Source organism: Delphinapterus leucas, chromosome 14, assembly GCF_059928025.1.
Source record: "Delphinapterus leucas isolate spDelLeu-1000000601 "Yukka" chromosome 14, BTC_Dleu_Yukka2, whole genome shotgun sequence".
Lineage (NCBI taxonomy): Eukaryota > Metazoa > Chordata > Mammalia > Artiodactyla > Monodontidae > Delphinapterus > Delphinapterus leucas.
Window position 1 is genome coordinate 22,699,535 of NC_143142.1, and position 288,358 is coordinate 22,987,892.

A 288,358-nucleotide genomic window follows, 5' to 3' on the forward strand; every position below is an offset into this window, starting at 1 on the left:
ATTGTCAAGTGTCCCCTCGGGGGCAAAGTTGCTCCCACTTGAGAGCCACTGGGTTAGTGCTTTCACTTCTTTGAGTCTTTTTCTTTCTTCTTCTTCTCCTATCTATTCAGTGGGGATCTAGGTAGTAATTACCAAGGTGAAATATGATGGTCAAACAAGATCACAGATGTGAGGTCTCCACCTGTTCAGAGTGTCCCGATCCTGGGACATTTCTGTTACAGGAACTGACGGTTCTCTTTTATTACTGAGTCCAGGTCTCAGTTAGGATTGTGTTCAGCTGCAGGTAACAGAACAACCACCTTAACCTGACTTGAACAGTGAAGGGGAGTGATTGGTTCATATAACTGGAGTCCCAGAAGTAAGTTGATCTTCAGGTTTGGTTGATCCCACAATTCACCCATGTCCTCATCCTCAGGGACCAGTTCTTTCTGTCTTTTTGCTCTGCCATATACAGTGAGGGTTTCTACTGAGATTGGTTCACCTTCGGGCCCTAGGAAGATCTTCAACAGCCGTCAGCACCATGGGCCTTCTTATTCACTTCAGGGTCTGAAAGAACACATCTGTTCCTGCATTCCAAGCCAGAGTCCTGAGAGCCAACCTGACTGGGCCACTTAAGTCACAAGCCCACTTTGAAATTAGCATCTACATTCAGTAGAATGGGTGTGCTGTGTGGTTTATGCCCATCAAGTCCCACCCCTGGAACTTGGGATGGAATCACCTTTCCCAGGGTATGGCTGTGTAGATACTCAAATGAAGAAATGAAGATCTTAGCACCAACAGGATCCAGTGAGTGTTCTAGAACCAATCATTCTGGTGGAGGGGAGGAATAGACTAGTTGATTGGCTGGACCTGGGTCTTGGCCAACCCTTGGAGATGAGGGCATGGGGAGGTGGGGAAGTCAGCCTCACCCAAGTGGAGGGACTGAAAGGGGGGGAAGCTTGGTTTCCTAATCCCCAAATAGGGATGCAGCTACCAGGAAAGGGCATAAATGGATGTTGGGCAGGCAAGAATAAAAGGTGTCCATTGAATGAGGTCAAGAGAGGGCTGTGGAGGTGGGGGCATGTTAGGATATCTATAGAGGGGATCAGACATCTCTGTGTACCACTTCAGCGGCACGGAGCTCACCATTTATTCCAACTAATGATAGGTGCTCTCAGGTGCGACTTGACAACGCCCCTCCTCTCTCTATGCCACCTGTCAGGCTCAGTACTCACCCTGTGTAACCTAGAAATGTGGGATGTTAATGCTCACACGGCAACCCTTGACCAAAGGGATTCGGAGCTGATGGCTAAATGCTTTCCCTTTTATTCCTCAGAGTGGACACATCCCAGATATGTTTCCTAAGGCATCTCAGACAATCCCAAGGTATTGAGCCACCAGTCACCCACATCAGATCCACCCATGGCCCGCCTTGTCCTGGCTCTTGCTCCTTGTCTGTCCTTCACTCCTGCTCCCTGGGGCCACTTCCTAAATAAACTATTCACACAGAAGCCTTTATCTCAGATTCTAATTTTGGGGGGGGCTTCCCTGGTGGAGCAGTGATTAAGAATCCGCCTGCCAATGCAGGGGACACAAGTTTGAGCCCTGGTCCAGGAAGAGCCCACATGCCGCAGAGCAACTAAGCCCGTGCGCCACAACTACTGAGCCCGCGTGCTGCAACTACTGAAGCCAGCACACCTAGAGCCCGTGCTCCGCAACAAGAGAAGCCCACAATGAGAAGAGAAGAGAGCCACAATGAGAAGCCCACACACCGCAATGAAGAGTAGCCCCGGCTCGTGGCAACTAGAGAAAGCCCACGCGCAGCAATGAAGACCCAACACAGCCAAAAATAAATAAAATAAAAATAAATAAATAAGTAAAGTAATTTTGGGGCAACCCAGGATAAGTCAAAGATCTTAGCTAGTCTGAGATTTAGATGTAGGTCTTTATACTTTTTAGACAGCATGTGAAAATAAAAGAAAGTTTTGTGCCTTTAAATTGGCCTCCTGCCTGTTGATTGGGGGCCATGTTCAGTGGAAACTGCTCTCAGCGCTGAAAGTCAAGCCTCTTGAGACCATGTGAGTTCCAGACCTTTCTTGGCAGGAGGCAGTGGTCTGCCAGCTGCTGTGCCCAGGGTGTGCCAGACGGGCGGCAGGAGTGTCCCAAGATGAACCCCTGCCCAGAGAAGCTGTCAGGGGCTGACTGCAGCCTTGAGAACTTTATCAAGATGTCACCAGCCAAACTGGGAAGGCTGCCCTGCCTCCAGCTGCACCCTGTGATTCTGACTGACATGCCCTCAACTCCACTTGGGCATCAATAGCTCACTTGGGGTGGCCCGCCGGTGACAAGGCACAAAGCAGTCTTTGCAGAGATAGTGAGAGGGGCCTGGAGAAAGGGCTGTCTCCTTTTCTGTAGCCGCCTGCCTCTCCTCCACTGGCTATAGACACATGTCACAGTAAGTCTCTGCTTCCTGCTCCCTAGGCTCGGTTTCCTCCACCGATGCCCACTGACAATCCCTGACACTGTTGGGATGAATGCCTCATTTTCTCAACCTTCTGGCCACAGCCCATACACCTACTGTGCGCCCCTCCTTGCAGGGCCCTTGGCCACCTCTCCTGAGCTCAAACCTTGCTCCTTGCTGCCAAAAAGGCCCTCAGGCCCAGTATGCCTTGCCTTTTGACAATCCTCTAGCTCTCCAACAGAAACCCAGAGCAGGGCTGGCAGGGCATGGAGGCAGCCCAGTTTATGTATATTTGGCAATATCTCAGTTTATGATCAGGTATACCAGGGAAATTTGGGACAGGACTGAATAGTAACAGATTAGCCCCAATCTGTGTCATTCCTCAGCAATTTTTTTTTTTGGGGGGGGCCACATCGCATGGCTTGTGGGATCCTGGCTCTATTATGTAGAAAATAAGCTACAAGGATATATCGTACAACATGGGGAATATATTTTATAATAACTATAAATGGAGTATAACCTTTAAAAATTGTGAATCACTCTACTGTACACCTGTAACTTACATAATATACTTCAATATAAAAAAAAAAAGCAGGGACTTCCCTGGTGGTCCAGTGGTTAAGGCATTGCACCTCCACTGCATGGGGCACGGGTTCAGTCTCTGGTCGGGGAACTAAGATCCCACATGCTGCACGGTGTGGCCAAAAAAATTTTAAAAAAATTTAAATTTTATAAAAGCAAAGCTTAAATAAATAAATAAATCAGGTTAAACATTACTCTTCCAATTGCACTCCTCTTATTTTTTTAAAAATTATTTTTGGCTGCGTTGGGTCTTTGTTGCTATGCACAGGCTTTCTCTAGTTGCAGCGAGCGGGGGCTACTCTTCATTGCGGCGTGCCGATTTCTCAGTGTGGTGGCTTCACATTATGGTGGCTTCTCTTGTTGTGGAGCACGGGCTCTAGGCATGCAGGTTCAGTAGTTGTGGCTCGCGGGCTCTAGAGCACAGGCCATTGTGGCACATGGGCTTAGTTGCTCCGTGGCATGTAGGATCTTCCTGGACCAGGGATCGAACCCTTGTCCCCTGCATTGGCAGGAGGGTTCTTAACCACTGTGCCACCAGGGAAGTCCCACACTCCTCTTTACCTTCATGTTTTATGGATTTTATGAATCAAATAAATGTATTTTCTAAGTAGTTTTAAGCTCTTCCTTCCTCCACTCCTCCCTTCTTTCTTTCCTTCCTTCCTTCTTCCCTTCCTTCCTTCAAGTTCCTTCCTTCCTTTTCTTAAGTATCGTTGAATCTGGCCTATTCTTTTCTCCCCCCTCGGAATCACCGCACCTCTGTGACTGCTGGTTACTGAGAGGGCATCTCCACAGGCTCTTACTACCCACACCTTGGTGAATCCAAGAGCTGGGAGGCCTAGAATTCTTGATTTTGCTCTCCTCTCCGTTTCCATCCTTGGTGACCCACGGGCAGGCCTCTAATTTGTAAGTCTGGGCTTACCTGTTTGGAAAATGGGTTAAATTATTGATGCCTCCCTCAACAGGGTGTTGAAATTTAATTACTGTTTGCAGCATTGCTTAAGATGTTGAGATGAAAGGCAGTTTTAAAAGTCCGTGTTATTAGCATTAGTAATAAAGCTGAGGAATTTGTGAGTTTGCAAGGTTGTCATAACTGGGAAAAGGGGGAAAAAAAAAAAGGTTGATTTTATGTGGAAAAACCTTGCCCAAAAAACAGCCACAGATCCTGGTTGGTATAAATAGCAAGAACATCCTGTACCTCAAAGGACTTTGCAAATTTCACATTCTTCCCTGTCCCTAAAAAGATAGAACCCACACTTCCAAAACTGAAAACAAGGAGTTACCTGGGGTTTTAAGGAAAGAAATTCAGGGGCCAATTTTTGGCTGAAACAGTTCTCAGTTCTCTTCACAATTTATAAGAAAAGCGTAGTTAAAGAACAAGTTCTTCATTTTTACCCTCAATACTTTACTTTTTCTTTTTGCATTCTGATCACATTTCTACCAACATAGCAGTTGACAAGGACTTTTAGAAACCTACTATTTTTGTGAACACTTTATAAGGGGAGGTTAGGATAAAATAAAAGGTTAAAACTCAGCCCATGCCCTCAGAACATTTACTGTCAGGCCAGAAGATAAATAGGAGCAAGTGGCCTATATTTAGAATTTATTTCACGGTGCCCTGTTATTAATAATAACTGCCCCCTTTGGAGTGTCCCAAGTCCTTTGAAATGTATTACTTCATTTGATCCACTGGCAGTGCTGGAATTACAAGCTCTGATTTGAGGTGAGGAAGCTCAGACACAAGTGACTTTTCTAAGGCCATACAGCCTGCAAGCGATGGTTTTGGGACTTAAACTTAGTCCTGGGAATTGGAATGGTCTAGGGGAATCTAGTGGAAAGATCTAGTGTTCCTTCCACTGTAGTACTGCCACACTTGGAAGCTAATCAAAGGAAAGGCCTAGCCTTTTGCCCCAGGTTCAAGGCCAGCTTAAGCCAAAGACCAATGCCATGTGGCATATAATCAAAGAGGAGCAGTGTAGAGGTTAAGGGTGTGGGTCTTGGACTCAGAGGCTCTGGTTTTGTTCCTGACTCTTACTGACTATGTGGATTGGGGCAAATGACTTGACTTTGCTGAGCCTGTTTCCTCATCTGTTAGATGGAGATATAATAATAGTGTTTCTGTCTTCCTTAAGTTCTCTTAAAAGAGATCATCTGTGGAGAGTGCTTAGCCCAGGGCTTGACATATCCAGTCTTTGCTAAAAGTTATCAGGTGAGACCATGTTAGGCAAATGAATGCTAAATGCACCTTTACCCCTGAAAGGAACCATCTTGGGCCAAGAACTCAAAGGAATTAAAAAAAAAACAACACCACTTCAGGACTTCCCTAGTGGTCCAGTAGTTAAGACTCCACACGTCTCACTGCAGGGGGCACATGTTCGAGCCTTGGTTGGGGAATTGGATCCTGCGTGGCACGGCCAGAAAAAAAGACCACTTTTATTTTGAGATAATTGTAGATTTACATGCAATTGTAAGAAATCGCCCCTATGCCCTTTACCAATTTTCCCTTTTATTACTATAGTACCATATCACAACCAGGAAATTGACATTGATATAATCCACCCACTTATTTGGATTTCACCAGTTTTACGTGTGTGTGTGTGTGTGTGTGTGTGTGTGTGTGTGTAGTTCTATGCAATGTTATCACATGTGTAGGTTTGTTTGACTACCACCACAGTCAAGTTACAGAAGAGTTTCATTTCAAGCATCCCTCAGGCAACCATTTTATAGTCATAGCCTTCTCCCTTCCTCTTTGCTTCCCTAACCCCTGGCAACCACTAATGTATTCTCCATCTCTACCATTTTGTCACTGCAAGAATGTTATATACATAGAATCATCCTGTATGTAGCCTTTTAAAGTTGGCTTTTTTTGTTCAGCATAATTCCCTTGAGATCCCATGAAGTTGTTGCGGGTGTCAATTGTTACTTCCTTTTTATTACTGAATAGTAGTATTCCATAGTATGGAAGTGCCAAAATTTGTTTTACATTCAGCCATTGAAGGACATATGGTTTGATTCCAATTTGGGGCTATTATGAATAAAGCAGCTATGGACAATCATGTACAGGTTTTTGTGTGAACATAAGTTTTCATTTCTCTGGAATAAATGCCCAAGAACACAACTGCTGGGTATTTGTAAGTGTATATTTAGTTTTGTAAGAAATTGCCATACTGGACTTCCCTGGTGGCACAGTGGATAAGAATCTGCCTGCCAATGCAGGGGACGCGGGTTTGAGCCCTGGTCCAGGAAGATCCCACATGCTGCAGAGCAACTAAGCCCACGTGCCATAACTACTGAGCCTGTGCTTTATAGCTCGCAAGCCACAACTACTGAGCCCGCGTGCCACAACTACTGAAGCCTGCGTGCCTAGAGCCTGTGCTCTGTAACAAGAGAAGCCACCACAATGACAGGCTGCGCACTGCATCAAAGAGTAGCCCCCGCTCACTGCAACTAGAGAAAGCCCATGCACAGCAGTGAAGACCCAATGCAGCCAAAATGAAAGAAAGAAAGAAAGAAGGAAAAGAAATTGCTGTACTTTTTTCCAGAGTGACTCTACCATTTTACACTCCCACCTGCAATGTATAAGTGATCCAGTTTCTCTGCTTCCTCATCAGCCCTTGGTGTTATTATTATTTTTTATTTTAGCCATTCTGGTAGGTTAATTGTTATACCTTACTATGGTTTCAATTTGCATTTCCCTAATGACTAATGATGTTGAACATCTTTTCATGTGCTTATTTGCCATCTGTCTACTCTCTTCAGTGAAGCGTCTGTTCCTGTCTTTAGCCCATTTTCTAATCGAATTATTTGATTTTTACTGCTGAGTTTTGAGAGTTCTTTGTCATATATGTAGTTTATAAATATTTTCTCCCAGTCTGTAGCTTGTCTTTTCGTATTCTTCGTAGGGCCTTTTGCAGAGCCTAAGGTTTTAGTTTTGATGTGGTCCAACTTATTGACTTCCTTTCATGAGTTATGCTTTTGATGTCAAGTCTAAAAAATGTTTTGCCTAACCCTAGATCTCCTTTCTAAAAATTTTGTGGTCTTATATCTTACATTTAAATCCTTGATCCATGTTGAGTTAATTTTTGTACATGGTGTGTCATTTAGGTCAATGTTCATTTTTTTTGCCGAAGGATGTCCAATTGCTCCAGCAACGTATGTTTAAAAGGCTATTTTTCTTCTACTGAATTGCTTTTATACCTTTGTCAAAAATCAGTTGGGCGTATTTGTTTGGCTCTATTTCTAAGCCAAGAACCCAGAGCAATTTTGACTCAAATACTTACCACGCGGTATCAGTCCATACAAAGATTGAATGAAGACCAACATGTGAAGTATTTATCAAGCAATCTAATCATCTACGTAATTAAGTGTGAAACTGTAAGAAATTGACTGTGAGTATCCTGATCATTCCAACATAGGCCCAGGGATGTGGTCCAAAGCAGCAGGTTGTATTGAAACAGGCCCTGGGACTTCCCTGGTGGTCCAGTGGTTAAGACTCTGAGCTTCCAATGCTGAGGGTGCAGGTTCAATCCTTGGTTGGGGAACTAAAATTTCCATACGCTGTGTGGTGTGGGCCAAAAAGTTTTTCTAAAAAATAAAAGAATCAGGCCCTGACTCTGGAACTATGATTCCATGGTTTATCACCTGAAAGACATGGGGCAGGTAAGTGAGTTAACTAGCCTCCTGGAGCCTCACCTTCTCCATGGTTCAACGGTGATAATATTACCTGCCTCACAGGATTAGTTTGTGGTGGGGAACTGAAAATGGCCAACAACGAACTTGGTCCACAGTAGCTGCAGCAAGGACAGATCTGAGGGATAGTTTGGGAGTTTTACCCCATTTTCTCTCTCAGCCCCCTCCCAAGCAACCAAAGTAAACATCCACTGTAAGTAAAAAGTGTGTGTGATTTGTAAATGTGTTTTACAAAGGCAGCTTTGATGTCTCAAAGCTAGGGACTTCCTAGTCCCTCCCTTTAAGCAAGCTACTGCTCTTAAACCCTTCTCTTACAGAAATTGCAGAGATGCTACAGGTCCACAGTATAGGTTGGGCATCTGTTCTCATGAGCATCAGAACTTAGGACTGGCATTCAAGGGTCTCCATTTCAACCTCATCTGGTCACTAACACTGCAAATGAGGTTCATCATTTTCATTCTCTGGACATCAGCTTTTCCCTAGAAAGGGGATGAAACTTGGTCTTCATCTCCTAAGGTGGCTTAGGAGGACCAACAAATAACAAAATACAGAATGCCTGGTGGATGTCCTCATGCTTAACATGTGTTAAGCTTTGTTGAGCAGGGGTTCTATACTATGGCTCAGGCCCAAATCCTGCCCTTCTTCCACACCCCCCAGCCTCTTTTTGTATGGCCTGAGATTTAAGAATTGTTTCTACATTTCAAAGTGTTGGTAATAGAAAGAAAAAAGAAAGAAAGGGCAGAATATGCCACAGAAATGTATGTGGCTTGCAAAGCCTAAAATATTTACTGTCTACCCCTTTACAGATAAAGTTTGCTGGCCCCTGTAGTAGAGGATAAAACTGGGGCTCAAAGAAGGGGAGGATGTCATATACCTGAGGTCACACAACAAGGAAATGGTCAAGCTATCCATCCATTCATCCATCCAAAATATATAGATTGGACTCCCTTTATATGTAAGGATAAAAGGCTGCAAAAGCATGGGATAGTTAGTGCAGTATTTACCAAAGTGGGTTCTGAGGAGCCCAGATCCTGGGAGTTGCCCAGAAACATGTCCTCGGCTCAAACGAGTTCTGGAAACTGAAAAGTCCATAACCTCTTCTTGAAAGGTTACTATGTATAACAGCATATCAAGGTTCTGAGAAGTCCTACAGCAAAGAAAATAATCTGGTTACCTTTGTTGAACTCAGCATGTCCCAAATTTATTCAGTTAGGAAAATTTTGTTTTGTTCTGTTTATTTTGATGATAGCTACGTAATATCATTCCTCAGAAACATTTTGGAAATTCGGAAGTTATAGGCCAATCACTTGCGTTTGACAGCTGGCCTGGCCACTTTGCTGTAAGACCCTGAGCAAGTCACTCAGCCTCTTCCAGCCTCATTGGTGGAAAGCAAAGACTTATTTCCAGCTACATGTCTGATCCTCTGTTTCCTGCCTTTAGAGCCGCATTTCCCACAGAGGTGTTTGTTGGCAATCTTTCACGCTGTTGGGCTAGGGGTACAGGATTATTTTTTCTCTCTGGTTGGATATAATTCTGTAATTTCCCTGAATGACCAAGGCCCCCAGATCACATCAGCTGCCCTTTTATGCCATGTATGCCCTGATGAAGAAGGGTGGAGTGGGTTAGGTTCTAGGAGACTCAAACTTAAAAAGTCAAGAATGTAGGACTCGGGGAGACAGATGGCATACATCCGATAAAAGGATTTGTCAACATCCAGAGACTTGTTGGAACAGGGTTGATTATTTCCTAGAGGTGCTGATGAAGGAATTTGTAATATTAGAAGAATGTAACCATTATGGAATCTAGCCTGCCATCTATGATTTACACAGCATTAAATCATAGAATTTCGGCACAATTTTATTCTTAAAATGGTAAGCCTGCAGCACAGAAAGATGCCCAAATAAACCTATACTTGCTCCAGTTGCTTGGTTTGGTGAATAGTTTCTCTTTTGCCTCTGGGTCTTTGCACGTGCTGTTCCCTCTCAAGAGTCATCTTTCTCTTGACTTTTGCCCAATTAACTCCAGCTTTCTTTCCAGTCTCTGTATCAAGGTTACCTGGACCACTATAAGTGTGGGTGGGTTCTCTACATAACTGCTGCTGTAAATCCTGTATCTTCTCCATCAGAGCACTTATCTGCCTTCTGTTGACTTTGCCTTGTCAACTAGACCATAAGTCCCAGGAGGGCAGGGACCGATTGTGTCTTGCACACTGTTGAGTCTGCAGAACTTGGCATTGTGCTGGACAAAGTGGGTACTCCACAAACATTGGTAACAAACCAAAAGACTGAGTGTGTATGCTCTTTGGACTCCTTGGTTCTCAGACACATTGGAGCAACTGAGGCAGCTTGGTTCTCAGACACATTGGAGAAACTGTCGAGGTGTGGCAGGTCTGGGAATGGAGCCGAGATCCTCTGACACCGGGTATAAGATTCTTTTTCATACTCCTAGACCGCTTCTTAAATAACTTAATTCCTTTCCAGCAGAGCTTTTGCAGCCTTATTCTAGTCTTTCTTGTCATCACCTTAGAGGTTAAGACTGTTTCGGATAATTATTTTAAAACAAATGGGATCTTAGGGTAGAAGAAAATTTATCTAACTCTCAGGGGTAAGGAAAAACGTGTGTCTTTTGGACCTTGAATTTAAATGAGCCAGAAAATCCCTGCTAATTCTCTTCCCTTGCTGGGTCCTATCTGCTTCATACTTAGCAAAGGAGAAACCCAGCCTGTGTCATGCATGATTATGCCCTGCTGTTTGCTCTCTTCCCCTAGAACATTAAACACCCTGAGCAGAGGGGGAAGAAGAGGCAATCTCAGGATGCCTGGCTGCCAGATGGGTGTTTGGGGCAGGCTCTCTGCTCTGGTGGGAAATGGGAGGAAGTTGAAATGTTAAGAAAAAAAAAAAAAGAAAAAAGAAAAGACTGATGGGGCTTTTACATAAAAGGAACAAGGGAGTCTCTGTTTGCTTCAACCTTTGCAAAAACCATTGGCTTTTGAGCTGAAAGACCTGGGTGCTTGATTTACTTGTTTACAGAGTGCCTTTGGGCAAGACTTTCCTCTCTCTGGGTCTCAGTTTCCCCAGCTGGCAAGGGAGGGTCTGGATGGCTTGAGCTCCCCACAGCCTCAGAGATCTGGAGGGTGCTGATTCGGCCGTGTTACATGGAGAGAGGAGTGTAGGCAGCACAGTGGTTAACCATGTGGACCCCACCTCCCGCTCCCACTGGCTAGGGCTCTGGGCAAGTTCCTCACCTCTCAGAGCCTCATCTGCATTATGGGGTGGATCGTCTGGCCCTTCCTCATTGGGTTGCTGGGAACTAAAGCTCCTAGCAGTATTGTCACGGAACCAGCACTTAATAAGAGTCAACTATTATTGGGACTGCTGTCCCTGAGATGGTCCCTAACCCTGGTCTTGGTGTCCCTTGACCAGAGTTCCCTGCTTGGGACCTGGTTAGTGGGGGCAGGGCATCCCTGGCAGCACTTGGAAACTCTGGGCAGAAGGGAGGAGGAGCTATTTTCAGTGGATTCTGGTTCTATTTGTGGCTGCGAGTTGGCCCAGGCTGCAGGGAAGCTTTGGGTAGAGCAAGCTGGGCACTGAGAGGGGTGTGTCGTCTTACATCAGAGATGGTAGAGAGAGGGGGAAGGGGGACGGAAAGGAGAAAGAGGGAAGGTACCGCTCCTCTCCTATGGTTCTCGCTCCCCTCCATCCCTTTCTATCCTCTCCTTGCCAATTTCATCTCCTCTGCTTTCTCTGGGGGAATTTAGAGGGGGCAACTGGCCTTTCAAGGTGGATTTAGTTAGCAACATGAAGCGATCCATCAATCTGGTTGACACAGTGTTCCCAAAAAACAGCACTGATTTTCTTAGGCTGAAGTGGGATTCGTATCCCCAGCAGAACTGTGCAGTATTTACTAAAGCGTGAGTGGTGTCTAAACCATCAAACATCTAAATCATTTATCAGAGTGTAGAGGAAGCACTCTCATTTCCCCACTGGACCCTGGGGTGGTACTTGTTGAACCCCTCGTCCCCAGCTTCTTAACCTCTCTGGGCCTCAGTTCCCTCATTTATGAAATCATTGTGGGGGGTGGGTGGGGAGTGGGGAGGTCTTGGCAGAGAGACATATTTGGAGCTCTTGAGTCCTTTCCAGCTGCAATTCTGTGATTCTCTGATGCAATCAAACAAGGTGAAGCTGAATCCATTAATCAGAGCATGGTTGGTAGGACTGGCAGGCTGCAGAGAGAGGATGACATCCTACTCTGTGATTTTCTGGATGAGAAAACTGAGGCCTGGAAGGTGGGGTCAGTTTAGGCAGTGGGTCAGTGGTTCAGCTGGGTCACGAATCCAGGCCTCCTACCTCCTATTGCAGCAGGTCTTCCCTGACACTGGACTGCTGGGTGCCTCTCCCTGGGAGGAGGACAGGAAGCACATCTGTACACAGGCTAACTTACTTAATCACCACAATAATTCATTTTCCATATGAAGTCACCCACATAGTAAGGTTTGGTGGCAGGTCTGCCCGATTAAAAAACTCCATCACTATTTCAGTGTTTCCCAAAGACCAGTCATTTGAGTACTATCCTCATGAATTTTTGACATAATCAGCTTTGTACTAATATTTATATCACATTTTTCTTTAAATCAATTCCTCACTTTACATAAATAAATGTAGTCTCATCCTAAGCAAAGCTATCTGTGATACTGAGTTTGATCTGTTATATTTTTCCAAATATATATTAAACATAACTATTTAAATTAAAAAATCTATGTGCTGACTGAAAATGTCTTTGCAGTTGAGTAACTCCAATGAATATGGCAGTGGTTCTCAAACTTGTTGGTTTCTTTAAAATTATTGATAAATAATAATAAAGAAAGGGACTTCCCTGGTGGTCCAGTGGTTAAGACTCCAAGCTTCCACTGTAGGGGGTGCGGGTTCAATCCCTGGTCAGGGAACTAGGATCCCTACAAGCCGTGCTGCACGGCCAATAAAATAAAATAAAATAAATAAAATTATTGAGGACCCTGAAGAACTTTTGTTATGTAGGGTATGTCAATTGATATTTACCTTGTTACGAATTAAAACTGACAAGATATTAAATTACTTATATTCATTAAAAGATAACATGGTTTAAAAATAATATTGTAAACCCATGACATGGTAATATAAATAACGTATTTTTGTGAAAAACGACTCTATTTTCCAGAACAAAAAATTTAATGAGAAAAATGGCATTGGGGACTTCCCTGGTGGTGCAGTGGTTAAGAATCCGCCTGCCAGGACAGGAATAAAGACGCAGACATAGAGAATGGACTTGAGGACACGGGGAGGGGGAAGGTAAGCTGAGACGAAGTGAGAGAGTGGCATGGACATATATACACTACTAAATGTAAAATAGATAGCTAGTGGGAAGCAGCCACATAGCACAGGGAGATCAGCTGGGTGCTTTGTGACCACCTAGAGGGGTGGGATGGGGAGGGTGGGAGGGAGACGCAAGAGCATGGGGATATGGAGATATATGTATACATAGAGTTGATTCACTTTGTTATACAGCAGCAACTAACACAACAATGTAAAGCAACTGTACTCCAATAAAGATGTTAAAAAAAAAAAAAGAATCCACCTGCCAATGCAGGAGACATGGGTTTGAGCCCTGGTCTGGGAAGATCCCACATGCCATGGAGCAACTAAGCCCCTGCGCCACAACTACTGAAGACTGAGCGCCTAGAGCCTGTGCTCCACAACGAGATGCCACCACAATGAGAAGCCCATGCACCGCAACAGAGTAGCCCCCACTCACGGCAACTAGAGAAAGCCCGCGCGCAGCAGCAAAGACCCAGCGCAGCCAAAAATAAATAAGTAAATATATTAAAAAGAGAAAAAAAACGAATGGCATTGTTTTACACATTTGCAGGTCTTATTAAAGTTTGACTTAATACAGGAATTCTGCATTCTCCTTTCTGCTTCTGCTTTCAATCTGTCAGTTTTTTTCATTGAAATACATGAAGACAATCCAGCCTCATACAATTCAGATGGTTGTGGATATTCTTTTTTTGATACTACACTAAAACTTGAGAAGAGGTAGTTTCTTAAAGTTTAGTTGCATAAATTCATTTGAATGAATCTTTTGTACTCAGTTACACTAAACTCCATTGGTTTATCTTGCACTTTGAATAGATCTTTTATTCATGCATGATTTGGTAACATCATGAATTGGTCATTTAGAAAATATTGGTTCATTGGGTTATGTGGCTCTTCCAAATGTAGCCATGGTTTATTATACAGTATCAATGTTTCACTTTTGTTAATATTACCACCCATCTAAGCAAACGAGGACACGCAAATAGTGATCTTATGTGCACACAGAAATTCCTCCTACATCCTATATGCTAGTTGAGGATTCCTTAGCCCAAGTTCAAAGGCAAATACGGTGATACTCTGTCTAAAAAGAGGTCAAAGTGATATGCCAAAAGTCTGCCTTCTCCCGTCGTATTCCTGGGGAGTTGTGGGATTGGGTGAGTGGATGTTAACAGCATATTGGCTGAATATCTTCCTCGAGCCAACTCATTGGGAGCTAGCCAGCCTATGGCTGGGCTGTCCTGGAGTCAGGTACTAGCTTCCACCCAATCAGAGACCACCAACTATGGAACCCTACCCTTCACCCATTGCCTGAGCAGAGGCCTAGGTAGCAAAACGTGTGCCTCGAGGGGACTGAACTTGATGGGAACCTTATTTTACTGGGCAATAGGAGAAACAGGTGGGAAAACCTGTTCATCTGTTCTTTTGTACTTACTATTTCCTCTCTCATACTTTAAAGGCTATAATCATATAACAGTAAAAGGAAAGCTGGATAGCAAATTATAAATAAAGGTGCAGAGTTGAGGTGGGAGGGAAAGTCACCGTTAATATGTGGATCTGAAGGGCCAACAGCAGGCCACCACTGAGCTTCAGATTTAGCCCTGGGCTTTCTGGAAGCCAAGGTGAGAAGATACACAATCAGCTGCCTCACACTAATTATCAGAAAGGAAGTGCACCTGTATCTGTGAGCAACGTAGTCAGAGAATATTGCCTGCTATATCAGTAAACAAAGGATGTTGTGGCCATCAAGCCATCAGCCACTGCAGCCACCTTCTTTACGGTGCTGCAGGGGATTCAGGGTGGAGAAAACAGGATACTGGCCCCAGTTCGTTAAGGTGCATATCAAAGAAATGATTTCAATGAGCCCAGACTCCTGCATCTTCCCATGCATAGTAAAGTGCTAAATTCATTAACTTGAGATGTCTGTTTTTTCTTTAATTAACGGTAATCTTTTGATGTTCTGACTACCTGTTTTTTTGGTGCAAAAATTCCTATATATTCTGCCTCCTCCCTTACCTCTTTGGAACAGTCCCCAGAGGTATCAGAGAGGCTGAGAATAAAACATATTCTCAACTTTTAGGTTGTGCAATTTTTTTTCAGCTGACAGAGTAGAGCAAAGCCTTTCCTAACTTTGAACTCTAATGTAGTTTCTTGGGATTTTATTTCAGGCAACGATGCCATAGAGTTGGCAGTACAGCCTGGTGGGTGGGAGCATAGCTTTTGTTGTCAGTTGGGTTTGGGTTTGACATATATATATTTTTAAATAAATTTATTTATTTAATTTTTTGGTTGCGTTGGGTCATTGTTGCTGCATGCGGGATTTTCTCTGGTTGCAGCGAGTGGGGGTGGGGGGCTACTCTTCGTTGCAGTGTACGGGCTTCTCATTGCGGTGGCTTCTCTTGCTGCGGAGCACAGGCTCTAGGGCGTGGGCTCCAGTAGTTGTGCACGGGCTTAGTTGCTCTGCGGCATGTGGGATCTTCCTGGACCAGGGATCCAACCCATGTCCCCTGCATTGGCAGGTGGATTCTTAACCACTGTGCCACCAGGGAAGCCCCTGGGTTTGATTTTTAAAAAACTTTTAGTGCATCTTATCCTGGGCTGCAGTTTCTTCATCTGTAAAATGGTGATAATAACAGTATCTACTTATTCGAGCTGTGAAGATTCAATTAGATGAGTTGTATAAATATTAGCTATTAGTTAATCAAGAAATTTCCCACTGCTTGTCATGAGCAGTTCTAGGTGCTGGGGGTAAAGTGATGAACCAAACAAAGAAGATCTTTATCTTTAAGTAGCTTTTACTTCAGAATGGGATAAAAAGACAACAAACACGAAAAACAGGTAAATAATTGCACAGAGTACTGTGGAAAAAGCGGTACAACAAATGCAAGGATAGATTTCATTTGACTGGTTCTCGCAGCCATTTTCCAGAAAAGTCAAAGGTATAACGTTAAAACGTAACTCTGATGAGGTGAATCTGTTAGGGCCTGAGGTTAATTCAGTTCTGGTGTGTAGAATTCTTCTACAGGCTATTGAGTGTGGGTTACAAGTTTGTTTTTTGCTTGTTTGAAAACTCACTTCTTCCAGCTGTGCTTTGGTGCAAGCAGTCTGAAATTGTATTGAGTAGAACCTTGAGCACACTGTACTTAACTTGCATTACATTAAATTAGTTTTATCCTCAGCACAATTACAGGTGAAAGACACTACTATTGTTCTAGCGTTGTCTTGCCCAGGGCTATAGAGCTAGGAAAAGATGCCTCCCAAAAATCTGTGGGACCACCTTTGGTTTTCTTCTTCGCCCATTACCCAGCCGTTTCTCTCCTTTGCCAGCTGCGCTTCCCAGCCAGGCCCTCGCTCGCCCCGGGCGCTCGGCTGATCAGCAACCCGGCTCACCCGCAACCCGGCTCACCCCGGGGGCGTGGTAATCGGCCCAGACCGCGCCCCCTCCCCCGCGACGGCCCGCCCTCTTTTCCCCTGACCGCCGGCTGAGAGGCCGAGCGTGCGCGCGCGCCCCCGCTCGCGGCCCGGCTCTGTCTCGGGAGCGTGCTCTGTGTGGCCGCCGCCGCCATGTTGTTGTGGTTGTGAGAAGGCGGCGGCAGCGGCAGTGGCAGAGGAGCAGCCGGTCGAGACGCTCCAGCGGCCCAGGCCCTGCCCCCCGCCGGCCCTGGCTGGGAGCCTTGTGGGGTGGCGGAGGAGGCCGTGCTGTGACGGGCCTCACCATGTCCTGCCGCCCGGTAAGGAAGGCCCCCCCCCCCTCCCGCCCCGTCTTCTCCGGGGGTGAGGAGGAGCTGGAGGAGGGGCGGGCCTCGGCCCAGGCGCGGCGGCTGTCACCCTCTGAGGAGGCGGCGGCGGCCGGCGGGGGGCTGGGGACGGCGTGCGTGGCCCGGGGAGGGTGGCCCGGGCGGCGGCCGCGGCCGCCAGAGGGAGGCGCGGGGAGCGGGAGCTCAGCGGCCCGGCGCGGCCCGGGCCCTCGGCGCGGAGGAGGCGGGGTCCAACCCGGGCAGCCTTTCTGAACTTGGTGGGGAAGGGCCCACGGGGCTAGGGGTGTGAGGCGCTACCTCGCAGCGTCCGGGGAAATGTCCGCGGACCCCCGGGAGGTGAGTGTGCGCCCCTCGCCCCGACCGGGTCTGTGGGAGTCCTCCATGGCGAGAGGCCGGAGGTCGGGGGCCGCGGAGCCCCCGGGGCGAGCGGAGCGGGCCCGGGACTTGTGGGAAGGAGGAGTGGCCGCCTTACTGTGCAGCAGGGCATCACCCTGACCTGGTAGTGCTTGGGTGGGAAGGATGGTTCGGAGGCGGTTGAGAGAGCTCAGCAACACTGGTCAAACAGCTCCACGAAAGATTGCAGAGTAATTTCTCAGATGAAAATCGGGCCACTAAATGTATTGAATCCTGCTGCTTAGGACCCCTAAGATAATATTGTTGGTTGTACTTTGGGCTGGAAAACTTCCTTCAAAATAGTGGGGTAAATTTTATGGCCGTTTTAATAAACTCATCGGGGGTCTGATAGTCTCACCTGTGAGTTTTGCACATTAGCTATTGTTGGGTAATGATGGTCAGGTGTCGTCTCCAGACTGAGGCCTAAATTCTTAACCGTTTTAGTATCTTGGCATACACTTTGTTATCTGACAGTATCTATTTTTTCACAACGAGGGAAAAAAAGTTGGCATGCCCTTCCAGTTGAGCTTCACCATCGTTTCTCATAATGTTGACAACAGTGCCATCGAGGCCTGGGTTGAATTAGGTGAGATGATTTTTTTTAATGTAAAGTAGTCGTGACTTGTACATGAAGAGGTGTTGGGGACCTTCCCCTTTCAGATCCAAGGCTGTTTCAGTAGGGCAAGAGACAAGACGCGTGTTGCTTTTTGCTCAGAGACCAACTAAGGTAAGGTGTGTTGGTGGCAAGCAGAAAGTCTTCTTTTCCAAGGCCTGTGACTTGGGTGGGTAGAAGAGCTTAGAGAATGACACTGTTTTGAGTAAACCCAGTACAGTATGTGTCATTTAACTAAGTTTGGAGAGTTCTAGAATTTTAGATTTGCTCCCTATAAAGGCTTCTTTCAGCTCTAATTACTTTCCTCATTTTCAGGTAGCCCTGAGCTGTTCGAGTGACCAGCACACTGGTGCAGCCCCACTTGTAGTTAGTTAATGGCAAGCCATAGGAGAACCGAGGTTTTCCCTGCTTGTAGGCCAGGTTTTTTTAGTTCAGTCCTTACCTAATTAAATACCAGTTGTCGGAAATAATATGGACTGCCTGAAATGCTGATTCCTGGGCCTCACACAGGACCTGGTGAATTAAAATCTCTGAGGGTGGGGCCTAGGAATCCATCCTTACAAAACTCCCTGAATGATTCTGGTCAGCCAGGTTTGTGAACTTGTGCTTTAGATCACTTTTGGTATTCCAAAAGATTTCCACTAATTACGACTCCTGAGAGTGTTTTTAATTGTTTATACAATTTCAGAGGTATGGAGGAGGGGGAAGCCTGAGAGATAAAACTGAAAATTGAGCATCTCTTAAAATATAATGGATTTATGTAGGGGAAACAGATTTGTTGCCAAAAATTATTTGTGCAGGTTCTGAGGAACACACTTGATAAAATTAGAGGCTGCTTGACTGGAGGTATATCCAGAGATACAATGAGGAATCCAGAGGAAGGAAGCAGAGAGGGAGAGGCAGTAAGTCTGCTTCTGGCCCACAAAGAGCTCCACTGAAGGTGCTTCCCAGCATCATGATTGCTCCTACACCATCTGATTCAGTTTCTAGTAAAGTGTGGGTAGGGCAGGTGAATTAGCAGTCATTTGAGACAAGGGTTGTGAACCAGGCAGGTTTACTGTGGACTGTGAAAAGTTGTTGAAATATGCCTGAGGCCCTGAGGACTGGTAAAGTCAGTTTTAAAATCTGTTGCAGTTTTGGTTAACACCTTCTATGGTAAAGTGGAGTGCTGAGTTACCAAAGGAAGTAGTCATATTGCAGAGGGGGTGTGGTGAGGTTTGTTATAAGTTTGGAAGAGTTGGAAGAAAATGTTACAGTTGTATAGAGCAGTGAAGGAGTTTGCTAAATATCCTGTTAAATCATAGTGTAGTATTGTTAGAGAAGTACACCTAGTTGTCCACTACAAGAGCCAGAGGCCATGTTTGTTTTGTTCTTTGGTGTCTCCAGTAGCTAGCATAGTTCCCAGCATATACTGTGCTCTCAGATATTTGTCGAGTAAATGAATAGTATTGAGATGGGAAAAAGAACAGTTTTGGTGGTTGATAACAATGTTTGTTATTAAAAGTTACTTGATCATTTGCATTGGATTAAAGAGTGAGTTTTTTAGTCCTTGTGGTTTGGAACTTTGAGATCCCATCAAGAGATACTGTTTTCTAAAGACTGCTATTGCACACTATCCTGTTCTCTAGTTTTTGGGTCGTAAATATGCCTTAATATTTTTTTTGTGTGTGTATGTGTTTCTTAATTATTTTAGGTATTGGTTTTTTTAAGCACATTTTGTTAGATGCAGAGGTATTTAGAATAATGGGAAGCTGTAGATTGGCAGAGATTGTGTCATTAATTTGACTCTGTGACTGCTGTTAGGAATGTCGCTTCTCTGGACCTCAGTTTTCTTATCAATCTACGATTAAAGGCCTGTACTTGTTGACCTCAAGTAGTTTCTCCAGCCTGAATTTGGAAATCTTTAGTAATTTGTAATTGTTACTTAGTATTAATCTCATATAGGTAGATGAACCTTTTAATTAAAAAAAAAACTGAAAAAAGAACATTCTGTTTTGAATTCTGCTTTTGACTTATGGATTTTAGACATTGTTCAAAAGTGCTCTGGAAATTGAGCTCATGTTGCAAGTATTATGCAGAAACAACATGCTTATGCTGTTGTAATTAACTTAGTGTTGAAATCAAAATGGATTTCACATAGGGAACTTCAAAATTTAGTGTGAAGCCACAAGATTAAGAATGGTTCGGGGGAAGTTTGTGTAATTTATGTGGTCAGCTGTTTCTTACAGACCACCCAATTTTGTAATTTTCTGTGGTGAATTTATATGTAATTTTATAATCAGTGAAACTTAAGACAAAGCACGAGATTAAATACATATCCAATTGAATTAGGATTCCCAATAATTTTAGAGGCTAGAAAATTGTTAATATTCATTGTTATTTTTAATTTTAATTTCATGCTTGTATCTTCACTTTTGCACCTAGAACCTTAACATACCTTTTAAATTCACATTTGTATCAGATGTTCAAAGTGAAAACTATTGTAGCATGGCATTGGATGACCAGTAAGTCCTGGGTTCAAGCCTGGGTTGTGCTTCTCATTAGCTGTATTGTTTCTGGCAAACCACATAACCCTTCTGAGCTTCAGTTCCTTCATTAGTAAAAGGAAGAAGAGCAAATTCTCTGTTTATATCAACCTATCAGTGAGGATCAAATGGAGTGGTGTATATGAAAAGCAATCTAAAAATGTAAGGGGATGATAATGGAGTCATATTGTATTAGAATCCTATTTTCCTGGAAGAGTTGGCTTGTGGAGCAGTGGTAAAATCTGGTATCTGCTGTCAAGTGCAGAATTTACTAATATCTCTGGTAAAGCAACAACAAAATGTCTGTACTCTGCCTGGAGAAACCTTTTAGCAAGCACTTGTACCAGTCTGCCAATAGAAATGGTCACAGTGTTTCAAGAAACTTCAGAGGGATCTGGGAGTCTTACATTTGTGCCCAGGTTTGCACTTGGAGTAGACTTGCTAGATTTCACACATTTTGTTATGTTAGAACGGTGGTAGAAAGTGGAAGGGTCAAGGAGTTTAGTACATTCTGTGTAAAGTTTTAGGGCTCTGTTTTCTAAATGGCAGGTGGCAACGTCATAGGGTAGTGAAATCAATGTGGTGATTTCTAAAAACTAGAAAATATCAGCACATCAGAAATGGTAAAAATAATTATTGATTTGGGAAACTTTTGTTGTTTTATACATTTATGTGTATTGAGTTGCAACATAAAATGTATTTTTTCTTTTCTTTTTTTTTGTTTTTCTGCACCGCATGTCTTGCGGGATTTTGCTTCCCCAACCAGGGATCAAACATGTGCTCCCTGCAGTGGAAGCATGGGGCCCTAACCACTGTACTGCCAGGGAATTCCCTTGTCTGGACTTTTAAAATACATGTGCTATTGTTTCCTTAGGCTAAATTCCTAAAAGTGGGCTTACCTGGCAAAGGGTTTTTTTTTTTTTTTTTTTTTTAAATTTTTGGCTGCGTTAGGTCTTCGTTGCTGCACCCAGGCTTCCTCTAGTTGTGGCGAGCGGGGGCTACTCTTCATTGCGGTGCGCGGGCTTCTCACTGCAGTGGCTTTTCTTGTTGTGGAGCACAGGCTCTAGGCGCACGGGCTTCAGTAGTTGTGACACACGGGCTCAGTAGTTGTGGCCTGCAGGCTCTAGAGCGCAGGCTCAGTAGTTGTGGCGCACGGGCTTAGTAGCTCTGCGGCATGTGGGATCTTCCCGGACCAGGACTTGAACCCGTGTGTCCTGCATTGACAGGCAGATTCTTAACCACTGAGCCACCAGGGAAGCCCCGGGTTTTGTTTTTTAAATTTGAATATACTCAGGGCACCCTCTAGATAGGATGCTATTTTAAAGTCTCAGCAAGAGAATATCAGTGTCCAATTCCATGTATTCTTTTTTTTTTTAATTGGGGTAAAATTGCTTTACAATATTGTGTTAGTTTCTGCTGTACAATGAAGTGAATCAGCTATATGTATGCATATATCCCCTTCCTCTTGGACCTCCCTTCCACCCACCCATTTAGGTTGACACAGAGCACCGAGCTGAGCTCCCTGTGCAATTCCATATATTCTTGCTAGTGATTTACTACCTTTTAGCTTGTTGGAGTTTAAAATAGTTTGGGAATAGTTTTCCTTTGTTCTTTTTTCAGCATCAGATCTTAGCCTCTACAGCTTAACTGTGGAAGGGGCAGGTAAAAATGAAAAGTGCAGTGATAGGGACTACTTTAGACCAATGGTCTGTAAACTTTTTGATTGCTCATGCCAACAGTAAAAAAAAAATTTGAGTATTAATGTTCAATCCTTAAGTATTTAATTTACAAATAATATGTATAGTAACTGGTTATTTTGTACCTTATAAAATATAAACAAAAAAATTAACAAGGATGAGAATTAAAAATAAAGTTCAAATATCTTTCTTGTTTACCCCAGTGGAGCATCTTGGGTACTCCTTGAAGTGTACTATACTCTACTTTGGACGTAACTGCTTTCGACGCTTAAGATTTAACGTTGGGCTTTTATGGTTGACTGTTTTTGGGCCTTTCCACTAATTGTGCAGATGGTCCAGCCTAGTTGGATTATGATAGTCTTTAAAGTGTCCCATGCTGTTCAGAGTCACATCCTCAGTAAGTGCAAACATAAACCTTGCTCATAAAGCATCAGTTTGATACCTTTTGTCATTGTTGACGTGGCTGAATTGAAAAGGGCAAATCATAGGATAGGAAACAGTCTAAATAATTAGTCTACTTCTTTTAGATATGAAGAACTGATATTGTGTAGAGTATATTTTTAAAAGTCTATGCTTTATGGAAAGCAGTTTGGTTATAACATTTTTGTTTTCTAAGAGCTTAGGTCTGGGCTTCCCTGGTGGCGCAGTGGTTGAGAGTCCGTCTGCCGATGCAGGGGACATGGGTTCGTGCCCCGGTCCGGGAAGATCCCGCATGCCGCGGAGCGGCTAGGCCCGTAAGCCATGGCCGCTGATCCTGCGCATCTGTTGCCTGTGCTCCGCAACGGGAGAGGCCCGCGTACCGCAAAAAAAAAAAGTCTTGGAGACTGAAAAAATTGCTCCGTACTTGCTTTTCTTTGCTTGCAAAATACCACAATTAACCTTTCACTCTAACTCCATTTGGAAGAGCCTGAGTCAGTAACTTTTAAAAAATGCTTTCTTGGGTTGAAACTTTCCCTGATGAATCTTAGATTAAAAGGTAACTTTTTTCCTTAAGTTTGAATAAGTTACTTTTGATTTGCCCCTTTCCTCCCCGCTGTAAGTTATGAAATCAGAAAATGGTGTTTTTTGCACTACAAAAATGAGTCTCCCTCTCACTTCCCATCATGGAGAATTTAATTTCAGTTATTTTATATGGGTCGATATCAGAGAAAGATAATATTGAAATCTTAGATATTGTGAAAAGAGCAACCTTAGCGATTATTTTTTGCTAAAGAAATTTTTTTTGCCAGTTAAAAGATAATTTATACTGAAGGGGATTGCTATATACAGTATTTTGGGAAAAGGGCCAGGTATCCCTTTTTACCTTAGGTAGCATGATTTATAAGGTGCTGTCACATACATCTTCTTAGATCCTCATAAGGATTTGAAAGCATCATTTAATCAGGGGTGTTGTGACTCCTTTGAGGCCACATGCCTAGTGTTTGACATCATATTTAAAGAGGTAGACTGTAATCCCTGCAGAAGTAGGTACTGATGGCTATTCTCCTTCACTCCTCAGCACTTTATATACTGCCTGGTACAAAGTAAGCTATCAATATTTATGGACTAACTGTTTGAACTCGTACATATATATTTACATGTGTAAATAAGTTATAGCATTGTAAAACCAATACATCATTTTCTGTAGTTAGATTTTTCGTTCATCTGATGTGCACAGAAAATGTTTTTGTGGGAGAGGTCATTAACTTTACCATCAGCCTTTCAGATATCCTCTTTCTTTCTCTTAAGGATAGACTCATGGTGACAAAAAAATGTCTTGATGTAATTCTCTTCACTGTGTGTGTCCCTCCTACTGGCAAGACTGTGTGTGTGTATATATGTATGTGTATATTTATTTATATAGTAGTTTCCTATTTAGAAAGGAAACATACTCATTAGTTAGTCGTTGGGTGTATAGTGGTTCTTGAAACGTGGACTTCATGGTTTGCCATAGGGTGAATGAAAAGGAGCAAGTATGATTTCTCTCACTTGTCTTACTCTCTCCAGTTGCCTGTACACGTGGTTTTGGTTTACTCTGAAAACACTGAAAAAAAAAGTTAGTCTTCTGAAGAAGCTAGTATTTTATTCCCCTTTGGTCTGCTGAACTTAAAATCATGTTTAGTAAGTGAACTAATATACTTCTATATATAAGAGAGACCCTGTAAAGACAAGAATGGAAATATTAATAGTGATTAATTTTTGGCTGGGATAGTGACCATTTTCTGCTTCATATTCTTTGTAGTTTCCCAATTTTCTGTAATGAACATGTATTACTCTTATAATTAGGAAAAGGCTGCTATTTTAAAGTACATTTTAATATCCTTAGTTTTCTTTTTTTTTTTGGCTGTGTTGGGTGTTCGTTGCTGCGTGCAGGCTTTCTCTAGTTGCGGCGAGAGGGGGCTACTCTTCATTGCAGTGCGTGGGCTTCTCGTTGCGCTGGCTTCTCTTGTTGTGGAGCACAGTCTGTAGAGTGCACGGGCTTCAGTAGTTGTGGCTTGTGGGCTCTAGAGCTCAGGCTCAGTAGTTGTGGTGCACAGGCATAGTTGCTCTGTGGCATGTGGGATCTTCCCGGACCAGGGATCGAACCTGCGTCCCCTGTATTGGCAGGTGGATTCTTAACCACTGCACTACCAGGGAAGTCCCTGTCCTTAGTTTTCATTGGCTGGCTTATGAAGGTTTAAGTCATAGTCACCATTGAGGAAGTGGGTTGTGGTCTTCCTTGGTGGTCCAGTGGTTAAGATTCCGCACTTGCACTGCAGGGGGTGCGGGTTCACTCCCTGGTTGGGGAAGTTCTGCATGCTGTGGGGTGTGGCCAAAGAAAAAAAAAAAATAGAGGAAGGAAGTGGTTCCTTAACTGACTCCAGTTCCTAAGCAGAGTGGCAGCTGTAGGAAGTGGTATGGGAAAATGGGGCAAGCAAGCTGATTTGAACTTTCTTATTGTAATTTCCACTATGACTGAGACAGTCTGGGCTTTGGTCACAGTTAAACACAAGACCTCCATCTAATTTTTCTCTTCCTAATGAGCTGTTTGAGAATTATGAAACCTTAAAAAGAAAAATCAGATTCTATGTACTGTAAACACAGGACTTGGCCTGAATTCCCAGTTTGCTTGCTGATATGCCATGTGGACTTGCCATGTGGAGCAAGAACTGTAGCTGTGTGTGTGTGTGTGTGTGTGTGTGTGTGTGTGTGTGTGTGTTTAAAAATATCAAGTAGGTGGAGAACAGTATGGAGGTTCCTTAAAAAACTAAAAATAGAAGTACCATACAACCCAGCAATCCCACTACTGGGCATATATCCTGAGAAAACCATAATTCAAAAACAGTCATGTACCACAATGTTCATTGCAGCTCTATTTACAATACCCAGGACATGGAAGCAACCTAAATGTCCAACGGTATATGAATGGGTAAAGAAGATGTGGCACATATATACAATGGAATATTACTCAGCCATAAAAAGAAATGAAATTGAGTTATTTGTAGTGAGGTGGGTGGACCTAGAGTCTGTCATACAGAGTGAAGTAAGTCAGAAAGAGAAAAACAAATACTACATGCTAACACATATATATGGAATCTAAAAAAAAAGGTGATGAAGAACCTAGGGGCAGGAGAGGAGTAAAGACGCAGATGTAGAGAATGGACTTGAGGACACGGGGAGGGGGGAGGGTAAGCTGGGACGAAGTGAGAGAGTGGCATGGACTTATATATACTACCAAATGTAAAATAGATAGCCAGTGGGCAGCAGCCGCATAGCACAGGGAGATCAGCTCGGTGCTTTGTGACCACCTAGAGGGTGGGATAGGGAGGGTGGGAGGGAGGGTAACGCAAGAGGGAAGAGATAGGGGGATATATGTGTATATATAGCTGATTCACTTTGTTATAAAGCAGAAACTAACCATTGTAAAGCAATTATACTCCAACAAAGATGTTAAAAAAAAAAAATCAAGTGGGACTATAGCAACTCAGATGTGATACTGATTTTGTACATGTAATTTGAACTGGAATATACTTAGATAAATGACTTATTTTGGCAGTAGAGTCTCATTGGGGTTTTGGTGTTAATGTACAGCTGGGAGTTGAGCCACTGTAAGTTTATTTACTCATTTATCTGTTGATATTTTAGGAACGTCTATGTAATACATCCTTTAGAGTTTAAGTGATAGAGTTTAGGTAGAGCCTGGGCTTTTGCTGTTTATTGCATGTTATAGTGACTTAAATGCTGTGTAAATATTCAGAATGTTATATTTCTGGGGTAGAACTCTTTTTAACTATCTGCCCTTACTTTATTATTTTATTTTAGTTTTCATTTTTGTTTGTTTTTTACGGTACGCGGGCCTCTCACTGTTGTGGCTTCTCCCGTTGCGGAGCACAGGCTCTGGACGCGCAGGTTCAGCGGCCATGGCTCACGGGCCCAGCCGCTCCGCGGCACGTGGGATCTTCCCGGACCGGGGCACGAACCCGTGTCCCCTGCACCGGCAGGCGGACTCTCAACCACTGTGCCACCAGGGAAGCCCTACTTTATTATTTTAAAGAATAAGATTAAAGTTGAAGAACAATCAAGGTAATAAAGGTAGGTGCTAATATAAATTTATAGAGGTTTTTAGTTAAAAATATTATAATAAAGATATATGGGCTTGTCAAAAAAAAAAATACCCTGTAGAAGTCGATAAAGGCCATATTCCTCTGTTCCAAAATTCCACAATCTTGGCTTTCTTTTTTTTAAAAGTAAAATTTAAATATTTCAAAATTTAGAAAAATATGGAGAATAATTTAATAATCACCATGTACCTAATTTAAAAGATGTTGATTTAGATTTAATAGATGTTGACATCTTGTAAGATTTGCCTGAAAGGTGTATTTATATTTGTTTTTAAAAATCAAAATATATAGTTTGGAGTCCCTTTTGCATTCATCTTAGATCCTGTTTCCATTATCCAGAGGTGGTTTTACTCTCTTAGCCCATGCTCTTTTATTTTTCCAACAAATGTCTCTGTGTATTTAACATTTAGTATTATGGTGTTTCAAATGTGTGTGGTACCTTAGTGTATATATTCTGTTTGAAAAGCTTGAAATTTATCTGTGTTGATACATGTATATTTACTTCACTTAAAAGCTGTTAGCTTAATAGCTATTCAGTTGTATGAATAGAATGCAATTTTAGTCCCCTATTAATAGTTGTTTTCAGTTAATATATAGATGTTAAAGTTTCCCTTTAGTAGGATCAAACTGTACGTGATTATCTACAATTTGTTTTTTTCTCAGTAATGTACTACAGACATCTTACTGTATCACAAAATATAGATTTACTTCATTTTTAAGGACTGTAGTTTTTTAAAACTTTTTATAGGCATGCTACAATTATTTATCCAGTCCTTTACTGATGGACATCTAGGGATTTTTTTTTTTTGGCATTTTTTCCCCTTATTACAAAAAGTGCTGTCTCTCATGGATATTCTAGCACTTTATACTTTTGAACAACGGTAGGATAATTTCCACAGAAATAATTTTGCAGAGTAAATTTTGGGGGAATAGAATTGCATGCAATAAATATTGATGCTTTTATATTAAAATCTAAACCAATACGTGTATTTGTAACTTTCTTATTCCTGGTCTGTTCACTTAGGTATGTTCAAAATGGGTGCTATGTAAGAGGCGCTGAGATGGATAGCTTTGTAATATAAAGCAGCTAACATGTTAAAATTGCATAGTAAAAACTAGGAGGAGTCCCAGCTTTATATAGGTGAGGCACATAGAGCTGTGTTCGGGGAATAGTTTTAGTTTTGCTAGCACAGAATAGAGGATTCAAAAATAAGTTTGTAAAGTGCTATAAATTAATCAAATCCTTAAATTACTTGATATTTCTTTTTTTTTTTTTGGCGGTACGCGGGCCTCTCACTGCTGTGGCCTGTCCCGTAGTGGAGCACAGGCTCCAGACGTGCAGGCCCAGCGGCCATGGCTCACGGGCCCAGCTGCTCCGCGGCACATGGGATCCTCCCGGACCGGGGCACGAACCCGCGTCCCCTGCACTGGCAGGCGGACTCCCAACCACTGCACCACCAGGGAAGCCCCTTGAAATTTCTTTTACTTGCTGTACTGAGCCCTTTTAGGCTGAGATCAAAGGCAGTTTTGGTGAAGATGTGTTTGGTGGTAGTGTGCATGATCGGGAGCAGGCAAAGATTAGAAAGCAGTGAAGAATCTGTACTGTACTCAGGTAATAAGGACCTGAATTAAGGTGGTGGCAAGGTGGTAATTTAGATAGCTAGATTAAAGTAGAGGGTTGTTGGTTGATACCCTAAAGGAAATACACAAATTTGAATGGGAGGTTAGTGGCAAGGATTCAGAGTTGGTGGGTTTTGGGTCTCAGAGAATAGTGATAGTATAGAAATATGGAATTGGGAGGGGGAGCTGGTTTTGGAAAAGGACAAAAATGAAACCCTTCACACGTTTACCATTGAGGCCAGGGTATAGTAGTAAAAATGTCCTGCAGGAGCTTGGAGATAGAGAACTTGAGGCAGGAAGAAAGGTAGGCCTTATCTGGATGAGATCTTGAACCTAGAAGAGCCAGAGATTGAGGCTCACATTTAGGGGAGTGGGAGAAGATTGAATTTTAAGAAAACCTGTTAAAATTAGGTTAATGAGGCATAGTGGAGGCCAAGGAGATTTCCAAACGAGTGATAATTAAATTTGAGTGAAATGGGAAACAGTGGGATTTGGTGATCCATACTAGTCATCCATCATTTTCTTAGGTTAATTTTAGCATAATAAGGGGTGAGGAGTGGGGGATGAGACAGCATGTATGGAACCTGTGTTGTTCAATAGAACTTTCTCTGATTCCTTCTGACATTCGATAACTGCTGTTCAGTACATACTGAGCACTTGAAATTTCGCTAGTTTGACCAAGGAACTGTTGGGTTGGCCAAAGTTTTTGGTTTTTAAGTAAAAATAAAAGACATTTTTCATTTTCACTGAGAACTTTATTGAACAAGATATTCACCCTTTTGGTCCACTACCTTCTGCCATTTTTCAGACAACTTCATAATTCCATCTTCCCAAAACTTTTAATCTTTTTGAGCAAAGAACTGTTCCAGGTGCCTTTTACAGTCTTCTAGGGAATTGAAATTTTTTCCATTAAGAGAATTTTATAAAGACAGAAATAAATGGAAATCCAAACGTGCAATGTCTGGTGAATACAGCGGATGAATCAGAATTTCCCAGCCAAGCTGTAACAGTTTTTGCCTGGTCACCAAAGAAACATGCAGTCTTGCGTTATCCTGATGGAAGATTGTGTGTTTTCTGTTGACTAATTCTGGATGCTTTTCGTCGAGTGCTGCTTTCAGCTGGTCTAATTGGGAGCAGTACTTGTTGGAATTAATCATTTGGTTTTCCAGAGGAGCTCGTAATAGAGGACTCCCTTCCAGTCCCACCATATACACAGGCATCACCTTCTTTGGATGAAGACCGGCCTTTGGTGTGGCTGGTGGTGGTTCATTTCACTTGCCCACGATCTCTTCCTTTCCACATTATTGTACAGTATCCACTTTGCATTGTCCGACACAGTTTGTTTTGAAAACGGAACGTTTTCATCACATTTAAGTAGAGAATCAAATGCGGAAATACGGTCAAGAAGGTTTTTTTTTGCTTAACTTGTGTGGAATCCAAACGTCAAAGTGATTAACATAACCAGGCTGGTGCAAATGATTTTCATCGCTTGATTTGGATATTTTGAATATGTCAGCTATCTCCCATGTGGTATAACGTTGATTGTTCTCAATGTCTCGATTTGATCACTATCAACTTCAACTGGTCTACCCGACCATGGAGCATTGCCCAGCGAGAAATCTCCACCATGAAACTTCTCAAACCACTTCTGACACATTTGATCTGTCACAGCACCTTCTCCATACACTGCACAAATCTTTTTTTGCGTTTCAGTTGCGTTTTTACCTTTCTTGAAATAATAAAGCATAATATGGCAAAAATATTGCTTTTTTCTTCCATCTTGAATATTAAAACAGCTACACAAAAATTCACCAATTTTGATAAGTTTTTTTTTTTTTTTTAATTTTCAGCTGTGTTGGGTCTTCGTTGCTGTGCGCGGGCTTTCTCTAGTTGTGGTGAGCTGGGGCTACACTTCGTTGCAGTGTGCAGGCTTCTCATTGCGGTGGGTTCTCTTGCTGCAGAGCACGGGCTCTAGGGCGCGTGGGCTTCAGTAATAGTGGCGCGCGGGCTTAGTTGCTCTGTGGCATATGGGATCTTCCCGGACCAGGGATCGAACCCGAGTCCCCTGCGTTGGCAGGTGGATTCTTAACCATTGCGCCACCAGGGAAGTCCCAAGTGTTTTTTTTTTTTTTTTTTTTTTACTGTACCCTGATACGACAGGTGTCACAATACAGTAACAACATTGTTTTGAATGAAGTTAAAGACAACTAAGTGCTACTAGAGCCATCCCAATAAATTAAAAATTTTTAATTTTAATTAATTTAAATTTAAATAGCCACATGTGGCTAATGGCTACATGTTGGACGGCACAGATTATGGACTGTTAAAATGAAACAGTGATGTAGATTAGCAGGAGGAGGAGATCTCAGGATAAAGTAGAAGCATTTCGTTATTTAAAAATTTTGTTGCAGTGCTATCAAATTGTGTTGGAATTACATATTTTAGTGCAAACCAGATTTTTGCATTTTTATGTTCAGTGCTGGCTATAATTAATTGACAGCTCTTTTCTATATGGAAGATCAAAATTAATTTTAAGAGAATTATGGTCTGAAATTTTTTCATGATGTCCCTTCCCTTTTTTTCTTCTGTCTTGCTTTTTAAAGGTAATAATTCAAATTTTATAATTTATAATTCAAATTTTACTCAATATCTTTTGAGACATTTGGATCTCTATTTTCTCCAATTAAAAGTAACTGAAAATTTCTGTTTTAGAAATCTCATTGGGGAGAGAGGGAATACCAGCTATACTTTAAACAAATCAATATCTTAGATATTTTATGGCTTGAGAAATGGTTTGCTTTGAGAATGATTTATGGTTTAAATTTGAATATTTGATAATACATGAGAGAACCTTTCTTACTAGGCTTACCTAAATGCACTTTGCAAGAAGAAAAATTAAGCGTAAATGGAAGAACCCATTCATAAACAGTGCTAATTATGTGATTCCATTTCTATAAAGTTAAAAAAATAAGACAAAACTGATAGATGGCAACAGAAGTCAGAATAATGGTTATTTTTGGTAGTGAGCATAAGGGAGACTATAGGGTTGTTAATGTTCTGTATCTTGATCTGGGTGGTAATTTCATGGTTTTCTTTATGAGAATCACTGAGTTGTATACTTATATAAACTTTTTTGTATGTATGTAACACTTCAGTTTTAAAACTTTTACCGCCTCACAAAATTTTAATGAACATAATTAGCTGAGTTTGTCTTTCTTTAGCTTTTTAATTTTTCTGCTATGTCTGTCCATATGTGAATACACTTAATGATGAAACCTATTTTGTCTTTTAAAATTACGATCTAAAACATGCAGAAGGGTGCATAAAAATGTATAGCTTAATTAATTTTTAAAATGAGTATATTGGAGAGACGTCTCTTGTGGTCCAGTGGTTAAGACTCTGCTTCCACTGCAGGGGGCATGGGTTCGATCCCTGGCCTGGAAACCAAGATCCCGCATGCCTTGTGGCGTGGCCAAAAAAAACTACATTGGAGGGTTTTTTTGTTGTTGTTCATTTGTTTTTGAGTATGTCGTACCTATGTCTGTAAGAAGGGAAGGAGTTGATAGAGGGCGAGAATTTTTGAAGAGAACAAAGTTTTGAGGATTCTCAGAATACCATATCTTTGCCTTGGCTCTTCCTTTACTATCCCCTTGGGCAAATCATTTAACTTAATTTGGGTCTCAGATTTTTCTATACATTGGGGATCATACCTAACCTTCTTTGCAAGGTGACTGGTGCAATTCAAAATTATAGGAACATAGAATAATATTACTAGATAGCCCTTTAGGCTTGAATTCAGGTCTCTGACCTTACAGAACAGAATTGTGATGTGAAAAGATAAAATGATTTGTACAAGGACACACAGCTGGTGATTATTAAGATTATTCATTTACATTGGCTTAAAAATTTCTGAGGCTTTTAAGTATGCTAGGCACTATTCTAAGCAATTTACATGTATTAAGTTGTTTAATTGTCTAGGATTATTCCCAGAGGTAGGTATAATTATTCCAATTTTACTGATGAGGAAATTGAGGCAAAATGGGGTTAAGTAACTTGCCCAGGTAGTTGCGTTCTTTGCTATACTGCCTAGCTAAGTGAAAGCACTTAAGGATTTTAGGCAAATATTAAGATTTTTTAATAATGTTTTACAGATTTTGTGAAGTAAAATTTTGGTTTTTGAACCAAAATTAGAAAAAGGAACCTCATTTGTTGTGACTATCATGATTATGGAAAAGATTGATGTTAATACTTACTGTTTGGGTTTTATTCTGTCCTTGACAAAGCTCATTTTCTTCTTAAAATGACTAGGATGTAAACACTAGGTAGTTTTCTTTTAAAAATAGATTTGTTTTTTTAATCCTAAGTCAGTTTATTTCTACTTTACAAATACTGTTTAGATTTCTAGGCAAAACGTTAATGGAAGGGAGTTTTCAGACTTGGAGGCAGATCTAATAAGGTTTAGTGTTCCTGTATCGGTTGTTTCAGCAGCATCTGGTCCTTGTTTTCAGGACAATAATACAGATTCTGTAAAAATTTATTTTAGACTAAGGTATAACTTACATACAGTAAAACTCACCCTTTTTGAGTACAGTTCTGCAAGTTTTGGAAACACATGATCAACACTAATCAAGATATAGAAGAGTTCCATCACCTCAAATTGTCTTTGGCAACTACTGATCTGTTTTGTCGCTATAGTTGTCTTTTCCAGAATTTCATATAAATGGAATCATGCAGTATGTAACCTTTTGAGACTGGCTGCTTTTATTTAACATAATGCACTTTGAGACATCCATAGTTTGTGTATCAGCGATTACTTTTTATTGCCGAGTAGCATTCCATTGTATGGATGTACCACAGTTTGTATATTCACGTTCCAAGTTCATTTGGGTTGTCCAGTTTGTTTATTTTTGGCTGCGTTGGGTCTTCGTTGCTGTGTGTGGGCTTTCTCTAGTTGCAGGGAGCGGGGGCTACTCTTTGTTGCAGCGCGCAGGCTTCTCATTGCGGTGGCTTCTTTTTTTGCAGAGCACGGGCTGTAGGGCTTGCAGGCTTCAGTAGTTGTGGCTCACAGGCTCTAGCAGTTGTGGTGCACGGGCTTTGTTGCTCCGCGGCATGTGCGATCTTCACGGACCAGGTCTCGAACCCGTGTCCCCTGCATCGGCAGGGGGATTCTTAACCACTGTGCCACCAGGGAAGTCCTGGTTGTCCAGGTTTTGATAACTACAAATAAAGCTGCTATCAAAGTATTCACACACGTGTGTGTATGCCCATGTATGTGTTTTCTTATGGTTTAAAAAAATATATGGTGCCTAGAGCTTTTTTAACTTTATTATGGAACCTGAAAAAGCTTGTACTTTTCACAGAATTTTGTTAATTGCTTAGTAAACTTCACCCCCCAGAAATTTCACTCTGGAATGAGAATAATTTGTTATACAAATATCTTACAGTGTAAACTGTAAATAATGAGAATTTTTTAAAATTAAGGAAGTAGGCACATGTACTTAGTGGATATATTTACTTATCAAACTCCTTAGTGCATAATGTCATATTTTGTTTTTAGTAGCTCTTGAATTGTGAATCTTTGACTTTCTTTTGTTCCTCTAGCTAGTAGAATGGTTATATAATTGGTTATAAAAAGTCTATAAGTAAAACAGGTTTAGCACTACAGAGTTCCCGCAAGATAGCTGGAAGTATTAATATTGGTTGCCAGTTTCATGTAAACAAGTCATAAAACTTACAGTTTATGGTTGATTAGCTACTTGAATTAAATTATCCTCTTTTTTTTTTCTGTGTAGTGAACTTTCTTTTTCTAGCAATATGAGGGCAAGAAAAAGAGGTGTAGGAGCTTTTATCTTGGGAAAGAAATTGCAGGCAATTTTTGCAAGTTAATGTTTCAGGGTTCTGATTCTGACCCTGCAGAGGACTTCAGAGACTGTAGGTGGTATATGACATCTTCGAGAATAGTATGTGTGTGTTTCTTTTGATTAGTCTTAGAATTAGATTAGTTTAAGCCTTTTGGATACTGTGATGAGGTACTTGGTACACAGAGCTACAGAGCTTCTTTCAGCAATGTACATTTCTTCTGAGTTAAGATATTTAGAAAACTGAATGTTGTGTTTAGAACCAAGAGACATTACACTTCAAATATGAACATTTGGTTAAGGGGATATCTCACTTGTAGGCCATCATGTTTCTAGCTATTTCCCATGGAAATATCCATCCGGAGATGCCCACTCTTGACAGTAATGGGGATTGCAAATTAACAGTTTGTTTTCTGTATGTGGTTGTTTGCTAGTGGCAAGACTTAGGTTCTTTACTTTTCCTAAGACTACAATATTGGTGATTCAAGTTGAGAATTCCAGGATAGAGTTGCCAAAATTAGAAATATTGGAGTATGGAGGTAGCAACCATGGGATCAGTATTACGAATAAAATTTTAATTAGCTGTATTAGTTGCACACTAAATTTTCACTGCTACCTAGTGAAGTAGGCAGGGCAGGCTGTACTATTACTCTCACTTTACAGGTGAATAAATTGTGTTTCAAAGCTGTCAGAACTTGTCTGAGGTTGCACTGCTAGTGAATAGCTGAATTAGAACTTCAGTACAGGTCTTCTAATAACAAGTTGGATGTTCTTTCCACTATTGCAGTTTAGTATGGTGAAGAGCTCAGGCTTGGGTTTTAATCTTGGTTTTACCACTAGTACCCTGTGATCCTAGGCAAATTCCTTAACTTCCCCTTGCCTCAGATTTCTCAATTTTAAAATGGGGATAACAGTGCACTTGGGGCCTTAATTAGGATTCGGCAAATGCTTACAACAGTAGCTAGCCAATAGTAAGCACTCCATATATGCCGGTTGTGGTCGTTGCTACTGTTACTACAGTGATAACACTGCTTCTTTCCCTGAAGGCATTATAACTGTCCATTACTTTTTTTTTTTTTTTTTTGCGGTACGCGGGCCTCTCACTGTTGTGGCTTCTCCCGTTGCGGAGCACAGGCTCCGGACGCGCAGGCTCAGCGGCCATGGCTCACGGGCCTAGCTGCTCCGCGACATGTGGGATCTTCCCGGACCGGGGCACGAACCTGTGTCCCCTGCATCGGCAGGCGGACTCTCAACCACTGCGCCACCAGGGAAACCCCATTACTTTATTTAGAGCTAGGAGCTTTTGCATTCCTGCTCCATGGAACTACTTAAGTTGCATTACACACACCCTTCCCCCATTCCCAGTGTTTTACCTTCTCAAAATGAAGAAATACAAAAATTTATTAGTGGGTTCATCTAAAAAGATACAAAAATAGATTTTTCCCTTTAGAGATATTTGATGAGCCTTCAGAGAATTCCTGGGTATCTCAAACTTTTGTTAACTTGAGAATTCTTCAGCTAGTTTACCTGATACAGAAAAAGATAACTTTTCCTTTGTCAAGAGCATGAAAAACTTTTAAATGTACCCATTTGCATAACATCTACTTAAAGTTATCAGGAGATTTTACAGGGCATTTTTGGACACTTGCACAGAAGAGAATCTTTTAACATGATACTATGTAAACCTGCTTGGGTTATTCATTCCTTCTTTTACTGAAACATGTGAGTGGCTTGCTTGGATATGTATCTGTGTCCTTTCTTTGATAAACACCTGAGGGAGTCTTTGGAAATGCAGTGTTTTGGCCACTATTTCAACTCTGCAGAAATATGGTTTCATGATAAACACAACAAAAAGCACATTGGCAGCAGTCCAGAAGCTGACTCACCAAGGAGTAATGATAGACACTTTGAAGGCAATGGCCTATCCCAGGGTCCTATTTCAAAGCTTCATGCTATGATAACATCAGTGAAAGGCAGCCAAGAAATCAAGATGTGATCTTACTTGTATCTCCTGGGAATAATGGTAGGAAAGACTTCTGTAGTAGGATGCAAGTAAGATTTTTTTCGTAATGATCTTGTAAAACTTGGGGATGGGCAAAAAGGTGCAGATTCAGAATGGTGGTGACCTTTGTGAGGCTGTAGTACCATTTCCTTCTCTTGGACTGGATGAGAATAATCTTGTAATAACTAAGGGTTAACTCAAGAAGCTCAATGCCATATCAGTTTTCTAGAGCTCAGGGAATATACTTAGCTCAGTAGTAAGCACACGTATCATGTTCATGTCAGACACTGTAGCTACTGTTTCCTACTTGAACAGACTAGAAGAAACCAAAGCAAGACCAGAATCAGTTCAGTTTTGAGGAACAGACCCTTTGCCTACTAGTGTTGCATATTTTAGGAGTAAAAATATTAAGAAGGTGGACTTGCTTCCGAGTCATGAAATAAGTACTAACTGTGGTTGTTTTTGTGGATTAGAATGATTGCAGCTCCATTTCTAAATCCAATTTTATAGGCTTAAGTTTTTCTACATGGCAAATTAAACTATAATCACTACCGAAGATCATTGCTGACTCTGTGTGGAAATAGCAGTATGCCCTTTCATGTTGTTGAAAGTTGTTTCAGAGATAAGAAAACACCTCAATAATCTGAAAGTATTTTTCAGAGATAAAGCTAAGTGAATATGCCACAGTGATAGACTGACCCTTTTTTGATTATTGTGGTACTTTCTATCTACCAATAAAAATTGTTAACATCATAGTCCTTTCCTATAGAATATTAAGGAAGATTGCTTTTAGCTATTTACTGTATTTTTTTCAAGCATAAAGTTTAGGAAATAAAAACTTAGTTTTCTGAGTGCTGTAATTTAATATGTGCTTTATCCAGAATGTGCCTCTTTAAGTGCTTTTCTTGAAGAAATGTTACTTTGTGATATTTTTGTATAATTTGAGAATATAGATATCTCTTCCCCACCGCCCCCCCCCCCCCAACCCAGTAATCTGGGCCTGGTTTCAGTGCACTGAGAGGAAAAAAATCCTAGTTTTTCTTCTTTTTTGCCTTTTTGAAATGGAGTAGTATGACATTCCCCCCTTGCCTTTTTTTCTTTTTTTTTAAACTCTGGAGAAGGAAGGATTTATTATTGCTTGCAGCACTGGGGAGAACACTGAGGAATCTTTCCCAAAGCAGTGTCTGGCCCTTTTGTTTTTGAATTGGTCTTATATATGCTTGTCCTACTTAAGTTCTTATATGATTTAAACTTGGATCTGTAAATTATTAGCTAGCTCTATGACTTGGGCAGGTTAACTTATCTTTTTGTGCCTTAGTTACCCCCTTTGTAAAATGGGATAATACCTCATAGGGTTGTTTTAAGATTAAATGACTAATAAATGGTGAAGCACGTGGAAGAGTTCTTTATGTGTTGGCTATTATAATTGTTACGAGCAAGGAACTTCTCCCCTACACTATTTGCAGCTCTACGTTTTTGTAATGTTTTCATAAGTAGTATGACTAACAGAACTCTGTATTAAGGAATTTAATTATCATAAATAACTATAAATTTGCTACTTATTGAAAATAGAATATCATTTTATTCCCTCAGATTGAGCCTGAAAGATAAGAATTAGTAGAGAGTGAGCCTTTTTTTATGTCTTACAGGTACTCAGATACTACTAAATGTAGGTCATCGTTTGAATTGAATTCTGAGTATACATGCAGTTATGTAGAACAGAAACAGCTTGCATGGGACTGGAAGTGCCAGAAAGATAAAATCCGTAGAGGGTAGCGAACTGAACTGCGTCATTTAAACTGAGTGGTGGATCAGTGAAGAATTTTGGGTTGTGAGTTTTCTTTATAACACTCAATTGTTTTGAAATGATTAGCCTTGAAACAAAGTAATTTAAAACTTAGATATGCTAGGAAGTTTCAGATTCCTTTCCACTTAAATGCCTTTCAAGGAAGGAAGCGGGAATTCCCTGGCAGTTCAGTGGTTAAAACTCTGCTTCCACTGCAGGGGGCCCGGGTTCCATCCCTGGTCAGGGGACTAGGATCGTGCAAACCGTGTGGCGTGCCAGAAGGGGGGGAAAAAAAGGAAGCATTTCTCCAGAAATATTTAGCTCCCTGAGTGTTGTATGATTCTTAGCCATTGCTGTGTTGATTATATGATCACTAACAAATATGAGTCTCATGTTATGCTTTAATTTCAGATTTGTGCCATCACTGAGTGAATTTTTAAAATGAGATTGCTCTGTTTCTTGCTAAACTATCATATATATGCTCATTAAATTGACCTTTTCCCCCTGTGTTTGGACTTTTCTGTAATTTTAGGTCACTGGTTTTAGAGCCAGGGGTTAGATTTCTTTATTTTTTACATTTTGGATTATATCCGGAGGATTATTGCTAATTCCTAGATTGTGCCCTTAAGGCAGATTTTTTGAACATTAGGGGCTTCCCCAACCCTTAATTATACTAGTAAAAGGAATAGGGTTTTCATTGGATTTTTGTTTGTTTTTGAGGTCCTTACATTTAATTCACGGAACCAAGATAACTTATAGATAGTGGCAAGTCATTGCTTTTAGTTTATTCAGCAAGATTTCTCGTTACTCATTTTCTGGTGCCTTAAGGGTAGAACATGTGTATTAGGCCTGGCCAGTTTTGTCTCTCTCACTTGTACTGATTGGCATCCTACACAAAGGGCCAGTAGGTATTCTTCACTGGTATTGATACACAGATGACAGGAGAAAGCTGTCAGTTTTCTTCTGGGCTTGTGAAGCTGAGACTGCCTCTAGCGGGAGGCAGGAGGTTTGTCTGTAGTGGGAGAGAATGAGGCCAAATGAGTAAAGAGGAGCATGAAATAAAGAGATGGATCTGGTGGCATTGAGACTTTGAGGCCCTACTGCCTGAAGTTCATTCTTTTTGTATCTGTGCACCACCTTAGTATTCTTCTGTGAGCCAGGCAGTTCTGATTTTAAGTTAGCTTGGGTTTCTTTCGCTTAAAATTGAGAGTTCTAATATATCTAATATTAGTCTAGTAACGTTTAAAGATAGTTTGGACTTTAATCTCAGGGTAAATAATTAATATGCATAGGTAAATTCAGTTCATACATAATATTCAGAATCAGTGAAAATAATGAAGTATTTTCAATTTTCAGTGGTCTTTGCTTATAGGGAAAAGTGTCAGGATGGGTATAGAATGGATCAGTATTCTTTTCTAACCGTTTATACCTATACGATGTAGGAGTTTCCTTTAAAGAGATTATCACCATAAGTAGAAGAGCAAAGATAGAAAGTTAGATTATAATCATAATTCACTCATCAGGCATGAATATCCTCTATTGTTTTCTCAAAAAGAGGCTGTGGTAACCGTATAAAAGTGGCAGAAAGAGGGAGGAGAAAAACTGGAAAGTAGAACAGACAAGAGGAATTGAAGAGATGAGCTACGTATGCTAAGAATTAGTGAACAACTAGTATTTGCTGTAGGTTCCATGGATTGCCTACTTCTGGATTAGATGCTAGACTCTTGTGAAATGAATTGGTAATAGAGATGAAGAAAAGTTTTAATTTGTTTTCTTTAGGCTGAGGTTAAGATTGATGTGGTTAATAAGTATTAAGGGCAGCTTTCTTGTCTTGCTTTTAAAATAAGCTGTTGAGGGCTTCCCTGGTGGCGCAGTGGTTGAGAGTCCGCCTGCCGATGCAGGGGACACGGGTTTGTGCCCCTGTCCGGGAAGGTCCCACATGCCGCGGAGCGGCTAGGCCCGTGAGCCATGGCCGCTGAGCCTGCACGTCCAGAGCCTGTGCTCTGCAGTGGGAGAGGCCACAACAGTGAGAGGCCCGCATACTGCAAAAAAAATAAAATAAAATAAGCTGTTGATACTATGTTGTCTTGCAAAATCTGGTTCTTTCATTACTTGACCGTAATTGCTTGATTGTAACACATAATGGGAGAATGAAAGGTAAAGTACTCAAAACTTTCAGCATTTTTGTTTTGGAAGCCTTTGAATACTGGGATTAATGCATAGGCACTTCAGTTAACATGAAGTACTTTAAAATAATCCATTCCCAAAATAAACATGACCACTGGCAAGTATTTGAGGTATCTGTGCTACACCATCCAACTTTTAGCCTAATCTGTTTTAGCTGGCTTGCCCTGAGTAAGTTGAAACTTCCTTTACGGCTTCACTGTGGGTTAAATGCAGTTCGTGGAGCTCCATCAAAAGGGTATTAGTTATACAGATTCTCATGGTCATTCCTAAAGCATACATTCTGTGTTTAGATTTACAATAAAATGATCTGTATCCCTAAACATGGTTCCACCAGTTACTAATGATTTTGGGGCAAGTCATTAACTTCTTAGAGCCTTACTCTAACTAAGATTTTGGAAAAATACTTGCCTTACCTGGAGCATATGTGTATACCTCTGACTTTTTTTGCTGCTAAGTGCGGGGGAAAAAAGCTTCATTGAGGTATAATTTGCACAAAATTTCACTTTTTTTTTTCCCTGTGCCAAGCAGTGTATGGGATCTTAGTCCCCCAACCAGGGATCGAACCCACGCCCCCCTGCAGTGAAGCCTGGAGTCTTAACCACTGAACCGCCAGGGAATTCCCCAAATTCACTCATTTTTAACTATGTAGTTTGAGTTTTTAAAATTGTATAAAGTCATATAAATACTCCTATTTCTATCACCCCAAAAAGTTTGGATCACTTTTCTTCCCCAATCCCTGCCTGTGGCAGTTACTGATAACTTTCTATAACCATAGTTTTGCCTTTATTCTAAAATGTCATATAAATGGAATCATACAATACATACTATTTTGTGTCTGCCCTCTTTTTTTTTTTAATCAATTTATTTTTGGCTGGGTTGGGTCTTCGTTGCTGCCCGAAGGCTTTCTCTAGTTGCGACGGGTGGGGGCTGCTCTTCATTGAGGTGCATGGGCTTCTCATTGCGGTGGCTTCCCTTGTTGCGGAGCATGGGCTCTAGGTGCGGGGGCTTCAGTAGTTGTGGCTTGCAGGCTCTAGAGCACAGGTTCGGTAGTTGTGGTGCACGGGCTTAGTTGCTCCGCGGCACGTGGGATCTTCCTGGGCCAGGGCTTGAACCCGTGTGCCCTGCATTGGCAGGCGGATTCTTAACCACTGCGCCACCAGGGAAGCCCTTGTCTGCCCTCTTTGACTTAACATAATGCTTTGAGATTCATTCCTGTTGTTAAAAGTAGTAGTAGGTTGTATTTAATTGTAGTATTCCATTATATGGATATTCCATAGTTTCTTTATTCATTAGTTGATGGATATTTGGGTTTCTAGTTTGTAGCTGTAATGAATAAAGTTCCTTATAAATATATGTATACAGGTCTTTGGGCATTTGTTTTAATTTCTCTCAGTTAAATACCTAGAAGTGGAAATTGGAGTTATGTAGTAAATGTATGTTTATAACTTTATAAGAAACTGCCCAACTGTTTTCCAAAGTGACTATACTGTTTTGTATTCCTACCAGCAATGTATGAGAATTCCAGGTGTTCCACATCCTTGTTAACCCTTGGTATAGCCAGTCTTTATTTAGCCATTCTTCTGGGTCCGTAGTGATATATTACTGTAGTTTTACTTTGTAATTTCCAGATGATTAACATTGATCATCTTTTCGTGTGCTTATTTGCTATTCATTTATCTTCTTTGAAGTGTTCTTTAAAATCTTTTGCCCAGTTGAAAAATCAGGTTGTTTTTTAAATTGCAAGAGTTCTTTATGTTTTCTGGATATGAGTCCTTTATTACAGTTTTTGCAAATCATGTTTTGCAAATATGTTCTCATAGTTTGTGGGTTTTGCCTTTTCATTTTCTTAATGGTATCTTTCAAAGATTGAAAAATTTAATTTTTATTAAGTCCAAGTTACTGATCTGTTATTTCTCTTATAGTTAATGTTCTTTATATCCTATCTAAGGAATCTTCTGTAAGCCTAAGGTCACTAATATTTTCTTAAATTTTTCTTTTGCAAGTTTGTGGTTTTACATTTAGTTCTGTGAAACACTTCAAGTTAGAGTCTGTTTAATGAATGAGATAAGGGTTGAGGTTCATCATTTTGTATATAGATATCTAAAATTTCCTCTAAGCAATGCTGTAGCTGCATCCCACAAATTGACATACTATGTACTACCATTCAGTTTGAAATATTTTCTAATTTCTCTTGTAATGTCTTTTTTGCTATGGATTATTTGGAAGTATGTTGTTCAGTTAACAGATATTCGGGGTTATAGTTATCTTATTGTTACTGAATTCTAATTTAATACCATTGTGATCACAGAACATACTGTATAGGATTTCAGTCTTTTGAATTTGAGGTTTGTTTTGTGGTGAGGCACATGATGGTAAATATTGTATGTGTCCTTGAGAAGAATGTGTACCCTGCAGGTAGACATCAGTTATTGGTTGTTAGCGTTATTAGTCTTGTATACACTTATATATTGTTTTGTTCTACTTGTTCTATCAGTTACTGAAAGAGGAGTGCTAAACTCTCAAACTACAATTATGGATTCAGTTCTGTCAGTTTTTGCCTCATGTTTTTTGAAGTTCTGTTTTTAGGTGCATATATATTTTAGGATTGTTATGTGTTCTCAGTAAACTCACGCTTTTATCATAGTGACTTGTCCTACTTTATCTTGGTAATATTTGCTCTTCCCAAGGAAACTTTGACATGAACATGGATAGCTCTTGTAGCTTTCTTAGGACTAGACTGGTATTTGAATGGTGTATCTTTTTCCAACCTTTACTTTCAACCTGTCTTTGTCTTTATATTTACAGTGTGTTTCTTGTAGTTAGCACATAGTTAGATCTTGATTTTTTAAATTTAGTCTGACAGTCTCTGCCTTTTAAATGGTATCTTTTAAAAAGTCTGTTAACATTTAAGTATTGATATGGTTAGGTTTAAGTCTACCAGCTTGCTCCTTGTTTTCTGTTGTGGAGATCTACTCGGACCTCTAGAATTGATATATGATTATTTTATTTTTTTATTTTTTATTTTTTTGCGGTACGCGGGCCTCTCACTGTTGCGGCCTCTCCCGTTGCGGAGCACAGGCTCCGGATGCGCAGGCTCAGCGGCCATGGCTCACGGGCCCAGCCGCTCCGCGGCATGTGGGATCTTCCCGGACCGGGGCACGAATCCGTGTCCCCTGCATCGGCAGGTGGACTCTCAACCACTGCGCCACCAGGGAAGCCCGATATATGATTATTTTAAACTAAAGGCATTTGATATGCAACAATTCAGAAAGAAGCCTTCCTGGAGCTTCCCTTTTCTCAAAGCAGAAACTTCTGGAGTGAGGCTCCCATAAATCCCCTCTCCAGAGAAATTTATGGCCATGAAGAAAAAATGGATAAGACCACTTACACCTGCATAAACATTATGACAAACTTTCTTCTGTTTATTCCTCTAGAAATCCATTTGTTGTTCCCCATAGAAGCCTTTTCATCTCCTACCTTTTCTATTAAATCAGGTATATAAGCCTCCATCTTTAGCTGTTTAAAGAGCCACTTCTTTTGTGCATTTTTCATATGCATATGAATAAACCTAGTTTTTCCCCCTTGTTAATCTGTGAGTTTTGAGTTTAATTTGCAGGCCTCCAGTATGAAACTTAAGAGTAGAGGAAGTTTTTCCTCCTTGACACTATTCACCCCATCTATTCTTTATTTTTATTGCCATTTTTTGGGTTAAGTATTTTGTAGTATTTAACTTATCTCTTATTTTAGTGTATTAACTGTGCTTATTTTTCTTCCTAGCTAGGGTTTACAATAAGCCCCTTTAACTTACCACAGTCTACCTTTAAATAATGTTATACCATTTGATGTATGAGAGTCCTCTGGTAGTGTACCTCCATTTTCCCTTCCTTCTGTCCTTTGTGTTATTGTTATACATTTAACTTCTAGATACGTTATAAAACCCATAATTCACTGTTATATTTGCTTTAAAGAGTCAACTGTTTTTTTAAAGAAGAAAAGATAATTTATACTTATCCGAATTCCTCAAAATTTGTTTTTATTTAAAGCTTTGTTAGGGTGGGCCAAGAGAAGTCTTTGCCCTAGGGCTAGTTTAGCTCTGCCTGTAAGGTTTCAACTGAATGCTGGAGTATTTAGTAAGATCTCTTCACTCTGGTTGAGGTTGGTTAGAACCCCACATCTGTGTAAAATAAACTCCAGTACTTGTTCCCACGTAGTTGTTTATTACCCAGTGATTCTTCTTTGCCCAACCTCGTGGAATCTCATTCTATGCATGTACAGCTTAGTTCAGTAAAGACAGAAGCTCAGTGAATATAGCCAGTATCTTTTTGTTTGTTTGTTTGTTTGTTTGTGGTACGCAGCCCTCTTACTGTTGTGGCCTCTCCCGTTGCAGAGCAACAGGCTCCGGAAGCGCAGGCTCAGCGGCCATGGCTCACGGGCCTAGCTGCTCTGCGGCACGTGGGATCTTCCCGGACCGGGGCACGAACCCGTGTCCCCTGCATCGGCAGGCAGACTCTCAACCACTGCGCCACCAGGGAAGCCCGCCAGTATTTTATAATAATTTTATATGGAGTATAATGTATGAAAATTTTGAATCACTATGTTGTACACCTGAAATTAATATAATGTATAGTCAACTATATTAAAAAAGAAAAAAGGATACCTCAAATTAGAGCTGTCTCAAACTTTTGAAACTCATAATTGAGTTTCTGATTGGGTTTCTACTGTGCTTGGATTTCCGCTTTTTGGCCAGGGTGTGCAAAGTACTTTGAGGCAAAAAGCTTGGGCAGTCAGAGGTCTGAGGTAGTTTATTTCCCTTCTCTCAGGGATTGAAGTTCTGTGCTGTCTGTTGTCGATCGTCCAAGAATTTTGGTTTATATATTTTGTCCACTCTTCTAGTTGGTTATGGTGGGAGGGCTAGTCCGAGACCATTTACTCCATCATGACGAGACTAATATTTTAGAAATGCAAGATTCTGCATAATAAAAGTTCTTATAGCCTTTAAATAATATATTGCACTTTGCAGGCAATCTTTTGCAGCAGCTTTCCTGGCTTAGCCAGTATCCGTGTTGTAATTACGCATTAAAGAATTTTATGTAAATTAAGAAATGTTTGGCCTTTATAATAAGATTGTAAATAGTACCCTGGATCTACCAATTGCCTCCTAATGCCTACAGTTGATAGCTGGAACTGTCTCATTGGCCACTGCAACCACAGTAGTTTGAGCTTTGAGGTATAATGTCACTAATGAACGACAGTTTATTCTGTTCTTGTTTTATAATATCCCAACACCTTTAGAAAGGATTTTGTATTGGCTTCCACCAGCTGGTATTCATTAGAATATGGAAATAACTCAAACAAGAGGACTGACCTCTTAAAAATCCACTTTAATGTTAGAGGAGGAAAGGTGATTCTAAGTGACTGTTTTTTCACATGAAGGCAGCATTACATTTTCATATTTATTGCTTAAGGAAAAAATTATGTGGCCAAAGGTTATCTCTTATAGTTTGGTCATTATCTAGGACTGCGGACTTCAGTTTTGTTTTCTTAGTAATATTATTCTCTACTCCCTCCTCATCTAAGAGAAGACCCTTCATATAAGATTTAAAAAATCATACCGGGATTTGCATTAAAAGTTGCATTGTATACCTAGTAGACTTTATAGTCATAATGTGTAATTTTCACCTACTAAATAGGGCCATCTTTGTTCACCAGAACCTTTATTTCACTGGAACAAGTCTTTGTGCCAGTTTTGGCACCACTCAAGGAATAGTGGCAGCCTTTAAATATTGACAAAAGATGTCAAATAATTTCCTGTCACTTTATTGTCGTTATTACTACTGGGTAAAAGATAGAAAGTTATAAAAATATTGTGCATTTATTTAATACATGTTTTTGCTTTCCTTTTACAGTTTTTAAAGTCTTGGTAAAAAGTCATTTTTTGGGTAAATTGACATACTGTGTCTATGATATATATGGATAGTAAGATCCTCGTGTAGCTTGAAGACAGCTCATGGAGTAAATAATATTTGCTAACAATTAAATGGGATTTGAATAACTGGCAAGGGATCATTTGATACAGGGAGGTTGCTTATTTATCTTGAAATTGTATAATACTTTTTCTCATCTGAAATCATCAAATGTCTTATGTGGCTAATGCAGACAGTTTAAGTGTTTAATTTAGCAAAGATTAGTAACTGCTGGTGTTATCTGGCTTGAGATGACCTTGAAGGAAGTGTTGGGAGCATGATCTGTACTGGGCTGTTGAGAACTTTCTTTAGAGATACATACATAGTTCTTTCTTACACTGATCTCCCAGTGTATGCCAGAATAAGGTCTTACTTCTTGATGTATTGAAAAATAAGTCTGTGATGTTAAGCAAGCATCTTTAAATTGGTCATGTAATTTAAAATGACTTCCATGTAGTCTAGTTAATTTTGAACTTTAAGTTTTGCATTTTGGTAGCAGATAGGAGCTCTGAAGCATTTTCTCTGCCTTGAAACATCTTTCTGTTTATTGTCTTTGCCTATTTCCTTTACAGGATTTGGCTTAGGTTTATTAATATAATAAATATTTACCAAGTGCCACCTATTTACTAGACACTGTTATGCGCTAGGCCTGTGGATGCAGTGGGGAACAAGATTACTTGGTGTCTGACCTCATTCAGTTTGTAGCCTGTAAAGGAAAAGGAATAGGAGTTGGGGAATTACTTATGTATGTGTCTTTTTTTTTTTAAATAAAATGGGCAAACTATGCTGAATGGGTAAGGTAGTCTTCTGCTTTGTTTTGGTACACTGGGAGTTTCACCAGAATCTGTCTCAATCAACTGTTAATTTAAAGGGACTATATCATGTCATATGTTATGAGTAAAGCGAACTTTACCTAAAATGATGCTATTGGTTGTGGATTCTAAAAGGTAGAGGTACACAATATTACTTGCTTTTAAGAATACAAAGAAAGGATTGTCGGTTTGTACAATTTTCTTATTTCTTTCCTTCCCACAGGAGACATTTTAGTATCAGCCTAAAATCTAAAATTATAGCTCTTAAAGTTTTGGGGAAATGTATCGTACGACTACATAGTTTTGCTAGTAGTCACTGGGTGATTAAGTTTTCCTCATTTTATGCTTCCTGTCCTTTTTCTTTTCTAGGGGGGAAAACAGTTTTCTCTAGGTCCCACCTCTTCCCAATTCTTGTAGCATGGCACATTTTTATTCTTTATACCAAAAGTGTACATATTTAAGAGTGAATGATACTCTGTCATGCCATGGATTTCTCACTGACACGTTTGATGAAGGGGTTTAAACTGCCCAATTTCATGTATGTTGACAGCAAAAGCTAGCCAAGAAAGGAGGAAGGGAAGTTTTTATCAAGAGGTTAATAAAATTATTGTTGTAAAACAGTGATATATGCCCAGTAAGAAATTTGGCTCTTGGAATATAATAAGTGTTTCTGGATTACTAATTTATATTGATGTTTGGACATGTTTCCAATTCTGGTTTTAATCTGTAGGAAATATTTTTCTAGATTAAACTCAACCCACTATAATTATGTTTATAATTTATTTTAGATATTTAACTTTATTAGGCTACTGATTGATAACATTATGTGTGCATTTTATTTCACCTGTGCTTTTCTTATTCTTAAGATTTAGGTAATTTGCTTTAAAAAAAATTAGATAACTCGGGAGAGAGGGATGGACTGGGAGTTTGGGGTTAGTAGATGCAAACTATTATATTTAGAATGGATAAACAACAAGGTCCTACTGTATAGCGCAGGAACTATTTCCAATCTCCTGGGATAAACTGTAATGGAAAAGAATATAAAAAAAGAATGTATATACGTGTATAACTGAGTCACTTTGCTGTACAGCAGAAATTAGCACAACATTGTAAATCAACTATGCTCAATAAAAACACTCAAAAAAATCAAATGCATGAGAACTCTAAAAAAAATTAGACAACTCAGGAATTCACTAGTTATTCCTTATTTAAAATATTATTAGATCACATATTATGCAAATTGACTCATTTCTGCTAATTAAATCATCTGTAATAGGCTAGAGAAAAGAACATTTTGTTGGAGTCTTACTATGTAAAACTAAGCCATCAGTAAATTCATGGCTAAGATTAAGACTTTAGAAATACAAGGTTCTTAAGTTGAAGCCTGAATATGGGCATTTAGTAAACAGTATTCTTGCTAAATTTGTCTCTTCAGTTTTGGTTCCTGCTAGTATTTAGAATATTTGAATGTTGTGTTATATTCATTTGGATATTTATTTTTGCATCTACATAACAAAAAGGAAGTGGTTGGTATTTAAACTTTTTGAATGGTAGGAAAAGAATCTTAGAGGCAAAGGAAATCATTTCAAGACCAGTGTTGTACACCTATTATGAACAAAGATTTTTTTTAACCTTATGTATAAATAATTCTGTAGCATAGAGATTGTTCAAGCTTTGATATAAGGCACAGATAGTAATTGCATTTGGCCTAAAGATTGATGCTGACCAAAAGTTAAACCTTGTGAGTTTTGCTGCTTCTAATTTTTTTTTGCCTTTTGATATTCTTTGAAAATATATGAATGACTACTTAATTTCTTCAGCTTTTACTAAATTTTGTTTAAAGACTTAAAAAAGCTTACAAGTTTAACATGTCAGAGTTAAAACAAAAACTCCACAAGGTTTTGTGTGTGGATTTTTTTGCTGGGGTGGGGGTGGGTGGGTTGTCCTCTTGTAATGCTACAATAAGTTAATGAACATCCTGTTAATATTTGGGGGAATTTCTTTTATGGGAGCTTAGGATTTTTTTTAACATATTTTAATTCATAGTTCATTTATTTTCTGAAATTCTTATTTCACTTTACTACTTTTACTATATATGTGCATATATATAATTTTATTGTGGTAAAATATACATAACATGAAATTTACCATTATAGATGTACCGTTCTGTGACATTTAGTACAATCACATTGTTGTGCAACTATCACCTGTATCCATTTCCAGAACCTTTTCATCTTCCTCAGCTGAAACTCTACCCATTAAATACAAACTTCTCATTCATCTCTCTCTTCAGTCCCTAGCAACCACCATTCTGCTTTTTATCTTCCTGAATTTGACTACCTTAAGTACCCCATAAGTGGAATCATACAATATTTGTTCTTTTGTGACTGGCTTATTTCACTTAGCATAAAATCATTGGTTTATCCATGTGGTAGCATATGTGAGAATTTCCTTCCTTTTAAAGGCTGAATAGTACTTCACTGTACATATATACTACATTTTGTTTATCCATTCATCCATCTGTGGATACGTAGGTTGCTTCCACCTTTTGGCTATTGTGAATAATTCTGCTATGGACATGGGTATACAAATACCTGTTCAAGTCCCTGCTTTTACTTCTTTTGCGTATGTACCCAGAGGTAGAATTGCTGGATCATATGATAATTTTATGTTTAGTTTTTTGAGGAATTGCCATACTGTTTTCCACAGTGGCTGCACCATTTTACATGCCCACCAGCAATGCACAATTTCTACACATCCTAATACTTTATTAATTTCTTTTTTTGTTTTAAACAATAGCTATTTTAATGGGTGTGAAGTAGTATCTCATTGTGGATTTGATTTGCATTTCCCTAATGACTAGTGATGTTGAGCATCTTTTCGTGTGCTTACTGGCCCTTTGTATGTCTTCTTTGGTTTGGAACAAAGTCTGTCTTTAGTAGCCACAAAATACCTTAGAATGGGTGCCTTAAACAACAAAAAATTATGTTCCCACAGTTCTGGAAGCTGCTAAGTCCTAGATCACAGTTATAGCAGGGTTCAGTTTTTGGTGAGGGCTCTCTTCCTTGTTTTCAGAAGAGCACTTTGTCTTCATATGGCCTTTCCTCTGAGACATATGAAGGATGGAGGGAGCTCTCTGGTGTCTTTCTTATAAGGATATTAACCCTATTGGATCAGAGCCCTACCCACCCCTTATGACTTCATTTAATCTTATTTGCTTTTGTAAAGGTTCTTTCCCCAAATACAGTCACTTTGGGGATTAGGCTTCCACATTTTAATTTTGAGGGGACACAGACATTCAGTCCATAACAAAGTATTTTGCCCATTAGAAATTATTTTTGGTTGTTGTTGAATGTAGGAGTTAAAAAATACATATGTATATGTACACGCAGACTAGATAGGAATCCCTTATCACAAATGTTATTTGCAAATATTTTGTCTCATTCTGTGGGCTGCCTTTGTACTCTTTGCATCAAAGGACATTATCAACAAACGATTTTCATTTTGATCAAGTGCACTTTGTTAATTTTTTTACTTGTTGCCTGTGCCTTTGATGTTACATCCAGGAAATCATTGCCAAATGCAATGTCATAAAAATTTCTTCCTGTGTTTTCTTCTAAGAGTTTTATGGTTTTAGCTCTGATCCATTTTGAGTTAAATTTTGTATATGGTATAAGAAAAGGGTCCAACTTTATTCCTTTGTATGTGAATATCCAGTTTTCCCAGGACCATTTGTTGAAAAGACTGGGTTTCCTGTTGAATGGTCTTGGTACCTTATGTGCCCCATATATGCAAGGTTTTATTTATGAGTTCTCTGTTCTAGTCCATTGGTCTTTATGCTAGCACCACACTGTTTTGATTACCATAACTTGGTAGTAAATTTTGAAATCAGGAAGTGTGAGTTTTCCAGTGTTGTTCATTTTTTTTCCAAGATTTTTTTGTCTGTTCATGGTACTTTGAAATTCCACATGAGTTTTAAGATGAATTTTCCTATTTCTGCAAAAAACATCATTGGGATTTTGATAGAGATTGAATTGAATCTGTAGATCACTTTAGGTAGTATTGACATCTTCACAGTGTTCAGCATTCCAATCCATGAACACATGGTATCTTTCATTTATTTGTGTTGTCTTTAATTTCTTTTAGCCCTGTTTTTGTAGTTTTTAGTGTACACGTGTTTTGCTTCCTTGGTTACATTTATTCCTAAGTATTCTTTTTGATGCTATTGTATGTAGAATTGTTTTCTTAATTTCATCTTTGGGTTGTTCATTGTTAAGTATTGTATATTTTTATAAATTTATTTATTTATTTTTGGCTGCGTTGGGTGTTCGTTGCTGCATGCAGGCTTTCTCTAGTTGCAGCGAGCGGGAGCTACTCTTCCCTGCAGTGCGCGGGCTTCTCATTGCAGTGGCTTCTCGTTGGGTAACTTGAGCTCTAGGCGCACGGGCTTCAGTCGTTGTGGCACGCGGGGTCTAGAGTGCAGGCTCAGTAGTTGTGGCGCACGGGCTTAGTTGCTCTGTGGCATGTGGGGTCTTCCTGGACCAGGGATCAAACCCATATCCCCTGCATTGGCAGGCGGATTCTCAACCACTGCACCACCAGGGAAGTCCCTGTATTTTATTTTTGTGTCTTGCACCAAGAATATAAATTTCTAGCTTTCCTAGCTGGTAACTAACTTGGTTATCCATACTGATGTTCATAATTGATTTGGTAGTCTTAACAGTTTTTAAAAATGTTTGGATGAGGGGTTCCCTGGTGGTGCAGTGGTTGAGAATCTGCCTGCCAATGCAGGGGACATGGGTTCGATTCCTGGTCCAGGGAGATCCCACATGTCATGGAACAACTAAGCCCATGCGCCACAACTACTGAGCCTGAGTTCTAGAGCCCGTGGGCCACAACTACTGAGCCCGCGTGCCACAACTACTGAAGCCCGCGCACCTAGAGACGGTGCTTCGCAACAAGAGAAGCCACCGCAATGCGAAGCCCGCCCACTGCAATGAAGAGTAGCCCCTGGCTCATCGCAACTAGAGAAAGCCCGCACGCAACAACGAAGACACAGCACAGCCAAAAGTAAATAAACAGAGTAAATTAAGAAAAAATGTTTGGATGAAATAATTTGGAAAGCATGTTTTTCCTTAATTTCTTTTGATGCCAGTAGTAATTTGTGTGCCCTTTGTTCTGAATATTAGGGTAGTAGCTTGCGAGTGGCCTGAGCCTTGGAGATAAAGTGATTAAAATTAAGAGTAATTGTAGTGAATAATTCCAGACACATCTTAAAGGGTAAATCTTGTGATGGTTAGTTTTGTATGTTAACTTGACTGGGCCCAGGGGTGCCCAGATTAAACATTTTTTCTGGGTGTATCTGTGAGGGTGTTTCTGTATACGGTTAGTGTTTGAATAGGTGGACTTAGTAGACTGCCCTACCCCCCACCCCCAGTGTGGGTGGGCATCATCTAGTCCTTTGAGGGCCTAACTAGAACAAAAAGGTGGAGGAAGAAGGAATTTGCCTGTTTTTGCTTCCTGCCTGTCTGCATGAGTTGGGACATTGGTCTTCTGCCCTTGGACTGGGATTTACACCACCAGCTCCCCTGGTTCTCTGGCCTTTGGACTTGTATTGAAATTATACTGCTGGCTTTCTTGGGTCTCCAACTTGCAGATGGCAGATCATGGGACTTCTCATCTGCTTTAATCCTGTGAGCTAATACCTCGTAATAAGTCTCTTCATATATGTAATTTATTGGTTCTGTTTCTCTGGAGAACTCCAGCTAGTACAAATCCCATTTTTTAAAAAAGTAACCAGGGAGTAAGAGTAGAAACATAATATGTTCCTTTTTGATTTCCTTTTTTTTTTAAATGACAGCTTTGTTTAGATATAATTCACATACCATAAAATTCACCCTTTTAAAGTGTACAGTTCAGTAAATTTTAGTGTGTTCATGGAGTTCTGTGGTTATCACCACTAATTTAAAAACGTTTTCAGCACCTCCAAAAGATACCTCGTACCCTTTAGCAGTTCCTCTCCTTTCCCACCTCTTTTCAGTTGCTGGCAACTACTAGTTGACTTTGTTTCTGTGAATTTGCTTATTCTGGATATTGTATATAAATGGATTCATATGTGGCCTTTGTGTTCTGCTACTTTCACTCAGAGTAATGTTTTTAAGGTTCATCCATGTTGTAGCATGTATTAGTACTGTATTCCTTTTCATGCCTGAATAATATTCTATTGTGTGGATAATACATTTTGTTTATCCATTCATCCATCAATGGACGTTGGGTTGTTTGTACTTTTTCACTATTATGAATACTGCTATTATGAACATTTATGTGTAGGTTTTTGTGTGGACACATATTTTCAGTTCTTTAGGGTATGCTCCTAGGAGTGAAATTGCTGAGTCATGTAGTAACTATAGGTTTAGCTTTTTAAAGAACTGCCAGACTGTTTTGAACAGTGACTGTACCATTTCACATTTGTACCATCAGTATTTTAGGGTTCCAGTATCACCACATCCTTAACAATACTTCCTGTTACCTGTCTAGCCATCCTTAGGGGGTTGGAAATGGTATATATTGTGGTTTTGATTTGCATTTTTCTAATGACTAGTGATGCTGAGCATCTTTTCATGTGCTTATTGGCCATTTGTGTATCTTCTTTGGAGAAATGTTTATTCAGATCATTTGCCCATTTTAAAGTTTATTATTTTTAAAATTGTTGAGCAGCATTCTTTATATATTCTGGATACAAGTTCCTAATCAGATATATAATTTGCAAAAATTTTCTCCCATTCTGTCGATTGTCTTTTTCTTGATGGTGTTCTTTGAAGTACAAATATGCTTAATTTTTTTTTTTTTTTTTTTTTTTGCGGTACGCGGGCCTCTCACCGCTGCGGCCTCTCCCGCTGTGGAGCAACAGGCTCCGGATGCGCAGGCCCAGAGGCCACGGCTCACGGGCACAGCCGCTCCGCGGCACGTGGGATCCTCCCGGATCGGGACACGAACCCGCGTCCCCCGCATCGGCAGGCGGACTCCCAACCACTGCGCCACCAGGGAAGCCCCCAAATATGCTTAATTTTGATAAAATCCCATTTACCTTTTTTTTTTTCTTTTGGTTATGTATGGCATTGGTTTTTTATCGAAGAAGCCGTTGCATAATGCAAAATCATGAGGGTTTTACTCCTTAGTTGTAGAAGTTTGATAGCTTTATTTCTGACAGTCTGTGATCAGTTTTGAGTTAATTTTTGCGTATGGTTGTGAGGTAGTGTTCCAGCTCGATTCTTTTGTACGTGGATATTCAGTTGTCCTACCACCATTTGTTGGAAACAGTCTTCTTTCCCGATTGATATGTTAAGGCATCTTTGTCAAAAAATCAGTTGACTGTATGTGTCTGGTTTCTTTGTGGACCTGTATTTCTATGACATTGATTTACATGTTTATCCTTAAGTTAGTGCCACATTGTCTTGATTACTTTTGCTTTGTAGTAAGTCTTGAAATTGAGAAGTGTGAGTCCTTCAACTTTTATTCCTTTTTTCAAGATTATTTTAGTTATTCTGGGTCCCTGGCATTTCCTTATAAGTGTTAGGATCAGCTTGTTACTGTATGCAAAAAAACCAACTGAGGGGCTTCCCAGGTGGCGCAGTGGTTGAGGGTCTGCCTGCCAATGCAGGGGACACGGGTTCGTGCCCCGGTCCGGGAAGATCCCACATGCTGCGGAGCGGCTGGGCCTGTGAGCCATGGCCGCTGAGCCTGTGCGTCCGGAGCCTGTGCTCCGCAACGGGAGAGGCCACAACAGTGAGAGGCCCACATACCGCAAAAAAAAAAAAAGAAAAAAGAAAAAAGCCAACTGATATTTTTAGAGGGATTTCATTGAATCTGTAGATCATTGTGTGAGTAGTAGTGCCATCTTAACAAATTAAATCTTTAGATCCATGAACATGGTGGGATGTCTTTTTATTTGCTTAGGTCATCTTTAATGCCTTTCAGCGGTGTTTTGTAGTTTTGAAGTTATTTGTCCTAAATTCTTTTTTTCATTTTCTGTTCTAGATTTTGAAGTGTATTAAAGGGTAAAGTTCATCCTTAGTGGTGGTAGTTTATTAGAAAGAAAATTTGAGTATCGCTGTATTTTCCAAAGCAGCATGCGATATGATGCGTGCGGTAGGCAACAGCAACACGTGTGAAATGATAGTGATATTTCTCAGATGAGATCATTTAAGGGGTGAAACGTATTATAATTTCTTGTTTGCACCAGTGCCTTCCAAAATAAGATTTCAGTACTCAATATTAAAACATTAACAATAAGGCTAAAATTACCTTAACCATGTTTTTCAATACTGTTTTTTTCTCATTGTCTCTACACATAAACCACTGTAATTAGTTTTGGTTTTTTCTTCCAGGCTTTTTCCTTCATGCCTTTGTGTATATATGTACCCCTAAATAATATATATACCATTCTTTTTTTTCAATTTTATCTTAAATTTTGTAATTTTTATGGTAGACAATAATCATTTGCCCATTTGAGGCCAATAGTCTTGATTAAAAAATCACAAAGTTGTATAAATGTTCTCTTCCTTCTCAAAAACCATGTTCATTTTCTCTCCATGAAACAGGGCTGCCTGGAAAGCCTTGAACCACAGTGTAACCCACAGAGCTTAACTTTGGCTCATCAAAGCAGTGTCACAGCTGTTCCAAGAGGGGGCATTTCTTCTCTGGAAGTATGAAGCCAGCGATTAGTATACACAAATCAGCTTTTGCCACCACTGTCATTGGCTGAGGACAGCAGTAGGTTCATATGAAATCATTATTTTTGTTAGAAAGTGATGGAGTGAGCATAATTCCTAGTAAATTTCATGCTTTTTCTGCCGGAATACTGAGGTGAATGACCTTGAAGTCCAGTTTCTTCATAAGCGTCTTTATCCAGTGATGATAATAATTTCCCTGGGAATTGGGGTTCTCCTCTGCTCTCAGCAGATCCTGGGCAAACCAAGTAACCTCACTGATGCCTCAGCTTCCATATCTTGCTCTTGAAAGATTCACAGGCACAAGAAGGAACCAAGCGGTGGGCAGAGGGGGTAGGGAGGAGGCACAAGTCCAGACTCAATTTCTTCCCTCATTTCATAATATATTGTACATTTCTCTCTATATCTTACATTTTCCTCAGTAATATGTCTTAGAGACATTTGCTTAAATATTATATAACATTACCTAATATGAACATTGCTTTGTTTTTATTACCTGTTGCAGTGAAGATTTTTCTTACATTTCTCTCCGTGCACATGTGACTACTTCTCTGAAGTATACCAAGAGAAATAGAGTTGCTACAGGTATGATATGCATACCTGTAGTTTTAACACACTGCCAAAATGCTCTTCAAAGTAGCTATAATAATTTTACTTCTACCAAAAGTGTATGCAAGTAGTCATTTTCTATGCACATACCAGTATTTGAAATTAAACAGTATCTTTTTGCCAATCTTATAGATGGAAAATAGTTATTGTCGTTGTTTTCATTTGTATTTTTCTGATTATTTGAGGTTGACCATACTTTCATATGTATGTTGAACGTTTGCATTTCTTCTGTGATTTCCCATTATCGTTTGTCTGATTTTTTCAGTTGGGATTTTTTTCCTCTCTCATGGCTTATAGGAGGTTTTTAAAAGAATATGCTCAATTCCTTTCAGATTATTGCAATCTGATCTTCCTTTTACCATAGATTAGTTTTACAGAATTTAATATAAATGGTCATTCCCAGACTTTTTTTTTTTTTTTTTTTTGCGGTACGCGGGCCTCTCACTGTTGTGGCCTCTCCTGCTGCGGAGCACAGGCTCCGGACGCGCAGGCTCAGCGGCCACGGCTCACGGGCCCAGCCGCTCCGCGGCATGTGGGATCTTCCTGGACCGAGGCACGAACCCGCGTCCCCTGCATCGGCAGGCGGACTCCCAACCACTGCGCCACCAGGGAACCCCTCCCAGACCTTTTATGTGGACTTCTGAGCTTATGATTATATTCAGTTTGTTATTAAGAAAAGGAACTTAAAAAATTGAGTTGTTGGCTAAAAAATTTTGAATTAGAGTTGAGTGGTTTCCAAATAGTGACTTGGGAACTTTCCTTCACTGTTTAATTAGAAAAAAATTTTGTTTTAAATTCTGTAGTGGAAACACTGACACAACAAGGTTAACAGTACTCGAATCTCTGAAATGAGATATAGCCCAGTGGAAGGAAGATAGCAGTAGCTGATCTACCCCTATCTGTTTCCATACTTGCCTCTTAAATGTTAGTTTCATGGTACTCTTTACCATTACATACATTGATTTTGGTTTATATTGTCTTGTACATGCAGACCTTGTTTTGATAAAGGACAACATCCAGAGTGATAGTGTTTTAGTTTTTGCCAAAGCTATATTAAAAAAAAATAATTTTTATTCCCATAGTCCACCCCAAAAGGGGAAAAAAACCTCCAAGTTTATTTTTTTAAGCAGACTAAGTTAGTAGAGGGGAGGATGTCTAACCTGATTTCTAGCCTTTTTGTAACACAGTTAATGTTACAGATTCATCAAGATTTCATGTTATTTGGTGGGAACTCCTGACAGCCAGCTCTTCTTTCTTCCTTGCTTGTGCCTTGATCTCATTGCACACCTTCTGCTTAAAGTTCTGCAGTGGTTATTCTTTTAAAAAATACCCATCTCAGAGCTTCACTCATGTTAACCAAGATTACAGGGACTGGTTAATAAATCTGAATGCCCATTCAGTATATGTCAGTCTGTTGCATTGTAGGTTTGTATTTAAACTGAGAACTTCTCTGTTCTCTGAAAGCACTTCTTGTTTTAATTAAAAAAAATTGAGATATGATATACATATAATAAAGTGTTGTAACCTTAAAGTTTGACAACTTTTTAACCTATGTAACTATACCTAGATTAAGATGAACATTTACAGCTCTCCTCCATTAAGACTCCCTCCCACCCTTTCCCAGTCAATACGTACCCTAAAGAGATAATCACAATTTTGACTTCTGTTACTATAGTGCCTTTGCTTTTGTGTTTAGTTCCATGGTAACAGTTCTTTTTAAAATGTTCCTTTTTTTGGTTGTGAATTTACTAGAACACTGGAGTGGCATACCTAGCCTATTAGTAAAGTTATAATCAGAGATTGCTTGGAAGGCATGGAAGTAAGCAAGGTGAATTGTATGATTCAGATGATTAATAGTATCATTCTAAGGTAGTCTTATGCAGCCTTCCTCATGGACAATATATTTTACAACCTCCTTTTTCATTTTGATTTTTTTATAATAAGGAAAATAAAGAATGATGAATGTTCATGTACTTACAGACTAATTTAACAATATTAATCTGTCATATTTATGTCAGACTTAACAAATTTTTTGCTTTGATATTATTTCAAATTTAATAAAATCTACAGAAGTAATATGAGGAATTTACCAGTGCCCTTCACCAATTGTTTATATTTTGTTTCATATGCTTTATAATTCTCCTTTTTTTTTTTAACCATTTGAGGGTAAGCTGGAGGCACTGTGCCCCTTTGTGTCTTTAGAGTTTATTTCTTAAGAATAGGGTAAGGAACATTCTCTTGTATAACCACAGAGCAATCCTTTATGGGTTCTTATAGTTTAATTTTGAGGATAATTTTATATCTGAGTTCTTGGATACACCTCTTAGTTGGCAAAATATTCACGTTTCCTCAGGTTCCTATATCATCAGAATTTTTAGTATATATAAATATATATATATATATATATATTTTTTTTTTGCGATACGCGGGCACAGGCTGTGGACGCGCAGGCTCAGCGGCCATGGCTCACGGGCCCAGCCGCTCTGCGGCATGTGGGATCTTCCCGGACCGGGGCACGAACCCGTGTCCCCTGCATCGGCAGGCGGACGCTCAACCACTGCACCACCAGGGAAGCCCAGTATAATTTTAAGTGTCTTATAACGAAATGCAGTTGTTGTTTGTTTTGCTGTTGGTCAAGACATTTTGACATTTGAGAATTAAAATACATCTTGCTGACTTCCGCTTGTATTTCATTGTGTTGTTGTCACCAGGTATACTGTATTCCAGTATCTTCACATAATTTTTGAACCGAGAGGTGCTAATCAGACTTTAGTCTGTCAATGTCCATTGCACATTCATACCATAAAGTATCAAAGATGATACTATAAACCCAACAGAGCATTTTTTGTTTTTCCTTATCACCACCTCCCACAGAGGTGATGTACTTATGCTTGTCTGAGCCACATTTATTCTCCTCCTTGTTCTCTTTATATAATAGTACACACTTTTAGGGCAGTTGACTTGTGGATAAAGACATTTCTGTTGTGTATAAGATTTATGGAAGTGAGTAAATTTGCTTGGATACACCAGAAAATTAAGCTCTGGACACTATAGGTCTTGGCATACATCTAACCAACTGAGCAACTGTCCGTGTTGGAGTACTTGAAGAAGGTGGTGGTTTCCCTCATGCCCTGTTTGGATAGTCTGGATAATTTTTCTTTTATACATGTAACGTCTGGAATTTTCTCTTGTTTTATTTGCATGTTAAAATTTATAATATAATTTTTTCCTTAGTACCTAAGTTTCAGTATTTTATTATACATTGTTATATTGGTAGAATTTGAAAAATCCTATCATTGTTTTAGGGGAAAACTCAGTTCGGGTGATCATTCACATCATGGTGAGGTGTCTACTCTGGTATTTTAGAATCTAGAAATGTACTAGCTCTTTGACCTTGGGCAAATTACTTAATCTTTGGGAGACTTGGAGTACTCTCTCTGAAATAGGTATGAGCAACCTATGAAGATTAAATGGGATAATGTATGAAAAGTACATTGACACATAGTTCAGTAAATACTAGCTCTTAAATATGAAGATAATGGTGTTTATTCAGAGTTTGGTTTTGTTTAACAAAATAATAAAATAGCCCTTTAGACTAGTTTTACTAAGCCTATATTATCCTATTATAGTGTTAAAACAGAGCTCTGGGGACTTACCTGGTGGTCCAGTGGCTAAGCCTCCGCGCTCCCCATGCAGGGGGCCGGGATTCGATCCCTGGCCAGGGAACTAGATCCCACAAGTAAAAGATCCCGCACGTGGCAATGAAGATCCCTCGTGCTGCAACTAAGACCTGGAGCAGCCAAATAAATAAATAATAAAATAAATAAATATTTTTTTAAAAAAGAGCTCTGTATGCAGTATTTTAACTGTGGTTCTCTTGTGAACTGTGTAATGGATACTTCTGTATTGAAGACCTTTCAAGAGTTTTTTATGTATGTTAATTTATTCTCCAGTAATTCATGAGTTTGGTCAGGGGAGGTAATTAAATTTTTTTGAGAGCTCAGGAACGATAACCAGAGTGTGTGGTGTAACTAGTTATTGATGCATATCAGGGCATTAGTGATAAAGCTACCATGTATGTGATTACTAAGTGCCAGGTACACTTCTAATTGCTTCTGTATATTAGATCATTTAATCCTTAATACTCTGATACATTGTTGCCATCAGGAGCTTCGTTAATGAAGAGTGCTGTTGAAGATTACAGAACTAGTAACTGCCTGAATTAGGTTTTGAGGCAAGGTCAGGCTGACTCTAAAGCTGTGCAAGAATGCCTAAAAACTAACACTGTAATGCTAGTGTATGTTTTAAATTCTATTTATTTGTTTATTTATTTATGGTTGTGTTGGGTCTTCGTTGCTGTGTGCAGGCTTTCTCTAGTTGTGGCGAGCGGCACTACTCTTCGGTGCGGTGTGCGGGCTTCTCGTTGCGGTGGCTTCAGTAGTTGTGGCTCGTGGGCTCTAGAGCACAGGCTCAGTAGTTGTGGTGCATGGGCTTAGTTGCTCGCGGCGTGTGGGATCTTCGCGGACCAGGGCTCAAACCTGTGTCGCCTGCAATGGCAGGTGGATTCTTCACCACTGCGCCACCAGGGAAGTCCCTGTTTTTAATTCGTAAACATTAACATTCCCCCTGGAGGCTTTGTTTAAAACAGGAGACACTGAAGAGATATTATACAGTAAAAGGGGAAATCATATTCCTTCACTCTGCCACAGGCTGTTGTAGGGAGTAGAACAAAGGAAGGAAAGCAGGAGATTTAGTATTAAATATGGACTTTTACGAAAGAATTTGCCTTTCCGATTAGGTTTACTGTCTGGTTGATAATCCTTTCTCCCCTGTACCCTTTCCAGGGAGAAGTTTAGAAGCAGTAGACAAAACCACCTGTCCACTCTGAAACTCCTTTGATTGGTTTGCATCTCTTCCTATTCTATAGTCTACAATTACAATTTGGAACAAAATTAGATTTAAGAATAAAAGATTCTTCTGTGGTTTTTTTTTTTTTTTTTTTTTTTGCGGTACGCGGACCTCTCACTGCTGTGGCCTCTCCCGCCGCGGAGCACAGGCTCCAGACGGGACGCGCAGGCTCAGCGGCCATGGCCCACGGGCCCAGCCGCTCCGCGGCATGTGGGATCCTCCCGGACCGGGGCATGAGCCCACGTCCGCTGTATCGGCAGGCAGACTCCCAACCACTGCGCCACCAGGGAAGCCCTCTTCTATGGTTTTGTTATAGTACTGACCTTAACACGCTAATAAATTTTCTTTGAAAATCAGATAATTTGGGTATGCTTCGGAACTTTTAGGTAGTTGTAGTCTCATTAATACACTGATCACATGGACCAAATTCTCTAATCCGGTCAGCTTTTTGCTTCCTTGCTCTTGCATTTGCTCTATTGTGCTGGTGCCCATAACAACACAAGCTTACAGCCCAGTGATGCAGGGCAAGTAGACTTCCTTCCTACCCTGAAGTTTTTTCCTGTACTGGATGCCAGCCCTGAGGATGGTGAGCCTGGGAGTTTAATGGAAAAACCTGATTTCCTGACTTTCTCCCATTGGATTAGATTGTCTCAGTGCTGAAGTAAAAAGTGGGTAGAAAGCAGTGCCTGGCTTGAGGATATTTAATAAATGTTCAGCTTTAAAGTGAATGGATTTGTTGCTTTAACATCTCAGAAAATGTCAGTGGCTTGAATGTTATTGGGTTGGCTAAAAAATTGGTTTGGGTTTTTCCATAAGATGTTATGGAAAAACCTGAATGAACTTTTTGGCCAACCCAATACTATTGAATAATTGTAGTGGAACATTATTTAGTGACACCAAGTTTTCAATTTAATAGTCATTTATTTGCCTTGGTAAATTCTCTGTATTTTCCCATATTCTCCAAAACTTGCTTCTCTTCAGTTTTTTGAGTTAATTTCTTTAAATAGAATATAAAATTGTAACATATAAAAAATAACCCCCTTCATCCTTTCCATTTGAGTTTTTAAATGCTTATTTTTTGATATAACTGACTTGGCTAAAAGACATCCTGGATGATTTGATTTTTTGGATTTTAAAGGCTTATGTTTTGCCCCTTTTCCAGAACGTTTTGTCAAGCATCTGCTTCTACAGCTGAAAAAAACTTAAGATACTTCTTGATAAGTATCTTAAGTAAGGATTAAGCCTCCTTATTATATAACTTCTTATTCTCTATGTTACCCTTCTAGTCATTTCTGCTAATTTTTCAGCTTCAATGTATTTTCTAACTCATTTGGACTTGGGACTTTTAATACCCTTATCAGCAGGGCTGAATCTTTTTATTTCTGAGGAGAATGCTGACACTTTAAATGGTTATAAAAATTAGATGTTTGAGTGCCTACTGAATGCCAGGATATCCTTTTCTGGAGACTTCTTTCTTACCACACACTGTTTACCTTTGATCACAGCAGTCTTTAGGCTCAGGAGCTGCTTGCTCTCTTCTTTTTGTGCTTGTTTACCTTTTCTTTCTTAAAACTTTGAAGAAAAAAAAAAACTTTGAAGACCTTTTTTTTTAAATACTAGTTTTTAGAATATAAAGTTTGGTGAATAATAGCACTACATATAATTTTGGGGTCCCAATGAAGTACACATCAAAATGCATTTCATAATATAAAAGGATCTAAAATCATTGAATGATGGGATAAACTTCCCAAAGCCTGTTTTTTTTAGTTATGATGCTTCAGTAGGTACAGACGTTTTGAAATCTGAGTGTCTGATTTGGAACCATATATACACTTCTGGTCATAATGAGAAAAAAAGATTTTTATTGATTTGTGAGCTCAGAAGTAAATTTTTCTTGGTCACTAGAGTACTGGTCTTTGTAAATTCTTTTCTGCTTTTCCCATAGAATCCTAGCACAGGACTGGGTATGTAGTTGGCAGGGTCTCTTTTTCAAAAATTAAGAATTTCAGAATGGCTACAACAGAGCATTAAACCAAGTGTGGAGTCCCATGTGACCGCACAGGTTGCACATCCATGAAGCTGCCCCTGGCTAACGTGTTCAGTTCTTCAACAGATGACTTAGAAAAACTGTACATTTCCTAATTTTGAGGCATAATTGTATGTTTTACTATCTTCATTCGAAGAAAACATGTCTGTACTATCAGTAGAATCTAGAATATCTTGAACTGGTTTACATTAGTTTTATTTTCTAATGTAAGATCTGGTTCAGGAGTGTTACAACTCAAATTTTTATTACAGGTTTAAATAAAATAAAAAACACAAAAGACTATGCATCTGAAAGATGGGAAAGGGACTTTATTGGAGCTGAGAGTTTATTCAGACATTGAGATCGTATAGAGAGAGACTTGAAATAGATGGTTCTGAGTTGTGACTTGAAGTCATGTGCTTATCTTACTCTTGAGATAACCTTATAAACCATTTCAGGCATGCTAATTGAGGTTAACTAAAACTACTTTTAGCAAAAGCCATATGGTGCTTTTCCTAATGAGCTAAATCGAGCCTTAAAATCCAAAGATACAGTTTTTTAATGAAATTACTTGAAGGTTTCAAGTTAGACATTATTCTGGGATGATTATGTGTGCGGTGGTATTACTTGGCTATTTTATACAGAAGAATAACAATTGATGTGGACTTTCAGATGATGCTGTACTATTGATAATAATATTGTATTTTAATAGGTGAAAAATTTGATGGGAGTTGAAACTAGAACCCCCGTTTTCTTCCAAGTAGGAAATTGGAACATTCTCAAAGATCCAACATTTCTTTTTTTTTCTTTTATTGTTCCTTGTTGCCAGTAGGCTAGTGAGTGGTTAAGCAATTTCTTTGACAAAAGGTGCAAGGTAACTGACTGAAGCCATCATATACCACATGCCTTTGATCATGTCATGAACTTTTTTTTTTGAATTTTATTTATTTTTTTATACAGCAGGTTCCTATTAGTTATCCATTTTATATATATTAGTGTATATATATCAATCCCAATCTCCCAATTCATCACACCAGCCCCCCTCCCCCCGCCACTTCCCCCCTTGGTGTCCATACGTTCGTTCTCTCTTCGTCTCTATTTCTGCCTTGCAAACAGGTTCATCTGTACCATTTTTCTAGATTCCACATATATGTGTTAATATAGGATATTTGTTTTTCTCTTTCTGATTTACTTCACTATGTATGACAGTCTCTAGGTCCATCCAGGTCTCTACAAATGACCCAATTTCGTTCGATTTTATGGCTGAGTAATATTCCATTGTATATATGTGCCACATCTTCTTTATCCATTCATCTGTCGATGGACACTTAGGTGGCTTCCATGTCCTGGCTATTGTAAATAGAGCTGCAATGAACATTGTGGTACATGACTGTTTTTGAATTATGGTTTTCTCAGGGTATATGCCCAGTAGTGGGATTGCTAGGTCATATGGTAGTTCTATTTTTAGTTTTTTAAGGAACCTCCATACTGTCCTGCATAATGGCTGTATCAATTTACATTCCCACCAACAGTGCAAGAGGGTTCCCTTTTCTCCACACCCTCTCCAGCATTTGTTGTTTGTAGATTTTCTGATGATGCCCATTCTAACTGGTGTGAGGTGATACCTCACTGTAGTTTTGATTTGCATTTCTCTAATAATTAGTGATGTTGAGCAGCTTTTCATGTGCTTCTTGGCCATCTGTATGTCTTCTTTGGAGAAATGTCTCTTTAGGTCTTCTGCCCATTGTTTGATTGGGTTGTTTGTTTTTTTAATATTGAGCTGCATGAGCTGTTTATATATTTTGGAGATTAATCCTTTGTTGATTCGTTTGCAAATATTTTCTCCCACTCTGAGGGTTGTCCTTTCGTCTTGTTTGTAGTTTCCTTTGCTGTGCAAAAGCTTTTAAGTTTCATTAGGTCCCATTTGTTTATTTTTGTTTTTCTTTCCATTACTCTAAGAGGTGGACCAAAAAAGATCTTGCTGTGATTTATGTCAAAGAGTGTTCTTCCTATGTTTTGCTCTAAGAGTTTTATAGTGTCCACTCTTACATTTAGGTCTCTAATCCATTTTGAGCTTATTTTTGTTTATGGTGTTAGGGAGTGTTCTAATTTCATTTTTTTACATGATTTCCCATCACCATTTATTGAAGAGACTGTCTTTTCTCCATTGTATATCCTTGCCTCCTTTGTCGTAGATTAGTTGATCAGAGGTGCGTGGGTTTACCTCTGGGCTTTCTGTCCTGTTCCATTGATCTATATTTCTGTTTTTGTGCTAGTACCATGTTGTCTTGATTACTGTAGCTTTGTAGTATAGCCTGAAGTTAGGGAGTCTGATTCCTTCAGCTTGGTTTTTTCCCTCAAGACTGCTTTGGTTATTTGGGGTCTTTTGTGTCTCCATACAGATTTTAAGATTTTTTTGTTGTAGTTTTGTAAAAAATGCCATTGGTAATTTGATAGGGATTGCATTGAATCTGTAGTTTCCTTTGGGCAGTATAGTCATTTTCACAATATTGATTCTTCCAATCCAAGAACATGGTATATCTCTTCATCTGTATCATCTTCAATTTCTTTTCTCAGTGTCTTATAGTTTTCTGCATACAGGTCTTTTGTCTCCCTAGGTAGGTTTATTCCTAGGGTTTTTTTTTTTTTTTTTTGCGGTATGCGGGCCTCTCACTGTTGTGGCCTCTCCCGTTGCGGAGCACAGGCTCCGGACATGCAGGCTCAGCGGCCATGGCCCACGGGCCCAGCCGCTCCGCGGCACGTGGGATCTTCCCGGACTGGGGCACGAACCCGTGTCCCCTGCATCGGCAGGCGGACTCTCAACCACTGTGCCACCAGGGAAGCCCTATTCCTAGGATTTTATTCTTTTTGTTGCAGTGGTAAATGGGAGTGTTTCCCTAATTTTTCTTTCAGCTTTTTCATCATTAGTGTATAGGAATGCAAGAGATTTCTGTGCATTAATTTTGTATCCTGCAGCTTTACCAAATTCATTGATTAGCTGCAGTAGTTTTGTGGTGGCATATTTAGGATTCTCTATGGGTAGTATCATGTCATCTGCAAACAGTGACAGTTTTATTTCTTTTTTTCCAATTTGTATTCCTTTTATTTTTCTTCTCTGATTGCCGTGGCTAAAACTTCCAAAACTATGTTGAATAATAATGGCGAGAGTGGACTTCCTTGTCTTGTTCCTGATCTTAGAGGAAATGTTTTCAGTTTTTCACCATTGAGAATGATGTTTGCTGTGGGTTTGTCATATATAGCCTTTATTATGTTGAGGTAGGTTCCCTCTCTGCCCATTTTCTGGAGAGTTTTTATCATAAATGGGTGTTGAATTTTGTCAAAAGCATTTTCTGCATCTATTGAGATGATCATATGGTTTTTATTCAGTTTGTTAATATGGTGTATCACATTGATGGATTTGCATATATTGAAGAATCCTTGCATCCCTGGGATAAATCCCACTTCATCATGGTGTATGATCCTTTTAATGTGTTGTTGGATTCTGTTTGCTAGTGTTTGTTGAGGATTTTTGCATCTATATTCATCAGTAATATTGGTCTGTAATTTTTCTTTGGAGTATGTTTTTCTGGTTTTGGTATCAGGGTGATGCTGGCCTCATAGAATGAGTTTGGGAGTGTTCCTTCCTGTGCAATTTTTTGGAAGAGTTTGAGAAGGATGGGTGTTAGCTCTTCTCTAAATGTTTGATAGAATTCACCTGTGAAGCCATCTGGTCCTGGACTGTTGTTTGTTGGAAGATTTTAAATCACAGTTTCAGTTTCATTACTTGTGATACGTCTGTTCATATTTTCTGTTTCTTCCTGGTTCAGTCCTGGAAGCTTATACCTTTCTAAGAATTTGTCCATTTCTTCCAGGTTGTCCATTTTATTGGCATAGAGTTGCTTGTAGTAGTCTCTTAGGATGCTTTTTATTTCTGCTGTGTCTGTTGTAACTTCTCCTTTTTCATTTCTAATTTTACTGATTTGAGTCCTCCCTCTTTTTCTTGATGAGTCTGGCTAATGGTTTATCAATTTTGTTTATCTTCTCAAAGAACCAGCTTTTAGTTTTATTGATGTTTGCTATTGTTTTCTTTGTTTCTATTTCATTTATTTCTGCTCTGATCTTTATGATTTCTTTCCATCTACTAACTTTGGGTATTGTTTGTTTTTCTTTCTCTAGTTCTGTAGGTGTAAGATTAGATTGTTGATATTTTTCTTATTTCTTGAGGTAGGCTTGTATTGCTATAAGCTTCCCTCTTAAAACTGCTTTTGCTGCATCCCATAGGTTTTTTGTTTTGTTTTGTTTTTTTGCCGTACACAGGCCTCTCACTGTTGTGGCCTCTCTGGTTGCGGAGCACGGGCTCCGGACATGCAGGCTCAGTGGCCATGGCCCATGGGCCCAGCCGCTCCGCGGCACGTGGGATCTTCCCGGACCGGGGCACGAACCTGCGTCCCGTGCATCGGCAGGTGGACTCTCAACCACTGCGCCACCAGGAAAGCCCTGGTTTTGTTTTAAATTAATTTATTTTTGGCTGTTTTGGGTCTTCATTTCTTTGCGAGGGCTTTCTCCAGTTGCAGTGAGCGGGGGCCACTCTTCATCGCGGTGCGCGGGCCTCTCACTGTCGCGGACTCTCCCGTTGCGTAGCACAGGGTCCAGATGCGTAGGCTCAGTAGTTGTGGCTCATGGGCTTAGTTGCTCCGCGGCATGTGGGATCTTCCCAGACCAGGGCTGAAACCCGTGTCCCTTGCATTGGCAGGCCGATTCTTAACCACTGCGCCACTAGGGAAGCCCCATCCCATAGGTTTTGATCATTGTGTTTTCATTGTAATTTGTCTCTAGGTAATTTTTGATTTCCTCTTTGATTTCTTCAGTGATCTCTTGGTTATTTAGAAACGTATTGTTTATCTTCAATGTGTTTGTGTTTTTTACGTATTTTTCCCTGTAATTGGTTTCTAATCTCATAGCATTGTGGTCAGAAAAGATGGTTGATATAATTTCAGTTTTCTTAAATTTACCAAAGCTTGATTTGTGACCCAAGATGTGATCTATCCTGGAGAATGTTCCAAGCGCACTTGAGAAGAAAGTGTAATCTGCTGTTTTTGGATGGAATGTCCTATAAATATCAATTAAATCTGTCTGGTCTGTTGTGTCATTTAAAGCTTTTATTTCCTTATTTCTTTTGTGTCTGGATGATCTGTCCATTGGTGTAAGTGAGGTGTTAAAGTCCCCCACTATTATTGTGTTACTGTCGATTTTCTCTTTTATAGCTGTTAGTAGTTGCCTTATGTATTGAGGTGCTCCTATGTTGGGTGCATATATATTTGTAGTTGTTATATCTTCTTCTTGGATTGATCCCTTGTTCATTATGTAGTGCCCTTCCTTGTCTCTTATAACATTATTTTAAAGTCTGTTTTATCTGATATGAGTATTGTTACTCCAGCTTTCTGTTCATTTCCATTTGCATGGAATATCTTTTTCCATCCCCTCACTTACAGTCTGTATGTGTCCCTAGGTCTGAAGTGGGTCTCTTGTAGACAGCATATATATGGGTCTTGTTTTTGTATCTATTCAGCGAGCCTGTGTCTTTTGGTTGGAGCATTTAATCCATTCATGTTTAAGGTAATTATTGATATGTATGTTCCTGTTACCATTTTCTTAATTGTTATGGGTTTGTTTTTGTAGGTCCTTTTCTTCTCTTGTGTTTCCCACTTAGAGAAGTTCCTTTAGCATTTGTTGTAGAGCTGGTTTGGTGGTGCTGAATTCTCTTAGCTTTTGCTTGTCTGTAAAGCTTTTGATTTCTCCATTGAATCTGAATGAGATCCTTGCCGGGTAGAGTAATCTTGGTTGTAGGTTCTTCCCTTTTCATCACTTTAAATATATCATGCCATTCCCTTCTAGTTCTGCTGAGAAATCTGCTGTTAACCTTATGGGAGTTCCCTTGTATGTTACTTGTTGTTTTTCCCTTGTTGCTTTCAATAATTTTTTTTGTCTTTAATTTTTGTCCATTTGATTATTGTCTGTCTCTGCGTGTTTCACCTTGGGTTTATCTTGCTTGGGACTCTATGTGCTTCCTGAACTTGGGTGGCTATTTCCTTTCCCATGTTAGGGAAGTTTTCGACTATAATCTCTTCAAGTATTTTCCTGCGTCCTCTCTCTCTCTTCTCCTTCTGGGACCCCTATAATGCGAATGTTGTTGCATTTAATGTTGTCCCAGAGGTCTCTTAGGATGTCTTCATTTCTTTTCATTCTTTTATCTTTATTCTTTTCCACAGCAGTGAGTTCTACCATTCTGTCTTCCAGGTCACTTATCCGTTTTTCTGCCTCAGTTATCTGCTATTGATTCCTTGTAGTGTATTTTTCATTTCATTTACTGTATTGTTCATCTCTGTTTGTTTGTTCTTTAATTTTTCTAGGTGTTCTTTAATTCTTCTATGTCTTTGTTAAATATTTCTTGCATCTTCTCAGTCTTTGCCTCCTTTCATTTTCCAGGGTCCTGGATCATCTTCACTATCATTATTCTGAATTCTTTTTCTGGAAGGTTGCCTATCTCTACTTCATTTAGTTGTTTTTCTGGGGTTTTATCTTGTTCTTTCGTCTGGTACATAGCCCTCTGCCGTTTCATCTTGTCTATCTTTTTGTGAATGTGTTTTTTGTTCCACAGGCTGCAAGGTTGTAGTTCTTCGATCATGTCAAGAACTTGATCTCCTTGGAGACTAGTTTACTTCATGCAAATTTTAGTACCTTAGAAGAACCTTGGACTTTACCCAAAACACTAGTCACCTGTAAATATATGCTTTTTGGTTATAGGGGAGATCAGGAGTTCATATGCATACCCTCAGAAAGAGAGAGTCTGGTGATATTGGGAGGGTGATGCATATGATCTCATTGTACAACCTTTTCTAAAGACAGTATACTACTTTTGGATGGGGTTTAGAGACTCTGCTTTAGGATACTGTTTTAGGATTTTTTTAAGTTAAACTAGAATTTATTTAGTGAAATACAGAGATGGAAATGTGCGGTTTGTTTCAGTATGTATTTATAGCTGTGAAGCCACTGCCTTAATCCTGATATAGAACTTATACATCGCATTAGAAAGTTTTCTCTTGCCCCTTTCTGGTTATTTCCCTGTCTCCTTCTGCCCAAACTACTGTTCTTGTTTCTGTCACTACAGATTAGTTTTATCTGTATTTGAATTTCATTTAAATGGAATCGTGTAGTATTCTTTTTTAACTTGCTGCTTTGAGTCAACATAATACTTTTGAGATTCCTCCATGTTGCTGTGAATATCAGTAGTTCATTTATTGCTGAGTAGTATTCCATTGTAGAAATACACTACAGTTTATCTGATGACCTGTTACTGAACATTATGAGTTCTTTCCAGTTTGGGGCTATTATGAGTACAGTTGCTGTGAATATCTGTGTCCAAGTCTTTTTGTGATCATGTGTTTTCCCTTCTCTTGGGTTAATACCAAGGAGTGAAATTTTTGGGCCATAGGATAGATGTACGTTTAACTTAATAAGCAATTGTCAAACTGTCCTCCAAAGTGGTAATGCCAGTTTACATTTCCGTGAGCCATGTATGAGTTCCAGTTACTCAACATCTTAGCCAGCATTTGTTCTTGTCAGTCTCTTTAGTTACTTACTGGGTGTGAAAGGTTATCTTATTGTGGTGTTTTCACTTGCTTTTTGCTGATGACTGACAATGCACATTTTTTAATGTGTTTATTGGCCATTTATATATCTTTTGTGGGATTTCTATTAAAATCTTTAGCCCATTGAAATTTTTTTTATTGATTTTTTTGAACACTTCTTGTATTGAAGTATGACAAAGTGCATGAGATGTAATTGTACAGTGTAATGAGTGATTATAAAGTGAACACTCATGTCACTACTATCCAAGTTAAGAAATAGAATACCAGCACCCCAAAAGGCTGTCCACGTCTCTGTTCCTTCCAATGCTTATCCTTTCCTTCCTTCTTAGAAATAAGTAACCACTCTCCTGGCCTTTATGGTAATCACTGTATGGCTTTTATTTGTATTGTTACCCACGTGTACATTCGTAAACAATAGTTTTGCCTGTCTTTGAATGGAATCATACTGTATTTTCTATCTTGCTTCTCTTGCACATTCCTATGTGTTGTGTGTTGATCTAGTTCATTTTTATTGCTGGTATATTGTACGGATATGCTACAGACTATCCATTTTATTGTTGCTGGACAAGTGGGTTGTTTCTAGGTTTGGACTACTATGAACAATGCTGCTGTGAATATTCTTAAACATTTCTTTTGGTGCAGTATCTGCATTCTAGGGTTTATTCCTAGGAGCACAGTTTCCAGGCCACAGGGTATGCATATCTTCGACTTGAATGCCATGTTGTTTTCTAAGTGGTTTATCAATTCATATTTCCATTAGTAATGAATGAGAGTTCTTGTTCCATATCCTCATCAACACTTGATATTGTCAGTGTTTTCAGTTTTCAAAACCTGGGAGGTGGTTAGTAGTATCTTGTTCTAATTTTAATTTCCCTGATGATTGTTTTTGAGCATCTTTGCCTATGTTTATTGGCAATTTGGATTTCCTCTGCAGTTGCTTATTCAAGTCTTTCATCCATTTTTCTAGTGGATTATTTGTCTTATTTTAAAAAAATACTAATTTGTAGTTCTTTGTATATTCTGGCTACCTTGTTGGTTAAGTTTGGGCAAATACTTTTGTCCATTTATTTGCCTTTGTTTTCACTGTCTTTATGATCTAATAGAAATTCTTAACTTTAGTGTAGTCAAATTTACTTTTTTTACTTTATGATTACTTTTTTTTTTTTTTGCGGTACGTGGGCCTCTCACTGTTGTGGCCTCTCCCATTGCGGAGCACAGGCTCCGAACACGCAGGCTCAGTGGCCATGGCTCACAGGCCTAGCCGCTCCACGGCATGTGGGATCTTCCCAGACCGGGGCACGAACCCGTGTCCCCTGCATTGGCAGGCGGACTCTCAACCACTGCGCCACCAGGGAAACCCTATGATTACTTTTTGTCTTATTTTAAAAGTCTTTCCATACCTAGAGATCATGAAAATATTTTCTTAAACATTTTTTGAAAGCTTTATACTTTTGCCTTTCACAGTTATGTCAGTAACTCACTTGATGTTGCTTATAGTGTATGAAATAGGGGCCAATTTCATTTTTTTCCATGTGGATGTCAGTTGTCCCAGCATACTTTATTGAAAGGCCAGTCCTTCCCCTACTGTTCTATATTATCTCTTTTCATAAATCAGGTGTCCATTATATGTAGATATGTTTCTTGGCTGCCTGTTCTGTTCCATTGGTCTCTCCCTGCGACAGTGCCACACCATCTTTAGCTAGTATGGTCTAATCTTCATATCTGTCTTACTGAATATTCACATCTTGATTCCTCTCCCCCTTTGAAGGGCATTTTAGCTATTCTTGAACTTTCATGATTTCAGAATCATTTTATCATCTCCTTCATAAGAAAAGAAAAAAACACCTGCTAATATTTTGATTGGGATTGTATTGTATTATCAGTTCAAATTGAGAGAACTGATAATTTACAGACTTTGTAATTTATTGTGGTGGTCTTTACTGTCTTTCAGTACCTCCTCATAATCTATCTTCATTGAATTTAGTCCTGGGTGCTTGATAGTTTTTGATGCTGTTATACATACATTGTCTCTTTTCTCTAAATTTTTTTCTAACTTAGTCTTGCTAAATCTTTGTAATCCTTTGTTTTTATATATTTCTACGTCATGTTATTAGGTTTATATAATACAGCAGCATTGTTTTCCTAATTTGAACATTTTATCATTATGAAAGGTTCTATTTCTAGTAATGCTTCTTGCCTTAAAGTCCTTTTTTTGTATAAGTATAGCCAAACCAGTTTTTCCTTTGTTAATACTTGCTTGACATGTTTCTTCATAATCTGTTTTCCAATTTTTTTGTTTCCTTAAATTTTCAGTTGTGTGTTTCTAACAGTATTTAGTTGGATTTTTTTTTTGGCTGAGCCGAGTGGCTTGAGGGATCTTAGTTCCCCAACCAGGGATTGATCCCAGGCCACCACAGCGAAAGTGCTGAGTCCTAACCACTGGACCACCAGGGAATTCCCTTGTAGTTGGATTTTTAAATTTGGGGGCTGCTGGGACAGTACAGCTCAGTCTATCTTCAGTTTTAGCAAGTTATTCTGGGGAAACAAGATGGTAGATTGTTTTCTTTAGGTGGTGGTAGTAAAGTGACGTTAATTGAGGAGCAAGTTCATTGTTAGGATTTTTAGCTAGTGTGACAAAGGCAGAATACTCCATTAGTAGAACTGTTGAATGTTAGTCAGCTGATTAGTTATTTTTCTTTCTGATAAAACTTTATTTGCAGTAGGTCTATATAAGTGCTTTATCACAGAACATAAAAATTAGCTGTAATTGCCGTTTGGTTTTTTTTTGTAATTGCCATTTTTAATTGGTATAGTTCTGATTTAAGCTTTTCTCACTTTTGAAATATTTACTTTTATCTCAGTTACAATGAATGAAGTGTAAATTGTCCTCATTGCTGAAATCACTGCTGTCTTTGATTTATATTAAAAGCAGATCTCACCATAAAGTAAATATAAGCTCTACATTAATTTATTTCTGGAAATGAATTAATTATTATTTAAGAAAATATTTGACTTTTAATATTCATAAACTGAATGTTTTACTTATTCTTTAAAGCTGTAATTTGAGTATAATAGTTTGATTACTTAGAAATTTTAAAATTTCTAATGTTAGTGTGAAAGAAAAAACATGGTATGGTTTATATTATCATGTGGAAAATTAATTCAAATGAGTATTTTTGTCAAGAAATCTATAAAACTTTAAAACTAAATTTTAGCATGCAGTGTCTAATAGTAAGTATCCTTTGTTCAGTTGATACAAGAAACAGTAAACAGAATGATTTATATTTGAGTTAAAGTAATGCCCTAACTATGTAAAAAAAAAAACTCTGATATACATTATTCAATTATGATTTTACTAAGGAAATAAGGCTGAATGTTTGAATCACATGATTTTGTTATCAGGACTCTGGGTTGCTGGTGATAGAAACTGAATTAGAGCTTAAATAAACAACAAGAGAAGGGGTGGCTTTATTGGCGGAACACTGGAGCGGCTCACATAATTGAAGAACTGTGGCAGGCAGCTTGGGGACTTTGAGGACTGGAAGTGGGGGTAGAGTGTCTCAAGTATTCTAGCTTTGCATCTCTCTGGGCATTGGTGTGGGATCCTCTCAGGTTTCTCCTGGTTCATAGCTGCACAGTCCAGAGTCTCTTCTAAGTGTCTCAGTAATATTTTCCATGGTGCCCAGAGGCCAAAAAAATAACAGTTCCATTTATAAAGTGGTTAGGGCCAAACATCCTAAGTATTTATTTCCTAACAATTTAATTATTTGAAAAGTTGATACATGCAATTTGAAAGAGAACATTTTAATTTCCATATATATGCATGTTAGATACTGCACAGATTCTCAAGCCTTAGAATCAGATCAGACATTACACCTCTGTTTCCTGTTCCACACTGATTGTTACATGGTGCTTGCTTTTTATCATAGCAGCTGCTAAAACTCCTGCTGCTTAAAGAAATGTCACTGAAAGGAATGTTTTGTGAGTTAATGTTGAAATTATGAATGACCTCAGATAGTCGTTTGTGTGGTCCACTAGATGTCAGTTATTGCCATTTCCCTTAAAAACTAAAAACAGTCCTGTAGGGACCCTGTGAACTTGCTGTGGTAGGCCCAGGGTGACTTGGTACACAGTGAGGGGACTGACTCTAGTAGAAGAGAAGGATTCTCATTGGTTCCCCCTTGGTTCATGTGGTTCAGGGAATAGGCTATGACTTGGTTAACCTGGGTTACTCACCCAACTCCTATGCTTAGAAGGGCATAATATTCCATTGTATGGGTATATCAGTTTACCTATTTCCAGTTGTTTAAAAATTGTAAACAGGGTGTAAATTCACATCTTGTATATCTGTGACTATTTCTATAGCGTATAGATTCTATTAAGTCTCACCTAATACTTAAACTTGAAAAAAGTTTTATGGATTTGAAAACATGATTATTTGTGCTTTAAAATTATCTGGGTAATTGAGGATCAGAGACCTAAGAGCTAAAACTATAACACTCTTAGAAGAAAATGTAGGGGAAAAATTTCATGACATTGCATTTGGCACTGATTTCTTGGATATGACATCAAAAACACAGGCAATAGAAGAAAGAAATAGAATACACCATCAAGAGAGTGAAAGGCAACCCAAAGAATGACAGAAAATATTTGCAAGTCATGTCTGATAAAGGATTAATATCTAGAATATATAAAGAACCACAATGCAACACCAAAAAAACAACCCAACTAAAAATGGGCAAAGGACTTGAATAGACATTTCTTCAAATAAGTTATACAGATGGCCAGTAAGCACGTGAAAAGAGGATTAGTATCACTGATCATTAGGGAACTGCGAGTCAAAACCACGGGATACCACTTCACACCCATTAGGATGGCTATTGTCAAAAAGTGGAACAGTGTTGATGAGGATATGGAGAAATTAGAATCCTGGTGTACTGCTGATAGGAATGTAAAATGGTACAACTGCTGTGGAAAACAATGTGGTGGTTCCTTAAAAAATTAAACATAGAATTACCATGTGATCCAACAATTCCATTCCTTGGGTATCTAGCCCAAAGAAGTGAAATCAGGGACTCTTAACAGATTTGTACATCAGTGTTCATAGCACTATTCACAGTAGCCAAAAGGTAGCAACAACCTAAATGTACATCAGTGGATGAATGTATAAACAAAATGTGGTACATACAGTCATCCCTCGGTATCCATGGGGGATTGGTTCCAGGACCCTGTGGTGAATACAAAAATCCAAGGATGCTGAAATCCCTTGTATAAAATGGCATAGTATTTGGCATAGTATTTGCATATAACATACACACATCCTCTGGTATGGTTTAAATTGCTTCTCGATTACTTGTAACACCTAATATATTTAATGTAAATACTATGTAAATACAATGTAAATGCTGTATAGTTTCTGGCAGGCGCAAATTTTTTTGCTTTATGGAACTTCCTGGATTTTTTTCCACCTAAATTTTATTTATTTATTTTGTTATTTTTTAATTTTTGCGGTACGCGGGCCTCTCACTATTGCGGCCTCTCCCGTTGCGGAGCACAGGCTCCGGACGCGCAGGCTCAGCGGCCACGGCTCACGGGCCCAGCCGCTCCGCGGCATGTGGGATCTTCCCGGACCGGGGCACGAACCCGCGTCCCCTGCATCGGCAGGCGGACTTTCAACCACTGCGCCACCAGGGAAGCCCCACCTGAATATTTTTGATCTGCAGTTTGTTGAATATGCTGAGGGGAACTTGAGAATATGTAGGATCTACTGTACATACAATGAAGTATATTTGGCCTTAAAAAGGAAGTTTGGGATGATGAAAAAGTTCTGGAAATGGGTAGTGGTGGTGATTGCACAACAGTATGATATACTTAAGGCCATTGGATTGTACACTTAAAATGGTTAAAATTGTAAATATTATATATTTTGTACCACAGTAAAAATAACCCTGAAAAAACTACCTTAAATTTGTACTTTGTTATATTTCAACTGTACCTTAATAAAGCTAAACAAAATCTTGGAATAATCTAGAAAATTTGTGAAGACTTTAAAGGTGATGAAACAATAAACTGCATAGTTTTGAAAGACAATTTGTTCTACAAAGTAATATTCTTATGGAGGCAGGTCTGTGGAACAGAGGCAAGCAACTGATATTTTTAACTTTTTAAAAAAAATTTATTAATTTATTTTTGGCTGCGTTGGGTCTTCGTTGCTCCGCGTGTGGGCTTTCTCTAGTTGCAGCGATTGGGGCTACTCTTTGTTGAGGTGCATGGGCTTCTCATTGTGGTGGCTTTTCTTTGTTGTGGAGCACGGGCTCTAGGCGTGCGGGCTTCAGTACCTGTGGCTCACAGGCTCAGTAGTTGTGGTGCACAGGCTTAGTTGCTCCGTGGCATGTGGGATCTTCCCGGACCAGGGCTCAAACCCGTGTCCCCTGCATTGGCAGGGGAATTCTTAACCACTGCACCACCAGGGAAGTGCCGGTATATTTTAACTTTAGGAAAACTTTTAATTATCCCTGGTGGCACCTTCATCCATATGGGATGAAAATATGTCTTATTGCTAAATGGTGCAAAACAGATTTGGAGGGTCATATTTATTGTTACTGGTGGTTTGCTGTCAGAAGAGAGAACAAATTTTTTTTTTTATAACGGGGTTCGGATTGGGCTGTTTACTTACCATATAGGGTTCTTACTAGTGATAGAGATCAAATGGAGAGTATGCTTATTAAGTTCACAGATGACTTGTAAGCTCCTTGGAGGATAGAATTAGAGTTCAGAATTATCTTGACAAGTGAGAAGATGTTGTAAAGATTTTAAGGAACATGTGTCAAATAGTGTACTTTAGACAGTGGATAATAAAACACTGATGAAAATCTCTAGATTTGTGGGAGAATGAAATTGAATAAAACCTATACTGTTCTCTGAAAAATATAGTTGAACATGTAGTAAGTATGTAAGAAATAAACATGCTCAATATTACAGGGGTTCCTTACTTGGATACTCTTTATGAGCAGTAAAGTTAGCATCAAGTTTTACTGTATTAGCGAACTTATTTAATGGAGAGGCAGTGTGGTATAGATGCTTATAATGTAAACTGTGGAGCCAGAATGCCTAGGTTTGAATTCTGTCTTCTCCACTTAGCTGGTATAAGTTTAGGAAAGTTACTTGTTTGTATATCTTTTTTCAACTGTAAATGGTAACAATAATGGTTACTACTTTATAAAATTATTGTGGGGTTAATTGAGTTAGTATACATAATACTTTTAAAGCAGTGCCTGACAGAGGGAAATGCTCAATAAAAGTTAACTGCTAATAAAACAAGCTTGACAGCTGGCCACAGTTGACTCATTAATAGGAGATTATACTTGTTTCGTTTGACTGTTTTCTCTCCCTGTTCTTGCTGTTACTCAAAAAATTATTAAAAATAATTTGGACTTGTTCTTCCTATGCAGCATGCCAAAGAGTATTTCCATATTTTTTGATGCTGTAGAGTCAGCTATTCATGTGGATGCAGTACTATTCAGGTTCTTTGCCAGTTATAAAAAGCATTAAATGTATATGACTGAAAAATTATCTTGGCTTCAAATTGGAAGAAACTGCTTTATTTCACCTTTGTTAATTCAAGAAAGGTTGAGAAAAAGAAAGAGGAGGAGTCCAGTTTTGGGGGTAGAAGCAAAATTATTACACAAAGAATGGGACATAAAAAGGACGCTTTAGAAGTGGCTTGATCAAGAATTCCTACTTTTATATGATGGCCTCAAAGAGATCAAAGAGGATTAAGACCACCTCTTTCTTGCTGTCACTTTTGTATTCCATATCTTTGTTTTGAAGCAGTATTTCTAGCTTGACAAAAATGACCCTCATTTTACACAAAAGCAGCATTCTGTTAATAGAATGCTGTATTAACTATAATATCAGTTATTATAGTTATCAAGTTCCTGTTTGCTTCAAGAAGTTTTTACATGTTAGTGAAACTATAGTTACAGTTTTCTGGTCACATATTATCTATTTTTAGTGTAATACTGGAACGTGAAAGTAGAAAGCACTCCAGTTTTCCCATGATTGTAATGAGAATTATCACCTATAACCTCTCTTCCAGTTATCTTTAATTGCTTATGAGAAAAACTTTTATGATATCTCAAAACTCTTAAGCTTGGGTACATATCTGAAGAAAATGAAAACATTAATTCGAAAAGATATATGCACCCCAGTGTTCATAACAGCATTATTTACCGTAACCAAGATATGGAAGCAACCTAAGCACCCATCAATAGATGAATAGATAAGGATGATGTGTATATACACAATGGAATACTACTCAGCCATATAAAAGAATGAAATCTTGCCATTTGCAGCAACATGGATAGACTTGGAGGGTATTGTGCTTAGTGAAATGTCAGACAAATACTGTATGATGTCATTTATATGTGGAATCTAAAAAATAAAACATACTAGTGAATATAACAAAAAAGAAACAGACTCACAGATACAGAGAACAAACTAGTGGTTACCAGTGGGGAGAGGGGCAAGTTAGGGGTAGGGGACAAAGAGGGAGAAACTACTAAGCATGAAATAAATAAAGATACAAGGATATATTGTACAAGACAGGGAATATAGCCAATATTTTATAATTATAAATGGAGTATAACCTTTAAAAGTTGTGAATCACTATGTTGTACATCTGAAACTTATAAATTATACCTCAAAAAAACCTCTTAAGGAGAGAAATTTCATTGATCAAAACATTTTGAGTACCTCTTGAGGGAACTTGCCTCTGTGTGTTTGAGAGAGAGCGAGAGGAAAAAGAGGGAGAAGGAGGAGGGTGAGAGAGTTAGGGGAGGGAGAGAAGTAGACCTAAGTAAAAGAGAATAAATGTTAAATCATGTGTACTTGCAAAAATGCAGTGAAAGTTTAGTGGTTTGGAATACTAGAGGAGCTCTAGGGATCTGGTTGGTGGAGAAAGGGCCAGTCTGGGTATAGGAAATAACATAAGCAATGGCAAGGCATTTGGAATGGACACAGAATGTCCTAGAGGGAAGAATAAGATTTTCATGTGGGGGAGACCTTGTCATTAAGAAGGAAGGTCCTCGTTTTGGGGAGGTCTTGTTGAGAGGTATGTTTAGATCTTGACAAGTACTATGATAGTATCCTGAGAATTGAGAATGTGTAGAGAATAATGGTTAACATTGCTTGGCTCAGTTAAGTGATTTCTTCTTGGTTAGCCTCAAATGCCTACGACTAAAATTTTTGCTTCAGCAAAATCACATGACTTTTTAAAATTTTGGACTTTGAAAGTTTTTAATGAATAATGGAAACTTATACATCTTTCAATCCCAAGGGTTTATTCTGTATGAAGAAAGGCAGGTAGAAATGTTGGATTTATGGTAAGAACTAGAATATAGAAGTTTTAAATGGGAATGGGTGTGCTTGAAACATTTATTCAATGTTAGGTAGGTAATAGGAGGCTCTGGTTGATTTCTTGTATTGACCTAAATTATGCTTGTTTTTTAAATCTAGAAAACAGTTATTGAGCATGTTTCTTGTCCTCATCAGAATTAGTATTCATTGAACATTGATTAGAAAACTATTAATGTTATCTCCATTTTACAGATGAGAAGACTGTATCACTTTGGGAATTTCACTCAGTTTGGAGCCAAAATTCACATCCAGAACAGTCTGATTGCAGAACCTGTGCTCTTACCTAGTAAGCTGTATCGTAATGCCTCTTGTCAAGCGGTAGTGGTAAGGCCCTTGGGTTCAGATGTTGAGTGTTGAGTGGGAAAATGACCTATATAGATAATCACGGTCTAGACAGTTAGAAATGTAAGTAATTATAATGACATGTAGTAAGTGTTACAAAATAGAGCTGTATTGAAACTGCACAGTGAACTCTGAAGGGAAAGTTTTCACAGTGAAATTAATGTTTTCAAGCCAAGTATTGAAGGATATGTTGGATTTATCCAAATGGATTAGGCGGTATGAGTAAATCAGGCAGAGGTAGTAGCAGTGACAAAAGATCCTGCATGAAAAATTTTAAAGAAGCCTCAAGTCGTTCATTCTGGTCATATACGCCATAGGGCATATCTTTTTTGAGCAGGGACGTTTTATGGAAATGTCTGTTGACAGGATCGATATGCCAGGTGATGTTCAAAGAGGAATTGACCAGAATCAGTTCTAAGTTCAGTTGTAACTGGTTATTTTGTTTCATAGGTAATAAGGTCTAAATAAATTGAATTCAGCAAATGTTTGAGAACCGGTTTGCTAGACCAGTGGTGGTGGCCCTGGTGGCATGGAATGGAAAGATGGAAATTGAGCATTTCAAAGAAAGCAGTGGGAGATGGTGTCAGATTTTGTTATTGGAAAGAGTGCCAGATGGTTTCCAGTCTTGAAGACCTAGGCTGACCAAGATTCCCAATGGAATATTAAGAAAGAAGATATGGTGGGGGAAGGGAAGGGAGGCCAGTGATGGCTTCTGTTTGGAATATGTAGAGTTGGAGGTGCTTCATTGACAGTCCAGAGGAGATCTGCTATTCTGCTCCTGTGCCAGCAATAGCAGTCAGGATTGGGGAAGCTGTGGGAGCTCTCACGTAGTAGTAGCGGAAACCTTGAGAGAGGCTATCATTTCTGTGGGGGAGGACTGGATGTTGTTGTTTATGGCCCTGCTCAGGCCTGCTTTGAATGGTTTCAGACTTTTAATGGATTGGAAAAATAGGTCTTATTAAGCAAAATGAGAGAATAAAGCAGCCCGAGGAAAGACAGGTAGCAGTTTGTCTTATGAAGGATTTGTACTATCATATAGTGCAGTATAACCCAAACCTCTCATTAATATATTACCTACACGATTTTTTGCAGTATCTGTATACCAAATGATAATGCATCTTAAAATCAAGTTTTTTTCTTTCTTGGTGATGTGTAAATTTAATGGTGTGCCTTGACTTCGGTGGCATCTCAGAGTCAATAGAATGCAGAATGTTTTTTCCAGTGCTCATTAGCATAAGTATATAGTTTTGTTTTTTAAAGGCCTTTGTGTTACATTTAAACCCTCTCAAATATCACCAATGGTATGTATACCATACCATGGAAACAATTGAAAAAATACCTATATGTTGTAGAATATAGGTTTTAGGTTAGATGTTGAAGAGTAAATCAGTAGAAAATGTAAACTCTTCCCAAGGTTTTTATATTTCTTTGCATTTTAGCATATGTGTGTCCTGACTAAAAACAGAATACAGAATGTGTTTGTCCATTCATAGGCCTGATGTTTACCAGAGAGCTTGGGTAAATGCATTATTCCTTACACCTCTTTTAGACTTCAGTTTCTTTGACAAACTATTTTCATGTTGGAAAATGCAAGAAACATGAGTGGCTCAGATTGACCTTGAAAGTGTGGTATTATTCTTAGTAGTTATGTTCACATGCTTATTGGAAACGTGAGAATTCCGGTCACTTGTCTGTGTGGATTTTTTTTTTTTTTTTTTGGGCCGCACCGCGCCACATGCATGATCTTAGTTCCTGACCAGGGATCAAACTCCTGTTCCCTGCAGTGGAAGCTTGGAGTCCTAACCACTGGACCACCAGGGAAGTCCTAGTACTTAAGTTTTTTGATGTATAAACAATATATTTAGAATACTCAATATGTTTAGAATAGGTTGATATTAGGCTGTATGTTTGAGCAGTTTTTCATCTTGTTTTAGAGAATATTTTACCTATATTTTATTTTTATTTATGTATTTATTTTTTAAATAAATAAATTTATTTATTTGGCTGTGTTGGGTCTTTGTTGCTGCATGTGGGCTTTTCTCTAGTTGCGGAGAGCAGGGGCGGCTACTCTTTGTTGCGGTGCGCGGGCTTCTAATTGCGGTGGCTTCTCTTGTTGCGGAGCACGGGCTCTAGAGCGCAGGCTCAGCAGTTGTGGCGCACGGGCTTAGTTGCTCCGCGGAAGGTGGGATCTTCCCGGACCAGGGCTCGAACCCGTGTCCCCTGCATTGGTAGGCAGATTCTTAACCACTGCGCCACCAGGGAAGTCCCTTACCTATATTTTAATGTGCTTACTATGAATATAAGTAATTTAGCCAGCATGTTTTTTAAAAAAGCTCCCGCCCCCTTCCTTTTCTGATTAATGGATTAAGCAAATTGATAGCTTAAGAATTTTTAAAATTCAAGCTTTGGTTTTTGTCTTCAGTTTGAACCTATGACTTGTCTTGAGGTTTTCAGAGTGGTTAATTTAAGTGCAGTTATTTAAGGACAAAGGAGAACCCTCTTTACTTAATAAGACTTTATTTCTTATTAGCTTAGGACTTTTGCCCTCCTTTTAAGTAAAGCATGTTCGTGAATTCTACTTTTTGACTTTAGCTGAAAATTTTTTCTTCCTGTGTATATATATATATTTTTTTGCGGTACGTGGGCCTCTCACTGTTGTGGCCTCTCCCGTTGCAGAGCACAGGCTCCGGACGCGCAGGCTCAGTGGCCATGGCTCACGGGCCCAGCCGCTCCATGGCATGTGGGATCTTCCCGGACCGGGGCACGAACCCGTGTACCCTGCATCGGCAGGCGGAGTCTCAACCACTGCGCCACCAGGGAAGCCCCCCTGTGTATATTTTGATGGCAGTTACATGTTTCCCTCTGTTTACATGAGATAAATATTACTAGTTTAAAAGGGTGGGTCTCTTTCTGGGGATCTGTTGAATTGTATTGGTCTTAAAAGGATTCTTAAGAAGATGGTGTTCTGGTCAAGACGATTTCTGGTCTTTTGGCTATTTAATAATTGAGAATTGAGGAGGTTATTGGGTTTTTATTGGCTTGTTTTTCAAAAATATGAGTAGCCCCCTACCTAATTGCCAGAATACAAATTTTAACTAGGCCAGCAGGAAGAAGAGTGGATTCTTTTTGTTGCACATATAGCCTCTACTATTGGAATTTTGTTTCTCTTTTCTGAATATACCTATTGGCTAGTTGGAGTTGGACAGTTTATAATTGAGATGACAGCAGTTAAAAATGTAAATCCATTTCTTCTCTTCATTGTTAAGTTTTATGCTTAAAGGATGGATTTGCATTTTCCTTCAGCTTTCTGGTCCTTGTCCATTTTGATGCCAGTTACTCTGCATAAAACTAAGTGGAGTGAACCAGAATTTTTCTGAAGAATCTGTTTACAGATGGGTAGAGAAACATTAACATTCCTATATATTATTAAAAAACTGATAAGCAGTATGCAGATTAGCTAGGTTTGGAATACTGATAGCTATTTTTTGAGTGTAGTTTAATTCCAGATTTTTCCTAGAATTGGTGTTGAATATCCCAAGTACCTAGGCATAATAGGAAAACCATGTCATTTATACATGGGCATACTTTTGACTTCCTATGGTAAGTAGACCTTCAAACTAAGTTGCTTGTCTTTCTAGAAAACAAACCTCTCTTCCAGCAGTGAGGGCGGAGGGTTGGTATAAAAAGGGTGGGGTTTAGAGAGTCTGTTTTTGCCACTCTAGGGCAGGATGCAGAAGCAAAGCATATTAGAATAAACGCTGTAAATTTGCAGATTTCAAAATGACATTGGTGTTATTGAATTTTACATTTTTTTAGTTGTCTTTAACAAAAATAAGTTTTTGGTCTTTGCTACCTCACTGATTTCTTTTTCTGAGTACATAAGAAATAGGAGCTCATAATTTAAGCCTTATTAAAAAACGTTTTGAGAACCTATTGTAAAACTGCTCATCTTCATAGGGATTGGTCATTTAAGTGTTTTGTCCAAGAAAATGCAGTTATAATTTTATTCTTCGAACAGTAGGAGGCATGGACAGAGTCTGCAGTCTCATGTTGAGATAATCATGATTTTTTAAGAGAGGCAGAAGTTATTACAGGATTATAATTAGGAAAATTTAAGTTTCCATGAAGAGGTATATACTTCCTGATTAGGAATCTTTCTTTTTTTAAAAATAGAACATTTGACCTATGCATTGCCCTTGAGAACTTTGATTTGGGACAGTGCAGGGGAGGAAGGAGGGGGAAACAAAATTACTTCTTTCCTCTTCATCAGAGGTTAACTGAGAGCAAGTGGCAGGACATTAATGAGCATGCAAAAATTTGCCTTCTCTTAATTTCCCAACAGTAGACCTTGGAATTAGTCAAAGAAACAAAAGTCAGGAAACATTTTTCCAACACTGGGGCTAGTCTTTCTGATCTTTCCATAGCAGTTATAAATATTGAACTACCTCTGGCACTTAGATGAAATGATCCTGCTTGGCTTTTAATTTAATTAATTTCTAGTGCTTTGAATGCCTGGATTTTCTATCTCGATAACCGAGACTTAAGTAATTTGGTTTCTGTTAAGAGTTTTTTTTCTTAGGAGATAGGGAACATTTCTTCATTTACCATGGTGAATCTAAATGCTGCCTTATAAAATTAGATTTAAAATCCTTAATTTCAGTAGTAAAATGATACCTGCCTTGTGACTTTTCATGGAGGATATAGAGTCAGAAAATAATGTTACAAATTACAGAAATTCCTTATAATCCCATTAATGATTTAATATATCTGAGTTAGTAGTATGAAGTGAATGTTTTCTTTTTTAAAAAATAGATAGTATTTATTTATTTGGTTGCATCGGGATCGGGTCTTAGTTGTGGCTTGCTGGCTCCTTAGTTGCAGCACATGGGCTCCTTAGTTGTGGCAGGCGGGCTCCTTAGTTGGGGCATGTGAACTCTTTGTTGTGGCATGCATGTGGGATCTAGTTCCCTGACCAGGGATTGAACCCAGGCCCCTGGCTTTGGGAGCGCGGAGTCTTATCCACTGCGCCAGCAGGGAAGTCCCGTGAATAAATTTCTTTATAGAAGTGATTATAAAGAGCAAGTCAAAACATTAAAAAAAAAACCTTTTTTGAAATTATTTTTACCCTTTTTAGCAGATTGTATTATATCTTTGGTTTTAATCTTTTCTGGTCACCACCAGAAAATGTCTTCACTAAGACATCATGTATGATATTTGCTCCCCCGCCCCCCTTTTGTATAAGGATTAAGTTTAAAAGGGAAACACTTGTAAAAATAAGTGATTTTAAAAGGTACAAATCAAATTCGATAAAGTTCGTTTGATCACAGCTGATCTTTTCTGAGAACATGGTCATGGGCTTCCTTTTGCCCACTTGAGATGTGAAAAGCAAAAAGGTGCATCTGAAGTACAGTCAGATCTTAATGTCTAAAAATTCTAGAGCACAGTTTCTTTGCTTTTGACTTCTCACATTTTTGGGTCCCATTTGGAAAAGCAGCTGTCAGTATTTCAGCCACTTAAATGAAGACAAATGATCTTAAGTATTGATCGCTAACCAACTGTTTGAAATTCTGTCTATTGCAGATACTCCTTTGAGGAATGTATTCAGAACTTCTCCCACATTAAAACAAAACAAACCAAAAAAAACTCCTCATAGAATGAACCACACTCTGTACCACTAATGTAGTCACAGAATTATTCAAGATTGATCTTTGGTCATTATCTATTGAAACAGAATTTTACTTGTTAGAGTGAACATTATCATTAATGTTGCTGGTTCAAGAGACTTACTGCTAGTAAAAGACTCTTTGATACAGAAATTTGATTATAACATGGAGTTCATCTGACCGTTTCTGACAACCTACTGGATTTTTGTTTTTCAAGAAGATGGTTGTTTTTTGCTTAGGAAATGATAATATTTTAGCTGCTTATCTGTGTCCTACAGCTGGCAGAGGAATGCAGTACTCTGACCATGAATTTGCGTCTGTATCCCTGAAAACACACAGACCTTACTTACTTAGTGTTTTCAAAAGAGGTAGAAAAGACATGTGGCATCTTTTTAAAAGTTTTTTTTTTAAAATAAATTACCGTGTTTGGAAAACTCACTGAGTTTTCCAGGACACTGACTCAATTTTGTATTTAGTTTCTTTTTACTTTTTTTTTTTTGAAACATGGTCCTAATAAGTAGAGGGGGGAAAAGTCCAACTGAGAGCATTCAGCCATACTTTTATTTTTTAACATCTTTATTGGAGTATAATTGCTTTACAATGGTGTGTTTCTGCTTTATAACAAAGTGAATCAGCTATATAGCCATACTTTTTGAACTGTCTCTCGGTTTTTATTTTCATTTATAGTTGACTTCAGCAGCAAAAGTTTAGAAAACTTGAGGTTTGGGCTCCTGTACAGGGAGTAAGACCAAACCACAGTAGTTTTACTCAGTTGCTAAATGCTTGGGTTTTGGGTAATACTAGTGATTAAATCATCTCCCCACCATGGAATAATCTCCCCAACATGCCATAGAATCCTAGTTTGGGAAGGTCATATCATCCATCAGATATCCGAAAAGTTACTAGGCATAAATGAGGAAGCACTAAGAAGCTGCCCAAAGTAGTAGCAGTTGTAAAGTCACTTCTTAAAATTTAACATCTCTGAATTACTTTATGACCGCCACACTCAAGTTTTGCTGTCAGTGTTTCTTACTATGCAGTGCATGTGCAAGAAAAGCCATTTCTTTCACATACAGTGAAAATAAAAGATTCCTTTAAAATTACTCAGTGTTGCCTTCTTAAAGTTTTGAACCCTCAATCATTCCTGCATTTGAAAGTGAGACAGGGCTGTAAAAAAATACTTCATGGGGTGGGATAGGGAGTGTGGGACGGAGACGCAAGAGGGAGGGGATATGGGGATATATGTATATGTATAGCTGATTCGCTTTGCAGAAACTAACACACCATTGTAAAGCAATTATGCTCCAATAAAGATGTTAAAAAACAAACAAAAACTTCATTGTTCTTTTGAAGTTAAAATGTACCCTAGGCAAAAAAGTGCTGCTTTAGCCACCCTTCCCCACCCTGGACACCGCCCCCCCCCCCCCCCCCCCGCACACACACACATTTTTAGGAGGCCTGGCCTGAGCCTCTTGAGTTTTTCCTTGTGAATTTGGTTTGACCTAATTAGTTTTTGTAGTTTGGATTCATTTATTATATAAATGGCCCAAATTGGTGTGCCTCTTTGTTGAAGCTGATCTAGGAGGTGGCATACACATGATAACAAACTATTCCATGTAGGTGTCCATTCCTTATTAGCCTTCTCAGGGCCTCCATGCCCTTCTTCTTAATCAGTATCCCATTGTCTTCCAGAAAGACATGGACTGTGCTTTGCAGCTGCACAGTAATATCTAGTATTTTAGTATTTAATAATCAAGTATATTTTTATTCTCTTTAGGGTTTCCTCTTGAAATAGATAAAATTCTATCCATAGTATAATACATGATTGTAAAAAAATTTACCTTTTCCGGATAACTGCAAATTCTTTTTCTTTTCTTTTAACACTATCCCCCAGATGGAACTTAAGGGTGACCATAGTTAACCCTTGCCCCACACAGCTGCCCTGGCTGGCTGTTCATAGTGCTTTATGTGTTTAAGAATCCCATGTTACTAGACACTTTAGGTAATTGCTTAGATTTAACGTAACCACTTTACATTCTACCTCTTCAAATATGACCGTTCAAGGTCACCCAAACATAACTGTTCCTGCTCTGAGGTGTACATGACTGGTATCACAGGATATCATCTGGCTTCATGAAAAGGTAGCTGGTGGCACCAAAGAGCTTATTTCAGACTTACTTCTACATGGCCTTTATCTGGCAAATAGTCCTAAGAGGCATAGGCAGGTTTTAAAATTTTGTTGGCAGTGTTTCACAATGGCATACTTGTTTCCAACCAAGTAGATGTTTGGTTGTGGTTAAGAGGAGTCATTGCTGGCATTGAAGCAGACCTGCCTGAACATTTTTGTTGAATCTTCCTGTTGTTTGGTCCATGTCTTGGAGCTTTACACCTGTGGAAACTATACACAAACACTTTTGTATTAATGGACTTAATATCTTTGACAGAATAAATTACCAAGTAATTTCTAAACATGTCAAATGATCCTTGTACTAGATGTAGTGATTTCTTTGAAGTAAATGTAACACCATCAATTCATTCTTACCCCTAGACTTAACCTGTCTCTTGAATTTAATCCCATTTCACCCCTTATTACTGGCTGGACATACATGTACTTGGGAGGCCACCTTTAAAGTCAGGGTATCATATCTGGTGTTGCTTCCTTGGAATCTACCCTTCATTTCTTAACAATACCATTCTTTTTCTACTCACCACAGGCCTTAGAATTTTGCAGTTATCTTTGACAACATGGTCTGCCCCCTTTTTTCCATTCCTAATCAACTACCAAGCTCAGGCAATTAATGCTTTCACTCATTTTGGTGTCTTCTGCATTTTTACTATGGTTGAGATATTGGGCCCTTAGCAGTTCATACCTGCACTACTAGTCTAGGAACATCCCAAGTGACTTTTCCCCTCCAAACCATCCTACTTGCTGCTTTTTAATACTACCATTTTCATGTTGTTATTATCCTGCTCATAAAGCTTTTGGTTTAGTGCCATCGAATGAAATCTAGATTCCTTAGCTTGGCATTCAAGGCCCACAGTGTGTCCTGTCTTTTTAGTCTTATTTTCCTGAACATGATTGGTATTCTGACCTATTCTTTATTTCTCAAAAATGTGCTTTCTTCCCACTGTGGTATTAATAGCCATCCTTACTTGGCTTCCATCCCCTCTTTCTCTTTATTTAAATTCCACCTAATCTGTAGGACTCAAGTTGAAGTTTTCCACCTCCTGTGAAACTTCCCTGGGTTGTCTCTCCTCTGAACTCTGAGTACTTGCATGTCATTGGACAGTTAACCTTGTAGTACTCTGATACTTCTTGGGTTACAATGAACTATGTCTCATCATTTTTTGCATTTAATACTTAAGTGGAATGTGCCTTCATATATATTGTTTTATCTGGTTTTTTTTTTTTTTAATAGCTAAGGACAAAGAGACCCAGCATCTGTTCTTTTAAACAAATGTTTTCTTATTATCCTAAATAAAATTCATAGATGATATAATGTACCTACAGATGTAGTTTTTAAAAAATCAATAACCTTACTATAGTATAAAGGAAAAATGAAAAAAACTTGTAACTTGTATTTCAGGTTTCAAATACTCAGCAAAAATTATACTCTAGAAAGAAAAGTTCTTACAGATTTAAAACCCCTGAACTTTCCTGCTATACTGTGTTGTACCTCCTTAAACAACTTAACAGGACCAATCTTGATACTAATACGATTTGTATCTGAAGTTGCAAGTTATGAATAGCCTTAGTTCCTTTCCCATACAGCATGTGGTCAGTACAGCCCAGCCTGTATTAAACTAAAATTAACTTTTACAAAATTTAAATTAAAAGTTACTGGGAGACAAAAATAATTACTTGTAAAGTGGTTAAAACATTTTATTATTACATGTTTAGCCTCCTCTTATATGGTTCTTACTTGTTTAAAAAATGGTTCCAGAGGTTATGGCAATAATGTGATATGTTGACTGACTCTTTAATTTTAGGACTTTGATATTTTGTACAGTCCTGTTCATATATGTGACTTTATGTCACATAAACAGCTCAAAAGGATGAGTTGCCTGCCAATACTGAGAGAAGTCTTTACAAAGGAATCAGGTTGATAAGGTCTTTTATCTCTAAAGATCAGATTGTTGCCTAGTTGTGACAAGAATTCTTTGTGTTTAGACTATACTCCTGCCTCTCTGATTTTTTTCTTACACAAAAAAGACCCCTTGATAGAAGCCAATTATGTGTACAAATTAAACTACCAAGACCAAACCTAGATTTCCTGTGATCTTCTTAGTTGTTTAAAGTACTTGTTCCTTTAGTGGCAAAGGTTTACCTGAGAAGCCATCAGAAATGATGCTAGATTGATAGAGAAAAACTCTTAAAGAGGAGTATTTATAGGTTCTTGGAAAGTTCTATCTGTGCAGTTCTGTAGTTTCTAAAAGCATGCTAAGGCCTGACTTGGCCCGTTTTGCACAATTAAACATTCTAAAACCTGTGGTTGACTAAATAGTTCACATTGTAACAATTTAAAAAATAATGTATTGTCATCGCATTCTAACTTGTAGAGAAAAGTCTTGTGGGGAGATCTAAGTGGCTTAACTTGATACTTAGGATATTTGTCATTGTAAAACTACTGGTTTTTCTTTTGCAGATTTTCTTGTGAAACGTTCCAGTAGAAAAAGTTCTTGGGACAAACTTCATTTGGTAAGTTTGTCCCCCTACCTCCTGCCCCCTACTATACTCTCTGCTGTTCTGAGGCAGCAAAAGGTAATTTATAGATGAATTTTGGGGGCCTGTTTTGTCTGTGGACATAATTATTTAGGTGAACCCTTGTATGTTCACTTTAATGTTAAATCTCAATATTTGGTGGTTTGGTTTTTTTTTCCCATTAGGACTCAAGCCAGATTACTTTTCCCATATATAATTGTGCCATAGTATAATATACTGTGCCTAGAAACTTGTATTTAAGTTGAGATTAAATGAGTTGTGGCCCTAATCTTTTGTTTAAAATAGTTCTTAACATGATGTTCTTTTAAATTGAAACTTGGTTCTTATTTTGAGTTTTCTTAAATTGTTAAATTTGTGTGAAAATCGAGGCCTCATTACTAGCATTAGTGGTACTAATGTGACGTTCAACTAGAAAATAACTTCTAAAAAATTTGTTAGTCCTGCCCCCAGTGTGGATGTTAACCCCTGTCCTGTCCTTTTTTTCATAGACCTTTATGGATCTGTTATTACCTAAGTCTTTATTACTGCCTCTTTTTTCTGCCATCTGTTTAATGGAGGAAATTATTATCTAAGTTTATTGAAAAGAGAAGTTGCTGTTTTGGTTTTAAGTTTCTGGATCCAAATCATTCCCTTGTTCCAGAACCTTTAGCTTGGCATTGCCTCCAGATTAAGGATCAAGCTCCTTAGCATGGCATTTTAAGCTCTTTATAAGTGAGCTTTAAGCACATCTACTGCAACTAGGCACTCACTTCCTCCATACATCTAGAAAGTCTTTTGCTGTAGCCAACCTGACCTACTTACTGTCCCTCAAATACTGTCCAATATCTTGCCTTTTTTTTGGCAAGATATTTGCTTGTGCTGGTATTCTTTGCTTGTGCTGTTCCTTTACCCACTTTGTCTCAAAATCTGTCTGGTTCAGCCATTAAAAGTGCGAGTGTTCCACAAAGCCTTACTTGAGTGCCCAGTTCAGAGTCCATTTCTCTGTCTTTTGCATCCCCATGATATTATATTTCTACATCTGTTATCACACTATGCCTTATTAGTTATGTTTGTCACCCCACAGGATTGTGAACACCTTGAAGGCAAGAACTATCTTCATGTTTGAATTTTCAGGTCACACAAACGTTCCCTGAGTCCTGGGATACTAGTGTCTTCTCAGTATAATTTCATTTTAATTAGGATTTTTGTTTTTGTTGTGTGTGTTTGGTTAAGAATAAGGGAGAAGAATTAGATTCTTTTATTCTAGTAGAGAAGAATTAGATTCTTTTGTTCTAGTAGAGATTAGTTATCATCTTGTTGATTCAGGGTACTGTTTTTTTCCTTTCTATATAGGAAGGATTTATATAGTACATATAATGTGTCCTTGTAGTCCAAGTTGCTCAGTATCTCACTTGGCTGAGTTATTGTTGGCAAGTGTGAGTTTTAGTTACTGATTAAGGAATTGAGTAATTTCTTGTTAACAGGTGCCTGAAAGAATGAGATTCCATGTTAAGTAGGAAGATAAACGTCTTACTTCGGTAAAGATTTCTCAGAAGTCACATTCTGAGACTGACACTGGAGACCAGTGAAGCCTGCAGATTCCAACTGTCAAGTTCTCATACATACATTAAGAAAAGAGAAATCATTTGACTTTGCTTCAAATAAGAATTTTACCCTTCATTTGGCCTAGCAGGGTGCATATTAGACCTTTGGAGAGGAAATGTAATCCTAACGTATTACTTGACTCTTCAGTGTTTAATTTTTTTAAAATTTTTTTATTTTTGGCTGCGTTGGGTGGGTCTTCGTTGCTGTGCACAGGCTTTCTTTAGTTCTGTTAGGCGGGGGCTACTCTTTGTTGCAGTGTGCAGGCTTCTCATTTCGGTGGCTTCTCTTGTTGCGGAGCACCGGTTCTAGGCACCCGGGCTCAGTAGTTGTGGCGCACGGGCTTAGTTGCTCCATGGCATGTGGGATCTTCCCAGACCAGGGCTGGAACCCGTGTCCCTTGCATTGGCAGGTGGATTCTTAACCACCGCGCCACCAGGGAAGCCTGATGTTAGATTATTAAATTAATTTTGATACCAGGAAACATATTATTGGAATTAATATAATGTGGGTTCCAAATTAAAAGACTAAAGAGAGATGACAGCTAGATCCAATGTGATCCTAGACTGGATCCTTTTATAGAGGGGGGAGGAAATCTCTGTAAAGAATGTAATTGGTTGACCAAATTGGAATATAAAAAGTAGACTAAAGTACTATATCAGTGTCAAGTTTCCTGAATTTTGAAAACTAGTTCTGTGGTTATATAAGAGATTACTTTTGTTCTTATAAAGTATATATTGAAGTAGTAAGGGGTAAAGAAGTAGCATGACTTGCCTTAAAGGTCCCAAAGGTCATAGAGTTTAGTGAATGGCAGACTCAGGACTCCTGTCTCTTCTGCCCTCAGAACCATTGGTTTACATCCCTGATTATTTTTTTTGATGGCTTTATCTTCACACTCTGTCTTAGGTCAAGTGAAAAGCTTTTATGTAATATTACTTTGAACTTCCTTTTTAAAAATGTCTTTGTAGAAAAGTTTATTTTTCTAATTACAAGGGTAAAGTAATTCTAAAAGTGTAAAAACAAAGTCCCTATTCCCACTTTCTTCCTTAGAGTGGTAACCATTGTTAACAATCATTATATCATTTTTCTGTACATGTACAAACATGTTTCTGGATTAATACAAATAATGCTTATGCGTATTTTTATTTTAACCTTTCAAATTACAGAACATTAGAACTTCTACCAAGTTGATAACTGAGTTAGTGAATTATAGTTTCATAAATGGAATTAGTATGTGTAGTCTTTGGCAATAATGATCTCCCCCACCAAGTGTGTATCTTTTTCACCTAGTAAATTTATTTTTAAGAATCAGGGCTGCAGAAATAGTGACTTGTGCAGAGATATGGGCAAGGATGGTTATTGTGGCTATTTTGATTGTAATAGAAAAGTGAAAATAACCTAAATGTCTCAGTAATTGATGAATTAGTAGGTTATGGTGTATTGGAATATAATGGAATACTGAACTGCCATGTTGAAAGTATGTAGTGACACAGGAAGGATTTGGTACATTGAGGGAAAATGTGCAGAACAATGAATACAGTATGATCCTCCCCCCTCATTTTTCGGGGGTAGATTATGTATGTCTTTGTATATGAATAAAGAAGTGTCCTGGACAGAATTATAAAATATTAACAGTAGTTGTTATTACGTGTAGTTGAAGCGAAGGGCAGCAAAGAACGAGAATGGAAGTTCTACTTATTTACTTAAAAAATAACAGATTTGAGATATAATTCATATATTATACTATACATTTGACCCATTAACGTATACAGTTCAGTGGCTCAGTATATTCCTTGTGCTGTGCAACCATCACTGCAGTCAATTTTAGAACATTTTATTACTTCAGAAAGAAGCTCTCCATACCCTTTAGCTATCACCCCCCCTTACCTTCCACCTCTCCCAGATCTAAGCAGCTACTAATCCACTTCCTATCTCTATTAATTTCCCTGTTTCATTTCTGTCAAGTATGGTATGTGGACTTTTGTGACCGGCTTCTTTTACTTGGTATAATGTATTCAAGGTTCAACTATATTGAAGCATGTATCAGTACTTTGTTCTTTTTAATTGGCTGATTAATACTCCATTTTGGGATATACAACATTTTGTTTATCCATTCATCTGTCAGTGGACATTTGGGTTGTTTCTGTCTTTTGACTATCTTGAATAATGCTGCTATAAACATGTGTATATGAGTTTTTCTGTAGATATGTCTTTGTCTCTTAGACAAAATTCTATTCTCTTTAGGAGTGGAATTCCTGGGTCAGGTGGTAGCTCTATGTTTAATCGTTTGAGGAACTGCTAGGCTGTTTTCCAAGGAGGCTGAACCATTTTACACTCCCAGAAGCAGTATCTGGGGACAGTTGCTTACTTTTTACACCTGTATTTTAAATTTTCTTAGAAGCAGCATGCATTACTATTACAACTAAAAAATTAAGAAGTGTTAAACTACTTCTCTTAGGCTAACAGTAATGACTCAGTTTCTTCCTTTTGGTGCTAGTGTAATTACCATTCTGGAACGCAAGTTTTGCAAGTCAGTTATTGACTATTTTTTAATGATTGGCTATATCTGCTCTTTGTAGTATTAATATTATAAGGACCTCCAGCAGCTTCGTGATTCATATTGGTTGCAGAGTTACCCATGATCTTGGCTTTTTCTTATGAACTTGGAATTCCTATAGAAAGTTTACCTTTCCTCAGATGTTTAAAGCAGCACCTCTTATTTTGAACTATGTTATCTGTTTTCTTATCTCCCCTCTTGCACCATAAATTCTTTAATCTTCCTTAGCCCCCACATCTAGGCCTTTACCTATTACTGTCAGTTATACTCTAAAATAACTTATATCCTTATGCTTTTATTCCATCTGCACTGCCTCCATTCTAAATCAAGCCACCATTTTCCTCCCTGTCATTGTCTCCTGATTCTCTTTGTTCTTTTTGTTCTCTAATCCATTCACCACACAGTAATCAGAATTATTTTAAAATCAAATCATATCACTCGGCTGTTTAAAATCTGTCAATGAATTTTTGACACTTGGAATATAATCTGTTGCCCTTGGAATATAATTTATACTCCTTACTATCTACATTATCCTCTTGTACATTTCTCCATCTTCAAGTTGGGCCACTCTCCTTTCTGACTCAGTACATTTTAGCTATACCGGCTTCCTCTTTTTAATCCTTCAGAAATGCCAAAGTCTTTTCCTTGTCAGGAACACATGTTGTTTTCTGTACCAGAAACTGGCCTTACTGCACAGAGAGGCCTTTTCTGACCACCTTACCTAAAGTAGGACTCCCATACCCCCACCCTCTCAGTCTCTGTCTCAGCATCCTGTTTGTTTCCTTTATCACATTGAGCACAATTTGTAATTATAATTATTTGTTTCTATCTTCCACACTGGGATATGAGCTCCTTAGTGCAGGAACCAGCACAGTGTCATAGTGTTTGACACGTAGTTAGTTCTCAGGTAATTGTTGATTGACCAAAGTGCAGCACACCATTTTACAGTCTTTATTTGGTGTAGAAATGGAAGACATCAGGGACTTCCCTGGTGGTCCAGTGGCTAATAAGATTCTGCACTCCCAGTACAGGGGGCCCGGGTTCAATCCCTGGTCGGGGAGCTAAGATCCCACATGCCTCGTGGCCAAAAAACCAAAACATAAAACAGAAGCAATATTGTAATAAATTCAATAAAGACTTTAAGAATGGTCCACATCAAAAAAATAAAAACTTTTTGAAAATTTCAAATGTATAAAAGTAGAGAAAATAGGTTAATCTCCATTTACTTATCTCATTGGGCTTCAAAAGCTATCAACTCATGGGCCCATCCCATTTCATAGATATATACTCCTATTCATTCTGTCTGTTCCATGATATATTACTTAATGTGTACATATTTCAATTGTATATCTAAAAGAAACTTCTAAAAAGCCATAACCACAGAAACCTCCTAACCACTGTGACATTGTCAGTTATACGGAAAATTAATAAATAACATCAAATATTATATGGGCAGATTTCCCTAAATGTCTCAAATTATTTTTATACTTTGAATTAGGATCCAAGCAAAGTCCATATATTGCAGTTGGTTGACATGTCACTTACATCTCTTTTTTAATCTGAGTGTTCCTTTGATCTCTTCTGTCTTGCAGTTTAAAGAATTGGGGTTATTTTTATATTTTTATAGGTTTCTCTAGACTAGATCTATGTTCATCCTATATTTCATTAGCAGTTGTAAAATGATGATACTTATTTGTGTCTTTCCTTGTTTGTGTATTAGGTGAAATACTACCCCCATCAACTACTTGGTTGTACAGAGGTTCAGTTTATATAGGAAAAGCAAGATAAATACTAATTCTTTGCCTTTATTTACCAGTTTCAAAAATAAGAAGTTGCTTACTTAGCATCCTCCAGTGGTGACCAATGAGAGGGAGAGAGAGAAATATTATGAACTTATAATTAAACATATTGAAATTCAATACATAGTGCTTATTTTTGCTCAAATTACTCCATTTTCACTAGTAATTCTGTTTAGATTGGCTCTGGAGTCCTTTTGATATACCCTTAGTAGTCTTTGATAGTTTCCTTGCTTTCCAATTTAATGTTCCAGGATCAACTTACACATTTTCTGTTCTAGACCTGTAATTGGCTATTTCTCAGGAGCTTTGTTGGCTCCTTTTGAAGTGAGAATTAATATTTAGATACCATGGTCTACATGCTTAGAATGCTCGTTGCTGCTGGGTTAGTTCCATAACTTTTTTGCAGTAAGATTATTTTTAGTATTTCATGAAGAGTTTGATTATATTCATACTCCTCACCTACACATCACATAAAACTTACCCTTTAAAAGCATACAGTTCAGGAGTTTTAGTATGTTGTGCTAAACCACCACTAATCTGTTTTCTGTCTCTACCTAGATTTAAAATTCTGGGCAATTCATATAAATGAAATTGTACAATATGGTATTTTGTGCCTGGCTTCTTTCAGTTAGTATTATGTTTTCAGTGTTCATCCGTATTGTATCATGTGTCATCAGTATTTTAGTCTTTTTTTATTGCTGGATAATATTCCATTGTGTGGATATACCACATTTTATTCTTTCATCATTTGATGGACATTTGGGTTGTTTCTGCTTCTTGGCTATTATGAAAAATGCTGCTGTGAACATTAACACACAAGTTTTTGTGTGGATATGTTTTCAGTTCTCTTGGGTATATATCCAGGAATGGAGTTAATGACTCATATGGTGAATTTTAAAGGAACTGCTAAACCATTTTCTACAGCAGTGCGTGAAGGTTTCAAGTTCTCCATGTTCCACCACCTTTTTTATGTTCATTTCTTCATCACTGGAGTTGCACTTTGTTATGTTTTGAAAAACTTCAAATCCACTTCTATTTGAGTTATTTAAAATACAGCAGTTCGAATATGTATATGATACTGTCATTAGACATTTAATTCTAAAACACAAATGTCTTTTGCACAACATTAGGACAGTTTAAAAATAAAATTCATCCAGTAGGTGTTTCTTTTTAAAGTGATCTTTAAGAGATTTTTTTCTAATAAGTTCATACCCTCAGGAATAATTTCTTTGCCTTTCCTCCTTTCCTTTTTAATTAATTCCAACAGGTGGCCTCTTTACATACCCTTGCCACCTCATCTAAAACAGCAGTTCTTTGTTACTCATCTCTAAACCCTGCTTTATTTTCTTTGTAACACTTACCAGCTACCTAATATAAACATATCTATTTGTTTCTAGTGGGGAAGGCAGGCAGTAAAATTTTTATTTTATTTCATTTTTAAAATTTATTTTTGGCTGCGTTGGGTCTTCGTTGCTGTGTGTGGGCTTTCTCTAGTTGAGATGAGCGGCGCTAGTCTTTTTGTGGTGCACAGGCTTCTCATCGTGGTGGCTTCTCTTGTTGCGGAGCACAGGCTCTAGGCGTGCAGGCTTCAGTAGTTGCAGCATGTGGGCTCAGTAGTTGTGGCGCATGGGCTTAGTTGCTCCGCGTCATGTGGGATCTTCCCGGACTAGGGATCGAACCCATGTCCCCTGCATTGGCAGGCAGATTCTTTTATTTATTTAGGCTGCATTGGGTCTTCGTTGGTGCGCGCGGGCCCCCTCCAGCTGCGGCGAGCAGGGGCCACCCTGCGCCGCGGTGTGCGGGCTTCTCACTGTGGTGGTCTCTCTTGCCGCGAAGTGCGGGCTCTAGGTGCATGGTCTCAGCAGCTGTGGTGCAAGGGCCCAGCTGCCCCAAGGCACATGGGAGCTTCCCAGACCAGGGATCGAACCCGTGTCCCCTGCAATGGCAGGTGGACTCTCAACCACTGCACCACCAGCGAAGTCCCAGGCATTAAAATTAAGCTCCATGACTTTTTGGTTATAGTTGTCTCCCCTAGAGCTAGAGCAGTGCTTGGGTTATACTAGGTGTTGAATAATTATTTATTGAAATGAATGAATAAATGAGAATTTTATGCTAATCTCTGTTCTTGAGCTAGGTTATATCACAAAGACTTGTTTTAGGTTTGAATAATGGTAAGAATGATGACTCTGACTTGATTTGTTACTAAACCACTTGGTTCTTCCTCATCCTTCTAGCTTCTGAACAATGGAGTACCCCAAACCACCACTTGGTCCTCTTAGTTTCTCCATCTGTACTTGCCCCGGAATTTACTAGCTTTAATGCCATCCACACCGTTACGGCTCCCACATTTATGTTACTATCTCTAGCTTCCATCTTCTCCATCTCCAGGCTAGTTTGTTAAGCTTTTACTTGGTGTCTTCAACGGGATATGTGATAGGCATCTCAAATATAACGTGTCTAAAATGGAACCTTTGATTCCCTGTTTCCCCTCCTGTACCTCTGCACAGAGTGGGTAATCCATTTTTCTTAATGTTTTCCCTCATCAGTAAGTGGGAAATCCTTGCTTCTAGATGCTGAAGCCAGAAAGTGTGACTTCTTTTATTTAATGAATTAGCTCAAATCCTGTGGGTGGTAATTTCAAAATATATCCAGAATCCAGCAGTGTCTCAACCATTTCCATCACTACTTCTTATGGTGATTATTTCCTTCTGACAGGTCTTCCTCTTTCCTCCTATGCTCCCTCAGCTCCCCCAACAATCTAGTCTGTTCCCACCCTATAGCCAGAGCCATCCTTTAAGTCACCTCATGTCACTCCTTTGTTCATAACTGCACAAGGCTCCACATGTTCTGGGCCCTGCTACTTCTTTGATGTCCTCTGTTCCCTCACTTTCACTGCTCACAAAGAGTTTACTTTGAATATTGAATCCCAGACTGCCTAAAATATCCTATATTCATGGAAGTTCAGTGAACTAGAAATGCTGGCTTTGCATGAAATGTATTTTTTTTTTAAAAAGCTACTTATTAGAGATGATAGTGTTCTTACTAGCCTGTCTTTGAGTTTCTTGTTAGGTATTCCTCCCCCACTCTTATAGTTGTTTCTGAAAACCAGGTAAAGGTATTAGTGCAGTTTATGTGACTTTTCAGTGAGCACAGCATATTGGGGCAAAAGGCAGTTTTTTCATATTTTTTTACTAAGCCAGTTTGGTTCCCACAGATGGGGAGATCCACTTTGAATTTACAGATAACCACAAAAACATACTGTAATATTACAAGAATGTTGTTTTTGCATTTGCAGGTCAGTTTTAGTTATTGCTTTATTATTTTCATCTAAGGTTTATAATATTTTTTGTATTGCTATCAACATTAAGAACGTGAGCATTTGCTACTTTTTTGCTCAAATAGTTTATGACCAGGAGGATTTTCACAAGGGAGTTAAGGAGTTTGGATTTGACTAGTGGGGATTGGCTGGGTGATATTCAGCTTTTCCTTGGCTGACTGGTCAGGTCTTTAGCTCCTTGTATATGCAGTTTCTTTAATTAGGGTATGGCCAAACGGGGTGGGGGTGTGTGTGGGAATTGCCAATTATGTCCTTTTTTTTTTTTTCTTTTTCAAGATCCAGGCATAAAGGAAAGAAAAGCCTTGCCAAGATACGGAAGAAAGGACGGGGATCTCTCCTCCTAATCTGGGCCTCCTGTCATGGTAAGTACAGAGAAATAACAAGAAAATTGAACTTGAACTCTGTCCTGACAATTAAGTGAATACTAATAAGTTGTTACCCATTTTTGTTATTGTGAGAAATCATTTCACTTTTTCTTTCCCAGAACTCTCTTGTCTATTTTCTTTTATTGTTTACTTAGTAGTAATAATTTTAGAATATTCTAGTGTCTTAGAGCAGTTTTGCTTCTATTAACTTTAATCCTGTGAGTTAGATATTGTCTCTTTTCAGTAAGATAGTAAATGGAGTCAAGACTAAAACCCATGTTTCTTGGACTACAGGGTTCTTATTCCTTTTCTAGGAAGGAAGGTATCATGAAAAGCTTTTCTCTGTGTGTGTGTGTGCGCACGCGCGCATGTGTGTGTTTTGTTGTGTGTAGGAGAATTATATGGTCATACACATATTCTTTATGAATTTACCTTTCTGGATAGAAGCAATTCCCTGTGTTTCCTGTCCTGTCTCTTTAAGGCATTATTTTTATCCCAGAGAAGATGAAGTAGCTCTGCACACTCCCTACCTACCTACGTCTTTGACTAAAATGAGTGTATTTCAGTGACTTGTGGGCCATTTAGGACCCAGTTCAGGCAGAGATGATGGAGCAATGAGCCAACCACATTTCTATCAATCCTGAGAACATGTAAACCGTGCTCCAAGGCTTAAAAAGGAAATGGTCCTCTGTAATATTGTCCCGCTTCTATCTTGGTGATGTTTTCTAGAACCAAACTCTGTCTCATGCTGGTGCACAAAAAAGGAATTGAAAAGGCCATGTTAATTTCAAGCTTCATTAGGAACATGGGTGGAAAATGCTTTTCAAAATTAAAAACAAACTAAAACAAAACAGAAAAACTAGTTGTATAGAAGTGTCATTAAAACGACGACAAAGGTAACTGCTCTCATCTTAAATCTTTGCCAGTTTTTTCTTAGTTTATGGGCATAACAACTTTCTAATGTATTCTATACCCAAACACTGATTTTATTGGTTTTCACGAGTTTTTAATGAATTGAAAAAGTGTTTGCCTAATATTTTATGGTATGTATGCCAATGCTAATGAGTAGCAAATGGTGGGCTTATGAAAGCAGCTCTGTTCTGTACTGAGGGGTTGTCCTTCATTGTGTACCACATAGCTACAACGGTGTGGTCTTCATTCTGGTGCTGCTGGGGTCTCTGGTGCCCTGCAGACGGTCTTCCTGGTGTGCTCTGGAGATACTTCTGTGTGCAGTATTTGGCGAGCAGTATGACCATGGGTCTTTTTAAAAAAATCTGTCATAAAGTAGCATTATAACAAGTTTTTACACGTACTTATTTACAACTCTTCCACCAAAACCCATGGTTGTGTTCCTTTCTAACTAGTTTATGTCGATATGTAGTTGGAATTAAAACATAATTATTTTGCTTATTTCACTAAATGAATTAAACATTTTTCACTCATTGACTCTTGGATTCCTAATGATTTTTTACTAGCTACATATCATTTTGCAAGTTGTTGAATCATTTGATTTAAATAATATTAATTAATATTTTCTTTTGTTTTAGAATTTTGGTTCTGTGTCCTTAATCCTTATTTTTTGTAAAGAGAATTCAGAAGTACTGGTTTTTCTTTGTTTTTTTAGTGTATACTTCTATACTAATTTGAGTAACATCCTCATACTTTTAAAAGTTCTTAAATGAGATTGAGGTTTTTTCGGGAGATTAAGTATTAGGAAGATGTTTTCATGTTTCATTATGGAAAATCTCAAGCCTGTGCAAATCGAGAATTGTATGATGAACCCTCATATATGCATCAACCAGCTGCAATAATCGTCAGTTCATGGCCGCACTTGTTTCTTCTGACTCCCTCACCCACACCTCTTTGTATTATTTTGAAACAGATCACAAACATTATATCAAGGGAAATTTATTTTTGATCGCCTTTAATACCAGTCTTAAGAATGATAAATTGACAGACTGACAGTCACTTTAACTTTTACATTTGTCAAATGTTCCTACAGATATTTCACTCGTAAGTATAGTTTTTTTTTTTACCCTGGAAGGCTGTATATAAATTCAGTTTATAGACATTTCCACTGGTCAGCCTCTACTCGCCATGTTCTTTAAATATTTATCTCTAATGTTGACTTCTGAGGTATAGACTTAAGTTTCTTACCTGCATAGTTTAGTGAATAGCAGAAATTAGCCTGGAACTGTGGTGACTGATCCCTTTTCAAGATTTTATAGGTGACCATATATGGCGCTGGTGGAGATTAAGTACCACCAGATTCCACAGTGCCTGGTGTTCCTCAGCAATAGCAGGAAATCGACCATGTGGAATACATTCTCCTACTAATAAACTACTGCTTATAGCTAGCCTAGGAGAAATTTATTTTCAAGCCTCTTATCAGGCTAACACTTGACAGACTTTTTCTTTTTCTTTTTTTAGTACATTTATTTATTTATTTATGGATGTGTTGGGTCTTCGTTGCTCCACACGGGCTTTCTCTAGTTGCGGTGAGCGGGGGCTACTCTTCATTGCAGTGTGCGGGCTTCTCATTGTGGTGGCTTCTCTTGTTGCAGAGCATGGGCTCTAGGCACGTGGGCTTCAGTAGTTGTGGCATGCAGGCTCAGTAGTTGTGGCTTGTGGGCTCTAGAGCGCAGGCTCAGTAGTTGTGGCACACGGGCTTAGTTGCTCCACGGCATGTGGGATCTTCCCGGACCAGGGTTGGAACCAGTGTCCCCTGCATTGGCAGGTGGATTCTTAACCACTGTGCCACCAGGGAAGTCCCCAGACTTTTCCTTCCTTGCCTTTTGTCTCCTTCCAGCTCTTCCTCCATCAGCCATCTCAAGTTTGTCTTCCCTTTTACATATGAAACTCAGAAACTGTAATAAATTAGGTAGTTGATTCAGCTTATGTTTAGCCAAGTAATGTTTTTACCATTCTTCTTGGAAAGTCTATGAATAGTTTATCCTAATCCTTGGGGATTAAATGCATTTTTATGTATTGTGTTGGCCATAAAGTTCATTCGGATTTTTCTGTAAGATCTTGTGGGAAAATCCGAACGAACTTTTTGGCCATCCAGTGTAAGGGGGAAAATCAGTCCAGAAGCCGTACAGGTAACGTGAACTGAGACAGTTTTATTAAAAAAAGCATTTATTTCATTTGTGAAATATTATTTCTTTATGCTCATCTTGTTTGCCAAATTCTCAATTCTCTTATGCTGAAAATCATTTGTTCCATTTTCAGTTTTTGGTAACTGCTTTGGTTATATGCATTGGCCTGGATTAGCCCCCAAGTAAATGTGCCAGCAAGAATGAATTGATAAATGGCTTCTCTAGTTTTTTTTTTGTTGTTGTTGTTTTTTAGGCCTGCTATATTATTTCAGTTCTATGCTATTTAGAGGTCAGTAAAAATCTAGTCCGGGAATCACTTAAAGAATTAATGATGTGTCAAATGATCTTGAAGAGAATAAAAGTTTAGGCCTTATATATTTAGGTGAGTTTAAAAAGTTAATGTGATGCTGAGAAAGCATGTTTACAGTGTACTTTTATGTAATAATTTTTAAAAGCCCCCCCCCCCATATTTTATAGCTTTTCCTGCCTATCCCCTATTGGTTTATGAGAAAAACTTCCTAAATTCAAGTTTTCTCATATCTTTTCTTTTTAGTGCTGAGTGTAAATACTCAGTATTCTTTAAGTCAAGAACTACATCTTAAGAATGGAAATAGTATTGGTTAAAAGAAAAAAAGGTAACATTTATAGAAAAATTGAGTTCCTTTCAAATATGACTATGTCCCTTATTCCTTCACCCAATCATTGACCTCAGAGGAAGTGAGTGGAAAGGAATAAAATGGAACAGATTGACACAAAACTCTTCATATAACAAGTTATTTTGGTATTTATAGAAGTGGAGTCATTCTTCGTACACCCTAGGTAATTATATTTCTTGAGGCTCCAAGCCATGTCATATCAACCTTACTAAAACATACCAACTTCATTAAACTTTTATTTATTTATTGCTATAAATAACTGAATAGATTTTTATACTTTTGCTTTTGAAATTATTTGATTATCAGCTATGATTTCTTGACAGTCATGGTGAATACTTAGCAGTGTCACTTCCCTAGGACTGCTAAGTATATGACAAGTTTTATATTTTTTGGTAGCATTTTATGAACCATTTATAAAGTTGTTACAGTTTTATTTTTAGAATTTGAAGCCGCTAATTTCTTTATACATTTTAAGTATCAAACTTTTAAAAAGTTTGTGCCTCAAGATAAAACCTGTGCCTCAAGATAAAATGGCCCCTTAGAGGGGTTGGAATGGGCCCAGTCAGCTAGAGTAGCAAAGATACAGTTTTATGGGTAGTAGCTGAGTGAGTGAGTGTTGTTGAAGTCTCTGTATGGCTGTTCGTTTCATCACTAGGTGACTGGTTTTATAGAAAGCCTGACTTCAGATTAAACAGCTTTAATTGGTACAGTCAGTGGTACCACATCCATGGATTCCCCGATTAATCGGGAAAAATTACAGAAAGTTCCAAAAAGCAACACCTGAATGTGCTGTGCACCAGCAACTATTTACATAGCATTTACTTTATATTAGGTTTTATAAGTAATCTAGAGGTGATTTAAAGTATACTGGAGGATGAGTATATGCAGTATATACAGTATTATATGCAAATACTGTATACCGTTTTTATATAAGGGATTTGAGTATCCATGGGAGTGCTGTGTGTCCTGGAACCTATCCCCCTCAGATACTGAAGGACAAATGTGTTTAGTAGTGGATTATAGTAGAGCAGCAATTCTCAAAGTCTTTGGTCTGAGGACCTCTTTTTACATTCTTGACTTATTGAGGGCCCCAAAGAGCTTTTGTTTATGTAGGGTGTGTCTGTCTGTATTTACTATCTTAGAAGTTAAAAGCTGGGCTTCCTTGCTGGCACAGTGGTTAAGAATCCGCCTGCCAATGCAGGGGACACGGGTTCGATTCCTGGCCCAGGAAGATCCCACATGTCACGGAGCAACTGAGCCCGTGCACCACAATTACTGAGCCTGTGCTCTAGAGCCCGTGAGCCACAACTGTTGAGCCCACGTGCCACAACTACTGAAACCTGCGCACCTAGAGCCCGTGCTCTGCAACAAGAGAAGCCACAACAAGAGGCCGCGCACCGCAATGAAGAGTAGCCCCCGCTTGCCGCAACTAGAGAAAGCCTGTGCGCAGCAAGCCTGTGCGCAGCAACGAAGACCCAACACAGCCAAAAAAAAAAAACAAATAAATTTATTTAAAAAATAATAATAAATTTATTTAAAAAAAAAGTTAAAGCTGAGAAATCTTTAAAATGTTCATTAATTCATTTAACAATAACCAATTAAATGTTACCATAACACTTTTTATGAAAATTAACTTTTTCCTCATCCGACAATAATTAATATAAAAGAGTAGCATTGATTTTTACAGTTTTTGGTTTTTTTGTTTTTTTTTTTTTCCGGTACGCGGGCCTCTCACTGCTGTGGCCTCTCCCGTTGCGGAGAACAGGCTCCGGACGCACAGGCTCAGCGGCCATGGCTCATGGGCCCAGCTGCTCCGCGGCACGTGGGATCTTCCCGGACCGGGGCACGAACCCATGTCCCCTGAATCGGCAGGCGGACTCTCAACCACTGTGCCACCAGGGAAGCCCTTTACAGTTTTTTTTAAAAAAATGTTTGGCTTAATAGATGATAGCTGGATTCTCATACCTACTTCTCCATCCAATTTGTTACAGTATGTTTTTTTTTAAATAAATGAAGTAAATCCAGCCTCACAGAGATTCATAGTTAGAAAGAGGAAGAGTATTTTAATAGTTTTTCCAGGTAGTTGTGTGTATTCTTCTATTATACTGCATCAAAACTTGACAAGTATCAGTTCTTTTTAATAAATAAATTTATTTATTTATTTTTGGCTGCATTGGGTCTTTGCTGTGCACGGGCTTTCTCTAATTGTGGCGAGCGGGGGCTACTCTTCGTTGCAGTGCGTGGGCTTCTCATCGCGGTGGCTTCTCTTGTTGCAGAGCACCGGCTCTAGGCGTGCGGGCTTCAGTAGCTGTGGCTTGCCGGCTCTAGAGCGCAGGCTCAGTAGTTGTGGCCCATGGGCTTAGTTGCTCCACGGCATGTGGGATCTTCCCGGACCAGGGCTTGAACCTGTGTCCCCTGCCTTGGCAGGCAGATTCTTAACTACTGCTCCACCAGGGAAGCCCCGACCAGTATCAGTTCTTTGAAGGTTAGTTGCAGTGTGGAATCTGAAGCCATATCAGTGAACTTTTTGTATTATGTTAAAACCATAGGTCTGTCTTGCACTTTAAATTAATCTTTTATCCATGCATAATTTTGTAACATCAAGAATAGGTCATTTAGGGGCTTCCCTGTTGGCGCAGTGGTTGAGAGTCCACCTGCCGATGCAGGGGACACGGGTTCGTGCCCCGGTCTGGGAAGATCCCATGTGCCGCGGAGCGGCTGGGCCTGTGAGCCATGGCCGCTGAGCCTGCGCGTCCGGAGCCTGTGCTCCACAACGGGAGAGGCCACAACAGTGAGAGGCCCGCGTACCGCAAAAAAAAAAAAGAATGGGTCATTTTGAAAATAATGAGGAATGAGAAAATAACGAGTAATGCAGATCTTCCAAATGTCGACATATTTCGTGATAAAATTTCTTTAAAAAATCACCCTTGGGGACTTCCCTGGTGGAGCAGTGGTTAAAAATCCACCTGCCAGTGCAGGGGATATGGGTTCGATCCCTGGTCCGGGAAGATCCCACATGCCGTGGAGCAGTTAAGCCTGTGTGTCACAGCTGCTGAGCCTGTGCTCTAGAGCCCGTGAGCCACAACTACTGAGCCCGGGTGCCATGACTACTGAAGCCCATGCGCCTAGAGCCCGTGCTCCACAACAGGAGAAGCCACCACAATGAGAAGCCTGCGCACCGCAACAAAGAGTAGCCCCCACTCTCCGCAACTAGAGAGAAAGCCCACATGCAGCAACGCAGACAAAAACAAACAAAAAACCTTGAGTATTGTTTGTTTATAGATAGGATTTTTCTTTCTTTGAGATTAAAAAATTGTTAGAAGTGTGATAAGTAGCATGTGTGGAAATGTCCACTAACTAGTGGTTGTACTTCTTACTGGTGCTGTCAGTTTAACATGATATGGTTTTGCTTATGTAAAATTTGCTGTGTAAACAGATTCCATCATAATTTAAAGTCAGACTTTCCACCAGATTGCTTTTTCCCCCTGGTCTTCCTATACCATAAAAATTCATAATGTAAAAGGCTGCTTTTTAATATAAATTATAATTAGTTCAATTCACGTGCCATTTAGATTATAATTTATTGCTTCTTTGAAATTGCCTTAATAGTAATAAATCTAATTTGTAATATAAAGCAGATTATGCTAGGGGTAGTGGTTCACACATGTTTTCAGTTTGAGAATTCACTTCTTAAGTTTACATTGAAAAGAAAAAAACTTTCTGTTATGGAAAGTTCACATATAACCAAAGTAGACACAGTGGTATAGTGAACTCTCACTTAAAAGTTGCATGAATTATCCCTCATGGACAGTTCTGTTTCATTTATGCCCCATTCCCTTCCCTCTCCAATTATTTTGAAGCAAATTCCAGATGGGAGTCACATCATTTCATTTTTATATAATACAGAATGTATCTTTCAAAAATAAGAATTAAAGGTTATAACTTAAGAGAAAAAAGCCACTGTATCTTGGTTTCTCTTAAAAGTAATATACTAAGAACTTACTAGTGCTTCATAGAAATGTTCTTCTTTGACTTTTTTTTTGGCATTGGTGTGTTCTCCATCTAAAGGCGCCTAATGTATTAGATGGAACACTTTTGGGGGTGAATATTTTTTCATTGAGCTTTCTGCCAGTTCACCTTGGTCACTGGACTCTCACTGTTATTATGCTTCTAGACATGGCAGAAAAACCCAGTATGGATGAGTAGGAGCTTTGAAATTATTTAAACATTTGGGTTTTTCCAGGATGAAGAGACTCGGCACAGCCTTGAGTGCATCCAGGCCAATCAGATCTTTCCCAGGAAGCAGCTGATCCGGGAGGATGAGAATCTTCAGGTAATTTCAGGCCACTTTTGATTGTGAAATAAGTATTAAGCATCATAGTAACAATGTAGCAGAGCTAATGGATTCAAGTAATGTACTATGTATAGGAAAATATGTATTAGAAAAATATATTTTTTCCTGATCCATACACATAATAGAAATATAAGCTGGAAAACATCTCTCCTTTTAGAAAGACTTTTTTTCCCTGAGAATTCACTGAGATGATCATCTCTGTGTCATTCCTTCTGTAGTTTAGAATATGAATAACTAGGTTTTATGAATCTTGAATCTTGTGGGTATAAACCCATCCTCTTTAGGTCCCTTACCCATTTATGTAGTGTTTTTGAGTGACAGTGTTTATCATCCATTCACCTGACCCGTGTTTGAACACTTTGCTTTACTGCTTCAAAACTCTGAAGGGTTTCTTCTTCCATTTTGAAGGTTCCTTTCCTTGAACTTCATGGAGAAAGCACAGAGTATGTGGGCCGTGCTGAGGATGCCATCATTGCCCTTTCTAATTACAGACTTCACATCAAGTTCAAGGAGTCTCTGGTTAACGTAAGTGTTTCTCAGCTGTTCTCCCACTAAAGTAGATGGAGAAAGGAAGCATTCAATAAAAAAAACATGTTACTGTTCTCAAAGAGAGGAGTGTTATATGGGGTTTGGTTTGAAAACCTTGTGTGCTCTGCTTTTCTCTCACGTAATTTAAGCACTCAGGGACACTAGGTTAGCAAGCAACTCTTGTGCGTGATTTAAAATGATACATGTAGTTGTCAGCTAAGGTGTCCATTGTCTACTAACCCTGCATGAATTGCAGTAGGTAATGTTGTACCATTAAGCTTTGTAAGGGTGCAAAGGCTGTATAGGCTTTTATTCCTCAATTTTTAGTAGTTGCTGACTGCCTCAGTTGAGAGAACTTCCTGGACCTTAATGTCGAATGTTGAGTTGTACTTTGAACTCAGTGCAGACTTCTGTTATAGGATGAAGTTATTCTAATGGCTCCTTAGTGGTATTAAGTATAGATGTCAAGTACAATGTGTATTTGCATAATGGACTATATATTGCTGAAGAGAAGGAAGGCTTTCAGTTTTTGAGTGCATTTACCCTTTTCAATTATGAGGGTATTCTCAGTGAACTGGTTCTTCCAGCACACTTGCCATCATTAATAGTTTTCAATAAACGTGCCTTTCACCACAAAAATGTGAAGGTTCATGTATTTCAACCAAATGAATGCCTTCTTCCTTCCTCACTGTACCGTATTGTGGCTTTTTGCACTTTGGTTCTAGCACAAAGAAGTGTATTATGACATCTTGTAAAAGCTCAGGACTGTAGTTTCATTCAGATTGTGTGTTTTGGGGTTCATTTTGGGATTCTTAGAAAAAGTTTACTCAGCCATCCAGAAGTTACCCAATTCCTTCATCATATTTTTCCCTTGGCAAGACTCAAATGGCTGACATTTTCTTTGTGGTTGGCATTTATTATTTTAGTATTTATTATTATTCTTTGTAGTTAAGCATTTATATCCAGGAATCATTGTGGCCTGAATTCCTTCTGGTTTCTAGATTTGGGCTATGATCATATCTGTTATGTTAGTTTTCTGCCTATCAGCTAAAAATACACACTGGATTCATCAAGGAAAGAGGCATGTTGTGCTTTCTTACCATATAGCACTGTATTCAGAAGGGCCCATTTGGAATTGGGTGGCCGTGATAAGAGGGGACAGGATTGAATCTCCTATAACATTCCAGCAACCAGGCGTTTCCTACCAGTTACTGTGGAAATAATGACAGTAATAATTAGTAGAATTGCCCAATTTAATTTTGTGTTTAAACTGTGTTTAAATGTCTAGAATTGATGAAATTGTAATTAAATTGCATGTGGAGATAATTTAGTTACATATTATTGCATTTTTCCATACAGTCCTCTGTCTCTCAGCTTTTTGGTTTATGGCGAAGTATTTCAGAGACTATTTTTAGATCTATTTGGGAATATGGTCTGTTGGAGAGAAAGCATGGCTTTGATCATGTCATTCACCAGCCTGAAGCCCTTCAGTGTTTCTTAACTACTTCTAAGATGAAATTACTTAGCATGGTATGATCCTTGGTCCCTGACAGCTTTTCTGTATCCCTCTTTTCCCCCTTCTTCCCTTTGTATTGGTAAAACCACCCTCCTTGGAATCTCAGACATACTTTACACCTCTGAGTTCTCTTTTCTCCTACCCAGGGAACTTCTCTGCATCTGTCAAAACCCAGTTCAGGTGATAAATTCTTCTGTGAAGCCTTTCTCAATCTCAGTTCCCTCCCTGACAGTTTATTACCCTCTCTTCTGGCTTTTTCTGTATCTTGAACATACCTTTACAACATTTACCAGATATGCTGTAATTTTTTGTTTATTCATCTTTGTATCTTCAGAATCCAGCATGTGTACTGGTGCCATGGTATTCAGTAAATACTAAAGTGAATTGAAGTTAATAGGGGTTTGAAATTGATATTAGACCATTTTTAAACCCCCTTTAGGTTTAAAGTTCATTTTAAAACATACTTCTGTGTAAATACGCCTGTGTCATCTTGTCTCTTCACAGTAGCTGTATGAGTAGGTTGTTTACTGGAATTGTTGGTCCCCAACTGTGATTGAGATACAGTGCTTAAGAAAACTTACCCCTGTTTTTACTTTTGACTCATTTCTTCACCTAAAAGTGCTTTCCATTTAGCATTATAACCCTCTAAGGCATAGAGCCTGCATGTCATGTTTTAAAAAGCCCAAGATAATGGTTTTGCACAGAAAAATTGTTGTGCAAAAGTATTTTGGCGTTGCAGTGACTTTAAACATTTCAGGTTGAGAGCGACTAGGACTTCTTCATATAAGTACGTTAATCACATCGCAGTTAGTGCTAAGGTTCCTAAAACCTGTGGTTACTCCAGGAAACAATGGCTCCTCCTACACTGGGTCCTCCCTCAGCAGATGAGTATTTCAGTAAAATCTGTGAGATTAAGAGACCCCCCCCAAAGGTTATTATATCTAAATCAAACATAAATCTACCATTACCCAGATGTGCCAGTATATATTGTGGCATGCTCCAGTTTGCATCATTTTGTATGCTTTTAAATCAACACACATCATTTTGTATGCTTTTGAATCAACACATTTAGCACTTTAGAGAATGACTTACTGTCAAGCTTTAAATAGTTACCTGATAATCATATATTCTCTGTTAATTTCACAGCAGCGCTGAGATACATCATTACTTTAATGCACACACATTCACTGGATATCAAGTTTCCAGTTTCTGGGGTAAAGAACCTCTAGTACAGTTCAGTTGTAGCATTTAAGGTATGAATTGCTCCTATTCTGTGCTTTTCCCGAACTATATTTTTACATATGTACAGGTAATTTGCTCAACTAATTTATAAACAAGTAAGTGTTCAAGTGGAGTTCATGAAATTTTTAAACAATTCTTGTTGTGTAATTCAATAGACCGCCTCTCAATCTGCTGCTTCTGCAATCCCAGTAAGTAGCATGAGAATTCTAGGCGGTTGTTGCACCTGTGCTTGGAACAAACTGGTTTTGAGTGTCAGATGCTCACCTTGCAAATCAGCAAAGTGTGTCATCTCTGCATGAGTCCCTTCCTTCATATTAGACAAAGTTCTAGTGGTTTCCTATATGAGGACAATTTGTGGGGTGGGGATAAAGCCACACAGTTTAAACATAAGCGGGTGGAATTTTGACCTTCAAAAAATGTAAACTGAATTTCAACCAGAAATAATTTGTAAAGTCAATGTGAGTATTTAAAAGGACATTAAAACTTCATTTCCAGACTGCTCTGTTAATGCTTCTTAGGAACAAGCTGGAAGTATACTTGGAAACACTTTACTTAGCATTTTCCTAGATTCTTTCCATTGCCTAACTATTGTATATCAAAAATCTTCATTCCCCAAGCATCAAAAAGGAGGTTATTGTTAACAGTGCACTTTGGCCTTAGCATTCATAAATCAGAATAGCTTCTGAAACCAGTGCTGGAAGAGTATCTTGTAAATACCACAGGTGAGCAATAAAGAGTTTGGGTCTTTAACCTGTGACAGTCTTCTTCCTCTGACAGTTTTGGGTTTTTTTTTGTTTTTTTTTTGTTTTTTTTTTGCGGCACACGGGCCTCTCACGGTTGTGGCCTCTCCCGTTGCGGAGCACAGGCTCCGGACGCGCAGGCTCAGCGGCCATGGCTCACGGGCCTAGCTGCTCCGCGGCATGTGGGATCTTCCCGGACCCGTGTCCCCTGCATCGGCGGGCGGACTCTCAACCACTGCACCACCAGGGAATCCCCCTCTGACTGGTTTTTGAGTCATAGGAGTTAGAGCCCAGATATTCCAGTGTGTTACAGATTTTAGGTTAAGACTCATTACATTATTTTTTACTCTGCTATTGCCAGTTTTACCTCACATATGTATGCAAGATTAGTACTTCCCATTCATGCTATAAAAAGGGCATTTGTTTTTAAAAGGTATACATTATCCCACTTTTAAATTCTGGTGCTTAAAAAATAATTCACACACACACCCCCACCCACCCAGAATGAATTATGGTAAATATAGTAGGATATGATGATATAAAATTCCCTCTGGAATGAGACAGTACTGTGGGTCTTTTATACTTGTGCATGTCTATTAAATTTTTAAACTGCCACTCTTCTGCTTTTTTGGATTGATGCTCTTATGAGTTTTGGTGTACATGATATAACTTTTGACCTTTTGAGGAATTAACAGCACTGAGTGTGTTTGATGTATTTTGAGCATGAGTTTGGTGGGTTTTATAAGAGGAAAAGCACTGTAATGGGAGATAGAATTGCCTGGCAGGTAGAAGGCAGAGGAGAAAGGAGCAAAAAGAAAATGAGTTGCTACAAAACACTGAATCAGTGGGTAAGAGAGGATTTGAATGTGACTTTAGATTTCTTTGAATTGCCTCTAAGGAATCTTGGTTTACATTCTGTTTTCCTCTTGAAGATCCCTGGTAAAGAGGCTACTACTTAATTGTGAAAGAAAAACTAAAGTAGAGCTCACACAGAAGGGAAGGGCATCTTAGAGGAAGAAAGAAAGGAGTACCATATGTAATGGAAGGACCCTGAGCTAGAGGACAGCCATGGATTCTTGTCCTGACTTGCCGCTAGCTTTAGTGTAGTGGCTTAACCTTCCTGGGCTATAAAATGGTCTGGCTCTTGTGTCTGTAATTCTTTGTTATGAGGTTGAATATTGGGTATATCTAGTTACGGAAATGGTAAGAGAGCCTCCTAATATGTGATGAAAGTTGAGAAACGTAAATCAGTGGACTTGCCTTTAAAAAAGTAGAGAACCTTATGTTTTGGTTGGATGTATGAAGAGGAAAAGAAGCCTATCTCTGGCTTTTTAGAAGAGGAAGCAGTCTGGGGGCAGGGGTGCATTGAAGAGTAACATTGAGGTGAAAGGGGAAGAAAAAAGGGAGATACTCATTTGATATAAAATCAGGTATTTCCCTTTTAGGTCCTTGTTCTTGCTGCATATTAAACTTCCTTGCATGTGACAATTTGCATGATTATTAAAATCTGTTTTCTGTGTCTATGACTTGAGTACACATGGTTGTTTCTGGTGACTTGCTAGTATCTGTATACTAGCAACCAACATTTTTATCCTTATTCCTTAAATTTGCAGTGTTAAAATACATGAAAATTTGTATATTGAAAGCATTTAGGTAGCATGTGTTTTGCATGCTCTGAGGTGTTGCATATTTGTATTTTGGAAGTCTGGACATAGGCTCTTGGGCTCTAGTCCAATAGTAGGGATGTAAACTTACCTGTTCTTTGTAGCAAAATAGCACAGACTGGTCCCCTCCCTCCAGCAGCTGCTAATAGCGTTAGTTGGTTTTCAAGTTTTCTAGCTATAAGGAAAGGTGATAGAAGGGGATCTGGGATGCGGGTGACTGCTGAGAGAGCAGGTGGATTTGTAAAGCTCACTCTCACTCTACCCCAGACTCTTCCCATTCCCTGTTCCTGGGACTTCCTAAGTTGTGACCATCCGAGGTTGAGAAAGCAAAGGCTTGTGTAATGTAGGAAGGTTGGAAGGTTGTCCAAGGAAGTCAGGAAGCATGCACCATTTTGGCTGGTAAAAGTTTAGAAAATTGAGATAAGGACTCAGGCCTCTTAATTGCCAGTCTGGCAGCTCTTTTTTGTTTGTTTGTTTGTTTTGTGGGGGGGGGGGAGGGAGAAGGGGGTTGTAGGTTTAAAAACAAAGAAACCCAACATGAGTCTGTTATAGGATACCCAGAGGACTGGCCTGAGAACAAATCAGTGTTCTCTTCTGATCTCTTAATCTCCTATTACTTCTTCACAATTTATCCCCACTGATACATTGTTGGGTTTTTTTTTCCTTCTTAGACGTACAGGTCTTGAAAGAATTTTTAGCTGCATCAACTCCAGTTTCTCACAGCACCTTGGGGTTAAGGACTTAAACAAAAACAGAGGGCCAAAGCTCCTTTTTTTCTCAGAACACAGGCAAGAATTCTTAGTCTTTCTCTTACTTCTGGTCCTATTATAAGTGTAAGGGAATTTTATTGATTAATCAAGAAGGCTCGGGCCTCCCTGATGGCGCAGTGGTTGAGAGTACGCCTGCCAATGCAGGGGACATGGGTTCGTGCCCCGGTCCGGGAGGATCCCACATGCCGCCTAGCAGCTGGGCCCGTGAGCCATGGCTGCTGAGCCTGCACGTATGGAGCCTGTGCTCCGCAACGGGAGAGGCCACAGCAGTGAGAGGCCCGCATACCACAAAAAAAAAAAAAGAAGGCTCTAGTCCTGAGGTAGAACTCCCAGCCATTACCTGAGTAATATTATTTTGTTTTCTTCCCCTTTTTAATCCCTGCCCCAGTTTGTTTGTTTATTTGTTTGTCTAAGATGTCTGGCATTGGGCTTCTTTTTGATCTCCACATCCTTGTTCTGTGAGTTCTCAGCTGACTCTGGCAACTGCATGGTGGGGCAGCGTTTGCCAGAAGCCTGTTTCTGAAACTGGTTCAGCTAACAGGAGGGCCACCCTGTGCAGGCAGCACTCTCCTGTTTCTGTCTGTTGGAAGAGACTGCCTCCTTCTCATGCAAAACATGAATTGTTGGAATGCTCCTTGCAACTCCCAGAGCCACATTTTGGTTGGGCTTGATACAGTGTAAAAAGACCCTTTTCCAATGAGTGAGAATATCTACTATTATTTTTACCAGGCTCTCTTTAGAAGTTTTGGAAATTGTTTTTTGAAGCCAGGGGTTGAACCAGGATAAGATGAGGGACAGAGGGAGGATTCTAACAACCGCTTAAGGATTTGTCACCCTATTCAGATGCTTTCCCTCCTGTCTGCCTGCCTTCTTTGATCCCTCTCCACTGTCATACTTATCCTGTGTTCAGTAGTCTGCTGACCAGATTGGCAGGGAAAGAACCATCCCAGCTTACTCATACCTTGAGCCCCACTTGGCAAACAGGGCTCCTCAGCTTGTCTTTTTTTTTTTTTGGCTGCTTTGGGTCTTCGTCACTGCACGTGGGCTTTCTCTTCTCAAGTCGTGGAGAGCGGGGGCTACTCTTCGTTGCAGTGCGTGGGCTTCTCATTGCGGTGACTTCTCTTGTTGCAGAGCACGGGCTCTAGGCACACGAGCTTCAGTAGTTGTGGCATGCTGGTTCAGGAGTTGTGGTTCATGGGCTCTAGAGTGCAGGCTCAGTAGTTGTGGTGCATGGGCTTAGTTGCTCTGTGGCATGTGGGATCTTCCTGGACCAGGGCTTGAACCTGTGTCCCCTGCATTGGCAGGCGGATTCTTAACCACTGTGCCACCAGGGAAGTCCCCTCAGCTTGTCTTTTGCAGCAAATTAGACCTAGATAATTAGGCCACTGTGAGACCTGCTCCCTTCTCCTCGTTACCTAGTCTACTGAGCAGAGAGCCTGACCCGCAGCTCTGTCTACTCTCCTGTCTTTTTTGTGCAACCTGCAGGCAGTTCAGACCTCCAGTCTTTTTCAAGATTCTCCTTTGCTGACACAAAGCCACAAGCCCACCTTGTCATTTGGGGCAAGTGACAAGTGTAGCCCCACTAGCCTCTTGATCTGCAGCTCTTTTCTGTCAACAAGACAGGATAACTGTTCCGGTTCCCTTTAGCTTCTGTGTCATCACAAATCACAGCAAGCTCTAACCTTGTAAAGTAGTACTTTGAGAGATGAGTTTGAAAGTTTGTTGCCAGAAAGATGGCGTATTTCCCTGTTCTTCCAGATGTGGTGCCTCCTCTTTATTAGTTAGCTTTGTGCTATGACATGACTTGAGGGCACTGATTAGAGATTGAGAAAGGGAAACCCTAAATCACCCAGGAAATCACTTGAGTGCTATTGATTTAGATGGATATGCAGTTCTGTGCTTCTTTTTCCTGCAGAACTTTCTAATCACTCTTGTTGGACACACTGAAGAACTGCAGGGTCAATACCTTTTTGACTAAGGGAACTTCATCTTTTTTTAATTGCAGGTTCCATTACAGCTTATAGAAAGTGTTGAATGCCGAGATATATTTCAGCTTCATTTGACTTGCAAAGACTGCAAAATTATCAGGTATGTGATGAGTTTATGCTATTGTTTAGTGTGGAAAATACTTCTTAAAGGATGGATTCATGATTTGATAACAGAAAAACAGCTTTTGAGGGTCAGCCTAGTTAGGAGTATTTTCGGAGTAGTTAGTCCCTGAAATATGTTATCTTTAGCCTACTTTGCTATTGGAAAGGTGTTTTTTATTTGGAGATGATTTTAAATTTACAAAACAGGTGCAAACATAAAAATAGTAAAGGGCACTAGTATTGTTAACATTTTACCCTATGCTTTATCGTTTGCAGGGGGCGTGTGTGTGTGTGTGTGTGTGTGTGTGTGTGCACGCGCACGCATGCGCTAGTGTGTGAAATTCTTGTTCTGAACGATTTGAAAGTAAGTTACATAATCATGGCTCTTTGCCCTGAAATACTTAAGTGTGCTTTCTTAAGAATAGGGGTATTTTCTTACATAACCCACAGTATCATTGTCACTTCACAGTTTTGCACTCATAATACTTTTTATCCAATCTACTCTCCATGTTCCAGTTTTGTCAGTTGACCTAATAATGCCCTTTATAGCATTCCCCCTACCTCGTTCACAACAGGATCCAGACAAGGTCACTTATTACATTTAGTTGCCGTGATTCTGTAGCTTTCTTTAATCTGAAATGTTTTCTACCACCTTTCTTTATCTTTTATGACATTAACGTTTTGAAGAAAAAATCTTTTATTGTAATAGAAAGTTTCTTATTTTGTATCTGGTGTTACCTTGTGATTAAATTGAGGTTGTGCGTTCTCAGCTGGAATACTATATGTATGAGGTTGTGTCCTTTTCAGGAGATTGTATTACAGCTGGAGGCAAATGGTGTCCATCTGTCCCTTGCTGGTGATGTTAGTTGTGATCACTCTTGTCAAGGAGTCACCCGCTTTCTGCGTAATTTCTATATTTTCTCCCTTGCAACTAATCAACAGTCTGGGAGGCACTTTAAGACACTAGAAATGTCCTGCTTCTCATCACATTTCTCCAGTGTTGGCTTTATCTGATCTAGTCTTTACTATAATGGTTGAAAAGTGATGCCTAAAATGCATTTTAAATTTAGTAGCTCTACCAGTTTTTAATTCCCCAAGTTTTTGCTTTATTTCTTTGACCTGTTCTGGAGTGCCAGTAAACATTGTGTGTGGACATATTGATGAGCCACACTGATTGGGACAAGAGAGAGGTTTAAGTGACCTCCTTGTTTTTTTTTTTTTAATTTTTGTTGGAGTATAGTTGATTCCTCCTTGGTTTTAAGGTAAATATTTAAGTTGCTTTTTAGCCATTGAAATTTGGCTTGCTTTTGATAGATACTGGTTATAACTCACAGTTTTAAAAGGTTGCTTATTAATTACTCAGTTTTAGATACTGCATTTAAAAAGATAAAGTATTTTTTACACTAATTATTTTAACCTCCTAGTTATATATACTGCAAATTGCACTTGATAATAGAATTGTTTTTTCCTCTACATGGTAACATCTGAAAATTTCAGTGTAATGTATCTTATTTTCGATCTAAAGTTGCTGATTTATTCTAATTGCTAAATAGATAAATTTTGAAATTATTCCCTAATTGGCTAAAAGTACTGTGAACCATTTTTGAGCTTGCTATAATAATGTCATAACAAAACAAAAAGAACTTCTTTAAACATATTGTTTGAGAAGGACAACCATAAAGCTTTGGTGGAAGAAGTGGAATAAAACCCCATTCCTGGAAGAGAATGTCATTTTACTTTAATAATTGTCAATCTCAGAAGAGATTTTATTAGTCTAAAAAAGGTTTTCCACATGTCCAGCTTTCTTCTTCTTGACATTTTGCACCATTGGCTAAAATTTGTTGGACATGTTTTGTTATTATAAATCATAAACATTAGACCACCTTAGTGGTTTTCTTTGTTTGTTTTTTTGCGGTACGCAGGCCTCTCACTGTTGTGGCCTCTCCCGTTGCGGAGCACAGGCTCCATACGTGCAGGCTCAGCGGCCATGGCTCACGGGCCTAGCTGCTCCGCGGCATGTGGGATCCTCCCAGACCGGGGCACGAACCCGTGTCCCCTGCATCGGCAGGCAGAATCTCAACCACTGCGCCACCAGGGAAGCCCTCTAGTGCTTTTTTGACTGTAGTTATCATTTCACTGTGAGTAGGCACTCTTGAAATGGTGGCTACCCTTAGGTTTCATTGTCAGCTGTCTTCTGATTACATTTGTACTTGTTTGGCTTTACAAAGGTGTCAGTTCTCAACCTTTGAGCAGTGTCAAGAGTGGCTGAAAAGACTGAACAATGCAGTCCGACCACCTGCTAAAATAGAAGATCTCTTCTCATTTGCATACCATGCTTGGTGCATGGAGGTCTACGCCAGTGAAAAAGAGCAACATGGAGACCTGTGCAGGCCAGGTAGGCCTTTCTAAAACGTTCAGATGGTGATTTCATTGAAATACTGCTTGAGATATCCATAACATGAAATGGGACTCCTTAGCATTCGTGTATTTAATCAGTGTACTTTTTATGGAGCACGTAGCATTTGCCCATCATTCTTCTAAGCTCAACGGAAGATGTTTCCTACCTTTCAGGGGGAAGGAAAGAACACTGGACTTGGCATCACAATTTACTGGGCCTGACTAAAAACACCTAGGGTATGGGTGTTAGGGAAGCCCAGTGGAAGGGAGCCACGAGCGTTATATACATGTTTGCGAAGACTTCACGTTTGAAGTGGCTTTTGAGTAGGCTTTGAAGGTTGAATAAGAGTTCATTGATAACAGACTGGGGAAAAGAACTTTAGACAGAGCAAGTAGCATGAACAAAGGTACAGAAGTGTGAACTTAGGCCACAGAATAATGGATTACAAAATGGCTTTTTGCTGTCTTTGAATTTCAAGTCATAGATTACCTTTTGTCACCCCTTTCATCTCACAGATGATGAAACAGAGGTCCAGAGAGGCCAGGTGACTTTTCTCAGGGCAAATAAAGAAGTTGGGCCTATACTGGAACCCAGGCTTCCTGACTCCTCATGAAATCTTTGTCACACTCACTGTCTTTCTCCCTCAAAAATGGCGTTGACCAAGTTCATGCTGTTTCTCTGTGTGTAGTTTTCTATAAATTGTACGTTGCCGTAAATAGAACTTTGCTGGTCCAGCACCGAATCTTTAATGTGTCTAGCTTGGAAGCAACGTCTTGAATTCCTAAGCAGTGAAACGTTGTGAGCTTCCTTCCAATAAAGTTTACTCTAGAGACTTTTTCCTTTAAACCTCAATTTTCAGTCCTGAACCTTCAATATTAACAATTCTGCCCTGGGTTGTTTTAAACATTGGAGGCTAATCTAGCAATGCTTGGATCCCTTTGTTTCCTGGCTCATTCACTGGTTAAAGCTTTTGGTTCATATATTTAATTAAATTATAGCAAACACAGACATATTTTTAAAGATGCTTTAATATGTACTTTTGTTTGACCCTCATGACCTTGTCAAACAGGCAGGATAGGCTGGTGTTTCTGTTTTGGGAGCTAAAGAAACGGAGTCTCAGAGTAAAGCCTGTTGCCAAGTCCCACTGCTAGGCAGTGACAGAGCCAGGACTTGAACCCAGTTCTCAGCTATTGGGAGCTGACTGTATGGGGTGCTGTGGATACAGAGATGAAAAACAGAGGCACCTGCCCTTGTGGAGCCTCAGGGAAAGCTCCAGGAATCCAAGCTTCCCACAAGGCTGGTCAGCCAGTGGAACCCAAAGTCGTTCACAAGAGTCACCCACACCAACCTTGGAAGGTGACGAGAATGTGACTTAGCTGTCTCTCACTTCACTCTCTTATCCATTGCATCTTTCTTTTTCCTTCTTTATATGAGATGCCATTGTATTTTAATTTTTTTTGTTTATGGCTCTTTTCAAGTTTTTTTAGTTTTTAAAAAAGTAACATTTACATGCAATGAAATGCACAAATCTTACATGTGTATTTGCTAAGTTTTTAGCCATTATATCTTATTTATTAGATTTTTAACCTCTACCATCTCGTAGGATAATGAAGTTATTGAGTGTATCTTGCTGTATTATGTTATATAAGAACTTTGATTTGTTTAAGGCTCTTAACTCCAAAAGGCATTCCCTAGTTTTGGGTTGCCAGTGTTCAGTTAACAAGGCTTGAATTTCTCCTAACCTGTTTCTCTCACAACCACAGACTGAAAATTCCTCATCTTTAGATGATTCCTTATTCCCTTGATAATTTAGTCTCTTTAGGATTTGAGTCAACTCTTAGAATATTCCTAAGATGCATCAGATCAAAACTTCACTCCTGTCTATTAATTATAGATGACTTTGTCCTGAGCTGAGATGACTTTGGTCCCCAGGTCTTTCCCTTCTTGAAGATATTTGGTATTCGTTGGCCACCAGGACATCCAATTTCCTGTCTTTTCATGGGTTTGTGATGGATGGAGGCATTTGGGGGTTAGAATACTGATTTATGAACTAGAAAACCTGAATTCAAACCTGTACTCTACCATTTAATTTTAAAAATAATACTGGGCAAGCCATTTATCCTCTCTGTACTTCAGTTTCTTTTGTTCTTCAAAGTGAGACATTTTTTTTTCTTCCTGCCCAAGCTGATCTGGATATTCTGAAGATCAAATCTGTTAATGCTGGAGAGTTCAATTCAGTAAATGTTTGAGTGCCTCCTATGTGCCATGCTTGTGAATACATTTTGGAAATTATGAATATACAAGACGGTGCCATTGTAACTGATTGGAACTTACTCTATGCGTAAAGGTTGTATTTTCTTTTCAATATATACATTCCACACTGAAGTCAACCTGCTACAACTCACATGCAATCTTACTGTACTTCAGTGACTTGGTTTGAGTGTGTGTATATATGTATGGCTTTTTCCTTTTATATATTTTCACTGTGGAGCACAGAGGAAAACCTGCTTTTAAAAAATACTGTGGTGGCATTTTTTTTTTTTTTTTTTTTGTGGTATGCGGGCCTCTCACTGTTGTGGCCTCTCCTGTTGCGGAGCACAGGCTCCAGACGCCCAGGCTCAGTGGCCATGGTTCACGGGCCCAGCCGCTCCGTGGCATGTGGGATCTTCCCGGACCGGGGCACGAACCTGTGTGCCCTGCATCGGCAGGCGGACTCTCAACCACTGCGCCACCAGGGAAGCCCCTGTGGTGGCATTTTTAAAGCCAGTCAACCTAGTTCTTTCGTCTCCACCCAATGTCATTGAGTATTGGTGGTGGCTACAGCATTACTTACCAATTACGAGCAGACCAGACAACCACATTCTTATAAGTCATCTTTATGTGAGACAGCACTTGAGATATTTCAGAGTCATGCCATTCTGTAACCTGTCCCAACACATGAGACCACAAGCATAGACTCTGAAGGGTGGAAGTTAGTTTAGTCTTTCAGAAGTTAATAAAACCTTTTATGGATTCTTCTCTGCCTAGCCTGTTAAGAGTAGAATGTGTCAGAGAGGGGGGAAATGGGAAAATTACATCATTACCCTGTATTCATATAAATCGTAGTTTCTGACTGTTGAACCTGTCATAGTTAAGCCAGCCATACTGTGGCCACAGCTCTAAGTCTTAATCTGCTTTGGAGGAAGTCACCACATTGCTGTTGGAGTTCATTGTAAAACTCTTGACTCTGCTCTTAGCCCCTTTCAAACTCTAAATAAGAATGGCCTGGACTTCCCTGGTGGTACAGTGGTTAAGAATCTGCCTGCCAATGCAGGGGACACAGGTTCAAGCCCTGGTCCGGGAAGATCCCACATGCCGCAGAGCAACTCAGCCTGTGCATCACAACTACTGAGCCTGCGCTCTAGAGCCCGCGCGCCACAACTGCTGAAGCCCATGTGCCTAGAGCCCATGCTCCGCAAATAGAGAAGCCACTGCAATGAGAAGACCGCGCACCTCAACAAAGAGTAGCTCCCGCTCACCACAACTAGAGAAAGCCTGCACACAGCACCAAAGACCCAATGCAGCCAAAAATAAAAAAAAATTAACAGGAGAAAATTAAAAAAAAAAAGAATGGACTAAAGCTTAAAGCTTCTCTCCCATATGCTCAACATCCTCATTTTAGCTGCCTTCTTGGTGACTGTTCTGTACTTCAGCATTAATCTGGAGTTCTGACAGATGACTGGGCAATTCAGTTGCTATTTTAGTAGCATCAGACCCACATCTCTGACCTCTCTTCTATGATATACCCATTAAGCACATTTTGATTAACTATGAATAGCATGACTCTGGGTCATATACTGTTGTGCAGCTGCCTGTTTCGTATAAAGTAAAAGCCCTTGTCAGCAGAGTCCGTTTTCTGAGTTTAAATGCAGTCCAGTAAGTGTATACGTCTAGACGACTGTACTGGGACCTTTGTTCATAGAAAAGAAGGATTCTTCCCTCCGTATTTGAAAATCTGGGAGGGCTAGTTCTCACCTTCTCTGACTCTGATACTGTTCTTCCTCACAGTAAGGGCCTGGCCCTTCTATCCCAGGCCTTTAAGTTGTGTATAATTGTAGGCTTGAATACTCAGAATCACTGGGAAGGTAGGCTTTTGCGGGGAAGTTGTTTTTAGACTGCTGGTTGACACTGTGGTTATGATAGAGGGATTTACTGCTTTAAAATTTTTTCATTCCCATTAAAATAAGAATTGCTAGACTGTTTGTAGTATAAGAAATACAAAATGTTAAAAAGGGACAGATCCTCATTTGGGGATGGGGGAAGCACACAGGAAGGGTTGAAATGGAAATACAAAGCTAAACAAATAAATTGGGGTATTACAGCATATCTAACGTTGAATCAGTGGAGACACGAGAATTCTGAGAGGGGAGTTCTTAAGGGAAATCCAGCAATATATGTGCTTGGCATGCACTTTTCTGGCAGAATAAACACAAGTGAACTTCTAACACAATTTAGCAAAAGCCAGTTGAATTACTCATGTATGTAAGGTCTGCTGCTAAATTTTTTTTTCAAGCAGTGGTTTTCAAACTAGGTTGTGATCCACCAGTAGGTCATGAAATCAAAGTTTTAAGAAATGAAATATGAAATGAAAATTCAGGATAGAAAATATCAGTGTATCACACACATAGTAAGGGTGGGTATTTTGTGAAACTTTAAAAAAATAAATATGTCGTATTGAGTTGTGATGCAAAACATTCTTATTGTGGGTTGTGATGGTCAGTTTCAAAGTTGAAGTTGATGAAGTCACTGTTTTAGAGGATACAAAGATAATTAAAACTCTTCTCAAGGAACTTGAAACAACAGATTTTCTGTGCTCAGTACTCAGTGTATATTTCTTTGTGTGTAGCTCAGAATTTCATGCCGGGGATGGTAATTCTAAGCCCTTTCTTGGGCAATTGTTCTATGTAGAAAACTGCCTGAGGAGGAGGGGAAGGAGGTGGAAGAGAAGGAGGTGGGAGAGGAGTGGGGGGAAGGAGGAGGAGGTTCTTGTTGTTATTTTGCCAGTGATTATTTTAAAGTTATAGAAGATTCTATTTAGAGTATGTGTTTAAGATAGAGGTACTAATGTAAATGACCATTAATTAAAATACCTTTACCTTTTGCAAAGACTTAGAGCTGTATCCTAGGTTGGGGAAAATCTTGTCATTAATTAATGAACTTGGAAGTTGCCATAGTGCTTACAGCTTTTATATTGCGATTAAAAGTGAAAGATTCCCTGTGTAGAATTATTGATGGTCACCACTCCTTGCAATTTGTAGACAACACTCCAATTCAGATAGCTTTTTCCTATTTGGAAGATTATATTTCTTTTAAAACTTTTCCAAAATGGGATAGATTCAGTTGATTATTTCTTCCTGCATCTCTGAACCTCACCTTTTTATAGCTCTCCTTCAGGAAACATATAATAACTTAGTTTAAGCTCAAGAAAAGCAGTTTAAATGGGAAGTAGTTTTATAGACTTGTCCTTCATTCAAGTAATTGCTATTTCATATTCTGAAGCTCTTCTCCCAGGGAGAGCAAAGCTTTGATCACCAGTGCTGGCTCTTTTATGCTTTTGTTACTGTAGTTTCTCCCAGCCCCCACCAGTATTTATTTTACAACCTATAATATTATATGTTAGAGGTACTGCTTAATGGTTTGTTTTGTTGTTGTTATTTGTTTTTTATAAAATTACTGCTCTAGGACTGTTTTCAAGGAAGGAAGTTATTTCAGATTTAATGACTTTTATGTTCGGTTCATTTCTGCCTTTGTTGCTCGCTGTCTTGAAGAAGCAGCTAAATTCATTAGGGCAAATGTAGGCAGGTTATACTTGTTTGGGTGGATGTTCTTACAAATGCTCAGCACTGTAGTTACTAGTGTGGTGTTTCTTGAGATTCCTGGGTACTGGCAGTTAAAAGTCCATGATCTTTTAACTGCAATTCTGTAATCTGTAAGGTTCTGAAAATCAAAAGATTTTTATTTTATTTGGTAGTTTGACTTGATCTGAACTATTTGTTGCTTTATTTATCCCATTTAGTGTGAATTATCCATGCATTTCACTGTAATGATGTTAGTGTTTGGTTAATGCTGTTGATATCATTAACCCAGTATTATTATACATGCACACCTTAAAATCCAGAAAATTCAGGTTCTGAAATCTGGCCCAAAGTGTTTCTCATGAGGAGTTATAGGTCTATACTACTATTCTTGATGAACTTGTTGATTTTATTTCTTATGTATACATCAGTCTCAGTGTGGAAATGGGAAAGTAGCCAGTATAGGGATAAGAACATGGGTTTTGAGATTAGACAGACCTGCCATAATAATCACCTCAGTCTCAGTTTTGTCCTCTGTAAAATGAGCCCAGTGATACTACTCTCAAATTTGATAGTAGTGATTAGATAATATTCTTTTTTTGTTTTTTAGTTTATTTTTAATTGAAGAGATAATACTAATTCTTAATTAAAATCAAAATTAATTTCCTCATTTCTTCTTATAGTCTTACCTGGCAGGAGATTTTTAAAAATATGTTATTTATATAATACCTTTTTAAAAATAACTGAGCAGGGTAGCAATGCTTTCATTCCACCTGTTGTGGAAAATCATATTCATTTCGTCCTTTCTTCTATCTGTCTGTGGTTCTTAGGGGAGCACGTAACATCAAGGTTTAAAAACGAAGTGGAGCGGATGGGTTTTGATATGAACAACGCCTGGAGGATTTCCAACATCAATGAAAAGTACAAGTGAGTTGTATTTGATCCCTGTGGACTGTGTTTCATGGCCACTGCCTTTGCAAGAAACCCCAATTCTCATGTGGCAGGACATTTGAATTTAGACTTTTTCTTTGAAATGGAGTTTTATTTATTAAATCTAAATGCCTCATCTTCAGCATACTTCTTGAGCCTTCTGTTCCCATTGCTATCACTGGAGTGGAAAGAGATCCTTACTTATAGTAGGATCCTGGAACCTTCCTTTCTATCCCCTCCTATTCTTCCTGGCACATGCATGTCTAGATAATATTGTGCTTACCTGTAAACAGGGAGTTTCTGTTGTTCTCATCACTGCTTGACATCACATTAGAGATAAGATTAGTGATCTCAGAAGCAGTGATAAAACGCTTACGAGTTGGTTTTTACTGTAATTTTACTCCAGATCCTATGAAATAGGCTACCGTATTATTCTGTAATTTGTTGATCTAAAACTAATGTCACAGCTATGATCGCTTAACCATTAAATATTAATGTAACCATTATTACATATTTCCGATTACCTATTTCCCTAAAAGGTATAAGAACTTTGGTAGGGGAGGGCAGTTAACTACTATGATTTTGGTGATCCAAATTTCTATAAAACAAAAGAAAATTGTCCAGAATTTTAAAATTAACATATCCTTCTCCTCTTAAGTTTCCCTGCAGCAATTGGAGGCCTTAATCACTCTGTTGTCCTTCCAGCTGCCTCAAATTATGATAGGTATTTTCCTGGACTGTTTGTGGGTAGCCACCGGAGCATTTCCTTTTTTGTTGGAAAAACAACGGCTAATTACTATGCACAGCTCTTAACATGGACCTTGGCCAAGGAGGTGGTGTGAAGAATCAGGAGCTACAGACGTATCATACTTTGCCTGTTCTCAGTGACAGGTCAAATTAGAGAATTGAGGTGGAGTGAGGAGGGGGGTCCTCAGGGAGCCTGAGGCTGCCACAGGCTTTGCTCACATGTAACCCACCTTTCCTATACTGGAAACTGCTTATCTACAAGTGAGAAGCTCATACTTGCTGAAGAGCTGACTACTAGGTAATGTAATCCTTAGAGAACAAGGAATATAGTGATCCAGAATATTGGGTGAAGTAAAACAAAACCTGAATTAAGCTAAGCTTGTTGAGAAAAAATTTTTGAGTTCAAAAGCTAGTGGTTTTCAGAAACCTCTTTTTAATATGGATTTAAAAAATTAACTTCTTTGAGCCCACTATTTCCACTTCAGAACCAGCCTTCAGGACATTGAAAAGTTCTTCGTACTACAAAGGAAGAATAAGAGCCAAATTTACTCTTAAGCTTGAAAGAAGATAAAAGGAACAAGACTTATGGTTAGAGTGTTAATTTATAATCTGTGTCCTAGGTTATTTTTAGGAGTTTGTAGATAGGTATTAGGAAGTTTGTGGAGCTACTTTTGGTCAGTCTCCATTCTCCTGGTTAGGCTTTTGAATTCCTGATAATCTGGAAATTGAGAATAAGAGAGAGAGATTTAGTGCAGAATGATCAGATCCCTCAATTCCTAAGCAGTTTGTATTTTCCTGCCTCTTCCCCTAATGCATAGAGTAGGTAGGCCATGATGGTAGCGGAGGACGAGGAGCAGTTTGTATATTTTTGGATTTGGATTAAATGTCTTATTGCCTTCGCTATTGAGAAGGAATATTGGGTTTCCCAGAGAGAGACATGTCTTGTAAGTAAAAAACCTATCAGAAATAATGCTTTCTAGGGCACCAGCTGGACTAGTATGTGCCTACTAGTATTTTCCCTAATGAAAACAGCTTTTCTTATGCAACATGGTAAATCAACTATAATATAAAATAAAAGTTAAATTTAAAAAAGAGAAAAACAGCTTTTTTTCCCCTTGAGTGTAGTTTATTCTGAAGTACGTTTTATAGAAATTATGATTAATAGCATATTCACATTACTAACTTGGCTTAATGGAGCTACGATTATGTATGCAGATGGGGCTGACCCATAGTGCTCTATCTATATACCCATGGCTGCACCTGTTACCTATAATTAGGACACCCTGTTTGGTTCACATCAAAGAATATGTTAGTAATCCTATGAGGTCTCTGGAAACTTGAAATTGTGGGCTCTGGCCCTTCTTTTCATGTTTCCCTGAAAGACTGAGGGTCTGGTAGAGGTAACACAGACTTCCACCTCTGCAGTTGGACTGGGCATTTGTGTAGTTAGAAATGACCCACATATTGGTTACAACAGTTACAATGGAGTAACTGCCTCTCAACTCCCCTTTTTACATTGATAGTTAAGATCGCCAGATTTCCAAAAGGCAGCATCAAGTGGAACAATCCAAGATAGTACATATATACATAAGTAAACACTTAAGGCAACCCATTCTGCTGAGCAGGCCAAGACTCAGGTAATGCTCCTCATTGCCTTTTAACAGGCTCTGGGGTAGCTTGATCGACATCCTTCTGCTGGCTCACTCATGTCTCTCCCTTTTCTCCCCTCCCTCTCTGTCTTCTTCCCTTCTCCCTCTTCCTCACCTTCCCTGTTAGGCTGTGTGGTAGCTATCCACAGGAGCTCATAGTGCCTGCTTGGATCACTGACAAAGAACTAGAAAGTGTCGCAAGCTTCAGGTCCTGGAAGCGCATCCCCGCCGTCGTCTACAGGTAAGTAAGCCTGGCCAGACCCAGCCTGGTCTGGTGCTACTGCCCACTGCATGTGGTCTGCTGCTTCTGTTGCTGCTAACCTGGGGGTGGGGGTGGGGGGTGGTTCAGGGAACTTTCCAGGTTATTCTGTACTTCCTTATTGCTGAAGCTGCTCGTCCATTCATATACCAGTAATTCATCTGGAACACTACCTGATGATTCAGTTGACACTGAAAAAATTTTAATAGAAAAGTGGCTGGACTTGCTATTTTAAGATCCTTTTGACATTCTGTGGGAAGATAATGTGCTCATTGCATTTAGCTTCAGATGTTGGCCTTTGGATTGAGAGGGATGAATCCTAGAAAGTACAAATTGGGAGTGTAGATTTGAGTCATTTGTGATTGTCTTTGTGGTTGAAACTTTGACAGATGGAAGAGGTCTGCTTTGAGAGGGAGCATTTAGAGAAGAAGGCTAGGGCTTGGCTGGATAGATGCTATCAGAGATCAAAGGCAGGAGAGTCAAGGGAGGCAGGTCCTAGGAGGGGGTGGTGGTGTGGTGACGAGCACAGGTTTTAGAATTCAGGTCTTCTCTCTGACACACCTTGCTGTGGCACCTTGAGTAAGTCCCCTAACTGACCTCAGCCCTTTCCCAATTAGTAAAATGGGAATGATGTTCTTACTTCACAGGTATGCTGCAACATCTGAATGAAGCACTGGGCTTCCTAAGCAATGTCTGGAGTAGGTTGTATTCCTGAGGGCTGCTTTTATAATTCAGTGAATAGCTAGCTCAGTTCTCACAGAATCATGTTAAATTTTTAAGAGGTCATTCCCTCTTATTTTGGAACAGTTTCAGATGTCCTTGTAATATCACGTTCTCCATTTCATTTTTCCAGTTTGCAGACATTATGGACTCTCCTTGAATTTGGGCCAAACCAGTGAGGTTTAGTTAGAAACTCATGCCAGGAGGCAGTCCATTGAAATACTGAGGTTGTAAGAAGGGGTTTATTTCCTTGTGGAATTCCCACTGAGGTAACCAGCTTGTTTAGCCCATGGAAGGCAGATTCTGATGCCCACCCTGAAGAGGGAGAGATGGAAAAGTACTTATTTGCTTCTGTCCCAGTGGAACCCATTAAGTTTTCAGCCTCAGTTTTCATCACCGTTGTTTTCAGACACTCCTAGAAAAGTAGGTCACCAAATTTACTTATCACTCAAATAGTAAGGATGACACAGGAATTAGAGAGAGCAGTGAAAGCTGAAAGGATTAATGAGTCTTATCAGTGATCGGCCCAGCTCAAATAGGGAAAGCAGCCAGCTGCTGCTCTGTGGACAGCAGCTGTTTAGATCAGCAGCCCTGGCATTTGTGAGGTTTGCTGACTTTGAGCATAAGGGGAAAGGATTCTCATTCTCAAAGTAAGGGTCTTTTGGTGAATTCTCCCTGTTGGTAGAGAGGCCTAAAAGCGTAGGCTGAAGAAAAAAACTTAGAGTAAACATGGGAAGCTTCTTTCCCCTTCCAAAGTTTATTCCAGAGGGCATAAGCTTCCCTAGCTCAGGTGGCAGGATGCTTCTGAATCCATCGTGTGTTTACTGAATGTAGTTGTCTGTAAATTGCAGTAATGACTCCTTAGGTTGCTAGCAGCAGTTACTTGACAGCACCATGCTGAACCAGCACCTGATTTAGTGCTTTCTCCTATGGTGATGAGAGAGTGCTTAATTGGATTTATTATTGAAGACAGAGATTGCTTTAACACAGAAAGATGGTGCGAAGGGCGCCCATCTGTAGTGTAATTCACAGCTCTCCCCCTTTGTGCATTGAGTGATTGTTAGAAACTTCTAGTTATTTAGGGAGTTGATTAATACTAACTTAAGGATAGTTTAAACATTTGTACCTTTCTATATAAAACTGAAGCATTTAGTAGGGGACTCATACATTGGACATCTTAATTTTTATTTTTCCTTGTTCTATTTGTAAAATGATGGAAATGCTCTTTAGTGATTTTTAGCTGTAGTGTTTTTGTTCTCTTTCATGCAATCTAAAGCATTTAGAAGACTGCAGAAAACTTCACTGCTTATTGCAGCAGTTCAGTTGCAATCTAGCTATTATAATACTATGGCCCTTAGGGAATTCCCTGGCGGTCCAGTGGTTAGGTAGGACTCCTGCTTCCACTGCAGGGGACACAGGTTCGATCCCTGGTGGGGGAAGTAGGATCCTGCATGCCGCGTGATGCGGCCAAAAAAAAAATAATGTGGCCCTTAAAACCCAAGACCCAGGCTGACGAGTGCCATCTACTGTTCCTCTCGAGCATTGCTGGGAAAGATTTCAGAAGAAAAGGATGTGCAGGAAAGGCCCTGCCAGCCTATCCTATAAAGGGTTTGCTGTCAATCAGCTCATTGGTTACTCAGCACCTATTATAGTATGCTAGGAGGCATTTTAAGAATCAGTGAGGTTTTATTTATAGTTTGGCTCCATTCAGCAGGTGACCCAATTGAATGTGTTGGCAATACACAAGTACTTTCCATTATTTGTCTCCTAATGAGGGAGGATTTAAAAACTACAAGCAAACTGATGGTTCCAGTGGAATTTGATTATTGCCAAATTTAATTTATTGCTTATGAGTTTTAGGATTGAAAACAAAAATCTTTCTCACATTCCTTGAACAAGATAAATAGATTCAATAGTCTGTTTTTTAAAAATCCATCTGTGCCCTACATGTGTTATATGTGTGTATGAATATGTGTTTAGAAACAACTTTAATGGGAGTAAAAGACATTGACATTTCTCTCTAGGATATAAAATTGGGAGACATTAAAATTTTTTGCTTACTAGCTTTTCTACTCATTTATTTTTAAAGTGAACTGATTACCTCTATAACTTCTAAAAACAGCTTTATTGAGATGTCACATACAATTCATTCTTTTAATGTGTATAGCTCAGTGATTTTTTTTTAGTATATTTGCAACTATCACTACAATTATTTTAGTACATTCTCACCACCCCAAAAAGAAACCCCAGACCCATTAGTAGTCACTCCCCATTCCCTCCCCCAAGCTCCTTAGTTCTGTGTTATCAGTAAATCTACATTCTGTCTGTATAGATTTACCGATTCTGGACACTTAAATGGAATCATAGTATGTGGTCTTTCATAACTGACTTCTTTCACTTAAGAGCAATAACATACTCAAGGTTCATCCGTGTTGTAACGTGTATTAGAACTTGATTCCTTTTCATCGCCAAATAATATTACCTTTATAACTTTTTAGTTGCTAAAATTGCCTAACTAAAATTCCTAATGAAGAAAAGCTTGGGTTTTTAGAGCATCTTAAGGTAGACTATGAGTATGATTTCTGGTCTTCTTTTTTTTTTTTTTTTTTTTTTTTTTCTGTTTGCAGTACGCAGGCCTCTCACTGTTGTGGCCTCTCCCGTTGCGGAGCACAGGCTCCGGACGTGCAGGCTCAGCGGCCATGGCTCACGGGCCTAGCTGCTCCGCGGCATGTGGGATCTTCCCGGACCGGGGCACGAACCCATGTCCCCTGCGTTGGCAGGCGGACTCTCAAAACCACTGCGCCACCAGTGAAGCCCTGGTCTTATTTCTTGATAAAGGATCTTATCAGAGCATGGCTTATTGATATTTATTCTATTCATTTCCTTCTAATAGTTTACAGAAGGGTGGCTGGCTCATTGAGCTATCTGCCTATAGTAAGAGCAGTTGTGATTCATGAAATGTCAGGAGGTTTTGTAAAGCAGTCCACTATGGGCCAGGTAAGTATATCCGTCCCACGTGTGGGATCTTGTTTTGAAAAGAATCCTCAAGCCAGCCCTAAGTGTACAGTTGCTACAGTGGGCCCTCAGAAGTCAGTGACGAAACAAATGTTTGTCAGCATCTATTATGCTAGGATATTCAGGTGTAGTATTAAAAAGGAGAGATTAATCCTTCATTATTAAGTGTGGTATTTGTAGTTTTTTAACTGATTTTCAAAAAATAAATTTAAATATTCAAGTATTTTCTTTATGAATATTAATTTTTCTCTGACAATACACTTTTATCATTTTGTTGGTTATTCTCCAGAGGTCTCTAAAATGGTTTGGTAATCAAGAAAGATGCAGATAGGTTTTGTTATTTTTTATTTTTAATTATTATTATTTTAAATATTTATTTATTTGGCTGTGCCAGGTCTTGTTTGCGGCATGCAGGCTCTTTTAGTTGTGGCATGTGGGATCTAGTTCCCTGACCAGGGATCAATCCCGGGACCCCTGCATTGGGAGCACGGAGTCTTAACCGCTGGACCATCAGGGAAGTCCCTAATTATTACTTATTTATTTTTTGTCTGCACTGCACGGTATGTGGGATCTTAGTTCCCTGACCAGGGATCAAATCCGTGTCCCCTGTAGTGGAAGTGTGGAGTCTCAACCACTGGACCGCCAAGGAAGTCCCAGGGTTTTGTTATTCTTGTTCCTGTATAAGACTTCTGCCCTGAGAGGACTTGAAGCTAACCCATCACTTACTTGCAGTCAAGCTGTTCATTAAGGCATTTAAAATCTACTATCTCACTTTTTGTATGAGCACAGAGCATCTGAATGGGGCCACTGGGATGGGTACAGTTGTTGTCTTGTTCCCCGCACAGGCACCAGAGCAATGGAGCTGTCATTGCCCGCTGTGGACAGCCGGAGGTCAGCTGGTGGGGCTGGCGAAATGCTGATGATGAGCACCTGGTGCAGTCAGTAGCCAAAGCTTGTGCCTCCGACTCCCGATCCAGTGGCAGCAAGCTGTCAACTAGGAACAGTCCCCGAGACTTCCCCAATGCAGGAGACCTTTCTGATGTGGAGTTTGGTAAGGTGCTCCCTGGGCCTCTGGCAGCAGTTTTTATAGCATCTGAGAACCTTTTCTTGAAATGGCCTTCTTGTAAGACACAGAATTTGTTTCATAGGAGAGAGAGAGTGAAGCATCAGTTGATGGGATTGTTTGAGGAGTCATGGATCTTGGCAAAAACCAGAAGACCCTCTGTTTCAGACTTGGTTTAAGTGGACTAGAGTGTTTGTTGTCTTTCTTGCCATCATGACAAGATGGAATATATATGTAATAGGGGACCTACAGTGTCTCCAGACCATGGGGGAAAACACCAGGATTATGTTGTAGTCATTCTAGGACTACAGAAATGCGGTATAGGAGATTGTAGGCAAAATAGAAAACAAACTAGAGAGAGAAGTCCTATTGTATTAATGTAGTTTTGGTTAGGTGGGTTTCACTTAATCGAGTTTTTTGAATACTGTAATAAGTGCCTGTGGTTCTTACTCTGTGGCAATTCTGGGAGAGACAGGTTCATTTAGTTTTTCCTTCCTGCTCCTGATGTCCCTAGATTCTTCTCTGTCAAATGCTTCAGGAGCAGAGAGTTTAGCTGTCCAACCACAGAAGCTTTTGATCTTGGATGCACGCTCCTATGCAGCAGCTGTGGCGAACCGAGCCAAAGGAGGAGGCTGTGAATGCCCAGGTGAGGCGCACAGTGCTTTCGTCCCTGACCCTCTGTCCCTGTGAGTCCACCCCATGCCCAGCTGGGTCTTAGTTCTCAATTTGAAGTGAATGGAAAGCCATGTTCCTCAACCTGTCTTGAGACAGCCAGAGCTCCTTTTTGGATTCTTAATACTGTATGCTCTTTTTAAGGGAGAAATGGAGGAGGAGGTGCAGTGAAACCAAAGAATCTTCCTTCCCTGTGCCAACTTTTAGGTGATAAGGAAAGTAAATCCTCTCCCATAATAAGGCCTGTTATGTTTGGAAGCTTCTTCTTTAGCAGCTCAGTTTCTCAGCCTTCTAAAAGCTTTTTTTTGTGTTTGACAGTGGGTATGCTCATTACTAGCCTCACAGAAAACTCCTCACATGACTTTTACTTAGAAAACATGGGGTAGAAATTGAAGCAGCAGATACAAAACTCTAGCAAAGTGCCTCAGTCTTGACCTGTAACACCCCTACTGTTTGAACGCTGGCTTTCTCCAAGGACCTGTTAGGTGCCAGTTGTGTGCTGTTGGAGCAGGTAGAGGCACTGAGCTCCTTTTTCAGCTGTGAGCTAAGCTGGAATCTAAAAGCAGTTGTACCAAGGTGAAATTTGAATGCAGAAATGCATGGTTCTGCTAGGTTCTTTTCAAAGAGATTCCAGAGATGCAAGTGAGGAGAGACCCAAGAAGTAAACCTGGGGTAAGATGGAAGTATACACATCTTTTTTTAAAAAAAATAACAGCTTCTATTTTATATCAGTATCTTCTTCACAAATCTAACCTTCCTTTTTGAAAAGACAGCTAAAAATCAAGCACTGTTTTCCTCTCATAATAAAGGACTGGGCTAATAGGCATCAAAACATTGGCATTTCATTAGTCAGCAGCTACAGTGGGTTTGTTTTATAGCCAGTTTGCTCCTTTTAAATTTGGCCATTTGGACTTTAAATTCAACATATTTGTGTTCTCTTTGTTGTTATTCTCTCCAGAGTATTACCCGAACTGTGAAGTTGTTTTTATGGGGATGGCAAATATTCATTCAATTCGGAGGAGTTTTCAGTCTCTGCGATTGCTGTGCACACAGATGCCAGATCCGGGAAAGTAAGACCTTGGCTTTGGCTTTAAGTTTGCACTGATTTTTTTTTTTAATGAGTTTGAAAGTGTCTTTCTATTTTTTGGTGAATTTCAGTTTAACTTTCAGAGTCCCTGGTTATTCTTACTCCTGTGTTAGGAGCATGCAGCACAAAGGAGGAGCTGGAAGAAAAATCTAGCACTTTGAAAGGTTTAAAATGTGCAGCAAAGAACAGATCTCAGCCCTCAGAATGGAAGCATTGCCGTCTTATTTTTCCTGGGCCCTCTTCCTTTTCTTCCACATGTTTTTGACTCAGAGTAACTTAATTCTTTGTTTTCTGACATACTGTAGTGACACTTAACTTGCTATGAACTGGAATGTTTTACTGTGAAGAGTAAAAATTTATTCATTATGTTCTGAAAAGGGTTAAAAATTCTTTAAACTTGCCAGTAGGTCAGTTCCTTTTACATTTGCTTCTAATTTCTAAACTACCATCTTACTTACTAAGAACATTACCATGATTTTTATTGCTTATTAAAAATGAATGGCTGGCATTTGCTGTGAGGAAGGTGAAATAACACTCCTCCCCCCAAGGGAACTGTTTGAATACAAGATAAATTAGGAGGAATGCTCTGTAAAACAAATATGGACAGATAAATATTTCGAATCCCCTGTTTTACTGTTTCAGGAAGCCAGAAATGTGCCAGAGAAGACAGAATTTTCTCTGTTCTGGTGTTTGTGCTAGGTCCCATAGCTGTTTCCCTGGGTTCTGTTCAATAGATCTCATGATTGCATCAATTTTGCAGCATTGTTTGATTTATTAAATCAAATGACTGCCTGAACCAGTTGTACTAACTCCTGGTAGCAAATGATTAAATTCATCACAGTTGCAATCAGCCCAGAGGGTGAAGCAGTTGTCCTTGGGGAAAAGCCTGACCGAAGAAATGAGATCGCTGCCCTGCTTTGGGGATTAGCAACTTGCATCTGCTATACATATTCAGAACCTAGCTAGTAGTACTCTTCCCTAAAGGAAGGGGAGGGCATAGAAAGAGCCTGGTTGAGGATTCAGGAGATCTGCCACTAATTGACTGTGTGACTTAGGCCAGTGGCTTAATTCCTGTGGTTATCAGTTTTTCCTGTCTATAAAATAAAAGGGATAGAGTCAGTACTACCTGATCTCTAATACCTTCCATAAGTTAAAATTCTTTCTTAAAAAGCTGTTTTTTAAACTCTGAGTCAAGAAGATGTAATTAGCCCTTGCTTGGTCCAAATGAATGTCAGGGAGGAGGAGGGAGGTTGTAAAGGAAGAAGGAAATGCTTTGTATGTCTTTGGCAGCAAATCATAATGCAGTACTGAAGCTTCCCTTGTGGATAAAAAGAAGCTATGGCAGAGGCGGGACCAGCTTATAAGCGAGCCTCCTGACACTTGTTTGCGGCCATAGAGGGCTACGGCATGCTTAGGTTGCTACCTCAGCTTTTGAAAATAGGACAAGGGAGCCTGGGGTCTCAGCACACCTCCTCCATTGGCAGATTTTGGAGTGCAGCTTCTGTGTTAGGCATGGACGGATGACACCAAGTGGTATGTAAGAATGATTCAGTCAGGTTCAAGAGAACCAGGTTCTCATTTACTGTTTCTCCAGGGGCCAGGAGATAAATTAGTATTTGTTCTCCTAAGCCTCATCTTTTATTTTTTTTCAAGACTGTGTGAGGAATGAGAATAAATAATCAATCCACCAGCAAAAAGTTTCTCAGGTATTTAGTAGGACATAGAAGGTCTTGAGATAGAATTTTTATCCACGGTTTAAAAAGTAGGAACCTTCAGTGTGTGCTAGGCACTGCACAAGGAGGGTATAGCTGTGCCTGAGACACAGTGTCTGCCCACTGAGGAGTCAGAGTCTGGTTGGTATAACAAGCAAATCCATGTGAAGCCACTGCTTATGCAGTACATTCTGGTGTTTGTTTGCCTGGAAAGACCATCTCTTTGGACTATTCCAAATTCCCCAGGGTTTAATAAGCCTTTATAGGCTAGTCTTGGCAAAAGCCTTCTCATAGTCCCCTGACAGAAGTATTTATTCTCTCCTCAAACTCAGAGTTTGAAGGACTAGACTGTGGTCTTAACTACAAATCTGATCACATTTTGGAGAAATTGGAGCTTTTTGGGGGGGTTGGGGAGTAGAATTCATGACAGGGCACAAGAAATAAAATGTCAACACAGTTAAAAAACCATTTGTGATCAGCTTGTGATTATTCCCAAGGGGCCATTCTTGGGATCTGATACTTCCTGAAGGCCTTTCAAAAGGTTTTTAGATCCCTGCTGAATCTAGTCTGTACTAAGCCCAGCAGCTGTGTAGCCACAGGCGTATTAATTTGTGTGAGTCTAAATCATAAGTTTGGGCCCATCCAGTTTTAATCCATAGACATTCAAGACTTGATCAGTGGTGGGTGTTGGGGTGTGGGTAGTAAGCGATGTTGTCTGCACTGTTGTTGGATGTGGCATCTAGCTTGTATCTTATTACAGACATACTTACATTTGAGTTTTCTTTACCTTTTTTTTTTTTTTTTTTTTTTGAGGACTTGCTGGGCAGAGTTGCTGATCATTAAATATAAATATTTTCTCTTTTCCATCTCAGAGTGGCTGTGTCTTTTGTTTTTTTGTTGTTTTTTGGAGAAGATTCCAGGAAGAGCTACTTTTCTTATACTGGGTAGATATACCTATTATGGACTAAAGAATATTAAATATTAATTCTCTCTGGGAAATTAGCTATAACATTTTTGGAACAGAAGGTGGCCCTGTTAATTACTGTCCTATTTCTAAGGCTCTCCTCTATTGCATGGTAGGGCTTGGGTCTCATCCTTGTACATGCTTTGTAAACACAGAGATTTTCTGTTTGTTTTGGCAGTGTTTTATTTGGAAGGAAAAGTCTTTGGGAATTGCTTTTGAATATGACTGCTATTTGGCATGACCCAGTATATCATAAAAATCAGCATTTCCTATCCCCTTCTGTTTTATTTTTGTAGTTGGCTCTCAGCTCTTGAAAGTACAAAATGGCTCCATCACCTGTCTGTGCTTCTGAAGTCAGCACTTCTGGTAGTGCATGCTGTGGATCGTGATCAACGACCAGTGCTAGCGCACTGCTCGGATGGCTGGGACCGCACCCCCCAGATTGTGGCATTGGCTAAGCTCTTGCTGGACCCTTATTACCGAACCATAGAGGTAGGATTTGACACTTCAGGATGAGTGGGGGAAACCTTGGAGGGTTTTATGATCAGTTTTGATTGAGGTGGCTAGGTCCAGTGAAAGTGAAATTTCTGTAGTTTTGAATCATTACTCCTTTATCTTGAGCTAAATTGTTGTGGTACGTACCACAGTGCTTGTGCCTCTTAAAAGGGGGTAGATTGTGAATAACCAGGTATTGAGAATACAGACATGTTTTCCTTTGCAGAGTATCTACTTGGATACCCCAGGAAAGTGGGGCTTCTATAGAAGGATCTTGACATGCTTATTATGGTAATGGGTCTGTATATCACCACAATATTCTGTGGAGAAAGAACCCTATTGTGAAATAATCACCTATTGGGTTAAAGATATAAGAAAAACCATAAAGGTACCCTAAAATATATGTAAATCTGGGATGGGGAAAGATTTTACAAACATGACTTTGTAAGCATACCATGAAAGAAATAAAAAAGAAATTAAGGGGGGAAAAAGTATGACTTTTTTATAGTGAATGAAGGGCTAAAAATATAAATAGTCTCAACGAAGACTTAGATAAATGCTTAGTTACCACCCTTTTGATGATTATGGAATGGAGTTGAGGGAATCGGGACACTGCCCTAAGCCTGTGTCCCATCCTTTGGCCGTGGGGCTGGGTTAGGGGCTCCTGGTGGGCTTAGTGGGAAGGTGTTAAAAGGGATCACTGTTGGTGACATTAGGCTCAGAACAGTTATAGTTTGGATAGACAAGCACAAATGGGTCTCTCCTGGGTGCTTCCCCGCAGGGTTTCCAGGTCCTCGTGGAGATGGAGTGGCTGGATTTTGGCCACAAGTTTGCTGACCGGTGTGGTCATGGGGAGAACTCGGATGATCTGAACGAGCGTTGCCCAGTGTTTTTACAGTGGCTGGACTGTGTTCATCAGCTTCAGAGGCAATTTCCGTGCTCTTTTGAGTTCAATGAAGCATTCCTTGTGAGTTTGGGCTTGTGATTCTTCGTTTTGGGGACCTTCTAAATTCATAGGGGTATCAATGCAAATGTTAGTGGGCCAGTTTTCACATGAAACTGCATCCTTTCTAGAATTTGAGGGGTCATTCTTCCATTTTTAATTAAAAACAATAGTAATAAACAGGTGTTTGTTTATTTAGTGAATCCATGTGTACTAAGTTTACATAAACTTTGAGTTCTTCTAAACAACTTTTAAAATGGATGATAAAAGCACTAAACAGTAGTTAGAAATAGAAGCAATAGATTTTCATCTGCTCCCTCCAGTCCATCTACCAACCCCCCGTGTCTGTTCCACACTCTCTGCTCCCTGTCCTTTGAAGGAGGATGTACTATCCTTGCCCTCTTCCAGCCCCTCCTCCACTTGTGCACCAGCTTCCATCCCCCTCCTTTGCTCAGCTTCATTGCTTCAGCATTTCTCCTCCCTGCCCTGTGCATCAGCCTATTTTCCTTTTTACCAGATCACTGCCATCAGCATACAAGCATGGTATAGTGCCTCCTATTTCATCAAAACCGTTTCTGGGTACTGCATCCCCCTCTAGCTATCACCTCCGTTTTCATATCTCATTTCTTCACAGCAGAGCTCCTCAAGTCTTGACATTTACTCTCTCAAACGCTTCTCCTCCCATTCTCTTTTAAACCTGGTCCAGTCAGGTGTTCACTCCACCACTTTACCAGAGCTGCTCTTGTTAAGGTCACCAGTGACCTTCACATTTCTAATCCAGTGATCAGTTTTCAATCACCCTTTATTTAAATTGCAGTATAAGTGATAGATAACATTATATTAGTTTCAGGTATACAACAGTGATTTGATATTTGTATATATTGCTAAAAGATTACCACAAAATTCTGGTTAACATCTGTTACCATACATAGTTATGAAGTTTTTTTCTTGTGATGAGAACTTTTAAGATGTCCTCTCCTGGCAACTTTCAAATATACAGTACAGTATTCCTAACTTACAGTCACCCTGCTGTACATCACATCCCACGATTTACTTATTTTATAACTGGAAGTTTGTACCTTTTGACTGCCTTCATCTTCTTTGATCCATCATTAAAATTTGGCACAATTTAATCACTCCTTTCTTGAAACACTTTCTTCAGATGACTTCCAGCACAGTCTTAGTTCTCCGCTTCACCAACTGGTCCTTTCTGTCTCCTTTGCTGGTTCCTCCTTCCCTCCCCACTCGTGAATGCTGGGAGTGCCCCAGGGCTCAGCCTCCTTCTCTAGGGATTTCATCCAGTTTGTTGGCTTTTATTGCTCTCTGTGATTCCTACATGTATACGTCTTCAGCTCAGATCTCTCTCTCCACTTAACTCCAGGCTCTCATCCACTTGTGACTACTCAGTATCTCCACTTGGATGTCTTAATGGTATTTCAAACTTAACTCATTCAGAACTCAGTTCTTGATTTCCATATGTCTCCACCCCAAAACTTATCTTCCAGAAGTCTTCCATCTCACCAAATGGCAACTCACACCTTCGATTCATTTAGGGCAAAAATTTTATGTCATCCTCAACTCTCCTTTCTTTCATATTCCATATTCAGTCTGTCAGCAGATTCTGCAGCTCTGCTTTAAAAATATATCTAAAACCTGATAACTTATTGCTACCTGTGCTGTTCCCAACACTAGTCTAAGCCACCACATCTCCTGCCCCAATTCCCGAGTCAGTCTAGCAGCCTGAGGAATCCTTCTAAAACATGATACAGGCCGTATCATTCCTCTGTCAAGAAACCTCCAATGACTCTGCTTTTGACACAGGATAAGTCACAGTCCTTAAAATGGCCTGCAAGGCCCTCCTGCAAGGCCTCCAAGGCTCTCTCCACAGTCCTTAAAATGGCCTGCAAGCCTGTCCAGGCTCATTTCCTCCCATCCTCCACCTCATGCAATGTCTGCCCATCCTCCACCTCATGCAATGTCTGTCAGTTCCTCAGAAGTTGCAATCCTGTGCTCACCTCAAGGCCATTGTGCCTGGAGCAGCCTCCTCTCCCACCCCCGGCTGGTATGATCTGCTCTCTCATTTCCATCAGGTCTCTAGAGGTCAGTGAGCCTTCTTACGCTGCCCTGCATGTGCTCTGGCCGCCACTCTTACCCTGCCTTATTGTTGTCCATAGCACTGGTCACCCCTACCCCCACAGCCAGAGCGAGCTCTACCAGGGCAGGAGAGCCGTCTTCTCACTGTTGCCTGTCCAGCACCCACAGAAACATTTGGGGTATGTGAGATGCTCAATAGCAACTTGCTGAATGAAAAGCTGTTTAGAAGTTCAGACTTGGGTTGCACACTGACCTGCTCCTATGCCCAGTTTATATGGGTAGCTGTTAACTGGGGACCTTGGAGACTGTTTACAAGGGAGGCCAAGAGGATGGGGGTGCCAACACCCTGTCTTTGCCGTTTTGACTCAGGAGTGATGGTGGCTGGGGTTATGAGGAGTCTGCGATTGGGTGGCTTACTTGGGTCCCCCATCCTTACCAAGCGTGAACTGAAGTGCACATCAGGGGTGTCGGGGAAGGTGGCTTAGCTGGGCTGACCTTCCCCCAGAAAATGCGTACCCATTGTTTGATTTTGCCTCATATTGGACTCCCATAGGTGAAACTGGTGCAGCATACCTATTCCTGCCTGTTTGGAACATTCCTGTGCAACAACGCCAAGGAGAGAGGGGAAAAACATACTCAGGAACGGACGTGTTCTGTGTGGTCGCTGCTTCGGGCGGGCAACAAGGCTTTCAAAAACCTACTGTATTCCTCTCAGTCAGAAGCCGTATGTATTCTTTAGTCTTTTCTCCCTCATCAGCAGAATGAATTTGGGGATGGGGACATATGGGATCTTTTTTGAGAAGTGACTGTTTTCTCGAAGGCATCTCAGTTGTCTCTGGATGGAGTAGTTCCATTTTTTCCCAACTACTTTGTCCTGAGAAAGGCCTGTTTTCTGGCTATTCTGCCCTGCTTCTGACTGCTCTTTGTTCAGGGTGGTTTGATTTAGCAAACATCTCTACTTTGCCACTCTAGACATGAATCTTTTCTGGCACCTCCGCCAGAGCTTATTTCTAGCATGTTCTGTCTAACAGGTGGAGGAGGCACTTAAGTTGTTCCCTGGATGCCCCTGATAGCTCAGAAGGAGCTGCAGGCCCCCAGCACCCTTCCAGTGTCAACAGGCAATGATACCCATTACAGCATCTGTCTCAGCAGAAAACTGTTTGTGACACTAGCAGTGTGTCTGTGTGATCCTCTATACTCACATGGAGAACTGGCAGGCCCTTTAAGACTTCGTTCCTCAAAGGAACACTTTCTGTTAAGCAGAGAAAAGGAGGCACTTATATCTGTGCATCGGTACACAGTAATGTACACAGTAATGTTCCTTTTAATGCATCTTAAATTCTAAAGTCACAAGGAAGCTAATCAGAGGTTATATTGATTTGCTGGACTATTAATTAATAAACCTCTTACTACAGTTAAGTAGTCCAAGGAAAGATTGAAGCTAACTGCTTCTCTCTCTCCTGTGACTGCTGGGGAAGTAACAGTACAGAAGAAAATTTCCTCCTTTTCACTTCATTAATTTAGATGATCCTATAAAACAGGTTTGACAATGTGTTCTGAAGCCAAGCTTTTGTACTAGGGAACTATCAACCATCTAGAATGACTCATTTTCTTGTGTGGTAAAAGCAACAAATTAGGTTGAGAAAAGCCAGTCATTCAATAAAGGTGACCTAAGAAACAACTAATGAGAAGTGGATTTAAAGAATTTTTTTTAGATTTTCATTCCCACAGAGGCTGTCAGGTGAAAAATGTCCCGTCTACCCACCACCCGCCGTGATAGAGCTGCATCCACTCATGCTAATGCCCCTTGGAGATTGTGCAGGACTGCTGGGCGTTCCTGCTTGGTGCTTGCTTCTTCACCCTCATTTCTAGACATTTCTAACAGACTTGTTGGAAGTTGTTTAAACCTGTGTCCACCGCTCTCTCTTCAGGTGCTGTACCCTGTGTGCCACGTGCGTAACCTGATGCTGTGGAGTGCAGTGTACCTGCCCTGCCCATCCCCGTCCACCCCTGTGGACGACAGCTGTGCACCATACCCAGCCCCTGGCACCAGCCCTGATGATCCACCTCTGAGTCGGTGAGCCTGGGGCTGATGCCAAGACTGCAGGTCCTTTGTGGGTGTACTCCTGTGTTGGGATGCATCCAGGGATGGTTGGAGATCATGACATTATTTGGTTCCACACATGTTTCTTAGATCTCTGAGGAGCAGTTTCTCAGTGATGGAGCATATCCTCTGGGTTCCTTGTGACCCTCTGGCTGGAGTTTCAGCCACTGCTCTGTGCTCCTGCCTCCCTGCTGTGACTTGCTGTCCTGGGCTTGAAAGGCAGATGCCATCAGATGATAGACAGTCTGGCTTTGAGATCTATGAATTAGCTTTATTGAATTCAGACTGATGAATAATAATTTAAAATATTGTAATATCAGAAGATCAGCAGTGCTACTTTCCTCTGCCACTAATTGAGAAACATAGCAGTATCATGAAGAATATCTTTTTAAAATAGCGTTTGCTATTAGCTTATTTGTATGTGTTGGGCATGGGGTAGGGATGGTGCCAGAGGAATAGAAGTACTCGTCCTGGAGCTCTGCCTTTCTGCAGTCTGAGCCTTAGTCCAGATGCGCCATGGCTCCTTGAGTAGCCGTAATGGAGCCATTTATGAAATGACTGCCTGTTAAAACCTGTTGTCTCCTACTTCCCTGTGAACAACCTCATATTCTCATTTCCCCCAAACTCCTTCCTTTAGGCTACCAAAGACTAGATCATTTGACAATCTGACCACCGCCTGCGAGAACACAGTGCCTCTAGCCAGCCGGCGCAGCAGTGACCCAAGCCTGAATGAGAAGTGGCAGGAGCACCGTCGTTCGCTGGAACTGAGCACTCTGGCTGGTCCTGGAGAGGAGCTTCTGGATCCTGACAGCCTGGGGAAGCCAGCCAAAGTGCTGGGTGGCGCCGAGCTGTCTGTTGCAGCTGGAGTAGCTGAGGGGCAGATGGAGAATATCCTGCAAGAGGCCACCAAAGAGGAGAGTGGGGTAGAGGAGCCTGCCCACAGGGAGATGCAGGAGGTCAAAGAGGAGGCTCTTTTAGAAGAGGGGAGGAGAGGGAAGACCCCTGAGTGCCCAGCCATTGTGCTTCATCAAGAGCCAGAACTGGGTGATGCTGCTCTAAGGAGCCACCATCCAGGCACCAGCCTTCTTGTGCTCTCACAGGGTATTCCTGAGCAGCAGGGTGGGCACAGTATTCTCCCCAGTTCTCTCCAGGAGCCCCCCCAGGGAGAGGATGCCCAGGAGGTCCCTGTGGAACAGTCTCGAATAGGAGCTATCACACAGGACAGGGAGGAGGCAGTCCTTCCAATCTCAGTAGATGTGAAAGTTGGCTTTGGTACCTCACAGTCAAGTTCTCTGCCCTCCCAAGTTTCATTTGAGACCAGAGGACCAAATGCAGATAGTTCCATGGACATGTTAGTGGAAGATAAAGTGAGGTCAGAAAGTGGTCCCCAAGGCCATGATAGACCTTGCTTACCTGCCAGGGTAAGCAGTGGCAGGTTCAGTGGCAAGGAGGAGCTTCCTCAAGCCATGGAGCCCAGGCCTTCAGAGAGGAGCCTGGCTGAGAGGCCCCAAGTGGGATCTCTGGTGTATAGGACTTCCCCCAGCAGCACCCAGAGCCCAGCGCATTCTCCTTGTGCCTTGCCTTTAGCTGAATGTAAAGAGGGGCTTGTGTGCAATGGTGCTCCAGAGACTGAAAATAAGGCCTCAGAGCAGCTCCCAGGGCATAGTACCCTCCAGAAGTACCCTACCCCCAATGGGCACTGTGCCAATGGGGAGACTGGTAGGAGCAAGGACTCACTGAGCCGCCAGCTGTCTGCCACAAGCTGCAGCTCTGCCCACTTACACTCGAGGAACTTGCATCACAAGTGGCTGCACAGCCACTCGGGGAGGGCGTCTGCAACTGGCAGCCCTGACCAGCCTTCCCGCAGCCACCTGGACGATGACGGCATGCCTCTGTACACGGACACTATCCAACAGCGCCTGCGTCAGATTGAGTCGGGCCACCAGCAGGAAGTGGAGACCTTGAAGAAACAAGTCCAGGAGCTGAGGAGTCGCCTGGAGAGTCAGTACCTGACCAGCTCCCTACGCTTCAATGGGGACTTTGGGGATGAAGTGGTAAGTACACTATGGTGCCTCCATAGCTGCACAAGGAGACAGGGCACACTGAGCCGGGGCGCCCTTTGTACAGATTTCTGAAAGAACTGGAAAGTTCCAGAATTGAGAGAGGCTGGAGATCAGCCTCAGCCAGGTGATTGGCAGTGTTCTTCTTTTTCTTTCCTGTCTTGCTTACTTTCCACAGGTATCCTGTCTAGACAGAATTAGGAAGAGAGTTAGCACTCACTATGTGGTTGGTCAGTTCTCTTCGGAGAGAGGATCATGCCTTGAGAAAAGCGTGAACTCCTGGGCAGAATAATATTTGTAGGGCAATGTCAAATGTTCCTGTGAAATCATAGTGCCTGTCCTACCCCAGTAGCTAGTGAACAATTAGCTGCTGTACCCCACCCCCCCAACCCCCAAACATAACATGGGCTGTAGCTGTGAAGGTTTAGTTCTTTTTAAACAGGTATTTGTACCTACCTTGTGGCAGGTGATGGCAGTAGAAATGGGGAGAGGTATCACTGTTGGGAGTTAGCACTGATGGAGCCTGGTGACCGGAGTGGTGGTACCTGAGGGGAGGTTCTCAAGGAGGCAGTCTCGACATGATTAAGGACAAGTGTGAGTCTGGCTCTGAAGCAGTCAGCGTACATTAAAGGCGGGCTCGTCCAATGACTTTCACTTCAAACTGACTTGGTTTTTCCTTTATACTAATGATGGTTTCTCATTTTCCCAGAGTCCTTCAGAGAAAGGACATGCCCAAAGCACTCAGTTTCAACACACACATGTAAGTGGCAGGGTTGGACTGACAGGCCCCCTGAAGCAGCTGACACTGAGTTCCCACTTCATCCTGCTCATTTCTGCCCTACTCACTTCCTGGAACCCGAGGCCTGTCTTTCCACTCCAGAATCCCTGCACATAACCTTAGATCTGTGTATCTCTCTTCTAGCTGAGCTCAGCCCTGTCTCTGAACCTGCTCAACCCAATTCTTGATGGCTGAGGCACCTAGAGATTCAGCAGCCCTAACACCCAGGCCCGCCCAAAGTCCCCAGTGCTCCCTTCTTTGCCAAGCCCTTTCTTCTTCTGGGAGGAGACCAGGTTCATTCTGTTCAGCTGTGTTTGTTTGCCAACAGACTTCAATTCCTGACTCGGAAAGCATTCTGGATCAGAACTGTTTGTCTCGCTGCAGCACAGAGATTTTCTCTGAAGCCAGCTGGGAGCAGGTGGATAAACAGGACACGGAGGTACAGGCTCAGCCCCTGTTCTGAGTGCCACCCATGCAACTGTTCTGCAGTTCTTCTCTACCCCCATCATCCATTCCCCCTGCCCCTGGCTAAGGAATGACCACACAGCACACTTAGCCTTGAGCCTCTCTGAATCTCAGCATCTATGAATTCCCATCAAGCCTAGAATTTCTCAGCAAGGGAGATGTAGCAGGCCAGCCCTCTCTCCTCATTGCCTCTATGAACTGGAGCCTTGCCAGCTCTCATAGCGACCCAGGGTGCTATTGCCTGCCACTTGATCTCAAGGGAGTTTGGAGTCCCCTCCAGGGAAACGATTTGGACGCCTTTCTTGTACTGCTGACATCAGACCTGATGGGCTGGTGCCACTGGAGCCAGTGTGGTCCTTGTGACTCTTGCTGCCCCCCAGCATGGCTCTGTTGGCTCCGGCTGGATGGCCCATCTCCTGTCACTAATCTGGCCTCATCCGTTTTACAGATGACCCGTTGGCTCCCTGACCACCTGGCCGCCCACTGCTATGCATGCGACAGCGCCTTCTGGCTTGCCAGCAGGAAGCACCACTGCAGGTGCCACTGGGAGGGTGTGGTGGGGTGGGTGGGGGTGTAGAGGCTGAGGTTTGGTCCACAGAGCCTGCAGATTTGAAAGATGCAGGCAGCTGGCTGGCAGTGTTCTGAGGCAGACCCCAGGGTCTTCAGGACCCTGACTCACCTTTTGTGCCTCTGAAATTGGTGTTTGCAGAACTGCACTGGGTGTCTTTCTTCCATTTTAGAGTGATCGTGAGTAAGTTTTGAAAATGATGTCCCTTTTTTATTTTGGTTCCTGGATTGATGAAGCAACTGCTACCACCACCCACACCGCCATTTCTTATTCCTAGAATACAATTTCTTCCCATTCAGCACGGCTGCTGTGAGCAAAGACAGTTTTCCTGCTGTGGGCAGAGAACTTCGTTTTCCTACTCCTTACCCCCTCTCCCTGACCGCATACTTATTGGTTGGAGGACTAGTGGGAATAGGTTAGGGTATAGTCTTCAATCCATAAGGCTCCTGACTTCTTTCTTCCTTCTGGGTTGGAGCAGTGAGTGGTTAGGGATGCTTTGCCCCAGCTGGGGTGGTGACTGGAGGATATTCAGTGTTCTTGGGGTAGGAATTTTATCTGAACTGTGACATAGCCCACCCACATGAATGGACCTGGATTGAAAATGGAACCACCTCTTTGTCTGGTGATGATGCTTCTAGGACTGTCTCTCTCCCCACGCTCACCCCAAGCCCAAATGTCTTTAGTTGGCTTCTTCTCTGAGCTCTTTCTCCCCTCCTTGCAGGGACATTGACCGTGTTGATCAAACGTGGTGAGCATTTGCAACAACCTGTCTGTGATTTCTGCACACCTACAGTAACTTCTCCACACTAACGCTACCATTTCCCCCTCTCTGCACTCATTGGGATGAAGCTTTGGGGCAGGAGTGCAGGCAGGCAAGCAGGTGGGCTTGGGTGGGGTGGGGGGACCACAGCAGCTGGCTGCAGGTTGCAGCCGTGGTTGCCCCTGCTGACTGCATAGGTCAGCCGAGCCATCTTGCTTGTGGCAAGAAGCGGTGCTTCAGCAGGCGCTGGTCTTGTGGAATAGCCAGTTGAGGGGTTTTAGAGCTATTTCTTTTGGGTCAGTCATTCACTTAGATGCCAGAATGATGCCGGTGACTTTCAAGTCAAACAGCATGACTTTTTTAAGGAAAAAAAAAAAAAAAAGAGCCCAGGACTGAACAGAGATGGTCTTTCCGGAGAACTGTTAGCATTGAAGACTTAAGGGAAAACTCCACTTAGGGTCTATCAGGATCCCCTGAAAGAAGTCAGATAGAAAAGCTTAACTCATCAAATACATGTCAGGCCTTTAAGCTGAATTCCAGAAGGTATGTTAAATGTACACATCCAGAAGTAGATTTAGGTAATGTTTCTCTGTAACCACAGTTGTTGCTGACTCATGCTTTTCAGAAACAGAGTTGTGAAGTACTCACTGCATTCTAGAAGATGAAGTCTTGTGTTTGTTTTAGTTCTGTCTTTCCATTGCTCCTTGTCTAGCCTTTTCCTTTTGCGGTGGTATTTTGTTGCCAAAGGGTATTCAGTATTCTCTCTTCTGTGCTTAAGTGATCCTTAATCCAGCAGTGGGTTTCCTTTCTGAGGAGCATAAATGAAAAGGTAGTGAGTGATAACTGGCTAAGGAGGAGGATTTCCTTTTAGATGCTTGCCCCAAGTCTTTGGCTGCATTAGACTCTTCGGAGTCTCCTATTCTAGGGCCTCCCCAGAGTGGGGTGGGGTTGTAAGGTGAGCAGAAACTCATCCTCTGCCAGTTCCCTTTCCTGGTAGTTGTGAAGGGCATCAGTTTGGGTGTGCAGACCTTTGCTGCACAGGCGCATCAGAGCTGGGCTTTCAAGTGGAGGAGTGGAGAGAGGCTGGGGACCTGGGTGCAGTCAGGCCTTCAGGTAGAGCTGATATTCCCTGGAGATGCATGGGGGCAGGGGAGTGACCCAGTGTCAACTCATCCTTGTCTAATAGGGTGTGTGTGTGCACCTGTGTTCACCTGTGCTCTTGTCTTTTCACCCTGAGCATGTGTCACTGGTTGCTTGTCTCCTGGCTTCGCATGCTGGCAGCAAAAGCAGTCCTAGATGGCAGCAGTCAGTTCTTCCTGTTGTTGCCTCTGAGCCTTTGGGCAAGGCTCCTCACTCCCCAGCTGGGCTGGGAGTTTCTGTCATCTGATTAGCTCAGAGGCAGTTCATTGGACTCTGGCCTCTCTGTGATCATAAGCTACACAGAGGCCATTGCCCAGGTGGGTGTGGCCACAGGGTTTTCCTGGGCCAAGACTTGGCCATTGAGCTAGCAGCTGCCTTCTGCCCTGGGCTCATTTGTTTTCATGGATCTCTCTTAAGCAGCATCTACCTGACACCTTGTAACCTTGAGCCATAGTGGTGAGGCAGCCAGGGTCCTTGGTCCTAAAGTGAAAGTGGTGTGCGATTATGCTAGGGAGCGGTCCCCTCCCTCCCTGGCTTCTTCGTGGGTTTAGACAAATGAGAGTGTTTGATATTAGAGGAGTCTCCGGCATATCTGAATCGTGTACAGAGAAGCGCTGTCTTCTGAAGTTGGTTTCTCCACCCCGTGTCTGCTGACACTAATGCTGTTTTTGTTTCTGCTCATCTCAAGGAATTGTGGGAACGTATTCTGCTCCAGTTGTTGTAACCAGAAGGTTCCAGTTCCCAGCCAACAGCTCTTTGAACCTAGTCGAGTGTGCAAGTCTTGTTATAGCAGCCTGCATCCCACAAGCTCCAGCATTGACCTTGAACTGGATAAGCCCATTGCTGCCACTTCAAACTGAAGCTCAGTGACCTGGGGCAGGCAGAGGCCAAGCTGCTGTTCCTCTGACAGGCCCACAACAGCCTGGGCAGACTGAGAGGCCCGTGCACTTTGGAATGGGGACATGGAACCAACTGTGCAGAGTGATGGAAATTTGGGATGTACCACTGGATTGTAGATTGATCTCTCCCTCCCCAACCCACCCCCACATTTGTTTTCCTCTCCATTTTCTATCCTCCCTCTGCCTCCAAAAATGAGACAAGTACCCTATTTGTCTTTTTTTTTTTTTTTGGATGGAAGACCAGAGGTTGCCAGGCCCCCTGTAACTGTTGAGCTGCCTGCTGTCAGGCGATGCTGGAGGGGTGGCTTAGTTCCTCAGGATGGGAGGAGGCTGGTTGAGTCAGGAGTGGAGGCCTGAGATAGAGAGCAGTGAATAAAGCCAGTGCTGACGTTTGTGACCATTCCTCGTATCACTGCCACATCAGAGCAGATTGGATTGGAAAAACCTTGCTGCTGAGGACGCCGAAAGCATCTGCTCTAAGAGCAGTGCCCCAGGTGCCCTGTCCCATCCCACAGGCAGATAAATGGGATTGGGGTTTGGAGGGAGGGGCACAGGCATATAGTAAGTGGGACCCCTTAGGCGCTCCCACCCTGTTTGGGTAAAGAAGGGGTACACTCGTGAAGCAGGGAGAGGGCTGGGAATGGGTGGCTGGCTATTCTCCCCCATGGGATTCTCTTTTTAACTTGACCCCTTGTCTAGGGCTCCCCTCACTGTCAACAGTCTGCCCCCCTCAGCCAGGCTGTGTGGTGCTTCCCACCCTCAGGCATAGGGTGCAGACTGGCCAGAGTGCAGTATCCTGCTGCCATGGTCAAGGCCAAAGTATGCCCTGAGCCTGGAAGCCCCTTCTGGGGCCTGGTCCCCCAAACAATCTCTCTTCCTCGTCTAGCACATGGAAATCCAGACTCAGGGTTCCAAAAATTCCCCACTCCCAAACCAATCATGGATCTCCCCCTTTAGGGGTAGAATCAGCCTTTCAGAGTGCAGTGTCTGGAGAAGGGAGCATGTCCCATAGACTCAGCCTTCCTCCGCCTCCCCTTCTTGGAGCAGTGGGAAGGACCCAGCAGTCCCACTGCCCTGCTCCTGTGCTGTTGGTCAGCAGTGAGGGGCCACTTGGTGACTCTGCAGGGCTCCTTAGAGAAGTGACAAAGCCCGTAGGAGATGCAAGGCACCTTTCCTTAGTAAGCTTCGATGGGGTCCAAAAAGAGCCTTAAATCAAGAATATTTGTGGTGGAGGTGTGTATGGAGAAGAGTGGAGAGGAGTTTAGGTTTGTGCTTTGTGATCTTGGCATCCATGTTTTGTGCCTGCCCTCCCTCTCGGGGGAAGGGCCATGCTTGGCTCTGCTAAAAGCTGCTAACTGGTAACAGGGCAGATTGTGGTGGGCAGTGGGGGTGAGGCTGGGAACTCTACTTACCCTTTGGAAGCAATTCCCTGGCTAAAGGCAAGTTGTCTCTCAGAAAGGTGGCTCCTGTGTGTGCCTGGGTGTAGATAAGACGTGGCCCAGAAGCCTTCCCTGGAGCTGTCAGTCCAGGCAAAGCCAAGAGCGTCTGAGTGCGTCTGACTTCCCAGTGGCAGGAGGTTGCTCAGAATCTGAATTTAGTGAAACAGGGTGTAAGTTCTTCGCACTCTGTGTGGTCTGGCCTTGCAGGTGGGGAGAAGTCAGTCTATCTGAAGATTGTGCAGGTCCTAGTGACAGGTGCCAAGAGGTTACGATACGGGTTTCTTGGGTCTGATGTACAGTGTGAATAAATGCTTGCAGCTCTTAGCCCTTTTTTGATCAATGAAGCACTTTTTTATTAATATTTTTCTTTGTATGTAAAGGAGGAACCATAACTCTCCGTAGCTGTATATATAACCCTTTTCTCCTAAAGAGGAGTTGGTCAGTGCTCCTATATTTTTCATTTTTTGTCAAAGCAAGAAGTAAATACTTTAGAACTGTTAAATATATAAATAAAGTGAATAAAGTTTAGTGTTCCGCATGGTAGCATTTGCTAACACGTTCTAATTCTTTTTCCCTGTGGTTTATTCCCCTTCACCCCATTTCCCTCTTACACAGAAGCAATTTGAGGTGCTGCTGAGAAAGTTGACTTTGGCAAAGGAAAACTACTGATTTCTTTTAAACTCTGGACCTTGGCAAGGAGCCGCACCACAATACCCACACACTGCAACACATTTCCTCGATGGTTTTTGCCACTAACATCTCCAAAGCTAAAAAGGCAAAGCAGTCTGACATCTTAACAATCAGCTGTTCTTCCTTATCTGAAGAACTGAGTGTCAACACTAATTAAAACTACCTCTGTCCTCCAGGCTCGTTTTTGTTTTTGTTTTTGTTTTTTTGCTGTTGCTTTGATTTTAGCCAGTGCTCTAGCCCCTTAACCCCACGCAGGGAGCAACAGCTGCACCTGTAGCAGCAGGTAAGAACTGAGGCATGCGTGCAGTGGAGACTGAAAGGAGGTTTTGCGGGGAGGGTGGCTAGAAAGTGCTTCTGCTCTGCCTGTCTTGGATGAGAGAATTACGGGTGGGCAGAGAGACCTTGGGCAGAAACTGAATTGGATGAGTGGATTGTGTGCCTAACTAGAGGTCTCCTTCCTCCTCCCACACAGAGGGAGGAACCTCTGCTCCTTAGATCTGCAACCAGCCGAGAAGGCCGTAGTTTCTAGTCACTTCCGGACTAGTTCTTGTTCTTCGCGGAGGTGGATTTTCTTTCCTGTGTCACTCTTGGGCACACTTCCCATCCCGTGGGCCTGTGGGGGACGTAACGTTATGCAGTTCTTCCTGAGGGAAGGTAGGTACTGAGTAACGCCCAGCTCTGGGGTTGCCAGCCTCACATCTGTGGTGAGTTGGGGGCTCTGATGAGTGACCTGCTCTGAGCTACCGGAGAGCCTTCCAAGGTCACTTTTCGGATGTACTCACTTCCTAAAGTACAGACGCACTTAAAAACAGCTCAGTTGGTTCCAGTCTGAGAGCTGTGTGTGCCATCTGGCAGGTGTTTGAGAACTAACTTGTCCTCTGGGAGGAGAAGGTGCCACTTCAGCTGCCTTCAGTCCATCTGGGAGCCAAGTCTGTGCTCAGACCAATTTGTAAAAACCTGAGTTGTGTCAGCCAATGTGTGTCTACACAGAGCTCCTGTTGTGCCTGGGGGCTAATGCTTAGCCCTTGGCAAGTTAAAAACACTTGTAGGATCTAGCAAGGCTGTTGGGTCCATAGAGGGGGAGTTACTGGCGTTACAGAAGATGAAGAGCCCAGTGCTGGTGAGACCTGCACAGTGCGAGTCAAGGCAAGGAACTGCCCTGTGGAAGAGGGCAGTATGTGAAGAAAAGCTGTTATCCGAGGACACAGCCAGATTTCTTCAGGCTGTCACATGGAGGTATTTGGTCTAAGCAGTGGAGTACTAACAGTGACCTTGAGATGCCAGGATGTCCTCTTCATCTCTGAATTTTTCCCCTCTTTCTGTACTTCGGTGTCCTTAATCCCAGTCCAAAAAATGATAGGACTGCCTTAATCCACTGAGACTTCCTAGTAAAGGTGTACAGAAAATTTTTCTTTATTTTGCTAATATGCTCATTGTTCATTTCTATGTTAGCAGAGAATAATATTCTAAGAATTAAAAAGGTACTGTGGCGGATTTAAAGGGGAATGAACAAAATGCTGCCCCAGAGCATTTGTTAATTTCCAGCTATTAAAAAATATCAAAATGGGAATTGAGGATAAACCCTAGAATATGGTTTCAGGCCACTGTCCTTGAGACAGCTGATATACTTGGCCACTGCACACGAGGCTGGGAGATCGTTAACTGTAGCCATGACCTCTGCTGATGTCTTAAGAGCAAGGGCTGCTTTGAAGGTGCTGTTGCAGGACTTTTCATTTTGCTGGTACCTGTTCAAGTGATCTGTCTCCAGGGCTGCAGCTGTACCCACCCGACTGCATTAGCTGAGGGTAGGGCTAACAATGAGTGAAAATGGACCCGGACTGTGGAGCAAAATGACTTGAGTCTCCATTTGGAGTTTGGAAAATATGGCAGGAGTCCCAGCTGTTTAATTTCTAGTCACATTTTCTAAGAACATTTGTTCAAAGTCGAGGTTACTGATGAGATGTCTGGAGGGCAGGACCAGAATGTGTGAGAGGCATCTAGCAGGAGTAGGTGGCTACGCTCCTAAGCCTCTGACTCTTAAACAGGAGTCTCCCTGCCCCCGGTACACAACCACACTTACACCTTGGTCCTCTCCCTTGTGTGGAGTTCATCTGCTGCACATTTGTGCAGATACCAGCTCCCTCCCTGGTTGAACAGGGCTCTTCCAGACTAGGCAGTTGTCGGAGGCATGAGGAGGAAAGGGAAGGGGTACCCTCTGAAGTAGAAATTACAAAGTTTTTTAATGCTGCTGTTGTATTTTATTTACCACTTTTTTATCATATCGAAGTTCTTAGCTTCTCTTATAGTGCTCATAGCAGTTGCATTTCAGTTGTATTTTCAGTGAAATTTGTTTTACACTGGCATTCAAAATTGACCTTTCACTCTTCCTGACTGGTTTAAGTTTTTTTTTTTTTAAATGCAAACTGAACCCATGAGGCTCAGAATCTGGTTAAAAACGTCGTGTTGCTGCTGACAGTAGTGCCCACTATTGTAACAGCATTGATTCTGCTATAGCCTCCGTGACCATGTAAACTAAGTAAATGTCGTTTTCACCCACAGTTGTTCAGCCCCTTGCCACTGTGGTTCTCTAGTCAGTCTTGTGACCAGTGTTTTAGGTGCATGGGATAAAACAGCTCCACTCCTTAGTCTGTTCAAGAGACAGGGAGGGGCCTGGCCAGGAGGGGGCAGCAGGAGTCAGCATCTGTGTTTCAGAGGCCTGGGACTTGAAATCCTGGTATTAGAGGTAGGGGGGGAGGGACCTTAGATAGTGTGGTTTTGTGGTTTTCATGCTGTTCTGTGGGGAGCAAGCCTTCTGTCCCATTCAGTATTAGGCTTCCAAGTAAGATGTGATGTGATTTGAAGAAAGGTTCTGATGATTAAAATGAAAGTCTGAAATCATTGATTTAATCCAACCTCCTGATTTTTTTTAATTTAATTTTTTATTTTTTACAGTAGGTCCTTGTTGGTTATCTGTTTTAAATATAGCGGTGTGTACATCTGAATCCCAAACTCCCAATCTATCCTCCCCTGCCACCCTTCCCCCAAGTTCATTCTCTAAGTCTGTGAAACTGTGTTGTAAATAAGTTCATTTGTATCTTTTTTTTAGATTCCACATAATATCATATATTTTTGTCTTTCTCTGACTTACTTCACCTAGTATGATAATCTCCAGGCCCATCATCTATGTTGCTGCAAATGGCATCATTTCATTCTTTTTAATTGACTAACATTCTGTCGTACCACATCTTCTTTATCCACTCATCAGTCGATGGACATTCAGGTTGCTTCCATGTCTTGGCTATTGTAAACAGTGCTGCAACGAACACTGGGGTGCCTGTATCCTTTCGAACCATGTTTTTCTCTGGATATAAGCCCAGGAGTGGGATTGCTAGATCATGTGGTAGCTGTTATTAGTTTAAGGAACCTCCATACTGTTCTCCATAGTGGCTGTACCAATGTATATTCCCACCAACAGTATAGGAGGGTTCCCTTTTCTCCACACCCTCTCCATCATTTATTGTTTGTAGATTTTTTTGATGATGGCCATTCTGTCCGGTGTGAGGTGATATCTCATTGTAGTTTTGATTTGCATTTCTCTAATAATTAGCAGTGTTGAGCATCTATCCATGTGCCTTTTGGCCATCTGTATGTCTTCTTGGAGACATGTCTGTCTACCTATTTTTTGATTGGGTTGTTTGCTTTTTTTTTTTGACATTGAGCTGCATGAGCTGTTTGTATATTTTGGAGACTAATTCCTTGTCAGTCGCACTGTTTGCGAATATTTTCTCCCATGCTTTGGGTTGTCTTTTTGTTTGTGGTTTCCTTTGTTGTGTAAAAGCTTTCGAGTTTAACTAGGTCCCGTTTGTTTATTTTTGTTTTTATTTCCATTACTCTGGGAGATAGACTGAAAAAGATATTGATGCAATTTATGTCAGTGTATTCTACCTATGTTTTCCTCTATAGTATCCGGTCTTACATTTAGGTATTTAATCCATTTTGAGTTTGTGATATTTTGTTGAGAAAACCAAGTTTCAGGGAGCAGCAAAGATTCATCCACGGTTACCAGTGAATAAACAGAAGAATTTGAATAAGAAACATTCTCTCCTGCCCCCTTCCCCTCAGTGCTCTTGGGTTTCCAGAAAGCAGCCTTAGATAAATAGTTACTCTAACCTGGCTCTCTCTGAGTTAGCCAAACCAGAAATCTTGGAAAAGAGCTTAGTAGTCACTACCAGAAGGCTTAAACTGTGAGCCCTCCTCTCCCTGGTAACCCAAATCAAAAGGCTTTGATATTGTAATGCAGTATTTGTTTTTCTTTTAAACCTTTCATGTACATAAAAAGTGTTAATAGCATGAACTAAGTTCAAGTCATGTCTTAAACTAGTGGGGTGGCAAGGGTGGTGGGGGGAGCATTTTTGACTAGTGCAAATGGGTTGTGAGCTATCTCAGTGTCCAATTTATATCTGATTTTGTTTGGTATAGTATGGAGGAAAAAATCCTGATTTTTATCTGTGTAAGTGGAAATAGTCATAGGTTGTCTGCAATCTCTAGTTATGGACAAAACTGAAGTAGATACTTGAAAAAAGGATCAAGAGGAATATCCAGTACCTGCTTTCAGCCCTTATCCTCCATACATCAGGTAAGAAACACACGAAAGTTATAATCACTAAAACTGTATTATGGTGAGAGCCATAGCACTGAGTTGCAGCTGGGTGTGGCGATCCCAGCACAAGGCTTGCACCTTCTGCATCAGCGACCTGAGAAGCCCACACAAGCACAATAATGGAGGCCTTACCTGAGGTCTCAGGCAGCCTAAGCAATGCATGTTTTACATCTGAGTGTACGTGTTACAGACGACTTTTAAAATTTAAGATGACACTTTGCAGGGAACCTCTGAAGCACTGCCACAAGAGCCAGTTTCAAAACCACTCGTTTGGTGGAAAGAACCTGGGGTTTCTGAGCCCACAAACTTGGGCTGGAATCCAGCCCCGCAGCGCCAGCTGAGTTGCCCGTGGGTGGTGAGGAACTGAGCATTTCCTTATCTAGAGCAGAGCACTGGGCACAAAGCGGGGGTTGACAGTGAGTGCCTAGAAAGTGCTCCCCTTTCCACCATCCATGAAATGAGGTGACATTTCTGTCTCTGGCTGCTGGTGGACATTCTGAATGGTCAGAGCCAGACAGAGCTTCTGTCCCACCATGTATTAAAAACTAGAAGATGACTGGCCCTGCCCTGGGTCTTCCACCTTACAGAGGTAACATTCTGATCTGAGTTAAAATAAATTGCAAGTTTATCACTATTCAAAGACTTTAAAGTTCATGAACTTAAAATATATTTTTTTAATGGATGCAAGTCTGCAGGTGCACTGCTGCTTTAAAGTCCTATAAAAGCAATGGGAAAGGGGGCCAAGAGAAAGAAATCGCTTGTTGGAGTTGGGGTGGCATCTAAGAACTCTGAGTCCCGTGGAGACTGATGTGGCCTCACTTTGCTGAACAGGTGATGAGTTTTAGGTTCCTGACTGAAGACTGACCAAGCCTTAAGATATGCAGACCAGCCAGCTCTCCAGGCTGAGGGGGTAGGTAGAGCGAGGTGGGCCTTACCTCTGCCCAGCATGGATGTCTAAGGCCTGGGCCAGATTGTGTTCACTACCTGGCAAGCGAGCCCAAGGTTGGAAAAGGAGTGAAGACCTTGCCTTCAGCTCGTCCTCCTTGCATCTCCAATGCCAAAGGAGCCCATGGTGGCTGAACATATTTAAGCCTTCGTCATCCAAATTAAAACAGATGTGAGTTAATTATAAATGGTTCCCCTACTGTATTTTGCCCATTGGAAAATCAGTCCCTAGAACTAGAGATTCTTTCAAGTCACCCAGAAGATTCTGGTACTCACTGGCACATACTCTATACTGGGGAGGCTCCCAATTTTGAACTCCCTGTCGGCCCTTGGGACCTGACCTGGGTAGCATAATTCTATTCTTTCACTTGAGTTGATAAACCAGCCAACTGCTGCCTCAGACTTCTGCACCCCAGCACGTTCTTGGGTGTCCCCAAGGACTATCCATACCTGCTGGCTCTTCTGCCTCTGCAGTTGGCCTTAGAGGCTGCGCCAGACCATCCTTTCCCTGTGCCTATGTTGGTATTGGTGTTCCTGAGGTTCAGTTCTCTGCCCTCCTTCCACACCTGCTTCCCTGGAAATTTATAAATCAGGGTACTTAAAATGGAGACACTTTATTAACAACAGTTCCATATGAGTCTCTGCCAGAAATGCAGCGAAGTCATCCTTCCCCAGGGGCTTGGAGAAACTGCTAAGGCATCAGGTATGCCCACCTGAACCAGTGTGCAAGGCCACCTCACATGCATACCCCTACATCCACCCTGTGCAGCTCTGAGGCATTAACTTGGGGACTGGTTCTCATGGGCCTGAGGACTGCTTGCCCAGTCTTGTCAGTTGAAAGGATGGCTGAACCAAAAGGCCTGCAGCACGGGCCTTGCCTTTTGTCTTCTGTGTGCAGGATCTAAAGTGCTAGGATGTCAGCATTTCCTTCCCAGTCAGCTTGGAGCAGGTGTGAACACTGATGTCAGTTTGCCATCCTCTCTCCCAAGCCCTGCTAGGAAGAGTTGAATTCCTCCCCAAGGCAGGTGTCAAGGTGTCAGGGGTCAAGGCAACTCTTAGCCCAAGAAGCCAGAGCTGGGTGTCTGCCTAGGCACATGCCTGTGTGTGCGTAGCTCTGTGCTGCCCTGACCCGGAGATTGTGGGACCTGTGTTCTAGCCCCTTCATTGATGATTTAGGGTGTAGCCTTGACCACTCTACTCTGCTTTAATTTCTCCTCTATGGGGAAGTTTGTCCAGTCAACCCACAAAGCTGTTGAGGATCCAATGAGGAAATAGATCATGTTTTACAAAGTCTAGTTGCCCTGACTTTGAGGGCATGAGGGGTAGCATCCTGCAAAGCCCACACTTGAACTTCTGCTCTGCCTGAGGCCCCCACCTTACCTGCTTTCACACGTCGTCCAGAGCTGGAAGCGGCAGGAACCCTTCTCGTTTCCCAGGCAGCCGTACTGCTCCAAGGCAAGAGAACTTCTCTTCTTACCTGTACCTGCTCAGCTGGAGGGAGGAGGGAAACATGTCAGGTCTTTCAGGGGTGATAGGGACTCCCAGCCATCTCCAGCCAAGATGGTCCCCAAGGTGAAATACTTAAGATCCAGCCACTTAAGTGGGTGGAGTGTTACCAGGGACAGGTTCTCTTGCTGGGGTGGGAGCTCTGCCCGGAGCTGCTGGGAGTCTCTGAGAGGTGGGCTCCACGGGGTGGCCTTGCTTCCAGGGCAGGTGAGGGCTGGGCAAGCAGTCAGCCATGCTGGCCCCTTCCCTTCGGGGCTCTGCCGCCTTACCTCCATTCTGGTCAGTGTCTGGATGGGCAGTGGTGATCCCTGAACTTCCCAAACACAAATCTCTTGATGTCTGCCCATCCTGAGAAAGAGGCACCAGAGGTGACTCCCTGGCCAGTTTGTGGTGTTGCCTCCATCCCCCTAGGGCAATATTTTGCTATCAGCTGCCCTGCCTGGCTTTCTAGGCATGCAGAGCCGGCCCTGCACCCCATGGGGAACAGAGAAGTGGGCTCAGGCAGCAGGTCCAGAAGGTGGAGGAGTTGAACTCCTGCCTGCTAAAACACATGACCATGGCCTGCAGCACGCAGAACACTTGCCCTCAGAGGGGAACTGCACTCCTCTAGTCTCTGAGTAGGAGCAAACTTTCAAAGGAGCCCTCTGGCACCCTTTCCTCCACGGTGCCATCAGCCCCACTGTACTTCCACAGCCCTATCTGACCTGAGAGTCCCTCTCACCTGCCCTGCCCCCATGCCCAGAGCTCCTCCTGCCTCTCCCCCTCCTTTCCCTTCTGCTCCAAACTCCCCTTGCCTCTGCAAGTCATCCAGGACAGCGTCACACTAAGGCAATAAAATACACAAGCCAGAAACAGCACAAATGTCCATCAACAGAGCAAGGGATAAACAATTTGTGAAACATTCATCTACAAAATCTAACACAGCAATGAATGAATAAACTAGTTACACATACAAACACACAGATGAATCTCACATAATACTGAACGGAAAAAAGAACAATATTAGGTGCTCTATGATTCCATTCTTTAAAAGTTCAAAACCGGGCAAAAGTATTATTTCAGATGCCAAGGTATGGTAACTACAAAAGCCAGGGCCTTGGTCATCTCTAGGGGTTGGAGCGAGCAGGTTGGGGAGGGTAAGTGGGCTTCCAGAGTGCTGGAGATGCTTTAGGTACCGATCAGAGTAGTGGGTTTCATGAATGCTCATCTGATAACTCATCAGCCTCTACAGATTTTTTTTAAAAAATTTTTAACATCTTTATTGGAGTATAAACTACAGATTTTTAATGTACTTTTCTACGTATATGTTATTTCAAAGTTCAGAAAACAAAAAACCCAGCCCCTCCACCTTGGGCTTCTCAGGGCGTCAGCCCCTTGGTGTGCATACCTCTCATGCAATTGACTGGCCTCAGTGGGGGATATCTAGTGGGGAGCTGTCAAGGCCTGAGGAGAAGGGTTGGCCCAACTACTCAGGTGGCCCTGGGTCAATGAATGGGGGCCACCTTCATTCCTTCTCCAGGGCGGGTGGTCCTGCCCGTAGTGCTGTCCCTTCCTTAGCCCAGCCTCATTGCCTTCCCAGGGAAGTTTGTGTTGATCTGGAGCACTGGCTTTCTGGCTTGCTCAGGCTGGCCTTGAATGGGCCTTACCTGACCTAGGTCTGCTTCTCATGAACGGGATCTGCTATGACGAGTTGCCCCAGTGCCCTAGGTTTAACTTATATTGGGTAGGATGCTCTTGGTTTCCATCGTTTGTTTATGGTCATCTACCAACTTACCTAGAGTTGGTGGGGGGACATTACAGAGACCCCATGGCTGGGAACCTTTGATTATATACAGGGATACCAGTCAAATAACAAAATATGAATTCCTACTTCATGTCAGGCACCTCAGTAGGCAGAGAAAGCCAGAATCCTGTGCTCATGGAGAAGACTGTGGACAAAAGACAGGTAAGTGTGATGAACGCTGCAGAGCAGTCTGGGGATCTGTGGGAACTTGTAGCAAGTCAGCAGAGGGGTTCCTAGGGAAGTAATGTATAAACTAAGGCCTGAGGAATGAAGAGGGAAAGAGACAAGAAGCTAATTCATTGAGCATGTACTGTGTGCTAAGACACTTTCGTCATTTCATTTAGTCCAGACAACAACCCTTTGTATTATTATTCCCATTTTACAGATGAAGAAACTGAGGCTCAGAAAGGTGAAGAGCCCTATCCAAGGTCACTCAGCTAACATGTGGCAGAATGAGGACTTGAACTCTAGTCTGCATGATTCAAAAGCCAGGCAGTGAGGAGGCTGCTGTCAGTCATGGCAAGAAGTGGTGGTGGCATCATTGGATACAGAGGTAGATGTGCAGGCCCAAGAAGGACCCTGAAGAGAGAACTAACAGGATTCAGTGAGCACTGTTGAGGCAAAGGAGGAGGAGGAACCAGACTCCAGGTTTCTGCCTGGATCACCTGGATGGACAGTGATCCATCCAGTTGGATCATTTACTAAAATGGAGAATGGGGAGGAGTAGGTTTAGGGGGAAAAATCATCTAAATTTGATATTCTACTTCAGTTTAAAAAAAAAAAAGATTGGTTGATTAAATGAAAATAAAACAGGGATAATTCCATTCTAGAAACTCCCTCTCTTCATGCCTCCTCAATCCCAGTGTTTTCTACACTCATTTGTTGCCCCTTCCTTCTAGTTTTCTAAAGCACCCCAATTCCTTTCTGATCCGTGGGCCCTCTAATAACCAAACCCCAAGCAGATCAGAACTGGGAGGACCACCAAGAGAACGCTGTCCTTGGCCACACCATCTGCTCCCTCAGCAGTGGCCCTCTGGCCACCCCATGCTTTGTCCAGGTCTCCTGACGCTCCCTCCTCTGCAGAGGCTCTCTGCCAGGGAAGGAGCTGCTCCTATGCTTGAGCTTCTCGGGGTAGAGTTCCCCCCCCCCAACCCCGCATCCTCCTAGTACCTAGAACATTTGGTGTGTGCACAGCCTCTGCAGTCACACAGGGCCCCGCACTCAGAATGACCTTGCCCTCGGTTTAATGCACTTCTATTGCAGTTTTGAAATTCCTACTATATTTAACAAGAGGCCTCATTTTCATTTTGGACTGGGCCCTGCAAATTCTGTAGCTGGTCCTGTCCCATGTGTCTGCATTGTAATGGTGCAAAACACTGAGTGGTAGCCTTTCCCATCTGTGGGGATGAACCTCTTTTCCATCTAGGAAGACCCACTGTTTTAAATCAGAGGGAAATAAAGCAAAAAAGAGCTCACTTTGTTTCTGTGAAATACAGTTTTATGTGCAGTTTTATGTTTCTTCATGGGTAATAACTTAGGAGGGAACCTTGGGAATAGAATACAGAAGTAACAAATTATGGGCCATTAACTGTGGTTAATTGTTTCTTTATAGCTTAGAGTGGAGGCACGTTTGGATTGCTTTGGCACTCACAGTTATAGGTAGGGAAGGTGGTCTACTTAAATATAACCTAAGGGGACTTCCCTGGTGGTCCAGTGGTTAAGAATCTGCCTTCCAATGCAGGGGATGTAGGTTCGATCCCTGGTCGGGGAACTAATATCCCACATGCTGCGGGGCAACTAAGCCCGTGTGCCGCGACTACTGAGCATGTGAGCCACAACTAGAGAGGCCCATGAGCCACAACTACAGAGCCTGTGTGCCACAACTAGAGAGAAGCTTGCACGCCACAACTAAGACCCGACACAGCCAAAAATAAAATAAAAATAAATAAATAAATAAAACCTAGGGCCCCTCAGGAGGTGGAGGGAGAGGCAGCTGAATGATGACCCCAACCTTGCTTCCGAAGCCAAAACTGCCATCAAGGCCTCACCTCCAGTTAAAGTATTTCTCTCACAAGCCTCATTACTGAGCAACTATGGACCCCTTACCTGACATCCTCTCAGCTCTGCAGGTGTGGAGGTGGTCTATGTGCTGTCTGGGCATCCTGCTGCAGCAGCCTTTGGGGTGTAACTCATACTTGTCCCCAGTTAGTTGGTGTCATCTGCCACTCAGGCTCCAAACAGCTGCAGAAGATCCTTGCTCACTTTAGTAAACACCTGTTTTAAAAAAAAAATTGAACTCAAAAAATGTTTGGACTCCTTGCTAAAGAAAGGTACAGAAATGCTCCGCCGGCTATCGTCATAGGCTTTCCCGTCCTAACGAGCTAATGGATGAAGCACTCAGACCGCTGAATGAGAAGTCCTCCAGTGTCGTTCACCTACAGTAGTAACACCAAAGACTTCAAGCACAGCACACAGAAAATAAAATCCATCCCCGATTCCTTTTCTCAGAGACATAGCCAATATCAATCCAAACTGTTGAAGGCTTTTTGGAATGTACTAGGTCATCCCATTTACACTGTTGAGCTGATCATATAATTCAGCTGTCCTGCCCTGGAAGCTTGGCTGACCTCCTTTGATTCACAAAATACAACCCAGATTCCTTGGTCTGACATCAGCTGGCCTACCAGGCATACTCAGCTATTCTTGACCCCATGGACTTTCTCCCCTTAACTCTCCTCATCTGTTTCCTCTCCCTCAACTTTCACATTTCTGTTATTGAGTGCCTGTCCTTGCTAGGTCTGGGGGACACAAAAGGAGGAAAACAGGCACAGTCCCTAGCCTGGGCTTTCAGTCTAGTGAACCCATGAATTATGCAAACCTTCATAGCAAACGGTGAGGAGGACTGTGAAGGAAAGTGGTGGGGCTCTGAGCGCCCCATCAGGGGTTTGGTCTAGTTTGGGCATCAGGAAAGGTTTCCTTGAGCAGTGTGATTTCTGTGGAAAGAGAGAGGTGGTAACTAGGCACCAACCAGGGTGCAGGGAGGCTGTGAGGAGGGCCAGGTCGGCAGGGCAGTGGTCTTGGAAGCAAGGCCCTTTAGAGGGAAGCATTGAAAGGCCAGTGGGGCTGGTGTGCAGGGGGCACAGGGGGATGTGAGCTCGGGTCAGATAAGCTGAACCTGAGGTTGAAGAGTAAGGTCTTTGTCCTCAGAGCCGCGGGAAGCCTCTGAAGGATTTTCAGTAGGGGGAACACCAGAGCTGTGTTTTTAAGAGCCTTCTGGAGGAGGTACAGGGCCATCGTGCTCTGGGTGAGAAGGGAGCAGCAGTGCAATAAAGAAAAGTGTCTGGGCTGCAGAGAGGGGAGAAGTACACAGGAAGGACAACAGTGTCACCTGCTGAGGGTATGTGTGTCCCGGGGAAGTCGGGGGGTTAGTTCTGAAGAAGGCTCTCCAAATGTCGTGCTCAGAGGGAAGTGTGGCCTGGGGTTGGACGTGTGAGAGTCGAGGCAGAGCGATGGAACGGAAGCAGTGGATGGGAAGGAGCTCCGCCCGAGAAAGAACAGGCGGCCAAGGACTGAGCTAAAAGGCCAGGGAGAAGAAATGAGCTGCCAAAGGGGGCAGGAAGGAAAAGAAAAAGGAAAACGAAGGCAACATGGTGCCAAACAATAGGGAAGAAAGTATTTCAGGAAGCACCAGCCCTGAAGGATAAATAAAAGCCCCACGGAGAGAAGGGGAAAAGAAGGGTAGAGAGAAGCAGCAGCTCACAGTCCAGAAGGCAGAGCCCTGAGTTCTGGGAGCTGGAGCTCGGATGCAGGCGAAACTGGAAGGGGGAGAGGAGGCGTGAAGGCAGGTGGATCAAGAGGGGCCTCAGTAAGGAGTTTGGACACAATCCTGAGGGTCAGCGGAGAGTTTGGTTTTGCCTGCCTTTTTAATTAGAAACAAAACGCATGCTCCTTGTAAATAAAACAAGACGACCACCCACCACCAAAACAAACTCTAGCAACAAAGAAATGTATATGTTAACAAGTGAAAGTTCCTCTGCCAAATCCCCCCTCCTCAGCTAGCACATTGGTGTTATCATTCCAGACCTCTTCCTGCCACTCACAAACTTCATTAGTTTTGTGAAAACAGGATTATGCTACCTATAATTTCTGCAACTTCCCTTACTGAATTAGCAGTAATCTTGAATTTCCTTCTGGGTGATTACACGCAGATGTGCCCACCGGTTTGAATGGCTGTATGGTCCTCCACAGCCCAGATATACTTGTTTCCTAGGATGCTGATTTATTTTCTTGAACCTAAAATGGCTACTGAGGTGCCTAAGGAGAGGAGTATTTCCTAGGGGACTAAGTCCCAGTCTGGTTCTGCCATTAAGTACCTAGCTCTGGGGAGGGCACGGCCCCTACTGGGCCTCAGTTTCCTCATCCACTGTGTGCCAGGCACTATTATCTCATAAAACACGAGTGTTAATATTTCTCATCGATGAAGGGCTTTAGGTAGAGGAATGTAATGATCAGATTTGTGCTTCATAAACATCACTCGGGCTGCAGTATGAAAAATTATTTGCTCTTTCTTCTCATCCATATTTGTAAAAAAAAAAACCTTACCAATCTTTCAAGGTCTAGTTCAGATTTTCCCTCTTCCAGAAGTTCCCTCTCCATCATGCCCTACCTCCTCTTAATTGGAATTCTCCTCTACCTGGTTCTCCCCCTAAAACATAAAACCCCTTGAAATTGAGAATATTTTTCATCCTCACATGCTCCACAGGAATAGGTCTATATGAGGACTTAATAAATCTCTGCAGAATTGTCCATGCACTAAAAAAATCATTTTGGTGGGACAAAAGAAGGAATAAATGAGCCACTCAATACTTGTTTGGGACTCAAGCCTTCGTTTGATAAAGAGTTTATCCACAAGCCTCAAGATGTGTATGATTAAGCACTGCAGGAGGTATTTTCCTGGCTCTGAAAGGTCTGACTTGCCCTGCCTGGAGTGCTGATGTTAAATAAGACTGTCTGGGAAAGAGGCACTAAGGCCAGCCTGGTTTATGGTCACAGGGCTTTAATAATATCCTGCAACTCTGAAGGCTGAGAGCTTCTTTTTCACCTTGTACAATACATTGAGAGCTTTGCCTTCACTGGACTATTGCTATATAGGAATGAGTGACAGTGACTTGCTTTTTCTTTTCTTTTGAAAGTTTTGCCCATTAAATACATTTTTCTTAGATCCATGCAGTTTAGAATTATGGAAATAAAAAGCTTATATTGAACACCTATTCTGTGCTTGAAGATCAGTTCTTCTGTTTCATAATTTAAAATAACTCAGTATAAAAACAGAAATAAACAAACAGGACCTAATCAAATTTACAAGCTTTTGCACACCAAAGGAAAACCATAAACAAAACGAAAAGACAACCCAATGAATGGAAGAAAATATTTGCAAATGAAGCGACCAACAAGGGATTAATCTCCAAAATATACAAACAGCTCATGCAGCTCAATATCAAAAAAACAAACAACCCAATCAAAAAATGGGCAGAAGATCTAAATAGACATTTCTCCAAAGAAGACATACAGATGGCCAAGAGGCACATGAAAAGATGCTCAACATCGCTAATTATTAGAGAAATGCAAATCAAAACTACAATGAGGTACCACCTCACACTAGTCAGAATGGCCATGATTTAAAAGTCTACAAATAAGAAATGCTGGAGAGGGTGTAGAGAAAAGAGAACTCTCTTACACTGTTGGTGGGAATGTAAACTGGTACAGCCACTATAGAGAACAGTATGACGGTTCCTTAAAAAATTGAAAAGAGTTGCCATATGATCTAGCAGTCCCACTCCTGGACGTATATCTGAAGAAAAACGTAATTCGAAAAGATACATGCACCCCAATGTTCATTGCAGCAGTATGTACAATAGCCAATACATGGAAGCAACCTAAATGTCCATCAACAGAGGAATGGATAAAGAAGATGTACATACATACAATGGAATATTACTCAGCCATAAGAAAGAGTGAAATGCCATTTGCAGCAACATGGATGGACCTAGAGATTATCACACTAAGTGAAGTCAGACAGAGAAAGACAAATATCCTATGATATCACTTATGCGTGGGATCTAAAAAAATGATACAAATGAACTTATTTACAAAACAGAAACTTATTCACAGACTTCAAAAACAAACTTATGGTTACCAAAGGGGAAAGGTGGGGAGAGGAATAAATTAGGAGTTTGGGATTAACATATACACACTATTATATGTAAAATAATCAACAAGGACCTATTGTATAGCACAGGGAATTCTACTCAATAATGTGTAATAACCTGTATGGGAAAAGAATCTGAAAAAGAATGGATATATGCATAGCTGAATCACTTTGTACACCTGAAACTAACACAACATTGTAAATCAGCTATACTCTAATATAAAATAAAAAGTAAATTTAAAAAATAACTTACAGATAAAAAGTCATTTACACAAAATATCTTATCATCTAAGGAAAGGCTGGAAATTTTCTGTGACTTCTAGAGAGTCTATAACCAAGAACAATAAGCCCAAGTAATCCAGAGATTTCTGGATATAATTTGAGAAAGAATTTCACTGGGTATAAGTCAAAAATTATTCTGAAAACAGGTACCTGTCTCCGGGAGTGTGGTGGGGTCAGGGATTCACTGAGAAGGACCACAAGAAAAAACTCTGGAGTGATAGTCATATTTTACAATTCTATATGGGATACACATGTGAACATATTTGTCAGAACTAACCAAATGCTGTACTTACAATTTGTCCACTTCACTGTACATGAATTTTTTTAAATGAAAGCAGCCTTTGTCTTCTAGAGAGCTCATTCTTCTGACAGGACTTATTTTTTTTAAGATAATTTTTTTTTAGAGCAGTTTTTTTTTTGTTTTTAATTAATTAATTAATTTTTGGCTGCATTGGGTCTTCGTTGCTGTGTGCTGGCTTTTTCTAGTTGCAATGAGTGGGGGCGACTCTTCCTTGCAGTGCACGGGCTTCTCATTGTGGTGGCTTCTCTTGTTGTGGAGCACAGGCTCTAGGTGCGTGGGCTTCAGTAGTTGTGGTGCGTCGGCTCAGTAGTTGTGGTGCGTGGTCTCCAGGGCGCGTGGGCTCAGTAGTTGTGGCTCGTCGGCTCTAGAGCACAGGCTCAATAGTTGTGGCTTACAGGTTTAGCTGCTCTGCAGCCTGTGGGATCTTCCTGGACCAGGTATCGAACCCATGTTCCCTGCATTGGCAGGTGGATTCTTACCCACTGTGCCACCAGGGAAGTCCCTAGAGCAGTTTTAGGTTCACAGCAAAATTGAGAAGAACTGACAGAGATTTCCCATATATTCCCTACCCCCACATATGCTCAGCCTGCCCCATTATCAACATCACTCACTAGAGTAGTACATTTGTTATAACTGATGAACCTACATTGACATATCATAATTGCCCAAAGTCTGTGGTTTACATTAGGGTTTACTTTTGGTTTTGTATATTCTATGGGTTTGGGCAAATATATAATAACATACCAGGATTGTAGTATCATACAGAACAGTTTCACCATGCTAAAAATCCTGTGCTTTGCCTATTCATCCTTCCCTCCCCTCTAACCTCTGGCAACCGCTAATCTTTTTGCTATCTCCATAGCTTTGCGTTTTCCAGAATGTCATACTGTTGGAATCATACTGTATGTAGCCTTTTCAGATTGGCTTCTTTCACTTAGTAATATGCATTTAAGGTTCCTTCATTTGTTTTTCATGGCTTGAAATGCATTTCTTTTTAGTGCTGAAAAATAATCCATTGTCTGCAGGTACCACAGTTCATTTATCCATTCATCTACTGAAGGGCATCTTGGTTGCTTCCAAGTTTTGGCAATTATGAATAAAGCTGCTATAAACATCCATGTGCAGGTTTTTATGTGGACATAGTTTTCAGCTCCTTTGGGTAAACCATATATGAAGTTTACCTGAAAAAAAAACCAACCCTCTACACAAACATTAAATTCTAGTTAAACGTATGCATGCTGAAGCATTGAGGAGTGTAGTGTATTTATGTCTGCAACTTACTTTGAAATGCATAAGAAATCATTTATGGATGGAGGGATGGATAGACAGATATATGATAAAGCAATATAGTAAAATGTAAATTGTAAAATCCAGATGATGAGTATATTGGTTTTTACCATAAAATTCTTTCAACTCTCTTGTATGTTTGAAATTTTTCATTAAAAAATGTTGGAAAAAATTGTTCTGAAGCGTATGTCTTACTCTCATATTAGATGCATCTCAGAAAGCCGACCAGTACCTACAGTCATCTGGCTGTACCCAGCAGCTCTAAACTATAACTAAAGACACACTAAGAAAGCAAAAGAGTGCCATGTCAAGGTCCTTAAGGCAGTCCTGCCTCTGGAAAGGACAGTGATGTGAACTGGTGTGAGACAGCTGAGGTTACTAAGTCACTAACCAAGGTGCTTCCTATACAGTCATAGGGGTGACCTGTGAGTTGAGAGATGAAACAAAAACTATTTCTTGCAGAAACTTATGATGATAATTATGCTAAGAGGGTGGATAATGATCAAAGTCAGCCCCTGCCATGCTCATGTGTCCTATTGTTAACATCTGCCTGCTTGCTGGAATATAGCCTCCACTACAGAGAGGACAAGGGCCAAGAGGAAGAGAAGTCCTCATCTCCAAACTTATTGGCCCTGGGAAACGTAGGGGAGGCAGGGGTAGAACTGTGGAAAATGAGAGAGATACTAAGGAATCTGTGTAATAAAATAGCTAACATGAACCCCATTCTAAACTTGGATATTACATTTCTCTTCTAGCAACATGCTAAAAAGGCAGCAAAGGAGGGTGGGTCAGAGCAGCAGTTCCCAAAGTATAATATGGGGTACTCCAGAGAATCATGAGGTTAAAACTATTTTTATAAGTTTCATTTGTCTTTTCACTTGCCTTCTCCTGTAAGTGTACAGTAGAGCTTCCAAAGGCTGCATAACATGATATTTTAACACATTCAATGCAGAAGCAGGTTTGAGAATCCAGCTGTCTTTTTTCCAGCTGTCTTATTTTAGTCAGACGTTAAAGAAATTTGCAAAAATGTATAACAATGCCACTCCTCTAATTTTTTGTTTTAGAAAATAGTTATTTTTCATAAAGACATTATGTATGTTAATGTGTAGTAAGTTTTTTATTTTTTATTTTAAAATGAGTTAATACCTTAAAGTTTCACAATTTCAATTTCTAATATAAAATTTGATAGATATAACTCACATAAACAAAGGCTCTTTGGAGGTCCTTTTTAAAGTTTTACTGATGTATAATTTACATACAGTACACAAATCTTAAAGATTCAGCTCAATTCATTTTTACATATGTATACACCATGTAACCTCCACCACATTCAAGTTATAGGCCATTTCCATCATCATGGAAGGACTCACCAATCCACCAGAGGTCACCATTATTCTGATTTCTGTCATCATAGATTAGTTTTGCTTGTTCTTAACTTCATATGAATGGAATCATAATATGTATACTTTTGTGCCTGGCTTTTTTCTCTCAGCATAGCGTTCTTGAGATTCATACATGTCATTCTGTGTATTAATAGTCTGTTCATTTTTATTATTGCCAGTAATATTCCATTGTACAACTATATCACATATTGTTTTCTTTTCCTGTTGACAGACATTTGGATTTTGTCCAGTTTTTGACTATTATGAATAAAGCTGCTATGAACATTCTTGTACAAGTCTTTGGTGGCCATATGAATTAATTTTTCTTGAGCATATGCCTGGATGTGGAATTGTTGGGTTCCACAGTAGGTCTATGTTTGGCTTTATTAGAAGCTGCCAAATCATAATGGATGAGAATTTCAGTTACTCCACATCCTCAGCAACACTTGATAATGAAAGTTTAAAATTTTTTTATCCATTCTGCTAATTGTGTTATTATGGTTTTAATTTGCATTTCTTTGATATTATTCTGAGTTCCTTTTAATACATTAATTGGTCATTTGAATATCCTCTTTCATGAAATGCTTGTTCAAATCTTGTGTTCATTTTAAAAAGATAAATACTATATCACTTATATGTGGAATCCAAAAAATGATACAAATGAACTTCTTTACAAAACAGAAATAGACTCGCAGACATAGAAAACAAACTTATGGTTACCAAAGGGGATAGCAAGGGGTGGGGAGAGATAAATTAGGAGTTTGGGATTAACAGATACACATTACTATATATAAAATAGATAAACAACAAGGACCTACTGTACAGCATAGCGAAGATTAATCAATATCTTAAAATAACCTATAATGGGAAAGAATCTAAAAAAGGATATATGTGTGTATATGTATATATGTATGTACATACACACACACACACAGATAACTGAATCACTTTGCTGTATACCTGAAATACAACAATGTAAATTAACTATACTTCAATTTTAAAAAAACCTTAAAAAAAAATCTACCTCAAACCCTAAAGAAAAAAAAAAGATGAATAGGAAAAAAAATTATCTTTAGCTTATTGATTTGTAGAAGTTCTTTGTATATTCTGTATATGAATTCTTTATCATTCTATAGCTGGCCTATTTTTTTTTTTTTTTTTTTTTTTTTTGCGGTATGCGGGCCTCTCTCACTGTTGTGGCCTCTCCCGTTGCAGAGGAGCACAGGCTCCGGATGCGCAGGCTCAGCAGCCATGGCTCACGGGCCTAGCCGCTCCGCGGCATGTGGGATCTTCCCGGACCGGGGCATGAACCTGTGTCCCCTGCATCGGCAGGCAGACTCTCAACCACTGCGCCACCAGGGAAGCCCCTATTTACTTTCTTAATGATGCGTTTTGATGATCAGATGTTCTAATTTAAGTCAAATTTATCAATCTTTCTTATTTGGTTTAGTGTATTTTGTGATCTGATTAAAAACTTTATTTACCACAATACCAGGAAAATATTCTCCTATGCTTTTATTTGGAAGTTTGATTGTTTTAGCTTTTGATTTTAGGTCTATGATATACTTAACAAATTTTTGTGTTTGAGTTAAAGGTCAGGCTTTACTTTTCTCCATACACACAATTAGTTGTTCCAAAATCAATTCCCCCATGTAATTACAGTGGCACCTTTGATGTAAATCAAGAAAACATACATCTGTGGGTCTATTTACGGATTCTTTGTTCTGTTCCAGTGGTATATTTATCTATCCTTGCTCCAAAAGTACTCTGTGTTAATTACAGTAGTTTTGTAGTAAATGTTGAAATATGCTGGTTAAGTCTTCCAACTTTGAGAACCAGTCATTTTTTTATTAAAAATTTTTTTCTTTATCAAGATTTCTTAGATATTCTAGGGCCTTTGTATGTCCATATACATTTTGGCTCAGTCATTTTTTCAGAATATAAGGGGGTCCTGAGACCAGAAACTCTGAGAGCTGCTAACTGAAAGTATGGGCTCAAATGCTGGAAGCCCAGGATCAAATCTCAGTTTTTGCCATCTATTAGTTGTGGGAACTTGGCAAAGAATTTAATTTTTCCATGTCTCTGTTTCCTCATCTGTAAGTTGGGACAACAATAGTATCTATAATATAGGGTTGTGTCCATCAAATGTTAAACATTATGCGAATGTTTTTGTGTTTGTTAAAATAAATGGGACAGGTACACTGAATTTTTTTTTTTAAAAGGAGTATGAAGTCAAAGAAAAACCCTAAAGAATCAGAAGGAAATATGTAACCTTTTGACAATCTCAGTGTACTTAGAATCCAGTTGTATCAGCTTCATATAAAAATAAAAATATACAAAACAACTGTACAAAATCTATGGGATGCAGCAAAAGCAGTTCTTAGAGGTAAGTTCATAGTGATACAGGCCTTCCTCAAAAAAACCAAGAAAAATCTCAAATAACCTAACCTACCACCTAAAAGAATTAGAAGAAGAAGAACAAACAAAACCTAAAGTCAGCAGAAGAAAGGAAATAATAAAGATCAGAGAGAAATAAATACAAGAGATTAAAAAGCAACAGAAAAATCAATAAAACCAAGAGCTGGTTCTTCGAAAGGGTAAACAAAATTGACAAACCTCTGGGTAGTCTCACCAAGAAGAAAAGAGAGGACCCAAATAAAATAAGAAGTGAAAGAGGAGAAATAATAAAGAATACCATAGACATAAAAAAAAAATAAGAGAATACTATGAACAATTATATGCCAACAAACTGGACAACCTAGTAGAAATGGACAAGTTTCTAGAAACATACAGCCCACCAAAACTGAATCAAGAAACAGAAAATTTGAATAGACTGATCACTAGAAGTGAAATAGAATCTGTAATTTAAAAAAACAAAAACAAAACAAAAACAAAAAAACAAACTCCCTACAAACAAAAGTCCAGGACCAGATGGCTTCACTGGGGAATTCTTCCAAACATATGAATAAGAACTTATACTGATCCTTCTCAAACTCTTCCAAAAGACTGAAGAGGAGGGAATACTCCCAAAGTCATTCTATGAAGCCACTATCACCCTGATACCAAAACCAGACAAACACCAAAAAAGAAAATTACAGGCCAGTATCAGCAAATCTGTATCTGTATTGATGACTATATTAATCTATTATCTATGAATATATTGATCTATAGCTATATACTGATATCTATATTTGATAAATATAGATGCAAAAATTCTCAACAAAATATTAGTAAATGGAATCTGACAACACATGAAAAAGGATCATACACCACAATCAAGTTGGATTCATCCCAGGGTCACAAGGATGGTAAAACATACACAAATCAATCAATGTGATACACCACATCAACAAAAGAGAAGACAAAAACCACATGGTGATCTCAACAGATACAGGAAAAGCATTTGATAAAATTTGACATCCATTATGATAAAAACTCTTACCAAAGTGGGTATAGAGGGAACATAACTCAACATGATAAAAGCTATTTAAGACAAACCCATAGCCAACATAAAACTCAATGGTAAAAAGCTGAAAGAAAGCCTTCCCACTAAAATCTGGAACAAGACAAGGATGCCCACTCTCACCACTTCTTTTCAACATGGTATTGGAAGTCCTAGCCACAGCAACCAGACAAGAAAAAGAAATAAAAGGTATCCAAATTGGAAGAGAAGAGGTAAAATTGTCCTTATATGCAGATGACATGATACTATATATAGGAAACCATACAGACTCCACACAAAAACTACTAGAACTGATTAAAAAAAAAATTCAGCAAGGTAGCAGAATACAAGATTAACATACAGAAACCTGTTGCATTTCTTTACACTAACAATGCAATATCAGAAAGTAAAAAAAAAAAAAAATCACGTTTAAAATCACATCAAAAAAAACCCAAAAAACAAAAAACTTAGGAATAAACCTGATCAAGGAAGTGAAAGACTTATATGCCAAGAACGATAAAACACTGATAATGGAAACTGAAGATGATTCAAATAAATGGAAAGATATCCCATGCTCTTGGACTGGAAGAATTAATATTGTTAAAATGGCCATACTACCAAAAACAACCTACAGATTTAACATGATCCCTATCAAATTACCCATGACATTCTTCACAGAATGTGAAAATCCTAAAATTTATATGGAACCATAAAAGACCCAGAATTGCCAAAGCAGTCCTGAGGAAACAGAACAAAGTGAAGGCATAACCCTCCCAGACTTCAGACAATACTACAAAGCTACAGTAATCAAAACTGCATGGTACTGGCACAAAAACAGACACACAGATCAATGGAACAGAACAGAGAGCCTGGAAATAAAGGCACACACCTATGGTCAATTGATCTTCGACAAATGAGGCAAGAATATACAATGGAGAAAAGACAATCTCTTCAGCAAGTGGTGTTGGGCTAGCTGGACAGCCACATGTAAATCAATGAAGTTAGAACACATCCTGACACCATACACAAAAATAAACTCGAAATGTCTTAAAGACTTAAATATAAGACAAGACACCATAAAACTTCTAGAAGAGGACAAACGCAAAACACTCTCTGACGTAAATCATATAAATGTTTTCTTAGGTCAGTCTCCCAAGGCAATAGAAATACAAGCAAAACTAAACAAATGGGACCTAATCAAATTTATAAGCTTTGGCACAGCAAAGGAAACTATAAACAAAATGAAAAGACAACCTACAAATTGGGAGAAAATATTTGCAAATGATGTGACCAATAAGGGCTTAATTTCCAAAATATACAAACAGCTCATACAATTCAATAACAAAAAAACAAACAACCCAATCAAAAAAATGGGCAGAAGACCTAAATAAACATTTCTCCAAAGAAGACATACAGATGGCCAACAGGCACAGGAAAAAATGCTCATCATCACTAATTATTAGAGAAATGCACATCAAAACTACAATGAGGTACCACCTCACACTGGTCATGGCCATCATTAAAAAGTCTACAAAAAAGAAATGCTGGAGAGGGTGTAAAGAAAAGGGAACTCTCTTACCCCGTTGGTGGGAATGTAAACTGGTGCAGCCACTATGGAGAACAGTATGGAGGTTCCTTAAAAAACTAAAAATAGAGTTGCCATATGATCCAGCAATTCCACTCTTGGGCATATACCCAGACAAAACTAATTCGAAAAGATACCCCTATGTTCATAGCAGCACTATTTACAATAGCCAAGACATGGAAACAACCTAAATGTCCAAAGACAGATGAATGGAAAAAGAAGATGTGGTATATATGTATAATGGAATACTACTCAGCCATAAAAAAGAATGAAATAAAGCCATCTGCAGCAACATGGATGGACCTAGAGATTATCATACTAAGTGAAGTAAGTCAGACAAAGACAAATACCATATGATATCACTTATATGTGGAATCTAAAATACAACACAAATGAACATATCTATGAAACAGAAACAGACTCGCAGACATAGAGAACAGACTACTTGTGGTTGTTGAGCAGGGGATGAGGGAGAGAAGTATTGGGAGTTTGGGATTAGCAGATGCAAACTATTATATATAGGATGGATAAACAACAAGGGCCTACTGTATAGCACAGGGAACTATATTCAATATCCTGTAATAAAGCATAATGAAAAAGAATATATGTGTATAACTGAGTTACTTTGCTGTACAGCAGAAATTAACACAACACTGTAAATCAACTGTACTTCAATAAAAGTTTTTAAAAAAGTAATAAATAACAGAAGGCAATGTGGGAAATTCACATATACATGGAAATCACACAACACACTCCAAAATAACCAATAGGTCAAAGAAGAAATCACAAGGAAAATTAGGAAATACTTTGAGATAAATGAAAACAAGAACACAATGTATCAAAAGTTATAATGCAGCTAAAGCTTAGAGGGAAATTTATAGCTATAAATGCTATATTAAAAAAGAAAGACTGCAAATTAATTACCTAACTGCACACCTTAAGAAACTAAAAAAAAAAAAAAGATGTGCAAACTAAACCTATAGGAAACGGAAGGAAACAATACAGACTCAAGCAGAAATAAATGAAGTAGAGAACAGAAAAACAATAGAAAAATCAATGAAATAGAGAGTAGATTCTTTGAAAAGATCAACAAACTTGACAAACCATTAGCTTGAAAGGCCAAGAAAAAAAGACTCAAATTACTAAAATCTGGAATGAAAGAGGGATGTTATAATCTTACATCAATAAAAAGGATTATAAGGGAATTTTATGAACAAATGTATGCCAACAAATTAGATAACCTAGATGAAATGGAAATGTTTCTATAAAGACACAAACTACTGAAATGGACTCAAGAAGAAAAAGAAAGTCTGAATAGGTCTATAACAAGCAAAAGGATTGAATCAGTAATCAAAACTTCCCACAAAGAAAAGCCCAGAACCAGATAGCTTCACTATTGAATTCTACCAAACACATAAACAAGAATTCACAAACTTTTTTTTTTAAACATTTATTTATTTTTGGCTGCGCAGGGTCTTAGCTGCAGCATGTGGATCTTCATTGCAGCATGCAGGATCTTTAGTTGCGACACGCGAACTCTTAGTTGCAGCAATGTGGGATCTAGTTCCCTGACCAGGGATCAAACCCAGGCCCTCTGTATTGGCAGCATGGAGTCTTAGCCACTGGACCACCAGGGAAGTCCCTTACAAACTCTTAAAAAAAATAATAAAAGGAAAGAGAATACTGCCCAACTCATTCTATGAGGCCAGTATCACCCTGATACCAAAACCAAATTTAAAAATACCACAAGGGGGACTTCCCTGGTGGTCCAGTGGGTAAGACTCCACACTCCCAAAGCAGGGGTCCCGGGTTCGATCCCTGGTTGGGGAACTAGATCCCGCATGCACGCCACAACTAAGAGTCCGTGTGCCGCAACTAAGACCCTGAGCAGCATGCATAAATATTTAAAAAATAAAAACATCACAAGGAAAGAAAACTACAGATCAATATTCCTCATGAATTTAGATGTAAAAATCCTTAAAACATACTAGCAAACTGAATCCAGCAATAGATACAAAGGATTATGCACTGTGACCAAATGGAATTTATCCTGAGGTTGCAAGTTTGGTTCAATATATGAAAATCAATTTAATACATATTAAAAGAATAAAGGACAAAACCACATGATTGTCTTAATATATGTATAAAAAAGCATGAATACAATATGTGTATAAAATCAAACACCCTTTCATGCTAAAAACATTCAACTAATTAGGAATAGAAGGAAATTCCATCAACCTGATAAAGGGCATCTATGAAAAAACCCCAGTGAACATCATACCTGATGGTGAAAGAGTGAATGCTTTCCCCTAAGATCAGGAACAAGACAAAGATATCCACTCCTCCCAGTTCTAGTCAACATAGTACTGGAGATTCTAACCAGGCAATCAGGCAAGAAAAAGAAAGAAAAGATACCCAGATTAAAAAGGAAGAAGTAAAACCAGCTCTATTTGCAATGACATGTAGAAAATCCACACACACACACACACAAGAACTATGAGAATTAATAAGCTAGTTCAGCAACGCTAAAGGATACAAGATCAATACATAAAAACTAATTATCTTTCTATACACTAGCAATGAACAATCTGAAAATGAAATTAAGAAAACATTTCCATTTACATTAGCATTGTGATGGATTGAACTGTGTCCCCCAAAAGCTATATATTGAAGCCTTAATGCCCAATGTGACTTTATTTGGAAATAGGGCCTTTAAGGAAGTAATTAAGGTTAAACGAGGTCATAAGAATGAGGCTCTAATCTGACAGGACTAGTGTACTTATAAGAAGAAGAAGAGACACAGAGATCTCAGTCTCTCCACATATGCACAGAGGAAAATGCATGTGAAGACACAGGGAGAAGGTGGCTATCTGCAAGCCAAAAAGAGGTCTCACCAGTAAGCATCCCTGCAGGCACCCTGACCTTGGGATTTCAGTCTCCAGAACTGTGAAAAAATTTATGTTGTTTAAGTCAACTACTCCATGGTTTTTCTGTTATGGCGGCCCAAGCAAACTAACAGAAGCATGAAAAAGAATAAAAAACTTAGGAATAAATTTAACCAAAGAAGTGCAAGACTTGTACAACAAAAACTACTCATGTCATTGAAAGAAATTAAAGATCTAAATGAATGGAATGATACCCGTGTTCATGAATCAAAATTTTTAATGTTATTAAAATGGCAATACTCCCCAATCTACAGATTCAGTGCAATCCCTATCAAAACCCCAGTTGCCTTTTTTGCAGGAATTGACAAGCTGATCCTAAAATTAATGCAAGGGACCCAGAATAGCCAAAACAATCTTGAAAAAGAACAAAATTGGAAGATTCACACTTCTCTGATCTCAAAACTTAATAGAAGGTTACAGTAATCAAGACAGTGTGGTAGTGACAAAAGGACAGACATATATATAAATAGAATAGAAATATGAGTATGTAAATAAACCCTCACAATTGATGGTCAATTGATTTTATTTTTTTGCGGTACGCAGGCCTCTCACTGTTGTGGCCTCTCCCGTTGCAGACCACAGGCTCCGGACGCGCAGGCTCAGCGGCCATGGCTCACGGGCCCAGCCGCTCCGCAGCATGTGGGATCTTCCCGGACTGGGGCACGAACCCGTGTCCCCTGCATCGGCAGGCGGACTCTCAACCACTGCACCACCAGGGAAGCCCCGTCAATTGATTTTTTTTTTTTTTTTTGAGGTACGCGGGCCTCTCACCGCTGTGGCCTCCCCCGTTGCGGAGCACAGGCTCTGGACGCGCAGACCCAGCGGCCACGGCTCACGGGCCCAGCCGCTCTGCAGCATGTGGGATCCTCCTGGACCGGGGCACGAACCTGCGTCCCCTGCATCAGCAGACGGACTCCCAACCACTGCGCCACCAGGGAAGCCCCATCAGTATTATTTTTAATAGCAAAAAGGTGGTGACCCAAATGTCCATCGACTGATGAATGGATAAACAAAATGTGGTATACCCACACAGTGGAATATTATTTGGCCATAAAAAGGAATGAAGTACTGATGCATGGTACCACATGGATGAATATCATACTTTTGTTTTACTAAATGAAAGATGCCAGACACAAAAGGCTATATATTGTATGATTCCATTTATGTGAAATATCCAGAACAGTCATCCACGGAGGCAGTAGATTAATGGTTGACAGGGGATAGCGGAGGGAGAAATGGGGAGTGACTGCTAATAAGCATGTGGTTTCTTTTTGGGGTGATGAAAATGTTCTGGAATTAGTAGTGATGGTTGCACAACTTTATGAATATACTAAAAACCACCGATTTGTATGCTTTAAAGTGGTGAATTTTATGTATATGTAAATAAAAAGTATATTTAGAAAAGAGGATGGTGGGAGTTCAGGCCAAGATGGTAGAGTAGGAAGACCCTGAGCTTACCTCCTCTCATGGGCACACCAAAATTACAACTATTTACAGAGCAACGATTGTTAAGGAAGACCAGAATCCAGCAGAAAAGATCTTCAACTAAAGATATAAAGAAGGAACCACAACGAGACCAGTAGGAGGGGTGGAGCGGTACAGTCAAGCCCCACACCTCTGAGTGGGGGACCCACAAACTGGAGGATAATTACAATTGCAGAGGTTCTCACCAAGAAGCAATGAGTCTGAGCCCTACACTGGGCTCCCCAGTCCTGGGGTCCTGCACCAGGAAGAAGAGTCCCCAGAACAATTGGCTTTGAAGACCAGCAGGGCTTACTTTTGGGAGACCCAGAGGACTGTGGGAAACAGAGACTCCACTCTTAAAGGGCGCACACAAAATCTCACATGCTCCAGGACCCAGGGCAGAGGCAGTGATTTAAGAGGAGCCTGGGTCAAACCCACCTGCTGATCTTGGAGAGTCTCCTGGACAGGCAGGAGGCAAACGGAGCTCACCCTGGGGACACAAGACACTGGTGGTAGCCAATTCTGGGAACTCATTCTACCATGTGGACACTGGTGCTGGCAAGTGCTATTTTGGAATCCTTCCTCTAGCCTATTAGCACTGGAAACCAGTCCTTCCCACCAGCCTGTTGGCACCAGCACCCTCAGGCCAAGCAACTAGCCAGGCAGGGACACAGTTCCACTCACCAGCAGGCAGGCTGCCTTAAGACCTCCTGAGCCCAAAACTGCCCCAGGATAAGGCCCTGTCCACCAGAGGGCCCAGAACCCAGCCCCCGACACCAGTGCACAGATACTAACCATGGGACCTCCAGAGTCCTGCAGTCAGAGACCCCAGGACCCAGCTCCACCCACTAGTGGGCAGGCACCAGCCCCAGGACCCTCTGGGCCCTGGCCCCACCCACCAGCAGGCCAACATACCAACTCCAGGGCCCCCAGGATCCTGCAGCCAGAGACCCTGGTACCCAGCTCTGCCCACCAGCATGTAGGCACCAGCCCCAGTATCCTCAGCCCTGACCACCAGAGGACTGGCACTAGCCTGGGAGCAGCCTCACACATCAGTGGGCAGGCACCAGCCCCAGGAACCCCCTGGGCCCCTGCCATACCACGAGTGGATGGACACCAGCCTCAGGACCGCCACAGCCCTGCAGCCTGCTATGGCAGGACCCAGCCCACCTTTCAGCAGGCCAGCACCAGCCCTGGGACCCCGTGAGCCCCAGCCCTGTCCACTAGCAGGCCAACACCAGCTCTGAGACACCTTGGGCCCCTTAGCCAGCCACCCTGGGATCTGGTCCCACCCACCAGCAGGCCAATACAAGGCTTGGGACACCCCAGATCCTGAAGCCAGCTGTGTCAGGAAACGGCCCATGTCTACCAGCAGACCAACACCAGCTCCAGGATCCCCAGGGCCCTGCATCCAGAGATCCTGGGAACTGGCTCTGCCTACCAGTGAGCCAGCACTAGCCCCAGTAACCGCTGGGCCTTGGCCACACCCACCAGCAGTTCAACACCAGCTCTGGGACCCCTGGACTCTGCAGCCAGAGACCACAGGGCCTGGCTCTGCCTGCCAGTGGGCAGGCACTAGGCCCAGGACCCAGCTTCACACACTGATGGGCAGGCACCAGCACTTTGATACCCTGGGCCCTGACCTCACCCAACAGCAGGTAGACACCAGCCCCAGGACCACCATACCTCCACAGCCTGCCTTGTCAGGACCCAGCCAACACACCAGAAGGCCAGCACCAGCCCCAGGACATCCCATGCCCTGGGACCCGCTGCACACTGCCCTGCCCACTGGCAGGTCAACCCCAGCTCTGGGACACCTTGGGTCCCTCAGCCAGCAGCCCTGGAATCCATCCCCACCCACCAGCAGGCCAACACCAACTCCAAGATAGCTTGGTCTCATCAACTAGCTACCCCAGGATCCAGCCCCACTCACCACTGCACCAGAACTAGCTTTGGGACACCTCAAACCCACAGCCAGCCATGCAGGAACTGACTCCACCTACCAGTAGGCCAACACTAGATCCAGGAACCCTGGCCCCACAACTAACCATCCCAGAACCTGGCTCTGTCCATCAGTGTGCCAGCACTAGCCCCAGGACCCTCCAGGGCTCTGCAGCCAGCTGCCTCATGACCTGGTCCTGCCAACCAGTGACCAGCAGCCTCCTCACCGGGCAGGGCCTAGCAACCCAGCTGGACCAGGGACAAGCCACACCTACCAGACTGCCCACAGTAGTCAGCCCACCATAACAGAAGGACCTATGCAGCCCACATGGGGGCACCCCTAGAGCACATAGGTCTGGTGACCAGAGGGGAGTACACTGCTGGGACATATAGGACGTCTCCTACAAAAGGCCACTTTTCCAAACTTGGGAAACATAACCAAAGACATAACCTATGTCTCTCACCAGAGACATAGAAATAAAAACAGCACATTAAAGGGCTTCCCTGGTGGCGCAGTGGTTGAGAGTCCGCCTGCTGATGCAGGGGACGCGGGTTCATGCTCCAGTCTAGGAAGATCCCACGTGCCACGGAGCGGCTGGGCCCGTGAGCCATGGCCGCTGAGCCTGCGCATCCGGAGCCTGTGCTCCGCAACGGGAGAGGCCATAATGGTGAGAGGCCCGCGTACCGCAAAAAAAAACCAAAAAACAGCAAATTAGGAAAAATGAGGCAACAGAGGAACATGTTCCAAACAAAGGAACATGATAAAACCCAGAAGAACTAAGTGAAATGGAGATAGGCAATCTACCTCATAAAGAGTTCAAGGTAATGATCATAAAGAATTCAGAAGAAGAATGAACACAGTTAAGAAGATGAACAAAGAGTTAGAAGATACAAAGAAGAACAAAATAGAGCTGAAGAATACAATAATTGAAATTAAAAATACACTAAAAGGAATCAACAGTAGATTCGAAGATACAGAAGAATGGATCAGTAGAAATCACTGAAGCTGAACAGAGAAAAGAACAAAAAGAAAAGAGGACAGTTTAAGAGTCCTCTGGGACAGCATGAAGCATACTTACATTTGCATTATAGGGATCCCAGAAGGAGAAGAAAGACAGAAAGGGGCAGAGAACATATTTGAAGACATAAGAGCTGAAAACTTCCATAACCTGGGAAAGGAAAGACATCCAGGTCCAGGAAGTACAGAGAGTCCCAAACAGGATCAACCCAAAGAGGACCACAAGACACACTGTAATCAAAATGGCGAAAATGAAAGATAAAGAGACCATCAAAAGCAGCAAGGGAAAAACAACAAGTTATGTACAAAGGATAAGTCTATCAGCTGAATTTTCAGCAGAAATTTCAGCGTGGCATGATATATTTAAAGTGATGAAAGAAAAAAAACCTACAACCAAGAATACTTTATTCAGCAAGGTTTTCATTCAGATTTGATAGAGAGGGCAAAAGTTTTACAGACAAGCAAAAGCTAAAAGAGTTCACCACCAAACCTGCTTTACAAACAAGGTTAAAGGGACTTCTCTAAGCAAAAATGGCCAAAACTAGAAACATGAAAATTACAGAAGGAAAAAGCTTATTGGTAAAGGGAAATATACAGTAAAGGTAGTAAATCAACCACGTACAAAGATAACAGGAAGATTAAAAGACAAAAGTAGTAAAATCATCTATATCCACAATAAGTATTTAATGGATACACAAAACAAAGAGGTATAAAATATGATGTCAAAACCAGTAAATTGTAGGAGAGGGGAGTGTAAATTCAGGGTCATTAAAATGCATTTGAAATTAAGAGATCAGCAACTTAAAATGATCACATATACATATAAGTTGCTATATATAAATCTCATGGTAGCCACAAACCAAAAATCTGTAACAGATATATGCACAGAAAAGAAAAAGGAATCCCAACATCAAATATAAAAGATAGTCATCAAATCACAAGGGAAGAGAACAAAAGAAGAAAGGAAACAAAAAAAGAACTACAAAAACAACTCCAAAACAATTAACAATGGCACTAAGTACATACCTATCAATAATTACTTTAAATGTAAATGTACTAAATGCTCCAATAAAAAGACACAGGGTAGCTGAATGGATACAAAAACAAGACCCATATATATATGCTGCCTACAAGAGACTCACTTCACATCTAAAGACAGACATAGACTGAAAGTGAGGGGATGGAAAAAGGTACTCCAAGCAAATGGAAATCAAAACAGAGCCAGCGTAACAATACTTACAGCAGCCAAAATAGCCTTTCAAACAAAGACTGTAATAAGAGATAAAGAATCAATCCAAGAAAATATAACGATTGTAAATATATATGCACCCAACACAGGAGCACCTAAATACATAATGCAAATTATTAACCAACATAAAGAGAGAGATTGACAGTAACACAATAATAGTAGGGGACTTTAACACCCCACTTACATCAATGGACAGATCATCCAGACAGAAAATCAATATGAAAACACTGCCTTAGAGATATAGACCAAATGGAATATATATGAAACATTCCATCCAAAAGCAGCAGAATACACATTCTTTTCAAGTGCACATGAAACATTCTCCAGGATAGATCACATGCTAGGCCACATTTAAGAAAACTTAAATCATATCAAGAATCTTTTTCCAACCACAGTGCTTTTTCCAACCACAAATCAACTACAAGAAAAAATCGCAAAAAACACAAACATGTGGAGGCTAAACAATATACTACTAAACAACCACTGAAGAAATCAAAGAAAAAATTTTAAAATACCTGGAGACAAATGAAAATGAAAATACAACAGTCCAAAATCTATGGGATGCAGCAAAAGTAGTTCTGAGAGGGAAGTTTATAGTTATACAAGCCTACTTCAGGAAACAAGAAAAAACTCAAATAAGCAACTGAACCTTACACATAATGGAACTAGAAAAAGAACAACAAACAAAACCCAACGTTAGTAGAAGGAAAGAAATCATAAAGATCAGAGCAGAAGTAAATGAAATAGAGACTTAAAAAAACAATAGAAACGATCAATGAAACTAAGAACTGGTTCTTTGATAAGATAAATAAAATGGATAAACCTTTAGCTAGACTCAGGAAAAAAAGAAAGAGGGCTCAAATCAATAAACTCAGTAATGAAAAAGGAGAAGTTACAACCAACACCACAGAAATGCAAAGGATAAGATTACTACAAACAACTATATGTCAATAAAATGGACAACCCAGAAGAAATGAACAAATTTCTAGAAATGTACAATCTCCCAAGACTCAACCAGGAAGAAATAGAAAACATGAACAGACCAATTACCAGTAATTAAATTGAATAGGTAATTTTTAAAAATCCCAACAAACAGAAGTCCAGGACTAGATGGCTTCACAGGTGACTTCTACCAAATATTTAGAGAAGAGTTAAAACCAAGTCTTCTCAAACTATTCAAAAAAACTGCAGTGGAGGGAACACTTCAAACTCATTCTACAAGGCCAGCATCCTTCTGATACCAAAACCAGACAAAAATATCACACAAAAAGAAAATTACAGGCAATATCACTCATGAACATAAATGCAAAAAATCCTCAACAAAATATCAGTAAACCAAATTCAACAACACACTGATAGGATCATATCCCATGATCAAGTGGGATTTAGCCCAGGGATGCAAGGATGGTTCAATACCCACAAATCAATCAATGTGATACACCACATTAACAAGCTGAAGAATAAAAATCATATGATCATCCCAATAGATACAGAAAAAGCTTTGGACAAAATTCAACATCCGTTTATGATAAACACTCTCCACAAAGTGGGTATAGAGGGAACATACCTCAACATGATAAAGGCCATATATAAGCCCACAGCTAACATCATACTCAATGATGAAAAGCTGACAGCATTTCCTCTAAGATCAGGAGCAAGACGAGAATGCCCACTCTTGCCACTTTTATTCAACATAGTATTGGAAGTCCTAGCCACATGATTAGACAAGAAAAAGAAATAAAATGAATCTAAATTGGAAAGTAAGAAGTACAACTGTCACTGTTTGCAGATGACATGATACTATACATAGAAAATCCTAAAGACACCAGCAAAAAACTACTAGAGCTTATCAATGAATTTGGTAAAGTTGCAGGATACAAAATTAATATACAGAAATCTGTTGCATTGCTATACACTAACAATGAATGACCAGAAAAGGAAATTAAGAAAAGAATCCCAGGACTTCTCTGGTGGTGCAGAGGTTAAGAATCCACCTGCCAATGCAGGGGACACAGGTTCGATCCCTGATCCAGGAAGATCCCACATGCCGCAGGGCAACTAAACCCATGCACCACAACTACTGAGCCTGCACTCTAGAGCCCACGAGTCACAACTACTGAGCCCGTGCACCACAACTACTGAAGCCCATGCACCCTAGAGCCCACATGTCGCAACTACTGAGCCCACGTGCTGCAACTACCGAAGGCCATGCACCTAGAGCCCATGCTCTGCAATAAGAGAAGTCACAGCAGTGAGAAGCCTCTGCACAGCAACAAAGAGTAGCCCCTGCTCGCCGCAACTAGAGAAAGCCGGCGTGCAGCAACGAAGACCCAACACAGCCAAAAATAAATAAAGTTTTTTTAAAAATTAAAAAAAAGAATCCCATTTGCCTTTGCATTAAAAAGAATAAAATATCTAGGAATAAAATACCTAGGAATAAATCTAACTAAGGAGGTAAAAGACCTGCACTTGGAAAATTATAAGACTCTGATGAAAGAAACTGAAGATGACACAAACAGATGGAAAGATATAACATGTTCATGGGGGGCTTCCCTGGTGGTGCAGCGGTTGAGAGTCCGCCTGCCGATGCAGGGGATATGGGTTTGTGCCCCGGTCCGGGAAGATCCCACATGCTGTGGAGCGGCTAGGCCCATGAGCCATGGCGCGGCTAGGCCCGTGAGCCATGGCCGCTGAGCCTGCGCGTCTGGAGCCTGTGCTCTGCAACGGGAGAGGCCACAACAATGAGAGGCCCACGTACCGCAAAAAAAAAAAAAATTAAACATAACGTGTTCATGGAGTGGAAGAATTAATATCATTAAAATGACCATAGTACCCAAGGCAACCTAAAGACTCAGTGCAATCCCTATCAAAATACCAATGGCATTTTTCACAGAACTAGAACAAACAATTCTAAAATTTGTATGGAAACACAAAGACCCTGAATAGCCAAAGCAATCTTGAGAAAGAACAGAGCTGGAGGTATCACAGTCCCTGACCTCAGGCTATACTACAAAGCTACAGTAATCAAAAGAGTATGGTACTAGCACAAAAACAAACATATAGATCAATGGAACAGAACAGAGCCCAGAAATAAACTCACACACTTCTGGTCAATTAATCTATGACAAAGGAGGCAAGAATATACAATGAGAAAAAAACAGTCTCTTCAGTAAGTGGTACTGGGAAAACTGTACAGCTACATGTAAAAGAATGAAATTAGAACATTTTCTCATACCATATGGAAAAATAAACTCAAAATGGATTAAAGACCTAAACATAAGACCTGAAACCATAAAACTCCTAAAAGCAAACATAGGCAGAACACTCTTTGACATAAATTGTAGCACCATTTTTTTTTGGATCCGTTTCCTAAGGCAAAGGAAACAAAAGCAAAAATAAGCAAATGGGACTTAATTAAACTTAAAAGCTTTTGCTCAGCAAAGGAAACCAAAGACAACACAAAAAGACAACCTACTGAATAGGAGAAAATATTTGCAAATGACATGACCAATAATAAGTTAATATCCAAAATATATAAACAGCTCATATAACTCAATTAAAAAAAAAAACCTGATTAAAACATGGGCAAAAGACTTGAATAGACATTTTCCCAAAGAAGACAGACAGGTGAACAACAGGCACATGAAAAGACGTTCAACATCACTAATCAGAGAAATGCAAATCAAAGTCACAATGAGATATTGCCTCACACCTATCAGAAAGGCTATGATCAAAAAGACCACAGGTAACAGATGTTGGCAAGGATATGGAGAAAAGGGGACCCTTGTACACTCTTGGTGGGAATGTAAATTGGTGCAGCCACTATAGAAAACAGTATAGAACAGTATAGAGGTCCCTTGAAAAACTAAAAATAGAACTATCATGTGATCTAGCAATTCCATTCCTGGGTATATATCTGAAGAAAACGAAAACACTAATTCAAAAAGATAAATGCGGGCTTCCCTGGTAGCGCAGGGGTTGAGAGTCCGCCTGCCAATGCAGGGGACACGGGTTCGTGCCCCGGTCCGGGAAGATCCCACATGCCGCGGAGCGGCTGGGCCCGTGAGCCATGGCCGCTGAGCCTGCGCGTCCGGAGCCTGTGCTCCGCAATGGGAGAGGCCACAACAGTGAGAGGCCCGCGTACTGCAAAAAAAAAAAAACAAAAAACAAAAAAAACCCAAAAGATAAATGCACCCCAGTGTTCATAGCAGCACTGTTTACAATAGCCAAGACATGGAAGCAACCTAAGTGTCCATCAACAGATGAATGGATAAAGAAGATGTGATACACACACATATACACATAATACTACTGGAATACTACTCAGCATAAAAAAGAATAAAATTTTGCCCTTTGTAACAACATGTATGGGCCTGAATAGTATTACACTTAGTGAAATAAGTCAGAGAAAGACAAATATATGTTAGCACTCATATATGGAATCTAAAAAATAAAACAAACAAATGAATATAACAAAATAGAAAATGACTCACAGATATAGAGGACTATTGGTTACCAGAGGGGAGAGAGAAGGAGGGAGGGGCAACATAGGGGTAGGAGATTAAGAGGTACAAACTACTATATACAAAATAAACTACAAGGACATATTGTACAGCACTGGGAATACAGCCAATATTTTATAATAATTAAACTGAGTATAATCTAAAACTCTGAATCACTATGTTGTACACCTGAAACTAATATAATACTGTAAATCAACTATAACTCAATAAAAAGAAAAAAGAGGATGTTTTTCTGTATGTACACTATACCTGAATAAAAAGTTAACACACAGGAACTTCCCAGTGGTCCACTGGGTAAGACTTTGCGCTCCCAATGCAGGGGGCCCAGGTTCGATCCCTGGTCGGGGAACTAGATCCCGCAGCATGCATGCCACAACTAAGAGCCCGCATGCCACAACGAAGATCCATCCCATCCCACAAGCCGCAACTAAGACCTGGCGCAGCCAAAATAAGTATAAATAAATATTTTAAAAAGTTAACACACAGATAATGGTTTCAAATTAGATAAATGGAAAAAAAATATTATCAACAGAAATAGGAAGTTTTCAATGCATCTTTTCAAAGATCAATCCATTATGCATAATTTGAACGTATCCCAGTTAATTGCTTGGGTATTTGGGATTCTTCCAATAACATATGTGCATTCACTCAATGTGTTTATTGAGTAAGTCTTATGCCTAGTCACTTTTCAACAAATAAAGGTTGGTGGGGGGTATATCCACAGGTTATTGATGAGGTCATACTTTAAATTCTCCCAATGCCTCTAACTACAGTAAATCTTCTGTGCTATGCACTAACATGACTGAGGCTAACATAGCCCCTGGCACATTTGAGAATATGACTTTCAAAGAAATCTGGCTTTCTGGTATAGCTTTCCTAGGTGTAAGTTATAGCAAACCTCTAAGTGATGTCTTCTTGCAATTCTTTCTCCCTTTCATTTTTAAAGCTATGTTGGTAATTTCTGTGTAATGTCTCACTTTCCAGTTGTTTAACCTTTCTCTTGGCAGGAGGGAATTGGGTTTTGTTTGTTTGTTTAATAAGGAGAGTTAGAAATGCCTGCCTCAGATGTCTTGTATCGTTACATTCAGTTCATGCTAAGATCATAAGTATTCTGAATCTTAAATTAGGCACCGTCTCAGTCAGAGGTTAGTACTTACACATTTATCATTAGGTTACTATAAACTAAAGGAAGGGAAAGAAAAGCCCCTCATGGGGCTGAGGTTGGACTATGTTCTCATAGGAGTTCTAAACCATTTTTCGTAACTGTCATTTTCCAAGCATCAAAATGTGTAGAAAGTAAAGGGCCTCAAAATATGGGCGTCAGTAGTGTGGCAAATTTTGAACATCACCTCATCTCAGATCTCTGTACAGAGGTACCAAGTTGCAATCACAGAAAGGCAGTTTAAAAACTACTTCATTTGAAATCTTTTCTATTAATGATAAACATTAAGAGGAATAACATAATCTTACATGTCAACAAAACATCACAGTCAGCAGAAAATGCAATTAAGTAGCCAAATAGAACATTTCTATAATGTTTGAGCATTCAATATCTTCCTTGACATTATTTTTTAGTCGGGGCACTCAAGCAGGCAGCAGCCTGTCACTTACAGCCTCTGTCATTTCCCGTTCCAATTCGTTAAACCCTAGGCTTTCCCCAGAAACACACAATCCACATGGAGATTCTTCTGCCAGTCAGAAAAGATCAATTCAAAGGATGCAGAAATTGATATGCAACTCTTGAGTGGGCATGAACGCCATAATAAACTGCTACCTACGCATGGAATTATATTTTCTAGGTTGACAGTGTATGGGCAGAAGCAGCAGGAGCATATGTTTAGATTTTATAGTCGGCGCTTATTTCCTATTGACTGGCTTCTCTTTGGCTGCCAAAAAATAGATCAAGTTCAGAAGCTAAAGCCAAGTTGTCAATTCTTTACCTTTGCCTTTCTCTCTAAAAAGTACCTAAATTAGTAAGGCAGCAAGCCAATTTACACACAGAGGCTTGATTAAAAACTTCAATCATTTGCCTCTCTTTCCTTCCCTGTAATACTTAAAATTCTAGGATTTCAAATTCATAAACGCTTCTATAAACACCACTGATCCAAAAAAAAAAAAAAATCACATGGCTACTGTATAATGTATGCCCCAATGAAAATAACACCCTAACGCAGAAATGAGAGGGCTCAAAATAATGTAGCTGGAGCTCTCCTCTTAACCATGAGTGAGGCACCTGGGATTGCAAAGGCAACATTTAGCTTTCAGAAGCTTGTTGCTGACAAGAGTGGAAAGAAAGGATCTTACATCTTCTTTTCTTTCCTAATTCTAAAGCGGTGAGCAAAATGTCTGCTTTTATTGGTTTGAAGTGGCCTAAACCACTGCCAAAAAATGTGCAAAGGAAATTATATATACACATTCTCCTCCTAAAATGCCACCTCCTTTGTGAAGCTGTCTTGATTCCCCATTCACAATGCATACCTTCCTTCTCTACACTCTATCATAATTTATACCTCCATTAATATTTGCAAATTATTTTCTATGTGAGTAATGTGTTTACAGGTCTCCCTCTCTTACTAAACTGTAAACTTCCACAGCTCAGGGACCCAGTCATTATCTCTCTGGTCCCCACAAGGCCAAGCAGAGTGCTTTATAAATGGTAGGTGCAAAATAAATGTTTGATGAATGAATAAATACGGTGGTGTCAGCTTTATGATGACTAGAAGTTTTGATGATGTTAAGAGTAGTTGCTCCCCAAACCTCAATCTCTTTTCTCTGTATTTGGTATCATGATTATGTGCACTGAAGACAGAGAAAGATTTAGAGATGTCTTCCTGAGAATACATTTTATATTTGATATGTCTATTTTAATAACCCTCTAGTAAACCATCTTTTGGAAAAGATTTCCAGGGTTAAACGGAATTCAATGGGGGCAAGTTTCAATGAGTCAGACAAAAGCTGTCTCTACTTCCTGTGATGCAGTGTGCTGTCACACACCTCAGAAAAAAAGTGTAAAATTGTAAAAGCCAAGAGCATGACTCCACAGGACTCTATTAACCAGGTGCTACCTATATAAAATGATCAAGAAGAGGAAAGAAGGAACCCTGAATGGTCTTTAGTTCTCAAAAAGCAAGGGTCTAACTAGAAACTAATGAGTGACAACTGTTTCAGGTACACAGCGTAAAAAGGAAACACACGTGTCTAAAGAGAGAAAGGTCAACTTTAGGCAATGAAAAGTCATCTCAAAAAAGATCCTCCCCCCACCCCCACCCCCCGCATTTTCATCTGTTTCACATGTTATTTTACTACTGGATACAGGATTTGGCAAAACTAACAACTGGTTATTTGGAAATTTCTAAACAATGATCACTTTCTCCTACAATGTACATTTTTCCATTCCAAAACAAACAAGATACTTGGTTTTGACAGGGACAATTTCCAATCGCTTAGCACTGAAACGCATAAAAGAAAATGGAAAATTGTTTGAATACCATATAGCACTTTTGAGTTTATTAGGCCATTATCCCCAGGGCTGGATTTAATCAAAAGATGAAGAATACAAACTCAAAAGCTTTTAGTTGACAAGAAGTAAGTCTTGGAACTTCCCTGGTGGCGCAGTGGTTAAGAATCAGCCTGCCAAAGCAGGGGACACAGGTTCGAGCCCTGGTCCGGGAAGATCCCACAGGCCACGGAGCAACTCAGCCTGTGCGCCACAACTACTGAAGCCCGCACACCTAGAGCCCATGCTCCTCAAATGAAGCCACCTCTTCCTTACGGTGTGCAGGCTTCTCTGTAAGAGAAGCCACTGCAATGAGAAGCCTGCACACCGCAACGAAGAGTAGCCCCCGCTCACCACAACTAGAGAAAGCCCATGCTCAGCAACAAAGACCCAAAGCAGCCAAAAAAAAAAAAAAAAAAAAAAGTCTTGGGCTTGGGATTTTTGTGTTTGAGCTGTAAGTCAGGTTCACAGAAAAGTAATCAGAAACTAGACTGGCTGGAGATAAGAAAGAGCCTTGAAATGAGAGGTGTGATACCATGGGTTCTACCTGTGACTTGGCCTCTCAACAAGCCTGGGGACCTTGAACAAATTACCTAAACTCTTAACTGTGAAGTTCTTTGATAATTTCTAAAGCCCCTTTTAGCATGATCAATTTTTAATTGTCTAATATTTTTCCTTAAGTCATCAATTAGTTCATTCAACAATATGAGTACCTTCAATGAACATAGTAAAGGACAGTTTCTGCCCTCAAAGAGTGGATAAGTCAGTGGGAAAAGTGAAGGCTTCACCCGCAGTTCCTAGGAGCTCATTCATCCATTTTAGTTCTAAACAAAGGTCACAGAGGAGCCCAGAAGGGAATGTGGATGGAAAGGAGTAGGAGAAACCCCGCAGAAACTCTTGGGAGGAAGAGAGGGTAATTTATTGTCTCAGTCCACCAAGTTTATTGATTACTGTGCTGGGCACTGGGGATCCTGGGGTGACCTGAAGAGATCAGGCCTCTAATGAAGCTTACTTGCATTCTAGATGGTGAAGAAAGAAAAACAGGTTAACAAATAAATGAAATCCAGATTGTGATTAGTTCTAGGAAGAAAACAGAGTGATAATGAGAGAGAATAACTGTGTGTGTGTGTGCATGCGGTGTGGTAGGGGGGTGGACTTCAACATAGAGAAGGCCCTTTGGAGATGGTAGTGGTTAGCTGACAGGGACCTCAAGTGAGCACAGCCAGCACACAGGGCCTAGTGGTTCAGCTAGAGGGAAGCAGGAAAATGCCGAGGCTGGAAAGGGCTGGAGCAGACAGATCATCTGCATGGTTGTTTTAAAGAGCAGTTACTTCTGGAAAGTACAGAATTAAAGCAGTACAGATGACCCTTGAACAACACCGGTTTGAATTACGCGGGTCCACCTACACGTGGATTGTTTTCAATAAATACTACAGTAATGCTACACAATCCACAGCTGGTTTAAATCTTGGATGCCGAACCTCAGATAAGGAGGGCCGGCTACAAATTTACAGGCAGATTTTTGACTGTGCAGACTGCCAGCACCCCCAACCCCCGAGTTGTTCAAGGGTCAGCTGTAGTTCTTGACTAAGGGCCATTTTGTCCCCCAGGGGGCATTTGACAACGTCTGGAGACATTTTGGGTTGTCAAATGATTTGAGGTGGGGAGGGTACTACTACTGAGATTGAGAAAACCTGCACTAAAGGAATTTACTGCCCGAAGTTTGGTTTTAGTCATTAGGTTTTTACAAACTTTAATCTTTTTTTTGTTTTCCTTTACTGTGGAAACAAAGTAAAAACAGGTTTCAGGTGACCCAGTGCTTCATCCACTCTCTCAGGAAACCCCACTGCAGAGGTTCCAGGGGCTCCACAAACCGCTGAGAAGCCCCACAAGATACTAGATGTGTAGCTGAACCCGTTGGAAAGGGACCTGCGGAGACCCACACCCAACTGCTCACTGGGGTTACCTCTGCGCAGGGGACCAGGTTAGGAGGCAGTGTAAGAGGAGCACATATTCGTGTTTTATTTCCATAATTACCAATGAATATTAAAAATAATGCAAAGTGGGGGTCCATACAGGGAAGAAGTGGAGAGATGCCCTCCCGCGCGCGAAACCTCTGTCCTCTGGGCCTCTACCGCCCTTCTGCGTTGACCCGGTCCCTCCAGGCTCTAGCCTCCCCTCCCACAGCCCACACCCCCACCCCCGGCGGGCCCTTGGCCCGCATTAACCCCACGGCCCCGCAGGCTCTAACCCAGGCCCCTCCGGGCCCGCGAAGTCCTCCCCGCCCTCCCTCACCTCGGCGGGCAGGCGTCTCCTCTGGGAGGCTGGCAGCAGGCTGTCCTCGACGTAAGGGTTGCCCAGGCGGAGCAGCCCCCAGCCGAAGGCCCCGTCGGGGTCCGTGTGCGGCGCCTCGAGCTCGGTGCGGGTCCCTCAGGCCCGGGAGCGCCCGGCGAACCCTCTGAAGGGCGGGAAACGCCGGAGGAGAGCCTTGGAGCCGGAGGCCTGACGGCAGGTGGGCAGGGAACCACCTCCTCACGGGCGCCAGGAGGCCAGGCGTGGAGGGCGGGGCTTGCTGGGGGCGCGTTAGCCGTCGTTCGCCTCTTTTTGCATATTCATGAGACCGAGCGAGGCGGGCCGCTCACGCGAGCAGAAGTGATGAATTATTCATGAAGCGTCTCGCCCCGCCCAGGAAGGTCTCGTTGATTATTCATAAGCCAGAGGGAGCGTTTGAGCCGGAAAAGGCCGTTGAGTCCCTCTCACTGGGAGGCGTCGACCCTCTGAGGTGAGGGCTGTCCAGATGCGAGGCATACGGAGAAAAACGGCGCTTGAGCGTCGTTAGTTAGAGTTTTTGGGGTTTTTTTCCTCTTAGGTTATTTTTTTCCCTTTACGTTTCTTTTTCCTCGAGGCTTTAAGTTTGATTTGAAAGTATTTCTGTGAGGCCCGAAGTATTCTGAGGAGTAGCGGGAAGGCCGGGTCTGAGGGGTCTAGGTAGCATTCCCCACCCCCCTCCCCAAAGCTTGATGATGAAAAATTTCACATTTACTGGGGGTGGGGGAAGTGGGGTGCGGGGTTGGAGAGAATTGTACTGGGAACACTCACATTCCCACTATCAAGGTAGCTTTTAAATTGAAATGGTGGAATGGTGGTAGAAAAGAAGGAATCAGTCCAGGTGAGGACGCAGCAGCGGGCAGTCGGCAGCCAAGCTCTTATTCCGGCCGACACCTGCGTGTTGCAACCAGTCGGATCGGGAGCTTCGTGGGGGAGGGCTGTCTATCTTCTAGGTCAGGTTTTCTCCAGCCACTGAGGTGTTCTGTGAGAATCAATGGCTGGCGCACACCAAGAGGTGTGAGTCCCCACGGGATGACCTCAGCTCCTCTTTCGCCTTATCCAGGATTTGCTGTTTAATCTCATGGACTTTAGTTCCCCAAACAGTGAAGGGGAGAGAGTGTCTTGAAACTCAAGATTAACCAATCACCGAAATGTGTTCAATTGTGCAGAGCACTGGACTCGGTGTGCAGTACATCATGTTACTTGGCTGATGAAAATGAAGAAAAAGTACAGTTCTTGCCCGTAAAGGAGTTTTAATCTGATTAGGATAATAATCTAATTTTTCCCCCATTGGGCCATAAATCTCTTGAGGTAGGAACAGTATTTTACATCTTTGTAAAAGCCTACACGAAGACTAGCACGTGGTAGTCGCCCAGTAAATGTTGAATAGAATGAATAATTGAAGTAGCCTGAAGAAGATATTAAAAAACCAAAAGAGCATGAATAAATACCCAGTTAATATAGTGGAAACCATTTACTCTGAGTGAGCACAGAGTAGGGGAATTAACAGGACCAAATGGGATTTGTTAAAATGGAGAATAATAATTTATGGGAGCAAACTCTGAAACCTCTGAGTCACAGGGTGACCTTTAGCAAACCACGTTCCCTTACTGGACTTCACTTTCCTCTTCTTTGTACTGATAGTTTTATATTGTACATTTAAATCTATGATCCATTTTGAATTAATATTTGTATATGGTGTCAGATTTAGGTTGAAGGTTTTCAGGGTTTTTTGGTCTATGGATGTCCTGTTGTTCCAGCACTGTTTGTTAAAAAGACTATCCTTCCTCCACTGAATTGACTTTTCTTTAAAATGAAAGGATTGGATTAGTTTTAGAGGATGTCTCCTCCCCCTTCCAACTCTGATTTAAGCCCATTTATGTTGACAGGTACTTCCTTTGAGTAAAGCTATCTCCTTCATACCATACACATGTATGGAAGGTCATCTGGCTGCATTTTAGAATCTAGCTGTTGGACATTATACATTTGATAGACAAGGGATTTTCTTGTTTTAAAAAAATGGTTTTGGAAGATTGGGAAAGATGGGTGAAAAGTATTAGGAAATCAACTATTATTGTCTTTGGGCAAATGTAATGAAACTTTTTTTTGTGTGTCACTCAGAATGCCACCTACACCGCCCCCAAAAAAAAGTGGCTTAGGCCTTCAGAAACTAAACAACAGCTGGTTAATTTTTATCTGAATCTTGGATTCACACATAAAAGGGTAAAAGAGTAATTGTGCCACCATTTTAAATAGGGCAATTGTGATGCAGGTCAAGAAGTAAGCCCAGAGTGAGTCTTATCTGAGAAAACACAGAAATTTTGTTTTTCTCAAGAAGATCATAATCCTTGTCACAGAGTAGACATATCAAGCATAAGAGTGAATGTATTGATGCCCTGTGAAGTTTCAGATGTTTGTGGATCCAATATACAAGCAAATATATAAGTCAAAGACATTTGGAAGTTAAAGTTCTGTTCTTAAAACCCATAGTTATGAAATATCTCTTAAGTTTTAGATAATGAGTCAGAACAAGGTGATAAAAAATTATCAGAGTAATTCTCTGAGAGTACATGATCTGTAGAGTCATACCTCCTGGGGCTGTCAGCTTGTGAGCTTTCAAAATTAAGCAGAGTTTGTACTTGAATAGGAGACCTCCACAAAACACCTGCTCAAAGGGAAAAAGACAGTAGCAACAGAATAGTTAGAGGTTGAAAGGAGCCTGGCTATTTAAAATAATTATTTAGATTTTTTTGCCTTCCTGAAGCCAGTTTATCTCTGGACACCAAAAAGAGACCCTACCATGTTTAGAAATAAGCAAGCAAGCCCAACAACTAAGAAGGTGCTGGTAATGCAGTATTTTAGATGGAATGAAAGCAAGGGGAATTTCATTACGCAGAGTCATTGTAGAAAAACCCCTAAATTGTGAGTCAAATTTTCTTGATTTTTATTCTCAGTTCTGACTGACCTTGAGTAAGTCAATTGACTTCTCTGGACCTTGATTTTCTCATCTAGAAAATTAGATGTTTGGACTAGATGACATTTAAAGTTCCTTCTACTTCTAAAATTCTGTAATTCTATTCTAGACCCTTACTTTTTCCTTGTTCATGTAGTACTTCTCTATTGATTCAGCAGATATTTTTTGAGCACCTACCTACTTTATTCCACTACTGTCATGGTGCTAAGGATTCAAGAATGAGCTAAACTAGACACAAAAGTTTATATATGATTCCATTTATATTAAATGTCTGGAATAAGCAAATCCATAGAGATGAAAAGTAGATTAATAGTTGCAAGGAGTCAGGTGAGGGGAAAATGAGGTGTGATTGCTAGTGGGTATGGAGTTTCTTTTAACGTAATGAAAATCTTCTGAAATTAGATGGTAGTGATGGTTGCAAAACTTCATGAATATACTAAAACCTACTGAATTGTACCTTAAAAAAAAAACTTTAAAAATATAGAATGAACTAGGCAGATACAACTTTGCCCTCACATTATCTCACAGCAGGGTGGGGTGGATACATAAATGCAATGATATGGAATATATTACAATGGGCACATAACCCAGACTTGGTGGTGAACCAGGGAATAATTCCTCGAGAAACTTGTACTAAGCCATGTCTAGAAGATGAGTAGGAATTGGAAAGGGAGGAGGATGTTTCAGGCAGAAGGAACATTACAAAAGCCTGAAAGCTAGAGAGAATATAGGTTAATTAAAGTAGATAAGAATAGCTGATGCATAAAAGTGTAAGGGAAAATGGTTAGAGATGTAGCTAAAGAGGCATGAGCCAGATCTTGAGGCTATGGTAAGGAGTTTGGATTTCATCCTGAGGACAGTGGGGAGCCACTGAAGTATTTCAGTTGAGGAAGTTACATAGTCAAGTTTGTACTCTAAAAAGAATACTCTGGCTGCAATACAACGAACAGACTGGAGAAGGGTAAGACCAGTGACAGGCAGACTGGTGGTTGAAGAAATCCAGTCAAAAGATGAGGCTGATCTGATCTGAAGCATAGATGACAACAATGTGTATAAAGTGAGGAGTGGACACTTGAGAAAGGAGAATGGATGTGGGAATGAGGGAGGGAACAGGGTTGAGTCATAGTTTTTAGGCTTGAGCATCTAGGTATTTGATGTTGTCATTCACTTAGCTAAGGTACAGACATAGGTTTCGGGCAAAAGAATTCACATTTGGGTATGCTGGGAACATCAAATTGGAACTGGCTCATAGAGGTATAGATCTGCAACTCCCCAGTGAAACCTAGGTTGGGGGAATACATCTAAGAGTCGTTAGAATAGAAATATAATTGAAACAACAAGAAAGTATTTGTTCATCCAGGGAGTGTGTTTAGAAGTTAAAAAAAGAAAAAAAATCTCCTAGGACAGAGCCCTTGAAGAACACCAAAAGCTAAGAAAGGGTCAAGTTACACTCAGAAATGAAGGTTATAATCTGAAGTCAACAAAAGATACCTTGGAATCATTAAGGACCAAAGGACTATTAGGTGGTTTCAGTCTCATGTAAAATCTTGTAAAAGAGTGTCCCCTAGTGCTGCTCTGAAGAAATAATTTGAGAGAAATTATTACCTGTTTATAATCTCTATCACCACCTTGTGGCAGTGTCCTTAAATAATTCTGCCCTCCTTTATTTGCAAAATCTTCCAGAATCTTGCATTAATTTGTACACAAAAACAAGTCACAGGCTATCCTGAGTGATCCAGAATGGAATTTCTTTAAGTGGGTTATCTACAGATATTTTGGTCAGAACTCCATAAAACCTTGACAAGAAACTACAATATAAATTAAGTACTTTGAAAAGAAAAAGGGAAATTTACTTCTTTTTTATGTTAGTGAAGCAACAGAATTGAAAACTATGTATTTTAAATATTAATACTTTTTATTGTGGAAAAATGTACATTACATAAAATTCATCATCTCAGCCATTCTTAAGTGTATAATTCAGTGGCACTAAGTGCATTCACAGTGTTGTACAACCATCACCACTACCCATTTCTAAAAATTTTTCATCATCCTGAACAGAAACTCTGTACTCATTGAATTCCCCATTCTTTCTACCCTCCAGCCCCTGGTGACTTCTATTCTATTCTCTGTTGCTATGAATTTGACTACTTTAGGTATCTCTACCTCATATAAGTGGAATCGTGCAAAATGTATCCTTTTGTGTCTGGTTTATTTCACTTAACATAATGTTTTCAAGTTTATCCATGTTGCAACATGTATCAGAATTTCATTCCTTTCTAAGGCTGAATAATATTCCATTGTATATACCACATTTTAAAAATCCATTCAACTGTTGTTGGACACTTGGGTTGTTTCCACCTTTTGGCTATTGTAAATAATATTGCTGTGAACATTGGTGTGTAATCTGTTTGAATCCCTCCTTTCAATTCTTTTGAGTTTAGACCTAGAAGTGGAATTGCTGGGTAATATGGTAAATCTATTGAACTTTTTGAAGAACTGCCATACTGTTTTCCACAGCAGCTGCACCATTTTACATTCCTACCAGCAGTGTACAAGGATTCTGATTTTTCACATCTTCACCTCCACTTGTTATTTTCCACTTTTTTGAATAGCCATCCTAATAAGTATGAAGTGTAAACTTTAACTTTTGAGTTTACTTTGAAAATCAGTTACACATGAAGTTAATTCAAGAAGTATTTTTGAGCCCCTGTTATATAGAGAGCACTGTTACACTCTGAGGGAATAACAAGGATGAGTAAAATATACTGTTGAATCTTTAGGGGATTTACAATTTATTTTTCCCCTCCAAATGTATTTGGGAACAAGTAAGTCAACTTAAATTTTTATCGGGTGGTTGGAAAAACTAATCCAGAGATCTTACTTTATAGAAAATTGGTAGTGGAGATAAAAATGTTTATTAAACTAATTTTCAAAAGAATACAATCAAATGCTAATTATATAGTTCTTCGGAAAATTCACAATAAGGATTACGTTAGGCAAGGTCTCTAATTTTTTTTTTTTTTTACAGGTTAGACTTGTTAAAAGAATCCTTGATAGATTGCTATAATGGCCACTGCTCAGCTCTCTCATTCTATCAGAATTCACAAGGCACCTAAGGTATTTATTAAGAATTAAAAGAAAATCAATGACTATTTAGTGAGTTAGTTCAGAATCATGACTTTAATCTTTGGTGTTTTTTTAAACAGCAGTTTTGTCAGTTAATCGGCATATAATATTCTGGCAGAGTATGTCTACATTTTAACTGGCTAATGCACTGAGGATGTTCAGGAAATTAGAATAGATTTCTACAAAGTAACTTATTGGGTGCTTGTTTCATGTTTATATATTTAGACTTTGTAGAGCAAAAGAAATCAGAAACAAAAAAAGATGTTTAAAGAGAATGGCTCTTTGTTAGACATTCACTTCCTGACACAATTAGGACACTTCTAATGCACACTATGATGTAATTATAATAACTGGAGGAGAGAGCACTTAGAGAAACTAGGATCCTGGGGCCCTGGGGAAGCATGCCAGGGCCAGGCAACCTTGCTGGGTTCACCTGGGCAAATTTATCTTGTCCCATGACATTCATTAATGAACATTCATTGATTCATTGAGAGCTTAATATTATATAATATATATGTAATGCTGTGTTATTCTCTGAGAGAATTAAAAAAAAAGAATCTTCACATTCTAGAAGTTTATAATCTGGTTAGGGAAATAAGATTTACAGGAGGTAAGTCAATATACAAAGCAGTATATGCATTAAATATATGTGAAAAGAGTAAAGCAATACAAATTATAGGAATTCAGAGATTTTATATAGACTGGAATGGTTTGTATATTCCTCACGAAGGAGATAGGACTTAAGGTGGACCTTAATTAATGAAAAGGATTAGGAGAGAGGAGAGAGAAGAGAATTCCATGAGGAAAAACTAGCATATGCCTTGGCTCAGAGTAAGAAATGAGCATGGCATGTTTCAGAGAATAACAAAGAATCCATCCTTACTGTAGTGGAGTGTCATCATGTTGGACAGAAGTAGGAAATAAAATTGAATAGGAACTTTGGGGACAAATTAATGTGGATCTTAAAAGCCAGGCTAAGGAATTTATGCTTTATTCTGTAATCAATGGAAAGTCAGTGGTTTCACCAGGACAGTGAGTAAAATAATGTTTTAGAAATATTAAGCTGTAGCAGAGGCAGGGAAGATTGAAGTTGAAAGAGAATTAGGGCAGAGAGAAAGCAGTCATCTTTCTGGCTCAAATTCAATATACTCACCAAGCCAACTTCTGATCTCATTGCATTTCCACTTAGGAAACCCTTCCTGGGGTGAAAATGCTGAGCTGGGTATATGAATTGCAATCAGCTTGGCAGTTATTTTTCTCACTGTAAATTAACAAATTGACCTTTTGATATAAACAGATCTTTGTAGTTTGGACTGCATGAGCTACTCCTCCCAGTAAATTTTAAGTGACTGTATGATTTTGCTATTTAATACTTAAAACAACAATAATAATAACTATAGAAGCTAACATTTATTCAGCACTTACCATGTGCTGGGCACTGTGCCAAGGGCTTTATATTATTATTTCACTTAAACCTTGAAATAAGGGGAAAACTGAAGCTCAGAGAAGTAAAGTAACTTGGCGTAGGTCATGTAGCTTGACAGCTGAGCTGTCAAACATTACTTATATCATTAGCACAATTTCTTATTGAAATAATTTATAATAGTGTTTTCTATTATCAAGCCACAGTATTTTCATGTATTAGACATTTATAAAAACGTGAATGATAACCCTTAAAGTATTAGATCAACTGAGCTGAGAAAAAAATCCCTGGAGTATAGAAAAGTAACAATTCTAGAGGCCTCTTCCAATCATTGATCTTCATTATTACAAATGGCCTTTTAGATTCTATATTTAAAGTAAACATCTTTATATTTTTAGGTTATTTAATTTTACAAGTGGTTATTACTCAAGTATTGCCTCTAAATTTTGGCATGTTTTCAATAAGTTATTATACATGTATACCATGCCAGCTATTACCCAATTACCCCAAAAGAACCTTAATTTCTCAGGATCTATGGGTACCAAAAGCAATTTTCTGTAAAATTTTACACACATACACATACACACACATGCATATTACATACCTAATTCTCCTTCAACGTTAATCTTTCCTACTTCTGCTGTAGCTTAATATTTGTAAAACAATTATTCTACTCACTCTCCTAATCAAACCTGCTGCTTTTCCACTCGTTACAGAATAAAGCATAAATTCCTTAGCCTGACTTTTTTTTTTTTTTTTTTGTGGCACACGGGCCTCTCACTGCTGTGGCCTCTCCCGTTACGGAGCACAGGCTCCGGACGCGCAGGCTCAGCGGCCATGGCTCACAGGTCCAGCCACTCCGCGGCATGTGGGATCTTCCCGGACCAGGGCACGAACCCGTGTCCCCTGCATCGGCAGGCGGACTCTCAACCACTGTGCCACCAGGGAAGCCCTTAGTCTGACTTTTAAGATCCATAATAATTTGTCCCCAAAGTTCCTATCATACATGCAAGAATAATTTTATGTATCTTTTTAACAACTGAATATAATATGGTTTGACAAAATGATGAACTGATAATTCATTTTCGCTATGTAGTGTACCAAAGAGGAAGCAAGCTTACATTGCAAAATCATGTCTAGAATGTCCTGAAGACATTCTAGAACCAGATATAGATAAAGATTTTGGGGCGTTCTCTTTCATCTAAATGCATATTTGTGGGTAGTACCTGCCTCTAAGTAACAGAATTATTAAAACTTCAACAGTTGAAACTGTGCAGTATAGTAAGAAAGACCTCTGAATTTGAATGAGGTAATCAGAGATTTACCATTCTGACTTCTAATATCATAGATTAGCTTCACCTGCTTTTGTACTTTATATAAATGAAATCATACTTTAGTACTCAATTGTATCAGGTTTCTTGCACTCAGCTTTATCTGTGAGAGTCATTTATACTGCAGAACTTTTGCTTAAGCAAAGCACAAAGATGTGGAAATACATGGTAGTAGAATAGTAGATGAATAGTAGTTCCACATGGCTAGGGAGTAGGGTGCATAGGAGGGGATAAGGGAGGAGGGGCAGAAGGGAGGGGTGGGAGATGAGACAGGAAAGCTAGGCAAAGATAAGATTTTGACAGTTCTCAAACGCTACACTTGAACTCTATCCTGTATGAACACTGGGAGTGTCATGATAAGATTTGTATTCTTTAAAGTTAATAATGTTGGCAGTATGAAGGACAGATTGAATGAAAGAAACTGTTAGCAGGGAGGTCAGAGGCAACTACAGTATTAAAGGGGAGAAGTGACCATGTCCTGAGCCAAGGCAGTGGCAGTGAGAAGAGAAAGGAGAAAACAGATTTGAGAACTCTCCTAGAGAGGATTAATAGGACTTTGTGATTGGATATGGGGAATGGAGGAGAGAGAGAAGCCGAAGATGACTGTACTTCTAGCTTGGATGATTGGAGTGGATGCTGATCCATTTGTCTGAGAATGAAACTTGGGATCAGGTTTCAGTCAGGGTGATAGAGATAAACTGAGTTTGAGGATGTTATGGCAACTGAGAGAGAGGAGAGTGTGGGCAAAAGTGTTAAGCACTGCAGAGGAGCTTACATAGTACGAGGACCGAGATGAGGTCAATGATAGGATGTACTTGGTGACTTTGTAGAGAATAGTATAGAACAGAGCGGGTGGAAGACAGATTGCAGTGGGTTCCGAGGAGTGTATGAAAGGGAAGATTATATAATCATAGTAAAACTCCCCATTTTGCTTAAATCCATGGGTCATTGTAAAATAAATTATATCAGTCTTGAATTACTTGGATAACCGTCTCTGCCTTTCTTCTTTGCCTTGCCAGTGAAGATCTAATCTGACGCAATATTCAAAGCCCAGTTTCCTTTTGATTATCTATAAAGGTATCAGATTTGAGGTCTTGAAAAATCTTTCCATTTTACTTGTGGTAATGGCATGATGGGCTGAATATATTAAAGAATACTAATCTTTTTCATTTTCCCCCCCTCCCAGGAAACAGTTTTCCCATGTCAAATAATTAATGAGCATGAGTCATTGATAATGGTGAAGAAACTTTTTGCTACTTCTATCTCATGTGTAACATATCTAAGGGGCCTGTTTCCAGAGAGCTCTTATGAAGAAGGCCATTTGGATGGTAAAGTTTAACTAAATGGTTACTTTGGCTGGTGGAGCCCTTTTCCTCTATTTGGCAGGAGTAAAACTTTACTTTCTCACAGAGTGTGCTAATTTCAAGTCATGGGTTCTTTAAGATCAATTTGCTAATTCATTTTCCATTTTAATTTCACTATGTTTAGTGGTTTTACTTATAGGAACCATTAGTTCCTGGCTAATACCAAATCACCGAATGAAGAGAAAAGAAATATGTATGGACAAGCCCAGTAATTCTAAACTGTACCTACAAAAGCAGCAGCCAGATTGAAATCTACTTGGGTGCTGTACATTTGCACTATTTTGTGTCTCAACTGAATTTTTTTCTTTGAGGTAGACTTTGGCCTTGAGGAATTTTAATTGAGAAGTTTAATTCTTTCTGTTAACATATACAAATATGTGGAAAATATGCATACCCATGCCAAACCCATTTGTTGATTAACATGGATATGTAGACAATTATTATTCTAATCAGCTCTGGTTTTTTCTTAATTTTCTGTCTTTTCTACTTTTCTTCCTTTTATTTCTTATGTCCTTAAACTCATGATCTCATTTCCTTGTATTACAAGCCGTTTCTGTCTCCTTTCCTTCTCTTGTATTAAAAAGAATGTACCTAGGACTCTTCAATTTTTCAAAAATCTTTTTGTTTAAAAAGATGGATTGTGATAACAATTCAGAAAATTTTGCTGATTTGTCATGAAAGTGGGAAAGTATCATTTGGAAAATAAATATAGAGGGCTACAAGTTTCCTTGTAAGATGTTATTTTTCAAAATCTAACTTTACTTTAAATTTCTCACATCTGTATTTAATGATATACTTAGGCCTCATTCCAATTTAATTTTCTTAAACATTTGATTCTCTACATGAGCATCAATGAAATGCATGTGTGCTATAAACACAAAAGCATTATATTTGCAACTGTGACAGCCTCATTTGTGTTATGTCCTCTTTTGGTCTATAGGATATAAATCTGTAATAGTGAAAATGTTTATATGTAGCATATAGTTGCAGTTTCTCCTCTTGTTTGGAATATAGAATTGGAAAAAGACATATTTGGAGTAATTAACTAAGCGCTTACTGTGTGCCAATCACTAACCTGTGCATGGAGGGCAATACCATTGTTTATAGCTTTATTTTTTGTGACAGTTTTAATGGAAGTTATATATCTCCCTCCCAGTGTTTGTACTTAAAGTAGCATATATCATAAAAATGCCCAGTACTCCTAAGTTGCTCTCTTTTTGGCAATCTCTAAATGTTATACCAATATGGAATAATTTTCATATCTCTCAATAGCAATAGAGGTAACATCAATTTTAGGATAGGAAAACAATCTGAAAAGGTGAAGTGATTTATACAAAGTCATACATGAATCAGTAATTGATTTTAGACTGATCTAAACCAAAACTTTTAATGTGATTTTCTTATTCTTCCTTCCTATAGTAAGGTAGTCGAATTTCAGATGGAAATTAATATTTGAGAATAATCCATGGAAACATTTTTCATCTTTTTTCTTTCATTGAGAGAGAGAGAAATACCAGAGAAGTGATTTGAGACTGAGGTGTACGTTTTAAATTGGTTGATGGAGATGGTCTCAGTACTACCTTATGATAACTTAGAATTCAGCAGAAGCAAAGAAGTGACACAAATTGATTTTGCAACCAAGTCAGTTGTGCTACATTGTAGAAGGGAAGACTGCTAATCTATAATAAAAATGGGAACTAAGTCAATTATCAACATAGGATTTATTTTTAAATTAGATATTTAGTGATTCAAAATGTTTTTATAAGCTATAAACTAAGTAAGTTATAAAAATAAAATCATGAAAGGAAATACCCTTATTTAGTATGGACAATTTTAGTGCAACAGACTGTTTCTATTTTTGTAGACCTCAGTTTAAAAATCCTCCGAGAAGATAAAAAATGTCCTGGGTCACTGCATATTATCAGGTGGTAAGTAATTGAAATTCCACCAAAGTTGAACAACATTATTTTTATCATAGCTGAAATTACCCATAAGACTTTATTTGGTAAGATCATTTCCTTAAAACTATTGCCTTCTTCCTTTCTTTCTTTTCATCTTCTTTTTTTTTAATTTCCTAGAAATGTGTAACAATTATTCAATATTATTTTAAGATACTGATTTAGTTTTGTTTTTGAAGAAAATGGACTTTATATAAGAAAGAAAAATATCAATCAAAATTTGATTATTCATCATATGCATGTCAGTGTCCTAAACATTATGGGAGGCCAAAAGAAAAGCAAGATGTGATTCCCTACCTCAAAATTGCTTACGTATTATTTATAAAGTACTATCAACATATTAAAAGATATAGGAATTTCTAAAAAATGATTAAATGGGAAAGGTGAAATGGTTATCAATTTAATGTATTTCAAAGCAAGAAACAAATCAGTTTTGTACTTGGGATTCTTTCTGGCTTTGCATCTGGTCCAAATTGACACCAAACATTTATTTCTTGACAGGATTCGAGGTTGTTTTGATGCTTTGGAAAAGAGATACGTAAGAATGTTTTTAAATTTACACCAGGATCAAAGACTCATCCTTTATCCCTTTAAAAGAAAAATTTAGCCTTTATTTTATTGTTGTGTTTTAACAGTATACCAGTTCCTACATTTGCATTCATGAACCAGTTTCTTTTTATTTTGTGTCTTTGTTGTCCTGTTGATGTCTTGTTTACATCAATTAGAAATGAAACCCTCATTTTTCTCTTTTACATACTCATATCTTTTTGATCACAGAATTTCCTCTGAAGTCACTGGAAGAGATCCACAGGATGTGGGAAAGGGCAGACAAGAATCTGGCATTTAGCACATTGAACATGTTCAAAATAGTGGCAATTCAATTTGCAGATATGAAAGGAAAAAATGGACTTGAATAATCGGTTTTTATTCTATGTCAGTTATTTTGTTAGCTATGTTTGGCACATGTATATAACCTGTTCCCTCAAAATAGCTAGTATTGTAGCTTGAATTTTTTTTAATGCAGCTTGAATTTTAAGTGCATTAGATTTTTCTTGCTGCCCAAGACAGCTATGAAGCGTGTAAAAATTAGAGGCACTAGTCCTAGTTGAAGAGATAATATATAAATGAACTTCCCACCACTGCTTTCTCCTTTCCCCATCTCTGTCTTCTTTTTACTTCTCAATTCCTATTCCTTTAAAAAACCTTAAGGTGAGTAAGCCTTACATTGGATTATTTAGTTGCACTGATATATTTCCTTTTTCATTGAATAGTTATTACTTATGATTTATTCAACACTGACTGGGGGGTTGAGGGATACAAAAATAAAACAGATATGAGATTGTGCACACAAAGAGCTTATAGTCCATGGCAGAAGATAGATGACATGCATGCACGGCTGATGATCAGCTATTTCACACTGGCATAGCTGTACCTGTTGTTAAAATGTTGAAGTACTCTATATCCAGTGGTAAATGGTTGCTTCTCTGAGATCCCAAATGACTCCCACCATGTCCGCCCCTTCACCCCACCAGTATCTCTTCTGGGATGTCCCTAGACTGTTCCACAATCTAGCAACTAAAGGGTTGACACCTGGCCCAGGGGGGAGCTTCCAGGAACCCAGCACCAGGGCTAAGTTGGCATCTTTTCTGATTAATCAGTACCTGTGCCATGTTGGGTTGTTAAATTTTGATTTTTTCATATCAGTTTGATATTTCATTAGAAAGTGATGCATACCAAAGGCAAGATATTGATCATGTGCAAAGGAAGTATGGAAAAGGAGGGGTTATATCCAGTGAGGGACATGAGGGAAATCTTTGGGAGAAAATGACTTTGAAGGCCCTTAGTATTTAGACAGGTTGAGAGGGGAAGAAGGTCCTCACCAGTACACCGAACAGCACTCATTCATTCTCCTTTGTCCGTTCATTTAGCAACATTTCTTGAGTGTCCATCTTTGAGGGGCAGTGAAATATAGTTAAGAGCTCAAGGTTTAGAAGAAGTCAGTCTGAAGTGAATCCTAGTTCTGCCACTTAATACCTGTGTGATCTTGGCACATAACCTACCTCTTGGTAACTTAGTTTCTTTACAATAATAATAAAACGAACCTCTTAGGGTTGTTTGAGAATTAAATGAGTTAATAATCTAAAGCAGTAGTTTTCAAACATTAGCTTGCATCAGAATCACCTGGAGGGCCTGTTAAAACACACATTGCCAGGTTCCACCCCAAAATTTCTGGTGTAAGAATTTTCATTTCAGACAAATTCCAAGTGATGCTGAGACTGCTGGTCTAGGGACCATACTTTCCAAGGCATCACTCTCACCATTGCTCACCATGTTCAAGCACACAAGCATTCGAGAACATGCCAAGTGCCTTTTACCTTTGTACATATTGTTACTTTTGCCTGCAAAATTTTCTTGCCTACCCCACACCCTTTATCTGGCTAATTCCAATTTATCCTTCAGGTCCCAGCCTAAATATTTACTTCCTCGGGGAGGCCTTCCCTGACAACCACCCCCCCCACCCCTCTCCCAGCCTAGACTGTTCATCTGTTTAATGGTCACAAGCACTCAGTGCTGCTACTTCATAGCAATTAACACAATTGTAATGATGTACCTATCTGTGTGCTTTTTTTGTTCTCTCCTGCTGGTCTGCATGTTCCCTGAGATCAGGGGCCATTTCTATTTTTGAATGAATGAATGAACTATTAATTAAATAATTAATATAAATTAGAGTGTTACTGTGTAGTCTGAAAATCAATTGTATGCAGTAACCAAAATGGCCACACAGTGTCACTAAAGTTTTAGTCTTTTGGGTGAAATAGGTGAATAATTTGATACAAAATTATGGTCCTGAAATTTTCTCATTTGTATCCTAGTTTTTAATAGGCTTGCTTATATCTCTATCTCTGCATCTATATATTCCATTATTCTTCCAAGCAGAATCTGTTTATAGTAATGTAGCTGTAGGGAGGGCAGAGATTTTGTAGACTTATATCAGACTTAAAATTTTTTATTTTAGATTACTTTCAAAACGCAAACTGTTTTAGAGATGCTTATGGCATAATTAACTTTTAGTAATAATGAATTATTTTGTATATCTTTTGCCTCCCAAGCTAGAATGTAACTTATAGAGACTAAGGATAGTTATCTTCTTTTTTTTTTTTTTCCATCTCTCCCCTCCCCAGCAGAACCTTGGGTATGTAATAGAGACTCACTTGAATGGATGAATAATTAGTATCCATTTTTCTGACCTTCTGAATAGTATTTTTTTCCTACTCAGATCTTTTAATTTGAAAGTCATATTTTAATTAGACTTTATTGAAAATAATAATAATATAGGTGCAAGTGTATAGTAACAATAGTTTTCTTTTCTCTTGAAGCTACACATGGCAGTACTTACAGTAAGTGCACATTTAAAGACCAAGCCTCTGTCTCTGCTTCATTGTCTTTTGGCAAGTGAAATAGTAAAACGGTACTCTCCCCCATCCTCCCTGAATTTCATTGTCTGTCCTATGCATTTTGGAAGAAAAAAAAACACTCTATCAGAAGTTTTAATAAAAAATCACAGTCTACATATTTCTTTGGCATATTATAATACATGAGGAAATATATAGGCTATACTATCTGTTTCATCTATTGGCTATTAGAATTTCATTTTCTGAGTTAATTTACAGACTCAAAGCTCTTTGTTTTTGAAGTTTTACAGACTTTTTTGAAGCTTTGTATACTTCCTGGTATATAACACGGTATATGTAGTTAAGAATAGAAGGAAAATGAGAAGATACTTTTTTTTTTTTTTTTTTGCGGTACGCGGGCCTCTCACCGCCGCGGCCTCCCCCGTTGCGTAACACAGGCTCCGGACGCGCAGGCTCAGCGGCCATGGCTCACGGGCCTAGCCGCTCCGCGGCATGTGGGATCCTCCCGGACAGGGACACGAACCCGTGTCCCCTGCATCGGCAAGTGGACTCTCAACCACTGCACCACCAGGGAAGCCTGAGAAGATACTATTGAGAGTCTTAGATATATGAGTTATTTAAAAAATTTTAAACCATAACAAATTGCTGTGACTGTAGTGCAGTCGCAGTAATCATAAATATCTGGTTATCAATTTCCTTATAATCAGGGTTCACAGAATGCTCTAAAGACTCTCTATGTTCACAAAATAAGAGCTTATTCTATCTCTAGCTTGAAATATATATCTCAAGATACATATATATATATTTCAGTACTCAATTAATATAGCACAAATTGAACTCTTCACATAGAAAATGTATTCTGTGGGGAGTAATCTAGTTTCCGAAATTAAATGCTGTTTATTTTTCCTTAAATAGCTTTACACAAATCCGAAGGAACCTGAGGTAAGAACACATAAAGAGATGGGCAGTATATTATATTTAAATATGTTTACCTGAGTTGAGGCCATAAATTATATCACTAGACTACCATATGAACAAAGTAACTTGTAGTGAGCTTTTTCAGTGTGTTTTATTATAAATGTCACCAATTCTTTATTATGAGATTTAAAAAACTACCTAAGGGTATTGGGAAAAAAACATTGAGTAGAACTGAGCGTATTCCCTAACACGTTAACAGTAAGAATCTGTATGAAAACTACCTTTTATTTTTATTTTAAATGATGCTGAATCCTTTCTATTTCTGACCTTTGTGGCATAATGCTAAACTTTTTTTTTTATGGATAACTTAATTCTCTCCCTTCTGACATTTTCATAGATTTTTAAAGCTTTACCTCTTTACTTCTCTCTCTAAATTTCTCCCCTCTGCTTATTGAATCCTACTCATCCTCAACACCAACTTATGTTTAAAGCTTTCATGAAAGCCTCTTTGGCTGTTTTGTTCACACTAATTTCTCCTTTCTCTAAATTCCTTTCTCCAGCAGGACCTCACAATTTAACACTCTTAATTAATTCATAAAGATTACTTTATCTCCCTAACCAGATTGTGATTCCTGAGGACAAATCTTGTCTTCTTTTCGATCTCCCAGTGTGAATTCATAGTCCTGGATACGTAATAGTAACTTGTGCTACTTTGAATGACAGCTGTGGCAGTGGCACAAATGGAGGGAGAAGCCCTTCGTTCTTTCTTCTCATTCTATCCTCTATTTTCCTCCCAGCTTTCTTTCCTCTTCCCTTTCCCTTTTGCTTGCTTTCAATTTTCCTTCCCTAAACCTATGGATTTAGCCTAACTGGTAACCTTCACAACTAAGTTAAGTGTTTTTTAGTCTTTAATATCCTTTCTTCTTTGGCAAGATTATAAACAGCTGTTTGAGCAAGGCAAAAGAAAACTGGTGCATGAGGTGGGTAACAATTCCTCAATGCCCAAGCTAAACCTATTTTTATCTTTGTCTCTAGTTTAGTTTCAATTTTTTTGTTTTCAGTAGGTTTGAGGGGAGCTTTCCCAAAGTAAGATCTCCTGATAAATTGTTAATAAATTGGTCATTTCCTTAGTGCAATAAATTATTATGTTTTCTTATGCATGTAAAACTCATCTGAAACTAATGGTTTTGAGGTAGTGAAATGCTGAGGAAATTGGGCTATCTACAGAAAAATATTACAGAGTGGGAAGAAAACTGTTAAATGAGTTTTGATGCAGGCAATATACATAATAATAAAGTTAGAAAGCAAAAGCTTATTATATAAGTTCTGAGCTATCATTTATGACCCAGAAAAAAATATTTTGAACTCTTACATATTATTTCCTATAGCAGTGATCCCTAACCTCTGTGTTCACGGCACACTCTTGATTACTAGAAAATTTGGTGGCATGTTTAAGGGTATTAAAAGACTTAAAAGGACACCAAATGTGTCAGCAATAATTATGGTATAACTATGGCACAGCAATGTTCATAGTGCCTGAAAGTATCCATGGGGTTACACTGTTTTATGGTTGCTCTTTAGCACCAAGTCACTGATAGAACTATTTACCTCTTTGATCTTTTTCTTCTATGTACTCGCAAAACAGCATTCTCACATAAAGTCTTTCTTTGGCATTTATCTGATATGGTGCCATGTTTCTTGACTCATACTGGTAGAAGTATATATTGTCCCCTAAGCAAAACTGCACAAACAGTAACAACATTAATATTTACCTGAAGCAAAAATGCATTTTACACATGGACTAAAATTTGCAGCACTCTTGTGAAGAGTCTGTCATGGTACACCAGTTGAGAACCTCTGTCTTAAATAAGTTTGCTTATCCAGTCCAGAGACCAACAGAGTTTTGGGCATTGCACAAAGCTGTGGTGCTTCTGCACTTGAGGCTTTGTTCTGGTTGCTCCATCTTAAGAAAGAGATGAACTGACGAAAGTAACTAAAGTAGTGAAGAGGGCTAGTGTGTCTTTTCTGCAGATACACACTACAGAATGGGTGGAGGGTATTAATAAGATGTGTAAGCCAAAATGTAAATATGTTAAGGAAATTTTTACACAGTTTAATGCATGATAGACCCATAAAGAATTGCTATATTTGAATATTGTGAGGATTCAAATCCTACCATTTCACCATCTGTTTTTCTTTTTGCCTGTTAGAGGTGGTCAACACCACTTTTAATAGACTGCTTCAGGAACTGAACTATAGATGGTCCCTGCTTCTAGCCACAATATACTTTTAGATACTTTGTTTTTAAAAAAATCCTGTAGGATGAAATCCTAATTGAATGTGAACTCTATCCTGGCTGAATATTTATTCATTCAGCAAGTATTAATTGGGTTCCCCTTATGTGCCTGAAACACAGGAGTTAATGGGTAGACAAGGTCCCTGCTGTCTGGAAGCTTACGTTCTTATGAGGGAGGATAAACAATAAACAAGTAAACAAAACTTAGCAAAACAGTTTCAGATAGATCGTAATGCTATGAAGAAAATAAAAGTTGGTATGCTGGAGAGTGCTAAGGTGGGAATGGAGGAAGAAAGATTGGAGGGCAGTCCCTGGAAAGCCTCCCTGAGGGGCCACTGTTTGAGCTGAAACTGAAGAAGAGTCACTCCATGCAGGCCTGTGAGAGGTAATAGCATGTGACTGCAGAACAACACAGTAGTTAACATTGCAGGCGCTGGAGTCAAATCCCAGCTCTACTACTTACTAGCTTCATCTATAATGATGTAATACCTACTCTGAGTGTGGCTATGTAAGAATGAATAGATGTAGAGCATTTAGGGAAGTGCCCAGATATCATGATTATTATCATCAACTGGAGACAACATTTTCCAGAGTACAGTTGTGTAAAGGCCCAAAGGCAGGAAGGCATCTTGTGTGTTCATGGACAAAGAGGGTGCCCTGAGCCTGAAGCTGAGTGAGTGGGAGGGAAAGAGGCAGGAGATAAGGTCAGAGAGGTAGGCAGGGGGACAGATGAGTAAGGCCCATGGACCAAGGTAAATTCTGGATTTTATTCTAAGGGCAATGGGAAACCATTAACAAAGGAGTGACATGGTCTGATTTGCATTTTCAAAACTTTTTTGGCTGTAGAACAGAGAATGAATTTGGAGGAGGAGGAGTAGTTCGGAAGCAAGCAGATCAGATGGAAAGAGATGGTGTTGGCTTGGATAGGGTGAAGAGAATGAAGGTGAAGAGAACCAGATGGACTTGGGATGTGCTTTGGAGATAGACCTGAAAAGTCTTGCCGATGGATTGGAGTGTGGAGGGAGAATGAAAAGCTGTGTATGTTGCTGTTGCTTTGGACCATGTGGATGCATTCAGTATGATTAATAGAAACCATTGGTGAGCAGTTTAAAGACTCATACTTATTAGGCAACACATTAATCTGAAAAGCAGGAGAATGTTTTATGAGGTGTTAAGAAGAGACTAGTGCCTGCTGTAAATATACCTTCCTTGATCAATCAGACTCGGATGGAAGTTATTAAGGATTATCATCTTCTATAAAACAATTACAAACATAACTCTTTTATTAGTAGTTGCACTAGGGACCAAATAATAAAATGTTAATAAAATTATCAGCCACTAAAGGATCTACTCTCGATAGATTTTTAAAAAATAAAAGATAGCTCAGAGTATCAAAAGGCTAGAGCTGGTTGAGAAACATGGGCGGTCAGGAAGAACAGGCATTGTTTACTTGACAGGGCAACTATACCGCATCAATGCATCAACGCATCAACGGAAGAGAGGATATTGTGTATCTAGCCTGTCTGGAGTGAACCTGTTGCTGTAGGCACCTCTATTCTCACATATCTCTCGTATTGTACTCACAAAGCAACATTCTGAACTTGGTTTGATTTCTCAAGTAGACTGTCTTGCTAGAAAAAATCTTTTTCTCTTAAAAATAACTCCATTACAAGTCAGTCTTTTTAGAGTATAAGCACCATGAGCCAGTTTCCCTAGGACCTGCTCACCTATAATTCATGGGATACCAAATCTCAGAATAGACAAAAGTAACAAGAACATTGTGATTTTTTCTGATCAGTCTAACATTCCATTCCCACATTGTCAAGGAACAAACACTGAAATAGATGAATGAAGGGTATTTTTTGTGTTCAGACTTAAATTCATACCCTTGCCTGTCTTTAGCACCTTCTCCAGCTCTGTGTACAGACTGCTGTTGACCCTTGAACAACACAAGGGTTAGGGGTGGTGACCCCCAAGCAGTGGAAAATCCATGTATAATTTATGGTAGGTCCTCCATATACACGGTTCCTCTGTATCCTTGGTTCGTCATTCTCAGATTCAACAACCATGAATCATGTACAACTGTAGTATTTACTATTGGAAAAAAATCTGCGTGTAAGTGGGCCTTCATGGTTCAAACCCATGTTGTTCAACAGTCAACTGTACATGTATCTGGGTCAACTGTTAGCTTCAACTATTAGGCAATCACCTTATTTTAAATGGAGTATATCTCTCATGAGGAAATCTGTCCTTTATTTCTAGCTTGTTTATATCTGTTTATATTTGTCCATATTTACAGCTAGCAGACAGCAGTGGTGTCTAGTTTTTAGTGCAGCATCAAAAGAACAAAAATTAAAAAACACCTGATACCATAGACCCTGGTTCCTTTCTGATTTTTTCTAGCTTTCCTGTTGCCATTCTAGTCTTCCCTGAATTACTACAGAATTCTCTCTCTCTCTCTCTCTCTTTTTTTTTAACATCTTTATTGGAGTATAATTGCTTTACAATGGTGTGTTAGTTTCTGCTTTATAACAAAGTGAATCAGCTATACATATACATTTATCCCCATATCTCTTCCGTCTTGCGTTCTCTCTCTCTCTTTTTTTTTCAGGAGTCTCTGAATTGTTCTCATGGTTCCCACTTCTCTGCACTCTTAAAATAGCCAAGGTGATCTTAAAAACTGCAGATCACTCCCATGCTTAAAACCCTTCAATGGACTTCTGGTTTACTTGGAATAAAGTCCAAACCCCTTAGTTAACAAGGCCCCACAACTTTCTCTACAACCTCATCTCCTACACTCTCCCCCTTGCTCACTCATCGTCAGCCATTTGGCCTCCTCTGTGATCCTAGAAGAGGCTTCCTTTCCTACTGTAGAGCCTTTGCATTGATGTTTCTTCTGCTGGGGTGCCCTGCTCTCCCCTAGCTCTGCACATGGCTGACCTCTCTCATCAATGAGGCTCAGCTCAAACATCACCTCTTTAGTGAGGCCTTCCTTGGCCCTTCCAAACCAAATCACCACCTCTCCCTTCTGTACTCTGTCACAGCATCTGCTTCATATTGTTCACAGCTCTTATTACTACCTGAAATTATTTTATTTGTTTACTTGTTTATTGACCATTTCTCCCACCAGTCTGTGTTTTCCAGAAAAACAGGGACCTTTTCTGTCATGTTCACCATAGTGACTCCACTGCCTGACACAAAGTAGACATTCAATAAATATCCTTATCATGAATGAATGGTTTCTTAACTAGTTCCACTGTTATTTACCTAAGCTGGGTCAGACACTTGACTCTGTGCTTTAGCTTCTCCAGCTTTAAGATGGTAACAAGAGATTATGCCATCTAACTCATTTTCAGCATGGAGGAGAAAAAGTGTTATCTTTATATCTGGAAATATTACTCCTGAATAATGTAATGCTATAAAACAAGTATGTAGGAGGTATAGTAGGTATACAATGAAAGTGTTCCTTACCTATTATCAGATAAGATTCTGGATTTTTAAAAAATAATTTCTTTCTCTATTCCCTTTGCTATTTCTAGAAAGTGACTGAGATATACCAGTTCAAATTCAAATACACAAAAGAAGGAGCCACTATGGATTTTGACAGGTAGAATCTAATTGTTTAATGAACATGAGAAATATGTAGGATTGAGGTAAACATAAGCTTCTTGAGGCCAGAGATAGGTCTTATACTTCCTTTGTAACTTCCCCAACAATCCCACAAAAACCACTATTATGAAAAGGGACTGTAAAAATTGTTTAAATTTCTGAAATCCATAGATGAAGCCAGTAGGAAAAGAGGCTTCCTTTGCTTCTTTCCTTCTTCTCCTATAGGTGATATTAGTAGGGTCTAAAGGCAATTTAGTGGTTAAGAGTTCTAATTCCTAAGGCAGAAAGATCTAGCTTGGAACCCCAGCTCTGACTATTACTGGTCATTTAACTTTGGACAGAATAATAAACCTCCCTAAATATTAGTATTCTTATCTGCAGAGTGGAAATAATAATATCTACTTCATATGGTTGCTGTGATTATTAAATTATAACGCATATACAAAGCTTTACCCATGCCTGGCACATAATAAACACACAGTAAATTGTACCTAGTGGTGGGGATGGTGGTGGTCTTTGGAGGCAATGGTGGTTGGTGGGTGGCACAGCAGTAGAAATTATATTAATGAGGCTGTCTATGTGGTGTTGATTGAAGAACTCCATGAGGCTCTATCTAGCCACTAATTCAAAGTTTCTCAATTGCTATGCCAAGATATTAACCCTTTCTACCCTCAATATAGCCAGATCAGGACTGGGGTAGATGAAACCCCTGCACTATTTACCTATAGACACAAATATTCTCATCTGTTTACCCCAGTATGTCATACAAATATAATTATCTATGTGTCCCTGTATGGAAAAGACTGGAAAGCACTGCATTTTCCTATCAAGTCTGAAATTCCAAGTTTTAGATATACTAATGGGTTAAATAGCAAGGACAAGGACATTTACTTCAGAAGGTCCTTAGTAAAGATGGAGATGTTTTGTTGAGGAGCAACATTTATTCCCCTCCCAGTAGCTTTTGGATTCAGATAGAGCTAAGTATTGCTGATGAGACGGAACAGAAGTGGGGAGGGTGGATGATGGAGAAAAACCTTGGGTGGTAGAAAGCTGCACCTCAGGGGGATGAGTTTCTCTGAAAGGAGTAACACTGAAGAGAAATGTGGCCTAATTCTCAATTTTCCATACTATTAGCTCTGTCTCATCATTTATTATTACAAGTTTAATGATTTCTCTCCAAGATTCACACCCTTAATTATCTTCTCATTTGTAAAATATACGGACAGCATTAGGATGTGAAGTGGAAGTAAGTTCTAGGAACAAGAATTAAGGTACTAACCATCATTAGCTAACATCTGTATAACACTTTACAGATTGTTCAGCACTTTTCACACATATTCTCTCACATAAAACAGCTGCCTTTTACTCTCTGTACAACTGACAAGCAGATTAATCTCTTTTGTTACGAAGGCACATATGTCTAGAGGTGAACAGTAAAACATAAGTGGCCGAATCTGGGACTTCCCTGGTGGTCCAGTGGTTAAGACTCCGTGCTCCCAATGCAGGGGGACCGGGTTCGATCCCTGGTCAGGGAACTAGATCCCACATGCCGCAACTAAAAGTTCTCTCACACCCCAACGAAGATCCCGCGTGCTGCAACTAAGGCCCGGCAGAGCCAAATAAATAAATAAATATTTTTAAAAAGAAAAAAGAAGAAATGGTCAAATCTTTTACTAAAGGGAAGAGAAGGTAATGCATACATGACCAAAGGTGGGCATTTGTTCAAGTGATTGTTCACACAAAATTACCTTATCACCTCTTCTATAGTAAAGAAAATTTTCCTTTTAAAAGAGTACAAGGGAGTCTTGAAAATGATTTTACATGAGTATGATTTTATGAATATGGTGTATACTGAAGGATCCCATGTGCTACATGGCAATAGCCCCTCCCTCTCATTACCTATTTCAAATTTGGTTAAATCCTGGTAGACAAAACTTTAAGTTTTTCAAAACTGAAAAAGGAGCAAATGTGATTCCTTAATGTTTGTTTTATGAATTCACACTATCTCTAGTAGTTCAATTACTAAGGATTATTTTTCAGTATTGAGAAAGGCATTGTAAAAATATATTGCAGTCATAGTCCTTGGAAACTACTCAAATGTGAGACTAATTGGGGAAAAAATTTTGGAGAGAAATAAAAAATGTTTAGAGTTGGAAGGTAATTTAGTCCAACTTGTCCATTCATTCATTAATACAACAAATGTTTATTGAGTACTTAATATAGTTGGGCACTAAACTTAGTACAGTGGAGATGAAAAATATAGCCATTCATAGTCTAGAGGGGACATACAGTTACAAACAGGGGTGAGGTATAGGGATTACCAGGGAAGACTTCCCTGAAGAGATGACACATGAGATGGGTATTAAAGGATTAATTCGGTAGAGTCAGGAAAAGAAGTGGGAAAAGCACAGTACAAGCAAAGTGAACAGCACATACAAATGCACAGGAGTAAGAAGGAACTGGGTAGTAGCTGCAGATGAAGGTGGAGGTGAGTGTGTGGTTGGTTGTGAAAGGCATTGTACACACACTGTTCTCAAATTTGATTGAAAGGTGATGGATATAATAGAAGAAACTTAAGCAAGAGAATGACATGAGTGGATTTTCCTATTAGGATATTATTTTGGTAGTAGTGTGGAGAATGTTTTGCAGTGTGGGCAAGAAGAAAAGCAGGAAGAATAGTCAGTCATTGTCATAATCCATGTAAGAGTGAGAAGGGGATGCCTCTGAGAGATAACCAGATGGTACAAAGGCCCAGAGCTGATGATTGATTTAACTTGGAGAGGTATAGAAATGTGTGTAAACTTATCTCACATAGGAGCTAACTGACATAGAGTGTCTAAGTGACTTGACCGGGGTCATTCAGCCAGTTAGCAGCAGAGCCAGTATTAAATGTCAAGTCCATTGTTCTCACTATTATAGTATGCAGTTATTCGTAAATCAGATTTTTAAAAAATCAGGTCACATTGAAAATGTCTTAAAGGGAACTTGCTACTTAAGAAATCCTTTGTATATACATTGCAAAAAGTACAATAACTCCTCTAATTTACATTCTAAAATAGTCTCAAGAGTGTCCTGAGTTTATATTTATCTGATCATATAGTAAAAAGTTTTGTTCTTTTTAAAATAGATTTTCAGTATTATATGTGATTGAAAAGTATGCTGTTTTTCTATGTGGTTATAGCAGTAGCACAACCTTCGAAAGTGGGACAAACAGTGAAGATGTTAAGAAAGCCAGTGTTCTACTGATGCGTAAATTGTACATGATGATGCAGAACCTTGGACCCCTTCCTAATGATGTTATACTTACTATGAAACTCCACTACTATAATGCAGGTAGGTGGAGACCTCTAGTCAAATTCCTTCTTCAGTGGTGAAGTAAATGTTTTGGATAAATAGAAGGATTTTGGCAAGCATTTGAAAGAGATGTCTGTTGTTACACATGAAAGATTATGCTGACTTGTTCTCCTGAAACTCAACAGTTTTCTTGGTTTTCTGCCCTTTTCATTTTGCAGTGACCCCACATAACTACCATCCCCCTGGTTTTAAAGAAGGGGTAAACTCACACTTCCTGCTGTTCGAGGGGAAGCCTGTAAACCTGCAAGCGGGATTGGTCTCCACTGGCTTTCATAGCATGAAATTAAAAGTCACAACTGAGGCCACCAGAGTGTCTGATTTGGAGAACAGAGTCTTTCAGGAGAGCAGCACTACAGAGATCGCCCATCAGGGTCTAGACTGTGATGAAGAGGAAGAGGAAGAGGAATGCAACAATCACGTAAGGCAAAGCTGTAGCGACCGTCCATTGCTTCAGTTAAACCCAGTTGACATTTTTCAGTTCATACACAGGTCATATCATAGTAACAGGATCCAATGGAGTGTGCTGGGTGTAAAAACTGAAACAAAACTAGCCCCTAACCTCGAGTCTTTATTCTAAAAAAGCTATTCTAAAAAAACTATCTTTGAGAAGGAAATATACTCTGTTAGATTAAGTGGTCCATGCCTAGGAGAAAAAAAAGACTTTCTAATATACTTCTTTTTATAAAAGGTACCCATGAATTTAGGAAATTTTGGATTTTCTATAACTTATAAGAGCATATTAAACATATTTTAAAATATTATAGGTGTTTATTCATACTCACTGCAAGTATAAGTAAGTTCTTGATTACTGGGGTAGAAAATTGTTATGGATAAACCTAAGTCAGAGTGCATTCATTTTCACTGCTGTAGATTATTCTACTCTTGACAGACATTCTTTCTTCCTCTGCAATTGTTATAAACATTCATGTATACACCTCCTCGTACACATATGCAAGAGTGTCTCCAGGGAATATACCAAAGAGTTCTAGGGCTTGCACATTTTCAACTTTATTAGGTAATGAAAAACTGTTCTCTAAAATGGTTGTACCAATTTATGCTCCACCAAAAGTGGAGGGAGTGCTGTACATTATTGTCAATACTTTTTTTTTTTAAGTAATACTTTAAATTTTATTTATTTATTTAGTTAGTTATTTATGGCTGCATTGGGTCTTTGTTGCTGCGCGCGGGCTTTCTCTAGTTGCAGCGAGCGGGGCTACTCTTTGCTGGTGCGCGGGCTTCTCATTGCGGTGGCTTCTCTTGTTGGGAAGCACAGGCTATAGACACGCGGGTTCAGTAGTTGTGGCTTGCGAGCTCTAGAGCGCAGGCTTAGTAGTTGTGGCGCATGGGCTTAGTTGCTCTGTGGCATGTGGGATTTTCGCAGACCAGGGCTCGAACCCATGTCCCCTGCATTGACAGGCAGATTCTTAACCACTGCGCCACCAGGGAAGTCCCCTTGTCAATACTTAATTTTACCCAAGTTTATGTTTTCTGCCTAACTCCTGGATGTAAATGGTAATGCTTCATGATTTGATTTTGATTTGCATTTCCCTGATTATTAATGAGTTTAAGCATCTTTTCATGTATATTGGCTGTTCTGGTTTTCTTATGTATAAAGTAACTGTTCAAGTCTTTCATGCATTTTTCTATTGGATTATTTATCTTTTCCTCATTGATTTAAAAATATGTTCTGAATAGTAATTATTTTTCATTATTTATGTTGCAATTTTTTTTCAGGTTTGTGGCTTGTCTCTTCACTTTCTTTAAGATGTTTTTTGCTAAAGAGAAGTTCTTAATTTTTTTTTTTTGAGAGGTTCTTAATTTTAATGTAGTCAACTCTTTTCCTCTAATATGTGCTTTTGGATATTAAGAAATTCTTCCTTATCTGAGTTCATTTTTAATATTCTCCTCTATTTTGTTATAAAAAATTTAAGGTTTTTCTTTTTACATTTTTATTCCACTTGGAGTTTATTTTTATTTGTGGGGTAAGGTAAACCAGACCCCTTTTACATTTTAAAATCCAAGTATAATATACATACAGAAAAATACATATATCATAGTGATACAGCTCAATAAATATTCACAAACTGAACACCAGGGCTGGGATGAGAGTGAGGCAAACAAGGTAAGAGTGAGTACCACCTTAAATATTACTTCCTAGGTATCTTGTTTGCCTCACCCCATTCCAGCCCTAATGAATACACATGTGAAATCAGCACCCAGATCAAGAAACAAAATACTACCAGCACCTTGAGAAAACTCAGTCTTACTTTGCAGTCACTGTTCTACTCAACAGGAGTATCTCTATCCTGGCTTCTATTAGCATAGATTAGTTTCTCTTGTTTTTTATTTTATAGATGTGGAATCATGGAGTATGAAACATTTTTTCACTGCTTTGAACATTCCGAACATGTTTTTTAGTGAAATATATACACATTTCTGGAGGGAATAGATTTACTAGGAGTAGAATTGCTGGGTCACAGGATATGAGTACATTTAGCTTCAATAGATACTACAAAACAATTTCCAAAGTGCTTGTGCCAATTTACACTTCCATCAGCAAGTTTTGGTTGCTCCACATCCTCATCAACTGTTGGCATTTTCCATCTTTTTAATTTTAGCCATTCTGGTGGGTGTGTAGTGGTAGGTCATTGTGGTTTTAATTTGTAGTTTCCTGATGACTAATGAAGATGAGCACATTTTCACATGTTTATTGGCCATGTTGGATGTCCTCTTTCGTGAAATGTCTTTTCAAGTCATTTGTCATTTTTCTATTGGGTTCTATTGGGTTTGTCTTTCATTCTTATGGATTTGTAGGAGTTCTGAATATATATTCCACATATAAGTCCTTTGTCAGATACATGTATTGTGAATATCTCTTCAACTTTCTAACTTGCCTTTTTACTCTCTTAACGGTGTATTGTGATGAACAGAATATTAATTTTAATATAGTTCAACTTATCAATCTTTTCGGCTATCTTCGGCAGTTTTTATTTAAAAATTTTTATCCACTCTAAAGTTTACAGAGATGTACTCTATGTTTTTCTCTAACAAGGAGAAATAGCTGCAGAAACAGAAGTGATTTTTTAAATTATAAGATACCTCCATGAATAACATCATACCAAAAATATAAATAACTGACCTTTCTCTCCCCTATCTTCAAGTATTTATATATTTTGGTATGACGTTATTCATGGAGGTCTCATAATTTTAAAAATTGCTTCGGCTTCTGTAGTTATTTCCCTGTTTTTATATCTGGTATTTATTTGTGCCCCATTCATTTTTCTTGGTTAGATTGGCCCCAAATCAGTATTTTTTATTACTCTTTTCAAAGTCATCTTTTTTTCTTTTTTTTTTTTTTTTTTGCGGTACGCGGGCCTCTCACTGTTGTGGCCTCTCCCGCTGCGGAGCACAGGCTCCGGACGCGCAGGCCCAGCGGCCATGGCTCACGGGCCCAGCCGCTCCGCGGCATGTGGGATCCTCCCGGACCGGGGCAAGAACCCGTGTCCCCTGCATCGGCAGGCGGACTCTCAACCACTGCGCCACCAGGGAAGCCCTCAAAGTCATCTTTTAGTTGTGCTGATCTCTTCTGTTGCTTTGTTTTTCTATTTTGCTCATGTTTTGTTTTTATCTTTGCCTTCTTCTATTTCTCTGGTTTGGTTTTGTCTCCCTTATTCCAAACTGATCTCTCCATCAATATATAGACATATATATTCTACGAGTACCTCGAATTCAGTATCAAATGGAATTTCAACTTCTTACCAAACATGCTCTTCTTCCTCCCAGGTTCCTTATCTTTGTATTTCATTAAAACTTTACCAAGCAGCCTGACCAGGAATGTGTTCAACTCCTATTTTCTTCTCACTTTTCACAGTCTTTTGGTTGCCATTTCTGTCTGTTTTGTATCTGAAATACTTCTCCAGTCTGGCCCTATTGCCATTGTACTGATTCAGGCTGTCATCATTGCTTTCTTGGTGAAGGACAGCTGAGCCTCCTAACTGAGTCTCCCTGATGTCAGCATTGCCCCTCTAATTTGTCTTCCAGAGTGCCAGAGAGTGAGGGTACTAAAACTATGATGATCATTTTCAAATATTTCAAGTTGATTTATTTTGTGTAATTTCAAAGGTCAGAATGAGAGCCAGAAAATGAAAATTACATTGGCTGGGTGAGGTGTGCAGAGGTTGATTTTGGCTCAAGAGAAGGAAGAACTTTCTCTTAAAAAAACTTTTAAAGCAATATCATAATGATATTAAAGTAATTTAAAAAGCAGTGCAAATCTTCCAGCTGTCCTACCATCCCATCCCATCACTACTCTTTTCTTTCCTTTTTTTTTTTTTTTTTTTGGCCACACCACGGCATGGGGGGTCTTAGTTCCCCAACCAGGGATCAAATTTGTGCCCCCTGCAGTGGAAGCACAGAGTCTTAACCGCTGGACTGCCAGGGAAATCCCTGTTTTCATTTTTATATTTTCCATCCCATCTAGTCTTTTTCCACAGATATACATATTTATACATGATTTTAATCATGGTATAAATATAAATTTGTTTTATTGATAATTTTATACTTAATATTAATTTTATAGCTATGTCCTACCTTACTCTTCATATTTTTAATTTTAATGAACTTTTTTTTCCATTTAGGTATTATACCATTTTCCTACATTAAATATTTAAGTTAATTCCTGATTTTACTACTATAAATGGTGTTGTAATAAATACCTTTGTATGTATGGCAGAATTTTCCCTTATTTTCTAAGGGTATAGTATCAGCAGTGAAATTTACAGAGCCTGAAAATTTGTATAGCTCTCAAATGAGTATTATCATTTTCCAGAAGCTTCCAGCTTCTCTACCTCCTCAGGATGGATTTTCTAAAAAAGACAACTACTTGATAAAACTGACTGTCTTGAGAAGGGTGAATGCTTTTCGACAGCTGTGTTCAAGTACAGGTATATACTATGTTCAAGATAGAGTACAGATGATTGTCTCTAGGGTGTTGCAAGAGAAAATCATGATTTAGGGGGAAGGTTGAACTAGACTGACCTCTGAGGTCCCTTCCATGCTAAGATTCCCTGGGTTATATTTTGAATTCCTATTAAGAGAATAATGCCCTACTAAGCACTGTGAGGAAAATTAAGACATATAAAATATAGTTTCTACCTTTGAGAACTCTAGCTGAAGAGACAATATCTACATGATATAAAGAAAAATAATACTGGAGAGTATATGAATGATAGAAATAATATTAACTAACAATACTGAGCATGATACTCAGGGCTTCACATGTATTATCACTTTAAATCTTCCCAGCTATTTTATGAGGTAGATTCTATTATTATCCTGATTTTACAAAGGAGAAAACTGAAACTTAGAGAAATTTGCCCAAGGCTACAGATACAGTGAATAAGTAGCAGTGCCAGAATTCAAATCAAGGCAGTTGGACTCCAAAGCCTGTGCTCTTAGGATACAGAAATAAAGGTAAACTGGCACTGTGTGGGAAGGTTTCATTGAGTTGATTTTATGGATACATCAGTTTGATTGGCAGAGATTAGGGCAGAGGACGTTCCAGGCAAGTTGGAAAGTACAGTGTGGTAGCATCAGAACTTCTGTCTCTATGATTTGGAATTCCAATTCTGAACCTTCCACATCTTTTCCTGTATCCTACCTGGCTTTGCTGAAATCTCTACTTTTCATAAACTTTAACTCAAAGATTTTTAAAAGCTTTTTTAAATCATAAAATTTTTCTATTAAAATATGAAGTTTACAAAATCTTGATCAAAACAGCTTATACTGCTTTTTCACCAGTGATCCATAGTAAAGAAGTAATTTAACATAATCATCTTGTGAGGTTATTGTAAGATTGAAAAAAATATTTTAATACAATTTTCTTTTTCAGGTTATTTCTTTCTTTTTTTTTTTTAACATATGATATCACTTTTTTTTTTTGGTAGGAGTTTTTATTAATTAATTGTTTGTTTTTGCTGTGTTGTGTCTTCATTTCTGTGCGTGGGCCTTCTCTAGTTGTGGCAAGCGGGGGCCACTCTTCATCGCGGTGCGCGGGCCTCTCACTATCGCGGTCTCTCTTGTTGCGGAGCACAGGCTCCAGACGTGCAAGCTCAGTAGTTGTGGCGCACGGGCTTAGTTGCTCCGTGGCATGTGGGATCCTCCCAGACCAGGGCTCGAACCTGTGTCCCCTGCATTAGCAGGCAGATTCTCAACCACTGTGCCACCAGGGAAGCCCTCAGGTTATTTCTTATCTCAGTCACAGAAAGACAAATATAAAAGATTTCTACCAGTAGTTGAAATTATTCAATATTTGTACTCTTCATTTTCTGGTGTGATCCTTAAGATCTGAAGAACAATGTAAAACTGAGATCATAGTTTGGCAATGGATTCAGAAATGATTAAAGGAGATAAACTTGAAATTTAAAATTTCTTAGATGATAAGAACTCTTTTTTTTTTTTCTTTTTTTCTTTTTTGCGGTACGCGGGCCTCTCACTGTTGTGGCCTCTCCCGTTGCGGAGTACAGGCTCCGGACGCGCAGGCTCAGCGGCCATGGCTCACGGGCCCAGCCGCTCCGCGGCATGTGGGATCCTCCCGGACCAGGGCACGAACCCGTGTCCCCTGCATCGGCAGGCGTACTCTCAACCACTGTGCCACCAGGGAAGCCCAAGAACTCTTTTTTTTTTTTTTCAAAATTTATTTATTTATTTATTATTTTTGGCTGTGTTGGGTCTTCGTTTCTGTGCGAGGGCTTTCTCTAGTTGCGGTGAGCGGGGGCCACTCTTCATCGCGGTGCACGGGCCTCTCACTATCGCGGCCTCTCCTGTTGTGGAGCACAGGCTCCAGACGCGCAGGCTCAGCAGTTGTGGCTCACGGGCCTAGTTGCTCCGCGGCACGTGGGATCTTCCCAGACCAGGGTCAGAACCCGTGTCCCCTGCATTGGCAGGCAAGTTCTCAACAACTGCGCCACCAGGGAAGTCCCCAAGAACTCTTAAAACCTAACTCCACTTGGAAAATAGGACACAGAACCCAAGTAAAGAGACCAAGGAATCCCAGGACGAAACAGGGTTATGTAGAACTGTCTGAAAAACCCTGTCCCAAATGTGTCCTTATTTTATCTACCTCTGAGACATCTTCAGGACAGGTCTTACTTCCTTGTAGGGGTGGTTTAAGCTTAAGGCCTTAGGTAGTAAGGACACACAAACACAGTGGCACCTCACAGTACTCTGTGAAGTTGGACCTGTTTTCTCTGTTTCAGTCAGCTGGACGGATAGCAATAGACATATACACTAGAGAGAGGCTCTTGGACAGGTTTCTTTTTTTTTTTTTTGCGGTACGCGGGCCTCTCACTGTTGTGGCCTCTCCCGTTGCGGAGCACAGGCTCCGGACGCGCAGGCTCAGCAGCCTTGGCTCACGGGCCCAGCCGCTCCGCGACATGTGGGATCCTCCCGGACCGGGGCATGAACCTGTGTCCGCTGCATCAGCAGGCGAACTCTCAACCACTGCGCCACCAGGAAAGCCCTGGATAGGCTTCTTTAAAGAATTCACCTATGTGGTGACAATAACCACATGTTCTGGAATTGGTTGTAGAATCTTATTTAAATTTTATGCTAAGTTTAAATGCTGAGGGAAAAGTACTTCTTTCTAATAGAGGTACTTAACCCAGGCTCCTTAAAGGACTAGTAATTACTGATACATCCAGACAGCTATAAAAAGATGGAGAGCTAATGTTGCACATGTCTATTGTAGAGACTGATGGTCCTAGTTTATTAAGACATTACAGCTCTTTGGGAATTCGTATTTTTATCAATTTTTAAGTGGGGATCCATAGGCTATACTTTTCTAATTTTCTGAGCTTTCTATGAGTTTTTGTACCTTCAGAAAGGGTTGCTTTTTCTTTTTGATGAAGTCCACAAAATAATACATATAACAATATATGCCTTTTTTTCCCTGCGTGAAGGCCATTTTTTTCCCTGTGTGAAGGCCATTTCTTACCTTTTGTGCTAACACATTTGATTAAAGTGTAAATGATTTGTTTTTGAGAAATTAGAATGTAAAGTACATTGGTGCCAAAGTAAATGGTACCATTTAAGTGTGGACTAGAAAGATATTTTCTGTAATTCCTTAGAATTGCATTGTATTCTAGTCAGTGGATTAAAACAAGAGCCTTTTCATTCAGAATCTATTTTCTCCCACTAAACTCTGAACTGAACTTTTGCATTTTTGAGGTATAGTCTGATGATTTTCACAGTATTACATCTCTTGAAGCATATATGCCTTGTTTGATACAATGTAGTGTTGACAAGAATATCTTAGATTCTTGGAAATAGAGTTGATTATTGAAAACGTTGGAAGAGGCACATTATCTACAGAAAATATTCAGACTTAAAAACCACACATCATTCTCTCTTTGTCATGGGGCTATAGTCCTTTTCACAAAGTTTCTTTTTGTCAAATAGGAAATTTTTTCAATTAATTTTTCTGTTCTGCATTACAGAATATAATTGTTATCCTCTGTTAACCATGAAAAGAGGAATGAAAGTTGGTTGACTTTTCCATCAGTCATATAAATCATCTCTTTTTTTAAATGAATCACTCTATAACATACCAGAGAATTATCTCCTTCTTTTGTGAGCGGGAAGAGCCACTCTGATGATCTGTGTATGTTTCATTTACATAAAGAAAAAAAGAGTATATTGATATATATATATTACAACAGAAGAAAAGCATAGTGAGTAATCTTAGGTAATAACACTTTGGATGTTACTATTATTAAACCCTAGCATTAAAAGAAGTAAGTTTTGTTTTTTTAAAAAAGGAGTAAGACTGAAAATGTTCTTTCTGGTTTAAAAAAATACCTGTAATAATCTGAAATAATACAATGTTATCATTATACTAAAACCAGTGTAATATTAGGCTCTATTTAGAGTTTTTTAAAAAATAAAGACTTTATTGAGATTTAGTCAATTACATATTGGAAAAAATATAATGATAATGTTACTTAATTATATAGAACTATATACAGTTGGCCAATTTTTCTAATACTTGTTTTATGTGCTGCTAGTTTTCCATCTGAAGTTACATTGCCTGTTGGTAAACAGATGAGATTATGGTTTGTAACAAACCCAGGCATTGTAAGGAGAGTAATTCTTTTGGTATTTATATTAGGATCTCAAAATTGAGATTTAAGACTTCAGAAGATCAGTCCTTCAGACAGTGATAAAGAGGAGCTAGAAACTGAAGTATATATATATCCTCGATGGAGCCACCACCTGAAATTTGCTTCTTCCTGTATGATGGAGGGCTCCTCCTGCTTTGATAACCAAATTCAGAACAAACAGAAACCTTATAGCTAATGGCACTGGTCTGACATTAAAACAAGTCTACACTTAGCTCATTGTGAAGGAAGTTTAAAATAATATTCTAAAATACTCTAATCAACCATAAGGTATCAACATTTATTCAGTCAGCAAATTTATACTGAAGCCTATCATGCTTGACTCACTGTACAAAGATAAACACGTCAAATCCCTGATTCAGAATCGCTCAGGAGAAATGGAACAAGTAGCTGTTATATAAATAATAATAATAATCAGCATTTATTAAGTGCCTACAAAGGGCTTTATATACACATGGCTTCAATTGATCCCAACAACTTTGCAGAACGTTTTATAGCTGAAGGAACAGAAGTTCATAGACATTAAGTAGCATATCCAAGGTTGCCCAACTAGAAAGCATCAGAGTCAGTATCAGAGAACCTAGGTCTCTCTGGCTCCAAAGCTCATCCTCAGTCCATTAAACCTTACATTCATTCATGTAGGAGAGAATGTTAAAAATCCCACAAGAGAGCAAAAATCCTATAGAATGATTAAATTCCACTTTTATTCATGAAGGAATAATGTAACAGACTTGTTCTCCTGTTATAAAAAATTAGGAAACTGGGTAAAATATATGAAGCAACTGTTTTCAGACATTAGATAACAGGAAAGGCAAAACTGTGATCCCTGAGAGAAGAAAAACAAGGTGAGCCTTAAAACTGCACCTTCCATCAGGGGGTTCTTTCTGGACCACCGGTGTGGGAAGGGGGAACCCAAGCAGAGCATGGCATCTTGCTGGGTTGAAGAAATAGACTGGAGTTTGAGGAAGCTGAAGCACCTGGGGACAGAGTATCAGAAGGGAGGGATCTACAGAGAGAAAGAGCTCCAGAAATCATCACTGGCATCCCTTGAGTCTTTTGTTGAATATTCAGCTTCTCAAGTATGGGTTGAAATTCTACAAGGTTGGACACAGAAAACTATTGGGGGAACTGTAAAAGAGTCTAAGAACTCTCACAAGACTGACAGACATTCACCTAACAATCAGTTATGTGGAGAGACCTTGTTGAACACCTGGAACATTCAATAGAGACTCCAGAAGGGTTACACCTTAGCATGAAGGCTAAACCAATCCTTTAGTGAAGTCCTCCAAACTGAATTCTAACAGCTTAAAAACAAGCCTTGAAAGGATCAAGCTTATTTGCCTGCCAAAATAGCATTCAACACTTTTTAGAGGAAAACAAAGTCCAAACACTCAACTATGTAAAATTCTTATTGTCCAGAATCCGATAACAATTCATTCACATGTAAAGCAGCAGAAAAACTGACCTATAACCAAGGAAAATTAGTCAATAGAAGGAGACCCAGAAATGCCAGCAATGATAAAATTAGCAGATAAGGACTTTAAAACAACTATTATACCAAGTGCAATAATAACCTATGTTTACACAAAAACATGTATACAAATGTTTATAGTGACATTATTTGTAATCTCCCAAAACTGGAAACAACCAAGATGTTCTTTAATGGGAGAATGGATAAATTTAAAATAAAAAAGAACAAACTACTGGTACCTGCAACATCATGGATCAGTTGCAAATACATCATGCTAAGTGAAAGAAGCCAGCATCAAAAGACTACATACTGTATGATTCTATTTATACAACATTTTTTTCTCGAACGGCTTTATTGAGATATAATTCATATACCATACAAATTGCCCACTTAAAGTATACAATTCAATGGTTTTTAGTATGTTCAAAGAGTTGTGTAACTATCATCACAGTCAATATTAGAACATTTTCATCACCCCAGAAAGGAACCCCATACCCTTTAACTAACACCTCCCTATTTCCTCTTTCCATCTCTCCCCCAAGTCTTAAGCAACCATTAATCTATTTTCTGTCTCTATAGATTTTCTTATTCTGAATATTTCATATAAGTGAAGTCACACAATATATTGTGTTTTGTGACTGGCTTCTTTCACTTAGCATTATGTTTTCAAGTTTCACCCATGTGGTGGCGTGTATTGGTGCTTCATTCCTTTTTATGGCTGAATAATATTCCATTGTATGGGTAGACCACATGTTTATCTATTCATCAGTGATGGACAATTAGGTTGTTTCTACCTTTTGGCTATTATGAATAATGCTACTATAAACATTCATGTGGGACTTCCCTGGCAGTCCAGTGGTTAAGACTCCGTGCTTCCACTGCAAGGGGTTCGATCCCCGGCCAGGGAACTAAGATCCTGCATCATGCCAACAACAACAACAACAACAACAACAACAAAATGAAAAAACATTCATGTACAAGTTTTTTGGAACACTTATTTTTAATTCTCTTGGGTATATACCTAGGGGTGGCATTGCTGGGTCCTATTAACTCTGTTTAATCACTTGAAGAACTCCAAAACTGTCTTCTAAAGTGGCTGCACCATTTTATATTTCCCCCTGCAGTGTATGCAAGTTCTAATTTTCTTCACATCCACAAAAAGACTTATGTCACTTTTTGATTCTAGCCATCCTAGTAGGTATGAAGTAACTGGTATCTCGTTGTTATGATTTCTATATCTGTAGCAACTAGTGATATCATTGTTTATTGTCCATTTATATGTCTTTCATGGAGAAATGTTTATTCAGATATTTTGCCCATTTTTAAGTTAGGTTATTTGTAAACAACAATAAAAACTGTTGTTTTTTTTTGAGGTGTAAAAATTCTTTATTTCCTGGGTACAGTCTCTTAACAGATGTATGACTCGGAAATATTTTCTCCCATTCTATGAGTTGTCTTTTCATTTTTGTGATGGTGTCCTTTGAAGCACAATTGGTTTTTAATTTTGATCAAGTCCAAATTATCCATTTTTTCTCTTGTTGCTTATGCTTTGTGCGATGTGTGTATGTGATATCCAAGAATCCTTTGCCAAATCCAAGGTCATGAAGAGTTACTCCTTTGTTTCCTTCTAGGAGTTTTATAGTTTTAGCTCTTACATTTAGATCTTTGATACAGTCTGAGAGTCAATTTTAGTATATGGTGTGAGGTAAGAATCTGACAGCATGCTTTTGCATGTGGATATTCCAACACCATTTGTTCAAAAGACTGTTCTTTCTCCCTGAAATGGTCCTAGTGCTCTTGTCAAAATCAGTTGACCATAGGCAGGTGGTTTTATTTCAGGACTCTCAATTCTATTCCATTAGTCTATGTGTCTATCCTTATGCCAGTACCACACTGTCTTGATTACCATTGTTTTGTAATAAGTTTTGAATCAAGTATGAGTCCTCCTACTTCCTTCTTTTTTCTCAGGATTGTTTTGGTTATTCTGAGTTCTTTGCAATTTCATATGAATTTGAGAATCAGCTTGTCAATTTCTATAAAGAAGTCTGCTAGGATTCACATAGGGATTGCATTGAATCTCAAGATCAGTTTGGGGATTAATGACATCTTAATAATATTAAGCGTTTTGATCCATGAACATGGGATATTTATCCATTTATTTAGATTTTCTTTAATTTCTTTCAGCAATGTTAGTTGCACAAATCCTGTTAGTTCTGTTTCTCTGCAGAACCCTAGATAATACACTTGCTGAACTTGTTAGTTCTAATAGTTTTTTAGTGGATTCTTTAGGATTTTCCACATACAAGATCATGTCATCTGCAAATAGATACACTTTTACTTCTTCCTTTCCAATCTGGATGCATTTTATTTCTTTTCCTTTTGTAACTGCCCTGGCTAGAACTTCCATTACAATGTTGAATAGAAGCGGTGAGAGTGGACAGCCTTGTCTTGTTCCTGATCTTAGGAGGAAAGCATCCAGTGTTTCACCATTAGGTACGTTATTGACTATGGTTTTTGGGTAGGTGCCTTCTAACATGTTGAATAAGTTTCCTTCTATTCCTAGTTTCTTCAGTGTTTTTTTTTTCTAATCATGAAAGGCTGTTGGATTTTGTCAAATGCTTTTTTTCTATTAAGATGATCAAGTGATTTTGATATGATGTATTACATTAGTTGATTTTTACATATTAAACCAAGCTTGTATTTCTGGGATAAATTCCATTTGGTCATGGGAGATTATATATATATATATTTTTTTCCTGAATTCAGTTTGCTAAAATTTTGTTAAGGATTTTTATGTCCACATATATAAGAGATATTAATCTATAGTTTTCTCTTCTTGTGATGTCTTTGTCTGGTTTGGTATCAGGATAACATTGGCCTCATAAAATGAGTTGGGAAGTGTTCACTCCTTTTCTATAGTTTGTGGAGAGTTTGCATTAGTTTTTCTTTGAATTAAAATAAGCTAGCTGGGTCTGGGTTTTTCTTTCTGGGTAGTTTTAAACTTATTATTAATTCAGTCTCTTCACTTGTTATAGATCTATTTAGATTTTCTATTGATATTTCTTCTTGAGTCAGTTTTAGTAGTTTGTGTCTTTCTAGGAATTTATTATTTCAGCTATGTTATCTCTATTGACATATAACTGGTTGTAGTACTCCTTTATACTGCTTTCTTATATTTTTGTAAAGTCAGTAGTAATGTTTGCTGTTTTATTTATTTATTTATTTATATTTATTTATTTTTGGCTGCATGTGGGCTTTCTCTAGTTGTGGTGAGCGGGGGGCTACTCTTCATTGTGGTGCACGGGCTTCTCATTGCGGTGGCGTCTCTTGTTGTGGAGCACGGGCTCTAGGCACACGGGCTTCAGTAGCTGTGGCACGTGGGCTCAGTAGTTGTGGCTCACGGGCTCTAGAGCACAGGCTCAGTAGTTGTGGTGCACGGGCTTAGTTGCTTCCAGGCATGTGGGATCTTCCTGGACCAGGGCTCAAACCCGTGTCCCCTGCATTGGCAGGTGGATTCTTAACCACTGTGCCACCAGGGAAGCCCTGCTGTTTTATTTCTGATTCTAGTAATTTGAGTCTTTTCTCTTGTTTTCTTGGCTACAGGTTTGTCAATTCTGTCAGTCTTTCAAAGAACCAGCTTATGGATTCATCAGTTTTCTCTATTGTTTTTCTCTATTCTCCATTTCATAAATTTCCAATACAGTCTTTATTACCTTTCTTCTGCTTGTTTTAGATTTAGTTTGCACTTCTCCATCGTCTTAAGGAGGAAGTTTAGGTTCTTTGAGATCTTTCTTCTTTCTTAATATAGGCATTTACACCTATTAAATTCCCTCTAAGCACTGCTGTTTTAGCAGTGTTATGTTTTGTTCTGTTGTATCTTCTTTTTTATTAATCTCAAATGATTTTCTGACTTCTCTTTTGATTTCTTTTTCAACACATTGGCTATATAGGAGTGTGTCGTTTAATTTTCATGTATTTGTGTGTTTCCTCGATTTTATTCTGTTCTTGATTTCTAACTTTATTCCACTGTAGTCAGAGAATATACTTTTAATTATTTTTATCCTTTTAAATTTATTTGAGATTTGTTTTATGAGTTAACATATGGTCTTTGCTGGGGAATTCCACATGCACTTGGGAAGAATGTATATTCTGCTGTTATTGGATATAGTGTTTTATAGATGTCTGTTAGGTCTAGTTGGTTTATACTATTTTTCAGTCCTTTTATTTCCTTATTAATCTTCTGTCTAGCTGTTCTACTCATTACTAAAATTGGGGTATTGAAGTCCCCAACTGTTATTGTTGAATTGCCTGTTTCTCCCTTCACTTCTGTCAGTTTTTGCTTCATGTAATTTTGTGTTCTATTGTTAGGTGTGTATATATGTTTATAATTATTTTATCTTCTTGATGGATTGGCCCTTTTATCATCATAAAATGTCCCTCATTATCTCCAGTAACAATCGCTTCCTTTTGATGGGATTGTTTAATCCATTCACACTAATGTTATTATTATTATTATTTTAAAGTCTTTATTGAATTCATTACAGTATTGCTTCTGTTTTACGTCTTGGTGTTTTGGCTGTGAGGCATGCGTGATCCCAGCTCCCCGACCAGGGATTGAACCTGCACCCCCTACACTGGAAGGTGAAGCCTCAACCACTGGACTGCCAGGGAAGTCCCTAATGTTATTATTGATAAAGTAGGATTTATGACTACCATTTTACTTTTCATTTTCTATGTGTTTGGTTTTTTTGTTCCTCTAGTCTCCTTTACTGCTTTATTTTGTATTGAGTGAATATTTTTAATGAAGCATTTAAAATTAAACATTTTTTCACTAAATTTTTTGGTTTTTTAATTGGTTACTCTATCATATACATCTTAACTCATCAGAATTAGCTTCAGGTTTATGCTAATTTAATTCCAGGGAGATTTAGCAGTGTTACTCCTATATAGCTCTATTCCCTTTCCCCCTTTTCTGTGGTTATTATTGCTATTAATATTACACCTATAATGTTACACACCCAGCAATACATTGTCATAATTATTACTCTGCCATCTGTAGTCATTTTCTTAGCCCAATGCAGCTTTGTTCCTACTCAAGTCCTTTGTGCTTATATTGGCACATATATTACACTTCCTTATGTTATAGATTGAACAATACATTAAATACACATTATTGAATTTCCCCAGGAGTCTCTTCTAACAGGTCTGAGGTGATATCTCATTGTGGTTTTGATTTGCATTTCCCTGATGAGCATCTTTTCATGTGCCTGTTGGTCATCTGCATTTCCTCTTTGGAAAAATGTCTACTTCTTCTGCCCATTTTTTCATCAGGTTGTTTGGTTTTTTTGATGTTGAGTTATATAAGCTGTTTATATATGTTGGATATTAATCCCTTATCGGTCATGTCATTTGCAAATATTTTCTCCCATTCTGTAGGTTGTCTTTTCATTTTGTCAATGGTTTCCTTTGCTGTGCAAAAGCTTTTAAGTTTAATTAGCCCTCATTTGTTTATTTTTGCTTTTATTTCCTTTACTTTTAGGAGACGGATCCAAAAAATTATTGCTGTGATTTATGTCAAAGAGTGTTCTGTCTTTGTTTTCCTCTAGGAGTTTTATAGTATCCAGTCTTACATTTAGGTCTTTAATCCATTTTGAGTTTACTTTTGTAGATGGTGTTCGAGAATGTTCTAATTTCATTCTTTTACAGGTAGCTATCCAGTTTTCCCAGTACCACTTATTTAAGAGACTGTCTTTTCTCCATTGTATATTTTCTTGCCTCCTTTGTTGTAGTGAAATTTATTTCTTAAATAATAAGACTTGAAAGTCAAAATTAGTCCTTGATTGGTGGGCTGCAGAATGGATGTTGTATTAGCAGGCATGAAAACAACATTAATCTCATTGTACATCTCCGTCAGAGCTCTTGAGTGACCAGGTACATTGTCAATGAGCAATAATATTTTGAAAGGAATTTTTTTTTCCTGAGTAGCAGGTCTCAACAGTGTTATCAATAGATATACTGTCATCCAGGCTCTGTTATTCCATTTATAGAGCACAGGCAGAGTAGATTTAGAATAATTCTTAAGGGCCCCAGGATTTTCAGAATGGTAAGTAAACACTGGCTTCAACTTCAAGTCACCAGCAGTATTGGCCCCTAACAAGAGACACAGCCTGTCCTTTGAAGCTTTGAAGTCGGGCATTGGTGTTTCCTCTGTAGCTATGAAAGTCCTAGATGGCATCTTCTTCCAACATAAGGCTGTTTCATTTACACTGAAAATCTGTTATTTAGTGTAGCTACCTTCATTAATTATCTTAGCTAGAACTTCTGGATAACTTGCTGCAGCTTCTATGTCAGAACTTGCTGCTTTATCCACTTTCATGTTATGGAGATGGCTTCTTTCCTTAAACGTCATGAACCAACCTCTGCTAGCCTCAAACTTTTCTTCTGAGAAAAGCTTCTCTGAGCTTCTGAGAGCTTCTTCACCTCTCTAAGCCTTCTTAAAATTGAAGAGAATTAGGACTTTGCTCTGGATTAGGCTTTGGTGTAAGGCAATACTGTGGCTGGTTTGATCTTCTATCCAGACCACTGAAACTTTCTCTATATCAGCAAGCCTGTTTTGCTTTCTTATCATTCATGTGTTCATTGGAGTAGCATTTTTAATTTCCTTCAAAAATTTTTCCTTTGCTTTCACAGCTTGGCTAACTGTTTGCCACAAGAGGCCTAGCTTTGGGCCTAGTATGGCTTTTGACATGCCTTCCTTTATTTAATCTTAAAAAAAACCAAAAAACGTTTTGATTTAAAGTGAAAGACATTCAACTCTTCCTCTCACCTGAACACTTAGAGGCCATTGTAGGGTTATTAATTGGCCTAATTTCAATATTGTTGTGTTCAGGGAATAGAGAGTCCCGAGGAGAGGGAGAGAGATGGGGAACGGCCAGGCAGTGGTGCAGTCAGAACTCACAAAACGGGCTTCCCTGGTGGCGCAGTGGTTGAGAGTCCGCCTGCCAATGCAGGGGACACGGGTTCGTGCCCCGGTCCGGGAAGATCCCACATGCCGCGGAGCGGCTGGGCCCGTGAGCCATGGCCGCTGAGCCTGCGCGTCCGGAGCCTGTGCTCCGCAACAGGAGAGGCCACAACAGTGAGAGGCCCGCGTACCGCAAAAAAAAAAACGAAAAAAGCCCCCCAAAACCTCGCAAAACATTTATTAAGTTCATTGTCTTATATGAGTGCAGTTCATGGTGCCCCCAAAAGAGTTACAATGGTAACAATCAAAAGATCACTGATAACAGATCACCATAACAAATATAACAATAATGAAAAAATTTGAAATATTTTGAGAATTATCAAATGTGACACAGAGACATGAAGTGAGCAAATGCTGTTAGAAAAATGGCACTGACAGACTTGCTCCACACAGCATTGCCACACACCTTCAATTTGTAAAAAACGTAATATTTGCAAAGCACAATAAAATGAGGTATGCCTGTATTAGAAGTCAATAACAATATATCTGGGAAATATATAAAAATTTGGGAAATATTGAAAATATCAATAAAATTGATAAACCTATAAGCTAAACTGATTAAAAAATAGAGAAGACACAAATTTCCAATAACAGGCATGAAAGATCGATATTTCCACAAATCTTACAGATATCAAAAGCAAAATAAAGAAATATTGTAAAAACTGTATTCTGATAAATTGGACAACTTAGATGAAATAGTCACATTCCTTGAAAGGCACAGATTACCAAACTGACACATATAGAAATAGATAAACTTAATAATCTTATATTGTATAAAGGAGTTGAATTTGTAATTGAAACTCTTCGCATAAAGGAAACTCCAGTTTAGATGGTTTCACTGGTGAATTCTTTCAAACAATTAAGAAAGAAATAATGCTGATCTTAAACAAACTCTTTAAAAAAATATTGAAGACTTCACAACTCATTTTATGAAGCTGGAATTATCTGATTCTAAAACCAGACAAATACATTATAAGAAAAGAAAACTCTGAACCAAACAGTACCAATAGCTCTCATGACTGACTATAGATGCAAGTATCTTTAACAAAATATTAGCAAATCTAATTCAGCAATATATAGAAAGAAAAATACATCATGACTATATGGGGTTTATCCCACAAATGCAAGATTGGTTTAAGGTTTTAAAATCAATCAATGTAACTCACCATATTAACAGAATAAAGGAGAAAAACCACATGATCATCTTTATAGATGCAGAAAAAGTGTTTGATGAAATCAACATTTATTTGTAATTTTTTAAAGAGAAACTTCTAGAAGACAAGGAATGGAAGGGAACTTCCTCAACCTTATAAAAGACATTTACACCATGCACCTTTGGTCAATTAATCTATGACAAAGGAAGCAAGAATATACAATGGAGAAAAGACGGTCTCTTTGGGACTTCCCTGGTGGTCCAGTGGTTAAGACTCCGCACTCCCAATGCAGGGGGCTCAGGTTCAATCCCTGGTCAGGGAACTAGATCCCGCATGCTGCAACTAAAGATCCCACATGCCACAACTAAAAATTCCTCATGCCACAAGGGAGATCCCATGTGCTGCAACTAAGACCCGGCACAGCCAAATAAATAACTAAATAAATAATTAAATAAATAAATAATTTAAAAAGATAGTCTCTTCAACAGCTAGTGCTGGGAAAACTGGACAGCTACATGTAAAACATTGAGAATGTTACCTCACACGATATACAAAAACTCAAAATGGATTAAAGACCTATATATGTAAGACCTGAAACCATAAAACTCCTAGAAGGGAACATAGGCAGAACACTCTTTGACATAAATTATAGCAATATTTTTTCAGATCTGTCTCCTCAGGCAAAATAGATAAAAGCAAAAATAAACAAATGGGACCTAATTAAACTTAAAAGGTTTTGCAAAGCAAAGGAAACCACTGACAAAACAAAAAGACAACCTACAGAATGGGAGAAAATGTTTGCAAATGATATGACAGGCAAGGGGTTAATATACAAAATATATAAATAGCACATACTACTCAATATCAGAAAAACAAACAACCTGACCTAAAAAATGGGCAGAGGAACTGAATAGACATTTTCCCAAAGATGGCATGCAGATGGCCAACAAGCACATGAAAAGACGCTCAACACTGCTAATTACTAGAAAAATGCAGGTCAAAACAACGAGATATCACCTTACACCTGTCAGAATGATTATCATTAAAAAGTCTACAAATAGCAAATGTTGGAGAGGATATGGAGAAAAGAGAACCCTTGTACACTGTTGGTGGGAATGTAAATTGGTGCAGCCATTATGGAAAACTGTATGGAGGTTCCTTGAAAAACTAAAAATAGAACTATCATATGATCCAGCAGTTCCTCTCCTGGGTGTATGTTCAGAAAAGACAAAAACACTCATTCAAAAAGATACATGCACTCCAATGTTCATAGCATTATTCATAGTTCATAGCAGCATTATTTACAATTGCCAAGATATGGAAGCAACCCAAGTGCCCATCAACAGACGAATGGATAAAGAAGATGTGAGATACATACATACATATGTATATATATATAATGGAATATTACTCAGCCATAGAAAATAATGAAATTCTACCATTTGCAGCAACATGGATGTACCTAGAGAATATTATGCTTAGTGAAATAAGTTAGAAAAAGACAAATACCGTATGATATCACTTATATGTGAAATCCAAAAAAAAAAACCAAACATATGAATATATAGGCAAACCAGAAACAGACTCACAGATATAGAAAACAAACTAGTGGTTACCAAAGGGGAGAGGGAAGGGGGAGGAGCAAATTTGGGATTAAGAGATACGAACTGCTATGTATAAAATAGATAAGCAACAAGGATATATTATATGCACAGGGAATTATAGCCATTATCTTGTAATAACTCTTAATGGAGTATAATCTGTAAAAGTACTGAGTCACTATGCCATACACCTGAAAGTAATATAGTATCATAAATCAACTATACTTCAATTAAAAAAAAGACATTTATGGGCTTCCCTGGTGATGCAGTGGTTGGGAGTCCGCCTGCCGATGTAGGGGACACGGGTTCGTGCCCCGGTCCGGGAAGATCCCACATGCCGCAGAGCGGCTAGGCCTATGAGCCATGGCCGCTGAGCCTGCGCGTCCGGAGCCTGTGCTCCGCAACGGGAGAGGCCACAACAGTGAGAGGCCTGCGTACCACACACACAAAAAAAAGACATTTACAAAGAACCTAAAGGTAGCATCATACATAACGGTGAAAGACTAAACACTTTGTACCTAAGATGTAGAGTAAAATAGGATATCAACTCTTACTACTTCTATTTAACATTATACTAGAGGTCCTAGTCAGTGAATTAAAGTAAGAATAAAAAATAAAAGGCATACAGATTGGAAAGGAAGGAGTAAAACTAAATTTCTTTGAAAATGACACGACTGTGTACACAGAAAATCCTGACACTACCAGGATTAATTTCATATATGAAATTAGCAAGGTCACAGGATACAGGGTCAACACACAAAAAAACTATTGTATTTCTCTATACTGTCAATGAACAATTGGAAAATGAAAAATTTAAATACTATTTACAGTGGCATAAAAATTCATGAAATACTTAAAGCTAAATTAATAAGACATTTGCCAAAATGTACACAATTAAAACTATAAAACATTGCTGAGATAAATTAAAGAAGACCAAAATAAATGCAGAGATCTACCATGTTCATGGATTGGAAGACATGATTAAGATGTCAGTTCTCTCCAAATTGATCTATACATTCAGTGGAATCCCAGTCAAAACTCCACAGGCCTCTCTTTTGTGGAAATTGATAAGCTGATTCTAAATTTAAAAGGAAATGCAAAGGACCTAGAAAAGACAGAACTTTTGAAAAAGAACAAAGTTGTAGAACTTACTGTATCAGATATCAACACTGTAAAGGTACTAAAAGTACAGTAAACAAGATAGGGTGACCTTGTAGTAAAGATAGACATATAAATCAATGGAACAGAATAAAGAATTCAGAAATATACCCACACATATATAGTCAATTGAGTTTTTACGAAGGTACCAAGGTAAAAGATAGTCTTTTTGACAAATGGTGCTGGAACAATTGGATATCCATATATCCATATTAAGTGAACCTTAATCCTTACCTCATACCACACACAAGGTTAATTGAAGACAGATTAAGGACCTAAATGTAAGAGCTAAAACTATAAAACTTCTAGAAGGAAACAAAATGTTCAGCAAAAAGTTTTCAGGCAGTTCCCTAAAAATACTAACCATAAAAGGAAAAATATTGATAAACTGGACTTTATCAAAATTTAAAACTTCTCTTCCAAAAAGACATTGTTAAGAAAAAGGCAAGCTAAAAACTGGGTGAATAAAAAAACAAAACAAAACAAAACAAAAAAACTGGGTGAATATATTCTTAATACATACATCTGACAAAGAACTTGTATTCAGGATATATAATTTTTATGTGTACAGATGATATTTATACAGATAATTTTCAACTCAAGAAAACAGCCCCATTTTTAAAAATGTCCAAGAATTTGAACAGACACTTCACCAAAAAATATGTACCCATAGCCAAGTAAGCACATGAAAAGATGCTTCATGTTATTAGTCATCTGGAAAATACAAATTAAAACCAAAATGAGATACTAGCATACATTCACTAAAATGACTAAAATTAAAATCGACAATATCAAGTGTTGTCAAGGATGTAAATCTTTTGGAATTTTCATACATTGCTGGTGGGTATGTTAAATGGTACAACCACTTTGGAGAAGATTTTATCAACTTCCTATAAAGCTAAACATATGCTTACTATATGGTACAGCAATCTCACTCCTAGTTATTTATCCAAGAGAAATGAAAACATATAATCACAAAAATACTTGAACAGAAATGTTCATAGCAGCTATATTCATAATAGCTCCTATTATTGGAAACAACCCAAATGCCCATCAACTGGTCCTGGGATCAGCAAACTGTGGTATCTTTGTACAACGAATTAGTATTAGCAATAATAATAATAAAGAATAAACTGTGCAAAACTGTGAATAAATTTTTAGAAGTCAAAAAAAGTCAGACAAGAGTACATACTATATGATTTCATTTACATGAAATTCTAGAAGCAAAACTAATCTAAAATTATAGGAAACAAACTGATGTTTGCCTAGGGGTGGGGGTTGGATGGGGATTTAGTGCAAAGAGGAATAGGGAAACTTTAAGTCGATGAAATGTTCTCTATCTTGATTGTGGTGGTGGATATATAGATTTATCAAAGCTCATAGAAATGTATAATTAAAATAGATGCAATAGTATGTACAATAGTATGTAAACTTTGCCTCATTACAGTTAAATTTTAAAAAGCAGTAATCCATGGTATTACTCATTAAAGCCCTATTGGTAATTGTTACAAGTTGGAAACAACCTAAGCATCCCTCAGTGAAAGTTTGGTTCAATAAGTTTTGGTAGACCAATAAGATGAGGCACTATGTAGCCATTAAGAACACAGTAGAGAAGTGAAATTATAGATCTGGAGAAAATATTTGTACTTTTTTGGTAAATGAAGATAAGATAAAACAAGCCACCTAATACTTTCCCAAATATATAATTTAATTTGGGTTATGTCAATAATTTGCATTATATTCTTATAACTATATAATTCTATAAAGAGCTGAGTTATGTAGTAAGTCATGATTGCTTTTCCTTTCTTGCCTAAGTTTTTGCTTTCTCTGCAGTTAATAATTGTTCTTCATTTGCTTAGTTTTTCCTCTACTTATTCCTAATTCAATTCCAAACTTTCTGCTGATTATCTAAACCTGCACTATCCAAAATGGTAGCCCCTAACCACATGTGGCTATTAAAATTTAAATTAATTGTAATTAAGTGAAATGATAAGTTTAGTTCCTCAGTCACACTTGTCACATTTCAAGTGCTCTGGCTAGTGACTGCTGAATTGGACAGTGCAGATATAGAACGTTTCCATCATCACAGAAAGATCTAATGACAGTGCTGGCCTAGGTCTCCTTTAAGATACTCAGAAGCAATAATTTTGTCCTCACTGAGAAATTTCTCCTGGAGCTTTTCACCTTTGACCAAATCTGTTGCTCTCTGGTGCCTGGCTCTCATCCTGGAATCTACCTTCAACAATTTCTGGGGAATTCTTTGCCTCTCCTGTGTTAGACCTTTTGTTTGCTATTCTGGGTTTTCTCCCTCATTTCCATGGAACATATCCTCTGATAACTTCCTGAGAAGAGGAGTGATGGGAGGTGAGTTTTTGAAATCATACAAGCCCTAAAAATATTATTATTTTACCCTTATATTTGATTGAGAGTCTGGCTGGAAATAACAATCTAGGAGGACAATTATTTTTCATGAGAATTTTGAGGCATTGTTCCTTGTGTTCTAGCTTCTGGTGTTGCTGTTAAGAATTTCCAAGCCATTCTGATTTCGAGTTTTTGTATATTATCTGTTTTTTCCTGTCTGGAAGGTTTTCCCTCAGATTTCTGAAATTTCATAATGTTGTGCCTTGATATAGGTCTGTTTTTCATTAATTATTTATGCTTGTCAGTCAGTGGCCAGTTTGAATCTGGTAACTTGGGTGATCCTTCAGTTCTGGGAAATTTTCTTGAATTATTTCCTTGATAAAAATTATGTCCCCTCAAAACTCTCTATCCTTTCTTTCTGGATCTCCTAATATTTAGATAGTAGACCTCCTGTATATAGTTACTCTATTTTTAAAAATCTTTTCTCTACAATTTTCCATATCCTTGTGCTTTTGTTCTGCCCTCATGGATAACTCTTCAACCTAATCCTATTCTTCTGTTGAGTTTTTATTTGTGCTATTGTATTTTGTTTCCAAGAGCCTTTTGTTGTTGTTCTCTGAGTGTTCCTTTTTACAGCATCCCGCTCTTGTTAATCTTACAGAATTGTCTCTTATCTCAGAGGATATTGATATCTCTAGATACATTTCTTCTCTTTGTATGTCTTTGTTTGTTTCTTCTATTTGTTTGCTGTTTCCTCCTTTACCCCCATCCACCTCTCCTACCTCTCTCTCCTCAGAAGGCCAAAGATGGCTGGTAGTCGTTGGTTGTCTGCTTATACTTAAAAGGGGAAGGACTAGAAAGCTCTGAGCTTGTGGATGATTGTGATTGTGGCCTTCATTGTAGAATGATATGATCAGGGCTTTGGGAGGAATGCTCAATATCTGTATTTTTTAAATCATTCCTCTTGGTCAGTTTCTTCAATCTATGCTGGCCACCAGTGTTTTGGGAGCCAAATAGAGATAGAGGGCTGAGGGTCTCCACATTCTGTATGCATAGTTTCACTTAATTCCCCCATTTCCAGTACCATAACCCTGCCTCAACTGTGCTTTGGATCCCACTATCCAAACGCCTCTATCACCTTCCCCAGAGAATAAACTTCCAATTTTATGCCTGGGTGGTCAAGGGGCAACTGTTTGGTTTTGCAAAATTGAAGAAGGGGTCTGAGGATTCCAACTGCTTCATAAATGTCTTTTAGTTGGTCTTATTTTAGCTCCTCTACCCACCCTCTTTATCCCTTATTTCACAAGTACCTGATGCTGGAAATTCTTTAGACTGCTGTACATTTGGATGGTTCTTGGTTTGCCCCACTGCTGGTTTAAGTTACCACTACATTAGTTACCTCTCATCCATCTGCTTTCCAGCTTCCAAACTTTCATTGCTGCTGCTTTCTCTCTTATTCTTTCTGTCCTTTGGGGTTTCTACTCTTTAAATAAATCTCTTTACTGTCATTCTAAAGCGGTTTGGGGAGGAAATTAAATAAATGTTGATGGTATGTGCATCTACCATCTTCACCCAGAAGTCAGTAAATATACTCCTAAAAAAATAAATATGTCAAGAATTACTTTATAGGACCAGCAATGCATTTTTTTCTTTAAGCATTTTGGTCTGAAGAATAAAGGTATTATTACTTGCTTCAGACAGGATTTCTGAGAATTGGTAAAGTATTGCTCAACAATTTTAACATAAAAAACACTTCATAATACTATAAAGATACTACAAAAATCATTTTTAAAGAATTTAAGTCTAGGGGCTTCCCTGGTGGCGCAGTGGTTGAGAGTCGGCTTGCCAATGCAGGGGACACGGGTTCGTGCCCCGGTCTGGGAAGATCCCACATGCCGCGGAGCGGCTGGGCCCGTGAGCCATGGCTGCTGAGCCTGCGCGTCCGGAGCCTGTGCTCCGCAACGGGAGAGGCCACAACAGTGAGAGGCCCGCGTACCGCAAAAAAAAAAAAAAAAAGAGAGAGAGAATTTAAGTCTAAATGGTTTCAAGAAGAGAATATTAGCTCAGAGTCTTCCACTTGGAAATAAATATCTCAGATGGGTAGAAGGCCACTGGATATAATAATGATATTATCTGAAAATATTTGCATGTTTAAAATTTTTCATGCATACTCTATCTTTTCAGAGCTTGCTAGAACATCCATAGTTTCAATTTAGGAAAAAAATATTAGTATAAGATAATTTAAAAGTCCACAAAGATACTGTCCTATTACTTAGAAGGACACACAGAGATCAAATTCTTCCACTTGGTTTTGGATGCTTTGTGTCATAATCCTGACTTTGTTCAAAAGCAAGACTTTGAAATTCTGAGTAGAAGGTGAGGAGGAAAATTTGAATGAAGTTGTTCTAAACATTAGGAAGAAAAAGCCTTCACGTGATCCTGATTATCCCTGTAGTTACTGTGCTGTTTCCTTACCAAATTTTTCATAAGAGGCTTTCCATTTACTGTACCCCTTCTCACCCGCTCTTTGAATCAGAAAGCTGGCTTCTTCAGTCATCTTCACTTTCCTTCACTTTTCCTAACAATGACTTTTAATTAAGAGATCTCACTGTCTTTACTCCTTTTTTCAATCTTCTTGGCCTGTTTTATGATGTTGACTCTACTCTCTTTTAAATGTTCCTTTTTATTTCTATGACATTATACTGTTCTCATTCTCTTTCCATCTGTCTGTGCTGTCATCCGCTTCTCTTTGTTACTTTTGTTCCTTCTCCCACCTCTAACTGTTGGCAAAGCCCAACCTCTTCAAGGCCCAGACTATATAATCTTCAATGTCTACATACTTTGGAGGATTCATCCATTCTCAGGGCTTTAATCATCACATGTGTGCTGTTGACTCCCAAAAGTCTTATCTTGTGCCCTGACCATCAGCACTGAACAGCTTCAGTTCTATATCTTTAATCTTCTGTTGGGCATTTCCACTTTGATATCTCACTATCATGTCAAATCCAGTATGCTCATCTTTTTATTCACCACTGCCCTCCCCTTTCCACACCCAGAACAACTTTCCTTACCCAGTTTCCCTGCCTCTCAGCAGTTTCCTTTATCCTCTCAATGTCTTAAGTTCAGAATCTTGAAATCATTATTTATTCAGTCAGGTATCAAAATTCATCCAAGCCTTCCTTTTCCAGTCTGTTCTTACTGCCAAAACTGGAGTCCAGGCCTTCATCCTCTTGCATTTGAATTGCAGCCACAGCTTCCAGGCTCTCCCACAGCCTCCTGCTCTATCCCATATACCGCTGCCAGTCAAATCTTCTTTAAATACAACTTTCATCGTATCACTTCCTTAATCAAAATCTCTCATGATTCCTATTTCCTACTACATCAAGTCTAAACACCCCTACCTGACTTTCAGGCCACTCATGAAATGGCTCCATGTTACCTGTCTTACTTCCCACTCTTATCCAACCTGTTCCCCCTTCCTTAAGTCTGTTTTCTCACTGTCAAAAGAACAAGCCAAGTTTGTTTCTGCCTTCATATCTTAACAAATGTACTTTCTCTTGCTTGGAATGCCTTTCTTCTTTCTATTGACCTAAATCATATCCATCTTGCAAGAGAATTGTCTATGCTTGCTGTGTCCACTTCCCTGCTCTCTATTCTCTTTGACCCACTTTAATCAGGTGTTCACTCCCACTAACTCCACTGTCCAATACACAATTATTATTTTCCTATCATGAATTCACACCTATACCACCAATTCCAATCTAATACTACAGAAATCATTCTAGTTTTCTCACTTTCTGTATTTGTCATTTCTTTCTCCATCAGTAAGAAACCTGGCCCCCATTATACTTAACATATTTACTTATGTTATCTGTCCCCTCGAATGTAACCAAGCTCCCAACCTTGCCACCTTCCCTACACACATATAGATACCTATCTCACCCTGCTCAAGCTCTGACACCCCCTGTGAGTCACCCATACTTGTGAGGCCCTCCCCACTCCATTCAGCCTCTGACTTCTCATGCTAGGCCCGTCCTCCACATGGAGGCTTTCCTCACGCTGCTCAGGTTCTGACTCCCCTCTGGCACACACCTCTCTGGCTCTGCCACACCTGACACTGGTGTTAGGACTGAACTGCTCATTGAGGGGCAGGAAGAGGAAGAAGAATTAAAGTCAATATTTTATTTAGAAAAAGCTTTCTAGCTAGTGTAGATTTGACTACAAGTTGAGAAGGTGATAACATTTGTTTCCTTTCTCCTAAAAAACACATATTGTCAATATCAATCTGAAATACCATAGGAATCAGTGGACAAGAGCCAAAACATTTCTGAAAGAATACCCAACCTAGATCAATGTAGAAACAAAACACCCAGATAAAGAAAGAAATATTTCTTCATATTTTTCTGTCTTTTGTTCAAATATTTTGGTATTATGGACACAGCCTCAGGATCACTATCAAGTGCTTATGATTATGGTAAATTCATGAACCTTACATTTTTGAAGATGGTGGTTTCTGATGCCTGAGGCTCAAAATTAATTTTATCTTTTAAAGCTGAGAAATGCAAATATTTCATCACAATAATATTATAATCATTCGGTTAGACCTCTGCAAGATCACCCTTGATAACCGTTTCACAGAGATGAAGCACTGATGAGGAGTCAGAATGTGGCCATCAAAGAGACTACAGACAGCCCCTGGAGACCACAACTTTCCCAGGACAAAAATACCCAAGTTTGCTTCCAAATCCTTTAAAGATATAAACTAACCATTCCAAGAAGTAGCTTTCTCATTCCTACTGTTACTCCCAACTTTCTTTGTCTGAGAAAGGCAAATTTAGCCTTTCTTCTAAATCAAGATATGATAGACTGGACTTCTGTTTAATTCTAAGCCAAAATGTTCCCAAACTCCCACTGCATTCCTGGGAAGTCCTAAATGCTGTTGAGTGTTCCTTGGCCATGTCTCATTCCTTCAGGGAGTCAAACACTCTCCATCCATACCCTCTTGGAGACCATGAAAAGGGAACACGGCCTCTGTGACTGCTCCCACCATGTGGGTCCAGATTAACTTTACAGTCCACTTACGAGGAAGCTAACAAGGCTCCTCTGTGGGTGTTTGAGCACACCTTACAAAACTGCTGATGACATCATGAGCCAAAGAAAGCAGGTCTCACATTGTGGACTAAGCCTAAATATTAATACTACTTTATATTTATGTAGTGTCTTTTTTCCAAGGAGCTCCAAACCTCTTTACAGACATTATGTCATTAATCCTCAAAGCATTGCTGTTTGGTACATGGCAAATACTATCCCCCTCCTTTTTTTTTTTTTTACTGTGATGGAAACTTGCAAGTCAGTGATGGAACCCAGCCCCCTAGTTCTCAGTCTTTGCACTATACCGTGAAAATAACCAGATGAATAATTTTTCAAGCTTATTCATTTCTTCTTGGGTGGGATTTGAGAGGATGTCTCAGTTTGTATGCATTTCAGTTTTCAGTGCAAGTTTGTAGCTGAAATTTGAAGGGAAGACCGTTACTAAATGTATAATCTCACTTATCACTCAGAGATCCTGTATACTTCTCATACCCCAGGATAAGTTAGATTTTTTAAAATCCCTATGCCAGTTTAGGGCACATTTCATTTACAGCAACCACATATTCACCAAAATTAGGCAATGTTCAACTAGATACAACCAATTTGTATTGAGTGATTAACATGTACCAGATACTGTGCCAAACATTTTCAAATACATGATCTTATTTTACATATATGATATCCCATGAGGACCTGTTAGATTAAGTCTTATGTGTATGAATACAGAGTGGGGCAAGAAAAAGAAAGGTACTAATAGAAGTATGGCCTCAGCTGCCATGTCCCTGCCTCCAACCTCCCCTCCCACCCCCCAAACCAAAGAGCTCAATTAACTCTAATTCCCTTAGTGGAAATCCCCAGCATAAATATTTCCACAAAAAGGGAAAATGTGGGTGAATTCTAAAAACCACTAGGAATTAGCTCAATACCCACCAAAATAAAAACCCTAACACCTTAAAAGATTGGTTCCTGCATATTCACCAATTAATGCAAAGCACAGAGAACAAAACACAACAGTGTCTAATGAAGACAAGTATTTCTTGATTTCACTTGGTTAGACACTTCCTAATCAGGAATATTCGAACCAGGAATTATGAACTATGGTGGCATAATTTTAAACACAAAAATCAATTTCACATCTCATTTTTTTATTCTTTCATGTGACCCACCGTCATATTGTTTTCCAAATTGGTAGATGTCTTTACGCTGCTGAATTAGATAATGGCAGTGAAAAGAGAGATGCTGGGGGAAAACAGAAAAACTCTTCTTCTAAAACAAGGAGAAACTTTCAACTTTTAATCATTAAATCTGAAAGCCTCAGAGTAAAAATGTGCCAGATGCCCTGCAACAATAATACTATTCCACCCTGCTCTCTGGCCCAGCTTGATTTGAAATAGCCTTACATTTCTAAATAAATAGTATTTAATTTGAGACTGAGCAGCGCTATCCCATCATGGAAAATCTTTATAGGTTGGAAAATATGTACAGTATGTCATACTTTAGGTATATAATCTAGCCATATTCTGTAGCATAGCTATACTGCAGTTTATACTCAACAACCTTGGGTTTTTAAGAAAATGTATTCATATTTTAAATATCTGTTTTTTTCTTGTCATAGGAAATATTAGCCAAAAGGAATATCCTGTATCCCAAGTAAAAATTTAGTGATGGGGAAACTTAGAAAGTGGCAGTAAAAAAAAAAGTGATGTTTGCCCTACCAGGGTTGCCATGCATGGTTGTATTGATTGTGCACAATTCCAGCGGGGTACCTAAAACATAGATAGCAATGTGAATGGCGCCCCCTGGAAGTGAGCAATGCCTGGCCATTCCGATTTAATTAATTAGTAAAGCTTTGGAAAATATTCATGTTTTTTCTCAGATTCACAACAAAGACAAGTTGTAAGCTGCAGCGGGACTTTTATTATTCATCCTTATGTTTTTGTGTGTGTGCAAGTTCTTAGTTCTTCCTCTCCATATTGGTTTTTTCTTTAATATATTTATTTTATTTTTGGCTGTATTGGGTCTTCGTTGCTGCACATGGGCTCTCTAGTTGCGGCGAGCGGGGGCTGCTCTTTGTTGCAGTGCGTGGGCTTCTCATTGCGGTAGCTTCTCTTGTTATGGAGCATGGGCTCTAGGCACGTGGGCTTCAGTAGTTGTGGCACTCGAGCTCAGTAGTTGTGGTGCATGGGCTTAGTTGCTCCGTGGCATGTGGGATCTTCCTGGACCAGGGCTCAAACCCGTGTCCCCTGCATTGGCAGGCAGATTCTTAACCACTGTGCCACCAGGGAAGTCCCTCCATATTGGTTTTAAAAGACTTCCCTACTGACTGAGCTTCAGCACACTGGTCTGGCATTCTCCCAGCTCTAGGTTTTTATGAGTCAGGGAAAAACATGTGCTGTTTTGAGAAGAAGCTCATCAGATGTGCTCAACCAGCCCCAGGCTAATTTTTGAAGTCCCTTCCCCCATTCGCCTTCTCCCTCTACATTCCTACAGCATCCTGCTTGTACGTTTATTTAGCCCTTACTTCATCTTACCTGTGTTAGATGTTGGTTAGAGTTCACTGTTTCTACATCTTTGTTCCTCACTACCTTGAGACACTCTGCTGCCCATCCCTGCCGTGTCATCCTGCTGTTCCCATCACCACCACAGCACTTAGCATGGTGCCTTGAATCTCTGCCTTCCTGACCCTCCTTTTTACCCTTCTACAGTTTGGTTCTCTTTCATTTCCTTTAGTCAGGAGGAAAACATGTGGTCTCCAGATGGGGAAGATAACTGGAGACAATGGGAAGAAAGCCCACCTCCATCTGATATGAGACCAGGAATGACCCTGCAGATAGGTCGGGTACTTGGTCACAACCCTCCACTTCCTCATCAGGCCAGGCCTGATCCAGCTTTAGTAAAACAATTTGAAGAGGATGATATTATGAATTTTATAGCAGTTTAAGTTTTTTAGTGGTACAGTTGATTTCAAAATGAAAACAGAAGTTTCTGGAGGGATGTACAAGAAACTGGTAACAGTGGTTGCCTTCTAGGCAGGGAATTGAGTGGCTCTGGGATGGCAGGGAGAATCTCACTGTATACCTTTATTTTACATTTTGAATTTCATACTATGTGACTGTATTAGTTATTGAAATAGATAAATAAAATCAAGAAAAGGGAACCAGGCAATTAAATAACTAGATGTGAACTGAATGGAAAGTTCTGTTAATTATAGGAAAGGATTCAAATATATTAAAAAATAAAAGTAGATCAGAAGGAGAGGTATGATTATTTTCATTTTCTGTTAAAAACTTTGAAAATGTTTCACTGTTGGCTGAAAAAGTAAAATAAAAATTAAGGTTAGGTGTCTGTCCCTCATATAAAACTTATCCTCACTCTAAATGCTCAACTACTTCTTTTTAGTTTTTTCTCTTTTCTTCTTCAAGTGAACTTAGGACCAGTTTAAAGTGAAAATATGACTTATTAGTGAATGTATCTTTGCCACTCTGCCTCCACCTTGTATGGAAGAACTGTTCAGGGGATGCCAGAGTTCTTAAGTGTCATCTGCTTTGCCCTCTCCTTCCTGCCAGCAAGAGTAGGCAGTTATGACCCGAGGTCTGGATGTCACACCCATAGAGATCTTCCATCTCAGACAGTCTTCATACCAGAGTGGTCTTTTTCTGTCTGTTTTATGGGGCCTATCTCTATAGTCATTTCTGTACTTACAGTTATACTATGTTCCTTTCAACACCTGCTGAAGCACTTTATAGAGACTCAGACTCAAGCAAATGACCTACATAGCAAGTCTATGAGAAGCAGGGTATCACATTTCCAATTCTGTAACTATTATCTGTTCATCTCTTTTTTGAAGAATCAGCAAACCTATGTCAAGTTTAGTACATCTAATAACATCATCATATCATTGCCTGTAGGTTTCCTCCTACATGCCACAAACCAAAAACAACTTTTTCATTTTTATAATTACTTCAAGTATGTGCTTGAGTGTGTTTATATGTGTTTTATATGTCTACCTTTAGCTACCATAGAGTTAATAGTTAATTACTCAGGCATTTGAAGGTAGGAAAGTAGCTGACATTTTTCTACTGAAAAGTATCTAATAATAGTTTAGAATATTTTATAACTGTAAAACGTAAGCCAAACAAACTTTAAAGGTTTTAATGTTCTTTTATTAACTTTCCAGTTAACAAATTAAAATAGTTTCATAATAAAGCTTTCATCACATTGAAATAAAGGAAAACAAAGCGATAAACCATGTTAATTATAAACACATCAGTTCATAAAAGATATAATTTTAACAATAAGCAAACTAATATGGAACTTTATATTTTTAATATAAATTTAATTATATAAGTTTTACATGAATACATTCTCACAGATAATTCAAACACTACCAATAAGGGTATTCTATACCACTGATTTTGTATTTAAAACACACATACATACACACACACACACAAGATGTGCTGACCAATATGGTAGCCACTAGCTATATGTGGCTATTAACTACTTGAAATGTGGCTAATTTGAGTTGAGATGTGCTGCAAGTGTAAACTACATACTGGATTGTAACGACATAGTATAAAAAATGTAAAATATCTCAGTTTTCATATTGATTACATATTGAGATAATATTTTTGATATATTGGATTAAATAATTATTAAAATTTAATTTCATCCATTTCCTTTACTTTTTAAAATGTACCTACTAAAAAATTTTTAATTTTATAATTGTGCATTCTATTTCTATTGGACAGCACTATATACATGTATAGGTATGTATGTATATATAGTATACATACATACATATATACATGCATACATATATATACACACATATATGCACATATTTGTGGATTTTTAAAAATTTATTTATTTGTGGCTGAGTTGGGTCTTCATTGCTGTGAGTGGGCTTTCTCTAGTTGCAGTGAGCGGGGGCTACTCTTCTTTGCAGTGCGTGGGCTTCTCATTGCAGAGGCTTCTCTTGCTGCAGAACTCGGGCTCTAGGCACACAGGCTTCAGTAGTTGTGGCACGTGAGCTCAGTAGTTGTGGCTCGCAGGCTCTAGAGCGCAGGCTCAGTAGTTGTGGTGCATGGGCTTAGCTGCTCCGCGGCATGTGGGATCTTCCCGGACCAGGGCTTTAACCTGTGTCCCCTGCATTGGCAGGCGGATTCTTAACCACTCCCTCACCAGGGAAGTCCCTATTTGTGGGTAGTTTAAAAGCATAAATGGGATAATATCTTTTCCTGAAACTTGCTTTTTTCACTTAACGTATGTCTTAGAGATTTTTCCTTGTTGGTATATTTAGATTAACCCCATTCTTTTTAAGTACTGCATAGTATTCCTTAGTAGTAAAGTGCTCTAGTTTGTTTCAATTTTCTGCTATTACTGGAACATTTGTTTTCACTTTTCCTTAGGAACATTGTTTCAGGGAATGTCCTTGAACATGACTCTTTGTGTGCATATGGGGACTTTTCTCTAGAATAGATGACTAGAATAGATGTGCATTTGAAATTTTTGTATATCCTCCGGATTGTCCTGTTCAAAGGACGTTTTCCTTACAGTTTCATCTTTTTTTAAATCACGTGCCACTTTTTATTTTTAACTAAGATAAAATATATGTAACAGAAAATTTATCATTTTAACTATGTTTTAAGTGTACAGTTCAGTGGCATTCACACTGTTGTGTAACCATCTCCAGAACATTTTTCATCTTCCCAAACTGAAATTCCATACTAATTAAACAGTAATTCCCCATCTCTCTTCTCAGCCCCTGGCAACCACCATTCTACTTTCTGTCTCTGTGAATTTGACTACTCTAGGTGCTTCATATAAGTGGAATCATACACTAGTTGTTCTTTTCTGACTGGCTTATTCCACTTAGCATAATGTCTTCAAGGTTCATCCATGTTGTAGCATGTGTCAGAATTTCCCTCCTTTTTAAGACTAGATAATATTCCATTGTATGTATATACCACATTTTGTTTAACCAATCATCTATCTATGGACATTTAGGTTGCTTCCACTTTTTGGCTATTGTGAATTATGCTATTAACATGAGTGTAGAAGTATCTGTTCAAATTTATGCTTTCAGTTCTTTCAGGTATATACCTAGAAGTGAAATTGTTGGATCATATGGTAATTCTATTTTTAATTTTATGAGGAACTGCCATACTGTTTTCCATAGCAGCTGTACCATTTTACATTCCCACCAGCAATGCACAAGGGTTCCAGTTTCTCCACATCATCTCCATTACTTGTTATTTTCTAGTTTTTGTTTGTTTGTTTGTTTGTTTGAACTAATAGCCATCCTAATGGGTGTGAAGTGATATTTCACTGTGGTTTTGATTTGCATTTCCCTAATGATTAGTGATGTTGAGAATCTTTTCATTTGGTTGTTGGCCACTTCTGTATCCTCTTTGGAGAAATGCCTCTTGAGGTCTTTTGCCCACTTTTTAATCAGGTTGTTTGTTTTGTTGCTGTTGAATTGTAGTACTTTATATATTATGGATATTAATCTCTTATAAGATATATAATTTGCAAATATTTTCTCTTATTCTATGGATTGTCTATTCCATCTCATTTGTAGTGTCCTTTGATGCACAAAAGTTTTTAATTTTGATGAAGTCAAATTTATCTATTTTTTTCTTTTGTTGCTTGTGTTTTTGGTGTTATATCCAAGAAAGTCTTGCCCAATCCAATGTCATGAGGCTCCCCCCTATATTTTCTTCTACGAGTTTTATAGTTTTTAGCTCTTATGTTTTGGTCTTTGATCCATTTTGAGGTGGTATAAGGGTCCATCTTCATTCTTTTGCATGTGGATATCCAGGTTTCCCAACACCATTTTTTGAAAAGACTTTAGTTTCCGCACTGAATCCTCTTGACATCCTTGTCAAAAATCATTTGACCTGGGCTTCCCTGGTGGTGCAGTGGTTAAGAATCCGCATGCCAATGCAGGGGAGACAGGTTCGAGCCGTGGTCTGGGAAGATCCCACATGCCACGGAGCAATTAAGCCCATGCGCCACAACTACTGAACCTGTGCTCTACAGCCCGCGAGCCACAACTACTGAGCCCGCGCACCACAACTACTGAAGCCCGCGTGCCTAGAGCCCATGCTCCACAACAAGAGAAGACACCGCAATGAGAAGCCCACGCACTGCAACGAAGAGTAGCCCCCATTCGCCGCAACTAGAGAAAGCCCGCGTGCAGCAATGAAGACCCAACACAGCCAAAAATAAATAAATAAAATAAATTTATTTTTTAAAAAACTCTATGAGAAACTTTAAAAAGAAAAAACTCATTTGACCATATAAGTGAGGGTTTATTTCTGGGCTCTCTATGCTATTCCTTGGTCTACACGTCTGTCTTTATGCCAGTACCATGTTTTGATCACTGTAGCTTTGTTGTAAATTTTGAAATCTGGAAGTGTGAGGCTTTCAACTTTGTTCTTCTCTTCCAAGGTTGTTTTGGCAATTCAGGGTCCCATGAGATTTCATATGAATTTTAGAATGGATTTTTCTATTTCTGCAAAAAAAAAACGTCATTAGGATTTTGACAGGGATTGTATTGAATCTGTAGATTGCTTTGGGTAGTATTGACATCTTAACAATATTATGTCTTCCAATTTAGGAACACAGGGTAACTTTCCATGGTTTCATCATTTCATACTTGCTTAAAAAGGTTTTTACAGTGCTAAAGCTGTAAACAAAGTTTTCCATATTTTCTTCTGATAAGTTTTTCTACATTTTCTCCTAATGAAGTAGTTTTGCTTTTTACTTTTGGCTCCCTAAGCTAGCTAGAATATTTTTTTCCTGGTGTGAGAAAGTTTTCCCATTGTGTTGGTACCACTTGAATCATCTACCCTTTCCCTGCTAATTTGAATGCCACTTTTATCATAAATTAAAAACCCATAGATATATAGGTTTTTATACTTGCTATTCTATTTTACTAGATTGATCCATATGTCTATTCCTATATTACTGCTATTGTGTTTTAATTACTCTACATTTATGTTTTGCTGTCTGGATGGGCAACTCTTTTTCCCCTCATAGTTCCTCTATTTCAGTATTTGAGAGATTTTCCTGTGTATTTTCACTTCTAGACGACTACTAGAATCATCTTAATAAGTTCCAAAAGACATATTATTGGGATATTGATGGGGATTGCATTGGTTTGATAAAATTATCTTGGGAAAATTGTGACATTTTTACAATAACAAGTCTTTGCATTTTGAGGAAAATTTATTTCTAATTTCTGTATTCCTATTATCACCATGGTCCCTAGGAAACTTGTTTGCTTGCATTATATAGATTGCCTCTGTAAAGCAGTTCTGTCCAGTAGAACTTCTGTGATGATGAAAATGTTCTATATCTGTGATGTCTGATATGCGGTTATTTATTCAGCACTTGAACTGAGCACCCACATGTGACTTTTGAACACTTGAAATGTGACTAAAGCAACTGACTAAACTGAATTCTAAATTTTATTTAATTTTGATTAATTTAAATTTAAATGGTCATGTATGGCTAATGGCTACCATAATAGACAGTGCAGCTTTAGGCTATGTGAATAACTATGTAATTGAATACTTTTGTAGGTAGTAGAGGTAGGTAGCAAAAGAATTACTGATGTGAGACACCACGTAAAGCATTGCAGAGAGTCTAAAGATCATAATATTAATACAAATGAATCCCTAAAGGACAGAAAACCCTGCCCCAGGTAAAGGACAAATTGTTTACAAATATTAATGCTGTCAGGAAAACTTAATTACAAAAAATGGGCTGTGGGTATTCGCTCAAGAAAGAAAGCTCATATTACATTAAAGAAACAGGAGAGGCTCTGTGGATGAAATACTTTTAGAGATTGATCTTGAAGGAATTATTCAAAATTTAAGAGAGCAAGTAATAGAAGATTTCTGTATTCTGAAATGTGGAGGAAATAGAGAAGAGGGAAAAGAATGAGGTGTGTTTGGGGAATAACTGTATTAGTTTCCTAGGGCTGCTGTAATAAATTACCACAAATTTACTGGCTTAAAACATCAGGAATGTTTTCTCTCACTAGAGGCCAGAAGTCCAAAATCAGTGTCACTGGGCTGAAATCAAGCCACACCCCCTCTAAAAGCTCTAGGGGAGAGTCGGTTCTTTGCTTTTTCCAGCATCTGGTGGCTGCTGGCGTTCCTTGGCTTGTGGCCACATCACTCCAGTTTCTGCCTCAGCAGTCACACTGTCTTCTTTTCTGTCAGTGTTCGAATCTCCCTCTGCTTCCCTCTTATAAAAATATATGTGCTTATATGTAGGGTCTGCCTGGATAATCCAGGAAAATCTCTTCATCTCAAGATCCTTAATCACATCTGCAAAGACTGCCCCCCCCACCCCGTGCCTTTTTTGCCAAATAAGGTAACATTCACAGGCTCCAGGGACTACGGCATGCACAATCTTTTGGTGGCCCATTTTTCAGCCTTTCAAACCACAAGGATCCAGTTTGGCTGGAGTAGGGATACCTGTGGCGGTAGAGATGATAACAGCCACCAGTCACTAAATGACTCGCACGTATGAGATGTACCAGGTGCTCTATCTGTGCTATTTCATTTACTCATTACAAGAACTCTGTGTAGGCATTAGGAAATGAGAGAGGAATCTAGGGTGACTGTGTTTTCCACCTTTGATGACTGGGAAATGGTGATTAACAGAAATTGAAAAGTCATGAGGAAAAATTGGTTACAAAGGAAAATGAATGAACTCAGTTTTGGCTTTAGTTTGAGGTCGCAGTAGGCTATGCCCAATAATGGTCAACCGCAGATAGAAGCCCAAGAACCCTACATAGAGTTCTGACAGCCTCTCCTGCAATTTCCTACCTTTGTTTACCCCTTTGGGTTGAAAGCAAATTATAAGGAGCACTAAATTTGAAGTCAGGAGACCTGTGTTCAAGACTTCTACTTACTAAATGTGTGAACTGGACAAGTCATTTCACTTCTCTGAGCTTCAGTTTCTAAATCTGTAGAAGAGGAATAAAAACCCCCTCCCTGTCCACATAGTTATTGCAAGGAATAAATGACATAACATTTATGATGTTCTTAGCACAGTCTGTTGTAAGCCTTCAAATGTTTGTAAAAAGAAGAGCAAAAATTTTAATATGTCAAACTTAAATATTTTAATTTGAAGGTGATATATCTTAAAGTTATCTGGATTCTAAGCAATAACTATTAGTTTTGAAAGTCCATTATTGGCCCCTTTCCCATTGTCCATACTTTTATCACATAAGTGTCTTAAGTGCCACCCATGACAATTCACTCCCTTTCTAAACAGATGACCTAAACTCTACTTCATAGAAATAATTAAGGCCATCAGGTATAGATCATTCAACTTCCTGCCCCCCTATTTAAAGATGTACCTGTATCTATATCCACTTTTACCACCCTCCTGCAGACCTCAAGTAATAGCCCGTCTTTTATCCAAAGTGAATACACTTTCTACACGTGCTCCTGAGGCAGTGTCTTCCATCCTGAGCTCCACGTCACATAGTCAGTGCCCTGGTGGACATCTTCATTTGGAGATCTCACCTCCAATTCAGAATCTTGAAAACAGAGTCAGTTATTTCTCCATCCATCCTCCCCATCTTGTTTCTACCACACACCCCCTTAGCTTCCTCTGTTTCCCATCTTTGTCAATGGCATTACCTGGGTAATTCTTGTCATTTTTTACTCCTTTCTTTCTTTTGCCACCTCTGTGCCCATTACAATGGATGGCAAAGATATGTTAGGGTTCAGGTTCAGGCCTTCATTCTCTCTCTCTTCGGCCCTCTGCCGCTTTAGCCCTCTCCTGTCTAACCTCACTGGTGCTCTTGTTCTTGCTTGAAGTAGCCTCATTGCTTCTTGTCACACTCCTCCCCAGCTCACCCCTCACAATTCTGCCATAGGGACTTTTCTAAAACAAATCTGCTCTTAGAACCCTTCAGCGGCACTCCACTATAGTACAAAGTCCAAACTTCGGAGAATGACATTGTCTGACCCAGCCCACCACCCTATGCCCTTCCTGTTAGTCCCACTGAACAATTCCCAATTCTCCAGGAGTATTCTGCTTTATATCTCCGTCCCTGTGCTTTTGTCTAGAATGTTCTCTCTGCAAGATCAGTCCCTAATGCCATTTGCCTGGTGAATGTCTGCTCATCTTGCAGTACTTAGTTCAAGTTTCACATCCCCTTTGAAGCCTTGCCAGGCCTCCCCAGGAAGAGCTGATAAGATCTTTTTGGAACCTTTACTGTACCCTATACGTGACTCTATCATTTCATCTGTAGCCAATTTGTTTCCCCACCATAATCTCTTTAAGGACTTGAAGTATGTCTTGATCAGCTTTGTGTCTTTAGTGCTCAGCACAATGAAGGACACAGAGAACATGCTCAAAAACATTTGTTGAATAACTGAATTAATTATAGAACTTTAAAGCCATATGATGCCTTAGAAAATATAGAGGAAGGCAGAACCGATATAATAACTTTTAGAGATTAATGGAAATACGTGATTATGACTCTAAGGAGAATACATATTTACCTCCCAAACAGAGATAAACATGGTCCAGAACCCTGGGCATAAACTACAGAAAATCAAGAAAGTAAGTTAATGGGCAAACTCTTCATAAATCTCAGTAAAACGTGAGACACTTCCCAACATATCAGAGAGTTCACAGCTCTACTGGAATTGGAGGTAAGCATTCTCTTTAGGTATTTGGTTTCTTACTGCTCATTCATCTCAATGTTAACACGAGCTCCATTTATGCTAATAGCATTTATTTTATAATTGCTGTTGATCTACCTTTCATTGTACAAAAAAGATAAATGTTAAGGGAAAGGATTCAAAACTAACATCACTGCTATAACTTACAGGGGCACAGACCCTCTTTGAACCATAAATTTCCTTGATCTAGGAACTTCTTTCTAAAGAAAAACGTTTTGCCATACCTGACCTGACAATTTTGAAGTAAGCAAAATTCACTGCACTCTCACCCTAGGCACAGAAGTACTCACGATATTTCCTGGGTGTCTGGGGCTGCCCACTCCTTGGTCCGCCACACGGATCTACCTCCTAAAGCAAAGCACACTGCCCTGAACTGCTTTTTCTATATTGATACTTATCTTTCTTCCCAAAGCCTGTGAGGCCCTGCTTTCAGCAGGCTGCCACTTAGAGACATTTGATAAGTTAATTTACACTAACATCATATTGAGTAATAATTCCAGGGGAATTTATATTTTTAACAGGAGTGTGTTGGATATATAACACCTCACCCTAAGAGCCAATCTAATGAAGGGACATTTCTCACTGTCCCATATACCTTCTGTGTCTTTTTATGCCTTAGTGTCTTTAAACATGCTGAATGAACCTTCCACCTAGAAGGATCTCTCCTATCCACCCCCATCTCCAGTACGGTGAACTCCTACTCGTTCTTCAAGACCCAGCTCAACATCCCTCTTCTGCTAAGGAGGCTTCTCTAAATTCCCCAGGCTGAGCTGGTCACTCCCTCTTGATTTTGATAAAACTTTGCATACTTGCTGTCTCAATTTCTTTAATTTTTTATGCATTCTTCAACGACTTCAAGGTAACTTCTGCCCTGAACAATCCAATGCCCCTAGTAACCTCCATGTGGCTAAATCAAGTAGACATATTTCAGTCCTTATCTTGACCTCTCAGCAATACCTGACACTACTGACCACCACCCTCACCTCTTTTATTTTCTCTACTCCTTCTTAAAACTCTCTTCTCTTGGCTTTCTTTGTAGGACAGTCTGCTAGACTTCTTTTCTCTCTCTCTTTCTCAACCTTCTTTGTTGGCTCATCTTCCACCTGATCTCTAAATATTGGAGTTCCTTACGGCTATGTCCGGGCCCCTTTCCCTTCTCACGCTCTGATCTCTCAATAAGCAATCTCTTCCACACCCAGGGCATTAATTAGCCTCAATATGCTGATGACTCTTAAATTTACGTGTCCAACCCAGACTTTTGTCCTAAGCTCCAGATTTCCACATATAGCTGCCAATTCAATACGTCTACTTGGGGGTTTCTCAGGTACTCCAAACACAGCAGGTTCAAAACTCTCATTGTTCTCTGCCTGAGACAACAGTCCCTCCATCCATTGAGTTAGCTAAACCAGAAACCAAGAGTCATTATTGACCTACCTACCTCAGCTTTACCACTGTATCCAGTTGATCATCCTTCTGACTCTACCTTCTAACTATTTCACTGTTGACTTCTCTCCATCTGCACTGGTATCCAAGTTATTACCTGACTACTACAGTAGCATGACTCATCACCCTGTATCCACTTGATGCCTCCAATACCTTTCTATACAGCAGGCAGAGTGCTTTTGAAGACAGATTCATTCATTCATTCATTCATTCATTCATTCATCCATTGAAAAAAATGTATTAAGCCCCTTCTAATGTAAGTTGTGACCAATACAGGCATGTCCCTGATCTCTTGGAACTCTATTAACAGCATATGACTGGGGTACCTAACTTAATTGGAATAGGGGAAGGAAAGTTTCTTTAAGGAAATAATTTTTCAGCTGAGATCTGAAGAATGAGTAGGAATTAATTAGGCAAAAAGAGGGCTGGTGTAGGGGAGAGAGCTTTTTCAACAGAAGGAATATCATGTGCAAAGGTCCAGAATCAAGACGAAGCAAGGTATGAGAAAACTGAGAGGGCAGAGAGTGAGAGGCAGAGTAGAGGAGATGAGGCTGGTACTGCTGGGCACAGCCAGGCCCTGAGGGGAGGTGGCTCTAATTGGGAGGTATTTGGGGAGTAGGAGCCCCCTCAAACGGCCCATCACAGTGGATGAGTGTGAGAGTGGGAGTGGGAGCAATTTTCTAAGGAATGACTGCAGAGCTTTCATCAGGGTTTTATAGCCAATCTGTGACCCCTCTCCTTCCCTAGAAGTGTAAAGAACCACTGATGGTGTATGAAAAGCCAAGGCAGGAACTTTGGACTTTGTCCTAAAAGTAGTGAGATGCCATTGGAAATCATTAAGCCAAAAAGTAACATGGCCAGATTGTAAAATCTACAGGGCAGGGATTTTTTTTTTTTTTTTTTTCCGTGTACGCGGGCCTCACACTGCTGTGGCCTCTCCTGTTGCGGAGCACAGCCTCCGGATGCGCAGGCTCAGCGGCCATGGCTCACGGGCCCAGCCGCTCCACGGCATGTGGGATCCTCCCGGACCGGGGCATGAACCCGTGTCCCCTGCATCGGCAGGCGGACTCTCAACCACTGTGCCACCAGGGAAGCCCCATTTTTTTTTTTTTTTAGATTCCATATATATGTGTTAGCATATGGTATATATTTTTCTCTTTCTGACTTACTTCACTCTGTATGACAGTCTCTAGGTCCATCCACCTCACTACAAATAACTCAATTTCGTTTCTTTTTATGGCTGAGTAATATTCCATTGTATATATGTGCCACATCTTCTTTATCCATTCATCTGTCGATGGACACTTAGGTTGCTTCCATGTCCTGGTTATTGTAAATAGAGCTGCAATGAATATTGTGGTACATGACTCTTTTTGAATTATGGTTTTCTCAGGGTATATGCCCAGTAGTAGGACTGCTGGGTTGTATGGTAGTTCTATTTTTTAGTTTTTTGAGGAACCTGCATACTGTTCTCCATAGTGGCTGTATCAATTTACATTCCCACCAACAGTGCAAGAGGGTTCCCTTTTCTCCACACCCTTTCCAGCATTTATTGTTTGTAGATTTTTTGATGACGGCTATTCTGACCAGTGTGAGGTGATACCTCATTTGCATTTCTCTAATGATTAGTGATGTTGAGCATCTTTTCATGTGTTTGTTGGCAATCTGTATATCTTCTTTGGAGAAATGTCTGTTTAGGTCTTCCGCCCATTTTTGGATTGGGTTGTTTGTTTTTTTGATACTGAGCTGCATGAGCTGCTTGTATATTTTGAAGATTAATCCTTTGTCATTGCTTCGTTTGCAAATATTTTCTCCCATTCTAAGGGTTGTCTTTTCATGTTGTTTATAGTTTCCTTTGCTGTGCGGAAGCTTTGAAGTTTCATTAGGTCCCATTTGTTTATTTTTGTTTTTATTTCCATTTCTCTAGGAGGTGGGTCAAAAAGGATCTTGCTGTGATTTATGTCATAGAGTGTTCTGCCTATGTTTTCCTCTAAGAGTTTGATAGTGTCTGGCCTTACATTTAGGTCTTTAATCCATTTTGAGTTTATTTTTGTGTATGGTGTTAGGGAGTGTTCTAATTTCATTCTCTTACATGTAGCTGTCCAGTTTTCCCAGCACCACTTATTGAAGAGGCTGTCTTTTCTCCATTGTATATTCTTGCCTCCTTTATCAAAGATAAGGTGACCATATGTGCATGGGGTTATCTCTGGGCTTTCTATCCTGTTCCATTGATCTATATTTATGTTTTTGTGCCAGTACCATATTGTCTTGATTACTGTAGCTTTGTAGCATAGTCTGACGTCAGGGAGTCTGATTCCTCCAGCTCTGTTTTTCTTTCTCAAGATTGCTTTGGCTACTCGGGGTCTTTTGTGTTTCCATACAAATTGTGAATTTTTTTGTTCTAGTTCTGTGAAAAATGCCAGTGGTAGTTTGATAGGGATTACATTGAATCTGTAGATTGCTTTGGGTAGTATAGTCATTTTCACAATGTTGATTCTTCCAATCCAAGAACATGGTATATCTCTCCATCTGTTTGTATCATCTTTAATTTCTTTCATCAGTGTCTTATAGTTTTCTGCATACAGGTCTTTTGTCTCCTTAGGTAGGTTTATTCCTAGGTATTTTATTCTTTTTGTTGCAATGGTAAATGGGAGTGTTTCCTTAATTTCTCTTTCAGATTTTTCATCATTAGTGTATAGAAATGCAAGAGATTTCTGTGCATTCATTTTGTATCCTGCTACTTTACCAAATTCATTGATTAGCTCTAGTAGTTTTCTGGTAGCATCTTTAGGATTCTCTATGTATAGTATCATGTCATCTGCAAACAGTGACAGTTTTACTTCTTCTTTTCCGATTTGGATTCCTTTTATTTCTTCTTCTTCTCTGATTGCTGTGGCTAAAACTTCCAAAACTATGTTGAATAATTGTGGTAAGAGTGGACAACCTTATCTTGTTCCTGATCTTAGAGGAAATGGCTTCAGTTTTTCACCATTGAGAATGATGTTGGCTGTGGGTTTGTCATATATGCCCTTTATTATGTTAAGGTAAGTTCCCTCTACGCCTACTTTCTGGAAGGTTTTTATCATAAATGGGTGTTGAATTTTGTCAACAGCTTTTTCTGCATCTATTGGGATGATGATATGGTTTTTCTCCTTCAATTTGTTAATATGGTGTATCACATTGATTGATTTGCGTATATTGAAGAATCCTTGCATTCCTGGGATAAATCCCACTTGATCATGGTGTATGATCCTTTTAATGTGCTGTTGGATTCTGTTTGCTAGTGTTTTGTTGAGGATTTTTGCATCTATGTTCATCAGTGACATTGGCCTGTAGTTTTCTTCCTTTGTGACATCTTTGTCTGGTTTTCGTATCAGGGTGATGGTGGCCTCACAGAATGAGTTTGGGAGTGTTCCTCCCTCTGCTATATTTTGGAAGAGTTTAAGAAGGATAGGTGTTAACTCTTCTCTAAATGTGTGACAGAATTCGCCTGTGAAGCCATCTAGTCCTGGGCTTTTGTTTGTTGGAAGATTTTTAATCACAGTCTCAATTTCAATGCTTGTGATTGGTCTGTTTATATTTTCTGTTTCTTCCTGGTTCAGTCTTAGAAGGTTGTGCTTTTCTAAGAATTTGTCCATTTCTTACAGGTTGTCCATTTTATTGGCATATAGTTGCTTGTAGTAATCTCTCATGATCCTTTGTATTTCTGCAGTTTTACCTTGCTCCTTCATCTGCTGTGTGTTTCTCTGTCTTCTCATTTTGCTTAACTTACTGTGTTTGGGGTCTCCTTTTCACAGGCTGCAGGTTTGTAGTTCCTGTTGTTTTTGGTGTCTGCCCCCAGTGGCTAAGGTTGGTTCAGTGGGTTGTGTAGGCTTCCTGGTGGAGGGGACTAGTGCCTGTGTTCTGGTGGATGAGGCTGGATCTTGTCTTTCTGGTGGGCAGTACTGCGTCCGGTGGTGTGTTTTGGGGTGTCTGTGACCTTATTATGATTTTAGGCAGCCTCTCTGCTAATGGGTGGGGTTGTGTTCCTGTCTTGCTAGTTGTTTGGCATAGGGTGTCCAGCCCTGTAGCTTGCTGGTTGTTGAGTGGAGCTGGGTCTTAACATTGAGATGGAGATCTCTGGGAGAGCTTTCGCTGTTTGATATTACATGGAGCTGGAAGGTCTCTGGTGGACCAATGTCCTGAACTCGGCTCTCCCACCTCAGAGGCACAGGCCTGACACCCAGCCAGAGTACCAAGACCCTGTCAGCCACATGGCCAGGTACGTGGAGAGTTTCTTGCCTTTTGGGAAGTCTGAGGTCTTCTGCCAGCGTTCAGTAGGTGTTCTGTAGGAGTTGTTCCTCATGTAGATGTATTTCTGATGTATTTGTGGGGAGGAAGGTGATCTCCACATCTTACTCCTCTGCCATCTTGAAGGTCTCCCTCAACTCCCAGGTTTTTAACTTGGACATCTCCAGGGGAATGCTTGCCTGGGTGGCTTTGGCATCAAAGGTGCAAACTCAGCCAGTTAGAACACACCTGGAAAATGTTTCTCAAAAACATGTTGCTTTCTATGGATAAATTTGTTGGTTTATATAGTTCAGAATATGGACTATTGATCTATGTTAGGAAGTATCCCCTGACTGATCACGCACTTGCTTTCGAACCCACTAGTTTTCTATAAACCAGTGAGACTTCCCAGACCTCACTGGTTGCCCTGAGATTGTATACATTATTAAAGATGTTCTGATGAACTCACTGTAATAAAATTACAGCTCTGAAACTTGTAATAAAACTCTGGTTTACTTTTGAGCAAAGAAGAAAAAGAGAAAAACACTATTAAACCATCAGACCAACTTGTACACCCATCTTGTTTTCTTCCCAGTGTATCCAGACTTGACAGAAGTGAGGATAATTTCATTTGAATAGAAAGCATGCCCAAGCAACATTTTTTAAAAAGCTGAATTTTACCAAGTACTTTTTCTTACAGCTACACTGTAAAAAATTCATCTCCTAGATGCAGAAGTTGGTTTTTGTGCTTTGGGTTTTTATGTTGCTATTTCCTTTCCTTTAGAGCAGACCATTTCAAACTTTGCATATCTAAGCAAACCAGTTACTTGAAAAGCAGCTCTACTTATATTCTCAGAGTTTTACTGCTCTATATAGTCAATGTCTTGGTTTAAGCCAAAGGGAATTTGTGGTTTCTGAGATCAGAAATTCAACTACTTTCTAAAACGAAAAGTTAGTGATTAAATTAGCCATTTGTAGACCCAATCTTTGGTTCTAAATGGTACTTAAATGCTTTAATGACATTTCCACTATTTTGTAGTAAAAACATGTCAATAATAATAACCTGTATCTATAACAAAATAAAAAAAGAATAATGTTGGAACCTCTACTAGATATTCTAAGTCTTGCTTAAAAACATATATCTTATTCCATTTTCCTCCAAAGAAAGAACAGAGAACATGGAAAAACCTTTCCTCCCATCTAGTGGCTGGAAAATATAAAAATGCCCTCCATGTGTTTCTTGGAATTCCAGGCATTAGGAATTGTCTGACATCTGGTTGTTCACTCAGTTAAGCAAATATAAATTCTAAAATCTTTACCAAAGCTGAGCCCAATGGAGAAATATATGTCTATGATGATTCACTAATCAACTTGTCTTAAATCAATAACATATAAGTCTCATCAAGCAGAAAGAAGGGCCATGGTGCTTCCTAATTCATTAATCTGAACCTACGATTAAAATAATAATAATAATAATAAGGCTGTATGTTTCTGCTAACTGAAAAGGGACTTCAATTCTATTTGCCTCTAAACCAGCCAGTGCCCTAGATCTCTCCTGACCCTTAATTGCCCCTTGTTGGCCCCACACCTTGACAACTCTTCTCTCAAGAGCTGCATGTGCTGAATTCACTAAAGAGAGCCAAGAAATTGTCCCTGAAACTGGCTGCATCCAGGGGCCTCAGCTCCTGAAACTTTGAATTCCAGACTCTGATACTGGCAGCAGGGCCTCTGTGCAGGGCTAAACCAGCCCACAGGAAAGCCGGTTTAGATTGGTTATGCAGCAAGAGGGATTAATGCTTGGTCTACCTGTCTTGTATATGCCTTGTGCAGACGTCAAAATCTCTGCTGAATTGTGCCTATCTCTGATGATTCTCACAGATTCAAAGAATGAATTTTGTGTACAGTCAGCAAAGTTCTGAGAGCTCCAGGAAGAAGAGGAAGGTCAGCCAACCAGTGAAAGTCTTCATCCCTGACAGAAAATGAAAGTTAGATGCCTTTGCTACTTTTATTCTAAAATAAGTTTATTTTGCAACAAATATGCATGAAGTGTCTTAGGAGGAAAGTAAGTTCCTATCACCAAAACCTTTTACTAAATTTCCTGCTCAACTTTTTGAGTCAGTTTACTAAGTGCTAAATTACTGGGTAGGACATGGGTTTACTTTGCCACAAGGAAACAAGGTCACCAGGGCTGCTTTGGGACAGCATTACTTCAAGGCTGAGTTAGAGATGAGACACCCTTTATATTTGTAAAAGAACCACAGCAGCTATTTTGAAAAGAAATAAGCGTTGTTCTCAAAGGAAAGAGGGTTTTCTTTGCATAATTAAACTTCCCAGGTACTTAGACTACTGTGAAACGTTTTAACTTGTTGTAACCTGTGTGCTAGAAGCCCTCTTTAGCTTTATTAAAATTCCCACAAAATTGCATAGCATACGTGTGGTGGTGCTTATCCAGGTGTGATTTTTGTGTTAACTTCAATCACGAGGTTGATCAGCTAAGTGTTAGACCAAAACGTACTCTCCCTGTAGAGTTCCTCAAAGCTGGTCCTCCACCCTGTTCTGTTGGCCAGCCCGAGACAGGACTAGGCTGCAGTGCAGGAGCCTGGCTCCCTTCTGAAGGCCGATGTTAAATGCTTCCCCCAAAACTTCAGTTTATCAGTCTGTAACCTGCAGATGATGCTACCAGTCCTCTCCTTATTCTGGAAGAATTCTGATAGACTTAATGATTAGTACCAGATGAATAATAAACGATGAAGTATTATTTTTATTATTTATATAACATGAAATTTAATAATTTTGTTTAAATGGATAGGACCAATAAGTTAAATGTTATAAGTGTGTGTGCTTTCTGGTTAAATAAAGCCAAAATACGAGGTATTTTTTGGCTCATCTTTTTTTTCTTCATTCAGATCAGTGTAGAAAGGACATCAGTACCTGGAGTGCTTGTTAAAATACAGATTACTAGGCCTGCCTCATTTCTACTAATCAAAATCTCAAGGGGTGGGCCCTATGGAAAACTCCCCGGGTTCTAATGCACACAAAAGATTGAGAACCCAGGACCCCTGATCCAGGCTAAAAGGAGAATCCCTGCTAGACATGCACTTTAGCCAGCAGAAGGCTGTGGGTTGTAACAGAGAAAAATCTGAAGGATCCTGCCTGTCCAGCACTACCTTTTGTGAGACTCTCATCCATTTCTGATTGCCCATAGGCAGCCTCCAGACTGGAATCTTGAGTTGGCCTGTAGCACTGGGGCCTGCCAGAGAGGAGCATTTTCCCTTCTCCCAGCATGTTAAGTATACTCACATAAGCTCACTCTGCCACTAAAAGGAGGAGGAGGGGGAAGGTATTGGGTTTATTATACCCTTGATAGAATTGTAGCCTGAGTCACCACAATTTCTTTTAAGAGAATCATATAAAGAGATTAGCTGTCTAGTAGAAGGATTAGGTTTATTTTGTGTCTCTCCAGAGCGTAGATCCAAGACCAAATTGGTGAAAGCTATAGGAGGTCATTTGGACTCAGTATAAGGAGGAACTTTGTAACTCCACAGGTTGTCAAAAATTTGAAACAGGCTGCCTTGTGAGGCAGTGATCCTACCCGCCCCCCAAGCGTTTGAACACAAAGGAGCTTCATATATACTCTAGGAGGCTTTGACTCTCAGAGCAAATTAGTTATGGGGAGTAATTAGTCAATCTGGATCTCAGAAAGAACCATTTTGTTTAAAAGAGGAATTTAGCTCTTAATCGATATTTATAATTTTCATAAACTTAGCCTAAGGTGGCAGGTCCTTTAAGTCTAGAATCTGAATCTGTCTAGATACTTTTTTAGTGAGTTTACCGTCTCTATTAACACCCCCCCTCCCACAATGGATGCTAATAGGTGGAATGTGTATGTCTGATGCAGTTTGTGTGAGGCAGCAGAGAGAAGTTGCTGGGCCTGTGCCCTGGGCTGGGCACACAAAGGAAGAGATCTGCTATCAAGAGGATCTGAGAACCAAGAAAACGTGAACTAGCTGATTTTACACAGCAGAGTTCATATGTGCAACCAGCTATCAAGATTGGAGGCTGTTCAGTGCTATTTACTGGATGATTTTTTGGGATGGGGAAAAAAAAAAAGAACCTCTTTTCTAGTCTATTCATTTCTGTCCTTAATAATAATGGAATGAGTAAACGTAAGTTCATCAAGGAGCTGGAACTTCAGGGAAAAGAAGGAAGACTTAGACCCCGAGCTGGGGAGCCTAAGCTTTGGCACACTAGCCATTTCCTCACCCTGCTGGTGCCTGGGTTATCAGTGCGCTTATAAAAATCAGCTGCAGATAGCTTGGAAACTGGGACATTGTTAAATTAACATTTTTGCAGGGGAAGTTTGGCTGTCTGGGGTTTTTCTGTCTTTACAGAAAATTGGTCTAGCTGGAAAGAGACAGATTAGGTTCATGATTGCCACTAGCCTTTGAAGCCAGGCACCAAAACCACACCTTCATTTCCCTTCTTGTAGGTCCCTATGGTATCTGGGTTCTTTCATTCTCCAGCTCACCTCTACCAGGAAGACACTGGACATGTTCATCAGTGTCAGTTACATTCACACAAGTCCAAAGTTGTGTATATGTTTTTTAAAATAACACTAACCATTAGAGCCAGTTTTCAGTGTGTCTTAAAATTGTCAATTCATGGTTTCAAACCCAACAGTACTGGATCTTGAGAGATTTCCACAGATTCTTATAGTAAAAATAATTCTCAGAATTCCTTCACCGGTCAGAAGGAAGACCCAGGTGATAAAATGAGAGTTAACACACTGTGCTTTTAAGAGTTAAAGCAAGGTCCTCCCACGGTGAGTCTAGATTCCGAACAAGCGAAGAAATGCCTTTGTCCCAAATGTATTCTCTTTAGAAATTATTAGTTTATATATATATTTTTAAAAAGGTAATATTTTCAATGTGATTGTGTGTTTGTGTAATGAGGCCCTGGCTGAGGCTTGCTATGCAGTTTGCAAGTTTCTGTAGAGGAGGAGGGCCTTAATTAATGGGCTCTTTGGTTTTGCAATGGTAAAGCCAAGATCCTATCCAGAAATGGAGAGACATGAGGTGCTAATCAGCTCACATCACTTCCCCTTGGGTGACTACATCTCTGCAAATAGGGTCTACCTTCTGGGAGTGTCGAAGTTGTTGAGACTGACTCTGGAGGTGGTGGGCTCACAGTGGGGAAGGTGGAGGGGTAAACTGATCACTGCAACCTGGCTGGAAGTTGCCATGAGATTTGCTCAGTAGGGGACCCTGGGAACAAGTCTCACTAAACAGTCTTGTCTGGTCTCAACTGTGCCATGAGGTTCAGCAGTACAAGGGTTTCCCCGTGGCAGGAGTGGTGAGACAGGCAGATTCAGAGAGCCAAAAACATCTAAGACAGACTGGTGGAGCACAGGCCATTCCTTGGGGATTCAAATACTTAGGGACCTGGTATAAGAGTGGGGTTCGTTACTTGTGTACCGCAGGACTCCTGAAGGCTGGAGGAGTCTGGGGCATCTGGATTCCATCTGGATAATTACTAATCGGCTCTAGGGTAAGGAGGCAAATTTAGGTTTTCATCTTTCTGTGAGCAAGGTAGTTAAGGAAAAGGCTAGGGTGCTGGCTGCAGAACCTGGTTGCCGTTTTCTAGACAGGTTATTTCCCTGCTCTAGCCCTCGGATTACTCAATCTATAACATGTGGATAATAGCGGTACCTACCTAGTGATACAGTTGTGAGGATTAAGCCAGGCAATTCAAGCTAAGTGCCCAGCGTGCATATAGTCGGTGCTCAACAGGTGTTCATCACTTTTGCTATTTTTTAGCTCTTGGCACGTCCCCTTTCTTAGTCTCAGGAGCTCAGAGTTCCTGTGCTGCTTTTTGCCTACCCCGAGATACTGCATGGACACCCTCTCCAAGCCTGGGCTGGCACCTGAACCATGCTCCCAACTGCTTCTGTTCTCAGCACCCTCCCCACTCCTTTCCCTCAAGACAGTTTGATGGAAGGGAAGCATCAGATGAAGCTTAATGCGCTGCCCTCCCACATGTGCACTTTAAAACAAAAGCTTGTTTATAAGAAAACTGAATCTCACATAGGGAATGAGATATGAGAAAAGATTGAATAAACAGGGAAGAAGAAAGTCTAAGGAGAACTTCATAGCTGTCTTCAAATATATGTGAGGCTGTCTGGAAATGCAGGAACCACAGATACAATCTGTGTTGTTCCAAAGACAGAACACACAGACCCAGGAGGAAGAAGTGGCAGGGAGGAAGGTTTGGGCTCAACATATTGAAGAATTTCTCCCCCATGCAAGGTGCCTGGCACACGGATTTTAATGTTTTCGTTAGCAATTAGAGCTGCCCATGACTGCTTCTTTTTTTTTTGAATGAGTGAATCAGTTTTATATGGAATTTTGATTTTTTTGGAAAATTTTTAAAATTCTTTTTAATCTCTATTTTTATTTATTTTTATTTATTTAGTTTTTTTAAAGAAGATGTTGGGGGTAGGAGTTTATTAATTAATTTATTTTTGCTGTGTTGGGTCTTTGCTTCTGTGCGAGGGCCTTCTCCAGTTGTGGCAAGCAGGGGCCACTCCTCATCGCGGTGTGCGGGCCTCTCACTATCGCACCCTCTCTTGTTGCGGAGCACAGGCTCCAGACGTGCAGGATCAGTAGCTGTGGCTCACGGGCCTAGTTGCTCTGCAGCATGTGGGATCCTCCCAGACCAGGGCTCGAACCCATGTCCCCTGCATCAGCAGGCAGATTCTCAACCACTGTGCCACCAGGGAAGCCCTATTTTTATTTTTACAGTTTGATGATTTATCACAGAGCAAACACCTAAGTATCTACCACTCATTCAAGAAATAGATCATTGAATTCCCTGGAGGTCCAGTGGTTAGGACTTGGCGCTTTCAGCTGTGGCTCGGGTTCAATCCCTGGTCGGGGAACTAAGATCCCACAAGCGGCGCAGCGCAACCAAAAAAAAAACGATCATTGCCAGCATTCCAGAAATTGCCTTTGTACCTCTAGCAAAGGGCTACTCCTCTCTTCCCCATAAAAGTAACCACTATTCTTTGACTTTTTTATCCGTGACTGCTTCTGACTGTAATGAGTTCCCCATCACTAGAGGTGTTCAAGCCGAGTTGTCCAGGATGTTGCTCTATGGATAAGAATTGAATCAAATGAATATTGAGGTCTCTTCTAGGTGTAAAATTCTATGACACTGTTATTAAAGGTAGAATTTCAACAGAGAGATTTTGGGAGCAAAGCAACATTTTATAAATCCTTTTCCCAAAAGGCAATAGAGTGAAGTTGTTAAAGCTGAGGGTTCTGGAGGTAGACATTGCCTGGGTTCAAACCCTGGTCATCCTACTTACTAGCTGTGTGACTCTGGGCAAGTTTTTTGCTCTCTCTGTACTTCAGTTTCCCCATCTGCAAAATGCGGTCCATAATAGTGTCTCTATCGCAGAGTTATCGTGAGAACTAAGTGAGTTAATATAGGTAAAGCACTTTGAAGAATGCCTGGCACAAAGAGAGTTAATGCTCAGTACACGTTAGTTACAAGGTATTATCTGATACCCTTGCTACTCTGCAGCTTTTTACCTCTTTTCAGTATGTGGAAGGAAGTCCCTTCTACCATAATTGACCCTGACCTTGTTTTTTCCTAAATCATATGCCAGCCATGGCCACTGTAATTAACCAGTGCACTGTCTATCTCCTATAGGCAAGCTTTAAAGCTAAACAAGCAGGCAGAGCCTGTGACGCACAGTTTATGAAGGATCCTGCTGATGAAACTCAATCACGGCCGTGGACACCTTAACCCTGACACATGCCTGGCAAGTGGTGGATGCCCAGTAAATACTTGTTGAATGAATAGATGAACTTGGCAGGGTTCTTATTATTTCCTACATTTTATTTATTTATTTTTGATTCGGTAATTTCATTCACATGACTTAAAATTCAAAAGGAACTAAAGGCTATAGAGTGAAACACATCCCTCCCGCCCTGTCCCCAGTTTTCCTCCCCATAGGTGAGTAAGGTAACCACTTTCTCATATGTCTTTCTAGAGTTATTTTAGGCATAAATAAGTAAACATACTAGCATACGCACGTTGGTTTCTTTCCCTCCTTTTTAAACAAACAGCCACATACACTGTTCCAGGTACGTTTACTGATGTGGTCACAGAAGTGGGGGTGAGCATGGGCGCACTAAGGATGAATTAGAGAAGAAAAAGCTCAGAGACAGAAAATCAACCAGGCAACTCTTGCATCAACCCAGATGTAAAGTGATCAGAGCCTGGGCTAGTATATTAAAGGGGGTAATCAGGGAAAGAATTGTTTGAGTGGGTTTTTTTTTAAGTTTTACACCAGGGTAACTGCCACCACAATCAAGATATAGAGCGTTTCTGTCACCCCCAGAAGTTCCTTCATGTTCCTTTGTAGCTGTGCCCCCCCCCCCGGGCCCACATACCCACTCCTCTGCTTTGTCAGAGTTTTTCAGCTTCTGTGTTTCAGGCCTACGTGGTGTGGTGGGACCTCCACTCGGCAGAGCTAATCATAGTATTAGTCAACCGCAGTGGCACTTCCTCTGGGCTGGGCATTCTACTAAGCACCCACTCGTGCTCATCCATTTAATCCCTTCCACACCAAAGGAGGCAGGCCCTGCTGTTATCTCGATTTCTGATGAGACATCTAATATACAGAGAAGTGAAATCACTTGCCCAAGGTCACACAGCTAGTAGAGCCAGAATTTTGAACCCCAAGCAATGTGAAACTAATCAAGAAAATACTCAAACTCCAACAGAAAGACTTCATTACTATTTAACCAGAACAAGGGAGGGGGGTAAGAATCCTTCGCAGGTTAATATAGAATGGATTTGTCCAGCAGTCTTCAAGTGTGCTTTAAATGGCTAGTAGCCTTTCTTCATGGGCATTAGTCAGTCAGCAGGCAGAGTTTCATTCCCTGGCCTTCGATGTGCACACCCGCCACACCACTTCCTCCTAAGAAATTACAACATTCAGAACTATCTCTTTATGGTAAAGAACTGGTGTGGTCAGGGTATTACTGAGAAGACAACTATCTCTGCCTATCTATGGGTCCAAGAATATGCATGTCATTCTGAAACCACAAGGAACGTGGTTAAGTCCCCTGGTCACATCTCTCAACAAAGATTTATCTGTTTCGCTGTTGCCTCCAAAGAGCTTTCCTCCTGGACTAAGATGTTAATTCATGGTGATGTCTACTAATGGGCCTTCCCTAAAAAGGAGCCTATTAAAGGAATTAATTACATTGAAGGTTCAGAAAACTTCCCAGCATAATGAAATGGCTCCCCAGCTGTAATAGCCTGAGAAAGAAACCACCGATCTAAATCCTGAGACAAGTTCCTATAAAGTGAGAGGCAAGTTTGCTCAGGTAACTACAGACCCTAGGAGAAACAAGATAGTGAAAATGTTAACAATGAAACCAATTTTCACTCACTGATGGGGTTTTATTAAATATAGATCATATTTTTCCAAAAATTTCAAGTTCTTTATTACCGCCTCTTTTATGAGACCTATGTTTGCCACTTATTAATACTACCAATTAACATTAAAATGCAATTTTAATGTTTTTTTTAATAAGAAAATAGTTCTCTCCAGTCAACATAGAATAAAAGATAATGGAGTTAGGATGGATCATGTGGCACTCAAATTCAAGAGAAGGTGGTAGAATTATCCTTTCTGGAAGTCTAGATTGGTTTCAATGCAGTGTTGCCTAAAGCCCAGGGAGTAGATTAGGTGACTTTCTGGTCTCTTATTCCTCTGTATGGCCTGCTTGTACACTGTCCAAATCTCCAGAAATGACAATAGCAGAAGAAAAAAATAATGGCAGAAGATTAACTGTAGTGCTAAGGATTGTGCTAGTTACTGATAAACCACCAATTTGTTGGTTTCCAGGTAGACTGAGGAGGGTAGCGTAATGTGGAAAACTGGCTAGCAATTTGGCAGAATCTGGGTTTTAATCTTAATCTTGGTTCTCCCTTTATTTCTGGACAAGTCATTTATCTCCTCTCTTCTTCTGTTTCATTAGCTGCAAAATGCAGATGGTGACCCACCTAGGGTTTTTAACAGCCAGGAGGTAGATGCAAGGGGTGGTGACAGCCCACGCTAAATCTGGCCTTGTGCCTGGAATCCCTCTGCCTGGGCTCTGGGGTAGTTTGGAGGAGGAAAGGAGAGCTCCCTTGGGGGCCCAGCCCATTCACCACTGGTTCTAGAGAAGGCCTGATCCCCAGGAGCCAGGGGAGACCATACCAGTCCTCTGGCCCCTCCTCCAGACATTAAGGTTACTGTTGAGCAAAAGTGAGACTTATCTGAACCTAGTCTACCGTCAACTATAACATGGGCTTCACTTGGAATGAACTCAGCCTTAAGGTTGGGGCCCAGGGGAAAGGTTTTTTAAAATTATTATTATTAACGAAACTCATTTACAATTACGGTATACATAGAACAGTCATTTACATGCTATAAACTCTTTAGGAGATTATGGTGGTGATACACTATGTAAACTAACTTTGAAAAGTTACAGAGGTTGCAAGATGATTAAACACCTTTCACTCTCCTGCTATCGTTTGGATTTTAAGTGTTTCTTAGAATGGGCAAGTGACATAAAATCTAACCTACTTCTACCTAAAAGTCTAACAGTTCTGATGGAAACTGTTAAACCAATTCTGCAACCAAAAGACAAACGGCTTAAAACTGCCAGGTATCAGTATTATTGTATTATTCCCTTTAACAAAAACTTATAACTGAAATTTATAGGTAAGAATTTACAGTAAGCAGCAGGTACTTGGAAACTTGTCAGTTAAGGTTTCCCATTAGAGAACTTCTGCTGTAAGCTTTTTAAGCCTCTAAAGTCAGAAGAAAGAAAAAAGAACTTTCACAATTAGTTTCTAAGGAAATTATATAAAAGTCATAATAACTAAGAGAAAAGTTTTAGACTGTCATTTCCAACAGACATGACCTCCTAAAGAAAAACACATTTTTTTTTTTTGGAGAAGGCTGTATATAAATAACAATCAAAATCTATATTCTTGATATATTTCTAAAGAAAATAGTTAACTAAATCTCTTTAAAGTGATTTTATTTCCTGCTGCTCCCCCAACCTCCTCAAAATTGAGAATACAACAAATATTTGCATAGGTTTATTATTCACATTTAATCATGAATAATTCACTTTGTACAGACAGCTGGGTAAACAAGAGATTTGGAGTTTCCTTTTTCTAGTATATTTTTCCCTTGGCTGAAAGGAAACAGCATCAGTGTGGTTTTATATGGTTTTCAGTGCCATCCTGTCCTCCCTCCCTCGAGCAGGAGGCATCCCCTCTTTTATGCTTTTTTTTTTCCATTTCTTTCTTTCTGTCAGTTATTGGGCTACACCTCACAAACACATTTTTTTTTTTTAATTATGGAATGAAAAATGAGCTCCACCACTCAGTACTTTGGTCTGCAAGACAATATCAAGTATATGTTCACAGACCTGCTTTTGTGTAGATACTCTCACAGTGTTGGGAAAAGATCCTTCTGAGCTCATCCTGCCTCATCATTAGATCCTTCACCTTCTATCACTCATTAACAATTTCACAATTATTTGACTATCTACCACAAAGCCGGCTCTCATTTCCCTCTTCTCCTCCCGGGCCTACGTGAGGAAGTGAAGCACGCATCACTGCACACAGGTTTATCCAGGGCATTTCAACCTGGGCAAGGGGGTATAATTTACCAAAGGTCAAGGATCCTTCCAGTTCTGTGAACGTCACCAACCAAACTGTGATAGTATAACTTGTGGTTTAGAAGAGAATTAGGCTTGCTGTATGTAATTCAGCTATGACCAAATTGGGGGTGGGGGGTGGAGGGAGGTCACAGTATACCCTTGAGAAATCCCTGCTCTTTGTCATTACCTGGCAAATTAAGAATTTTAGCCACCCAACAAATGCCATGCGTCCACCCTAACTGCATTAGTTGAGCACAAAACATGGGCATAGGGATGTATGTATCCTCTCTTCAGCAACACGTATCATAAAATATGAATGCCATAGAAGTATGGCCAAGAGCATTCCAGAGAAAATTAACCACGATTTGAGTTAATTAAAAATTATTGTTTTCTTCATTTAACAAAAGTGCTTACCATGTGCTAGACATTTTCTAAGCACTTTACACACATAAACTCTTTAATTCTTATAACAACCCTATGAAATAGGTACAATCCTTATCCCCATTTTACAGATCAGGAAAATGAAGCACAGAGAAATCAATCAAGTCATTTGCTTAATGTCACCACAGGAAGTGGTAGGGCCAGGACTCGAACCAGGCAGCCTAGCTCCAAAGTCTGTGCTTTCAATAACCATGCTGTACAATGAGTATAAATACCTGCTTATGGTAAAAAGTTTAGAAAAATAAGAAAAACATAAGAAAAAAAATTACCCATAGTCCCACTACCCATTTTTGTGTATTTTCTTTGTGTATGTGTATTTGTGTGTGTGTACAAAAGCATTTAATTTAGTGGAATTTCTCATCTACCCCCCTCTCTCTTTCAATTAGCTATACCTTACGAACATTCTCCCATAGAAAGATATCACTTTGATTGCACAAACAATTGTCTTAGTCTACTTTGTAAATAGCAGCCCAGCCAAGTTTGGAAGCACTTATTTATGATTGGTGGGGTAGAGTAGGGGGCTGCTGATTTAGTAGAGGCCTTATTTCCCTAAACTCAAAGAGCTTCCCTGAAAATGGGCTTAGAATGGTTTCTTTTAAGTGACCTGAAAAAATGTGTTGTGTCTAGAAACATAGCGTGACTTTTCCCTTCAAAGCATTTCATGTTATGTCCACTTCATATTGTTCAGTTTCCTTAGGGGCGGGGCAGGGGGAGTGAGTCTGGGTGCAAAGAAAAATGTAGGCTAGTCAACAGGAAACCTGAAGTCCCTGAAACAGCACAGTGGCCACTAATCACACCCTGGCAGGGCTGCTTTCTCTTTGACAGGTGTTGCAAAAATAATAATAAATGTTCGAAAGAACCATTTACCTGGTAAACAAAACTGTTATTAAAAACTGGTGTTATACGCCAAGACACTGAAGAACAGTCTCTGAAGCCAAGACAGTAGTGGTCATTGCTATGACTGGTGACAGCTTTGGGCCAAGTCACATGCCATCCCGTCAGCAGCCAGGGAGGTAAACAGCACAGCTATGTGCCTGCCGACCTAACCTCAAAACCTCTCAGGAGCACAAGGAAATTGGCTTGAAAAGACTGTTTCTCTTTTTTTTCCTCCTTGTTAATTGAATTTCTAGCACTAATTAAAGCAGCAGAAACAGAAAACCATATACAAAAGGGGAAGTCAAAGAATGACCCCCGTTTCTGAAAAAAAACCAGTCATCCAGTCATTAGAAACACAGTTGCATCAATTCTCACTCTTTCCTTGAGCTGTTTTACCCATTTGCAGGTGAGGCAGTGGAGAGCAGGGCCGAGGGCCAAGCTTTTCAGAGGGCCCTCTCTGGGAATTACTTTCATATGCACATAAATTTCCACAATAAGTACCTTCTGGAGTTCGCATACAACGAAGTTACTCTTCCAAGCTTCCTGCCCACTGTTCTAACTTGAGTTGTGCTACCAGAAAATCAGGTGAGTATCTCAACTGCTAAGTCAAACTTGGCTTTTTCTGGAAACTGGAACTCACTAACTTGAGCCCCTAAATCCACCCCCCACCCCGCCCCGTCTTCCCTTTAAATTACCTCTTACCCATAGTCACTGGTCCTAGGTCCCCTTGGAGCTGTTGAGGCAGGAGCTGTCTGAAATTTAAGATTCAATACCAGGCAGCCAGATGGATCAAAAGAAATTTTTCTTTGACCCTAAAACTAAGGTCAAATCTGTTTTTCTTTCCGTTGCAAGTGTTTTGAAAACTTCTTTCTGTCTGAGTCTTCTAATCCCGGGGGAATGACAAGGCACTGGGACTAAACTAATCAGCTCTTCTAACCAACAACCTACTAGGGATGGAGGGTCACCACTTCTCCCAGATCCCATAGAGCCTCCTTCAAGGGAGGGGTTGATCTGCGGAGAAGTGAGTGGTGAGGACCAGACTAACAGCCTGTCTCTGGAGAGGACCTGAGCAGACAATAATCACAACGCAGGACAACACAGAACGCACCTTTACGTAGGATTTACAGAGTGCCTCTAACGTATATCATTTCTTTGAAGTTTCATATCTGTCTCGTGAGGTGGGTAACGACCACTGCCCACAGCCCGGAGAGGTTGTGTCGGCTGCCCGGATCACAACATTCACGTAGAACCTGGGTCTGAGGGTTGCAAGGCGTGCATGGTGGCCTTGCTCTCCCCCACCCTCCGTCTCCTTGGTCCACACCTTGTTCAGCTCAATATAGGGCCTACACTGCAGTCAAAGGCTGTCTTTCTCTAAGGCACACTGATCAGTTAAATGACTCTGTTAAACGGTGAACGTCTGGTCTTGGTGACCCTCTACCCCATCCTGAAGGCTTCTCTCCTATGACCTCGGCCACCTCCCATTCTCCCAGGACTCCCTGAGGCAATACCACAGCAGGCCTGCCTGCCTGCGTAACCACTTGGGCCTTGAACCTAGACCTTTTCTCCCACAATTAAACCCACTTACTCTGCATCTCATCTCTCCAAGCCCTACCAGGGGGGCAATTTGTGCTAAGAGACTACACGCTGGCAATGGTATAACATTCTAACACCCCAAACCGCCCGGGGACCACTTGCTGGCTGTGTGTGTTTGGGCAAGTAACTCAGCACCCACCCAGGAATGTCACCTGTAAAATGCACATAACAGTTGTTTACAAGTGAGGATCAAGTGAGCTCATTCAGAATGTCATGTAATCAACTGAATTCCTTCTCTTCCCCTCAACCCTTCTTTCTCTCCTAAAGCAAATCTCAGGGCACTGTCCTCTCTCACCCAGTTTACAGTAGCAGCCCTTTGACCAGTCTCTCTGCCTCCAGACCTGACCCCACCACACACCCTCCACCCTGGCTAAAAGAATCCTTCCCGAGAATGAGTATGAACAGAGTTTTGTTTGTTTGTTTGCGGTACGCGGGCCTCTCACTGTTGTGGCCTCTCCTGTTGCAGAGCACAGGTTCCGGCAGCGCAGCCTCAGCGGCCATGGCTCACAGGCCCAGCCGCTCCGCAGCACGTGGGATCCTCCCAGACCGGGGCACGAACCCGTGTCCCCTGCATCAGCAGGCGGATTCTCAACCACTGCGCCACCAGGGAAGCCCAGTATGAACAGATTTATCCTACCTAAAACCTCCAGTGGCTCCACAGGGCCTCAGAGTCAAGTCCAGACTCCTCAGCGCAGCCCATGTGCCCTGCGTGCTCAGCCTTTGCCCCCCTCACCAGCATCCCGGTGCTCAGTGCCCGGCGGGCACGTGCCATGCTCTCCTCTTCCTCCAGGGTGGTGAGCAGGCTGTTTGCCTACAACCCTCTCTCCCAGTGGCCTTTCTCATTTCTATTCATTCTTTAGTTTAAGCATCATTTCCTCTAGGAAATCTTCCTGAGTTGGGTCAGATGCCTTCCCCTGTGGCCCTGTCCTCTCCTTCTTCTCATCCTGGCACCTAGAACACACTGTAACTGCCTGGCCGCCCACCCCTTGCTTGCTCCTAACTCTCTGCGGCTGGGCAAGCAAGAGAGGGGTGAGTATTCACCCTGGCACCTTTCCTGAAATACATAAGGCAGTCAATTATTTTAAGTATGTTACTCTTACTTGAAAATACTTGCATTTCAAAATGCCCACCCTTTTCTTTGCATCTCAAAATCCACTCAGCCTTCAATGCCTTATCCCAAATAAAAGAGTAACTTTGGAATATTAAGTCTAGCCAGTGAATATAGTATTTTTTAATCTAAATGAAAAAGGGGGGGCTTATATGATAATACTATTACAAGATAAATTAGTGTTAATACTTCTATGGCAGGGCTTCCCTGGTGGCACAGTGGTTAAGAATCCGCCTGTCAATGCAGGGGACACGGGTTCAAGCCCTGGTCTGGGAAGATCCCACATGCCATGGAGCAACTAAGTCCATGCACCACAACTACAGAGCCTGCAATCTAGAGCCTGTGAGCCACAACTACTGAGCCCACGAGCCTAGAGCCCGTGCTCTGCAACAAGAGAAGCCACCGCAATGAGAAGCCCGCACACCGCAACGAAGAGTAGCCCCTGCTCGCTCTGCAACTAGAGAAAGCCCGCGCATAGCAATGAAGAGTAGCCCCCGCTCACCGCAACTTGAGAAAGCCCGCACACAGCAACGAAGACCCAATGCAGCCAAAAAAGTAATTATAATAATCCTTCTATGGCATATTCATACAAATATCTCAATCTATTCTTATAATACTCCTATGGATTGGACTCATATTTTACAGGATATGTTAGTTATGACTCCACAATTGCAAGTGGCAAAACCCATCCTGAGTTAGTTTAAGCAAAAAAAAAAAAAAAAAAAAAAAATTGGAGAGTTTGCTATACCCATGCAGGGGTGGAACCCAAGGCTTATAGTCAGAGGTTGCAAAGGGATTAGACTTAGAAACTGCAAAACCTTTAGAAACCCAAGGTTACTGGGGTCTTGTTTCTGCTTCTTTCTACACGTACAACCCATTCTTCTCTCTCTTCATAATGGCTCTTTCTGATACCCAGTCCATTGGCCAAAGATGGCTGCCCATGGTCCAAGGTCAACAGTCACAGGCCCAGCTACATAGGGAGGCTGAGAGGCTGCCCCTTGGATCCAGGCACTGGTCCTCCCGGGAGAGGGTCTGATGGCCCAGCTGAGTCGGGGAGGGGGAGTGTGGACCACAACGACTGGGAGGGGTGGGAATCACACCACACAGAGGCCCATTCTCCCGACCCTGTGGCAGTGAGGAGAGGGGCTAGGAGGGGAGGAAAATGCCCACAGAAAGGGGTCCCCTACGAAGAGGTTAAGGGACTTGTCTGAGAGCAAATGAGGCCCAGACGGAGCCAAGATGAGAGAACAGGTGTCAGACACTGGCTTTGCCTAAAGGTCTACAATCATGTTTTAAAATCAAGAATCAGAAATATTGAGACTAGGCAGAATTATGACATACGGACCAAGATATGCATTCTACAGTGCACGTGTGACACTAAATATACGTACTAAACACCCATTTACAGAAATGGCCTGTCAGCAGCATGGCAGGAGGGACATTCAAAGCTCTATGGAAACCTTTTGCCAGAACTTAAAATTAAATTAAAACAACCTTATGTTAAATCCCAAACAAGAGGCTTCCCTGGTGGCACAGTGGTTAAGAATGCTCCTGCCAATGCAGGGGACACGGGTTCTAACCCTGGTCCGGGAAGATCCCACATGCCGCAGAGCAACTAAGCCCATGCACCACAACTGCTGAGCCTGCGCTCTAGAGCCCATGAGCCACAACTACTGAGTCCATGTACCACAACTACTAAAGCCCGTGCACCTAGAGTCCGTGCTCCACAACAAGAGAAGCCACCGCAATGAGAAGCCCGCGCACTGCAACAAAGAATAGTCCCGGCTCACCGCAACTAGAGAAAGCCCACACGCAGCAACGAAGACCCAACACAGCCAAAAATAAATAATAAAATAAATTAATTAAAAAAAAAAAACCAATTAAGTTTATAAAACAATCATGTTTAAAACTCAACAGTAATTTCAAAAACACATTTAGTTAATTCATTTAACTTCAGTAGAAGTGGTTTTTTAATATTGATCCTATTGGTTTTAAATTTGCTTTTAAGAATTCTGTAGACACTTAGAAGCAAAAGAGATTAAGCAAGTAGAGGTGGGAACCTGCCCTGAATTTCCTCTTAGCTGTGCGCCCTGCATCCATCCACCTGGGAGTCTCCACTGTCCCTCTATGAAACCCTGGCTTTCTTCTGAGCAAGGGTGCAGCCCTGTTTGAAAAATCTGTGGTCTAGCCCAGATGGACGAATGAGGCCTAGAGCAGTGGTTGTCAAACTTGAATATAGAAAAACACCTGGGGAGCTTTTCAGAAATACAGATTCTCAGACTCCACTCCCAGAGACCAGATCCAAGGAGTCTGCAATCCTCCCGGGGAGCCCAGCCAGTTCTGACTGGGGGGCTGCTCCAACCCACTTCAGCAGGAGCCATCATTCCTAGGCCACTAGCTGCTTAGCCAGAACTGAGACCCAGGTTTCCTGATGTCCAGTTCAATGCTTTTCCCACCATACTCCACCGACTCTCCAACTCTTCAATTGTTAAAATACAAACTTCACTATTTTAAAAAAGACCAGAATCAGACAACAATGAATGGATAAACAAAATGTGGTATACACATACAATGGAATATTATTCAGTCTTAAAAAGGAAGGAAATTTTGACACACACTACAACAGGGATGAACCTTGAGGACACTATGCTAAGTGAACTAAGCCAGTCAGAAAAGGACATTTACTGTATGATTCCACTTATATGAGGTACTTAGAGCAGTCAAAATCACAGAGTCAGAAAGTAAATGGTAATTTTCAGGGGCTTTGGGAGAGAGGAATGGGAGTCATAGTTCTTTTGTTTTTTGGGGGTTTTTTTTTGTTTTGTTGCGGTATGCGGGCCTCTCACTGTTGTGGCCTCTCCCGTTGCGGAGCACAGGCTCCGGACACGCAGGCTCAGCGGCCACGGCTCACGGGCCCAGCCGCTCCGCGGCATGTGGGATCTTCCCAGACCAGGGCAAGAACCCGTGTCCCCTGCATCAGCAGGCGGACTCTCAACCACTGCGCCACCAGGGAAGCCCGGGAGTCATAGTTTAATGGGTACAGTTTTAGCTGGAGAAGATGAAAAAGTTCTGGAGATGGATGCTGATGATGGTCGCACAACAATTGTGAATGTGCTTACTGCCACAGAACTGTACACTTAAAAAGGGTCAAGAGAGTAAAATTTTGTTATGTATTTTACCACAATTAAAAAAAAGGAATCAAAATTTTCTCTGTCCTCCAGCAGATTTCACTTACCATTTTGTGGATGGGAAGACACATGTACAAATCAGCTGGCTTCTGGATGGGGGCTCTGGACGTTAAGGTCAACCAACTGCTTTAATCGTGTGCCTTCAGCCACCCCCAGAATGGTCCTCTCTCACAGTCACTCCCAAGGTGCTGCCTTTTGATGTTGCTGTGAAGTTCTGCGTCAGCACCTGCTCATGCCTCAGCCTAACTAACACCTGCTGAGGGAGTGACAGAGGCCCTCGGGTCATGGAGGCTCGCCCCAGAGGAAACGAGGGAGGGAAAAGTGGACGCTGGAAAGTAACTCTGGAAACGGTGACAGTGGTCCTGAGCACACATGAAGTGAAGGCCAGGGAAAGCATTAAGATGGGAAACTCTGTGGTCTTTTGCAAGAACCTCTGTAGCATCGCAGCTTCCTAGGAATATGGAGGAAGGTCGTGAAGCACGGGGTAGAGATCACTGGAAAATAGGCTCCCTGCCGCCTGGGCAGACTTTCGGACCTTCCTCTCGTGATGCTCAGCCTAACCTTGCGCAAAACCCTCTCCCAACAAGGTGTGCAGATTGAGTTGACCACTGAAAGCCTGCATCCACTTATGCCCAGAGACTAGCGCTTCACTGGAGCTTCAGCCTAAGCTGAACAACCAATTGCTGAGAAGTTATAGGAAAGAGCAAAGCTGAAAATCCATGAGTCGTACGTAAGTCCTTGGCGACAGCTGGGAACCCAAATTCCATTCTTAGTGGAGAAAAGGGGCCTGAATTGCCTTGAGCAAGAAGGGAGAGCAAGGAAGGAGGGGAAAAAGAAACAGGGGAGAGGTCAGGACTGACACTGGGGTGAGTTTTCTCTCCCTGCCCTGAGTTCACATGGTGGTCGTAAGTTCACGGTGTCAGGCAATTTCCCAAACATTTGGGGAAGTTACTCATGAAGAAGAAGCCACGTCCAGACAGCTCATTGGGAAATGTGGACAGTCAGTGCCTGGGTGGTTCTCACACTAATCTGAGATTTATTAAGTCTTGGAAAGCAAGCAGCAGAGAGAGTTTTTACAATGAGAGTCATCGGCAGGCATTTCGATAGAGAAGAAAGTTTCTCTTTGGTCTGAAGGAAGTGGCAGGCCCCCGGGGGACTAGGAAGGCGGGAGCGGGAGCTCCTTTTGTGAGTGGAGTGGCAGAATCATTCCCTTCTGAGTACCCTCCCTTGCAGGGTACAAGATTTTCAATTGCAGTTGGGAGGAATTGGACTCAATGATCTAAAAGAGCTAACTTTCCCCCCCAAATATTGTGTGATGTGGCATCAGCACCTCAGCCAGATTCTGATGCTGCTCGGGGGGAAGTTAAACAGGTGGATTTCACTTTATAACACTGACTTTTTCTTCCAAAGTTATACGGAAATTAAGTTGTCTTAAATCTACAAAGGTATGGCTTCCCTGGTGGCACAGTGGTTAAGAATCTGCCTGCCAATGCAGGGGACGTGGGTTCAAGCCCTGGTCCGGGAAGATCCCACATGCCGTGGAGCAGCTAAGCCCATGCGCCACAACTACTGAGCCTGTGCTCTAGGGCCCGCAAGCCACAACTACTGAGCCCGCGTGCCACAACTACTGAAGCCCGCTCATCTAGAGCCTGTGCTCCGCAACAAGAGAAGCCACCACAATGAGAAGCCTGTGCACTTCAAGAAGAGTAGCCCCCCGCTCACCGCAACTAGAGAAAAGCCCGTGCGCACCAACGAAAACCCAGCAGAGCCAAAAATTAATTAATTTTAATTAATTAATTAATTTTAAAAAATAAAAAAAATAAATCTACAAAGGTAGTGAAAGAAACCCTACTGGAAATCTTTCGTAAATCTAAATATGTTTCTGAAAGGTGATTAAACACTTCTGAAATATTTTGCACGTTGCTCTGAATTTTGATTCGTCTCCTTTGCCGCTGCAACATTCAGGATGTTGTAAATGTTGTAGTTTGATCATCTGTCACTACCTATCTTGATTTCCCAGAATGTTACATCAACCAGATTGGTGTCCCTTAGTCAATGATCCAGTAAGTCTATAGCTTCCTTGGGACTTTACAGTATATCAATACTTTACCAAATTTTTCTTTTACCAAAAAAAAAACCA

The 288,358-nt window shown here is 40.0% G+C and overlaps 2 protein-coding genes across 43 annotated transcripts; both read left to right on the forward strand.

The window, feature by feature from the left end:
- Nucleotides 1-16,537: 16,537 nt before the first annotated feature.
- On the forward strand, nt 16,538-169,580 carry MTMR3 (myotubularin related protein 3). 42 transcript variants are annotated; one of them, XM_089894681.1, is made up of 25 exons: nt 16,541-16,784; nt 80,378-80,471; nt 90,837-90,889; nt 91,977-91,995; nt 100,464-100,549; nt 108,550-108,639; nt 109,069-109,185; nt 117,126-117,208; nt 119,439-119,605; nt 126,273-126,369; nt 128,896-129,009; nt 133,608-133,813; nt 134,340-134,471; nt 134,642-134,704; nt 135,456-135,567; nt 138,169-138,240; nt 138,557-138,752; nt 139,537-139,722; nt 141,873-141,971; nt 142,346-142,516; nt 143,724-143,869; nt 144,534-145,950; nt 147,063-147,173; nt 147,648-147,736; nt 150,356-152,548. In XM_089894681.1, the coding sequence occupies exons 5-25, from the start codon at nt 100,547-100,549 to the stop codon at nt 150,525-150,527; spliced, it is 3,843 nt and encodes a 1,280-aa protein (XP_089750807.1). In that variant the 5' UTR covers nt 16,541-16,784; nt 80,378-80,471; nt 90,837-90,889; nt 91,977-91,995; nt 100,464-100,546; the 3' UTR covers nt 150,528-152,548. The 42 variants fall into 42 exon arrangements, 36 of the variants coding, with proteins under 36 accessions (XP_089750816.1, XP_089750814.1, XP_089750815.1 ...); XR_016387546.1 differs by lacking the exons at nt 80,378-80,471; nt 91,977-91,995; nt 150,356-152,548 and adding exons at nt 157,244-157,331; nt 161,975-161,996 and having other exon boundaries at nt 16,540-16,784; XR_016387544.1 differs by lacking the exons at nt 80,378-80,471; nt 91,977-91,995; nt 150,356-152,548 and adding exons at nt 157,244-157,331; nt 159,528-161,968 and having other exon boundaries at nt 16,540-16,784.
- Nucleotides 169,581-195,194: 25,614 nt separating this feature from the next.
- Nucleotides 195,195-270,087, forward strand: HORMAD2 (HORMA domain containing 2). The gene is made up of 11 exons (XM_022550902.2): nt 195,195-201,131; nt 205,081-205,222; nt 207,123-207,186; nt 207,718-207,754; nt 210,594-210,614; nt 211,545-211,571; nt 217,383-217,450; nt 220,379-220,384; nt 220,634-220,785; nt 220,965-221,224; nt 269,153-270,087. Exons 1-11 carry the CDS (start codon nt 201,081-201,083, stop codon nt 269,255-269,257), a joined length of 933 nt encoding a protein of 310 aa, XP_022406610.1. The 5' UTR covers nt 195,195-201,080; the 3' UTR covers nt 269,258-270,087.
- The last annotated feature ends 18,271 nt before the right edge of the window (nt 270,088-288,358 follow it).

Coding starts and splice junctions, on each gene's coding strand:
- MTMR3 (XM_089894672.1), top strand. Junction 134,472..134,641: donor AGGAGGCTGTGAATGCCCAG/GTGAGGCGCACA, acceptor GCTCTTTTTAAG/GGAGAAATGGAGGAGGAGGT. Junction 147,174..147,647: donor TGGATAAACAGGACACGGAG/GTACAGGCTCAG, acceptor TCCGTTTTACAG/ATGACCCGTTGGCTCCCTGA.
- HORMAD2 (XM_022550902.2), top strand. CDS start 201,081: ATGGCCACTGCTCAGCTCTCTCATTCTATCAGAATTCACAAGGCACCT. Junction 201,132..205,080: donor GAATTCACAAGGCACCTAAG/GTATTTATTAAG, acceptor CCCCCCTCCCAG/GAAACAGTTTTCCCATGTCA. Junction 221,225..269,152: donor AAGAGGAATGCAACAATCAC/GTAAGGCAAAGC, acceptor TGATTCTCACAG/ATTCAAAGAATGAATTTTGT.